General features: G+C 41.8%; 5 protein-coding genes, 1 long non-coding RNA gene and 1 pseudogene across 47 annotated transcripts in view; 5 read left to right on the top strand and 2 right to left on the bottom strand.

The window, feature by feature from the left end:
- SKOR2 (SKI family transcriptional corepressor 2) overlaps positions 1 to 40,223 on the top strand; it is a 49,174-nt gene extending 8,951 nt beyond the window's left edge. The window contains exons 5-9 of the mRNA XM_021092785.2: positions 10,474 to 10,539; positions 10,919 to 11,017; positions 21,393 to 21,460; positions 32,410 to 32,475; positions 39,507 to 40,223. Coding sequence (XP_020948444.1) covers positions 10,474 to 10,539; positions 10,919 to 11,017; positions 21,393 to 21,460; positions 32,410 to 32,472 — 296 coding nt within the window. The 3' untranslated portion in view covers positions 32,473 to 32,475; positions 39,507 to 40,223. The remainder of the gene's footprint in view (positions 1 to 10,473; positions 10,540 to 10,918; positions 11,018 to 21,392; positions 21,461 to 32,409; positions 32,476 to 39,506) is intronic.
- Positions 40,224 to 69,888: 29,665 nt separating this feature from the next.
- Positions 69,889 to 70,841, top strand: LOC100521539 (large ribosomal subunit protein uL18 pseudogene; annotated as a pseudogene).
- A 384-nt stretch (positions 70,842 to 71,225) lies between these two features.
- On the top strand, positions 71,226 to 94,306 carry IER3IP1 (immediate early response 3 interacting protein 1). Its single transcript, XM_003353714.5, has 3 exons — positions 71,226 to 71,375; positions 91,439 to 91,540; positions 93,112 to 94,306. The coding sequence occupies exons 1-3, from the start codon at positions 71,285 to 71,287 to the stop codon at positions 93,165 to 93,167; spliced, it is 249 nt and encodes an 82-aa protein (XP_003353762.1). The 5' UTR covers positions 71,226 to 71,284; the 3' UTR covers positions 93,168 to 94,306.
- Positions 94,307 to 105,516: 11,210 nt separating this feature from the next.
- On the top strand, positions 105,517 to 152,269 carry HDHD2 (haloacid dehalogenase like hydrolase domain containing 2). 33 transcript variants are annotated; one of them, XM_084965326.1, is made up of 9 exons: positions 105,517 to 105,641; positions 119,342 to 119,498; positions 123,029 to 123,139; positions 124,368 to 124,574; positions 126,205 to 126,413; positions 133,325 to 133,409; positions 142,859 to 143,075; positions 146,111 to 146,174; positions 150,899 to 152,269. In XM_084965326.1, exons 5-9 carry the CDS (start codon positions 126,224 to 126,226, stop codon positions 151,000 to 151,002), a joined length of 660 nt encoding a protein of 219 aa, XP_084821452.1. In that variant the 5' UTR covers positions 105,517 to 105,641; positions 119,342 to 119,498; positions 123,029 to 123,139; positions 124,368 to 124,574; positions 126,205 to 126,223; the 3' UTR covers positions 151,003 to 152,269. The 33 variants fall into 33 exon arrangements, 25 of the variants coding, with proteins under 25 accessions (XP_084821452.1, XP_084821338.1, XP_084821437.1 ...); XM_084965212.1 differs by lacking the exon at positions 124,368 to 124,574 and adding an exon at positions 109,805 to 109,989; XM_084965311.1 differs by lacking the exon at positions 124,368 to 124,574 and adding an exon at positions 109,805 to 109,989 and having other exon boundaries at positions 123,029 to 123,176.
- Positions 151,158 to 157,607, bottom strand: LOC146406270 (uncharacterized). Its single transcript, XR_014808513.1, has 2 exons — positions 157,512 to 157,607; positions 151,158 to 154,730 (listed from the first exon to the last, which is right to left on the bottom strand). It is a non-coding gene; the product is annotated as an uncharacterized LOC146406270 (long non-coding RNA).
- Positions 157,608 to 159,535: 1,928 nt separating this feature from the next.
- On the bottom strand, positions 159,536 to 268,198 carry KATNAL2 (katanin catalytic subunit A1 like 2). 10 transcript variants are annotated; one of them, XR_014808416.1, is made up of 17 exons: positions 268,073 to 268,198; positions 223,284 to 223,354; positions 210,818 to 210,984; positions 208,947 to 208,989; positions 203,812 to 203,929; positions 202,123 to 202,221; positions 198,760 to 198,858; positions 198,502 to 198,579; positions 194,027 to 194,125; positions 193,237 to 193,300; positions 192,924 to 193,042; positions 192,021 to 192,413; positions 185,218 to 185,309; positions 182,212 to 182,322; positions 161,776 to 161,938; positions 160,429 to 160,531; positions 159,536 to 159,951 (listed from the first exon to the last, which is right to left on the bottom strand). XR_014808416.1 is itself a non-coding variant. In XM_021092685.2 (16 exons), exons 1-16 carry the CDS (start codon positions 268,121 to 268,123, stop codon positions 159,812 to 159,814), a joined length of 1,617 nt encoding a protein of 538 aa, XP_020948344.2. In that variant the 5' UTR covers positions 268,124 to 268,198; the 3' UTR covers positions 159,536 to 159,811. The 10 variants fall into 10 exon arrangements, 6 of the variants coding, with proteins under 6 accessions (XP_020948344.2, XP_020948351.2, XP_084821291.1 ...); XR_014808402.1 differs by lacking the exon at positions 192,021 to 192,413 and adding an exon at positions 170,107 to 170,210; XM_021092685.2 differs by lacking the exon at positions 192,021 to 192,413.
- On the top strand, positions 256,689 to 258,961 carry LOC110260788 (elongin-A). Its single transcript, XM_085020584.1, is given in 4 exon segments — positions 256,689 to 257,561; positions 257,648 to 257,700; positions 257,702 to 258,756; positions 258,759 to 258,961. Coding segments are annotated over 4 exon segments (2,184 nt in total).
- Positions 268,199 to 288,358: the final 20,160 nt, after the last annotated feature.

Below are 288,358 nucleotides of genomic sequence, written 5' to 3'. Positions count from 1 at the left end.
AATCTAAATGTACTAGAACCTACTGATTCCTTTACTGAATTATATTCTCTTCATTTCATGTGTATTAAGGATCTCTGTAGATTTGTTAAAAACGGAATTTCTCTTCTTCTTCTTCCTCTGATTGGATGGCTGGGCTGGTTCCATTTAAGAACAAGCTCCTCCTGGCTCTGGAAGGGGGTTTGATTTTCCCTTATACATAGTAAGTTCCGTAAATCCTGGAAAACTGTTAGAACCCCAAGGATGATAGCCAGCGTGGGTCAAAACCACAGAATCCACTGTTGTTTGATGTTCAGATGGAAAAACAAATGCCAAAAGGAAGGGATTAAAGGTATAGTCAGGACAGGTGTTCACATAAAAATTCTACAGTGCCCGGAGCTCAGGGCAGTCCAGTCAATAGTTATGTTGATAATAACACCTAGTCATGCTATTGATATATTACTAGTCCCTCCCTCACAATAATTAATTCGATCCAGATTCCCAGAGAAACTTGTTTGACATTGATTTTCCATATTGTAATTTCATCCTCACATTAGTCAGGGAAGTATGTGAGTAGTAGGTTATGTCATATTATTATCCTGCATTGAATGGGAGACAGGTGAGACATGGAAAGGATGAAAATATATTAGTGAAATGAACAAATGTTCAGGGGAAGAGTATATTTTGTTAAATTTATCTTGGAATATTGGGTCAAAAGAATTTCATCCTCATGGTTCCTTTCCTGAGCATTTACAGATGATGTCTTAAACACCAGAAGGTGTTAAGGAATTTGGGCTCTTGTAGGACTCCGTGTACCTTATGATGGCCTCGCTCGTAGGAGAGATCAGCTCATGGTCTTCCCACTGGAATGCACATTTGAGAAAAATCCCAGAGTGGTCACTCAGTTGGCCTGTGTTTTGGCATTAATGTATTTTCTTGTGGTCAGACTCCAAAAATCCATTCATTTAGGGAAGTATCAGAAATCCAGATGAGGGAGTTTCCATTGTGGCTCAGCCGGTAAAGAATCCGACTAGCACCCATGAGGATAAGGGTCTGATCCCTGGCCTTGCTCAGCTGGTTAAGGGTCCAGCATTGCCCAAGCTGTGGTGTAAGTTGCAGACGTGGCTCGGATCCCACGTTGCTATGGCTGTGGTTTCAAATGGCAGTTGCAGCTCTAATTCGCCCCCTAGCCTGGGAACTTCCATATGCCCTGGGTGTGGCCCTAAAAAGACGAAGGAAAAAAAATCCAGATGAGCCAAAGAGATGATGGAGACTTGTGGTGAACTGCTCTGGAGTAGTAGCAGTAGGATGCTTTATCCAGACTGCCCTGCTTGTTAATGGAGTTACTTCTGCCCATGTTAACAACTGTTATCTTCCACAGGTACATGATAGCATTCACTTGTGTATCTTCTCAATTACTCTCCCAGTATTTCAAAATACCTGCCATGTGTGAAATATTTTGCTAGGCTCTGGAGATTATTCAGAGATAGAATCAATGCTAGCCCCTGCTCTCAAGTTGCTTCCAATCAAAGGGTGATGAGCTGGAATGCAGTATGAATACTCTAATAGCAGTCTACACAATGTAACATCCAATACGGTTTCTATAACCATATGTCCCTTTACCCAATGTTCAATTCAATCATCATTATTAGAAAAATATCAGTATTTTACTTCTGTGTTATGCAGTGTAACGTAGAAGAAGGAAATGTCTTTTCCAACTGTCTAGTAAGTCAGTATGCAATTTTTTATTTTTGCATGTGTTTTTCACTCTCATGACAATCATGGATATAGTTTATCAGGAAATTCTACAACCTTACTGTAAACAAGTAAAGATACAGACCTATGTTTAAATGATAGCTACTTGCTTTAATTTGTCCCTAATACAAATTCAGTTTAGCAACAATACTTAGTTCCAGTTCATTTTTTTTAGTTCATCATTTTCATTAAGTTTGGCCTTCCTTCAACCTTTCAGCTTTATTGGTAACTGTTAGTTTTCAGCATTTCAAAGAGATTACATTTTTTAATGATTAAAAAAAAAACCCTCCCTGTTAATGGTCATTAACCTTCCTCATAGCAGATATTATATTTCTTTATAATTAGAGCGACCAAACACAAAGTTTTAGGCAGCCAAAATCCTCCCAAAGCCAGTAGAACTTTTATCTATCAGTCTCTTTAAAATAAGACCCATGGCTTTCAAACCAAGTAATATAGATTAGAGGGATGGTAGTTTGGTCAAAATATTACCTACTCAAAAAGATAAATGACAGCATTTTGCTTGCAATCCCGCAGTACAGTTTTGCATATCCATTTTGAATAACTTTAGTGAAGTTAAGTGATTTGAAATTGAATGCAGTGGGGTAGCTAGTGAGACAGCTGAAAGCTATTGCAGGTCAAGGAAATCACGTAAAGTGGAGTCATCCCTGATTTCAATCCCTTTCATTGTCGAAACGGCAGCACCATTGGACTCTGAGCGTGGCTGCATCTTGTTACATGTATAGAAGTTTTAAAATCAATTTGATTTTCACTGGTATGATTCTCTAGTGTACTTAATATGCTACAGACGGATTTCTGAGAATAGTAAGAAGCAGTTACACTTCTCATGAATATATAGCGGATGAGGCACTCTGATTTATTATTCCATTCTATTTTAGACCATGCTTATGATTTTTTTAAAAAGAGGAGAAGAAAAATTCGCAAAAGCACAGGCTAGTAGATCTGAGTTTTAATTCTCTCACTTACTAGATGACTTTGGGCAAGCCCTTTAACTATTTTGGCCTCAGTTTATCCACCTGTAAAATCTGATAAAACCGCCTACCTGTGAATTACTACTGACATTTTTATGAACAACGAATTTTGAAGAATTTAAATATAAATTCAGCTTAAGATTATTCAAAATTAAATAATCCCCATATATCAGATAGAAATTTCTTTTATTTATGAAAATATTTTCCCACTTATAATTTTTATTTTGTTTTATTTTTTTTTTCCACTTATAATTTTTTTTTTTAAATGTAGAGAAGGACGATGAAAAACTCTTCAGGAAAAAAACAATAACTAGCAGTAATTGACAACACAAGTTCTGAAACGCAAGAGAATTCTGAATGAACTCAATTCATTAATCAAAAATATTTGATATACTGACTCAAGAAGCAATGTGTATGCAACCCCTGATGAATTTTGATGATGAACAGTAAAGTTTGCTGTAACTCTTTGTTTGCTATAAACCCACCTGTGTTAATCTTGCTCTTAGTTCCTTTTTTGACCAATGGAGTTAATATTTATTTAGTTCGTTCTGTAGTGTACCTTCTCCAGTGGTACTGATTTTCTTTTTTCTTCTGTTCTGTGACCTCACTACAGTGCCAGATGTCACAGGGGAGGCATTTAATGTAGAATTTAACACCAAGAAATTAGCAGAAGTCCATGTCCTCCCAATAGAGGAGAAAATTACTTAACCTTGCTTTCTGTGTAATTGATTTTTGAATGCCTCACTGCAAAGTGTTCTTAAAAATCCTATGTCGGAGTTCCCATTGTGGTGCAGTGGTTAACGAATCCAACTAGGAACCATGAGGTTGCAGGTTCGATCCCTGCCCTTGCTCAGTGGGTTAACGATCCAGCATTGCCGTGAGCTGTGGTGTAGGTCACAAATGCAGCTCGGATCCCGCGTTGCTGTGGCTATGGTGTAGGCTGGCAGCTACAGCTCCGCTTGGACCCCTAGCCTGGGAACCTCCATATGCTGCGGGAGAGGCCCAAGAAATGGCAAAGACAAAAAAAAAAAAAAATCATTTGTTGTGCTAAATTTTGGTTATTGTTACATGTACTAGGTATACTAACTGTAGATTAACTTTGACCCCATCCAGATTGTACCTCCCTGATAGATGGGTAGGGAAAGAGAAAATAAAAATTCCAGAAAATTTAAATTTGTCAAATTATAAAACTAAGGCGAATTGTTAAAATTCGGTGTTTATTCAAGAATTAAACACAGGTAAAAGGAGTTTCCCTCATTCAGCAGAGGCCAGGCCCATTACCGAGGCTATTGGGAGGCAGAGGGCGGACCTCAGCCCAGCCCTAAGGACATGACAGTGCCTGGGAACTTCAGGCAGACACTGCTTGTAGCTTCAAATGCAAATCACCCTTCCCAGGATCTATCCAGGATCTGCACCAAAACATATATGGTAGCACATGAGTCCCCACAAACTATGGAGACATCTGGATGTTTGGATGAATTTTTTAATTCTTCATCCAAGTTTAGAATGCATGTGTGTCTCATGTATAGACACAGCCCCAAACCAGAATAGTTTCATTGACTAAATTTACCCTTGGGTGTGCATTTTCTTTTTTTGTCTTTTTAGCATGGCACCTGGGGCATACGGAAGTTCCAGGTTAGGGGTCGAATCATAGCTATAGCCACCAACCTACACCACAGCTCACGGCAACACCAAATCCTTAAACCCAGTGAGCGAGGCCAGGGATCAAATCCAAATCATCATGAATACTAGTCAGGTTTGTTACTGTTGAGCCACAACAGGAACTCCCAGTGTGCATTTTCTTTTTCTTTTGGCTTTTTACGGCTGCACCCGCAGCATATGGAGGTTCCCAGGCTAGGGGTCAAATCAGCTACAGCTGCCAGCCTCCACCAGAACCACAGCAATGCCAGATCTGATCCACATCTGCCACCTGTATACACCACAGCTCATGGCAACACCAGATCCTTAACCCACTGAGTGAGGCCAGGAATTGAACCCGAAACCTCATGGTTCCCAGTCTGCTTTGTTTCCACTGTGCCACGATGGCAACTCCCCAGTGTGCATTTTCTGAAATGCATTTTCTCCAAATGTTTTTCATCAAGTGTTGTCAACAGCTATCCTGGGGCAACATAGAGAGCCTTTCAGTAACAAGCAACTTGCTAGTCCCTGGGGCTGCTGTCTGGGGTAGCACCCCTGAGTAGTGGTTTCAGGCTCAAAGGAAAATTTAAAAGGAAGACAGCCAAGATAAGGGGTTCTTTCACTGGAGTGGGATGAAAAGCGAAGGATGGAGCATGTGCTTCCATAGAAGGGCGGGGTGAATGCCAAAATTTTTACTCTTCATCCCAATGTCAGGCATTTTGTATTGTACCCTATATACTTAGACGTCCTAGACACATACAGGTTACAGTACTTAAATGATCTTATTTATCAAATTCAAGTTTAGCTTGAGAACAGTAATATCTATTTAATCAGCTTTCCCTCCCATCTCCTGACCACCAACAGAACATGTCATGTGACCTACTCCTTCTGCTCTTAAAATTAAATGAGCTCTAAAAAATGTTAGGAATTTTTGCTGTCGGAGGCCACGGCAGACATGTACATAAATTGGTATTTTCATGTCTCTGTTAACATTCAGTGCTATAGTTCTATTTGTCCCTAGAACAGATTTTCAAAGTGTCAGACAGGAGCAAAAATGAGAACATCACGAACTTGCCCAGTAAACTGAAAATACAGAGTAAGTCTTAGAATGTACCATGAATCAAAGTGTGCTTTTTCAGTCGTAGGAATGACAGTGCTTAAAAGGCTTATGACACTTGAGGATTTATGATAGCATTATTGGCATTTCTTTCCCAAACCAAATTGAATTAAATGAAGTACAACAGGTTTTTTTTGGTCTGTATTTATACCCCTCCGTAGGGTAGAGGTCATGGAGGTTTCCTGTAGGGCAGGATCTCTCTGCTTTCAGAAAGCAGAGTTTCTAGGTAGGAGAGACCAGGCTTACCTAGGTGAAATACTAGAATATCGGGTAAAGATGATAAGGACCTAGAGCTTCAGCCCAGGACAGAACAGATCAGCGGTATCCACAGAAGTTGGGACAGGCTTTGAACAGAGTAAATGCCACTTGAATGGTGTTCTAGTTTTGAATGGATGGGGTCAGGAGGTGAGGGCACCTTAGGGAAAGCGTGAGAAATAAAGATCTGACTTGGATAAAGGATTTGTGCTTATCAAGAAATACAGGTGGCAGAGAGTTTGGGGTTGGTAAATGCAAACTATTCCATTTAGAATAGATAAGCAATGAGGTCCTATTGTACAGCACAGGAAACTGTATCCAATCTGAGGATAGAACATGATGGAAGGAGAAAGAGAATATATGCTGTACAGCAGAAATTGGCACAACATTGTAAATCAGCTTGAAATTAAAATATATATATTTTTTAAAAAAGAGAAATACAGGTTGGCTGAGCCAGATGGGACAAGGTTGTGGGAGAACCTGAAGGCTCCGTGGGGTAGGAGTTGAGTGGATTCTACAGTATGAGATGGTAGGGAACCACTGCAGGTTCTCATCATGGCAGAGGTGCACCGTGATATTCAAGAGAAAGTCATTACCGCTGTGCCAAAGTGTAGTGCTAGTAACTCAGTTGGCTCTTTGATTTTTCCCCCCTTTGGATACTCCAGTCTCCTCGTCATCTGTTATTTATTGCTGATATCTGCTTTGGTGTGCCATATGCTCATATCCATCTTTTTTGTTTGTTTGTTTTGTCTTTTTTGGCCACACCACAGCAGTTGAGGGTTCCCAGGCCAGGGATGGAACATGAGCCACAGCAGTGACATCCATCCCTTTTGCACTTCCAACTTCTGAAGGCTGAGTGAGGGCAGAACCAAGGATGAGGTGGAGCATTCACCTGGAATGTGGGACCACCTGGTCCTGGAGGACCCTGGAGAGACTAGGGAAGTAAGAACGGTGTGGCTCCAGGCTCTCCGGCCTCTGCTGCACTCAGCAGAGGTGTAGTTTCTCTGATGCAGCATCATGCTGCCTCTACCCTCCCCTGGTGAACAGAATTCATGGGCAACAATGCAAGTCGCAGTTAAGTTGTCCTGCGAATGTGCGTTTCTGGAGAACTGGTGTAAACCCATCCCTGAGCAGGAGCTCTGCATCACTGCAGTCCATGACATGCATTTTATGCTGTAATTATCTCTCCTGTTTTAAGCCACTCCACTATTTTATAGTCTGATTTAACATATACTTCAGATTAGGCCTCCCAGAAAGATATTCTTTCCATGTCACATTTTGTCTCCTATAACTCTACACAATTAAGATCTCTATGGGAGTTCCCATCATGGCACAGCAGAAATGAGTCCAACTGGGAACCGTAAGGTTGCAGGTTCGATCCCTGGTCTCACTCAGTGGGTTAAGGATCTGGCGTTGCCGTGAGCTGTGGTGTAGGTCGCAGATGAGGCTTGGATCCTGTGTTGCTGTGGCTATGGCGCAGGCCAGCAGCTGTAGCTCTGATTGGACCCCTAGCCTGGGAACCCCCATATGATGCGGGTGTGGCCCTAAAAAGACAAAAGAAAAAAAAAGATCTCTATGAAAAAAACAACAGCAAAAGGAGTTCCCTGGTGGCCTAGTGGATTAAGGATCTGGCATTGTCATTGCAGTGGCTTGAGTCACTGCTTGGAGTGGGTTTGAACTTCCACATGCTATGGGTGTGGCCCAAAAAATAAAAAACCAAAGAAACCCAGATCTCTGTTGCCCCCACCACCACCTTTTTGTAACTTTTGAAAGTGGGAATATATTGGGAAGGAAGGTAAACAGTTTAGTTTTGGGATGTCTCCAAACCCATTCATTAATTCTGGAAAAGTAAGATGCACTTAACTTGATGGAATATTTATAAAAATGGGAAGCTCATTGTCAACTAAATCTCATTTATTTAATCTAGTACTATACTGCCTTTTTTTTAACCAGATGGAAAAGATTAGCAGTAATAGTGAACAAACATATCCAGGCTCCCAGTGATCATTTTTAACCACCATTAACAATCTGGTTTTCACAAATTAGTAAAATACAAAACACAATGGTCCAGTAAAAGATACCCAAAAGTCAGCTGAAGCTTCTGTGTTCTTTATTTACCTAACATTGAACCACTTTTAAAAAACCCTTTGTAAGTGAGCCATTTGAATCTTCTAAGCTCAAAATGGGCAGATTTTTCTGAGAAGTTGCAGCAAAGTGTGGACACTGATGGAAAATATTAATAAAACCTTCACAAAGCTGATGAAAAGAAGAGCTTGGTATTAATGTTACCAGTAGATTCACCTGTTGTTAATGTAGTTTTCATTTACTAGCTATGCATTTCATGCATCATACCTATGTAAACCTGTGTGGCTGTGAAATGGAAAAGAAATGCATTTTTACAGATTGTATTTTAATGTTAGTTAATTATCTAGTTGACATGTAATATAAGGTGAACAGTCCACAAAATACACTAATTGATCACAAAGAATCTGGTCTATAATGTAATAAGGAAATGGCTTCTAGAGTTGCCTATTTAGGAACAAACTGTCTCAAGTCATGTCTTAAGTGGTTGGGAAGGGTATGAAATAAAATCACACCATGCTCTGTAGATAGATGTGGAGATGCGTGTATGCTCAGTGCTTTTCTTGTTCAACCTCAATATTATATATGGGTATGAAACATCTATGCATTTAACTGGTTAACTGAGACAGGTAAACACAGGCGAAATTGCACATAATATGAATGTGTCTTCATTTTAAGATACCACTATTCTTGGTTTATATATTTATGGTTTATTATCAACCTTCATGTTATTTTTCTTGTAGATAGTAGTAGGTTTGTAGGAATTATATCGAGGTCTATATTTAAAATGCCTCACAGATATTTCCTTGTCATTTTATTATATGGAGAAGAAAGCTAAAGTATTAGTATTCAAGAACCTATAGAAGGAGGTCATGTACAAGACGAGAGCAATAATGAGTTTGTACAAATATGATTTAGATAGTATGGAAAAGGGCTGTCATCAAGGGACTTAGGGATACCCTGGATATTACTGTGTTAATGATAGGGAGCCAGAGGATGTGCCTTCCCATAGCTATGTATTTACATACATACACGTATGCATACATGCACACCTGCACACACATACTCCTGATAGTCATCAGGTGGACTGCACCATATAATATCATGTTAGAGTACTTTCCTGTCTGTCCTTGATACTGTGGGCTATTATTTTGGGAAGAAATCCCATTTCTCTCTTTGCAGAAATTTTTACCTTGACAGTGAAATTCCCCAGTATTCCTGCAAGTGCCCAGGGCCATTTCATTCCATTTCTTGCTAAGGAAAGGAAATTAAAAATAGTGAGAGGAGGAGTTCCTGTTGTGGCTCAGCAGAAATGAATCTGACTAGTATGCAGGAAGATGGGGGTTTGATTCCTGATCTCCCTCGGTGGGTTAAGGATCCAGCATTGCTGTGATCTGTGAGCTGTGGTGTAGGTCACAGGTGAGGCTTGGATCTGGCATTGCTGTGTCTGTGATGTAGGCTGGCAGCTCCAGTTCGATCTCTAGCCTGGGAATTTCCATGTGCCATAGGTTTAGCCCTAAAAACAAACAAATAAAAATTAGTGAGAGAAGAATTGAAATGATGCATCTGACCTGTGTTATGATATAGAAATTATGATCTCATGGGGTCCCTTTCATTGAAAGCTGAAGACAGTTAAATACCTAATATGTGTCTAGCACTGTACTATGCACTGGCCATACAGAAAAGACAGAGCCCACCTAGAATGTGCAGAAGGCTGGAAGCAAATAGCACCAAAGACACAAAGGAGCTAACCTGGGGGGCAGAGGAGAAGGGAACCTTCTCAGAGCACCTTTGCCTGGACTGCCACATCTCTCTAGAGGAAAATGGAAAGCTTAATTAAATTATGTAGATAATAGCAGATAAGTTGAAATTTTTTTAAAAATCCTGGTAATGATTTCTTTTCTTTGCTTTGTTTGTGTTTTCTGGATTATATAGACTCACTTTATGACTGAAGACATACACTTTTTTCCCATAGCTTACTGTCATTCTAGTTAGCACCTAAACAAAGTAGGTAAGAAGAACAATCTAACCTTTCTCCACAATATAGTTTGTATTGGTTGAAGACAAGTAGTTAAGAAACTATTATCAACAAGCCTTTAAATATTAATTTATTTCACATCTCTCTTTTAGGTTGATTTCTTTTTAAACAAATTGTCAATTCTTAGGAAACCACTCCAGGGTCATAAATTCTCTCCCAGGGACAATTAAGCCTCCTCTCACTTCTCTTTCACAGCCCCGATTTTGGTGGCCGAGGAAGGCTGGAGGCTTCCACTTCCGGTCTTGTTGGCCTTCACTTCTTAAAGAAGGACTCTGATCACCAGAATTGTCAACTGTTCAATCTGCTCTTTAGCCATTCTAGCAGCTAACTTCCTTGTAAAGGATGGGGAGTGGTGGGGCCCAGGAGGGGGCTGACCTCAGGAATCTGCTTTCATGGATCTGCTGTTGCTGTACAGGTAGACTCCACCCTCATTTTCTTGTCACTCTTCTCCAAGGGTCAGGGGAATTATACATGGGTAAATGAGGACAACATGTGGCTCCAAGGACTTCTACTTTGAAATTATAGTCAATATGCTCTTTTGTAGATTTTAATAGAAAGTGAAAACAAAAATTTGCCAACAATAGCCTGCATAAAACTAATATTTTTTCTCCTTTTTTTTCAAGGTGAACACACACAAGAGATGAATTCACCGCATTCACTCAAAAAGGACGTGGAAAATATGGGGAAAGGTAAAGAAAAGTTTTAATTCTGTAGAACTTCTCTTGGCTTAAAAAAACTAAAGAGATAATAGGAGGATATTTTTGTTCTATGCCATATTTTAAGCTTGACAAGCAACATATGAATAATATATGGACCATTGGGTGGATATAATTGAGATTAATGCATACATATCAATCAATACATGACACTGTAATATAATACTTTAAAATAATATATTACATTGATTTATATTCATGGATTTCTGCACAAAATCTATCCTATGTCTATGCAACACTTTTTAAACTGGTAAAATATTTTGTCTTATAATAATAAATTGCCATATATAACAGTTCTCTGGAGAGTTATTTGTAAAGATTAGTAAAATGACTCTTCTTTTTTCTTTATTAGAAGAACTTCAGAAGGTTTTATTTGAACAAATAGATTTACGGAGACGACTAGAACAAGAATTCCAAGTGTTAAAAGGAAATACATCCTTCCCAGTGTTCAGTAAGAAATCACTTTTATTTCATTGCATTATATCTGATGACATTTCTATTATTAGGTTTAAAGATATGCCTCTAAATATTATTAAGTGATTGTATAAAGGACCACGGGGTTTTCCCGTAGTCTAAGTATGTGGAAATTTTAGCCTGTTGTTTGTGCCTTGAATCAGCTCACAGATAAAATTTCTTTCAAGAACCTTCCAGTATTTATTGTATTGGTTTATGTGTATCTGTGCATATGTATTGTGGACATTTAAAACATGTATGCAAATATACCATTAAAACGTAGATCTATTTAAATAGATTTATTTTTTAAAACAAAAGAAATACTCAAGTAATTTTGTCTCAAAGGTAGGAAAAACAAAAGACTAATTAATTCCTGTCTCAGATAGTGCTAAAGAGCTGCCTGGTGCTTGATATGATTTGAAAACTAACAATTCAGGGAGTTCCTGTTGTGCTGCAGCAGAAACGAATCCAGCTAGTACCCATAAGGACTCAGGTTCGATCCCTGGCCTCACTCAGTGGGTTAAGGATCCCGAGTTGCTGTGGCTATGGTGTAGGCTGGCAGCTGCAGCTCCAATTTGACCTCTATACTGGAAACTTCCATATGCTACAGGTGCAGCCCTAAAAAGGAAAAAACTTAAAAATTCGATGTACGCATATTTTATTATATTAAAATTGGTATAATTTTAGTAATGTGGGATTCTCCATTCATATTTGGTATTAAAACTCCATTCCAAATTTAGTGGCAAGAAAAGTTGTAGCATAAAAGCTATTGGTTCTACTCCCAGACTCCCAGAACTTCAGAAAAACATATGATAGGTGTCCAGGTTTCTAAAATTCACCAGAAAAAAAAAATAAATAAATAAATAAATAAAATAAAATAAAATAAAATTCACCAGTCATGTTCCACATCACATTTGGACAAACATGTCACAGTAAGTGTTTTTCAAGTTTTTTGGAGTTTTGTTTAATTGTATTCCTTTTTCCAGAGAAAGGAAAATGGGAAGGCAAATAGGATGTAAACTTATATTTTAAATTATATATATTTAATATTATTTTTTTCTGGGACACATTAGAGTGTCAGAACCCTTTGTTTATCAATCCAGGCATCACAAAACTCGTGTTGGTAATTTTTGTGCAAGAGCCATAGATAAATGTCCAGAAAAAGATTTTTCAGTAATTGCGACAGTTTTAATAGTGAGAGCATGAAAGTCTGCACTTGCCAGGTCTTCACAGAGGTAAATCGTCAGCACAACTGAAAGACATGCCCTCTCAGGTAGCATTTTTTAATAGTACTGGCTTCCTGGTAACATGTCAGACCACGTTTCACCAGAACACTTAGCAGGGGTGAAAAAAAAAATGAAGAGGGTTCATGATGGAAGAGAGTGCTGGCCACAAGGAGCAATAGAGTCAGCCAAGTTTGTGATGTTAGTACCTGCAAGGAAGGTTTGCAGCTAGTAGACCTTCAGTATTTTGAATTTGGAGAATGTCTGCTGAGGCTTAGAATAAGATCAGAGGGAAAATGGCCAGTAGCTCTTGATAGTGTATTAGGATCATCACGACATTTGAAGCTTCAAGAAAAAGAGAAACATATTAAAAAATGTCTTTGAGGGGTTCCTGTTGTGGCTTAGGGGTAACGAACCTAACTAGTATCCATGAGGATGCAGATTTGATTCCTGGCCTCACTCAATTGCCATGAGCTGTGGTATAAGTCGCAGACTCAGCTCAGATCCCATGTTGCACTAGCTGTGGCATAGGCCAGCAGCTGCAGCTCCGATTGGACCCCTAGCCTGGGAATGTTCATATGCCTCGAGTGAGGCCCTAAAAAGACAAGAAAAAGAAAAAAGAAAAAAGAAAAAAAATATCTTTGAAACCTTGAAAAACAGGCCTTTCCAAAGGATCAAGGATTCTCTAATTTCTACAGCTGCATCTTGGAGTCCCCTGGTAGCCCAGCAGGTTAAGGATCCAGCATTGTCACTGCTGTAGCTTGGAGTTCAATTCCTGGCCTGGAAACTTGGGTGTGCTATGGGCATGGCCAAAAAAATAAAAATTAAAACTTTTTTAAAAATAAAACTACATCTTGAGAGAGACTGTACCATTCATTGCAGCAGTGAGCAGACACTGCATGCTTTGTGTCCCTCTAAGTTGATGTTTATCTATTTGTTGAGTTTGCTGATCCAGCTGGGTGGGTCCAAGTCCCACTGAGTCCCTGAAGTGTCCACCTAACTCCCCGTGAAGCCAGTGTGACTGTCATTTATCCCATGAATAAAAGTTGATCCATTGTTTTAAGGATTTAAGCACTTTAGAATAATTTAAACATTTTCTTACTAATGACCATGTGTGTGTTTCTGTTTTTTAAAAAGTTAGAATAGGAGTTCCTGTCATGGCACAGCAGAAACAAATTCAACTAGGAAGCATGAGGTTGTGGGTTCCATCCATGGCCTCACTCAATGGGTTAAGGATCCAGCATTGCCATGAGCTATGGTGTAGGTCACTATGGTGTAGATCTGGCATTGCTGTGGCTGTGGTGTAGACTGGCGGGTGTAGCTCCAATTCAGCCCCTAGCCAGGGAACCTCCATATGCCTCAGGTGCAGCCCTAAAAAGCAAAAATTAAAAAAAAAGTCAGAATACCATGGTACAACTAGCCAGTTTCCATTCCAACCCATCACTCATCCTTTTGCTGATAATTAAAATGAGTCCTCTTGTGATAGCAATGTATATGAAACACTTCAGTTAAGCAACAACAGAAAAGTTTTCCTCTTTTTTACCTACAGTGTACTCTGCTGACCAAGGAAGTGGTGTGGGCACCCAAGTTTGAATAATGCATGGTTTAGACACACCACAAAGAGGCAGTTCATTTCACACCAGTGAAAATAGCAAATGCACATTATGTGCTTGTTAACTAAAAGTGAGAGGCCGTCCAGCCAGTAGACACATTTCGATTCACTCAGATGAAACGGGGAGAATGGAACTTTGTAAAGCCACATCAGCAGGCAGCAGAAAGAAATCCTAACTGGGGCTTTTTATAGTCACAGCCCTTCAAATCCCGTTCACTTAGAACCCTGGAACTTATGCTAGGCTGTCACCTGTGACAAGAATCCAGGCTCAAAATCCACCAGACCTTGGAGTTCCTGTCATGGCTCAATGGGTTAAGAACCCAATGTAGTGTCCATGAGGTTAGGAGTTCAATCCCTGGCCTCACTCAGTGGGTTAAGGATCCAGTGTTGCTGCAGCATAAATTGCAAATGTGGCTGTTGTATAGTCCAGCAGGTGCAACTCCAATTCAACTCCTAGCCTAGGAAACTTCCATATGCTGCATGAGTGGCCATAAAAAGAAAAAAAAATCTGCCAGACCTGAGATACCATGTGGCTCTGCTACTTCCTGCTTGTAGGACCTTGGAAACTTATAAAATGGGCCAGAGAATTCCTGCCCCGTAGGAAGGTGGGAGAACTAAATGAGGGCATCCATGCACAGGTCTGAGCACATCCCTATTACAGGACAAGTGCTCGGTAGCATCAGCAGTGATGGTGATGACGAAGCAGGAGGAGGAAGAGGAGATGATTAGCACTGAGTTCTAGGAAAGCATTTCTCAAATGAGTCCAAATTTCGGAGTTTCTCTTGGCTTCTTAGTATGGTTCTGGGGGTTAATGAGGATCCCAGGAATGAATTGGATAAAGATTAGAGGAAGGAGGAGGGGGAGGAGAAGGCAGAGGGAGAGTGGAGAAGGATGAGGAGGATGAAAGGGGAGGAGGACAAGGGGGAGAACACAAGTCTCCAAAATTTTGGGAACAGAGGCTGGGAGTAGGAAGAACAAGCCAGGACAGAGGCTTCCACAGCTGCAAGACACTGCCTGGGATATCCAGGGAGGAGGAAAGGGAGCCTCAGCAGCAGAGCAAGTAGGCATGTACTGTTTGGGCTGCCAGAGGCAGAGAACTCAGCCATTAGTAGCCATTAGTTACACTGACTTCCCCACTGAGTAACCTTAAGCAAGTTACCTAATGTCCTTTTTAATTGTAAAATGATACTACTACCTACTTCATGGCTGTGCAGAGAGGGTTAAATGCATAATGTGTTTAGGAGTTCCTGTCGTGGCGCAGGGGGAAGCGAATCCAACTGGAAACCACGAGCTTGCGTGTTTGATCCCTGGCCTCGCTTAGTGGGTTAAGGATCCAGTGTTGCCATGAGCTGTGGTGTAGGTTGCAGATGTGGGTTGGATCTGGCATTGCTGTGGCTCTGGTGTAGGCCGGTGGCAACAGCTCCGATTAGACCCCTAGCTTGGGAACCTCCATATGCCACGGGTGCGGCCCTAGACAAAAGACACAAAAAAAAAAGTGTTTAGCATAGTGACTGATCCATAGTAACGTGGGTTGTTGCTACTATTACCATTTTAAGTGTAATATCTACATACTGCAGGAGCGTTTTCATAAACCAGCTGGTATTAGAAACGAGAACTTCTAGGACTTTATTGGTCCACAGAGAGGGTAGATTGGACAGTGAAACTTGTTTTTTGTTGTTGTTTGTTTTTCTTTTTCTTTTTATGGCTGCACCTGTAGCATATGGAAGTTCCCAGGACTGGGACTGAATCTGAGCCATATCTTCAACCTACACCACAGCAGCAGCAACACCAGATCCTTAACCCACTGAGTGAGGTCAGGGATCAAACCTGCATCCTCGTGGATACTAGTCAGATTCTTAACCTGCTGAGCCACAACAGAAACTCCTGCAGTCAGATTCTTTTTTTTTTTTTCCTTTTAATAAACTTGCTTTTATTTTTATTTATTTATTTTTTTAATAATTTTTTTAATTTTCCCACTGTACAGCAAGGGGGTCAGGTTATCCTTACATGTATACATTACAATTACATTTTTCCCCCACCCTTTCTTCTGTTGCAACAGGAGTATCTAGACAAAGTTCTCAATGCTATTCAGCAGGATCTCCTTGTAATGCAGTCAGATTCTTAACCCACTGCAATACCGCGAGAACTCACAGTTACTCTTAAGATTACCTCTTACTAAAACCAAACTACATTCCATCCCCCAAATATGGTTGTCCCATCTTTCACCTGTAGCTGTTACTAGATTCATCCTGTGCTCAGTGGCTTCCAACCTTCCTTCTTCTCTCTTTTTGTAATGTCCTCTGGAGAAGAAGGGATGGGGGAATTCTAAAACATGGTACAGATCAAAAGTCCCTATAATGAGTTCTCTTTGTGGCTCAGCAGAAACGAATCTGACTAGTATCCATGAGGACGCAGGTTCAATCCCTGGCCTCACTCAGTGGGTTAAGGATCCAGCTTTGCCCTGAGCTGTGGTGTAGGTCACAGAAGCAGCTTGATCTGACATTGCTGTGGCTGTGGCATAGGCCAGTGGCTACAGCTCCAATTTGACCCCTAGCCTGGGAACCACCATATGCCTTGGGTGTAACCCTAAAAAGACAAAAAAAAAAAAGTCCCTATCATTGTTTAAAGGTAGTGATAACAGGAGTTCCCCGTTGGCTCCATGGGTTAAGGATCTGGCATTGTCACTGCCGTGGTTCAGGTCACGGCTATGTTGCAGGTTTGATCCCTAGCCAGGGAACTTCTCTGCATGCCATAGGCACAGCCAAAAACAATAATAATAATTAAAAATAATAGAAAGACAGACAGATAGATAGAAGATAGATAGATACAGATTAGATAAAAGCAGTGATAACAAAATGAAGACAATGTAAATGAAATAAGCCCCAAACCCTGTAGTTTGATGAGTAGGATCTGCTGGGGAAACTAGATGTACCATATGAGTTCTCTTCTTATTTCTGGTGCCAGGAATGTAGGCTGGATACTTTGTGTTGCTATTTGAAAAATTCTTTGGCTTTTCAAACTGTCCACGTTTTTGCAAAGCACAGCTGTTGCCGCTGTGTTGGTTGGCAGACTGCGCTTCAATGCTTTTCTCTGCTACCTCCATTTTCGCTGTCATTTGCCAAAGATACTCGGGTTTGAAGTGATCCTCATTAGAGAAATCTGCTTAATAATTTTTTTCATCTCTAGTTAAATTGTGCCTTCATCATCCTTAGAACACAGCAAAAATTTTAGTTTAGTTTTGCTGGTTTTTTTTTTTTTTTTTTTTTTGCCAGTTAAGTCTTTTTATCACAAAAATTATACACATGCTTGAGTCCCAGGCTAGGGGTTGAATCAGAGCTACAGCTGCCCACCATAGCAATAGCCACAGTAACACCAGATCAGCTGCTCTGCGAACTATACCATGGTTCAAGGCAATGCTGGATCTTCAATCCACTGAGTGAGGCCAGGGATTGAACCTGCATCCTCATGATTATTAGTTAAATCCACTGTGCCACAACAGGTACTCCTCAGCCTTTTTTTAATACATATTAAATCATGTTTTAAACAAAATGAAATATTATGCACACCATTTTTTACTCTCCTTTTTTTCACTTAACATGAGCTTCTTTTCAAGACTGCACAGCTGTCTATAAATGTATTCTCATATTGGACATTAAAGTTTATCCAGGAGTTCCCGCTGTGGCACAATGGGTTAATCATCTGGCTTGTCTCTATGGCAGCACCAGTTCGATCCCCAGCCTGGTCATCAGGTTAAGAATCTGGCGTTGCTACAGCTGTGGAGTAGGTCACAGCTCCAGCTCAGATTTGATCCCTCACCCAGCAACTTCCATATGGCACCCATGTGGCTGAAAAAGGAAAAAATAAAGTTTATCCAAGTTTTAGACATCATTGTTACTAAATCTTTGCACAAATGCACCATCATTTCCTGAGGATAAACTCCTAAAAGAATTAAAATGTTAAAAGAGTATAAACTTTTCAATGTTCTTGACGCATAATTTTATGTGGCTTTCCAGAAAGATTATACTCCCATCCTTGGGATATCACAAATCATCTTTACATTATTTTTGTTTTTGTTTTTTAGGGCCGCACTTGCGGCATATGGAGATTCCCAGGCTAGGGGTCTAATCAGAGCTATAGCTGCCAGCCTTCGCCACAGCCACAGCAACGCAGGATCTGAGCCATGTCTGAGACCTAAATCACCACTCATGGCAATGCCGGATCCTTAACCCACTGAGTGAGTCCAGGGATCGAATCCACAACCTCATGGTTCCTAGTCGAATTTGTTTCCGATGTGCCACGACGAGAACTCCCATCTTTACTTTAGATCTTTGCTAACTTAAATGGAAAAATTGACTCCTCATATTATTTCCTTTTCTCTCATCGCTAGGGATATTGAACTTTTGCATGTCTGTCATCCATTTGAATGTCTCATGAGTGCCCATTGTATTCTCTTCCCATATTTTTATTTTCTTTCTTTCTTTTTTCCTTCTTTTTTTTTTTTTTTTGGCCACACACATGGTATCCTGAAGTTCCCAAGCTAGGGATCGAACTCTGTGCCACAGCAGCAACAATACCAGCTCCTTACACTACTGAGCCACTAGAGAACTCCATTCTCTTCTCATATTTCTTTTGATGTGTTCATTTCCTTATGGTTTATGTGAACTCTCTATATATTAAAATATTAATTCTTTGTCATGTTGCAAATGTTCTTTTGTTTGTATCCATTTTTAAATGTTGACCGTGGTGTTTTGTGTTTGGATAATTTAATGTGTTTATAGTTTATTGTCATGCCAAAGCTTTACATTTTCATCTAATCAGATCTATCAATCTTCTCTGTTTGGTTTTTTTGTCTTTGATGGCCTTCCCCACTCTATAATTTTATAATATTATTCACCATTTTTCTAACACTTTAATGACTTCATTTTCACTTAATGAATTATATTGTATGCCGTCGTAGGCCATGAATTAAGTAAGGACTAGTTATCATCATTTCACTCTGAATTACCCTTAGCTGTCTCTTCCTCCAAAATCAGACTCTCCTGGGAGCCCAGAGAAGTGCCACAGCCAGCTTCAGGCAGCCCTTCATTCCCCATCCATCTTACTGCCACCTTGATCATATTCACAGAAGAACCCAGCAAGACTCAGAGGGCAGGTCTCTCCTTGCAGATGGAGAACCGCTTGGGATGTGTTCTGGTGTCTAGAAAGCACATGGATCTCCTGGGGGTATCCTGGCCCAGGTATGGGGCCAGTGGCACTGGCACCATGGTAGTTCATGGAGCACTGGTTCCCATTGCCTTGCACCCATACCATGGGCTTTGACCCACTTCCACAGCATCCTGAGGTGGCAGGTGGATGCCAGCGAGTCATATGGTACCTGACTCCAACTTGTAATCAGTGTAGGTCAAAATTACCCATTCCCCATTTTACAGCCCAGGAGAGACAGAGATAGGTGTATGAAGCCCAACTAAATCAGTTTACTTTGTCATCAAATCTTAAAGCACTAAAGCAAGAGAGGACCTTATAGAGCACATTGTTTCCACACCCTTGTGTGTTCAGATAAAGGTCTGAGTCCCAAGGGTAGGGTAATCACTGTTCATGGCAAAATCCAGACCTTCTGGTGGATACCTCAGTGCTCTTTTAATTCTTCATTCTTTAGCCCCTTCTGTGTGCCAAGCACCATGATGGGCTTTGGAAATTTTAAGTGTCTGCAACTTATCTTCCTGCCCTCTAAGAACTCACTGTTTAGCTAAGACAGATGTATAGAAATTAATCATAGTACAGATTATGGATGCATTAACAGAGGTATATGTAGAGTGTTGGAGGAGCACAAGATAAGTGTGGCTAATTCCGGCAGGAGCGAACAGGAGAATCAGAGAGAACATTCCAGAAGAGATAACATTTGTGCTAGACTCTAAAGAAAAGGGAAATATTTGCTATAAGGACAAGACCACAACAGTGATGAACACTCAGTAGCTAGGAATAGAGTGCCTAAGTGAAAATTGGAGAGTAGTTTGTTGGGTGATGGGGTGCAAGGGGTTTCCTCTACCCCCTTTACTGCAAACAGCTGAATTACTTGCTGTTCCCCATTCCTGCTTCTGCATCTTAGTGAAGAATGCCAGTCACATCTTTGCTTAGGTGTTTCCTCCTTCTTAACCCTTGCATAGTACTACATACTTACCTCTGTTATAGTCACTTTCACATCAAAGTGAGAGATGAGAGTAGGAGATGGGTCTTTTAAATATATATACATATATATATATATATATACTAGGAGTTCCTGTTGAGGCTCATTGGGTTAAGAATGCGACATAATGTCTCTAAGGATGCAGGTTCAATCCCTGTCTTCGCTCAATGGGTTAAGGATCCTGTGCTGCTGCAAACTGCAGCGTAGGTTACAGACGCAGCTTGGATCTAGCAGTGCTGCAGCTGTGGTGCAGGTCAGCAGCTGCAGCTCCAGTTCAGCCCCTAACCTGGAAACTTCCATATGCTGCAGGTGCAGCCCTAAAAAAAAAAAAAAAAAAAAAAAAGGCGGAAAAAGCCAAAGTTCCAAGTCCACAGTCCACACTTTCTTTTTTTTTTTCCTTTCCTTTTTTTTTGGCTGTGCTCACAGCATGTGAAAATTCCTGGGCCTGAGATCAAACCTGTGCCACTGCAGTGACAATACCAGATCCTTAACATCCTCAACCCACTGCACCACGAGAGAGCTCCAACAAGTCCATACTTAACAAAAGATCCTATGGAGAAGGTGCAACAACAAAGTACACATTAGGAAGTCGTTCCCTTCCGGAACTACAATAAAAACGATCAATATGTGAAATGGCAAAGATGTTTTGCAAAGTAATATCTCTTAAAGTTCCATCCTTCTCTAATTGTGGCAAGGTCTATAGAACTATACAGGCTGGAGGAGGACCATAAAATAAAGCTGATATTGGGTGAGAGAGTTTGCAGGTTGGGAGAGTCCTGCCAGAATGTGTCTGTCACTCTCTTAGGCATGAGATGAGCTGCAGTGAAGCTAGGTAGCATATATAACAGACCTACATCTTATAACCCAGAAAGTACTACGTGTGCAAGGGTCCGTGGTTCCTATGATCAGCTCTATCTGAACTTCACCCCTCACTAGCACTAGACAGTGCAAACTCTTGGTACCATGACTTGCTCAAGTGTACAAAGACTGGCAAACATAATTGCCTCCAATATTCCTAACTTTAGCCTCTCAGAATTTACTGTCTCTTTTCTGATTAATTTATAGTCTTGACGAAAACATCTCTTTAAACAACCGTATTATATACTGTAAAAAAATTCCAGTAGTTCCCTGGTGGCCTAGTAGTTAAGGACTTGGTGTTGTCACTGCTGTGGCTTGGATTTGATCCCTAGCCCAGGAATTTCCATGTGCTATGGGCATGGCCAACACCCCCCCAAAAAAATACAAAAAGAGGGAGGGGGTTTCTATGGGACTGTCAGTAATATTTTTACCAAATATTCCAAAAGTAGATTTTGTACTTTAATTAATTTCTTTCTCTGTTTCTTGCTCCTACCAGATAATTTCCAGGATCAGATGAAAAGGGAACTGGCCTACCGAGAAGAAATGGTGCAACAGTTACAAATTGTAAGATGCATTTCTACTTAAAAATTAATGCCCGGTGATGGGCTTGTTTTCAAACCACCCAATATGTGTGAAGCTGTTTAGGTTTTGCCTTGAAATCCTTTGGTCCACCTACCTCTCAGCTAGTTTAGATGCTAATTGCCAAGAGATTTACTTAGACACAGAATAAACAGATGTGTCGATACATTTCCGCTAAATGTAACTACCTACCATGTGTTAATAGACAGATGTGTACATTGTCTCTGTGGGTGAACCAGAGGTACCTGCATTGCCTGCCACTGTGCAAACCTCAGAACACAGCCCTAGGCTGCACCAGGGCTGCCTCTGCAAGCCTGGGGGAAGGGCCATTGTCTTTGTCTTCCCCTTCTACCCCTACCCAGACCTGAGCCAGGCCCCCTACTGTCAATAGAACTTTGTATAAACACCATTAATCAATTAAATTCACTTGAAGGAGGATGAAAAGAAACAAATTATTTCCAAATGAAGTGTGTTACTCCATCCTAATCAGGTCTGAAAGTGAGCACTAAGATCTATTTGTACAAGAAACAGGGAAACAGTCTGATAAATAACTGTTGTGAGGTTTTTCATTTTACCTTTTTTTTTTTTTTTGTCCTTTTAGGGCCACACGCACGACATATGGAGGTTCCCAGGCTAGGGGTACAATTAGAGCTACAGCTCCCGGCCTATGCTACAGCTCACAGCAACACCAGATCCAAGCCACGTCTGCAACCTACACCACAGCTCATGGCAACACCGGATCCTTAACCCACTGGGGATCAAACCCAAAACCTCATGGTTCCTAGTTGGATTCGTTTCTGCTGCGCCACCATGGAACTCCTGTTTTACCTTTTTTGAGATTTGTTTTTTCCCCTGTATTCCTTGCCCTCATGTCCCCATGCGGATCCATGTAGTAGTGTTAGTGCTTTGAAAACAGTCTCTCAAGCTTTCTCATTTTCATGAGCACAATGGGGAAATAATTTCTGCTCAGCGTTTAAGATATTTTTAATCACCTGGGTAAAGACATGCAGTCTGATTATTATAATTTAGGTTACTTGGCATTTCTGCTATGCTTATGCCATGGAGCCTGTGTCTTTGCAGACCCACCTGTCTTGTCTAGAAAGCCAGGCATCTAGCTCTCTGTCAGAATTATTTAAGAAAGATGGTAGTTGTTGGTTTTTTAAGGCTGCAGTTGCAGCATATGGAAGTTCCCAGGCTAGGGGTCGAATCCGAGCTACAGCTGCTGGCTTATGCCATACCCACATCAACACCGGATCCAAGCCTCTTCTGCAACCTACACCACTGCTTGTGGCAATGCCAGATTCTTTAACCCACTGAGAGAGGCCAGAGATCGAACCTGCATCCTCATGGATACCAGTCAGGTTCTTAATCTGCTGAGGCACAACAGAAACTCCAAGAGAGTTGGTTGTTGATGCTTCCTTTCTGCATGGAAGAAATCATGCTTGCATTAATGGAGATTGCTGAAAGTCATTTTGAAAGCATCCCTGTATTTTATGATGTTTTCTCTCATTCTGGGGTCTCTACTGCAAGTGCTGCTTCTAACTCTCGCCCTCCTAATGAGGCTTTCCTGGACTTCCAGGGCTGGTTTACTCTCACTTCTGAAAGCCACCTAAACATAAGACCCTCTTAAACAGGATCTTCCTTCTTGTTTTGGTTTTGTTTGTGTTAGTTTTATTTGCACATAAATTCAATCGGGAGCAGAAATATTTATTTAATCAGTTGACAAGTAATCCCCCACAGGGGTTAAAATATCTGCTATTCTTTTTTTTTTTTTTCTTTTATGGCCACACCTTCAGCATAAGGAAGTTCCTGGGCCAGGGATTGAATCCAAGCCACAGCTGCAACTATGCCACAGCTGCTGCAACACTGGATCTTTTAACCCACTGTGCCAGACCAGGGATCAAACCCTTACCTTTGCAGCAACCCAAGCCACTGTAGTCAGATTCTTAACCCACTTCACCACAGCAGGAACTTCAGTATCTGCTATTCTTAGCTTTTGATACCTAGATTACTCCCTGTGAATTTACTTATTGCTTTATTTGTCCAAAGGAAGAATGTAAATATAGAATCAGGGTAGAAGGATATAAATTTTTTTTTTTTTTTTTTTTTTTTTTTACTATTTCTTGGGCCGTTCCTGTGGCATATGGAGGTTCCCAGGCTAGGGGTCCAATCGAAGCTGTAGCCACCGGCCTACGCCAGAGCCACAGCAACGCGGGATCCGAGCCGCGTCTGCAACCTACACCACAGCTCACGGCAACGCCGGATCGTTAACCCACTGAGCAAGGGCAGGGACCGAACCCGCAACCTCATGGTTCCTAGTCGGATTCGTTAACCACTGCGCCACGACGGGAACTCCAGAAGGATATAAAATTTTAAGACCTTACTTATTTTATATAGGATATCATTCTCAGACTCTTAAAGCAAAAATTGCTACCTGTGCAACCAAAAATGTGTGATTTCAGCTGGTGATGAGTGTAGCAGCATGGGCATTAGGAAAGGAAAATATTTCAGCGCCAGTTATTTATGGCCAGTTATGTAACTTTAATATCTTAATTTACTTTGACATTTGGTTTCTTTAATAGAAGAGGAAATGATATTACATCCATGCAATAAGGAGACAGTATTAATAAAAGAAAAAAGTCTCATGTCTTTTGAGATATTTGATACTTGGAAGATACAAATTAATATTACGAAATATCTTTATTACACTGCATTGAAAAATCATGCATTATCATCATGTATTCCTTTATCTAGACAAGTGACATTAATTCACAGTCCTCTAGAATTTACTTGGTTGCAAATTAAATTCTTTGGGAATTATTTCCCCTAGTCTTATAGGTACCACATAATTCCTGAAATCCACAAAATCACATCCAGGCTACCAACATGAAAATCAATGAAATAGATATGGTTTATCCCTTCTGCTTCTTCCCTTTCTTTTGTGCCCCCTGTCATAAGATGCCCATGTCTTCATGCTACCTATAACACCTGGTGTGATGTGTAACATCAGATAGCCATCAGGAAATATTTATTGGATTAAACACTGTCCACCAATGCCCCTTGACCCAACTCTGATACTCTCACATAGCAATCCTCTTAATTCATTTCCAGATTTCCTTGATGTGGTCCTGACTTCCTCAAATGTTCTTTTTTTTTTTTTTTTCTTTTTGTCTTTATGGCTTTTCTATAGCTGCTCCTGCGGCATGTGGAGGTTCCCAGACTAGAGGTCTAGTCAGAGCTGTAGCTGCCGGCCTACACCAGAGCCACAGCAACGCGGGATCGGAGCCACGTCTGCAACCTACACCACAGCTCATGGCAATGCCGGATCCTTAACCCACTGAGCAAGACCAGGGATCAAACCCTCAACCTCATGGTTCCTAGTCAGATTCATTAACCACTGAGCCACAACGGAAATTCCTCAAATGTTCTTTTTATACTAAATAACTACTACCAAAACTACTAAAGAAAGACATGCTAGTGAATTAACCGGAGCTTATGTGTATTATTGCACTGTTCTTGAGACTATTACATACAAGCTTTAAGGTCTGCAGACTTACGCTCAAGACTCATCCCATGAGTACCAGTTCCTAAACCAAGGGGCTCTGTTGTAAGGTCCCACCTAGTACCTGATATGATAAAAAGGCACAATTGGGTCATGAATATGAATTGCACATGTAAATTATAAAATGCTATGCCAATATGAGTAATCAATTTAATGGTGTGTCCCTTCTCAAAGTAGTACTGCTAATAATGGAACTATTTAAGTCCTGGTGGCTCAAGATACATTTGTGAACTCAGTGTTCACACTATACATCTGGCTTTAGAACTGAGGCAGCAGGAGTTCCCTGATGGCCTAGCAGTTAAAGATCCGGTGTTGTCACTTCCGTGGTGCGGGTTTGATCCCTGGCCTTTGGAACTTTCTGCATGCCACGGGCACAGCCAAACAAAATAGATTTGAGGCAGCAGACTCAAGGTTAATTGAGCAGAAACCTATCCTACCCCTTTTCCAGCTTGTTGTATTTGCTAAAGTACCTGGGGCGAAATGTCTTTAGAAAATGATATCTACAGATTACCAAGAAGTTGCTAGGTATCACAGTTACTGAGTTTCTCAATGTTTTTAGTTGAATGTTCTAATTTATCAGTAAATATGGTTATATGCTTTGCTCCTTGAGAACAGAACAATTCACTCAAAATTATTTTATTCTTTTATGTTTAAATTATTTTATATTTAAAGTTTACAGAGCATATATTACAGAAAAGTCATTTGCCTCCAGAATAGGCTTTTTTTCCCCCTTTAGATAGACATAAAAACCCACACTCTCCTGCAATCATGGAGAATTCAAATATATTAAAACCATCATGTTTTGTAACAATTCCCATAGACCCACAATGCATTTATCCTATGCTGTTACACAGTGTTCTTATTCAAAAGATTACATCAAAAGCATCTTGGGTATCATCGCCATAGAAAGAAAACTTATGAGTTTTTTTGGCTCCTGCGTTTTTAGATTCTCCACTGACTGCAACTTCTACACCATTGCCTCCTTTTCCAGTTTGTTAAATGCAACATTGTGGCAACTATGGATTCAAATGATTTTCAAATGATTAACTCTCTTTGTGAATTTATAAATGAGTGTGCATTTATCTCAATGTGAGATTTAAAGCATATGCAATTCAATAGTTATTCATGGGCTACAAGCTGATCTTTCTTACAAAGAGCTTAAAATTAGAGTTTTACAGTCCTTAACATAGTTTGTGCTAAGGTTCCCCCCTCTTCCAGGTTTTCAAATGCTTAAAATGTTTTCATTACCAAACCAGATTTATTTATAGAAATATATTCCTCTCACTATGAACCAAATACAAAAGTTTTAGAATTTGGAGTTCCCATCATGGCGCAGGGGAAACGAATCCGACTAGGAACTATAAAGTTGTGGTTTCCATCCCTGGCCTCGCTCAGTGGGTTGGGGATCCGGTGTTGCCATGAGCTGTGATGTAGGTCGCAGATGTATCTCGGATCCTGCATTGCTGTGGCTGTGGTGTATAGGCTGGCAGCTGTAGCTCCAATTTGACCCCCAGCCTGGGAAGCTCCATATGCCGCAAGTGCGGCCCTGAAAAGCAAAAAAAAAAAAAGAATTTAGTTAAGTTCATGAAGATGTTAGTGCTTAATAACAATAAAGAGCAAAAGATTTCTCATTCATGAGTGAGTTGTGATGCTAGGGAAAATGTTCAATTTTTATTTTAAAATTATTTTTTAATTTTTGAAAAATGTGTTCAATTTTAAAACAAAAATCCATCATCCCTGAAGATTAAGAAGAATGTGAAGAAACCGTTACAAAATTATATGTAAATAATATCTCAATTTTTAAAAATTTAAAAGAAGAAAGTAAAGGTATTTTACTAAGTATATAACCTTTGGTTAAACTTGTACAAGGACTGGAATATAATATAAATCATGGCATAAGCTGAGACTATTAATGATGCCTTGATAACCTTTTTTTCATTGCTAATTTGGCAACAAATTTTTTTAGCAAGTGCCTGTGTACATAAGCTACCATCCCCAGGTTTGTTGAAAGCATGTCATAGTTGAAGATATAGTTCTTGAAGACATTAGCCTTAGTTCTTGAAGGACATTATGAAGCTATAATAGAAAATACAGAGTAAATGGTTAGACCCAGATTCACATCCTTTAAACTTGCTGGATCGCTACCAAAGGGCAGGAAGATTGAGAAAAATGTGCTTTGGAAAAAAAAAAAAAAAAGGACTAGTCTTGAAGTGCCCTCTGCTGGTTTCCCAGAACACTGCAGTCACACGAAACCAGGGGAAACCAGTCTCAAAAGTTCTTCATTAAAAGCCTCAATTAAAATAATGTTCAATCAATAGATTGAGTACTAATGTTTTGTTCACTGTGGACTTGTAAAAAAGCAGTTAGTAACTTTCTGATGGTGTGAGCGTTGTACTTCCTTGCAGGGAAAGGGGCTGTGATGGGTCTTTATCATTGCTCAAAGAATGCACCTTCTGTGGCAAGGGCATAGCTCTTCGGTGATATATGGTCTTTTCTTGGAGGTTCTCCAGTATTCATTAGGATCGGAACTTGCCCAAATTTCTCTCATCTGAACCCAGAGTTTTTAAAATATGTTTTACATATTTTTTATATGGTAGAGAGGAGTTCCTGCTGTGGCACAATGGGATTGGCACCATCGCTGGAGCTCTGGGATGCAGGTTTGATTCCCCAGCCTGGCACAGTAGGCTAAGAATCTGGCATTGCCACAGTTGCAGTTTAGGCCACAACTGCGGCTCAGATCTGATCCCTGGCCTGGGAACTCCACATGCCATGGGGCAGCCAAAAATAAAGTAATAAATTAACATTTTAAAAATAATTTAGGAGTTCCCGTCGTGGCGCAGTGGTTAGCGAATCCGACTAGGAACCATGAGGTTGTGGGTTCGGTCCCTGCCCTTGCTCAGTGGGTTAACGATCCGGCGTTGCCGTGAGCTGTGGTGTAGGTCGCAGACGCGGCTCGGATCCCACGTTGCTGTGGCTCTGGTGTAGGCTGGCGGCTACAGCTCCGATTCAACCCCTAGCCTGGGAACCTCCATATGCCGTGGGAGCGGCCCAAAGAAATAGCAAAAAGACAAAAATAAATAAATAAATAAAATAAAAAATAAAAATAAAAATAATTTAAAAATAAATAAATAGAGAACCTGCTGTATAGCACAGGGAATTATAGTTACTTGTGATGGAACATGATAGAGGATAATGTGAGAAAAAATATATATGTGTGTATGACTGGGTCACTTTGCTGTACAGCAGAAATTGACAGAACATTGTAAATCGACTATAATAGAAAACATAAAAATCTTTTTAAAAAAATAAAATATATAAATAAATAAATAAATAAATAAAAAGGTGGAGCACTTTATTTCTAGAAAAATATCCCTGAGCCCCTAGAGGACCTGGGTTTTGTATCTAAATGTGTAACAAAAAGAGGGCCCTGCAGATCAGAGGACTTGACGTAAGTCCAAACTTCCATGGAAGCGGCCTTAAGATTCTCCAAGAGACAAACTTTGACTACTGTGGTCCTTTACCAGTTATTGATCTTGCATCTTGGTAATGCCATCACTTGTTTCTCCTTTTGAGATGTAGACCTGCCTTAATGTCTGAGCCCAGGCTAAATCTCTCTTGGCACAAATCTGAAGGTATCTTTTTTGGTAAAATCTCAATACTTTGGATAGACTAGAGCCAACAGGTAATTTAGAAAGTATCTAGTAACACTGAGTGGTTTTTGTCCATGTCAATCTTGGTGATCTCCAAGCTAGTAAAAATGAAAAGAAAGCTTTTATAAGTTTTATTGTAGGAGGTTTACATGGAATAATTACCTTAAATGGAGCCTCTAAGATCTTGAGCTCCCCAGGTTGGGGTGTATAGAACCTAAAGCACCATCAGTTGTAAGAGGCCCCTTTCCCTGATATATCATAAAAATAAAAGCTTCTGGGAGTTCCCTGGTGGCTTAGTGGTTAAGGATTCAGTTTTGTGGCTCTGGTTTAATGGGGGCCTGGAAATTTCCTCATGCTGTAGCTATGGGAAAGGAAGAGAGCGAGAGAGAAAGAGAAAGAAAGAAAGAAAGAAAGAAAGAAAGAAAGAAAGAAAGAAAGAAAGAAAGAAAGAAAGAAAGAAAGAAAGAAAGAAAAAAGATTTTTTAATTTTAGAATAAAATAAAAATAAAAAATTTTTTATTCTAAAATATCCCAATTATAGTACACTCAATTTCAGAACTGTTTAAGTGTGAGGGGAGAAAAAAGTGCATCTTAGAATCAGTGAAATAGACTGATAGTTAATCAGTGAAATAGCTGCTCCGTGAACAACTGGGCTGTGTGCGCTAACATATTCTTTATTTATCATTCATGATTTAGGACTGAGAATTAATGATTCTCAGCTCAGAATCTTTTGCTTTTTCTGTCTTTGTTGTTCAGCTTTTGTTTAATTTTGTTTTAATCGAATAAACTCTGTTGAGTTGTTATCAATGTTTTGATTGGGGATAATTCTTCACCCAGATTTAAATTTAAGCCTGGAGAGTTGGGGATCAAATGTACTTATTTGGAAATGTCCCCTTTTTTTTTTTTGGTCTTTTTAGGGCTGCACCCACAGCATATGGCCATTCCCAGGCTAGGAGTCAAATTGGAGCTATAGTTGCCGGCCTACACCACAGCCACAGCAGTGCCAGATCCAAGCCACATCTGTGACCTACCCTGCAACTCATGGCAATGCTGGATCCTTAACCCACTAAGCAAGGCCAGGGATTGAACCTTCATCCTCATAGATACTAGTCCGGTTCATTACCATTGAGCCACAATGGGAACTCCAGAAATGTCCCCTTTTTTCAGAGTCCTTTTTTATCTTCCTTACCAGCTTCCTATCTTAATGAAATGCTCCATTGTTGTTTCTGAGAAAAAAAAAGAAAAGAGAAGGAAAAAGGAATTCAGCCTTAGATCTGAATGTAGTGCCCTTTGGGCAGTTTTGTTTGGGTTATATGAGTAGTTTACTGGCTTTGATGAGATGGCTCGTGGTAATATGGACTTTTCTCCTGTAGCACCTTGACACAGAGCAGACACTTACTAAATCTTTGTGACATTGAATCTTGATGTTGAGAGCTCTTTCTAAATGTGACAGTGGCATAAATACATTTTATTAGGTAATTCCTCATACCCCAAGGTTTCTACATTGTTTCTACTTGTTAGCCTAAATAATAGAATTATATTCAAGGCTCTCTTTTATCATGCATCCAAAGAAAGAGGTGATCCATGTGCTTTGGCATATTTTTTCACACACCGTCATGGAAAACAAGATTCAAGTATGTCTGTGTTAACAGCAGGTATAGCATAACCCAGAGTGGAAAGAAGAGGTAGCTAGAGTAGGTCCCTGAGCAACTGTTCTTGTCATAGTTATCTAGCCGATCTCAGCTCTTATCCTAAACCATGAACTTTTTACAGTCCTATATGAATCATTAATTTCAATGCTGCTTTTATGGCCTTTATCATATATATCCCTATCATATATATCTGTGCTGTGATTGTATATAAAAATAGTCAGGTGGCAATTTTAGTCTTCTCTCTTTTTTTCATCAAAAAAATTGTGTGTCCCAGGTTCCCATTGTGGCTCAGTTAAGAATCTGACTAGTACCTGTGAGGATGCAGGTTCAATCTCTGGCCTCGCTCAGTGGGTTAAAGATCCAGCATTGCTGTGAGCTGTGGTGTAGATCGCAGATGCAGCTTGGACCTGGTGTTGCTGTGGCTATGGAATAAGCCAGTAGCTGCAGCTCGGATTCGACCCCTAGCCTGGGAACTTCCATATGCCACAGGTGCTACCCTTAAAAAAAAAAAAAAAAAAAAAAAAAAAAGACTGATTCAGCTGACCAATTATGGCAAAATAGGCCAGCTAATCCGAGTCACTAGCATCATTGTAGATTTGTAGCTCTTTCCCATTAATAAAGGTTCGTATATATGGACTGGTAGATCAAGAGAGCAAAACACAAATATGCTGTGAATGTGGGGAATACATATAACCATGTTCAAAATCTTGCCTAATTGAATAATTATAATTTTATTTCCTTCCTTGCTTTTACGTAATATCAGCCACAGTTCATGTTGCATTCTAGAAGGCTGAATATTTCTTTCAGTGTGAGATAAATTCATATCATTAGAGTCCTAAATGTAGTCTTGTAATGATGCAGATAAGAAACATAACTGGGGTTAATGGCAAGGCAAATCTAAATAATATATGTAGTCCAATTTCAACCATTTGAATTTTCTAATGAAAAGCAGCCTATCAAATGAAATAGGTTTTCATTCAAAGCCCCAGTCTTGAAAAGTACTTTTCCAGTTTATCCAGGTAGAATTATCAAGGGTCATATTTTCCATTCTGTGCAGTGATTTCTGATGCTTCTTAGTAGTTATCAGGAAATTACCCAGAGTAATAGTTTGTGTTTAGTTAATCTTATTTGTGTTTTTTTGGTTTTTGTTTTTGGTTTTTTGCTTTTTAAGGCTGCACCTGTGGCAAATGGAAGTTCCCAGGCTAGGGGTCGAATCAGAGCTGCAGCCGCTGTCCTACACCACAGCTCACACAATGCCAGATCCCCAAACCACTGAGCAAGGCCAGGGATCGAGCCCACATCCTCATGGATCCTAGTTGGGTTTGTTAACCACTGAGTCATGAAGAGAAAAATTTGTAATTTATAACAATCGCTTATTTTATCTCTCTAATTGAATGAGAAATTACATTGAACTAATGTATAATAATATTCTTGTTTTGTGACCTTGGAGATACATTATAATATTATAACTTAGTTTTCATACCTAATTAAAAATAAGAATACCACATTACTAAACACAAATTTTTTTAAATTTCTTAAATGATATGTCATATAGGAACCTCAGAGGCTAACTGTAGCAGCAAGCTAGGGTGATTACCTGTTCTGCTTTTGATATGCCTTTTTTGTTTTGTTTTGTTTTGTTTTTTAGGGCTGCATCCACGGCATATGGAAGTTCCCAGGCTAGGGGTCTAATCAGAGCTGCAGCTACCAGCCTACACCACATCCACAGCAATGCGGGATCCAAGCCATGTCTGCGACCTACACCACAGCTCACAGCAACGCTGGATCCTTAACCTGCTGAACAAGGCCAGGGATGGAACCGGCAACCTCATGGTTACTAGTCAGATTCATTTCCACTGAACCACAGTGGGAACTCCTGATATGCTTTTTAACAAGCCTTAGAAATGCTATACCCCAGAAGCCCCATAGTGCCTGGCACATAGAGAACTTTTCTCTTAGGGCGGACCCATTGGCATTCAAATTGTTAGGCACGATGAAGAGTCTCCATTACACATCTCTCTCCAAATGTAGCTGCTTACCTAGATAGTTTTGCTTGTTTTTGTCTTACAGATCCCCTATGCTGCAAGCTTGATCAGGAAAGAAAAGCTTGGTGCCCATCTCAGCAAAAGCTAAAAGGTGAGCTCACCAGAGGAAAGAGATTAGCCTTCACTCTCTGAACTGTTACTTGGCTGTGTTCTTTACTGATGTACCTTATTTTTTTAAATAATGATTTTTATTTTTCCCATTATAGCTGATTTACAGTGTTCTGTCAATTTTCTGCTGCACAGCAATGTGACCCAGTCACACATACATGTATACATTCTTTTTTCTCACATTATTATGCTCCATCACAAGTGACCATACATAGTTCTCAATGCTACACAGCAGGATCCCATTGCTTATCCATTCCAAAGGCTATAGTTTGCCTGGGAATTTGGAGTTAATAGATGCATACTGATGTACTTTAAATAGCCCAAGGGATTGGTGATGTTCCATCCTGTGTTTAAGCCAATATACTGTTGAACTTCATTGAGGGCATAGGACTTCCTAAATAAATAGCTAAGTGTGTCTTATAAATTCTGTGGAAAATTCCTAAAGCTAAGGAACTTCTCCATTCCGTCTTGCAGATGTGATCTTCCTTGTTTTGAGGTTTTCTGCTTTCTTGCTCCTCTGGGCACTCTGATTCCTGACCTCCTTGAAGGAAATTGGAGTCTCAGGAGCCCTGCTTCTTCTATCTCTTCTCTGTCTCTTCTCTACTTCCAAAACGTCTTCCTGCAATCCAGCATTCAGAGAGTTACTGACAGATGGTGCTGTGAATAATTGCAAGCAATATAGACGTTTGAGAACTTCTGCAGCAGGAGCAGTCATTCATTCTTTCCCTAAAACAATCCTTGTTTCTCTATAGCCAAAACCAGATCCAATGTCACATACCTGGCAGCAATTTAAAAGACAGATACATTCTTGACTCCTAAGGAAAAGAAGACAGTAAACATTCAATGACTATATTCAGAATAAACCTAAACATTTCAAAAGCAATGTTTTGATTATATGGAAAAAGATAGATATAACTATTAGAACTGAAGCAATGGAAAAACTAGGACATTGTCATGTCTGTAACAATGCATTAGGTTGACCTAGAAATTGGAGGTGCTAAATCAGGGAAGAGCTCCAGTGTCAGAAGTGCCATTTCTAAGTGCTTGTGGTCAACTAGGACTGTGGTCATTTATCAGTTTTATTCGTTCCCATCAGAATGATTCTTCTCCCTCCCTCTGGAACATATTTTCCAACTCAATCGAATGTATTGACAAAAAAGAAATTCTGTACAAAGCAGGTTCATGGTTCCTTTTCTTTCCTTCGTGCCTCTCTTCTACGTATCACCAGCCTCTTCTACGCTGTGCATGTGACAGTCCTACTTCTTGCCATCATCTTTATTGGTGATAATCTTCAGTATTTGTCTTAAATAATTACATGTATGTCACATTTCACTAGGAGCTCAAAACTCTTTCCAAGACAGTCTCTCATTTATATGCTTTTCTTTAATTTTACCCAGAGGGAACAGTACAATAAAGAGAAATGTGATATTTTATGTCTCTGTTGCAAAACCAGGGAGAGACTGAGGGCTCCAGGCTTTAAATGCAGTGCCTACTTGCTCCTTGTACATGAACTTCTGGTCTTCTGTGAGCAGAAGTTTCACAACAGAGTTGCTCAGATAATAGGTCCTTTTGCTTTGAGATGCTCAAGAGAATGTCATTCTCTTTTCATCTCCATGAAATCATACACAAATGGACCTGTGAGTTTGGCTTCATACTATAAAGTCAAGTATTTTTTCTTAAGTCTGAAGCTGACTTTGGGCTATTTCCTCTTCATTATTATAGATCAGGTTTGTACCAGCATCATGAAATGGATACTTTTAGAACATTCAGACTCTAATAATTTAACTCAAAGTAATCAAAGCAAGAAGCATCCATGGAGTTCCCACTGTGGATCAACAGCATCCACGGCATCTCTGGAGTGCCAGGATCCCCTGCCGGCACAATGGGTTAAAGGATCTGGCAGCATTGCCGGAGCTATAGTATAGGTTGAAAGTTTGGTTCGGATCTGATCCCTGGCCTGGGAACTCCATATGCCACAGGGCAGCCAAACAAAATTATTTTTTAATTAAATAAAAATGTAAAAAAGAATCATCCAAATGAATGCTGCTAAACCCATACATATGTATAAAAATTTGAAAGTGTCCTACTAATTTTCTTTCAAGTCAAAGAGTATATATGGAATGTGGTTTTTTAAATAACATTTTTATTGAAGTATAACACATATTCATGGAGTTCCTGTCATTGTGCAGTGGAAATGAATCTGACTAGGAACCATAAGGTTGTGGGTTCAATCCCTGGCCTTGCTCAGTGGGTTAAGGATCTGGTGTTGCTGGGCACTGTGGTATAGGTTACAGACGCCGCTTGGATCCCTGTGTTTCTGTGGCTGTGGTTGTAGGCCGGCAGGTGTAGCTCTGATTATACCCCTAGCCTGGAAACCTCCATATGCTGCAGGTGCAGCCCTAAAAAGACAAAAACAAAAACAAAACAAAACAAAAAAAACCCACCACATTCATTAAGGCCTATAAATCTTTCAAGTTAAACAAGTATAAAGTCTACAAATCAAAACTCAGTGAACTAAGGTTTCTAGCACCCAGATAGCTACCTTATGCCCCTGCCCAGTTCCTCCCCTGCCCCCCAAAAGATTGGGTTTGCCCGTTTTTGAACTTTAGTTCAAAGGGTCTGGCTTCTTTTACTCCGAATTTGTCATTCATCCATTAGAACATAGTTTGATTCATGCTTAGGAACTTCAATCAACTCTCTTTTTACTCCTCCCACTTCCCCAGCTCATCTCTGCTTGCCAGACACGAGCTGCTCCTACACCAACACAATGAAGACTTACTGCCCAGAAACCACGCCTTTGATGGTGACATAGTGTACAGCAAGGTGGAAAAAAAAAAAAAAAAGATTGATTTGTGTTTAGTAACTAATGCTTCCTCCATGCTGATTTTGTTTCCATCCTTGCAGACAACAGGGATTTCTCTAAGTAGACCCTGGTGCTTTCAGAAGATTAGTGGTTACTTAAATGCTGAGCTAAATCAGCCAAGCAGAGAATCACAACCATATTGTTAGAGGCAGTATTTGATTCTCAACATGCCAAGCCTGCAAGGAATTACCCCGAGAGAGATTACAAAATAAAAATCATTACGCCAAGGGAGAGAGACAAATTCTATCTTGCTGAGTGACCACAGGTTTCCAAATTAGGGGCTGATGCATTCATGTCTTATGCAAGAGTGACCCTTAAGGTAGTGTGCTGTGTGCTTGCTACCCAGTGGATTCCAATATGACTATTAAGAGGAGGAAGCTTTTCAAAACCACAGGCAATCCACTTAATAAACTGAGCAAGTACTGCCGCATATCACTGCTCTGCGAATCTTTTTTGCCCTGCATTAGGATACAAGAAATTCCATGTTGAATCAAAATAAAAGTCCACCCATACCAGGACGCTAATTGTGCAATTCCATTAGAAGGGCCAAGTTGTCGTTCTTCACAATACCAACCTCAAAACGTAGGCATATATGCTGAATATTCTTAACTTTCCCTTGATAACTCCTTCAAGATCTTGGTGTTCCTGTCATGGCTCAGTGGAAGCCAATCTGACTAGTAACCATGAGGATACAGGTTCCAGCCCTGGCCTCGCTCAGTGGGTTAAGGATCTGGAGTTGCCATGAGCTGTGGTGTAGGTTGCAGATGTGGCTTGGATGCTGCGTTGCTGTGGCTGTGGTGTAGGCCAGCAGCGACACCCCTGATTTGACCCCTAGCCCTGGAACCTCCACATGCCATAGGTACAGCACTAAAAAGACCAAAAAAAAAAAAAAAACCACAAAAAACTATTCTCCATGGATTTAAATTTTTTTTTTTGTCTTTTTGCCTTTTCTAAAGCCACTCCTGCAGCATATGGAGGTTCCCAGGCTGGGGGTCTAATCGGAGCTGTAGCCCCTGGCCTACACCAAAGCCACAGCAGCTCAGGATCCGAGCCGAGTCTGCAACCTACACCACAGCTCACGGCAATGCCAGATCCTTAACTCACTGAGGCAAGGCCAGGAATTGAACCCGCCACCTCATCTAGTCAGATTCGTTAACCACTGAGCCACGATGGGAACTCCCTCCATGGATTTATCTAAATCTTTCCTAGGCATAGTCCCCTTTGGGGCAATGAATTCTATTTGTTTAACTACCAGCTGTGTAAACTGTAGTTTATTTTATTTATTTTCAGACTACCTCCTAAAGCAATCCCTTGTAGATTAGACATTGTACTGCTCTGCACATTTGCTTTATCATGAGCTCACAAGTGCAATGGAAGTGATTTGAAAAATCTCTCAAAATCTTGTGTGTATTATTCTCTCATCTGGAACTCTTTTGAACACCAGAATTACTCCGGAAAGTCTTCTTTACCTTTGGTTGTTTCTGTACTCCAGTTCCTACACAGACCCTCCAGTATAATCTTTGTGAAATCTGCACCCCAAATATCATCGGAGTTCCCATTGTGGCTCAGTGGTTAATGAACCCAACTAGTAACCATGAGGTTACAGGTTCAATCCTTGGCCTCGCTCAGTGGGTTAAGGATCTGGCTTTGCGGTGAGCTGTGGTGTAAGTCGCAGATGCGGCTCAGATCCCAAGTTGCTGTGGCTGTGGTATAGGCCAGCAGCTGTAGCTGTAATTCAACCCCTAGCCTGGAAACCTCCATATGCCGAGGATTCGGCCCTAAAAAAGACAAAAGACCAAAAAAAAAATTGTGATGTTAACGCCTATTTACATTCTCTTTTTCCCAAGCATCTTTTAACATTATGCAAATGTCATCCCTGTAACTGGTTGAAATGTCTGTCTTTCACCAAGAACTCGATCATTTTGGGAAGTAAATCACGAGATATGGTGCCTTCATAGTCCTACAGAAACTTGACGAACAAGCTGGAAATAACAATAATGATCATTCCTTGAGCACTAACTATGCTAGATACTAGGTTAAGATCTTTGCCACATTCTCCCTTTTGATCCTTACAACTCTTTTGTTATCCCCATTTTCTTTTTTTCCTTTTTTTTTTTTTTTTTTTTTTTTTTTTTTTTGCCTTTTGTCTTTTTAGGGCCGCACCCGGGGCACATGGAGCCTCCCAGGCTAGGGGTCCAATTGGAGCTACAGCCACCAGCCTGCACAAGAGCCACAGCAACCCCAGATCCGAGCCACGTCTTCGACCTACGCTACAGCTCACAGCAACACCGGATCCTTAACCCACTGAGCGAGGCCAGGGATTGAACCCACAACCTCATGCTTCCTAGTCAGATTCGTTTCCACTGCACCACGGGAACTCCTGTTATCCCCATTTGCTACATAAGAACACTGAGATTCAGTGAGGTCACTTGGCTGGTGAGTGACAGAGCCAGGATTTTCAATACAGGTCTAAGCCCCTTCTCCATCTTCCTAGGTTCAGTGGACTGGCTTTGAGAGAGTCTGACTTCTAAATCTGACACTACCTCCATATGTTATCTTAAGGAATATCATTTCATGAGGTTCATGCTGTCTATAAAATGTGGGTTGGCCAAACCTGATCAAAGTCTCTGCAGACTCTAAAATTTTGACTATCACTTTTGCATGCCACTCTTCTGCCAGATTCTCTTTCCTTTCCCATAAAGGTGCTAATTTATTAAAATCTGCTCAGAATCATATATAACCTCCAAAGGTGTGACCCACCTACTTTTTGCCTTATGCCTGCATTTTCTTCATCACTAATTGCTAATTTGCTTCCTTCTGGAGAGCCTGATAATATGATTTTTTTCCCTATGCTAATATCTAGCCCTTTGGTAAACTCCCGTTATTTTTATTTCCCTTCTAGGATAATTGCTATGAAAATAATAGCAAGAAAAAGACCTTAAAAGGGTGTGCAGGGATTGTCATTGAACACTCTGTGTCTTCCTTTTGTAAGCATCAAAGATTAAGAGGGGGGTGGCATGTCCATTTCTTGCATCTGTCATCAGACAAAAGAGGACAGTTTCTTTCAAGAGTGTCCATTGACAGTGAAGTGCTATATGTCAATTATCTTATTTAATCTTCAGAACAACCCATTGAGAAGAGTACTGCTCCTCTCACCATTCTACAGCTGAGCAAAGAAAAATACAGAGATGAGTAAGTTGTCTGGGCTCTCAGTACCCAAATAGCAGGATTTGAACCAGGCCATCTGGCTCTGCAACCCACACTTCACCTGCTCTCCTCTGACTTGTGACCTAAAATGGTGGCCTAATTCACATCTTCTATTATCAGTTATAAATGCGCAGTTAATAACCAATCCAGTGGTTTCACTGATGTTGAGTTGCCAACCTTCCTTCGTATTTCTATAGCTGCCCCCACACCAAGACAAGAAAAATAGCTGTAACTTGGACCATCCAGCCAAAGCCCACAGGGCACCAGCATATGAAATTCTGTTTGTCCGTTTTACCACAGGCTGCTTGATGTTTGCCCAACAATAAATTGGAGCTTCTGGAACCCAGCAAAATGACTTTACTGTAAAGAAAGCATAGCACACCAGCACACTCTAATGTAATAATTCCAGTCTGGGTCAAGGTCAGCTGAGATGCACAATCTAAGAGAGCAGGCAATATGTGAAATATATTAGAAAATAATATCTGAAGTATATTAGGAACTAAAAGAGCAATATGTGAAATATGTTATATTTATATATAATATGTGAAATATATTAGGAAATAAGAGAGCAATATGTGAAAAGGAAGATACTTTCATGTTTACTGTTTAAACATTTTATCCAAACTATAGTAAAAATGTCTTAAGGATATGCTAAATATTACTTTAAATGCTTTTCAAGGAGTTCCCGTTGTGGCTCAGTGGCTAACAAACCCAACTAGTAACCATGAGGTTGAGGGTTCGATTCCTGGCCTTGATCAGTGGGTTAAAGATCTGGTGTGGCTGTGACTGTGGTGTAGGCCGGCAGCTACAGCTCCAATTTGACCCCTAACCTGGGAACCTCCATATGCCATGGGTGTGACCCTTAAAAAAAAAATTGCTTTTCAATTATCTGATTCTATCATACCAAGGTTGTCATTCTGTGCTTTTTTTTGGTCTTATCCCAGGTGCCCAGAACCACTTACTCTCGTTTTCTTGTAAGACAGAGCCTAAGCACTTCTGACCCGCACAGAGACTGCAAATTGAAAGGGCTGGGGAATCGAATACAAAAATCAGGTTCGGGAGAACCCAAGGACAAGTGACCTCAAGGCAGCATGGACAACCATGTACAATAGACTGTAGCGGCCATTCATTAGTGGGGGGAGGGGGGAGCCAACCCGAGCAGTCAATGCTTGTCGCATCTTTTGGTGGAACCAAAGTTTGAGTCTTTGTGTTTTTCAAGGCCAACCGAACCCAGAGCGTGGGAGTGCCGTTAGCCAACCGGGGTGGGAAAGCCACAGACAGTTCCAGGGGATCCCCCGAAGGGAGAGAGCCACTCTCCGAGACTGTGTTTTACATCTGAAGATGTGACTCCTGGGGAAAAGACAACACAAGCCCTGTCCTAGGAGTGGGGATCACACTTCGACCGTGAGGATGGCATTAGCTGTAACACACCTGCTTTTCACAGCAAACTGGACAGACTTACATGTGGTCCCTTCCTCTCTGCGACTTTGCCTGCTGTATGAATGAAGATTGTATTCCTCTGGAAATATTTTACAGTTTACTATTGAGTGTAATTAAGAATATAATCATGTTATCCAGAAATGGTATTTAACTCTGTTGTAGTTTCTTTAACATTCATGTGGATAAAAAAGTCTATAATAAAAAAAAACTATGAAGTCATAGTGTGTTCGTGGAGTTAAATGCACATTTGCTTGGAGGGCAACTTAAAGAAATGAATACCTTTTAGAACTATTTTGGCCTCAAGTATTTAAATAAATTATTTTTTGAAAAAGGAATTCCTTCAAAAATGATTCTTAAGTTAGCCTATGGCCATTGTCAGCAGCTGGAGTCCTCCCCTCTAGGCTAGGATTTTTGTTTTTCTTTTTCTTTTTTTCTTTTTTAGGGTTGCAGCCATAGCATATGGAAGTTCCCAGGCCAAGGGTCAAATCAGAGCTGCAGCCTCAGCAATGCCAGATCTGAGCCACATCTGTGACCTATACCACAGCTCGTGGCAATGCCAGATCTTTAACCCACTGAGCGAGGCCAGAAACTAGTCAGGTTTTTAACCTGCTGAGCAACAATGGGAACTTATAGGTTAGGATCTTTGGATGAGTGAGAGAAGGCTCTAAATTCTGTAAGCTTTCCTAACAGTACTGGGGATGGAGTGGATAGTATGCCTTCCTTCTTACTGTGACGTTGAATCGAAGCCCATGAGATCATTTTATGCCAAAAGTTCTGCCTTTCAGATGAGAGAGAAGAGTCAAAATGGTAATCCTTTGGAGCCAGGATTTCTAAAGTAATGCTGTATTAAGCAGAAGACTCATGTGGATGATCTCTTTCCCTGGAGTTTCCAATCCTAACTGGTATCCCTCGACAGATTTCAAAAGAAGTTTAAAATGCATTGCCATGGTATTTGGTACATTTCCCCCACTATCTTCATGATCGTGAACTATCCAAAAAAAAGCTTTACAATTCATCTTCGAGATTTTTTTTTTATCCTTATCCACCACCTTAAGAAAATAAAGGGGAGTTTCCATTGAGGCTCAAAGGTAGTGAAACCGTGGGTTCGATCCTTCGTCTTGCTCAATGGGCTAAGGATCCGGCATTGCCACAAACTGTGGTGTAGGCTGGCGGCCACAACTCTTATTAGACCCCTAGCCTGGGAACTTCCATATGCCATGGTGTGGCCCTAAAAAGGGCATGCGCGCGTGCGCACACACACATGCACACGCACGTACACACACACACACACAAAACCCAAAAAAGAAATCAAAAGTAGGGATACTCATTAGTGATTTTTTTTTTTTTGTCTTTCGTCTTCTTAGGACTGCACCCGTGGCACATGGAGGTTCTCAGGCTAGGGGTCCAATTGGAGCTGTAGCTGCTGGCCTCCACCACAGCCACAACAACGCTGGATCCGAGCCGCATCTGCAACCTACACCACAGCTCACGGCAATGTTGGGTCTTTAACTCACTGAGCGAGGCCAAGGATCGAACCCTAAACCCCATGGTTCTTAGATTCATTTCTGCTGCACCACAACAGGAACTCCTCTCATTAGTGATTTTCTTCCCAGCCCATGAAGGATGGGAAGCTGGGCTAGAGAAGGGGTATAAACCAAGTCCTGGAGCCTGTGGACAGGTGCCCAGTGATCACTAGCAAAAAATAATGTGAAGATGCTACAACTGACCACAGAGAGGAGAATGTTCTTCGAGATGATCTCTCCAGAGCTTGAGCATGGGGTTCACACAGCCCTTTAGACCCAGGTTTCTGGTACTGACAGCTGTGCTTGGCAAAGGGGAAGTTGCTGGTCAGTCAAGTTAGTGGAGCATTTTCTCCTATGTAAGCTTTAAATCACACATAGGTGTGGAAGCCCAGCACCCTTAGCTTTGTACTCTAAGACAACAGTACCAGAAGTGATGGAAAATTACTAGGGAGGACACAAACCTGGCTTTGTGACCAGCCACCAGAGGACAGCAGAGGTCATTTTCTGCAGAACCCAATGCAAACGCAAGGACCAGCTAGCTTCTTAGAGAAAGAGCAGCATCTCCAGAGGGAAAAATAGCTAAAGAATTGCAGATGAATTTAAGATCTTTGTCTTGCAGCTATGCCAGCTGGCCATGTAAACAAGCTTGAAATGTCCTTCCTTTCTTTCCAATTGCAAGTTTGAATGTCTCAGCATTATTAGTGCTAAAGTATCAGCGAATGGTCTTGTGAATGATCTTGTAACAAAAGGAAAATTAGAATCAGATAATTTAACAAGTACCTCTGAGAGCCTAAAGGAGTTAGCCCTGACATAGCTCTGAATTGGGTCAATGGCAGAACTCAGTGTGGAAGACCACTGCCCTCTGCTGCTAGGATGCTGAAACTACATGAATGCCTTCTGGTTTCCCACCTAAATTCCAGGCCCTGTGGAAGCCCGGCTGTGCATTTTTCACTGGGTCGAGGAGGCTCCTATTGTCCTTATTCTCATGGCCTTAGAGTCTCCCCATCTCTTAGTATTTTATCTGACTGAGTCTATTCTTTACAAGCAGTAGAGCCTATCAGTCTTCTATACACCCATGAAATTACACACCAAAACCCAAAACCTCAGAAAGAAAACTGACATGTAATATGGAAATGTCATTAACTCATATATTTTCTCATTGAGGAAAGTGAATACCTCCTCTCTAGTCTAGCAATGCTTGATGCTTCCCAGCTGGAACAAAAGTAATTTGTCCCTAGGAGTTCCCATTGTGGCTCAGTGGTAACGAACCCGACTAGGATCCATGAGGATGCAAGTTCCATCCCTGGCCTCGATAAGTAGGTTAAAGGATCTGGCGTTGCCATGAGCTTTGGTGCAGGTCACAGATGCGGCTCAGATCTGGTGTCGCTGTGGCTGTGGTGTAGGCCTGTAGCTGTGGCTCCGATTCGACCCCTAGCCTGGGAACTTCATATGCTGCATGTACTAAAAACCAAAAAAAAAAAAAAAAAAAAAAAAACTTGTTCCTAAAACTGGATGTGATTGGGTTATCTGGGCTGCATTGTAGAAACAGACAGGACATCCATCTAGAGTGCTACATGGAGCTAAAAATAAAGCCACTCTTCAGAAGGACGAATAACATTCTTGGCTCCATGAAATGACAGCAAAAAAAAGTGCTACGTTCTTTTCTTCGACTATTTTATCATTCCAAGGTCAATTCAAACATTAGCTAATGAAGACTATGAGCAATGCAAATAAAATGCTCTATTTTATATTGGGGGGATCAATACTGGATATTTACCACTAATTTGTCATGCTTTCATATGCGTGCTTGTTATAGCTTGTAATCCTTAAATTTGCTCTGGATATTTGGAGATTTCATCAAATCCCAAGCTCAAAAGCCTAAACATTTTTGTTTGAAAATGCTTTATTTTAATTCCATATGAAATTATAAGATCAGAAATGACAGTAGCAAATCAAAGCAGAAATCCAGGCCCCTCCTATTGTGATAGACTAGACATTTCAGAATGATGCCTTTGAGCCTCCGAATGCCTGAGTAATTGCTCATCTATTTGCCACAGGCAAGGAGAGTAGGACTTCTTATCCCAATTTCCTTAGATTGTGCAGCAAGTGTAGCCTCAGCTTTTTGGAAGATAGAAAATTCTCTCCTAGCGGCAAGAGATATAATCAAGCAGAGAGGATCACTTCCATTAAAGGTAAGAGTTTAAAGCACCTTGGTTAGCAATGAGGAAGGTCAGGGAAGAGAATCACCATCCTCATGCTAAGGATGTGTAACCACATCATTAACCGGATACTCCCAGCCAGTTCCAGGCCCAATGAGGAGAGCTCCTTTGCCTCCCTCTACTGAATTGAGTGCCCAAAGTTCAAGTGTGAGCATCTTACAAGATTCCCCACATACAAACTACACCACAATTTGCCATTACACACTGTTTTGTGGATGGTATATACTAAACTCTATGAGGGCAGGGGGTGTCTGTTTCAACTCACTACTCTCTCCCTGGGGCTAAGGATTGTCCCTGGCATGCAGTAGCTAGACAGAACATTTTTTGCTGAATGAGTGAGTGAATGTCATTTATTTCATTTGAGCCCATCATAAGAGCAGCTCATTGCACTGTAACCGCTTGAAACTCCTCTCTCTCTCTCTCTCTCTCTCTCTTTTTTTTGCTTGTTTTAGGGCCACACCTGTGGCATATGGAGACTCCCAGGCTAGGGGTCTAATTGGAGCTACAGCTGCCAGCCTATGCCACAGCCACAGCAACACCAGATCCTCAACCTACTGAGGGAGGCCAGGGATCGAACCGGCAAACTCATGGTTCCTAGTTGGATTCATTTCCACTGCGCCACAATGAGAAATCCTCATTTATTTTATTTAAGCCAATCACAAGAGCAGCTCACTGCACTGTTACCACTTGAAACTCTCTTTCAAAGAATGATGACACTTCTTTTGGTTTCAAATGACTATGTGTGGCAAATTGCTGGTTGCCCTCCAACAGTATCTGTTCTTAGGTGGCAACATTTAAGAAGACTGGATAAAAGACTACATTTCCCAGGCTTACGTGCTCTTAGATGCAGTGGTGTGACTATGTTCTGGCCAGTAAGATGGAGATAGAAATATGGCGAAATTTCAAGACAGTCACTTCACTTCAAAAGAGTTTGACTTAGGCAGTATTTCTCTTTTTCCATCCCTTTCCCTCTTCTCTCATCTCTGTAATGTGGATGGAGCCTCAGAAGTCACCTTGGACCTTGAGGTGACTTGTAAGATAGAAGCCATATGCTAGCATGGCACAGGAAGATAATAGAAGCCTGGTCCCTGACAACAACAGAGCCACCATTCCAGCTCTGGACTGCCCACTTTCAAACTTCTTTTATATTGGAAGGAAATAAGGCTCTATCTTGCTGATTATATCTGTTATTTTAAATATTCTGTTAACTCTGATTACAAAACTCTTTTCTTTCTTGGGGGGCTCTGACTGACCAACAGAAACACAACTTCCTATTTATGTGACAGCTTTCCAATGCATGTTTATACTGGTTATATCATTTTATGTCCTCATTAGCTTTTGATTTAGCTAAAGGAGGTCAGTGGTTAGGAAGTCTATTTAGTTGCTGAGTCAAACCTCAAACCCAGTTCTTACTGCCATGTTCTTTTCTACCCAACTTCTTGGCCCCATCATCGCAGCTGAGCAGGTCTATAACCACTCTGATACCCTCCATTGCAATATAGACAGATATAGATAGGGGAAGGGGCTGGATCTGAACTTGATCTGTTTCCCAGGGTAGAACAGAAACTAGGTTGGAAAGGTTCACTGTCCAAGAGGCAAGCAAAGCTGAGACCAGGTGTGTAACCAGGACCCCACAAGGGAATAGAACTCAGCAGCACAGGCTTGCAGGAGCAAGTGGCTGTCAGTCATCATCTGTAATAACAGGCCCCTCCAGCTCCCTTGGTGTTCATGGGCAGGTTCCAGCCTCAAGAAACACACCACTGAGAATAAATAGTGTAGCAAGAAGCAAGCTCAATCCTTGACTCAGGGATGTGACAGGTAGATAGGAACTTGTCTTGGGCCCCCATGTGGGCGTTGGCTCTCCTAATCAGAGGGCAGAAAGGTAAGCTTGGGAGCTCAGGTGGTAGCCTTGGGACTCCCAGACTTGGGTCAGAAACCACCATATAAAACTAGAAGAGCTGGAGTTCCCATTATGGCTCCGCGGGTTAAGAACAACACAATGTCCAGGAGGATGCAGGTTCGATCCCTGGCCTCACTCAGTGTTTTAAGGATCTGGTGTTGCTGCAAACTATGATGCAGGTCACAGATGCAGCTTGGATCCAGCATTGCTGTGGCTGTAGTACAAGCTGGCAGCTGCAGCTCCCATTCAATCCCTAGCCTGGAAACTTCCATATGCTGTAGATGCAGCCCTAAAAAGAAAGAAGACTAGAAGAGAGCTAAAGCTTTCTAAGTGCATTTTAACTCCAGTCTTGATGAGAGTTCTGGAACAGTGTTGCAGTTTTGGGGGTATAATGGAAAGAGGGTTTTGAGCTGAGTAGGAATTGGAAGACCACTAAGAGCTAGGACTACCTTTCCACAAAATTTCAAAGTAATAAATTCAAGTTACCTAAAGGAAATCATCATTCTGAAAATTCTCAACTCTATACTAAATTAAGAACTTCCCCGAAAGCTTCGGTAACGTCTGGAGTTTTCAAGTAATAAAATTCGTTCTTCTCATCCAATGTTTATATCATCGCACTTTTAAGGACAGTGGCTTCCTGGTTGATTGTTAATGATGGCTTTCTTTATTATATTTTAAACCATTTAGCAAAGTTTATTGATTTATACTTCCTTGTAATTAGTTGTAGTGATTAAAATAGCTTTTATGGCCCTCTAGAGATTGACTTTATAAAGAATCAACATTTCCCCCAAATTGTGTGCTTTAAACCATGGTTAAATACTGTTTGAATTCAGTCCTAAACCATCATTGGTGAAACTGTGATTTTATATGTAGTTGCTTTCTCATATCTCTACTTAGATGGCACTATTACCCAATTACTTGGCAGCCAATAATAATAACAGCAGCCAACTTTCAGTGAGTGATGACAATAAGCCAAACACTGTGCTAAGTGTCTTAATGCATTATTTCATTTAATTCTCTCAGCAACCCTATGAGGCAAGGACTACAGTATTTAACTATTTAATTGAAAGTGGAAGGAGTTAAGTCATGTAGCAAATAAGTGGAAAATCATGAATTTGAAACTTATGCCACTAGGACTTTAGAGACTCTTTTTTTTTTTTTTTTTTTTTGTCCTTTTTAGGGCTGCACCCAAGGCATATGGTGGTTCCCAGGATAGGGGTCAAATTGGAGCTGTAGTGACCAGCCTATGCCACAGCCATAGCAATGCCAGATCCAAGCCAAGTATGCAACACCACAGCTCATGACAACACCTGATCCTTAACCCACTGAGCAAGGCCAGGGATAGAACCCAAGTCCTCATGGACACTAGTCAGATTTGCTTCTGCTGAGCCACAACAGGAACTCCCCTAGACCCTCTGCTTTTAACCACTAAACACCACTGCCATGTGAGCCAGTCAAGACCCCTTGTACACATGGGTGAACTGAAAGTTCTCCAATGTGCATAATTTGAGGAGCCCCTCTCTTAAAAATATTTCTCCTCACCACCTCACTTGAAGCCGAAATTTCACCATTAGCATGATTCTTTTGACTAAGGTATTATACATTCCTGGAAAGATAAGTACTCTAAGACAGTACTGCTTAAAGTGTGGTCTGTCAAAGAGCTAAAACAATAAAATTCATAGACGAAAACAGAAGTAGATTTTTATAATTTTGGGCAAGGCAATGAATGGTTCCTTAGATACAACACCAAAAGCACAAGAGACAAAAGGAAAAAATAAATTACACCAAAAATACGAACTTTTGTGTTACAGATGATATCATCCAAAAAGTAGAAAGAGGAGTTCCCATTGTGGCTCAGCAGGTTAAGAACCCAACATAGTGTCCATGAGGATGTGTGTTTGATCCCTGGCCTCACTCACTGCATTAAGGATCCAGCGTTGCCACAAGCTGTGGCATAGGTCACAAATGTGGCTTGGCTCTGGTGTTGCCATGGCTTGGCTCTGGTTTTGCTATGGCTATGACATAGCCAGCAGCTGCAGCTTTGATTTGACCCCTAGCCTAGGAATTTCCAAATGCTGCAGGTGTGGCCATTAAAAAAAAAAAAAAAGTAAAAAGACAGTATACAGAACAGGAGAAAATATTTGCAAATCGTATACCTGATAAGGGATTATCCAAACTATATAAAGCACTCTTACAACTCAAATAATCCAATAAAAGAAATGGGAAAACAACTTGACTAGATATTTCTCCAGAGAAGATACACAAATATATACACAAAAAGATGCACGACATCATGAGTCACTAGCGAAATGCAAATCAAAACCACAATGACCCCACTTCACTTCAAATCCACTTCACACCCACTTGGATGACTATTATCAAAAAGACAGTAACAGTGTTGGTGGAGACGTGGAGGAAGTTGGAACCCTTATCCATTGCTGGTGGGGATGTAAAATGGTGCAGTCACTGTGGAAAACAGTTTGGTGGTTCCTCAAAAAATCAAACATAGAATTACCATCTCACTCAGCAATTCCACTTTTAAGTGTAAACCCAAAGGTATTGAAAACAGGAATTTAAATATTTGCATATGAATATTCATAGTAGCACTATTCACAATAGTCAAAGGCAGAAACAACCCAAATGTCCACTGACAGACAAATGAATAGACAAAGTATGATATATGCATACAATGGAATCATATTTGCCTGTAAGAAGAAATAAAGCACTGATACAGCTACAACATAGATGAGCTTTGAAAATATTTGCAAAGTGAAAGAAGCCAGACATAAAAAGTCACATAATGTATGATTCCATTTATATGAAATACCTAGAATAGGCAAATCCGTTCTATGGAATGGATTCCGTCTATGGACAGAAATCAATCGGATTGATAGTTTCCAGAAGCGAGGGGGAAGGGAAAATTGATAGAAACTGCTTGGTAAGTACAGGGTTTTCTTTTGAGTGATGAAAGCATTCAGGAGCTAAATAGAAAATGTTTGTTTCACGAAATTGTGAGTGAATTAAATACTACCAAAATGTCACTTTATTTTTTTAATTTTTAAATGATTTTTTTTCCATTATAGTTGGTTTACAGTGTTCTGTCAACTTCTTCTTTACAACACAAAATGTCACTTTAAACTGGCCAATTTTATGTGAAGTAAATTTCACTTCATATTTTAAAAAACCGTAAGAATACACTTATCAAAAGATATGTAAAATCTTTACACTGAAAACCTCAAAATATTGCAGAGAGAAATTTTAAAAACTTAAAACACTTTGGAAATATACTATGTACATGGATTGGAGAATGCATTGTTGTTAAGATATCATTTCTCCCCAAAAGTATTTATACATTCAACACAATGTCAACCCAATTCCAAGAACAACTTCTGGGAGATAATCCTATAATTAAACACGAAGGCAAGACATACAACGCCTAAGCAATTTTGGAAAAGGGCAAGATTTCAGGAATTTACATTGCCCAATTTTGAAACTTACTATAAAGCTATACAAATCATAACAATGTGTGGTAGAATTGGCAAAAATATCAGCATAACTGAATAGAGAGCAGAAATACAACACATTTATATGGTCATTTGATTTTTGACAAAAGTGCCAACACAATGGGAAAAAAATCTTTTCAGCAAAACTGTGCTGGAATAATTCTGTATCCATATGAGAAGAATGAACTTCAACCCCTATTTACAAAACACCATATACAAAATTCAATATGAGACAAATAGACCTAAATTTAAAACTTGAAATAATGAACATTTCGGAGCAAAATATAGGAGTATATCTTTATTACTACTAGGCAAAGATTTCTTAGACATATGAAGCAATAACCACTCAAAAGATCAAAAAACAAACAACAAAAAAATTGGGCCTCATCAAAATTTAAAACTTTTCATCATGACACTAATAAGAAAATGAATGTGCAAGTCACAGACTGGGAGAAGATATTTATAAACATGTATCTGACAAAGAACTTGTATCCAGGCTATATAAAGACCTTCTTCAACTTCATAAAAATTAGCAACCCAATTTTTTTTAAATGAGCAAAAAATTGGGCAGCTATTTCACAACAGAAGATATACAAATTATCAATAAACATATGAAAAGATGATCAACACCATTAATCATCAAGAAATTCAAATTAAAATCATGAGGTATAATGGCATATCCACCAGAATGACTAAAATTTTAAAACACCGACCACACCAAATGTTGATAAGGCTGTGGAGCAACTGGAACTCTCATAAACTGTTGATGTGAACATAAAATGGTATAAACTCTTTAGGAAATAGTCTGGCAATTCTTACAAAACTAAACATACATTTACCCCCATGACACGCCTTTCCACTCTTAGGTATTTATCCAAAAGAAATGAAAATATACATACACAAAGACTTGTACAAGAGTGTTCATAGCAGCTTTATTCATAAAAACCAAGAACTGGAAACAGCCCAGGTGTCCATCCAGAGCAGAAGAGATTTTTAAATTGTGGTATACTCATGTGATGAAATACCAGCAATATAAAGAAATGAATTAGGAGTTCCCATTGTGGCTCAGTGGTAATGAACCCAACTAGTATCCATGAGGATGCAGATTCAATCCCTGGCCTCACTCAGCGGGTTAAGGATCCAGCGTTGCCATGAGCTGTAGTGTAGGTCAAAGATGTGGCTCAGATCCCAAGTTGCTGTGGCTATGGTGTAGGCTGACAGCTGTAGCTCTGATTCAATCCCTAACCTGGAACCTCCATATGCCTCGGGTACAGCCCTAAAAAGACAAAGAAAGAAAGAAAGAATGAAAGAAAGGAAGGAAGGAAAAAAAGAAAGAAAGAAAAGAAAAAGAAATTAGTTAATGATATGTGCAAAAACATGAATGAATCTCAAAAGCATTTTGCTGAGTCGAAGTCCTACATAAGAGTATCTGCTGTAATTTGATTATAACTACTTGACAATTTAGAATAGTTTCAACTCATCCACACAGGGTAAAAATCACAACAGTTGTCACCTTTGGGAGAGTGGAGGCAGAAGTTAACTGGGAAAGGAAAAGAGAGAATTTTCTGGGATGATGGTAAGAATCCACACCTTAACCATATCTTATTTGTATTACATTTATTCATAGCCTTATGATAATCATTCTAGTTGTATGTCTGGCCCAGTAGTTCCCACTGGGAACTGCACATTGAAATCACCTGGGAAGGTTTTACCACCAGAGGATGACTTGATTGGTCTGGAGTACAACCTGGGCATCAGAGTTGTTTCTCTGGTGCAGCTAAAACTATTGTTGTGTCAGATAGAGATGAAGTGCCTGTCATTCAAGTGGCCAAGGATAATGCTCCAAGCACCCTTTGAGATCTGGTTTCTTATCTATTTTTGCCCTTGCAAAAGACAAAGGGAGCAAACTTGGACTTTCAACAAATAAAAGTAACATCTGTTACTATAACACCCACCAGGTGGTTTAATGCAATTGTTTACCTTTGGCTGTTGAGTTTGATAGGCAGCAACAATGCCAGTAGAGGACTAATTGCCTACAAAAGGAACTTTCTCCATTATTTGAAGAATTGAAACAAGTTGTGGAATTTTCTTAATCTGGCAGTGGTTTCAATTAATATCTTACCTTTATTATAAGAGACACACTCTCAACCCAGCAAAATTATTATTATTATTATTATTATTATTATTATTATTATTATTATTATTATTATTTTGCTTTTTAGGGCCGCAGATGTGGCATATGGAAGTTCCCAGACTAGGGATTGAATCAAAGCTGTAGTAGCTGGTCTACACCACAGCCACAGCAATGTGGGATCTGAGCCAAGTCTGCAGTCTACACCACAGCTCAGAGCAACGCTGGATCCTTAACCCACTGAACAAGGTCAGGGATTGAACCAAATCTTCATGGATACTAGTCATCAACCCAGCAATTTTTAGACCACAGCAATACTTTTATCCATGTGCTCAAGAAACTGCCCCCTTTTCTATCTTACACTAAAGAAAGAGCCTATCGATAGAATTTATGGACAGACTGATTGTTACCTTTTCTTGTGTAGGGTCTCTTCTTATTTAGTAACAACTGGGGATACCATAGAAATGGTTCAATCCATCAGAGCTCCCGTGGGGTTAGTCCAGTCACCAGATATGCATGAGATTCTATCTGGTGGGTCAAAAACAAATGCTACTTTCATCCACCTGAGCCATAAAGTGCTCCCTATTGTACAATATGCCAGGCCTGCAGAATGAAGTAGACTCTTTTCATTGTAAATAATGAGAATGTATTTTTCTTCATATTGTTTTCTTTGTGCTGAGTGTGAGGGAGATGAAATGGCTTAGTAAATGTAATAAAATCAGGAGTTCCCGCTGTGGCTCAATGAATCGGCAACATCTTGCAAGCGCGGGGACACAGGTTTGATCCCATGCCTGGGATGGTGGGTTAAGTATCCAGTGTTGCCATAGCTGTGGCTTAAGTCTCAACTACAGCTCAGATCATGGCCCAGGAACTCCATATGCCATTGGGAAGCCAAAAAAAAATAAAATAAATAAATAAATAAAAAATAATAATGACTTCTCAATGTTCTCAGCCTCTTCCTAAGCTTTCTTCTCTCTCAGTCCAAGCAGTTGATCTCCTGATCTCTCTCCCCACCTGCCTTCCTCATACTTATTTGGGGGAGGGGGGTTAGAAGAGTTGGGCAAGGCAGAAATCACCCAGTCAGGAAGAAATCACAAAACCCACAGGGCTTGGCTGATTTGCCCTGCCTAGTCTCAGCATCTCAGCTCTCAACTCCACCTCTCAGTGGGTTTCCACTTGTTTCTGATGAGTTCCTCTCCCACCGCTCTCTAACGTTAGTCCAGCCCTCACTGCTCTATAATATCCTTATGCAAACCCACTCCTTCACTCTCAGCAGACAGGGCTCTTAACTCATTTAGGAGTCCACTAAGTAAGTCATTGGACGTGGCCTCTTTCAACTTTCCGCTCTCCAAATACAGAAGTATCTCCCTGACCTTTTATCCTTCAGTTTCAAAGAATGACTTTTCTAATTCAACTCTCAACTTCTACCTGTGCCCTTGACCCTAGCCCTGCATGTGTATTCAGGGAAACTGAATTGAAGACATATTGAGTAGCTAGTGGCAAGAGGCGGAAGCCAAAATACAGTGAGAAAAATGGCAGTAAGCAGTAGTCATGGGGCAGTAAGAGTAATTAATAAGCCAGCAACTGAGAGGAAGCAGAGGCTGTGAGGTATTGGAGGCAATAAGGCAAAGAAAAACAGTTGAGAGAAGATGATTGTCAGAGACAGCAGCAGTAGAAGCAGAGGCAGCCAAAACCAAGATCAACAAGGTAATCAAATGACGAGGCCAATAGACTGGTGTGGCTCTGATACTTCCACAGCCTGCTGCAGCCTAAGTAAGGAAACCAAACCTGAGCTAGAGTCAATGCGTTTGAATCCAAGAGAGTGAAACTTAAAAACGACCAATCACAAACAGCCCACTTGGAGTTCCAGTCATGGCAAAGTGGTTAACGAACCCAACTAGGATCCATGAGGATTCAGGTTCCATCCGTGACCCCACTCACTGGGTTAAGGATCCAGGGTGGTCCTGACCTGTGGTGTAGGTTGCAGACAAAGCTCCGATCTGGCATTGCTGTGGCTGTGGTGTAGGCTGGCAGCTATAGTTCCCATTTGACCCCTAGCCAGGGAACTTCCATATGCCACTGCTGCGGCCATAAAAACAAACAAAAAACAGCCCACTAGGCTTCCCCAAATAAGGCACTGCTGAAGCTATAGCCAATCAACTAATTGCTTTGCTCTGCTTCAGCATCTCTGTAAAAACTTTGGCCCCAGTCTGAGGTGCTTCTAATCACCTTGGTTTGGCACTGCCCTATTCAAACCGATGTCTGGTCAAATAAACTCTTGAAAAGAATATTCCTAAAGTGCCTCAGTTTACCGTTTAACACAACATAATAGCTAAGCACAAAAAGAAGGAGCTGTATAAGTTCCTTACTGTAGTGCAACGGGATCTGTAGTGTCTTGGGACCACTGGGACATGGGTTTGAGCCCCAGCCCAACACAGTGGGTTAAGGACCCGTCATTTGCCAAGCTGCGGCTTGTGTCAAAACTGTGGCTCAGATCTGATCCTTGGCCCAGAAACTCCATATGCCATGGAGTGTCCAAAAAGGTTAAAAAAACGGGGGCGGGGGGGGGAGCTTACAGACCCACTCCTGAGCTGGAAACCCAATACATCGGTCACTTCCCAAGCACCATTCCTGTCTTTGTGAACGCAATTTTGCGCTGCTGCATCCTTGTGACCCCTGGACGCACAGACACGTTCTCATTATAGTCATACGTATGTTTCCTTCAGGCACTCTCACTGCTTGAAGTGACTTGAATAAGCCTCTACAAGTGAAACATATAAACAAGTGCTTAACCCACTGTGTTGCTTTATTATAGCCTTACTTTTACTTACCTCTATGTGTAAAGACATAAGAGGAAATATGTTTTCTGTGTTCACTGCTCAAGGGAAAGTATGTTGGAAGAAAACCATGTGGTTTTCCTTTTACTTAGAAAAAGGAAGGATATTCCACACTCTAACAGGTTTTCAGAGCCCTCGTGGTCCCCAAATCCTTTCTACCATCTGGAGGCATCCTTCCTGGTATACTTTGGTTCCCCTACTCCCTGTCCCTACTTCCCCATCTTTCCTGAGTGTATGAGGTTGATGCAACAAAGATTAACAAGGTGATGTTTGTAAAGTGAGTTCTTTTCTTTAATAAGCCACATAAATAACAATAAACATTGGAAAATCCCTTGGGAGATACTAATTAATTCTCAGAACTCCTAAGAACTTTCCTTCAACATGAAGTAACAAAGAAGAAAAAATCTTGGCAACAACAGGTGGGTGTTCCATCTTCTGGAACAGAAATTTTTATTCTTAACTCTCAGTAAGTCAAAGCTAATTGACCCTTGTACCTACTCCAGAACCAAAATGAATTGGTATTCTTTTTCTCAGATACATGAAGACTTAAAAACTAATACTAGATAAATAAATATGGGAGTTCCCCCTGTGGCACCACAGCATTGGAGGCATCTTGAGAGCATGGGGACACAGGTTCAACCCCCGGCCAGGCGCAGTGGGTTAGGGATCCTGCATTGCTGCAGCTGCAGCTTAGGTGGCAACTGCCGTTCAGATCTGATTCCTGGCCTAGGACCTACATATGCCATGGTGCCACCAAAAATGGAAAAAAAAATTTTTTTAAGAAAAATAAATATGGTCTAAGATTTTGTACCAACACTTTTTATCTTAAAAAAATTTTTTGTCTTTTTTAGGGCTGCACCAGGAGCATATGGAGGTTCCCAGGCTAGGGGTCAAATTGGAGCTGCAGCTGCCAGCCACAGCCACAGCAACACCGAATACTTAACCCACTGAGCGAGGCCAAGGATTGAACCTGCATCCTCACTGATAGTATGTTGGGTTTTTAACCTGCTGTTCCACAATGGGAACTCCCAAAAAGGCCTTTTGAAATTAAGGAATATATGTTATTTTTTTAAAACATAATGCTGTTGCATACTTAATAGACTATAGTAAACTGTAAATATAACTTTTATGAGCACTGGGAAACCAAAAAAAAAAAAAAATCTTTGTGACTCACTTTACTGCAGTCATCTGGAACCAAACGCACAATACCTCTGAGGTATGCCTTTAATTTGGAGCCAACCTACCTTTGCCATCTCATAGCAAGACTCTTTTCCTACTTTGGCCCTCATTTCCTACCTTCTTACCTTCACCATTTCTCCACTTGGAAGGCCTTTCTTCCTTCTTCTCTTCTTGTCTAAACTCTGTCCAGTCTTCAAGATTCCACAGCTTAAGCCCACCCCTGACTCTGGCTCTAAACCTTCAGATTTTTTTCCTCTAACCCCTGTAAATGTAGTTGGTTTTCTGCACCAATCACTTGGCCTTTCCTACATACTGCCTTTGGATTCTTAGTACTTCTTTTATCTTCTGTGTGCCCAGTGGGACTGTAAACTCCTTTAGGGCAGGAAAAAATTATTCCCATCCTACAATACACTCTACTTGGCTGGATAAATGCAGCTGTTCCATTAAGTGTTTTCTAATGCAGATGACTTGGATGCCTTAAACAATCTAAACTTGCATACAGGTTTGCAGAGAACGATCATAACTTGGGAAGACTCAATATACTGATAGGTGGCCAACTAAGCTAATCTTCCTGAGCCATGATCCATTCATTATTACCACTCCTCTCTCCCTCATTTATTCCCTTCAGAGTCTCTGTCCTCTGCTTATACATACAGATGCTTCTTGACTCTCAAACTTCCATCTATTATGTAGCTTTGCTCCAGATCCAGAGTAGATTGACTCCACCAACACTGGCAGATGACTTGGGAGGTAGTCTGTATAGTGCCATGGATTTAAAAATAAGTAATGGACCAACCAGGTTTGGGTTTTTTGTTTGTTTGGTTGGTTTTGGTTTTTTTAGGGCCACACCAAAGTATATGGAAGTTCCCAGGCTAGGGGTTGAAGAGGAGCTATAGATGCTGGCCTACAGCCACAGCAACACAGGATCCAAGCCAAGTCTGCAGCCTACACCACAGCTCACAGCAATGCCCAGTCCTTAACCCACTGGGCAAGGGTAGAGATCAAACCCACGTTCTCAGGGATACTAATCAGGTTTGTTTCTGCTGAGCCACAATTGGGACTCCCTTAGCACGGTTCTTGAACTCTGCCTTTTCCTCAAGCTGCTGCCCTCTTTTTCCTTCCTGTCACTACCAATTCCTTTTCCTTAATTCTTTGTAAGATTTATTTGCTCGTTGGAACCCAGCTTCTGCCCTCACAGGTGGCCACATTCAACTTAACTTTCTATTGTATCTGAGTTTATTGGTCTGCATTTTATTTCATTGAGTCCTGATTATATTTCTTACTGAGTTGTAGCTGAAGCCTACCCCACAACCATAGCAACACCAGATCCGAGCCACATCTATGATGTATGCTGCAGCTTATGGCAACACCAGATCCTTAACCCACTGAGCAAGGCCTCACAGAGACAACAATGGGTCCTTAACCTGCTGAGCCACAGTGGGAAATCCTACATGGGAATTTTTTAAATTTTTTTTTCTCTAAGAAATTCTTCATGGAGCACACTGACTTCCCGTTCTAATTTAAATCAATGCTTTTTAGGACTATGGCATACTTCTCATCTTAGATTTTTTTTTTTTTCATTGACTGCTTTGTTTATTCTGGTCATTGCTTTCTTTTCCCTCTTTCTTTTTTTCTTTTTGGCCACAGCATGCAGCAGCCTGATGCAGAATCACAGTTCCTGGACCAGAAATTGAATGCAAGCTGCAGTGGGGAAAGCACAAAATCTAACCACTAGACCACAAGAAAACTTCTCTTGGTCATTTATTACAACTTTTTTTTTTTTTTTTACTAGTCTATTGCTGGAGTACATCTTAATAAATAACTTGATTCTAGAAACTTATCTGTATGTAAGTTTCTGGAGAACAGGGCCTCTGTCATGTTTATAATGTTGTTTGTCTCTTGCCTAAAATAATGGCAGGATTTCCCACTGTGGTGCAATGGGATCAGCAGCATCTTGCTGGCACTGGGACGTCGGTTCAATCCCCAGCCTGGCATAATGGGTTAAGGATCTGGCATTGCCGAAGCTGCAGCTCAGGTTACAACTGCATCTTAACTCTGATTTGTGGCCCGGGAACTCCATGTGCCACAGAGTGGCCAAAAAAAATTTTTTTTAATAAAAAAATGCAATAAAATAATGCCAAAAAATAGGTACTTAATACATATTTGTTGACTGACCAGGTAAAAACCTTCTGAGACTTTAATACATTTAAAAATCTCTTAAAGTAATTTTTGTGGAATTCCCATCTGGCTCAGTGGTTAATGAACCTGTCTAGCATCCATGAGGATGAGGATTTGATTTCCTGGCTTGGCTCAGTGGTTTAAGAATTCAACTTTGCCGTGAGCTATGGTGTAGTTTGCAGATGTGGCTCAGATCTGGCATTGCTGTGGCTATGGCATAGGTATAGATCTGATTGGACCCCTAGCCTGGGAACCTCCACGTGCCATGTGTGCAGCCCTAAAAAGACAATAAATAAATAAATAAATAAGACAATTTTTGTTTAAAAAATGTTAGTTTTGCCATCGTTTTAAAATGTTTTTGGAGTTCCTGTCGTGGCACAGTGGAAACGAATCTGACTAGGAACCATGAAGTTGCAGATTCAATCCCTGGCCTCGCTCAGTGGGTTAAGGATCTGGTGTTGTTGTGAGCTGTGGTGTAGGTTGCAGAAACAGCTCAGATCTGACATTGCTGTGGATGTGGTCCAATGGCTACAGCTCCAATTCGACCCCTAGTCTGGGAACCTCCATATGCTGCAGGTAGGACCCTAAAAGGCAAAAAATAAAAATAAAATGCTTTTAATTTTATTGAAGTATAGTTGACTTAAGAATGTTGTGCTAGTTTCAGGTATACAGCAAAATGATTCAATTTTACATATACCTATGTCCATTTTTTTCAGATTCTTTTCCCATATAGGTTATTACAGAATATTGAGTAGAGTTCCCTGTGCTGTACAATAGCTCTTTGTTGGTTATTTTAGATATAGTAGCATATGTGTGTGTGTGTGTGTGTGTGTGTGTGTGTGTGTGTGGTGTGTGTGGTGTGTGTGTGTGTGTGTGTGTGTATTTTTAATCCCAAACTCCTAATTTATCCCTCCCCTCCACATTTCCCTTTGGTAACCATGAGATTGTTTTTGAAATTTGTGAGTTTGTTTCTGTTCTGTGAATAAGGTCATTCATACCATTTAAAAAATAGATTCCATATATAAGAAATATCATATGATATTTGTCCTTCTCTGTGTGATTTACTTCACTTAGTATGATAATCTCTAGGTCAATCCATGTTGCTGCAAATGGTAATATTCGTGTGTGTGTGTGTGTGTGTGTGTGTGTGTGTGTGTGTGTGTGTACCACATTTTCTTTATCCATTCATCTACCGATGGAGATTCAGTTTGCTTCTATGTATATTGGAGTACATGTATCTTTTCAAAGTACAGTTTTCTCTGGATATATGCCCAGGAGTGGGATTGCTGTATCGTGTGGTAGTTCTGATTTTATTTTTTTTAAGGAACCTCCAATCATCACTGCAATAGCTCAGTTGGGAAAGAGACTGAAGATCTAAGGAAACTCCATACTGTTCTTCATAGTGGTTGTACCAACAGTGTAGAAAGGTTGCCTTTTTCCCACACTCTTTCCAGCATGTATTGTTTGTAGACTTTTTGATGATGGCCATTCTGACCGGTGTGAGGTGATACCTCATTGTAGTTTGATAAAATTTATTTATCTTGTTTTCACCATTGACATACAGTTTGGCTATAGAATAGTAGGCCCCAAACTGTTTTATTTTAAAACCTAAAAGAAGCATATGGTTGTCATCTACATTTAGTGCTAATCATTTATTTTTTTACAGATAATATTATCTCTCCCTTGAATCTTTTAGAATCTTCCTTCTAATAGGATTTGAAATTTAAGATTTATGGTTTTAAGAACCTTGGAAATTTCATGATGATGGGTCCAGGTAATGGATTTTTTTAAAATTTCTATTTATTTATTTATTTTTTAGGGCCACACCTGCAGCATATGGAAGTTTCCAGCCTAGGGGTCGAACTGGAGCTGCAGCTGTCAGCCTACACCAGAGCCACAGCAACAGGAGATTCAAGCTATGTCTGCAATCCACACAGCAGCTCACAGCAATGCCGGATCCTTAACCCACTGAGCGAGGCCAGGGATCTAACCTGCCTCCTCATGGATACTAGTCAGTTTCTTTGCCACTGAGCCACAACAGGAACTCCCAGATTTTTTCTTAAGCATTTAAACTACTCAGTATCCAGCAAGTCTTCTCAGTTGGAACACATACAATTTTCCATCTCCGAAAATTTCAATTTTCACTATTATTTCCTAGCCTGTATTTCTGTCCTTATGAAACTCTCACTTGTCCTGTGTTTTCTATCTTTCTGTCTCATATTTTCTGTCTCTGTTTTTTTCTATATTCTTGGTATTCCTTCAACGTGATCTTCCAATGAACCTTTTTGGAAGGCTGTCATGTTTTAACTTTCATTCTTTCTCTCTGATTGTTCCTTTTGCATATAAATTTCTGGAGGAGGGGGAACTATGTTTAAATGCCTTTCAAGTATTATCACTAAGTGGCCTTTTTCCCCCTGAATTATCTCCATCCTATTCTAAAGTCAGTTTTACTGATTTTTCATCTTCATCTTTCATTTACATGCTGCTGGTTTTCTTCATGTGTCCTGATTGCCTGTTTATATTAGTAGCAATGGACTTGAGTGACTGTATAACGGTGTGGGGAGAAATATCTAACTGGAAGCCCTATGTACTTGGAAAACTATGTAATCAGCAGCTTAGCTGTACACCAAACTAAAAGGGAATCAGCCATCAAATTAACAGCTTCCTCAAGTCAGAATAAGAACGGCCCTTCCCTAGAGCAGTAATATCCACAATAGAAGCCTTAGCTTTCCTTGGATAGTTTAATTTCCTAGGAAGAAAGTCCTTTCAGTCCTGCCCAGGGGCAAATGCAGACTGTTCACTATCTTGTCCAAGTATTTTGGGAGTCAGGTCTGGGAAAGTTGACTATTCCATAATCAATCAATCCACCTGCTTTGGCCCTGATATTCCTTCTGGATCTGTTGAACCTCTGAATCAGGAGCTTTTGTGAAATTCTTCAGGACAATGACTTTCACTTCCATGCATCCCCTTCATGGTTCATCCTGTGCTACAGCTTTATCTGCTGAGTGTCATTCATTGATATGTTTCCTTCCATCTTTTTGTCTTCCAGAGACATCTGAAATTTCTTATATTCCTCTATATCTTTACTAGCAGAAATGTATTTCACCTTTGTATTCCTTTATAATTTTTTTGCTTTTTTTTTTTTTTTAGGGCTACAGATGTCACAGCAGGAACTCCCTATTTCTTTTAATTTTTTTTTTTTGTCTTTTTAGGGCCACACCTGAGGCATATGGAGGTTTCCAGTCTAGGGGTCCAAACGGAGCTGTAGCTGCTGACCTAAGCTACAGCCACAGCAACATGGGATCTGAGCTGCATCTGCAAACTATACCACAGCTCCCAGCAACGGGGGATCCTTAACTGAGCGATTGAGGCCAGGGATCAAACATGAGTCCTCATGGATGCTAGTAGGGTTCATTAGCCACTGAGCCACCAGGAACTCCTATTCCTTTATAATTTAATGGAGTCTTAGAAAATAGTGAAGAGAAATACTTGTGCTTGATATGCCTTCTTGAACTAGAAGAAAGCATATATATTTAGAAGCTCCCAGATGATTCTGCTGATCTGCCAATTTGGGGAAACACTGTTCCAAACTACTTTTTGTTCTCATTTTCCCTTTTTTTAAGCACTGAGCATTTACTGCTTTGTAACTCCTTGTATTCTGTGGCTCATTTTTCCCATTAGTTGATCATTCTTATCCAAGCAGGATGTCTGATTATTATTTGTGCTTAGCCTCCTGCATCTTACCCAACTCCTTGCACAATGCAAGGCACATCTTAGAAGTTCAGTAAATTTGAAGTTCCCATCCTGACGCAGTGGTTAACGAATCTGAGTAGGAATCATGAGGTTGCGGGTTTGATCCCTGGCCTTGCTCAGTGAGTTAAGGATCCAGCGTTGCTGTGAGCTGTAGTGTAGGTTGCAGATGCAGCTGGGATCCAGCATTGCTGTGGCTGTGGTGTAGGCCGACAGCTACAGCTCCGATTAGACCTCTAGCCTGGGAACCTCCATATGCTGCGGGTACAGCCCTAGAAAAGACAAAAAGACAAAAAAAAAAAAAAAAGAGGTTCAACAAATTCTCCTTGAGCAAAAGAAGGAACAAATAAATGAATGAGTGAAGGAATGATAGGCATTTGAGCAAGTAGTTTTTCTAGGTTTTTTTCCTGCTTTAATTTACTCAGATTTTTTTTTTGGTTTTTTTTAAAATAGAACTAGTCAAAAAAACAAAATAAAATAGAACTAGTCAACTATATGTAGTATTTCAGGAATAATTCCCTTTAAAAATAGACACAGTGACTTATTTTTATTTTTTGAAGAAACTTTCCATTTCGAAGAGCCCTATTTCCAGAAACACTTCATAATGCACAAGCTTTCAGCTTGCAAACAGATTCATTTCAGTTTCAGACCAAGAAGAGCTTGTATGAATCCATAAACATGAATGAGGCTGATCTTGTGGGATTTTCCTATTTTAGTCCAATGCTTACCTCAAATAAAATCCATTTGGGTTGAATTATGCTGCCATAAACCCATTTAAACTCAAGGTGGCCATTGTAAATAACAGGATTAAAAAGCAAATGTACCTCAGTCATCATTGATTCATATCTCAGACACAGACAATGAAATAAATATGTCCATTAAAATATATTAGGATAAAAATGTAAAAAACCAATAATCCACTTTTATCCTTGATGGTGAGTCTAAATATTTAATAAATGACCTGCCTAATCCTTATCTTAGTGAACAATTTTTTAATGAATGCAGAAATAGATATGCTGAAATTTAAAAATAGGAATGGGAGTTTCCATTATGGTGCAGTGCGTAAGGGGTCTGGCATTGTCTCTCCAGTGGCTTGGGTCACTGCTGAGGCATGGGGTTGATCCCTAGCCTAGGGAAGTGGGTAAAGGATCAGTACAACTTGGATTTGATCCCTAGCCCAGGAACTTCCATATCCCGTGAGTGTGGGGGAAAAAAAAAAAAAGGAATGGAAAGAGAGCAGCCAACATGTTTTTGTTTTGTTTTTTTGGTCTTTTTGTCTTTTTCTAGGGCCGCACCTGCAGCATATGGAGGTTCCCAGGCTAGGGGTCAAATCGGAGCTGTAGCCACCAGCCTACACCTCAGCCACAGCAACATGGCATCTGAGCCGTGTCTGTGACCTACACCACAGCTCAAGGCAATGCTGGATCCCCAACCCACTGAGCAAGGCCAGGGTTCGAAACTGCAACTTCATGGTTCCTAGTCAGATTTGTTAACCACTGAGCCACAACGGGAGCTCCCAGCCAACATGTTTATTGAGGAATTATTCTGAGATCCGACCTTTGACATTTTTTTCTTTACCGCATACCTGATAGTTTTCATTGAGTTAATAAAAGATTTTAAGTCTGTTTAGACAATGACCCTTTCTTCAATCAGCAAGAGTTTTCCTTGTTCACAGATGATTCAGGTACTATGCGTAGCATTTATGTCATCCAGAACAATGAGGATGCAATTAGCAAAATCCAGAATGTGGAAAGTTCTGCAGGAAAAATGATCCCATTCTCTCGATGAATAAGATGCTTTTCTTACTTGGCTTTTTTTTCTTTTCTTTTCTTTTTTTTTCTTTTTGGTGGGCCACACTTGCAGCATATGAAAGCTCCCAGGCCAGGGGTCAAATCAGTGCTGCAGCTGCTGGCTACACCACAGCCACAGGAATGCAGCATCTGAGCCACATCTGTGACCTATACCACAACTCGCAGCAATGCAGGATCCTTAAACCACTGATGGAGGTCAGGTTTGAACCCATATCCTCATGGATACTAGACAAGTTCTTAACATACTGAGCCATGATGGGAACTCCTTTCCTTGCTTTAGAAGTTCTTGGGCTTCTCTGGGGAGAATAAACTATAGAGAGACAAAGGTGGAAACAGAGAGACCTGCTAGGAGATATGGCACTACTCTATATAAGAAATGATAGTGAACTTGATTGGGTTTAGTAGTAGAGAAGGTGAGATGAAGTCAGATTGTGATATTCCGCATGTATGTTGGAGTTCAAGTCTAAAGAATTTGCTGATGCATTGTATATTAAGTGTGAGAGAAAGAACTAGAAGAATGGAGTTGCCATTAACTGAAATGGGATGCAGGAGAAGTAAGTTTCAGAGAGAAATTGGGAGTTCAGTTTGGAGTAAGATAAGTTTGAGGTATTTATTAGACACCTAAATGGTTGTCAGCTGGAAATATCAGCCAAGAGTTCATGGGTGAGTTCTGGGTAGGAGATATGAATTTAGGCATCTTCAGAATATATAAAGCAAATGAGAATAAACTAGATCACCAAGGGAATAGGTAGAGTAGAGATCCTTCAAAAATACTCTAGAATGAATAACCCCCAAATTTAGCAATCATTTATTCTCATGGATCTGTGGTTGAATGAGGGTGGGCTGATCTAGGCTGGAATTGACTGGGGTAATTTGATTCTGCTCCAAACGGGCTCTCATCCTCCTAGAACTAGTGGACAAGATCAAACATGGGGTTTTTTTGTTTGTTCATTTATTTGTTTCATGGCAATGTCAGAAGCACAAGAGAGAAAGCAGAAATAAATAAGGCCTTTTGAGGTTTAGGCTTAGAGCTGGCACAGCATGAGTTTTTTTTCTCATTCTATTTGCTAAAGCAGGTCACATAGCTGAACCCAGGGTCAAGGACCAGCAAAATGGGAAAGGAAAGGCATCGATACAAGGAAGGGTCAAAGTTTGAGTTCATTCATGCAGTTTCTCCTAAATCCAAGGACTGAGTCCATTCTGGGTCACTTTAACTTCAAAAGTTTGAATTCTATATCCATCCTGCTCCCCACATCTAATCAGGAGCCAAACATATTACCCAAGACATAATCTTAACCATTGCTCCCCCTTGCCTAAAGGAACATTATTGAAGGCACACACTCTTTGATTCTTGTCAAAGGAATAAGAACACAGACTCCATATTACTAGTTACAAAGAAAGTCTGTAGCAGGATGGTCTAAGACGCCAAAGTGTGCCATATAACAGTCTTAAAAGAAAAAAAGCAAAACAAAACTTGAAGAAGAAAATGCTAAGGAGACATATGTATCTACAGTTTCATCTTCAACAGTACTGTCCAATAGGATATCTAAAATGAATGCATGAAAACATGTGGTACAGACATTAGAAGTGCAGCACCAAGCAGCAAGTCCTAATTTTTTTTTTTCTTTTTATGGTTGCATCTGCAGCATGTGGAGTTTCCCAGGCTAGGGGTAGAATCAGATCTGGTAGAATGCCAGATCTGAGCCTCGTTTGTGACCTACACCACAGCTCACAGCAACACCGGATCCTTACCTCACTGTGCAAGGTCAGGGATCAAACCACATCCTCGTGGATACCAGTCGGGTTCATTACCGCTGAACCACCACGGGAACACCTGGGGACAGAGTTTTGGTTTTTTTTTTAACTGAGACAACTATTTCATGACTATATTTTATTTAATTAATGTATTTATTTATTTATTTATTGTCTTTTGTCCTTTTAGGGCCGCACCTGCAGCATATGGAGGTTCCCAGGCTAGGGGTCTAATCAGAGCTGTTCCTGCCAGCCTATGCCAGAGCCACAGCAACGCCAGATCCGAGCTGTGTCTGAGACCTACACCACAGCTCATAGCAATACCAGATCCTTAACCCACTGAGTGAGGGCAGGGATTGAACCCACAACCTCATGGTTCCTAGTCTGATTCATTTCCACTGCACCACAACGGGAAATCCAATGACTATATTTTAAAATTCCATGGAGTTCCTGTCGTGGTGCAGTGGTTAACGAATCCGACTAGGAACCATGAGGTTGCAGGTTTGATCCCTGGCCTTGCTCAGTGGGGTAAGGATCCAGTGTTGCCGTGAGCACCGCAGACACAGCTTGGATCCCGCGTTGCTGTGGCTCTGGCGTGGGCTGGTGGCTACAGCTCCGATTAGACCCCTAGCCTAGGAACCTCCACATGCCGCAGGAGCAGCCCTGGAAAAGGCAAAAAGACAAAAACTAAAATAAAATAAAATTCCAGAATTTGAGTTCTCTTGCGAGTAAGGCGAACAGAGGAACAATTCTATTTAAGGATATAATCTGCTGTTACCAGCTTAGGCCATAAGCCTAGATTTTTGAAAAGTAATGAATCAGATAACATAGTACTAGTACTTGTAAACTCTCACATTTTAAGCTGCTTTTTCTAGACCTAAAGATTTGGAGGCTGAAGGAGCCTTAGAGATCATAATCAGCTAATTTTATAGATGATGTAACAGAGGCCCAGAGAGGTTAACCCGATTCTTCTGACAATAAAAAAATCGGGTCATGTGAGTTGTAAGCCAGTGGCGGGTGACAGAAAGGAGTGACTATGCGATGCTTTTCCCCTACCTCCATTCCCTCTGTCCCCAAGATCTCCATCATCCCTCTTGACCCCCTCTTCTGTAGGCATAAATCTAGTAAAAATTGATTCACTGCTCTACTGAAGTTTCCAGACAAGGCCCCCAGGTGCCCCCTCCCCAACCCAGTCCAGCATAGAAATCCTGGAATGGTCACTGTCCGCTTACAAGAATGACCTTCCTTCTCTATCATCAGTTCTGTGGGCCCTGAAAAACTGGAGGATTTGTTGGCGTCCTGTTTGTTTTATTCCCTTTGCTTTATCTTCCTGTGTTTCTCTCTGCCTGATTTGCACTTAGGGCCGATTTTGGAAATAGTATTTATGGATATCTGTAGGAAACAATACAAATACATCTCTTCTTCCCTGTAGGCACTAACTAGCTATCCTATTTAAGCTTAATTTCTTCTTAGGAGTTTGATTTTTTTTTTTTTTTGCTAATATCTCTTCCAGCAGCAGCAACACATAGGCTTCCAAAGTCCTTTCTGGGTCTAATGTGCTCTTTTCCCTGTTTTTTTTTTTTTTTTTAGGCGAACCTGAGAAGTTCGGCATATGATTACTTTTCATAACTGCTCTCAAAAAAACTACAATTTCAAATATCATAAGATATCATTTATAGGTGGAGTCTAAAAAAATGATACAAAAGAACTGATTTCTAATACAGATACAGGAGTTCCCGTTGTGGCTCGGTGGTTAAGGAATCTGACTAGCATCCATGAGGATGAAGGTTTTGATCCCTGGCCTTGCTCAGTAGGTTAAGGATCCAGCGTTGCTGTGAGCTGTGGTGTAGGCCGGTGGCTTCAGCTCCAATTTGACCCCTAGCCTGGGAACCTCCATATGCTGTGGGCGCCTCCCTAAAAGGTAAAAAAAAATAAAACGGGTATAGGAGTTGCCTTTGTGGCTCAGTTCCCATTGCGACTCAATGGGTTAAGAACTCAATTAGTATCCATGAGGATTTGGGTTCGATCCCTGGCCTTACTCAGTGGATTAAGGATCAGGCATTCCTGCAAACTGCGGCACAGCTTGCAAATGTGGCTCGGATCCCACGTTGCCATGGCTGTGCAGCAGCTGCAGCTCCAATTCAACCTAGAGCCTGAGAACTTCCATATGCCACAGGAGCAGCCTAAAAAGAAAAAAAAAAAAAAAGAAAAGAAACAAAACAGAAAAAAGAAACAAACTCACAGATTTCAAAATCAAACTTACAGTTAACAAAGGGGAAACTGAGGAGGGGTGGGACAAAACGGAAGGATGGGATTAACACATACACACTACTGTATATACAACAGATAACTAACAACCTACTGTATAGCACAGGGAGGTCTACTCAATGTTCTGTAAGAACCTATATGAGAAAAAAGAATGGATATATGTATATGAATAACTGATTCATTTCTCTGTACACCTGAAACTAATATGACATTGTAAATCAACTATACTCCAATAAAATTTTTTAAAATATCTGAAATTTGGAATTTCCCCTTGTATCACGGCGGAAATGAGTCTGACTAGTATCCATGAGGATGTGGGTTCGATCCCTTGCCCTCGCTTAGTGGGTCAGCAATCCAGCATTGCCGTGAGCCATGGTGTAGGTCACAGACACAGCTCAGATCTAGCATTGCTGTGGCTGTCGCTGTGGCCAGCAGCTGTAGCTCCAATTCGACCCCCTAGCCTGGGAACGTCCACATACTGCAGGTGCAGCCCTAAAAAGCAAATAAAATAAAATAAAAAATAAAATCTGAAATTTAACACGATTGGACTCAGTCTCCTACTGCTGCTGTCAAATAGAAACAAAGCTGGACATCAGTTAGTACGGTAAAGACAGATTTTAATCAGTAATATGCTATTGCAACTTTGACCTGTACAGAGGCGCCTGGGCATTTTAAAGGGAGAATGAGGGAATAGAAAGGGAGCTGAGCAGGGGCTCAGTAGAATCAGGGAAATAAAAAATCATAAAGGGGTGGTCAGTGATTAAGCCAGCTGTGTCTGTTGGCTGGCAATGATCTAAATTAATATTCTTCCCTCCCACAGAGACTGGAGCCCCAGCCTTTCCGAAGACTACATTTTAAAGGAATGGATTTCAAGTCCTTGAGAAAGACACTACCAAACTGTAGGAGATATTCAAAGGGACAGAGGAAGGATTCACAACTGTAAATCCATTTTAGTAAATGCTGGAGTTCCCATTATGGCTCAGCAGAAACAAACCTGACTAGTATGCATGAGGATGTGGGTTCGATTCCTGACCTTGCTCAGTGGGTTAAGGATCTGGCATTGCTGTGAGCTGTGGTGTAGGTCATAGAAGTGGCTCGGGGAGTTCCCGTCGTGGCGCAGTGGTTAACGAATCCGACTAGGAACCATGAGGTTGCGGGTTCGGTCCCTGCCCTTGCTCAGTGGGTTAACGATCCGGCATTGCCGTGAGCTGTGGTGTAGGTTGCAGACGCGGCTCGGATCCCGAGTTGCTGTGGCTCTGGCGTAGGCCGGTGGCTATAGCTCCGATTGGACCCCTAGCCTGGGAACCTCCATATGCTGCGGGAGCGGCCCAAGAAATAACAAAAAAAAAAAGACAAAAAAAAAAAAGAAGTGGCTCGAATCTGGTGTTGCTGTGGCTGTGGCATAGGCTGGCAGCTGCAAATCCAATTCGATCCCTAGCCTGGGAACTTCCATATGCTGCAGGTGCGGCCATAAAAAGGCCCCCCAAAAAAACCCCAAAATGCTCTAAAGCATTTAAGGTGTTCAGGGGCCTATTTTCAGGGATTAGCTAGAATAAATAGTACATCATTCTTTTGGGAGCCTTAACTTTGCCAGGCAGGCACTTTAAGAAGGGCTACGGTCATCCTAGGTATGACTTGAGCTGTTAGAAATTATATTAGTGTTTAAGTCTTTCAATATGGGGATAAAGGATTAGATGAAATAATTTGTATTGAGAATCTTCAGTTTTTTAGGCCAAAGTTGAGGTCTAGTGGAGAAGACAGCTCAGAGGACCTTCTAGAGTTTGATCAAGGAGAATGTTGCAGAGTTCCCACTGTGGCACAGCAGGCAAAGAATCTGTCTGTAGCTGGGAAGCTGCAGGTTTGACCTCCAGCCCTGCGTTGCTGTGGCTTGGCTTCAATCCCTGGACTGGGAACTTTACATAAAAAAAAAATAGGAGAATGTTTCTCACTGAGTAATTTTAAGGCATGTTATTTTAGTTTAATTTTTTAAAACATTTATTTATCAAAGATTTATTTTCTTGGAGTTCCTGTTGTGGCTCAGTGGTAATGAACCTGACTAGTACCCATGAGGATATGGGTTCAATCCCTGGCACTACTCACTGGGTTAAGGATCTGGTGTTGCCTTGAGCTATGGTATAGATCACAAATGAGGCTAGGATCCAGCGTTGCTATGGCTGTGGTATAGGCTGGCAGATAGAGTTCCAATTCATTCCCTAGCCTGGAAACTTCCATATGCCTCAGGTGCAGCCCTAAAAAGACCAAAAAAAAAAAAAAAAAAAAAAAAGGTTTATTTTCTTCATCTATAAAATAGGAATTACATATTAATAGCTCAGACAGCTCTTGGGAGCATCTTGTACAGCACTGTACAAAAGAAGTATTGGGAGTTCCCATCGTGGCGCAGTGGTTAACGAATCCGACTAGGAACCATGAGGTTGCGGGTTCGGTCCCTGCCCTTGCTCAGTGGGTTAGCGATCCGGCGTTGCCGTGAGCTGTGGTGTAGGTCGCAGACGCGGCTCGGATCCCACGTTGCTGCGGCTCTGGTATAGGCCAGCAGCTACAGCTCCGATTCGACCCCTAGCCTGGGAACCTCCATATGCCGCAGGAGCGGCCAAAGAAATAGCAAAAAGACAAAAAAAAAAAAAAAAAAAAAAAAAAAAAAAAAAAGAAGTATTGGACAAGATTCACATGTTGCGATCAAGGTCTTCATAGCCACATTAAAATTTTAAAAAGTAGAAATAAACCGTAAAAATGATTGTTAGTGCCTCCCCCTACTCCACCCCACCCTGAGACTGGTGCTAGGCCTAGCCTGCTGCTCTGCAGCATGCTTTGGATTCAGAGCTCTGTTCTGCAGGATGGGCTTTGTAAAAGTTGTCAAGAATAAGGGTTTCATCAAGAGGTATCAAGTGAAATCTAGAAGAAGACAAGAGGGTAAAACTGACTACTATGCTGGGAAATGATTGGTCATCCAAGATAAAAAATAAGTACAACACACCCGAATACGGGAGTTAGTTTGTGTAACCAACAGAGATATCATTTGTCAGATTGCTTATGCTTGTATAGGAGATATGATAGTTTGTGCAGCTCATACTCACCAACTCCCAAACTATGGTGCGAGGATTGGCCTGACAAATCATGCTGCAGCATATTGTACTGACTTGCTGCTGGCCCGCAAGCTTCTTAATAGATTTAGTATGGACCACATATGTGAAGGCCAGGTTGAGGTGACTGGAGATGAATACAATATGGAAAACATTGATAGTCAACCTGGTAACTTCACCTGTTATTTGGATGCAGGGCTTGCCAGGACTACTACTGGAAACAAAGTTTTTAGGGCCCTGAATTGAGCTGTAGATGGAGGCTTGTCTATCCTTCACAGTACCAAATGATAACCTTGTTATGATTCAGAAAGCAAAGAATTCAAGGCTGAGATACACCGAAAGCACATCATGGGGCAGAACGTTGTAGATTACATGCTTTACCTGACTGAAGAAGATGAGGTTGCTTAGGAGAAACTGTTCTCTCAATACATAAAGAATAAAAGTAACTCCAGACATGGAAAAATGTTTACGAAAGCTCATGCGGCAATACGAGAGAATCCAGCGTATAAGGAGCAGCCTAAGAAAGAAAGAAGTGAAAAAGAAGAGGTAGAATTGTTTGTTCCCAAAGGTCGCCTGCCCGGAAAAAAAGATCGAGTAGCTCAGAGGGCAATCTTCTTTACAGCTCACGAACGGGCTGCTGAGAGTTCAACCAAACTTCAATTTTCCGTGAAGATTTTACAAAGACAATAAGTATATCAACTTATTGAGTGTATTATTTTACAAAGACAATAAGTGTATCAACAAGCCCCGAAAATTAATGTTAGTAATTTACTTTACTGACCTAATATAGTCAAAATATCATTTCAACATGTAATCGGCAGTTTTAAATTACTGGGAGATTTTACGTTCTCCGTTTCTTCCTGTGTATTTTACATTTTCAGCGCCTCGATGCTGGCTGGTCTCAAAGCCGGTGCTTCGGGATTGTCCCAGCTGGGGCAGTGGACCGCGCAGGTCTGCACCGCAAGGCGGCCCTGTGGGTGGGAGTGCGGGGCGGGTCTCAGCCGGATGGGGGCGGAGCTTCTCAGAAGCGCGGTTCGGGCCTCGGCGGCTGCCGTAGGAAGTGCCGGCGGTGGTGGCGCCACGTCCCCTGCCGCGGCGGGAGAGGGATCGGCTGGGCCTTTGGGCGGTTGGCTATGGCCTTTACGCTGTACTCGCTGCTGCAGGCAGCCCTGCTCTGCGTCAATGCCATCGCCGTGCTGCACGAGGAGCGCTTCCTCAAGAACAGTGAGTGGTGCCGCGGGGCCGGGCTGAGCGGCGGCGGCGGCGGAGCTCCGGGGGCGCGGACCCTGGTCGGGCCGCGTGAGGAATCCACCTAGGCCGGGACAGGCGGGCGGCCGAGGGCTCGCCTCTTAGGGCCCTTCGTTGGGGGCGGAACCCGAGCCACTTCTGTTTCGCCTGGTTTGGACTCAGCCGCGGGGTGAAGCTTGTTCCGCAGACGCCCACTGTGTGCCGCACCTGGGGGTCGGGATGGGAGGATGCGGAAATGAGCCAGGGACGCCCCTGCCTGCGACTAGTTTAGGTTAGAAACTTAGCAAACTTCGCCGTGGCTGCCTTTAATCGTCAAAAACCAGGGGTGCGAGTTAAAGAGGGAGGAGCGTGGCTCATTATGGAGCATAGGCAATTAGAAGAAAGAATTTATGGAGGGTCTTGGAGGTTCCTGGGCTTTGGGGACAGAGGAAAGGGAAAGTGTTGGGATTATCACGACATTAGCCATCCACATTCCAGGAGAAGTTTATTCGTCACAGCTTATTGCCACGTCTAAGAATACAAAGACTACAGAAGTTATGGGTCTCGCAACTGCAACCCAGCGACCTCCGAGCCACTTGAGCAGGCTGGTTCTTTCTGTGAGGCACAGTCAAGGCAGGATACTGCAGGATGTGCATCATTTGTCAGAGCATACCAAAATATGTTAGTGTAGATCACTGAAAAACCCATGAGCAAGATGGACTCATTTCATTTATTCCTTCGGCAGAGATTTATTGAGCACAAACTATGTGCCAGGCCCTTATCTTAGGGGCTGAGTTTGCAACACTTACCCTGCCCTTATAAAGTTCATCTAAGTAAAAACTGAACAAGTACCAATAACAAGTATGCAGAATGTTACGAAAGAGAAGTGCTGGGAGATACCAACTTGTGAGTCTTTGAAAGCTTGGAGGAAGTGAGTCTAACCCAAAATCTGATAAATGAGTAAACGCTAACTAGGTGAAGGGTCAGGAGGTGAGGCGTGAGAGCTGGTGTGGGAAGGTGGTAAACAGGGCAGTGATATGACCAGATTTGTATTAATTGCAAGATTCTTCCCACTACTGTGTGGAGAACAGATTGGAAGTGTAGAAGAGTGGATGTGAAAAGCATTGTTCCAAATAGGGCACATAGAGATGGTGTATAAGTTGAGTGGGTCTAATCACAATAATAACTAACACGTAACACTAGTGCCAGGAGAAAGTGACCGCTGAGGCAAATGTACAAAATATAAGAAAGACAAAAAAGAGAGAGATGTAAGGGAGATATTCATATGTAGCATGAGGACCTTGATTGAATTCTCATTCAAACATGTCAACTGTAAAAGTCATTTGGAGAACATTTGCATAAATTTGAATATGGACTAGATACTAGGTTATACTAAGGAATCACTGTATATCTTGTTAGTGTGATAAAGATGCATACTGAAATATTTAGGAGTGAAATATTCTAGGCCAATAATTTGTTTTTAAAGTGTCAAGCAGGAAAAAAATGGTGAAGAACATAAGGTAAAAATCAACAATTATTGGGAGTTCCTGTCATGGCTTAGTGGTTAACGAGCCAACTAGGAACCGTGAGGTTTCGGGTTCCTTCCCTGGCCTTGCTCAGTGGGTTAAGGATCTGGCGTTGCCATGAGCTGTGGTGTAGGCCGGCAGACTCAGCTTGGATCTAGCGTTGTTGTGGCTGTGGTGTAGGCCAGCAGCTACAGCTTTGATTCGACCCCTAGCCTGGGAACCTCCCTATGCCACAAATGAGGCCCTAGAAAATACCAAAAAAAAAAAAAAAAAAAAAATTAACAATTATTATGAGTGATGGCTATGTTTTAAAACTTTCGTAAAAAAAGAATTGCTAATGGAAAGGATGTAGTAATGAGAGAAAAGTACAAGTTACAGGAGAGAAGTAAGATAATCAGTAGCTCAAGGATTCTGAGAAGATGAATGGGTTGGTCCTAAGGCATAGATGGAAGATATGGCTTTAAGTAGGAGGTGGGATGCTTTCTTCATTGAAAAAGGAGGAAAGGGAGTTCCTGTTATGGCTCAGCAGTAACAAACCCAACTAGTATCCATGAGGTTTCGAGTTCGGTCCCTGGCCTCGCTCAGTGAATTAAGGATTCGGCCTTGCTGTGAGCTGTGGTATAGGTCACAAACGTGGCTCAGATCTGGTGTTGCTGTGGCTTTGGTGTAGGCTGGCAGCTGCAGCTCCAATTTGACCTCTAGCCTGGGAACTTCCATATGCCGCAGGCGAGGTCCTAAAAAAAAAAAAAAAGGAGAAAGAGTAGCTAGAGAAGCAGGAGGTTCCTAGGTTTGGTGGCAGGAAGTTTTTTTTCATTCCTTATATAGGTCAGTCACTGTGAGCTAGGGAGAAAAGATGTAACAGTGAGCATGACACAGCATCTTTGTTTCATTATCTTAGAATCTAGTGGTAGAACAGATAAATAATTATACAAATAGTTGAGTCTAAGATTAAGTGCTTTGAAGGAAGAGAACTGTATAAGAACCAAGGGAATATATATATATATATACCCTCCTGGTTGAATCAGTATAGTGTCAGTTCCTAAGGAAACAGCATTTTTTTTTTCGGTCTTTTGTCTTTTTGAGGGCTGCACCCGCAGCATATGGAGGTTCCCAGGCCAGGGGTCTAATTGGAGCTACAGCCGCCAGCCTCTGCCAGAGCCACAGCAATATCAGATCCAAGATGCATCTGCGACCTACACTGCAGCTCAAGGCAACACCAGATCCTTAACCCACTGAGCAGGGCTAGGGATCAAACCTGCAACCTCATGGTTGCTAGACAGATTCTTTTCTGCTGCGCCATGATGGGAACTCCGGAAACAGCATTTAAAGCTAAGTTCTGAAATAGGAATAGGAATTAGCCTATTTTTAGGTACATTTAAGACTTCTAAGTGGAGATGTTGTATGGGTATTTGCATATACGGGTCTGGTGCTCAGAGGGAGGTCTGGGAGGGCTTTACACATGGGGATTTTCCGTGTTGGCTGGTAATTTGAAACCATTGGAATGAAGGCTGTTTCTCAGAGGTTCAAGGATCAGGTCCTGAAATTATTCATTCCTGTCAGGGTTCTTGGTTGCAGGCAACAGAGTCTGATTCTAGCTGATTAAGCAGAAAGAAATTTACTAAAACATTGTAGGACAGTACAACAATGGTGTAGAGTGGAGAATCCAAACACAGACACATTTATATACACAATTTATGCTAAAGGTACACAGCAGAGTGTGATGGAAATGATGGTCCTTCAGTAAATGATTCTGGGTTAGCTGGGTATCTAAAAAGAAAGAAATGAGTCTTGACCCTCTGCCTCATGCTAAGCCCAAAAATCAGTTGTAAGAGCATGTAGATCTAAATGAGAAAGGTAAAACAAAGCTGGAAGAAAGTCAGCTTTTTCAGAAAGGGTTTTTGTGGGCCAGAGGGTGAAATTGAGTCTCTTATGTGGGTATTTATAAATGTGAAGGAGTTCCCTTCATGGCTCAGTGGTTAATGAACTTGACTAGTATCCATGAGGACGCGGGTTCCAATCTGACCTCGCTCAGTGGGTTTAGGATCCGGCATTGCCACGAGCTGTGGTATAGGTCGCAGATGCGGCTTGGTTTCCCTCATTGCTGTGGCTGTGGACGGCAGCTACAGCTCTGATTCGAACCTAGCCTGGGAACCTCTATATGCTGGAGGTGTGGCCCTAAAAAGACAAAAGACAAAAATAAATTAATTTTTAAAAATGTGAGACATCATTCTTCCCCCTCCCCAGCTTTGAGATATAATGGACATTATAATACTGTGTAACAGGGTGGTATTCCAGGCACCCTTCTGGTTCCAACCAGTTTCGGGTCCACATCCTTATGCTTAGCCTGAAGTTACCATCATCCTCCCGGGTAGGAGTCTTAGTTCCTATAGAAGAACTCAGAGATCTGTATCAGATCGGCACATACTTCCTTGAGGAGGAACCAAGACCCTGCCCCATCTCTGTACTTTGTCTGCTGCCTTTGCCTTGTTTCTGCAATCCCTCACTTCCCTAATTAGTACCTGAACCTGCCCTTTGGAACCCAGGGAAGGTGTAGGAGGCTGAAAGTCTCTTCCCTCCAAATATGAAACATGGAAAGGGGTACCTGGAAAGGCTTTTGTACCCAGGAGGGCCCCATGGGGTCCTGCTTGCTTTCAGTCTGCCCCCCGCCTTTTTTGCTTTTTAGGGCCAAACCCAAGGCATGTGGAGGTTCCCAGGCTAGGGATCCAGTCAAGCTACAGCTGCTGGCCTACACCACAGCCACAGCAATGCAGGATCTGAGCCGAGTCTGCAACCTGCACCACAGCTCACAGCAATGCCAGATCCTTAACCCACTGAGCAAGGCCAGGGGTTGAACCCACAACCTCATGGTTCCTAGTCGGATTCATTTCGGCTGAGCCACAATGGGAACTCCCAGCCTTGATCTTTTTGATCAAGGTAATTTTTTTAAAACTTACTTAACAGAGTCCTTCCTTCCTTCCTTCCTTCCTTCCTTCTCTTTTTTACTCCTGCACCTGGAGCATGTGGAAGTTCCCAGACTAGGGATTGAATCAGAGCTACAGCTGAGGTCTGCACCACAGCCACAGCCACACTGTGTTGGAGCTGCATCTTCAACCTACGCTGCAGCTTGTTGCAACGACAGATCCTTAACCCACTGAGTGAGGTCAGGGATTGAACCCACATCTTCATGGACACTATGTAGGATTCTTAATCCATTGAGCCATAATAGAAACTCCTCATGTGATTTTTTGAAGTCTGGGATGCAGAAGAATATGTGTGGTATTTTCAGTGAGTAACTTTTTCTATTTAAGTTCATTCCTGCAATTATGGCAGCCACCTCTGCTGACTAGTCTTTATCATTTGTTCTCTGCTAGACCCCTATGGAAAAGAAAGCTACTGAGTTCAATCTTTCTCCTTTAAAAAAGAAAAAAGCTCTTTACAGCTTTGGCCAGGTTCATTAGAAAAAACAACTGAGACTCCCTAAGCAGTTGAAGAGAAAACCATTTGTTAGAGTAAAAGATAATCCCTGGCAACTGGTCTTTTCCTTGTCACTTTTGTATTTGTCTCTGGAATATCTAGGCAAATGATTTACTCTTTCTACCCAAAATTCAGTTTTCTTTTTCATTCTTGTGGCATAAGAATAGGCTAAAAGAGCTGATAGTAACTTACTTTTCTTAAAAAACTTACTGCAATGCTGATGCTTAAATTATGGTACTCTCAATATTGTGGAGTTTTATCCTGTTTTGTTGAAGAGCAGTTGGAAGATTTTTTTTTTTTTTTTTTTTCCCCTGGGAGTCACTCCTCTCATTATGTAAAAACATTTAAGCATCTTTTTGGAACAGGTCTAAAAAAAGATTGTTGGAAATTAAGGTTTCTAATAAAAATTGAGTGCAGGGTCCACAAAGTACTTGCGTCCTCTGATCGTTTATGAAATTGTGGCCAAGGAGTCCCCATCATGGTACAGCGGAAACAAATCTGACTAGAATCGATGAGGATGCGGGTTCGATCCCTGGCCTCTCTCAGCGGGTCAAGGATCCGGCATTGCCATGAGCTGTGGTGTAGGTTGCAGACTCAGCTCAGATCCTGCGTTGCTCTGGCTGTGGTGTAGGCCGGCAGCTGTAGCTCTGATTGGACCCCTGGCCTGGGAACCTCCACATGCTGCGGGTGTGGCTCTAAAAAGAAAAAAAAAAGCCCCTCCCCTTATGGAACGTCTCCCTGCTCTCAGGATGTTCACGCTCTGGAAAGAAGGTCTCATTCCAGAGGGGTTTCTCCAACAGGGGAGCATCTCTACAGGCTTTCTTTTTAAATGTCGTTTTTCTTTTTATCAAAGCGTATATGTGTGTGGTTCTTAAAGGCACAGACCTCTTCAGTTTATAAAGAAAGATAGCAGCCTCCTGCTCCATCTAGCCTCAGCCTCCCCCATTCTTCAAAAGCAATGATTTTCAACTCTTCCAAGTTTGGAGTCATTAACGTAACTACTCTGGAGGGGCTTTGCACAATTATACCATCAGCAGCACACTCATGCTTGTGTAAGCACAAGTATACACTTGTTTCCCTTCTTCATCTCTCCCAACTCCAACCAGTTATTGGTGATATCTGTATTCCATATTTCCATTACTAGTACTATGAGTATTACAGCTGAACAGTTAAAAAAAAAAACATAATTTTATTCTTCCAGTTGATTTGTGGTTCCGGTATAGAATTCTAGATTGGAACTAAATTTTCTTCAGAGTTCTGAAGGCATTATTCCTTATTTTATCGTATTAATTTTCTCATGTCCATTGTTGATGTTCAGAAGTCTAATGCCATTCTGTTTCCTGATTCTTTATAAGTAACCTAAGTTGTCTCTCTGAAAGCCTTTAGGGTATTTTCTTTATTGTTAGAGATCTGAAATTTTATAGTAAGGTAACAATATGTGGGTTTCTTTTCATTCATTGGGCTGTGCTTTTGGCCAGAAGGCTCATGTCCCTCAGTTTTGGGGTATCATCCCTTAACCTTTCTTTTTTTTTTTTTTTAAATGATTTTTATTTTTTCCATTATAATTGGTTTACAGTGTTCTGTCATTTTCTACTGTACAGCAAAAGTGGTTGTATACATAATATGTATACATAATATGTATACATTCGTTTTCTCACATAATCCTCCATCATGCTTCATCATAAGTAACTAGATATAGTTCCCAGTGTCTTAACATTTTTTTGGTAATTCTGTTTTTTCTTCTCTTTTTCTGGACCTACAGTTTTGTTTTGTTTTTCTTTTTACAGCTGCATCTGCGGCATATAGAAGTTCCCAGGCTGGGGGTCAAATGGGAGCTGCAGCTGCTGGCCTACACCACAGCAACACTGGATCCAAGCCGCATCTGGGACCTACACCACAGCTTGTAGCGACGCTGCATCTTTAACCCACTGAGTGAAGCCAGGGATGAATCCGCATCCTTACAGATACTATATTGGGTTCTTAACCTGTGGAACCACAATAGGAACTCCGTGGAGCTATAGTTCTTTTAACAGATGGATACTCTAACTTTATTTTTTCTTTAATTTTGCCTTGTCCGATATGTGTCTTCAACTTACTGTCAGCTTTTTTTTTTGAGCTCTTTTTATGCTAATATAGCAAGAACAAGAGTTCCTTTTTTTTTTAACTTTTTTTTATTACTCAATGAATTTATTACAATAGTTGTGCAATGATCATCACAATCCAGTTTTATAGGATTTCCATCCCACACCCCCAGTGCACCCCCCCCCCAAACTGTCTCCTTTGGAAACCATAAGTTTTTCAAAGTCTGTGCATCATTATCTGTTCTGCAAAGAAGTTCATTGTCTTCTTTTTTCAGATTCCACATGTCAGTGATAGCCTTTGATGTTAGTGTCTCATTGACTGACTTCACTTAGCATGATAATTTCTAGGTCCATCCATGTTGCTAAAAATGCCGGTATTTCGTTCCTTTGAATGGCTGAGTAATATTCCATTGTGTATATGTACCACATCTTCTTGAGCCACTCCTCTGTCGATTGACATTTAGGTTGTTTCCATGTCTTGGCTATTGCAGGGAGTGCTGCAATGAACATTGGAGAACATGTGTCTTTAAAAGTCATGGTTTTCTCTGGATAGATGCCCAGGGGTTGGAATTGCTGGATCAAATGGTAGTTCTATGTTTAGTTTTCTGAGGCATCTCCATACTGCTTTCCACAGTGGTTGCACCAATGTACAATCCCACCAACAGTGTACTAGGGTTCCTTTTTCTCCACACCCTCTCCAGCAGTTATTGTTTGTAGACTTTTGGATGATGGCCATTCTGGCTGGTGTAAGGTGGTACTTCATAGTGGTTTTAATTTGCATTTCTCTAATAATGAGTGATGTTGAACATCTTTTCATGTGTTTTTTGGCCATCTGCATGTCTTCTTTAGAGAATTTTCTGTTTAGCTCTTCTGCCCGTTTTTTGATGGGTTTTTTTTTTTTTTGTTTTTTTTTGGGGGTTTTTTTTGGTATGGAGCGGTAGGAGGTGTTTATAAATTTTGGAGATTAATCCCTTGTCAGTTGATTCACTTGCAAAGATTTTCTCCCATTCTGTGAGTAGTCTTTTCATTTTGTTTAGGGTTTCCTTTGCTGTGCAGAAACTTTTAAGTTTGATTAAGTTCTATTTGTTTATCTTTGTTTTTACTGTCATTCCTCTAAGAGGTGGATCTGAGATGCTGCTGTTGTTTATGTCAGAGAGTGTCTGGCCTATGTTTTCCTCTAAGAGTTTGATGGTGTCTGGTCTTATATCTAGGTCTTTAATCCATTTTGAGTTGATTTTTGTGTATGGTGTTAGGGAGTGTTCTAATTTCATTCCTTTACATGTGGCTATCCAGTTTTCCCAGCACCATTTATTGAACAAGCTGTCCTTTCTCCATTGTATATTCTTGCCTCCTTTGTCATAGATTAGTTGGCTGTAGGTGCGTGGGTTTAATTCTGGGCTTTCAATCCTGTTCCACTGATCTATATTTCTGTCTTTGTGCCAGTACCATGCAGTTTTGATGACTGTTGCTTTGTAGTATAGTCTAAAGTCCAGGAGCCTGATTCCTCCAGCTCCATTTTTCTTTTTCAGGATGTCTTTGGCTATTCTAGGTCTTTTGTGTTTCCAAACAAACTTTAAAATATTTTGTTTGAGTTCGGTGAAAAATGTCCTTGGTAATTTGATTGGGATTGCACTGAATCTGTATATTGCCTTAGGTAGTATAGTCATTTTGATAATATTAACTCCTCCAATCCAGGAGCATGGTATATCTTTCCATCTATTTGTGTCATCTTTGGTTTCTTTCATCAGTGGCTTACAGTTTTTAGAGTACAGGTCTTTTGTCTCTTTAGGTAGGTTTACTCCGAGGTACTTTATTCTTTTGGATGCAATGGTAAGCGGGATTGCTTCCCTAATTTCCTTTTCTGCTCTTTCATTGTTAGTGTATAGAAACGCTGTCGATTTCTGTGTATTGATTTTGTATCCTGCGACTTTGCCAAATTCGTGGATGAGCTCTAACAGTTTTCTGGTAGAGTCCTTAGGATTCTCTAGGTATAGTATCATGTCATCTGCAAATAGGGGTAGTTTTACTTCTTCCTTTCCAATTTGGATTCCTTTTATTTCTTTTACTTCTCTGATTGCTGTGGCTAGGACTTCCAGAACTATGTTGAAGAGTGGTGGCGAGAGCAGACATCCTTGTCTTGTTCCTCATCTCAGTGGGAATTCTTTCAGCTTTTCACCATTGAGAATGATGTTCGCTGTGGGTGTTGTATATGGCCTTTATCGTGTTGAGGTAGGTTCCCGTTATGCCCACTTTCTGAAGGGTTTTTATCAGAAATGGGTGTTGGATTTTGTCAAAGGCTTTTTCCGTGTCTATTGAGAGGATCATATGGTTTTTATTCTTCAGTTTGTTAGTGTGGTGTATCACACTGATGGATTTGCAGATACTGAAGAACCCTTGCATCCCTGGGATAAATCCCACTTGATCATGAAGTACAATCCTTTTAATGTATTGTTGGATGTGGTTTGCTAGTATTTTGTTCAGGATTTTTGCATCAATGGTCATCAGTGAAATTGGCCTATAGTTTTCTTTTTTTATGAGTCTTTGTCTGGTTTTGGTATCAGGGTGATGGTGGCCTCATAGAATGAGTTTGGGAGTATCCCTTCCTCTGTGATTTTTTGAAATAGTTTCAGAAGGAGAGGTGTTAGCTCTTCTCTAAATGTTTGATAGAATTCGCCTGTGAAGCCGTCTGGTCCTGGACTTGTTATTTGTTGGAAGTTTTTTTTTTTTTTTTTTTTTTTGTCTTTTGTCTTTTTTGTTGTTGTTGTTGTTGTTGTTGTTGTTGTTGTTATTGTTGCTATTTCTTGGGCCGCTCCCGCGGCATATGGAGGTTCCCAGGATAGGGGTTGAATCGGAGCTGTAGCCACCGGCCTACGCCAAAGCCACAGCAACGTGGGATCCGAGCCGCATCTGCAACCTACACCACAGCTCACAGCAACGCCGGATCGTTAACCCACTGAACAAGGGCAGGGACCGAACCCACAACCTCATGGTTCCTAGTCGGATTCGTTAACCACTGCGCCACGACGGGAACTCCTGTTGGAAGTTTTTTAATCAGTTTCAATTTCAGTTCTTGTGATGGGTCCATTCATCTTTTCTATTTCATCTTGGTTTAGTCTTGGAAGATTGTACTTGTCTAAGAATTTGTCCATTTCTTCTAGGTTTTCCATTTTATTGGCGTATAGTTGCACATAGTAGTCTCTTATGATCCTTTGTATTTCTGTGATGTCCGTTCCAACACCCATTTCTGATAAAAACACTTCAGAACGTGGGCACAGAGGGAACCTACCTCAACATAATAAAGGCTGTATATGACAAACCCACGGTGAACATCATTCTCAATGGTGAAAAAGTGAAAGAATTCCCGCTGAGATGAAGAAAAAGACAAGGAACAAGACAAGGATGCCGCTACTATTCAACATAGTTTTGGAAGTCCTAGCCACAGCAATCAGTACTAGCCACAGCAATCAGTCCTAGCTACAGCAATAAAAGGAATCCAAATGGGAAAAGAAGAAGTAAAACTATCACTATTTGTGGATGACATGATAAGATACCTAGAGAATCCTAAAGACTCTACCAGAAAACTGTTAGAGCTCATCCACGAATTTGGCAAAGTCGCAGGATACAAAGTCAATACACAGAAATCGACAGCATTTCTATACACTAACAATGAAAGAGCAGAAAGAGAAATTAGGGAAGCAATCCCGCTTACCATTGCATCCAAAAGAATAAAATACCTAGGAGTAAACCTACCTAAAGAGACAAAAGACCTGTACTCTGAAAACTATAAGCCATTGATGAAAGAAATCAAAGATGACACAAATAGATGGAAAGACACACTAATATATGACAAACCCACAGCGAACATCATTCTCAATGGTGAAAAGCTGAAAGAATTCCCACTGAGATGAGGAACAAGACAAGGATGTCTGCTCTCGCCACCACTCTTCAACATAGTTCTGGAAGTCCTAGCCACAGCAATCAGAGAAGTAAAAGAAATAAAAGGAATCCAAATTGGAAAGGAAGAAGTAAAACTACCCCTATTTGCAGATGACATGATACTATACCTAGAGAATCCTAAGGACTCTACCAGAAAACTGTTAGAGCTCATCCACGAATTTGGCAAAGTCGCAGGATACAAAATCAATACACAGAAATCGACAGCGTTTCTATACACTAACAATGAAAGAGCAGAAAAGGAAATTAGGGAAGCAATCCCGCTTACCATTGCATCCAAAAGAATAAAGTACCTCGGAGTAAACCTACCTAAAGAGACAAAAGACCTGTACTCTAAAAACTGTAAGCCACTGATGAAAGAAACCAAAGATGACACAAATAGATGGAAAGATATACCATGCTCCTGGATTGGAGGAGTTAATATTATCAAAATGACTATACTACCTAAGGCAATATACAGATTCAGTGCAATCCCAATCAAATTACCAAGGACATTTTTCACCGAACTCAAACAAAATATTTTAAAGTTTGTTTGGAAACACAAAAGACCTAGAATAGCCAAAGACATCCTGAAAAAGAAAAATGGAGCTGGAGGAATCAGGCTCCTGGACTTTAGACTATACTACAAAGCAACAGTCATCAAAACTGCATGGTACTGGCACAAAGACAGAAATATAGATCAGTGGAACAAGATTGAAAGCCCAGAATTAAACCCACGCACCTACAGCCAACTAATCTATGACAAAGGAGGCAAGAATATACAATGGAGAAAGGACAGCTTGTTCAATAAATGGTGCTGGGAAAACTGGATAGCCACATGTAAAGGAATGAAATTAGAACACTCCCTAACACCATACACAAAAATCAACTCAAAATGGATTAAAGACCTAGATATAAGACCAGACACCATCAAACTCTTAGAGGAAAACATAGGCCAGACACTCTCTGACATAAATGACAGCAACATCTTCTCGGATCCACCTATCAGAGTATCGACAATAAAAAGAAAAATAAACAAATGGGCGTTGGATTTCGTCAAAGGCTTTTTCCAGTCTATTGAGAGGATCATACGGTTTTTAGTCTTCAGTTTGTTAATGTGGTGTATTACACTGATTGATTTGCAGGTCATTGAAGAACCCTTGCATCTATGGGATAAATCCCACTCATTCAGGATGTACAATCTTTTTAATGTATTGTTGGATGCAGTTTACTAGTATTTTGTTGAGGATTTTTGCATTGATGTTCATCAGTGAGATTAGCCTGTAGTTTTCTTTTTTGTGGTATCTTTGTCTGGTTTTGGTATCAGGGTGACGGTGGCCTCATAGAATGAGTTTGGGAGTATCCCTTCCTCTGTGATTTTTTGAAATAGTTTCAGGAGAGGTGTTAGCTCTTCTCTAAATGTTTGATAGAATTCGCCTGTGAAGCTGTCTGGTCCTGGACTTGTATTTGTTGGAAGTTTCTTAATCACAGTTTCAATTTAAGTTCTTGTGATGGGTCCATTCATTTTTTCTATTTCATCTTGGTTTAGTCTTGGAAGATTGTACTTGTCTAAGAATTGGTCCATTTCTTCTAGGTTTTCCATTTTATTGGCATATAGTTGCACATAGTAGTCTCTTATGATCCTTTGTATTTCTGTGATGTTCGTTGTTACTTCTCCTTTTTCATTTCTAATTTTATTGATTTGATTCTTTTCTTTTTTTTGATAAGTCTGGCTAAGCGTTTATCAATTTTGTTGATCTTTTCTATGGTTTTCTTCATTTCTATTTTGTTGATTTCTGCTCTGATCTGTATGATTTCTTTCCCTCTACTAACTTTAGGTCTTGTCTGTTCTCTCTCGAGCTGCTTTAGATGTAAAGTTAGCTTGTTTATTTGAGCTTTTTCTTGTTCCCTGAGGTGGGCTTGTATTGCTATAAACTTTCCTCTTAGAACGGCTTTTGTTGCATCCCATAGGTTTTGGAGTGTTGTATCTTTGTTGTCATTTGCTTCTAGGTATTTTTTAATTTCCTCTTTGATTTCTTCAGTGATCCATTGGTTGTTTAGTAGCATGTTGTTTCATCTCCACGTGTTTGTGTTTTTTTCAGTTTTTTTCTTGTTGTTGATTTCCAGTCTTATAGTGTTGTGGTTGGAGAAGATGCTTGATATGATTTCAGTTTTCTTAAAGTTACTGAGGTTTGATTTGTAGCCCAGGATGTGATCAATCTTAGCGAATGTTCCATGTGCACCTGAGAAGAATGTGTATTCTGTTGCTTTGGGATGGAATGTCCTGTAAGTATTTATTAAGTCCATCTGGTCTAATGCTTCATTCAGGGCCTATGTTTCCTTATTGAATTTCTGTCTGGATGATTTGTCCATTGCTGTAAGTGGGGTGTAAAAGTCCCCCATTATTACTGTGTTATTGTTGATTTGTCCTTTTAAGGATGTTAGCAGTTGCCTTACATATTGTGGTGAACCTATGCTGGTGGGTAGGTATTTAAAATTGTTATATCTTCTTCTTGGATTAATCCTTTGATCATTATGTAGTGACCTTCCTTGTCTCTTAAAATATTCTTCATTTTAAAGTCTATTTTGTATGTTATGAGTATTGCTACTTCAGCTTTCTTTTGATTCCTGTTTGCATGGAATATTTTCTTCCATCCTCTCACTTTCAATTTGTACGTGTCCCTAGAAGTGAAGTGGGTCTCCTGAAGACAGCATATAGTACGTATCTTGTTTTTGTATCCATTCAGCCAGTTTGTGTCTTTTGGTTGGGGCTTTTATTCCATTGACATTTAAGGTAATTATTGATATGTATGTTCTTATTGCCATTTTATTAATTGCTTTGGATTTGTTTTTGTTGCTCTTTTTTCTTCCCTTCTCCTCTTGTTCTCTCTTGTCTGGTTTGATGACTATCTTTAGTGTTGTATTTGAGTTGGTTTTTCTTATTTATGTATCAATTGTAGATTTTTGGTTTGTGGCTATTCTGAAGTTTTGATATAAGGGTATTATATATATATATATATATGAGAGATTGTTTTACGTTGTTGGTCTCTTAATTGCAAGTGCATCTCCAATGTCCTGCATTTGTACCCTCCTCTTCTCACGATTTCTGATTTTGGTGGCATAATTGTGTGTGGATGATTTTGTATCTTTACTGTTATATATACCTTTACTGGTGAGCCTTGTCATTTGTGGTACTTTTGTTTCATGTTGCTGTCTTTTCTTTTCTGCCTGGAGAATTTCCTTTAGTATTTGTTGTGAAGCTGGTTTAGTGTTGCTGAATTTTCTTTGCTTTTGCTTATCTGTGAAGCTTTTGATTTCTCCTTCAAATCTGAATGAGAGCCTTGCTGGGTAAAGTAATCTTGGTTGGAGGTTTTTTCCTTTCATCACGTTAAGTATATCATGCCACTCCCTTTTGGCCTGCAGCATTTCTGCTGAAAAATCTGCCGATAACATTATCACTTATCGGGGTTCCCTTGTATGTTATTTGTTTCTTTTCCCTAGCTCCTTTCAATATTTTCTCTTTGTGTTTAATTTTGGCCAGTTTGATTAATATGTGTCTCCAGGTATTCACAAGCAGGGAATGTGGGCAAGAATCTGACACTTAGGTTTGCGGACTTTCCCTTCAGTCCATTCTCCAGCCTGTCCCCAGGCCCAGCATTTCCATGGTTCAGTCTCTGCTGAGAGTAGACCTCCTGTCTAACGAAAGGATAACAGAGGGACACTTGCCTATAATTTTTATCTAGGGAAGGGAATGGGAGGGGCCAGAGGAGCACCAAGAGCTGAGACTTTCAGTTAGTCTTCCTGTGTTTCCACTGTGTCACCGTCACTGGCATTTTTAAGTTAACTTTCCAGGGGCCTCAGCATCATTCTCTTCAGTTTTTTGTTTAGGGTTTAGGTTTCAGCTTTCTCTGCTAAGTCACTCATCAATGTGTTTTTTTATCATCCAGATTGACCTCTCTAAGAGCCCGGAGAATTCTCTCTTGTTTTTCCTTTTTTTTTTTTTTTTTTTTCCTTTTTCTTTTTAGGGCTACACCCACAGCATATGGAGGTTCCCAGGCTAGGGGTACAATTAGAGCTACAGCTCCCGGCCTATGCCACAGCACACAGCAACGCTGGAGCCTCAACCCACTGAGCAAGGCCAGGGATTAAACCCACAACCTCATGGTTCCTAGTTGGATTCTTTCCGCTGTGCCACAACGGACACTCCAGGGCCTTCATTTTCTTGTGAAGTCTGCTAGGTACATGTAAAGACTTAATAAAATTTGCTTTTTCCTGCCTTTATCAATTCAATTTTCAGACCTAGTCAGGAACTCCAAAAAGAGGGAAATCTTTTTCCATCCTTAAAGTAATCATTATGTTTAACCAGAACAAGGTTGCTTTTTTATTATGCAGAGCTGTTAAGTAGGTTTATATGAACTGGTTTGGAAAATGATACAGCTGGTGGTGGAGGTCATTTTCTGTCTTATGTCTGTCTAGAGATGCCATTATGAAATTGTTTTTACCACATTATAAGTAGTTTAAGGTTGGTATTACGCCTTTGAACTTAGATTAGAAAAAGACTGCCAGGTTGTAGAGAATGCTGATCAAGTTACCTGGAAGAGTGAGACAGATATGTGGAAAAAAGAAATTAGAGTAGAATTGGAGTTCCTGTCGTGGCTCAGCAGTTAACAAACCCGACTAGCATCCATGAGGATGCGGGTTCGATCCCTGGCTTCATTCAGTGGATTAAGGATCTGACATTGCCATAAGCTGTGGTGTCAGTTGCAGACAGCTGAGATCCAGCATTGCTTTGGCTGTGGTATAGGCCAGCAGCTACAGCTCTGATTGGACCCCTAGCCTGAGAACCTCCATATGCAACCCTAAAAAGACAAAAGAAAGAAAGAAAAGAACAAAGGAAGAAATTAGAATAGAACTTGTAATATAGTAGAACTAAATATTGGAGAAGTAGCATAAGTGTATTTTCTTGCCGGGGGGAGAGGTAGATCCAGAAGTAGGAAGCAAATGGCATCTCTAGCCCCTGAGATTGCTTTTAGCTTGGATAGCTGTATACATTTTATATTGAAGGAGTTCTTCACCCCTTCCCCAGAGCTACTGTTGAATGATTGGTTGATGTTATAATTCATATGTCTTAAAGAAAGGAGTTCCCTGTTGTGGTGCAGTGGAAACAAACCTGACTGGTATCCATAAGGTTTCAGGTTTAATCCCCAGCCTTGCACAGTGGGTCGGGGATCTGGCGTTGCTGTGAGCTGTGGTGTAGGTCACAGACGAGGCTTGGATCCCGCATTGCTGTGGTGTAGGCCGGCAGCTGTAGCTCCTATTCGACCCCTAGCCTGGGAACTTCCATATGCTGCAGGTGCAGCCCCAAAAAGCAAAGCAATAAAAAAAAAATAATAGAAGAAACATGATTCTTTGGAAATTTTACCTGTGACCCTAGAATTTACCTTATCTTCCTTATCCAAGATTAACTCGGTCTGCTAAAATTCAGTTTAATTCCACAAACATTTACTGAGTACTTGCTCTGGGGTGGAGGGGAGGGGAAAAGTAAAGACAAGACTAAATTCCGTTCCTGTATTCCATTAATTTATAATATAATTTACTCAGTAGTTAACTATTTGAGGAACAAAGAGAAAGGTTTCTTATGACATCGGAGGGGATTAGGAAAGGCCTTGACATTGAAGTCAGAAGTAGATTCAGAAGCTGCCTATGACATGCAAGCAATTAGTGGGTAATTGAGAATGAGTAGGAATACCTGGAGGGTTGTGTTATAAGGCTAACATTCAAGGAGGTTTTAATTTCCCTCAGTAGGGAGTGGAAATCATCCCATGTTGTGAGCTAGAAAGATCTACCCTGTAAGGGAGAAAGAGGTCAAGATGAGATTGCACAGACATCTGTTCAAAGAGTCTGGCAAGAGATAATAGAGTCTGTGATAGTAACTGCTGTGATGGAGGTTGTGCTGCAGAAGTTCAGAAAAGAGTGACACCCCTGTGGAACTGGGAAGGCTGAAAGCGTAGGTGAGCTGGGCCTTGAAGGATGAAAAGAGTCAAAGCACATCAGCTCTGTTGTGAACTTGAATTTTTTTCTTTTTTTGTCTTTTTGTCTTTATAGGGCCCCACCAGCAGCATATGGAGGTTCCCAAGCCTAGGGGTCTAATCGGAGCTGTAGCCACCAGCCTACACCACTGCCACAGCAACGCCAGATCCAAGCCGAGTCTGCGACCTACGCCACAGCTCATGGCAACGCCAGACCCTTAACCCACTGAGCGAGGCCTGGGATCGAACCACAACCTCATGGTTCCTAGTCGGATTCTTTTCCACTACGCCAGGACGGGAACTCCATGAAGTTGAATTTTAAATTGGTTTTATACCACAACATATCTCAGTGTTGCTATGACCAAAAAAAAAAAAAGTAAGCAACCAAGTAGAAGTTGGTTAAGCAAAGAGAAATCCTGATACCTGATTCTTGGTTCTTTTATGTATAAAATACTTTTTCTCTACAGTTTTGAGAGTTAGCATGTCAGGAATTAATTAAGCCCTGTAGTCATATGAGATTTAACAAAAAAAAATAGATATAAGAAAAGTGGACCTGAAATGAGGACAAGAGAAGGACACTGCAGAAATGAGGACATGTGAGCCTCCAGAAGAAGGTATAAGGCAATAAAAAAAGAACTAGCAGATAAAAGTGAAGAAGTAATGATTTATACTGTCAGGAAAATGACATGGAAGAGGGTAAAACTCATTTACAAAAAATAAGTGGAGTAGGATAATAAGCTAAATTCCTTACATCAGTATTGACAAATGGAGAGGAATGTTCAAGTTAAAAAGATGTGCCTTGGAGTTCCCATCGTGGCTCCGCAGAAAAGAATCCAACTAGGAATCATGAGGTTGCAGGTTCAATCCCTGGCCTCACTCAGTAGCTTAGGGATCTGGTGTTGCCATGAGCTGTGGTGTAGGTCTCAGACAAGATTCAGATCTGGGGTAGCTGTGGCTGTGGTGTAGGCCGGCAGCTGTAGCTCTGATTCGACCCCTAGCCTGGGAATCTCCATGTGCTTCAGGTGCGCCCCTGGCCTTAAAATTAAAAAAAAAAAAAAAAAAAAAGGGGGGGGGGTGATGTGCCTCTGCTGGCAGGTTAGAGCAGACGGTAAAGGCCTAACCCAGCTGTGACCAGGTTTACGTTAACATTTTCCCAGGTGAATAAACCCATGGGACCTCATCAAACTGAAAAGCTTTTGCACAGCAAAGGAAACCCAAAAGAAAAAAAAAGACAACTTACAGAATGGGAGAAAACAGTTTCAAATGATGCAACCGACAAGGGCTTAATCTCTAGAATATATAAACAACTTATACAACCCAACAGCAAAAAAACCAATCAATCAATGGAAAAATGGGCAAAAGACCTGAATAGACATTTCTCCAAAGAAGATATACAGATGGCCAACAAACACATGAAAAAATGCTCAACATCGCTGATTATAAGAGAAATGCAAATCAAAATTACCATGAGATATCACCTCACACCAGTCAGAATGGCCATCCTTAATAAATCCACAAATAACAAGTGCTGGAGGGGCTGTGGAGAAAAGGGAACCCTCCTGCACTGTTGGTGGGAATGTAAACTGGTACAGCCACTATGGAGAACAGTTTGGAGATACATTAGAAATCTATCCATAGAACTTCCATATGACCCCGCAATCCCACTCTTGGGCATCTATCCGGACAAAACTCTACTTAAAAGAGACACATGCACCCGCATGTTCATTGCAGCACTATTCACAATAGCCAGGACATGGAAACAACCCAAATGTCCATCGACAGATGATTGGATTAGGAAGACATGGCCTATATATATATACACAATGGATTACTACTCAGCCATAAAAAAGAATGACATAATGCCATTTGCAGCAACATGGATGGAACTAGAGAATCTCATACTGAGTGAAATGAGCCAGAAAGACAAAGACAAATACCATATGATATCACTTAGAACTGGAATCTAATATCCAGCACAAATGAACATCTCCTCAGAAAAGAAAATCATGGACTTGGAGATGAGACTTGTGGCTGCCTGATAGGAGGGGGAGGGAGTGGGAGGGATCGGGAGCTTGGGCTTATCAGACACAACTTAGAATAGATTTACAAGGAGATCCTGCTGAATAGCATTGAGAACTATGTCTAGATACTCATGTTGCAACAGAAGAAAGGGTGGGGGAAAAAATGTAATTTTTTTCTTTTTTTTTTTTTTTGGCTTTTGTTGTTGTTGCTATTTCTTGAGTCGCTCCTGCGGCATATGGAGGTTCCCAGGCTAGGGGTTGAATCGGAGCTGTAGCCACTGGCCTACGCCAGAGCCACAGCAACGCGGGATCCGAGCCATGTCTGCAACCTACACCACAGCTCACGGCAATGCTGGATCCTTAACCCACTGAGCTAGGGCAGGGATCGAACCCGCAACCTCATGGTTCCTAGTCGGATTCGTTAACCACTGCGCCACGATGGGAACTCCGAAAAAATGTAATTGTAATGTATACATGTAAGGATAACCTGACCCCCTTGCTGTACAGTGGGAAAATAAAAAAAATTATAAAAAAAAAAAAAACATTTTCCCAGGTGATATAGGTAGTGAAGCTCAGCTGGAACGCTTCTATACTGATAATTTACGTGGGGTTTTATAACTTCTGAATTGAGTTAATTAATTATTCAATTTGACAGTATGCTTTGGCTTTCAGTTCTCACCTGAAAAATGTTTTGTTAGTTTAAAAAAAGGAGAAAGAAAACCGTCAGGGTGTCACAACACTCATCTTTACCAAACTCAATGCCATGAAATAATTTGTTAGACTGTAGTTGATTTCGTAACTTCAAAATGGAACTTAAATGAGTTGGCGTTGCTTATCAAAAGTAAGAAATACACTCTAAGATTTTAAAGTCATATGACTTTATATTTTGTATCTCTAGCAAAGGCTCAAAAATCATTTTTTAGAAGGTACCTAATGAGGGAGCAAGGTGAGCGCATAATACATTTTAACACAGCTAATCATCTTTATGTTATACAGTTGGCTGGGGAACAGACCAGGGAATTGGTGGATTCGGAGAAGAGCCAGGAATTAAATCTCAACTAATGAACCTGATTCGATCTGTAAGAACCGTGATGAGAGGTAAGAAGAAAAACTAGTGGAACACTCTTATGTTTTAATTTTGTGGTTTGATTTAAGCAGCAAAGCTTGCAAGTGTGAATACTGTCACATACCATTTTTCTAGTGGGAACTTTTCTCTTTAACTTGGCTTTACTGTTTAAAAGTTACTGGTTTCGGAGTTCCCGTCATGGCTCAGTGGTTAACGAATCCGACTAGGAACCATGAGGTTGCGGGTTGGATCCCTGGCCTTGCTCAGTGGGTTAAGGATCCGGATCCGGCGTTGCCGTGAACTGTGGTGTAGGTTGCAGATGCAGCTAGGATTCCGCGTTGCTGTGGCTCTGGTGTAGGCCAGCAGCTATAGCTCTGATTTGACCCCTAGCCTGGGAACCTCCACATGCCACGGGAGCGGCCCAAGAAATGGCAAAAAGACACACACACAAAAAAGGTTACTGGTTTCTTTCCTAGCTTGCCTCTTATTTCTTCTGTCTAAACTGGTTGATGCAAACAGAACACTCAGTGATGTAATCTGCTTGTATGTTACCTCTCAGAATTGAAAAACCATGGTGGTTTTGGAAACTCTGTTGCTAGAGTCCTGAAAGACTTTTAGGTGAAAAATACAGGTTCCATATCTGCTATTTTACTAGAAAATATTTTAGAGCAACTCAGGAAAGAAAAGTTCAAAACCTTTCATTTAAAATCGTTAAAATTAAGGTCTCTTTCTATCCCTGTCTCTCTTCTTCTTTGTAAATTGCTTTAATCACATCTTTGGATAGAATGACAATAAGTTCATTCTTAATTTAGTGATGAAGCTAGAGAATCTTTTTTTTTTTTTTTTTTTTTTTCTCTTTCCTTTTTAGGGCTGCACCTGGAGCATGTGGATGTTCCTAGACTAGGGATTGAATCGGAGCTACAGCTGCCATCCTGCGCTACAGCTCAGGGCAATGCCAGATCCTTAACCCACTGAACAAGGCCAGGGATCGAGCCCGCATCCTGATGGATACTAGTTGGATTTGTTTCTGCTACACCACAATGGAGACTCCCTAGAGGATCTTTTTTGTTTGTTTGTTTTTGTCTTTGGTCATTTTAAAGCCACACTTGTGGCATATGGAGGTTCCCAGACTAGGGGTCTAATCGGAGCTACAGCTGCTGGTGTATGGCACAGCCACAGCAACGCCAAATCCTTAACCCACTGATCAAGGCCAGGGATCGAACTGCAAATATCATGGTTCCTAGTTGGATTTGTTTCGGCTGCACCACGACAGGAACTCCATTCTTTGTATGTCTAATGTCAAGTGTCACTGGGAGCCATGTGGGTCCAGTGTGCTTCTGCGTCCCCAGAGCTGCACCAGCACTTTGCACAGATGATTTTGTATTGATGTCGTTGTACCAGTGTGACCCTTTATCCCCAGTCACATGGCCCTCTTTCAAATAAGTTTTATATGATCCAGTGCATGTTTGAACGTTGTAAGGATTTGCAATGTGATCATGACGACGTATTGTTAAATATTTCCATCCTTCCTGGATGCTAATAACCATGACTTAGCTTTTTCCTGATATTTTCTTTATAATAAAAACTTTTTTTTTCTTTGCAGTGCCATTGATAATAGTAAACTCAATTGCAATTGTATTACTTTTACTATTTGGGTGAAGATCCACAGAGGAAATGGAGACTCATCAGAGGAAGAGCTGCCAGCAGAAGTTACTACTTCAATCTTTGTTGGAATATACATATCTTAGCTGGCTCTCCTTGGACTTGACAAAGTGTAAACCTGAGAGTAAAACCAGAGTCCCTATTTATCTGATTTTTTTAAAATATTGCACTTATGGTTTCATTACAAAAAGGTCAGATCATCAGAGGCAGTAACTATGCAGGATTGGAATACATTTGATTGCTAACTTTTAATAAAAGTTCACGCTATGGTAAAGATTGTTTAATGGGTACAGGACTGTCACTTATGTGTTATTGGAGATTTTTCTCTTTCACTTCTCAGGGATGAATTTTTTTTTTCAAAGTTTTGAAGTTCCTTGTGACTTAGTTATGATGTGAGAATGATTATCCTTCTAGACAAAATTTAAACATTTTTTTAAAAAGTTATTACTACATATAAAGTGATTTTATTTTGAGCTCTTTGGTTAAATATTTTGTCTGTATACTGTCTCATATGAAAAATCAAATTTTTGCTAACTATTGAGGAGTAATACTCTCTGATTTCAGGGAGAATTCTAATTTTGTAAGTCAGATAGTCACACGGATGATTGTGTTTTTAAGTTTGTTCATGCATTTGTTATTTTATTAATTGGCCTGAATGATGAGACCAGAATAGTATCTACATATGTCCATTGGTAAAGATATCTGTGTAGAAAAGTCTATGCCCTTTTAAACAATGATGGGTTATTTTTTACAATCAGCATAAAAGCCTACAGGAGCAGTCCTAAATAATCACCCTTAAGCTGTACTGTATAAGAAGACTTTATCGTGAAGCATTTACCTCCCCAAATCATCACATTTCTGTTTCTTGAAGTAGCACATTAAGGGACGTGATTTGTAATTCTTCATTCTGTCAGTCAATAGAGCATTCGTGGCGGATAAATTGGTTATTATTTTGTTTTTATGTCTTTGACCATCCCATATTTTCTTATCCCATAATTCTGCTTTGTGCAGAAAGATTAAAACTATATAAATGGTTTTTTTCTGGAAATTATCAGTTATAATATTTTAAAGGGGGGTGGAATGGCATCTTTGTTTATAGGAGAACACTTGTAAATAAAGTTAAATTTCCAAGTCAAGCACTTGTTTTTGTACCTTAGTATAGACCTGTCGATGTTAACAATCTCATTTTGTGTGTAAGACGTATATGTTCTTTAATGTAAAATCACTGAGCACAGATTTAATGAAAGTAAACATTCACATTCCGTTTTTTTCTTCAATGAATTAACTGAATTGCTGACATCCATCAAGAAGACACATGAGCAACTGTTATACAATGACCTAAGTTACTTTTGAAACTTTGGAGCAGGTATTGATGCCTCTTGGTCACACCTGAGCTGGAGATGGATGATCTCTGAGCCATGAGGGCCTTGTAGCTGAACCAGAGAAATGTTCGGGATCCTTAGTTGATTACTTGGCTCATATGAGTAACTCACTTATTTGGCACTTAGAGGCAGCGTTCTGGCCTTAGAAAGATCTGATGCATGAATCCGAGTTTGAGCCACCGAACAGATTAAAAAGAAGTAGTTAATTGAAGGAATTCCTACAGCCTATGAGCCATACAGAATTTTAAAAAGAAAGAGTTCCTGTCGTGGCTCAGTGGTTAACGAATCCAACTAGGAACCATGAGGTTGTGGGTTCGATCCCTGGCCTTGCTCAGTGGGTTTTAAGGATCTGGTGTTGCCATGAGCTATGGTTGCAGACGCGGCTGGGATCCCGCATTGCTGTGGCTCTAGTGTAGGCCAGCGGCTACAGCTCCAATTAGACCCCAGCCTGGGAACCTCCATATGCCGAGGGAGCGGCCCTAGAAATGGTGAAAAGACAAAAAAAAAAAAAAGAGAGAGACCCTGGTCTGATGTTATTTTCATGTAAGACATTGCAACACACCTTTTACTCGTTTATGTCAGGATACTGCCCAAGTTCATACTCCAGTGGAAACAGCTGAAACAAGGAAGGATCAGGGTATCCTTCAGCAAAGCAGGCCTGAGAATGAAAAGCATGGACATCAAAGTATTTCATCTCTAGAGGCCACTTAACACAATTCTAGTTTTACTGTGCCTGAAGGGAGGTCTGTACGATTTCACTGATTAACCATGGTTTCCCCAGAGCAGTTTGGATTCTGTAACCATAGCATCTTTCTTTAGTAGACAGTGACTTAAGTGCCTGCCTGCCAGCCTACATCGTCCCTTTTTGCCATTCTCAGGATTAACAATTTGTGATCATTCTGACTCCAAATATTCATGATGTTAATGGTTTTATGTATTCTGGCTCTGTGTCTATATGCCTCTAACCTGTGGTGAAGGGTCTTGGCTCTATTAATATTTACCAAATTCATACCATAATTCTTAATCAGGTTCAGTGGTTTTCAAACTTTGTTAACAGCAGAACCAGATTTTCAAAGGAATAATAACAACTCTAGTGCTCCAATATTTCAAACAGATGAGGCAGGTCCATTTCTTTATTTCAAAGGCCCACTGTTCAGCCTCCACCTCACTCCTATCAAGCTTCCTAAGGCACCTCCACAAAACCCTAAGCTTTCACAAACATGATTAGAAACCTTTTGGTTTTGGTTTCAGTTTTTTATGGCTACACCTGCAGCATATGGAAGTTCCTAGGCTAGGAGTTGAATCAGAGCTGCAGCTGCTGGCCTGCACCGCAGCTGATGGCAATGCCAGATAATCTTAACCTACTGAGTGAGGCCAGGGATTGAATCTTCATCCTCAGAGACAACGTTGGGTCCTTAACCCACTGAACCACAACAGGAACTCCAAAAAGTTTTTTTTATAATTCCTCTTTAGATAGGGTAGATAAAGTGATCTGTGTGCTATAGGTATATAGTTGTCTCTGTATGTATGTTATATACTCATGAAATGACTTGAGAGAAAGGAATGTGAGTAAAATAGGAGGCAGGATGTTGATAATATGTGAACCAGAACCTTTTATCATATTGACCTCGGAAAGAGAGCAGTGAGTTATGGCTTGGAGTGCGATCTTAATTCTCAGCTCAGGAATTGAACCTGGGTTGCCTAGATTAAAAACCAGGAATCCTAGTCAATACACCAGCTAGAGGCTAGAAAGCAGTAGTGCCCTGATTCTTGCCCTGCCCCTCCCCCCATTGAAAGCAAGAATGTTTCAAGGAGCAGAGATGGTAAAAAAAACAGGTATAGTTTATTATTTGAGTCCCACTACAACTTGTGGGAGAGCACATAGAGAAGTAGTTTAAGTCAGAAGCAAAGAAGTAATACACACCCTAAAGAGGAGTACGAGTGCCTGAACACCCTGAGTGAGGAACGCACCAGAGAGGTGATTTAAATCACTTACATAGGACAGTTCTGGGTCTTTGTTTTCATATGGGCAGTTGCCTTGTTTTATTTCTCAAACTTGACTGGGCACAGGACCCTCCCCAATATGCATGTGCAATATTCCAGAGCAAAGAATTCTGGGACGGTATCAAGACTTCTTATGGCCTGGGGCCCCCTCCTTTTCTGACCCCTGAGTCTTTCTTTTTTATTATTATTTGTCTTTTTGCCGTTTCTAGGGCCACTCCCATGACATATGGAGATTCCCAAGCTAGGGGTCTAATCGGAGCCGAGGCCGCCAGCCCACGCCAGAGCCACAGCAACGCGACCCCTGGATCTTTCTGCACTCGTGTAATGGAAGGTCTCCTTGGCCCCAGGAATGATCGAAGTGGTCATCTTATCTTTTCCCTCCAGACGAGCTCAGCTCTTGCCATTAACTTTTTTCTTAAGGTGTCAAAGAGTAAGCCAGGCCCTGGAGTTCCCGTCGTGCCTCAGCGGTTAACGAATCCAACTAGGAACCATGAGGTTGCGGGTTCCGTCCCTGGCCTTGCTCAGTGGGTTAAGGATCCAGCATTGCCATGAGCTGTGGTGTAGGTTTCAGACGCGGCTCGGATCCCATGTTGCTGTGGCTGTGGTGTAGGTGGGCAGCTACATCTCCAAATGAACCCTTAGCCTGGGAGACTCCATATGCCGTGGGTGCGGCCCTATAAAAGGCAAAAAAAAAAAAAAAGCCAGGTCCAATTTACCCAGCCTGACAAGTCCCAGCTGTTTTCAGCCCAGGGGCCCATCTACCTCCTACCCCGACGTGACTTAAATAAACTTCTAAGACTTCAGTTGTTTTTGATTGCTTTATCTGTCAGTAACTCAGAACAGAAGTCAGCTCCAGATGATTGATTTTATATACATACCTTTTCCAGGTCAGTAACCTTTGATACACCTCAGTGAAGGAGATGTTCTCCAGAAGTAAAATATTTTTGATGAAACAAATCATTTTTTGGGAGTTCCTGTCGTGGCGCAGTGGTTAATGAATCCGACTAGGAACCATGAGGTTGCGGGTTCGGTCCCTGCCCTTGCTCAGTGGGTTAACGATCCGGCGTTGCCGTGAGCTGTGGTGTAGGTTGCAGACGCGGCTCGGATCCCGCGTTGCTGTGGCTCTGGCGTAGGCCGGTGGCTACAGCTCCGATGTGACCCCTAGCCTGGGAACCTCCATATGCCGCGGGAGCGGCCCAAGAAATAGCAACAACAACAACAAAAGACAAAAAAAAAAAAAAAATCATTTTTTGGAGGTCCCATAATGGCTCAGTGGTTAATGAACCCGACTAATATCCATGAGGGTTTGATCCCTGGCCTCAGTGGGTTAAGCAAGGATCCGGCATTGCTGTGAGCTGTGGTGTAAGCTAGCGACTACAACTCCAATTTGACCCCTGGCCTGATGTTGGAAATTCCAATAACTCTGGCTTGGGTTGTCAGTGTCAGAAAGTGAGACACATGGACAAGGAGAAATCTCGACAAGGCTCTTTTGCAGAAGGGCGCAGGCACTCCAAAAAGTGTGCGCCCTGAACAGAGGACCCACCCCTATTTATCCCTAATGCAGGTGATGTACTTGTCCCCTTCCCATTGGTCAGGTCAGGGCGCACACTCTTCGCGCGGTTGGCTGATTTGAAACAAATTGTTACTGGGAGAAGCGGGAAAGGGGTGGGGTGGGGGTTGCAGGAAGGCGAAACTGGAGCAAAATGGAGTAATCAAGATTTCCTTTGATAGAAAAGACATTTATGTTACTTTCCACAGTGGGAACCTCCATATGCCCTAATTGTGGCCCAAAAACACAAAAGAAAAAATAAGTCATTTTCTTATTGACTTAATAGTTTCAAAGTTGCTGTCAATAGTAAAAATTTGTTGGAGTTCCTGTTGTGGTTCAGTGGTTAACGAATCCGAGTAGGAACCATGAGATTGCGGGCTTGATCCCTGGCCTCGCTCAGTGGGTTAAGGATCCAGGATCCAGCGTTGCCGTGAGCTGTGGTGTAGGTCGCAGACATGGCTCGGATCCCGCGTTGCTGTGGCTGTGGTATGGGCAAACGGCTACAGCTCCGATTAGACCCCTAGCCTGGGAACCTCCATACACTGCAGGTGCGGCCCTAGAAAATGCCAAAAGACATAATAATAATTTGTTACCAAGCAAAATGGAATTATTTTTTGCTAAAAATGTTCTTTTTTTTTGCTAAAACATTCTGTGCAAGGACGTGCGGCATATAGAGTGTTGTCCATGGGTACTAGTGATCAAGATAAGTTTTGGAACCCTGCTTCTTGTGTTTTAGTTCTGAGACTGTTTTCTTTGCATCTCCACTCTTCCTTTGGCTTTTTGCCCCATCTTCTTCTTTCCTGAATTCCCCTTTTGAGGTCCTGCCCTATCTTTATTCATCTTGCTCCTTGGCAGACAAAGCCATTGTTGCTGAAATATCGGCTGCCTCTGTACACTGATGCCAATAGAAACATGGAGACAGAGTTGGAGGAAACAGAAAAAGTATCTTTAATTGCCAGGCAAAGAGAGGAACAAAGGAATTGATTAATATCCATGAGGATGAGGGTTCAATCCCTGGACTTTTTCAGTGGGTTAAGGATTCAGTGTTGCTGTGAGCTGTAGTGTAGGTCACAGATGTGGCCTGGATCCCGAGTTGCTGTGCCTATGGTGTAGGCCGGCAGCTGTAGTTCCAATTTTGACCCCTAACCTGGGAACTTCCATATGCTGCAGGTGCAGCCCTAAAAAGAAAGAAAGAAAGAAAAAGAACACAGCAGGCTAATGCCTCAAGGACTGTACCCGTCGGAGGGGGTAGGGGGAGTCTAGAGAGGTAACTGGGAATCAGAGTTGTCAACCGTCTGGTTCCAGCTGGTCTGGGGTCCACGTGCTTGTGGGCAGCATACAGTTGATTTTTTCCACCTGGTGGGGGCTTCAGCACCTGCAAAATAGCTTCAAGGACATGGCTCGAATATCATCCACAGTCTTTGGAGAACCGAACGTCCTTGACGTTGTTGAATTGCTGATTTATTATTACTTTTTTTTCCTTATGCATTTTTTTCACTTCTCTAATTTTTTTTTTTTTCTTCATCTTTTGAGAGCCACACCCGAGGCATATAGAAGTTCCTAGGCTAGGGGTTGAATCGGAGCTGTAGCACCAGCCTACATCACAGCCACAGCAACAAGAGATCCAAGCTGGGTCTGCAGCCTACACTGCAACTCAAGACAATACTGGGTCCTTAACCCACTGAGCAAGGCCAGGGATCAAACCTAATTGGATTTGTTACTGCTGAGCCATGACAAGAACTCCCTAATTTTTTTTTTTTTTTTTTTTAGGGCCACACCTGGGGCATATGGAAGTTCCCAGCTAGGGGTCTAATCAGAGCTACAGCTGCTGGCCTATGCCACAACAACTTGGGATCTGAGCTGAGTCTGCAACCTACATCACAACTCATGGCAATGCCGGATCCTTAACCCACTAAGCAGAGCCAGGGATTGAACACGAATCATGGTTCCTAGTCAAGTTTGTTAACCACTGAGCCATGAAGGAACTCCTAAATTGGTTCTTTGACTAAAGTTTTTCTATAGATAAAAAGGCGGGTGGAGGGTCCACTTTGGGAGGGCCTCCAGGTCCTGCTCCGTTACACCATTTGAGTCTTTTGGTGAGGAAGCCCTTGATAGGGATGGAGTAGGCACAGGTGGTTGCAGAAGTCCCGATAAAGGATCATATTTAAAGAGGGAAACTTAGGGGACATTGGGGGATCACTGTAAGTTAATAAATTGCTCAAGAAAACCATCAGCACAAGGCAGGCTTGCTTCATTAGTGGAACTTTGAGACTTGCTTCAGGTTATTGGGTGGGGATGGGATGAGGCCTGCATTCAGATTCAGACCGAAGGCAAGAGTTTGAGCACCACCCTTCAGCTGATTTGAATACACATCTTACTGGATACCAAGGAGGAGCTACTACTCCAAGAAAGGAAGAGGCGGTCTTTTCCAACCCCCACTGCCTTTGGATGATAAAACTGTAGCTCAAGGATCTTCGGGACAGAGCTTCCTTGCCTACCCGCTTGCTTCTCTCACTAGCATCCTATCCTAATCTATTTCTTGCCTATCACTTTGTCTCTCATGGAATTCCTTCTGCACGCAAACATGAAGAACCTGAACCTCAGTTAAGTCCAGACACAGGGTGAGTGATTCTAATTTAAAACCTTGGGTTCAAGTCCCAATCTGGCTTTAGCCTGGGATAGGTCCTGGCACGTGGGTTCAAATCTGTTAATGCTGTCAGTTTCACCACCAGTCCTGTTCCATTATTCTGCATCATAGTGAATGATAGCATCAGTTACACTACCAAATTGCTCAAACCTGGAACCTAGTCATTTCTTGATGCCTTCCTCGTCCTTACTTTTAATCTAATCTAGCACCAATTTCTGATTTTACCTTCTAAAGAGCTCTTGAATTTGACTTGTTTGCTTTGGCTCCCTACATCTTACTTTAAGCATCTCTCTTGTAGCCCTGCAATAAATTCTTCTAGGGTCTCACATATTTTGGCACCTCTCCCAACTGCTCTCCATATTGCAGACAAAATAAGCATTTAGAAAACGTATGTCTTTTTTTTTTTTTGTCTTTTTGCTATTTCTTGGGCTGCTCCCGCGGCATATGGAGGTTCCCAGGCTAGGGGTCTAATCAGAGCCGTAGCCACCGGCCCACACCAGAGCCACAGCAACGCAGGATCCGAGCCGCGTCTGCAACCTACACCACAGCTCACGGCAACGCCGGATCGTTAACCCACTGAGCAAGGGCAGGAACCGAACCCGAAACCTCATGGTTCCTAGTCGGAACCACTGCGCCACGACGGGAACTCCTAGAAAACGTATGTCTTAATATTACTGCTTAAAATTTTTCATTGGTGTTTTAACCAGGTCAAAGACACAGCTCCTAGTTCTGAAGGGGGAAATTAGAAGCGGGTTCCTCTTTCTTCAACCAAGTAGATCCTCCCACAGAAAACTTACACTTAGCAAAATAGAAGACAAAAATAACTTCCAGGCTCCAGAGGAAAAGTAGAGGGCCCCTTAGTCCAGGGGACAGAAAGGGTTATTTATAGCTTACACATGGCTGACTGGAGCAGGAAGCAGAGGGGATATTGGTGTTAGCAGCAGTATGGGCCCCCAGTAAAGGGCAGACAGCAGTTTTGTCAAGTGGTCCCATGTGTGTGAACCAGAGCAGGTATTCTATTACATCAGACTGCTCCTGAAAGCTTTTTAAAAGTCATTTTCATAGTGCATAGGATCACATACACCATCTCCACACTCAATGGGTTTAACTTATTTGGATCAAAGGGAGACAAGTAAATATGTTTGTTAGGGGATGGGACCAGTGACTGAAACTGCCCACCTTGGCCAAGCACAATAATAGCCACTTGCATGAGTGGTCTCACAACAGGAAGTCCTGATATAGGACATGGTGCTGCCTTGAAGACTAACGTGGAGGATTTGGGAGGTGCCAACTGGAGAGAGGAAACAAGCAACGTCCCAGGTTCCTTGGTTCTGGAATTCATCTTGACTGAAAGGTGTACGTGCCACCAAGATGGACCCTGGGCCAGACCAAGTACGAGCCTACACCACAGCCACAGCAATGCCAGATCCAAGCCACATCTGTGACCTACACCACAGCTCATGGCAACGCTGGATCCTTAACCCACTGAGCGAGGCCAGGGATCGAACCTGCAACCTCATGATTCCTAGTTGGATCCATTAACTGTTGTACCACGACGGGAACTCCTTTTAGGCTTTCAGCTTTTCTCCATTGACTATTATGTTTTTTTTAACTCCTTTTTTTAATTAATATTTTTTAACTTGTTATTTCCCTAATACAATCTTTTTTTCCTACTGTACAGCATGGTGACCTGGCTACACACGTGTACATATTCTATTTTCTCACATTATCATGCTCCATCATAAGTGACTAGACATAGTTCCCAGTGCTACACAGCAGGATCTCATTGCTAATCCATTCCAAAGGCAATAGTTTGCATCTATTAAGCCCAAGCTCCCAATCCATCCCACTCCTTCCCCCTCCCCCTTGGCAACCACAAGTCTATTCTCCAAGTCCATGAGTTTCTTTTCTGTGGAAAGGTTCATTTGTGCCGTATATTAGATTCCAGATATAAGTGATATCATATGGCATTTGTCTTTCTCTTTCTCACTTCACTCAGGATGAGTCTCTAATTCCACCCATGTTGCTGCAAATGGCATTATTTCATTCTTTTTATGGCTGAGTAGTATTCCATTGTGTATATATACCACATCTTCCGAATCCAATCATCCGTCATTGGACATTTGGGTTGTTTCCATGTCTTGGCTACTGTGAATAGTGCTGCAATAAACATGCGGGTGCATGTGTCTTTTTTAAGGAAAGTTTTGTCCGGATATATGCTCAAGAGTGGGACTGCTGGGTCATATAGTAGTTCTATGTATAGATTTCTAAGATACCTCCATACTGTTCTCCACAGTGTTTGAATTTTATTATATTTATAGTTGTACAACCCAATAAAGTCTTTGGCTTTGTCAGCACAAGCATCTCCTCAGACAATTCATTTCCTAGCGTTAGATGAGAGCCCATTCTCGGGCCTTAGAAGGGGTCCCCCTTCCTGCAACATGTGTGGAAAGGGAGCAGTGAGGGAGGTGGTTCTACCATACCCCAGGATATTGCTCCCCTAGGGACCAGAGGCATTCTCTCAGAGAGCAGACTAAGGAATTTGACAGTGTAAACTTGTAGGTTCTGAAATAGCTGATGCAGAAAAAGAGGAACATCGCTGTCAGTGTTAGTGGTTAATTAAAGCAATAAGTGGAGTTCCTGTCATGGCGCAGTGGTTAATGAATCCGACTAGGAACCATGAGGTTTCGGGTTCGATCCCTGGCCTTGCTCAGTGGGTTAAGGATCCAGCATTGCCGTGAGCTGTGGTGTAGGTTGCAGACGCGGCTCGGATCCCGCGTTGCTGTGGCTCTGGCGTAGGCCGGCGGCTACAGCTCGGATTCGACCCCTAGCCTGGGAACCTCCATATGCCATGGGAGCGGCCCTAGAAAAGTCAAAGACAAAAATAAAATAAAATAAAATGGCAGTAAGTGCCAGGCGCTATTCAAATAGTAAAGTATGAAATGATTTCAGAGACTGGGTGTGAGGATAAAAAACGTAGCTTACCACATCGTAAACATAGGATGCTGCAGCCATCGAGTCAGCAGCCACTGCAGTCACCTCCAACTGTGCACCCTGAGGGTATTCAGGAAGGACAAAGCAGACCCCAGATAGATAATGATTTCAGTGAGCCCAGACTCTTGCATCTTATACATAGAAAGGGGCTAAATTCATTAACTTGAAATATCTGGTTTGTTTTCTTTAACAATCATTTGTTGTTCCAACTACCTGATTTTTCATTGCAAAACCCCTATTTGTCCTGTCTTCTCCCTTATCTCTTTTTTGGCCTTTTTGTTTTTTAGGGCCACACCTGTGGCATATGGAAGTTCCCAGGCTAGAGGTCAAATTGGAGCTACAGCTGCCAGCCATGCCACAGCCACAGCAATGCCAGATCTGAGCCGCCACCTACACCACAGCGCACAGTTCACAGCAATGCTGGATCTTCAACCCACTGAGTGAGGCCAAGAATTGAACCCACATCCTCATGAATACTAGGCAGATTCGTTTCCCATGGGCCACAATGGTAACTTCTTCCTTACCTCTTTGGAGCAGTCCCTCAGAGCTATCTGAGAGGCTGTCTTCCAGGCTTAAGTTTTCAATTTGACCGCCAAATAAAACAATTTTCAACTTTTGTGCTTTTTTTCCCCCAGTCGACAGGTGTTTCAAGGAAACTATCAAGGAGCTACTTTTGAGATAGGCCTGGATAATGGACGAGAGGTGTGATAACAACACACCTGACCCCATATTGGAGCTATTCCTTTAGCATTAACCTTTGTGCTCTGCTGTCTGTGCTTAGTCATGCTGGGTCTGCACCTTTGTAAAGGAATGTTGCCTATATCCTGAAATATAGATAAAAGCCCTTTCTCAAGGCGCTGCCTCCCTGACTAGACTTTTAAAGGTGTAATGCTTTTCATTCGCATAGAGATAAAAAGTTGCAGAACAGAGAATAACATTTGTCTTGGGGGTTTATAAGAACATTGTGACCAGACCTACAGGGATAGCTGCAAAAACAAAGGATTATCATCCTCTTCAGGGTCTGGCCAGCACCAAGAAGTTTGCAACAACTATCCACATCCCCCTTCCCTTTCAGGATAAAAGAAGTCTGAATTCTAACTAGGGTAAGACAGTTCTTGGAACACTAGTCTGCCAGCTCTACAAAGTTGGTATTCCTTGTGTGATCCCCTGTCTCCTTACTGGCCTACCATGGGGTGAGCAGTAGGAGCTGAGTCAGTAACAGAAGTGGTGGAGTGAGGGAGATTGAGGGCAAAAAAAGTTAATGATACTTGGGGAGTTACTGTTGTGGCTCAGCAGTAACAACCTGACTAGCATCCATGAGGACTCGGATTCGATCCGTGGCCTTGCTCACTGGGTTAAGAGCCAAAGTTATAGTGAGTTTTGGTGTAGGTCGCAGACCCCACTCAGATATGCGTTGTTGTGGCTTTAATGTAGGTCAGCAGCCACAGCTCTGATTCGACCCCTAGCCTGGGAACTCCCACATGCCCTGGGTGCGGCCCTATAAAAACAAAAAAGGAAATATTAATACTTGGTTTGATGACTCTCTTCTGGAATGAGAAAGAGATACTGAGCAAAGGCAGAGGTTTTGTTTTCCTTCCTACATCTGCGCCTATCAGGCGCGCTTGGGGAAACAGGTCTCAGGAACTTCGCGTTCCCCTAGATGATGGTGAAGGAGCCACACTAGTTCTTGTGGGTGAGAAAATCCCTGGCAGACGGGGCGGAGACGCGTCTGTGAGGCGGGACTTCCGGTGCGGCCCAGGCCTAGCTTCCGGCGTCATTTAGCAGCGGCCTGGGCGCTCCGTGGTCCAAGCAAGGACAGTGCGGAGGGTGCGGCTGTACTGACTTAGCTACTGGCGCGGCCTGTGCCTTTGCTGAGGACGGCGTGCGGCGCGGAGGTGAGGAGCCGCTCTGGGACCGCCGAGTACCTGCCTACCTGGCGGCTGCATTTCTTTGTAAGCTGGCTGGGGACTTACCAGTTGCCTTTCTAGGCCACCACCCTCCAGGGGCCTGGACCAACCCTGTCGCACGCTCGCTGGGTGAGGATCGGCCAGCCCTCTCGGCGGGGCCGCCCCTGGGCCGCACTACCACGCGTGCGCAGAGCGGGACGCCAGGCCCCGGGTGCGCGGGACTGCTGGTAGACCAGGGGCGGATGGTGACTGGGGTGTCAGTCCTTTCTCCGAACGTGCTCCTGGACTGTACTTTGCAGCCGGCGTCCCTTCCGGTCAGTCTAGCGTTTGCTGGGCGCTGGAACTTGCCTTGGGGCGGGGTGCGTGACCATTCCTGAGGCCCCTGCCTACTCAGGAGGAGGGGATCGCTGTTGAATTAGGCTGAAAGAGCCTTGTTTGTGGATTCCTTCCCATTACAGAGACCGGAATTCATGAGTTTGGTTAATTCAGAGGTCTGTGTTGAGAGATCAGTAGTTCTTCACAGAGCTTCACAGATTGGAAGAGTCAGGGGTGTACTAATTGGGAGCATCTTGGGGATCCTGGCCCGGCCTTGGGAGAAAAGTTGAACCCGCGGAAGCCAGAGGAAATGTTGCTTGTCTGAGACCCAAGGACTAAAGGAGTTGGCCAGGGAAAGGAAGGCTGTAGCGGGCATAGGTGGTAGACTGCAGGGTGCAAAAATGGTCTCAGGCCGAAGTCTGGCTCTGAGGGAGGTAAAGTATAGGACTGGTGGGCGAGGGCAGTGCCATTGAACTTTGGCGCAGGATTAGAGTTGGCGCAGACAAACGAGTTGGAGAAGTAAACCAGGGCTCTGGACACCAGTGTTTGTATTTTATCCTGGGGACAGCGGAGAGTGACTGCACAATAACATCATTTGTTGAGTGCCTATAGTGTTTACAGACTTTCTCACTGGAAGCATACAGAGGACTAAGCATGCCCGGAAGAGCCCCAGCCTCCCAGGAGAAAAGTTTTATTGCAACCTCTTGTTTCAAAACTTTATGCCGAGTTTTAGTCTTTTTTTTTTTTTTTTGTCTTTTTGCCATTTCTCGGGCCGCTCCCGCGGCATATGGAGGTTCCCAGGCTAGGGGTCAAATCAGAGCTGTAGCCACCAGCCTACACCAGAGCCACAGCAACGCGGGATCTGAGCCGCGTCTGCAATCTACACCACAGCTCATGGCAACGCCAGATCCTTAACCCACTGAGCAAGGCCAGGGATGGAACCTGCAACCTCTTGGTTCCTAGTTAGATTCGTTAACCACTGAGCCATGACGGGAACTCCCTGAGTTTTAATTTATATGCTGCAGTATATTCTTACTTTGGTGTAAAATGTTTTCTCAGGTTCTCAAGTTATAGTAAAGCTTTAGGACATTGCATCATATTTATCCTGTCATTTTTGGAGCCCTTGAGACATCCCTTATGTACCTCCTCTCCCCCACCCCTTCCCCCCTCCACATACATAAGCCGTAGCCCAGTCTTTCTATGTGTGGAGCACTGTTCACAATACTTTACATCCATTACTTCCTTTCATCTAATCAGCCATTAGAGATGAGCGTTATTACTTTTACTTTAGAAATGAAGTAACTGGAGTTCCCGTCGTGGCGCAGTGGTTAGCAAATCCGACTAGGAACCATGAGGTTGCGGGTTCGGTCCCTGCCCTTGCTCAGTGGGTTAATGATCCGGCGTTGCCGTGAGCTGTGGTGTAGGTTGCAGACGCGGCTCAGATCCCGCGTTGCTGTGGCTCTGGCGTAGGCTGGCGGCCACAGCTCCGATTAGACCCCTAGCCTGGGAACCTCCATATGCCGCAGGAGCGGCCCAAGAAATAGCAAAAAAAAAAAAAAAAAAAAAAGAAATGAAGTAACTAAGGTTGAGAGGTTAAGAAAACTGCCCAGGTTCACACTGCTATTGAGTATTGGTTCAAATCCCGGCATGTACATCTCCTTAGTTTTGTTTGTCTGTTTTGTTTGCTTTTTTAGCTTTTCAGGGCCACACCTGTGGGATAGGGATGTTCCTAGGCTGGGGGTTGAGTCAGAGCTGCAACTGCCGGCCACAGCAACTCGGGATCCAAGCCATGTCTATGACCTATATATACCACAGCTCATGGCGGTGTCGCCAAATCCTTAACCCACTAAGTGGAGCCAGGGATCCAACCTGCATCCTCATGGATACTAGTCAGGTGTGTTAACGCTGAGCCACAGTGAGAACTCCATTCTTAGTTCTGGTATGTAAACACCGCAGTGTTGCATTTCAGGGAATAGATCTGGGACTAGAAATGGGGAGCAAAATCGAAGCAGAGGGGATGTTTAGGAAGTTGTTGAAATAAGCTAGAGGAGAGGTGATTTCAAAACTAAGATAGTGTTAGTGATGAGAAGTGGGTAGCCTCCAGTCTGTACAGGAGCTAGCGCAGACATGAGTTGGCTCTTGACTGAATGGGAGGAAGACATGGGAGAGGCTGATAGATACATCTGCATGTGTGGTGCTGCCATTTACTCCTAAGAATCACAGGATGAAGAGGAGCTTTGAGGGCAACTAAGGGGCTTGTTGGATTGAGATGCCCCTGGGATATGGGGCGGGGAACGTCCTTTAAAGTATCTTGAAGAGTACCTTTTGAGATAAGGAATTTACTTTTCTTGGAGTTCCTGTCTTGACTCAGTGGTAGAACCTGACTAGTATCCATGAGGATGTGGGTTCGATCCCTGGCCTCGCTCAGTGTGTTAAGGATCCGGTGTTGCTGTGAGTTGTGGTGTAGGTCACAGATGTGGCTGGGATCCTGTGTTGCTGTGGCTGTGGTATAGGCCAGTGGCTACAGCTCCATCTACCCCTAGCCTGGGATCCTCCATATGCCACAGATGTGGCCCTAAAAAGACAAAAAAAAAAAAAAATTTACTTTTCTTCTTTGCATTGAATATGCACCACAATCAGTGTTTGACTCTTCTAAACTATCTCCCACATAGCTTGTTGGATTCAGTGTAAACAAACATGGACTGCCTTTGGAATCTTTGCAATTCTTCTAGGGGTGATACTAATATTGTACAATTACCATTTATCAAGTATAGGTATAGGTAACAAGTATTATAAAGATTTAGATAAGAAAAGAGATCATGGCAGAAGTGATGAAGGCCTGTAGTGGGAGTAACTGAAGAAATACATTATGTTTTTCTAGGCCTCAGTTAATCACTCTCAGATAAGCTCCAGAAGAGCATTTTAGAGTTTAAAAGTTATGTTCTGTGGAACTGATGAAAGCAAAAATACAGGTTTTTTAATTGCTTTGGTGACATTAAGCCTATGTGGACACTTCAGTAAAGATTAAAATTATCAATATTTTTATAACCATTTACTGGTTCTAGTGGGACAGTTTTTTGTTATTTTTTTTAAAAACAGTACAGTTTCTTTTTTTTTCCCAGTCTTGTTTATATTTTGTTCATTAATCACCTTCAGAGTCAACAGTTTTTATTAATAAAAAATTAATGATGTCTCATAAAAGTTGGGTTTTGAGAGAAGGAATTTTAGGTTCCTCTGTATATAAAAAGAGAATGCAGAGTTCCTGTCGTGTCTCAGTGGAAATGAATCCAACTAGGAAACTTGGGAACTTGAGATTGTGGTTTCGATCCCTGGCCTCGCTCAGTGGGTTGGGGATCTGGCATTGCCGTGAGCTGTGGTGTAGGTCGAAGACCAGGCTTGCATCTGGCATTGCTGTGGCTGTGGTTTAGGTGGGCAGCTGCAGCTCCGGTTGGACCCCTAGCCTGGGAACCTTCATAAGCCGCAGGTGTGGCCCTAAAAAGACAAAAAAAAAAAAAAAAAAAAAAAAGACGAAAGAAAAAAGAATGCTGTGTCTACATTTTGCATGGCCTTACCTTTTGTAGTGAAATATATTTTAAATTAATCCTTTAACTGCCATACATCCAAATAGAATCCGTGGAGGAACAATCTAGTCTTCTGACTCCCTTCTCGGGCGGGTAATAGTTGATGCTATTGCTGTTGTAATGCTCTATTTCAAGGTCACAATAATGATCAGAAGTAGAATAACATATGAGGACTGTTATAAAAGAAAGGATTTGGCAGTGGAATCTTGATTTTCTAAAACTCTTGGTATCTTTTTTTTTTTACCCCCTCTGCAGATACATTGTAAAAGACAAACAGAACCAAGGATTTATTTTAAAATCAGAATACCTGATGAAGGTTATTATGCTAGAGTATAATGATTGGACTGTGAAACTTAAGTATATGAGAAATAACTGACGAAAACAATAACAGTAATTGTTATTGTGAAATATGTCATCTACATGGGATGCAAAACATATATGTAAGTTTTAAATAATTGTAATAAAAAACACCTGTGTACTCACCCTCCAGGTCAAAAAGACCTTGGAGGCATCCTTGTGCTGCTTGTTTGCATCTCCTCTCAGTGCCCTAGAGGAATCACTGTCCTGACCCTGGACATTCATTCCCTTGCTTCTCTTTGCAGTTTTATCACCTATGTATGCATCCCTATTTCTGAATGCTAGAATCTGAAACCATATGATTATTATTTTTTTTTTCTTTTGTGACTTGCTTCTTTCACTCTGTAGAAGATTTTGGAGGATTGCCTAGGATGATTTGTATAACTATAGTTCATTCCTTTCCACTGCCTTTTGCATTCCCTGTGTGAATATACCAAAGTTTATTTGTTCCCTTCTTCATCGATAGACGTTTGTATTGTTTCCAGCTCCTGGTTATTACAGATATTGCTGCTTTGGACATTTTTGTTCATATCTGATGTTTCAATTGAGCATCAGGAGTATGGGTGAGTTTTGAGCATCTTCATATTTGTTTCATATTTGTTCCTTTGTAAAGGATATATTGAGATCCCTGCCATTTTTCTTTTGGGTTGTCTTTTTCTTGCTATTTATGGTTTATATTTTCTGGATTCTGATCCTTTCTCTTGTATTGGAAATCTGTTATTCACTCTGTCTACTTTTTCTCTCTTTACAGTAATTTTGGAATATCTGTTTTTTCCTTTATGTTTTTCATGCCATAAGAAAGCCATTCCTACCATCAAATCACGTAGATACTCTCTTATCTAAAAAGTTTTGCGGTTTTGCCTTAAACATATGGTGGCTTAATCTACCTGGGAAAAAATGTGTATGTGATATGATATAGGAGTCCAATTTCATTGTTTGGATTGATGTTAGAACTATTGATAGTCAATTGTTCTAACATCATTTTTCTTTCTTCACTGATTTGAAACACAATTTCTGTCATATATCGTTTCCACACATTGGTTGTGGGAATGAGGGTTTTTTTTTTTTTTTTTTTTTGTTCTCTCTTTTATTCCATTGATCAGTTTGTCTCTTTATGTGCTAATACCCCAACATCTTAATTAGTTCTAAGACATCATTAATTGTCTGGATATTAGGTAAAGCAAGGCCCCCATTTTCTTTCTCTTCAATCTTGGCTGAAGTATCTTGGCCATTTGCAGTGGTGTGTAAGTTTTAGAATCAGCTTATTAAGTTCCACAAAACACCTCTTGGGGTGTTGATTGGAATTATTTTGAATCTGTTGATCATTAAAAGGGAAAACAGCTATATTTACAAGATTGGGTCTTTTTTTTTTTTTTTTTTTTTTTTTTCCCACTGTACAGCAAGGGGGTCAGGTGATCCTTACATGTATACATTACAATTACATTTTTCCCCCACCCTTTCTTCTGTTGCAACATGAGTATCTAGACAAAGTTCTCAATGCTATTCAGCAGGATCTCCTTGTAAATCTATTCTAAGTTGTGTCTGATAAGCCCATCCCTCCCACTCCCTCCCCCTCCCATCAGGCAGCCACAAGTCTCTTCTCCAAGTCCATGATTTTCTTTTCTGAGGAGATGTTCATTTGTGCTAGATATTAGATTCCAGTTATAAGTGATATCATATGGTATTTGTCTTTGTCTTTCTGGCTCATTTCACTCAGTATGAGATTCTCTAGCTCCATCCATGTTGCTGCAAATGGCATTATGTCATTCTTTTTTATGGCTGAGTAGTATTCCATTGTGTATATATACCACATCTTCCGAATAAGATTGGGTCTTTTAACAGATCTGTATATTTGTCTTCTTTGTGTCTTTCATTAAAGTTTTATAATTTTGCCATAGAAGTGTTGACTTCTTTTATTAGACTGGTAACTGTATTTTATGATACTATTGCAAATAATATCTTTTTAAAAATTAGTTTTCTAATTATTTGTGACATAGCAACATACTTTTTTACTTTGTTAATCTTTTCTAGATTCTTGAATGTTTAGAATTTATGAATCTATGAATAATGGTAATTTTGTTTCTTCTTTCCAATCCTTATAGCTTCTTTTTCTTGCCTTACTGCACTAAGGTTATCATTTGTAGTGTTAAATAGAAGTAGTGAAAGCAACATCCCTGTGTTATTTCCGATCTCAGTGCTTTCAGTATATTACTGGTAAGTGATATCATAGTATGAAGTATAAGTTATATACTGATAAATATTGGTATATTATTGGTAAGTCTAATATTGGCTGTAGGCTTTTCGTAGATATTCTTTTATCAGCTCAAAGAAGTTCCCTTCCATTTTTATGTTGCTTGGGTATTTTAGAGTATATAGATGCTGAATTTTATCAAATTTTTTTTCTGCATGAATTGATTGGCATGATCATAGTGTCATTTTCTTTAATCTATTAATTACTTAATATTACTTTTTCATTGATATGGTGAATAACATTGATTGGTTTTCACATTTGAAGCAACTGGGCATTACTAAGATAACCTCACCTTGGTCATGGATGTTTTTCCTTTGGGGCGGGGGTATGGTGGCTATGCTTATGGCATATGGAAGTTCCTGGGCCAGGGTTTGAAACTGTGCCACAGTAGCAATCTGAGCCACTGCGGTGACACACCAGGTCATTAATCTGCTGAGCCACCAGGAAACTGATCTTTTATTCTTTAAAACACGTAGGCATTTGACAGTGATCTGATGATTACATTATCAGGGGCCTTTACAAGACTGCTTTATGCCCTGTTGTTTCTATAGGATCTCTCTTATGGTACTTTGTTTCTTTGGGTTACTTGCTCATTGTGCTTAGAATTTTATTTGATTTTATTTGTGAGATTTCTCTGCTGTTTGGACTGAAATTAATTTCTTGGAGGACTTTCATTTGCCTTAGCTAGACACCTGCTAGTTAAGGTCATTCTGATTAAAATCTTGAGGTTTTGTGAGGACTTATCTTAAGCAAGGTGAATTTAGTTTGCCAACTGTGTCCAAGACTGTCTTGTGGTTCTAAGTTCTCTATTTCCTTCTACTGGTTGAGTCAAGTTGCAAAGCATTTGGTTTTCTTGTAGTGGACTGAGACAAAGTAGACTGGCAGTGACTGTGATGGGTTTATTTCTGGCTCATCGTTACAGTGAAGTTTCAGCTTTTAGGTTGGGAGGATCTATCTCTTCATATGGGCCCTGGATTTTATCTTTTATTCTCTGAAGGGAGCAGGGGGAGAACCTCCAAGTCACCTTGTGTGGCAGGTGCTCTTGGGACCAAAACAGATGCAGTGTTGTGCTCATCTCCTGGTTTCTTCCTTTTATTGAAACCTAAGAATTCCTTATTTTCTTCCTTGCTCTTTCAAGATAGATAGATAGATTTTTAAATCTAGTGTTAAGTCACATTTGGGGAGTTAATTTGATTATTTAGCCTGCTATATTAATGGAAGCCCAAGTCCAAAATGATTTTTTTTTTTTTTTTTTTTTGTCTTTTTGCTATTTCTTGGGCTCCTCCTGCGGCATATGGAGGTTCGCAGGCTAGAGGTTGAATCGGAGCTGCAGCCACCGGCCTACGCCAGAGCCACAGCAACGCTGGATCCGAGCCGCATCTGCAACCTACACCACAGCTCACGGCAATGCTGGATCGTTAACCCACTGAGCAAGGGCAGGGACCGAACCTGCAACCTCATGGTTCCTAGTCGTATTCGTTAACCACTGGGCCACAATGGAAACTCCAAGTCCAAAATGATTTTTAAAGTATGCAAGTGTTTATTCATCTATAAATGTTTAAAGTAGTCAGTAAAGGAAACTATGAGTTTCTGACACTGCTCAAGATGTTTTTGGGAACTCCTGTTTTGGAATTGCCTTCAGAGCTAATAACATATTCTTTTTTTTTTTTTTTTTTTTTGCTTTGCTTTTTGATTTTTAGGGCTGCACCCAGGGCATATGGAAGTCCCCAGGCTAGGGGTCAAATGGGAGCTACAGCTGCCAGCCTACACCACAGCCACAGCAACACCAGATACGAGCTGCATCTGCAACCTACATCACAGCTCACAGCAACGTCAGATTCCCTACCCACTGAGCGATGCCAGGGATCAAACTCATATCCTCATGGATCCTAGTCGAGTTGGTTACTGCTGAGCCACAACAGGGAACTCCAAGCATATTCTTTTGGATATCTTTATTGGCCACAACTTTACAACAGCAACCTGAGCTGCTGCAGAGACAATGCCAGATTCTTAACGATAGGAGGAACTCCTGTTTCCCCACACTTTTAATAAAAGAGTATACAAGTTTTTCTTCCTGGGAACACATAAACTCACATACTGTGACCACAAAATGTTATGTATATTTCCCCGTAACTATAATTAGGATGTTTAGCTGCTAGGTTTGTTTCTTCTTTGGGGGATTTTTTTTTTTTTTTTTTTGGCCATTCTTCCATATGAATCACTTCCTCTAACACAGAGGTTAACACATTTTTCTTGTAAAAGGCTAAATAGTAAATATTTTACACTTTTGACAAAATGAAAAGTTTTATTTGTGGAACTAAAAATTTCCATTTCATATCATTTTAATGCGTCAGAAAATATTATTCTTCTTTTGGTTTTATTCCCACCTGTCTAAAAACGTAAACCACTCAGCTTGCAGGATATACAAAAACAGATGACAGGTAGTTTCTTACAAAATTAAACGTAGACTTCCCATAGGATCCAGGAGTCACACTCCTACATATTTACCCAAATGAATTGGAAACATTAACACAAAAACCTATTCAAGGATGTTTATAGTTGTCTTACTTAAAACTGGAAACACCAAGATGAAATTCAACAGGGGAATGGACAAACAAACTGTAGTATATTCATACAGTGAGATACTATTCAGTAGCAAAAGGAATGGGCTATTGATTCAGGTAAAAATGTAGATGAATCTTAAGTGCATTTTGCTAGTGACAGAAGCCCAGTCCAAAAGGATGCATATTGTCTGAATCTTTTTGTAAGGACACTCTGAAAAACCATAGGGACAGAAAGCAGATCTGTGGTTGCCAGGAGTTAGTGGGGAGAAGGGGAGTTGACGACAAAGGGCAAGTACACAGAACTTTAGAGCCATGAAACCATTCTGTGTAGTGCTGGGTGGTAGGGTCTTAGCTCTATGCATTCGTCAGAACCCATAGAACTACATCGCAAAGAATGAACTTCAGTGTATGCAAACTTTAATAAAAAATCAGCCGAGTATCAGGAGATCCCAGGATGGAAAGCAGATCTTTTTGTTTGTTTGTTTTTAAATTACAGGCTTTATTTTTCAGAGCAGTTTTAGATTCATAGCAAAATCCAGCAGGAAGTACAGAGTATTCCCATATCCCTCCTCCCCACACACACAGCCTCCCCCACTGTGAAATTTCTCACCTCAGTGATACATTTGTTACAGTTCATGAACCTACATTGACACCCGGTTAGCGCCCAGGTCGCAGTGTACCATTGGGGTTCACTCTTGGTGTGTTGTACATTCTGTGGGTTTTGACAAATGTATGATACGTATCCAGCCTTACAGTATCATAAGAATAGTTTCATTGCCCTAAAAAATCCTCTGGGCTCTGCCTGTCCATTCCCCCCCGCCCCCACCCCAACCCTTGGTTACCACCGATGGGAAAGCAGATCTTGACCAAAGAATCTAACCATCTTACAAATGTGTGACATGACACTGAAGGCTGTAGGGAGTGGGGAGAAGCTGGCCATTTGGAAAATGGTGTTCTGACTGAAAACTCCAAGGATAAAGACAAAATGAAACTACATAAACACTGTACTTTAGCTAGCCCTTTTTGTTTTTCGTTAGGATAGGAGTTAGCAGTCTTGGGACTGCTTGACTTATACATCAGAGGTGAACAAATTAAGTAAATTTTCAGTGGATGGAATGAACCAGATTTCTGCTGAGAGGAAAGTTACAAATAATAAATATCTGTGAGCCCATACTGAGCACAAGTCTTCCTTACAGAAGAATTCCAAATGAAAGTTGAGGATACTCCCCTGTCTAGAAGGAAGAGCTTAGTTCCCCACGCACCCCTGCATAGTGACTTTCTCCCAAAGAATAAAATATGGAAATGGAGAAACAGTAAATATGAAGAAACCTGACAAACACCATTATTTATTTAACTACCCTTCTGTTTATGGTCACTTAGGTTGTTTCTAATCTTTTGCTATTTAAATTTAATAATTTTTTAAAAAGATAATGCATTAGGACCAAGTTGATTCATGCAGGATTGGTTCAGCATTAATTTAATGGACCACATTAACAATTTACAGGGGTAATGGAGTTCCCATTGTGGCTCAGTGATTAATGAATCTGACTAGGAACCATGAGGTTTTGGGTTCCATTCCTGCCCTCCCTCAGTGGGTTAAGGATCTGGCGTTGCCCTGAGCTGTGGTGTAGGCTGGCAGCTGTAGCTCCGATTAGACCCCTAGCCTGGGAACCTGCATATGCCACTGGTGCAGCCCTTTTTTTAAAAAAAGCAAAAGAAAAAAAAAAAAAGGAAAACAAGAGAGAATGCTTGGGAAGAAACGAAGAAAATGGCCATTTGCAGTTGATACTTATTGCCTATTTAAAAAACTCAAGAGACTCCATAGGCCACATATTAGAATTAATAAGAAAGTTTAGAATACTTAAAAGATATAAGCCAAAAAATATTGTTGTATTTTAAATACATCAACACCAAACTGTTAGGAAAGGTAATTTAAAATAAAATACCATTTACTGTGGCAATGACAGAATGTGTCTACAAGCATATGCAAGGCATTTATGTAGATATTTATAAAAAGACATTTATGTAGGTATTTATAAAATTCTGTGTAAGAGAACTTACATAAATGGAGAGAGGCAGTATGCTTCTGGATAGGATGACTCACTTTAGTAATGATCTCCGTTCTCCCATTATTGTTCGATAGATTCAGTGCAACTCTAGTCAGAATCCCCAAAGGGGGGTTTTGGTTTTGATGGAAAGTGACAGGCATCATCAACCCAAATCTCAGAAATACAGTGTTGAGCAAATCATGAAAGTTACAAAATTTCGATTTCATTTTTATGAACAAGTTGAAAGATATTCAAGCTGTGCAATAGGTAAAAATATAAAGGCAGGCAAGAAGTGATTATCACAAAATTCATTATGTTAATTACTTCTGGGAGGCAGGAAGGGAATGTAACTGAAGGGGCTCATGTAGGAGGCTTACCAGTATTAGCAGTGTTCTAATCTTAACTTGGGGACTGGCTAGATACACGTTTCATTTTTTTATTATGATCATTATTAGGTATGAAAACATCTTTCTTTTGCCTTCAGCCCATTTTTTTATTTTTATTTTTTGCCTTTTTGCCATTTCTTGGGCCACTCCTACGGCATATGGAGGTTCCCAGGCTAGGAGTCGAATCGGAGATGTAGCCACCGGCCTACACCAGAGCCACAGCAACGCAGGATCCGAGCCATGTCTGCAACCTATACCACAGCTCGTGGCAACTCCGGATCCTTAACCCACTGAGCAAGGCCAGGGGAACCTCATGGTTCCTAGTCGGATTCATTAACCACTGTGCCACGACGGGAACTCCTAGCCCATTTTTAAAAGAGATCTTTTAAAAATTTATCCCCCCCCCCAAAGTTGAAGATTTGTAAAAAATAATGCAGTGAAAACCATATACCTTACACCAAAATTTACTAATTGTTAATATTTTACTTTTTGTTTTATGTTTCTCTCACGCATTGAACTTATGTATCATGTCCATTGACATTTCTTTAATTTGAAACAGTTCCCTGGCCCCTTTTTTGTCTCTTATGATGTTGATATTTTTGAAAAGTTCAAGCCAGTTGTTTTATACAATTTGGGATCATCTGATGCTTCCCTCATGATTGATTTGTGTTAAACATTTTTGGCCGAGATACTACAAAGGCAGGACTACTACAAAGATCTCAGGAAGCATTTTGTCTTGTTATTAATGGAGTTAATTTTTTTCTGTTTTTTGTCTTTTTGTCTTTTAGGGCTGCACCCCCAGCATATGGAGGTTCCCAGGCTAGGGGTCCAATCAGAGCTGTAATCGCCAGCCTACACCACAGCCACAGCAACATGGGGTCTGAGCCGCGTCTGTGACCTACACCACAGTTCACGACATTGCCAGATTCTTAACCTACTGAGCAAGGCCAGGGATTGAACCCTCATCCTCGTGGATGCTAGTTGGGTTCATTAACCACTTAGCTACAACAGGAACTCCTAATAGAGTTAATTTGATTGGTTAAGGTGGTATGCGGCCATTTTCTGCACTAGAAAAATATCTTTTCTCCTTTGTAGTCAGTGGAGAATCTTAATTTGTGGGTGATTATTTGAGCCTGGGTGGTTATATAGTTGACCCTTACACAGTGTGGATTTGGACTGCATGGGCCCCCTTGGATATTTTTCAGTAGTAAATACTACAGTGCTACATGATTAGTATTTGGTTGAATCCAAGGATGCAGAGAAATCCTGGATACGGCGGGCTGACTGTAAGTCATATGTGAATTAACCCCCACCTTGTTCCTGGGTCCATTGTACTAGTCTCCAACAATTTTTCATCCAGTGGTTTTATCATGCACTATTCATTTCTATTGTTTTTGCTTTTTGGTGTTCAGATAGCCCCAAATTTGGCTAGTTGGAACCCCTGGTTCTCCTGTCCTTTTTGTCTGCCTGTGATCTGGTAAAACAATATATTCCAGGCTCACCATGAATTTTGGCAGCCCCAGCCCTTGTTTTGTTTAGTGCACTTTAGCTGTGGTTATAGGTATTGGAGGCTTGTTGCTTCTTGTTCCTTTTAGTGGACAGAGCTAAACACACACACACATAAATCATGAATTCATAACAACACCTCTAATTCCAAGCCAACACAACAGGGTTCTTCTTCTCCTTCCATTCCATGTTTATAGCTCTTTTCTCCCATTTGAGAACCCTGATTTTTTCAAACATCAACAATATATTTTTACCGATTGCTCAGTCTTAAAATACATACAGAATTGTTTTGGAACTCATACCTCTGCCATTACAACAAAAAACCTACTAGGGGAAGTTCAAGATCTCCTCACAATTCCTTTGAATATATTTGACAGCAGGACTAGAGTCCATGCTCTGCAAAATTTGTCTTAGATTAGTTTGTTTCCGTTTGTATTCCATTTTAGGGCCAGCTTAATTTAAGTTCGAATATATAAACAATTAATATGGTTCGAGTCAAAACTAAGCTTGGGCAAATTAGTAGCTTCTCAGTGTCTTAATTTCCTCCTCGGTAGGGTCGCTGAGAAGTTCCAGTGATGTAGCAAAGACTGTGGAACACTTAGCACAGTACAGAACACCTACAGAGTCCAATAAATGCAAGCTGTTCTTAATTTTCCTCTTTCTCTATGGATTCCTCCCAGGTGCTCTTCTCACTTTTCCTGGCCTGTGACCCCAGGCCATGCATGAGGTGAGGGGAAGGTGACGTAAATATAGTGATGAGTGGGAAGGAAGAGGACACTATGTGCTTATCTCTGCCAGGCAGTCTCCTAACTTGGTGATCCCTCACAGACCTGCCAGGTATTTACAAGTATTCTTCCCCTTATAATATGAGGAAATGGAGGCTTAGAATGATGAATGCTCTTACCCAAGGTTACTCAACCAACCCTGGACTCTGAACCTATCTGACCATCACATCTGGCTCTGCTTTCCCCACCTTCTGCATCTCTCTCACTTGGAGCCTAGGTTCTAGCTTGCTGGGTGGAAAGCCTGTTCAGGTTTGGGGAGCATGTACAAGGAACAGAACAGGCCTGGAGCTGTCCTGGCTGATGGGCTCCCTGTGTCCACCTGGAGCTCCGTCTCTGCCTTCCCCTGTCTGCATCCATCCCCAGTCTGGACCGTGCTTGACAGCTCTACCCTGTGGGAAAATGCCATTCTCTTAATATGCCTGGTGGCAAGTCTGTCTGCATGCTAATCAGTGGGTAGCACTTGCCAGCAATTGGCCACAATTCTGGGCTCACTCTGGGTTTCTTTTTTATATTTATACCTTATGTGCAGAAATGGCTGACTTGGAGTAGGAGCGGGGTCAGGGAAAGAGAGGAGCAAAGGAGCTAAAAGCTAGAAGCTGGAAAGGGATTCCGGGGTCCTCTTTGCTATCCCTCTGCATTCTGTCAGGACTACACCTAAGGGAGAGCAGCCTTGCAAAGTATAACGCTGGACAGTCTAGAGATCTCCTGGCAGCTTTGGGAGATGGACCAGCAGGGATTAGCAAATTGGGGTTGGCTAAGAGAAAAATCGAGGTGGGGTCAGGCCATCTTTCATCCCAGGCCATCCAAATGTAGGCAGTAGATAAAGACTGAGGCTTCATCTTGCCTCCCTGCCCCACATATTGAGGAGAAACTGAGGGCCAGACAAGGCACTGGGCCAATGTTACACAGGGAATTTGAGGCAGAGCCAGGACCAGCACCTGGCTGTGACAGAGGGAGCTAGCTAGGAGGGAGGAGCCTCACCTCCTGCATGTCCCAGGAGAGGATGGCATAAACCCCCTGAGGGTTTTTCTGGTAGATTTCTCCACAAATTCTTTTTTTTTTTTTTTTTTTTTTTGCGGCATATGGAGGTTCCCAGGCTGGGGGTCTGTTCGGAGCTGTAGCCTCTGGCCTACACCAGAGCCACAGCAACACGGGATCCAAGCTGCGTCTGCAACCCACACCACAGCTCACGGCAACGCCAGATCCTTAACCCACTGAGCAAGGCCAGGGACCGAACCCGCAACCTCATGGTTCCTAGTCGGATTCGTTAACCATTGTGCCACAACGGGAACTCCATCCACAAATTATTGGTCCTTGACTACTTAACATCTCCCTGGGTGCTTTCCCTCTTTTCCCTCTGCCTCTCACTTTAGAGGAGAAGGCTCTTCCAGCTCTGCTGTCACATCAGAGCTGAACACAGTAAGTGCTCTGTACACATTTGCCCTATGAAGATACAGTGAATGGGCAGCTCGGCAACATTCCTGTAAGGGTGGAGAGGAGCACACACACTCAGACCCAGCAAGACCTCAGAGAGATGTTCACACACGTGGCCACTGGGGAGACATGCACAAGGATGTTCCTGTAGGCATTCTTCATTGTAATAAAATGGGCAAAACTACCTAATCGTCATGATCAGGAGAACAGATAGGTGAATGGTATATTCGTACAATGGAATACCATACAGCAGTGAAAATGAATGACCTATAATTACATGTGTTAACATGGATGCATCTCACAAATAATGTAGACTAGTAAGCAAGTCATGAAGTCTACATAGAAGAACATTAATATATATGTTTTATATATATATATACACATTTAGTATTTGTTTATATACACCATATACATCAGGACCTGTATATATTGTATATAAAAATCAGGAAAGTAGTGACCTTGAGGAGGGAAGAATTTCATAGAGGTACACAGAGGGCTCCAACTCCCTCTATGATGTTTTATTTCTGAAACTGAATGACAGATAAAGGGGGTTGTTATATTATCCTTGATACCTTTAAGTATATCTGAAATACTTTATTATAAAAACAAGAAAAATGGAAAGAATAAATGAATAAATTTTAAAAAGCTAAAAAGTCCCATCCCCTTTAGCTTCCATTACTATTCTTACCTGCTCCCTTATTATTGTTAAACCATACGTATACCTTAAATTCCACTGTATATGATACAGCTCATGAGAAACATATTTTAAAGGGAAAATATGCAAAAGGAAAGTTGGTAAGGAAAATATCTCTGGATTAAAATTACTGTGTAACTTGAAATTTCCTCCTCACCTATAAATACTGGTAGTTCTTGGGTCATACATAAGCCACTTCAAGATATAACAGTGGAGATGGGCAATTAGAACATTTTCATTGTACAGAACCAAGAATGCAAAAGATTTTGTCATTGATTTAGGACTTCCTTCCATCCACCCATTCTTCAGTATACATTTTCCCATATTTAAAAATAAGTGGGAGTTCCCATCGTGGTGCAGTGGTTAACGAATCTGACCAGGAACCATGAGGTTGCGGGTTCGATCCCTGGCCTTGCTCAGTGGGGTAAGGATGTGAGGATGCTGTGAGCTGTGGTGTGGGTCGCTGTCACGGCTCAGATCCCACCTTGCTGTGGCTCTGGCGTAGGCTGGTGGCTGCAGCTCTGATTTGACCCCTAGCCTGGGAACCTCCATATGCTGAAGGAGCGGCCCTAGAAAAGGCACAAAGACAAAAATAAATAAATAAATGAAAAATAAAAACAAGTGAATGGGGGAATTCCCATCGTGGCTCAGTGGAAACAAATCTGACTAGCATCCATGAGGATACAGGTTCGAGCCCTGGCCTTGACCAGTGAGTTAAGGATCTGGTGTTGCCATGAGCTGTGGTATAGGTCAGAGAGGTGGCTATGGATCTGGCATTGCTGTGGCTGTGGCGTAGGCCAGCAGATGCACCTCCAGTTGAACCCCTAGCCTGAGAACCTCCATATGCTGCGAGTGCGGCCCTTAAAAAAAAAAGGACCAGAAAAAAAAAAAGCGAATGAATTGTTCCACAGAGTTCTTTTAAGAAACCTGAAGTAGGAGTTCCCATCGTGGCGCAGTGGTTAGCAAATCCGACTAGGAACCATGAGGTTGCGGGTTTGATCCCTGCCCTTGCTCAGTGGGTTAACGATCCGGCGTTGCGGTGAGCTGTGGTGTAGGTTGCAGACGCGGCTCGGATCCCGCGTTGCTATGGCTCTGGCGTAGGCCGGTGGCTACAGCTCCGATTAGACCCCTAGCCTGGGAACCTCCATATGCCACAGGAGCGGCCCAAAGAGATAGCAAAAAGACAAAAAAAAAAAAAAAAAAAGAAACCTGAAGTAAATAGTAACCCTTCTTTTAATATTTCCCTTTCTCTGGTTTTGAGACCTAAAACCTAACCGTTAGAAAAATGTTACGGACCAAATTTAGATTTTTGATTTTTTTTTTCTTCTAAAAGAGAAGCAGCTTAACACTAAGCAGTATCTTTCTAGATCTGAATGATATTTTGAAGACTTACCAGTTTTTAATTGTCCATTGTTTCCTAAACTGTATTTTCAATTTCATTTGCTCTCTCCTAGGAAATGAAGGATGGCAGCACGCCGCGCATTAAAGGCTGTTTTGGTGGATCTCAGTGGCACACTTCACATTGAAGATGCAGCTGTGCCAGGCGCACAGGAAGCTCTTAAAAGGCAAGCTATCCTCCAGGTTCAGCTGACAAATATGTTTGTAAGTGCCATTTTACCAAGGCAGATCATTAGCTGAATGGATGGCCTTAAGACGGCGTTTTACCAGGTTACCGTATATTCAGGAACTGCCTTGGGCTTAGAAGATGTATGTGTTATACTATCTTCCAAACATTGTTCTCTAGGCCTTTATTAGTTTTGGCCTTTTGATCTAGTGTTCTTATTCTTGATGTGAGTCTTTTTCTAAGTCAGTAATGTAAATTTGGGAATGAGGACTCAAGATTCTAAAATGTGGAATAAATAGCATTGGAAAAATCACAGATGAATCCTGGAATCACAAAATGAAACACACATACACAAAGGCATGGTCCCGCCCATTCCCCCTTCACTTAAGATCTAGCATTGAGTGTGCATCTGCTCAAGTAAAAATTTAAATACAGGGCTTGAACTTTTTTTTTTTTTTGTCTTTTTAGGGCCATGCCCAAGGCATATGGAAGTTCGCAGGCTAGGGGTCAAATCAGAGCTGTAGCCGCTGGCCTACACCACAGCCATAGCAACACAGGGATCCGAGCCGAGTCTGCAACCTACATCACAGCTCACGGCAACGCCAGATCCTTAACCCACTGAGCGAGGCCAGGGATCAAGCCTGTGTCCTCATGGGTACTAGTCAGATTCGTTAACCATTGAGCCACAGTGAGAACCCACTGAACTTTCAGAGTTATTTCCATTAATTAAAATTAATGCTTTTGAAGGTTGGATTGCCTTATATTTCTGATGCATTGCTTACCACGAGTCTAGATACAAACCAAGGGTACATAGTAAGAGCTGGTTAAAGTGAACTGAATATGAATGTGTTTCTAAAAAATACTCCTCAGTACAACAGAACTAATGTTATTAAGCACCTTACCCTAGAATGATTTAGAGGAGCTTGCAAAATCAGTAATATTTAGCATGTGATGCATTATCATTTTCAAACCTTAGAATATTCATAGTATGCTGTAGTTCAGGAAGAAGATCAGCACAGATCTGGCACTCTCTCAAGGAGCCTACTCTCCATTTGGATTATCAACAAGTATGAAGAGATTTATAGACTTGGCAGGCATCATTTGGAAGCTATCCTTTTAGCCAAGAGTCATGATGTTGACTTTACAGGTGGACAACATGTTTAAAGCCCAAAGAACATCAGTTGGAGAGTTGACATTCTCTTGACCCCTTGACATGGCCTCTCTCTTAGGCTTTCTAGGGAAAAGGATGTCTCCTGATCAGTTTGCTCTCCCATTGGACAAGAACTATTACTGCTTCAGAGATGAGCTTTCTGCTCTGGATCAAAGAAGTCTTATTTGCAGTGAAGAATGAAGGACATCTCTAAGTAGCTCTGTAAACTGTGAGCCTGCTTTTCTGGAGGGACTGGCGCCTGCAAATTGTTCTCTTTCTGGCGCTGGTGGGTTTCCACTGCAGCAAGACCGCTGTACTGTCACTGCCAGTTTTGGTTCCTATAGAAACAAACAGACTAGGAAGTTGACAGACTAGTAAAAAGAAAAGTTTTCTAAATCCTCCTTAAAAATGATGATTATTTCAGTACTTGTTCATTTTTAGGATAATAGTTCTATTGAACTACTCAATTTCTTTTGAGAGAGAAACCACCAAATTTAATGTATTTTTCATAAAAGCTACCACACAGACATTATAGAGATAATCATGATTTTAGTGAACTGTTTAATCATATAAATTTATGTAACTCTTTATGAGTGACTCCTTAATCTCTTTTCTGTTTTGTTTGCTTTCTTAATTTAATTTTCTTTTTAGGGCTGCACCCGTGGCATATGGAGTTCCTAGGCTAGAGGTCGAATCAGGGGCTGTAGCTGCTGGCCTACACCACGACCACAGCAACGGCAGATCTGAACTCTGTCTGTGACCTATACCACAGCTCACAGCAACACCGGATCCTTTAACCCACTGAGAGAGGCCAGGGATTGAACCTATGTCCTCATGGATGCTAGTCAGATTCATTTCCACTCAGCCACAACAGGAACTCTCCTGCTTGCTTATTTTAAATTGTGGATAGTGTTTGTATGCTTTGTGTCCATTTTGGGCAGGCATAAAATAAACAGCAACAAAATATAAAAATGTTAAGTGTAGCTAAATTGACATGATTTTTAGATTAAAACAGTGTAGGACCAAGAAAATAATTTTTGTTTTGAAAGAAGGCTAGACTATTCATGAACTGGACTTTCCTGATACCTGATTACCAGTTTAGGTTCCAAAAGCAAATCATGGAACTGAAATGGTCCTACATATAAGTCGTTCAAGGGGAAAAGACATTTTAGTCTGTAAAAATGCAGTGTCTCTTTGAGCTTCCCAGGTGGTTTCTATTCATAAACCTAGTACAACATTAGGGCTTAGTGTCTAGCTGGCTAAAAAAGGAGGAAAAAACTCCCAAGGTAGCCTCTGTTCTCTTAGTATAGGGGGTCAGACCCTGTCCAGGACATAGGCTAGAGTTCTTTTTTCAGCTCTGTGGCTGCCTAGCTGTGTACAACTGAGCGCAGTCATGAAGCATGAGTTTCCTTATCTTCAGAAGGTTGCACTAGTAGATAATCTCTATGATAACTTCACCTTCCGTATTCTGTGAGTATGAGAGTTATTAAGGTTTTTTTTCCCCATGTCTTTACTAAAACCCTGTAGTAAAATTCAGCCAAAGTATAGAAGGCCCTTGAAAAGGTAGACTTCACAGCCTTTGGAGATGAAGCAGCCCACAGGGTATGGATAATTTGTAAGCACTTTTGGATAGCTTATGAAACCTCTTGGCCGTAAGGACACTTACTCAATGACTTATCTTTTTTGACCTTTGGCAAGTACTACCAAATTAGGAGGTTTTTGGAAGTTCCCTTGTGGCACAATGGTATTGTCACTGCAGTGGCTGCTGTGGTGTGGGTTTGATCCCTGGCCTGGGAACATCTACAAACTGTGGGCATACAAAAACGAAAAAACAAACACACACAGAACAAATGAGGAGGTTTTATGGGGCTAGAGTGTAAAAGCTGCCTATTGACGTCTGAATTTTATTTTTCCAGGTTACGTGCTACCTCTGTAATGATTAGGTTTGTGACCAATACAACCAAAGAGAGCAAACAGGACCTATTGGAAAGGTTGAAAAAATTGGAGTTTGATATCTCTGAAGATGAAATATTCACTTCTCTGACTGCAGCCAGAAACTTGGTAGAGCAGAAACAAGTCCGACCCATGCTGCTGGTTGATGATCGGGCCCTACCTGATTTTAAAGGTAGGGAAAATTTGAAAAGACTTAACAATTGGTTCTTTATATTTCCTTATAAATCATTCTTAAAACCGAATGTTTAGAAGTGTTTATTCATATTTCCTGTTATTGAAATGGTCAGCACATGGTTTAAATCTAAATTGGTGTTTTTCAAACATGTTTTGACTCCACTCTACAATAAGTGAAACATATTACATAGAAATCCGGGACATAAATATGTGTATTTCTGTATGTTAAATAATAATTATTCTTACTGTATGAGGTGTACTCTGTTTTCTATTTGGTTTACTTAATTATGTGATTCTGATGCTGTTTAACAGAGTCTTCTATATTAGTAGCACAATCTACTTAATGGATCATGATCCACAGTTTTAAAAAACACAGTTCAAGATTTCTTTGAGTATTGTAATCCTCAGTCCTGGAACCATTCTATTAATTTGATTACATGAGATAAACTAAGATCTGCTTGTTTTAAAATAGATGTCACTCTGTATAGTATGAAGTTTTTGCAATGACCATGAAATATTTTCAATCAAGAGAAAATAAAACTTTTCTCTTGGGAAAAATTAACAAACTCTGGAAAAACATCCTAGTTTTATGAAGCTTTGCTACATTTTTTTTTTTTTTTGTAGATGATACTCAGAATGAAATGACATAGTATAGAAAAAAATGGATATAAATACATCATTATAAAACTGATAACTTTGCAAGTAATGATAGGGAACTTCAGTGTAGATATACAGTTAGGCAGAACCTCAAAACTTGTACTATCAGGAAATATACCTGTTTATCAATCAGAATTGTTATTTAATAGAAACAGAAACCAGCTTTGGCTGAATTAAACAGAAAATAAACTTATTAAAATGACCTGACTGCTGACAGGACTATAAAATGGTGCAACTCCTATGGAGAAGAATTTGGCAATAGCTTTGAAAATTGCATGTGAAGCACTACTGCCCCCTGTGGGAATCTGTCTCCAAAACTGTACAAGGAGTTCCCATTGTGGTTCAGTGTGTTAAGGATATGGCATTACCACAAGCTGCGGCCAAGGCTGAAGATGCAGCTCAGATCCAGGTTGCCATGACTGCGGGTATAGGTCTCAGCTGACCTCTGACCTGAGAACTTCCATATGCCGCAGGTGCGGACATAAAAAGAAGAAAATGTACAAGGACATATGAATACAGATGTTCATTATGATCTTATTTGTAATAACAAAAGATTGGAAACAACCCAAATGTTCACTGGTAGAGACTGATTAAAGCTATGGTTATGTCCACAAAATGGAATGCTTTGTAATTGAAAGACAAATAAAAACGAATGCTATCCTCATAGGATATATTAAGTGAAAAAAGTAAGTTATAGAAAACCTTATGTATTTTCTGTGTAAGAAAATGAGAGAGAAATGGACATATATATTTGTCTTATATTTGTGAAAGGAAGCTCAAGGAAGATACATGAAAAACTAGTAAAAATGGTTATCTAGGAGTTGCTGTTGTGGCTCAGTGGTAAAGAAACAACTGATATCTATGAGGATGCAGGTTTGATCCCAGCAGCTGCAATTCGACCTCTAGCCTGGAATCGTCCATATGCTGCAGATGCGGCCCTAAGAAGCAAAAAAAAAAAAAAAAAGTTATCTAAAGTGGGAGGGAGGGCAGGAAGAGGAGAGGTGATTTCTCTAAAAGTACCTTATTATTATCTAGTTTTGACTTTGGAACCATGTAAATATTTTACATATTTAGAAGACAACTAAAAAGTTAAAAACAGGGGTTCCCGTTGTGGTTCAGTAGGTTGAGAACCCGACGTTGTCTCCATGAGGATGCGGGTTCGATCCATTGCCTCGCTTTGTGGGTTAAGGACTGGGTGTTGCCATGAGCTCTGTCATATACTCCAGCTGCAGCTCTGATTAGACCCCTGGCTCAGAAAACTTCCATATGCTGCAGGTTTCAGCTTGCTATAAAAAAGAAAAGAAAACCAATCCCTGAAACCGAAAATAGGTTGAAGCAAGTGAACTCTGTGTAAAGTTAGTAATATCTATATAAAGTTAGTGATGTAACCACTCGGAGAAAAAAATTACTCAAATGACTTTATTTTTTTGTCTTTTGAGGGCCACACCTGTGGCATGTGGAGGTTCCTAGGCTAGGGGTCTAATTGGAGGTATAGCAGCTGGTGTACACCAGAGCCCCAGTACATCTGAGCTGTGTCTTCGACCTACATCACAGCTCATGGCAACACTGGATCCTCAACCCTCTGAGTGAGGCCAGGGATCGAACCCTCAACCTCATGGTTCCTAGTCAGATTCGTTTCCACTGAGCCATGACGGAACTTCTACTTCAAATGCACTATATTTTTTCGAATACAGTATTTTGACAGTGCATTCATAGTGGGATAAATTCTAGGGGTAAAAGAACTGCAAAGAAGTCTAAAGCTGCATTCGGTAGTCTTAGTATTTTTAGTGGTGTTGACAATATTTTATAATTATGGGTATATTACAGGATAAAGCAAAGTAGCAGTTATGCTAGTGTTATTAATACTCTAGATTTTAAGTGTCAATGAAAAGATAAAAATATGAATATCAAATAAGTTGTGTATTAATTTTGAATTAAAAATATTATAAACTTCCTTGTTCTCCTAAAAAATACCTATTATTTTGATCTCCTACTGAAAAGGTATTGAAGTAGTGAAACCCAATGGTCAGACATGGTGTCTTCTGTGGTTTCCCACTTTAGTTCCATGGAGAAATAGCTGATTTCAGATTTAGGCAGGCATTGTATAAAATGAGTCTGGGATAACTAATTGTGTTAGCAAGAAAACTATTCAAGACTTAGGTCATGCCTAAAGGGCACTGAAGCCAATTTGAAGGGATAATGTTAGCATGAAAAAGAAAAATTATTTCAGTAGATCACAATACATCATGTGTATGAAAAGTTTGAAATGATACTCAGTCTCACAAAACTCATTGGTCACTATTGGAAGTTGTTAGGGAAGTACCTCGTTCTAAAAAATGATAAATGAAACAAGTGTTTATTCTGCCTTTCCTATTTTAACTGTGTTTTAGAATATCGAAACATTTGATGAGAAGTTCTTTATAGGAGAATTCTAACTAGTAAGTACAAAAGGAATTGCAGAATTAGAAAATTACTGTGTGACAAACCTTGATGAAATAGGTAGCAACATCAATAGTTTTTGTTGTTTTTTTTTTTTTTTTTTTTTTGTCTTTTTAGGGCCGCACCCACGGCATATGCAGGTTCCCAGGCTAGGGGTTGAATCAGAGCAGTAGCTGATAGCCTACACCACAGGCACAGCAGTGCAGGATCCAAGCCGTGTCTGTGACATACACCACAGCCCACGGCCATCCTGGGTCCTTAACCTACTGAGCAAGGCCAGGGATGGAACCTGCGTTGTCCTCATGGATGTTAGTCGGCTTCATTAACCACTGAGCCACGACGGGAACTCCAATATCAATAGATTTTAAACACTTCAGGTGAAGAGTTGATATGGAACTTCAAAACAGAGGGATCAGGCTAATACCACCTGAACTTACTGAGCAATCTTAACATCACCAGAAGTAGAATACCCAGAACTCTTGAGCTTCATGATGTGATAGAATAGGAAATTCATAGGCGTTGCCCATGAAATAATCTTGCCCAGTAATTGAATGTGAACTTATGAAGCCTCTAGATCCAATTACTGATTTACAGGAAATAATAATAAATAATAAGTGTAAAGGGCAAGTTTCCATTGTGGCTCAGTGGTTAACGCATCTGACTAGGAACCATGACATTTCAGGTTTAATCCCTGGCCTCGCTCGGTTGGTTAAGGATCCGGCATTGCCGTGAACTGTGGTGTAGGTCACAGACGCGGCTCGGATCCCGAGTTGCTGTGGCTATGGCATAAGCCAGCGGCTATAGTTCCGATTTGACTCCTAGCCTGGGAACCTCCATATGCCGCTAGTGTGGCCCTAGAAAAGACCAAAAAGAAAAAGAAAAAAAGAGTACAGGAACAAATTAAATAATATTACAAACAGCCAAATCCAGAACGGGGGACCTTTTCCAAGGTTAATGATCTAGTTGCTCTAGTAAGTGGAGAGGAATGCTGCTGTAGAATGACAACTGTCAAGTGCAATATATGGACCATGTTGGGTGCCAATTACATATTAGATGAAAAGAGGCATTTTGAGACATTTGGGGAAATTCAAATGTGGACTAGGGTAGTTCCTGCTATGGCACAGCAGAAACCATGAGGTTTCAGGTTCAATCCCTGGCCTCGTTCAGTGGGTTAAGGATCCAGCATTGCCCTGAGCTGTGGTATAGGTTGCAGACGTGGCTTGGCTCCTGCATTGCTGTGGCTATACTGTAGGCCAGCACCTACAGCTCTGCTTCAACCCTTAGCCTGGGACCTTCCATATGCCTCAGGTTGCATGGGTGGTTCAGTGGTAGAATTCTCACCTGCCATATGCCTTGGGTATGGCCCTAAAAAGCAAAAAAGCAAAACAAAACAAAACAAAAACGTGGACTAGGTATTGAGTAATATTGAAGAATTAGTGACTTTGTTGATATAATAATGTGGGTTATTTTTAGGCCTTTATCAGTTAAAGATACTGACATATGAAGGGGTGAGATGATATGGTGTCAGGGGTTTACTTTAAAAAGACGTTTTAGGCAGTTGCAGCTCCAATTTGACCCCTAGCCTGGGAACTTCCATATGCTGCACATGCGGCCCTTAAAATAAAGAGACTTTTAAAAATGTTGAGAACGGTAGCTAAGATTGGCAAAATGTTGATGACTGTCAAAGCAGGGTGATGGGTACATCAGGGGTCATTAAGGGGTAGTCTTTGTATTTTTTAAATACTTGTTTAAATGCCCATGACAAAAAGAAAAAAACAGGTGTTTGAGTGGGCCACAGACCTGCCCATGGAAACTACAGGTGAGTGTCAGAGGCTATTCTATGAAGAGCAGTGTGACATCTCATGCTGAAGAACTGACCAGGTGCCCGCCCTGTCCCCCCGACCTGCCACGCCTTCACTCCTGCCATGTCCACAGAACTGCCCATGGGAACTAGAGATGGGTCTCAGGGGCTGTTCTCTGAGGAGCAGTGCAACATGCCATGCTGCAGAACTGACCAAGGGCACCAGGTGCCTGCCCCGTACCGTCCCCTCCAAGCGCAGACCTCTGCAGCTTATTTGTGGTTTCAGCCAGCACTGCTGCTTCAGAATTTCCGGTGGAGTTCTCCCTGCTGCTTTATGTTCCTAGATCCCAATTTAAAGCCCTGGGTGGGTGACTTTGATTGGCAGAACCTCTGTCTCAGCCAGTACCCATAGCTGCAGAGAGGCTGGAAGAGAAGTACCTGGTGTTTTCACCCTCTGAGGAGAGGGTGAGCTCTGCTTCTTACCACGCCTTATGAGCTAGTGAATTTCCCATATTATGAAAATGAAACTGAGCTACCAAAAATGATGACAAACATTCATTTCCAGAGTACTGCAAAACAATTTTTATTAGGATCTTTTTACTTTATTGAAGAAAGTTAAAAGATTCTAGTTGTGTCAGCAGTGGGCTGGAGTTGGCATATATGAGCAGAACCCCAGGTCTGAAAGAAATCTTTGTTATTTGGTGTAAGACTAAATTTGCAACATCTTTTTTTTTTTTTTTTTTTTTGGTCTTTTTGCCTTTTCTAGGGCTGCTCCCTCGGCATATGGAGGTTCCCAGGCTAGGGGTCTAATTGGAGCTGTAGCTGCTGGCCTACACCATAGCCACAGCAATGCAGGATTTGAGCCGCATCTGTGACCTACACCACAGCTCACGGTAATGCTGGATCCTTAATGCACTGAGCAATGTCAGGGATTGAACCCTCAACCTCATGGTTCCTAGTTGGATTTGTTAACCACTGTGCCACGACAGGAACTCCCATTCTTTTTTTCTTTTATTTCTTTTTTTTTTTTTTGCAACCTCTTTATATACATAGAAATATCTGAAGAAGATGAGTTTTGAAGGGGATGGAAATATCTTTGTTAATTTTGGATGTCTTTGCTGGGGTAGATGGATATAATAATAATAACACAAAAAACTCCTAACTGTAGCCACTGATTTTATTTTCTTCCTTCAACAAACTTTTAACCAGTTACTCAATTACTCATGGCTGCTGGTAAGGAGGAAATTGGAAATCTTGGGTATCAGCTCTATTTCTTCCCCTCACATTTTGGTAGAATTAAAAATGAGAATGCTTAAAAGCAGGCAGTAAGAGAGGCAAATAGGAATCAGCATATGGATAATTCACAGGCTCTTCCATCAGACTTTTAATAGCTATGATGATGAATGTACCTGTTTGATTCTTGTGTCTGAGGTCCTCTCATCAGTTACCAAGGCTTTAAAACATGCTTTAATAATAGAATAATATTTGTGAAACTAAAAATGGACTAGGCATTATGTAGAAAACTGGAATCTAACAGTGGGTTCCATATTTATCATGAGTGTGTTAGCCTCAGCTGTGACAATTAGAAAGCCTAATTTCCCTTGCCTCTAATTTCAGTCCCTCATCAGTTGCTATTGATCTGATAGCTCATAGAGAACTCATCATCGCTCTTCTTGTTGATTGTAATCAGTAAGGCTTTTTGAAGTTAGAAATTGTTACTTGTTTGAGAACCTCAGCTTACAGGTCTCAAGTTCAGATCTTCTAGTAACTGAGTAGCTATAAGACCATGCAAAAGGAATATACAAAAATACTAGGAGACTGTTTTTTTTTTTTTTTTTTTTCCTTTAAAGTATCACTTATATTTCCAAAATAGACTGGGCAGGATAATCTCTTAAACTCCAGATTATGGGTACAGCAAACATTTGTACTTAATTGACTAAAAGTACTTCATTAATAAAATGTGACATTACTGTTAATTGCACTTTTCCATAATTTTTTCTTTCTATGCCCAGGAATCGAAACAGGTGATCCTAATGCTGTGGTCGTAGGATTGGCACCAGAACATTTTCATTATCAAATTCTGAATCAAGCATTCCGGTAAGTCTTTAGCTACTTATTTTTCATGTGATCATATACCTCCTTATTCTCAAGTTTTGTCATGTCAGGTTACATGTATTTTACTTTCTGGCCACCTAAATTGTACATGAGGACAGGTAATCTTTAAGATCACTTCAAGACCAAATGAAATAAGTATTACTATCTATCTCAGTTTTTTAAAAATAAAGATGTTAAAATGTGATGATCATTAGGATTTTTCTGGTTTGCGCATCAGTAATCTGGGGCAGAAATTCATAATAAAATTACAGCTCTAAAGCTGTCAGTTTTTTATTATCATTCTTGTGATTCTTCACTGGCTATGATCTCTGAAGGAAGATAGGACCCAGGCTAACATACCAAAAGCAATAAATGTGATTCCTCCTCCAGCAGGAATCCAGACTATCAAAAAAAGTTGGCATAATGGTAGTCTGATCTGGGATGATGGCAGGAGGGAAGAAGAAAACGAGGTTCAGGTAGTATCAGCATGACTTGGTGGACGATTGGGTCAAGGGGGTGTAGAACAGTGAGTCAAGGAGGACATCCTGGTATCTAACCTGAGCGTGTGTGATAAAGAACACGGCCTGTGTGGGTTCTGGAGGTAATGAGTTTAGGGTAATGGTGTTTGAACTGCTGGGCTAGAGAAGTGGAGATGTTCTAATGGCTGTTGGTAGAAATATGGGGAACCACAAGTAACAAGTAAGGTAAATCTTCAGTGTGTTAACAAGTAAGGTAAATCTTCAATGTGTGTGCATTTTACCTGCATGAACCTTTTACTGCTGCTCCCAAAAGGAAGACTACATTCTGGTTCTCGTTCTTCCTAAAATATATCAGATCAGAATTTATTCGCAGGTCTGCTTCAGAGTAAGAGTGTGATTTTTTTTTTCCCTTGGATTTTTCATTTTTTATAGATTTTTCATTTTTCATCTTGCCTTTTATCTCTCGTCAAACAATAAACTGTAATTTACCTTTAATTTTTTTTTTTTTGTCTTTTTTGTCTTTTTTGCTTTTTCAAGGGCTGCTCCCCCAGCATATGGAGGTTCCCAGGCTAGGGGTCCAGTTGGAGCTGTAGCTGCCGGCCTACACCACAGCCACAGCAACGAGGGATCCAAGCCCAATCTGTGTCCTGCACCACAGGTCACATCAACACCGGATCCTTAACCCACTGAGCAAGGTCAGGGATTCGTTAACCACTGAGCCATGGCGGGAACTCCTGCCTTTAAATTTTTGACAAGTATTCCTACATATTGCATAGGTGTACATTGAACTAACTTAAATTTTTTTTAATAGCTTGGTAAATTTTTGGTGTTTGACATCATTTGCTTACCAGTACAACAAAGATCTGCAAGAATCATTCTAACTTATACTTGATGTAGAATTCATTTCTTGATGTATATATTGTAAAATCAGAATGTTTGTTGGAAACTTTATTTTTTTTTCTTTAAAAAAATTTTTTTAATTGTATTTCCCCAATACAACTTTTTTCTCCTGTACAGCATGGTGACCCAGTTACACGTACACATATACATTCTATTTTCTCCTATTATCTTGCTCCATCATGAGTGACTAGACATAATTCCCAGTGCTACACAGCAAGATCTCATTGCTAATCCATTCCAAAGGCAATAGTTTGCATCTATTAAGCCCAAGCTCCCAATCCATCCCACTCCCTCCCCCTCTCCCTTGGCAACCACAAGTCTATTCTCCAAGTCCATGATTTTCTTTTCTGTGGAAAAGTTCCTTTGTGCTGTATATTAGATTCCAGATATAAGTGATATCATATGGTATTTGTCTTTCTCTTTTTGACTTACTTCACTCAGGATGAGAGTCTCTAGTCCCATCCATGTTGCTTGCAAATGGCATTGTTTTGTTCTTTTTTATGGCTGAGTAGTATTCCATTGTGTATATACCACATCTTCCTGATCCAGTCATACATCGATGGACATTTGGGTTGTTTCCATGTCTTTGGCTATTGTGAATAGTGCTGCAGTGAACATGCAGGTGCATGTGTCTTTTTTAAGGAAAGTTTTGTCTGGATATATGCCCAAGAGTGGGATTGCTGGGTCATATGGTAGATCCATGTATTTGGAAACTTTAAACTCAGTACAAGGTTCACAGATCTGTGTACATTAGTTGACCTTGAAGATGGCTCTCCCATGCAATCTATGTGGCCAGAAATAGCACTTTGGAAACAGTCAACTTTTTTTCCATTTGCACATTAATTTAATTTAATTTAATTTATCTTTTTTTATTATTATTATTTTCATAGTTATTTCCCCAATCCAGTTTTTTTCTACTGTACAGCATGGTGATCCAGTTACACATACATGTACACATTCTATTTTCTCACATTATCATGCTCCATCATAAGTGACTAGACAGTTCCCAGTGTATTTACACATTAATTTTAGATCCTTGGTTAATGGAAACTATAGTTCCTTAATGTACTCTTATTTGTGACCATCTTAGTCACTGTGATAGTTAAGCCTTTGTTTAAATAGAAACAATTTTTTTTTTTTTTTTTTTTTTAGGGCTGTACCCATGGCATATGGAGTTTCCCAGGCTAGGGGTTGAAACGGAGCTATAGCTGCCAGCCTACGCCACAGCAACATAGGATCTGAGCTGCGTCTGTGACCTACATCTCAGCTCACAGCAATGCCAGATTCTCAACCCCCTGAGTGAGGCCAGGGATCGAACCCGCATCCTCATGGATACTAGTCGGGTTTGTCAACCACTGAGCCATGACGGGAACTGCTAAAACAAACTCGCTTTTTATAATTCCTCAGTAGACATTATTTCCCAGAGATCCACTGCTATGCCAGGTTGGTTTAATATTAAAAATTCTTTGTTTTGCCTGCTTCAGTTTTCTACTCTAGCTTCTTGGGGGACAGGGGGATAATCTCACTTGCTCCTTAAGTAAAATTTATAACTCTACCAAAATTTAAAACTCTATTTTCATTTAAAATAGAGGACTTGCTATTATGTCTTACTTCTGCATTTACCCTCTACTATATTTTATTCATTTCTTGAACTACAGAATTCAAGGAGAAGATATTGATTGATTTTTAGCTGGTAATTTGGGAAGGACATATTTAATAGGAAGTTGGGAGGTCTCTGTCTTAGATAAATACTAGACTCAGGGTAATAAAAATGCATGCTGACATAATACTGACTTAGTAATTGCTCGGATGCTGTCTAATTAGTACACTTCCCTAACCATATTGATTTTTTAAACACTACATTTTAAAGCATTACAGCGCATTTATAGGTCAACTCTAATTTCACAAATGCACTTAACAGCTGGGTGGAAAGTTAACAGAAGGATTTTAGGTCTTGCCCTCCTTTGCATATTGATGTCTCCACAGAGACCATGCCTTCCAGCCAATGACTACAGCTTTTTGGACGGTGAGTGGCAAATATAGACATCTCAAAGAAACCGCCAACTAGTTAAATTACTATTCAGGTTCATAATGAGAACAAACGGTACATTTTAAACCCTTTGCATAGCTACCTTGAATGCCCCCTAAATTTAGAGGCATATTGCCCTCAGGCAGATATATCAACCTTCCATGTTATACTGCCTCTGCTTTACTATATTTTGAATGGGTAGCACCCCCTGCCCCAAAATGCATAGTACACTCTGTCTACAAATATGTCTTAAATATCTGAATGAACTTGAGAATACTAAATTTTAAAGAATCGATTTTGGGGAAGGATATGAACCACTTATAAAGGAGTAGACATGATTTAGGTTTGGAGTCAGTGAAACATTCAAATCCTGACACCCACTGATGGCTTTTTTCCTTTTACCTAATGCTAAAAGATACAAAGTGTAATATAATGAATAGCCGTATACCTATCAACCAGTTTAAGAAATAAAAATTATCAGCACATTTGAAATCCCCTTTATATCCCTCAACCAAGACTCAAAAGTAAAATAAGGGTTATGACTTTTGTGTTTATTATTGTCTTGCATTTCTTTTTCTTTTTTTTTTTTTCTTTTTCTTTTTTTTTGCTTTTTAGGGCCACACTTTTGGCATATAGAGGTTCCCAGGCTCGGGGTCCAATTGGAACTACAGCTGCTGGCCTACACCACAGCCACAGCAACTGGGGCTCCAAGCTGCGTCTGCGACCTATGCCACAGCTCATGGCAATGCCGGATCCTTAACCTACTGAGCAAGGCCAGGGATCAAACCCACAACCTCATGGTTTGGATTCATTTCTGCTGTGCCACAATGGGAACTCCCGTCTTGCATTTCTTATAACACATATGCAGGTATTTCTAGACAGTATAGAGTATTATCTTGCATGTTTTATACTTTCTATGTTCATCAGTTTGGTTTCCTCCCTAGAAATTTTGTGTGATTCATCAATACAAATGCCTATAGCTCCAGTTCATTCATTTTCACAGTAGTAGACCTAGTGTGTAGCAAGGTCCTTTTTCGTATTCTGACCTGTTAGAAATCCAAAGCTTAAGGATTTTAGTAATGGACCAATTTTAATTAAAATTTCATGTTCTCTATTAAGAAGAAAGGCCATCTGGGCAAGCAGAGCACTTAATCTAACTTGAATTTAGTAATAACATGACTAAAAAAAATCTCTGACCTCAAAAGTAATATGCCTTCATTGTGGAAATATTCAAATGCTGGAAAAAGAAAAATGAATAAAAAAAATTACCTATAATTCTCCACCTAAGAGAAGTACAATAACATTTTAGTACATAGCTAGTTTGTTTACATGCACATATACATTTAGACAAAAGTAAGAATGTATATATACTGTGGTAACTTGCTTTTAAAAACCCAGCAATATATTGTGTGTGTTTTTTTATGTTCTTAAATATTCTAAAACCTGTTTTCCCAGAGCATATTCCACTTTAAAAAGTGCAATTAATTGTGTAGCCATGAATTTCCAATTGTTATTTCCAGGTTTCTTTGTTTCTTTTTTTTTTTTTTAAGGCCTTACCCACCCATGGTACATGGAAGTTCCCAGGCAGGGGGTTAATCGGAGCTGTAGCCTCCGGTCTACACCACAGCCACAGCCACAGCAACGCAGGATCCAACCTACTCTGCAGCTCATGGCAACGCCAGATCCTTAACCCAATGAGCAAGGCCAGGGATCAAACCTGAGGCCTCATGGATCCTAGTCGGATTCGTTAACCATTGAGCTATAATGGGGAGTCCTTTTTTGTCTGTTTTTTTTTTTCTTTTTTTTTTTTTTTTTGAGTATTTCCAGGTTTTTGAAATTAGTTTTTAACCTAAAAAGGAACTTCTTTTTGGCTTTTTTTAAGGTGTTGCGGCATATGGAAGCTCTCAGACTAGGAGTCAAATCAGAGTTGTAGCTGCTGGCTTACTCCACAGCTACAGCAATGTCAGATCCGAGCGTGTCTGTGACCTGTACCACAGCTCGAGGCAACGCCGGATCCCTAACCCACTGAGCGAGGCCAGGGATCGAACCGGCATCCTCATGGTTAGTAGTCAGATTCGTTTGTGCTAAGCCACGACGGACGTTTTGATGGAGATTTTTTTGCTTTGTTTTTTTTTTTTTGGAAGTAAGAAATACAGTGATGAGGCCATGATGGAGATTACATTTTAGTGAGGAAGACAAACCAAACATAATTGAGTACTGATTACAAACCAGGGGAAATGATATAAAGGAAAAAGGGGATGAGATACAGGTGAGATGTGAGAAGGAAGTCCACCTCCAGGGAGGTTGAGAATGACTTCTTTGATGTGCTGACACTGAAGCTGAGACCTGGCAGATGAGCGGGAGATAGCTGTGCGAACTGTGTGGGGTACTGTTTCAGAGGGAGGGAATGCCACAGCTGAAGCAGGAAGGAGTTTGGCCTCTTTTTAGGAACTGAGAAAAGACTATTGTTATCTGGTACACAGTCAAAGATAGGGAAGGTGGAGTTACCTTCATGGCTCAGCAGTAATGAACCCAATAGTATCCATGAGGATGCAGGTTAGATTTCTGGCCTCGCTCAGTGGGTCGGGGATCTGGTGTTGCTGTGAGCTGTGGTGTAGGTTGAAGATGTGGCTCAGATCCTGAGTTGCTGTGGCTGTGGTGTAGGCCGGCAGCTGTAGCTCTGATTCGACCTCTAGTCTAGGAATCTCCATATGCGGCAGGCGCGGCCCTAAAAGCAAAAACAAATAAATACATACATACATACATATGAAAGAAAGAAAGGGAAGGCGATTTGAGACAGGAGATGTAGAGGTGGCCAGATAAGGTACAAGGCCTTACAGGCTGCAGCCAAGACTTTGGATTTTATACTCTTTGCAGTGAGAAGTGATTGAAGGGTTTTAAGCAGGGGAGGGACATGATCCCATCTGTACTTTTTAGGACTGCTGCTATTGCCTGTACAAAAAAAGAAGTTCCCAGGCTAGGAGTCGAAATGGAGTTACAGCTGCTGGCCTACACCACAGCCACAGGAATAGGGCAAGGGCAGAAAGCAGGAAGATGAGTTCGACTATTGCAGAGTTCAGGAGAGTAAGACCATTTTGAGATATGTTTTATTTTTGTTTTGGACTTGGAAATGACTGAGTTTGCTGAAGAATAGGGGATGTGGGAGCATGAGGGAGAGTGAGAAATCCTGGGTGGCTGCTAGGTGTCTGGCTCGAGCATCGGGGCTGATGTACTGAGTTAGGAAAGGTGGGAGGAGGGGTTATTTTGGGATCTAGAAGGAAAGGACTCATTAGTTTGATGATGAACTTATGGGAGGTTTTTGACAGTAACTTAAGCTGCCCTGTAATTGCATTTCCATATGTGCCTTCTTCAGCAGAAATGGTGAAAAGTTGATCATTTTTCCAGAAAGGTTATTTTATTTGGGAGAGTGCTAGACTGGCTTTCAGGAGCTCTGGGTTCCAGCTCCTTTGTCTTGGCCAGCGTCTCCGAGCGATCTCCTCATATGGAAAATGGGCCGTGTTGGACTTGAGGCCCTTTAAGGTCCTTTCAGTAATGTGCCGTGCTCTGAATTTAAGTTTATCCTCTTCAGTTTTCTCTCCTGCTGCCTAGCATTTTTATATTTGGCCCTGCTCCCTTGCTAGGTTTTGGTTTGTTTTTTAATAGCTTTTTACCCTTTGCTTCCATGGAATGTAGAGCCAGACATTTTTGCATCAGGCCTTCTTTATGTCTTTTTCTCTTTTTTTCTCGTTTCTTGCACGTCAGTGGGCTTGTAGTTAAATACAGACAGAAAAATTCTGATTTCTTGTTGATGCATTACTTCTGGTAACAAAACAAAGCATGTCACTCTCTCTAGGAGGTGTGAAAACACTCCCAGGTAGTGAGGTGTCTATGTTTTTATATTTTTGAAAATATTTAACTATAAGATTTTTTTGTTTGTTTGTTTTTGTTTTTGTTTTGCTTTTTAGGGCTACACCTGCAGCATATGGAGGTTCCCAGGCTAGGGGTCAAAATGGAGTTACAGCTGCCAGCCTATACCACAGCCACAGCAACACCAGATCCCCGACCCACTGAGCAGGGCCAGGGATAGAACCCGCATCCTCTCGAATACTAGTCGGATTCGCTTCCGCTGCACCGTGACGGGAGGTCTCTAAAAAAATCTTTTAATGTGTGTCCTAGGAAACATCTACCTTTCAGGCCATCCTGAACATACCTTGGCTCTTCAGAAATGCAATACCTCTTATGCTGTGCAGAGAAGAATGACAGAAGCAGGAACCACTTCCCCGAGAGATGCCTCTTTCTCCAGCCTTGTGTAGAACAAGTTCCCATTTAGGGAAATGTAGAGGAGCCCGCAGTTTCAGCCCTTCCCAGGGAAGGCACTGAAGTAACTGCCTGGGAATTAAGTACACGCATCAATCAAGCCACTAAGTCTTATCCCCAGTTAATATATAATAAAATATTAACAAAGCTAAATCAAATGAGTTTTTAGTTTGGCTATATAGGTGGAAAGCAATTTTGAGGTCTGTTGCATAAAGAATTCCAGTTCCGTGGTAGAGCAGCAAATAAATGGGATTGGGGGCAGGGTGATGAAAGGGGTGATAGATAAATCACCCATTATTATATCATTGCTTCCAGCTGTGGTTCTCCAAGGCCAGCATAGTGGCTTTATCAGATTTCCTAACTGTTGGATTTTAAGGTCTGCTTTAAGAAAGACATTTGTACTAATATTAGTGAATAAAGCGGAAAGCTTTTTGCCCTGTGCTGTGAGCAATTTGTAATAACTAACAATAAGGCCCTGTAATAGTCCAGTATTGGTTTTTACTTAATAAAATATTTAATCATAAATGTCTGAGTTCTTCATTTCCCACAGGAAGGCATTTCCATGCCCACTGACAAGAATAATTTAGCAGTTTCATAGCTGAGCGCTTAATTACTCATAATTGTGAAGGGTAAGATGTGATGAATTCTTCCTCGATGGACATACTAAATATTTTAACTAAGTAGATTACTTAAAGTAAATTAAGCTAGTGAGATCATTTATTTTATTGGTTAAAAGCAGTGTAAGAAGAATATCATGGCCCGCATTCCATTAGATGATAATGTGTGTGACTACAGGCAGCACTGTGGGGACGGATGGCACATTTTTTTGGATGGGGGTTGGTGGGTATTAAGAGGTTTGTGGGTTTGTGGGGATTAGTTTTGTTATGTTTGCCTGAGTCACAAATGAGGCTCCTTAGCTATATGTAGAGTTTGGTTCTCTAGAGGACAACTCTTTTTTTTTTTTTTTTTGTCTTTTTTGACATTTCTTGGGCCCCTCCCTTGGCATATGGAGGTTCCCAGGCTAGGGGGTCGAATCTGAGCTGTAGCCACCAGCCTACGCCAGAGCCATAGCAACAAGGGATCCAAGCCGTGTCTGCAACCTACACTGCAGCTCATGGCAACACTGGATCCTTAACCCATTGAGCAAGGCCTAATTTGCACAGTAGCAGTGGAAGTGATCAAAAGGTTGAATGAAGAGGAAAGATCCTGGCAGAAAATATTTGTAAAATGCTCTATGAACTTTCTGAATTAGAAAGAATATTCTATTTTGGAGTAGAGGAAAGAGGCATCCAGGTATTTTAGGAGTTAGCTGAATTGTCACCACAGCAACAGTTGCATCGTATTGCAAAAGACTCATGCTCCTGCTTACCATTAGGGAGGTTGAAACAACTTGTCTCATTAAGTTAAGCTTCTTCCCTAGAGTATCTTATTTAGCTTTACTTCTCTTAATTCTCTTTCCCTGGTGATTTGGGGAAAGTGTCTGAAACCACTAAAGGTAAAAGGTTGAAGCAATCCCAAATTTAATAATCTATCACCTTTCTTTAGTGTACTGAGTGTAATTCCCAGCAGTTCCTAGCGAATTCATTAGAAGACAGCAAGTCATTAAAAGTTAATAAGAAACTATCTGTTTCTGTGAGTGTGAGTGAAAGCACTTTGTAAGTCTGACATTCTTTTCCAGTCATAAAAGCCTTGCTTTTAGCCAATTTCCATTTTCTTTGTCTCTTTAGGTTACTCCTGGATGGGGCGCCTCTGATAGCAATCCACAAAGCCAGGTATTACAAGAGGAAAGATGGCTTAGCCCTGGGGCCCGGACCATTTGTGACTGCTTTAGAGTATGCCACAGACTCCAAAGCCACAGTGGTAGGGAAACCAGAGAAAACGTTCTTTTTGGAAGCGTTGCGGGGCGCTGGCTGTGAACCTGAGGAGGCCGTCATGATAGGAGATGTAAGTAGAAGAGCCCAGGAAATGCCCTGAGCTCATCTGTCATGCTGGGAAGGGCCAACGCAAAGCGCTGCTTTGAAACACGAGCAGACTCTGTTATTGGCGATATCAGGTGGGAATAAGAGGCCGCTATGAGACAGGCTTTCCAGCAGATGTTTACTGATGTTCTTCTAAAGTACTGAATTGTTGATTATTTCTGACAGCCCTCATGTTGTGATTAGATACATACAGTTTAAAGTCAATTAAAGGCTTTATATATCTTTTTGAAGTAAACTTCAACACAAGTTTAGTTTTTTTTTTTTGTTTGTTTTTTGTTTTGGCTTTTTAGGGCCACACTTTCAGGTTATGGAAGTTCCCAGGCTAGGGGTTGAATTGGAGCTGCAGCTGCCAGCCTACACCACAGCCACAGCAACACAGAATCCGAGCCATGTCTGCAACCTACACCACAGCAACGCTGGGTCCTTAACCCACTGAGTGAGGCCAGGGATCAGATTTGCATCCCCAAGGATACCAGTCGGGTTCATAACCCACTGAGTCACAATGGGAACTCCATAGATTTTTTTTTTTTTTTTTAATATCGCTTAATGCAGAGATCACCTGTACCTAAAGAATTTTGCCACTAGTGATTTTTTCCTAGTATATACTTTATGGAAGACCTCCCCAGTCAGTGTGCCACAATAGCTAAAGATATCGATTGCCGCAGGCTTTTGAGCAGCAGGGCTGAACCCAGGTGATAGGAGGCCCTAGCTGGTGACCTTTGGCTGTGAGCGCCTTGTCAGTTTACCCAGTGCACTGGGAACATTATCTCCTATGTGTGCTGTAAGGGGAAAGACTAGAAAGCACACTGCCTTGGGCTAAGTAGGTGGCCAGGATTATATTTCAGTTCTATTTGTCTGTTTTAGGAACCTGCAGCAAATGGAAGTTCCCAAGCTAGGGCTTGAATCGGAGCTGCAGCTGCCAGCCTACACCACAGCCACAGCAATGATGGATCCAAGCCATGTCTGCAACCTACACCACAACTCATGGCAATGCAGGATCCTTAACCCACTGAGCGAGCCCAGGGATTGAACCTGTGTCCTCATGGATACTAATTGGGTTTATTACCGCTGAGCCATGACAGGAACTCCTATACCTCAGTTTTAAATGATAACATATTAGGCTGGAAGGGACCATTGTCTGGTCCAGACCTTCTCATTTTACACTGAGAACTGAAACTCAGAGAGGTAAGCTCCATCCCGAATTCCCACAGGGGACAAGTGGCACAGCTGGAAGTAGAGGTCCTGGACTCTACTTGGAGGTCTTGGACTCCTCCAAAACCAACTATAGATCCTTATTTTCTTGACTTGTGCTGGTGCCATGTCCTCCTGCTTCCATCTTCCACTTGTCTATTCTTTTACCTAAAACCCAGTCGGATAATCACTCAACTCCACACTGTTTTGAAAAACCATCTTTTCTGTAACCTTTTCCCCTTGGCTGGCCTTTCGCTGACTTCCCTAGGCAAATATGTGTTCGAGAAAGTGGTTATCTTAGCCTGGAGACATCAGACTTCTTTATCCCTGGAGATACTGGTACTGGGATGGGATGGAAGGCGGCAAGGGCAGGCAGCAGCAGTGTTCAGCTGCACGGAGGGTTGTTAGCCAATAGAAGGATAGTTTTTTCCCTCCTTTTCCTTGTCCACTTTTCCTCGCCTCCCTTCTTCCTTCTCTCCCCCTCCCCCATCTCCACAGCTTCATCAAGGCAAGTTTAGTTGCAATAGAAAAGGGTTTTTTATTTTTTTTAATTTAAAAAAATTTTTTAAGGCAGCACCCGTGGCATATGGAGGTTCCCAGGCTAGGGGTCCAATCAGAGCTGTAGCCACTGGCCTACACTACAGCCACAGCAACTCGGGATCTGAGCCACGCCTGTGACCTACACCACAGCTCACAGCAATGCCGGATCCTTAACCCACTGAGTGAGACCAGGATTGGAACCTTCATCCTTGTGGATACTGGTCAGACTTGCTTCCGCTGACTCACGACAGTCACTCCCAGAAAAGGTTTTAAGTTAGACCTTGAATGAAGATTTGACTCTCCGAGGCTAATTTCCTAGGGCTATTGTTGAATAATATGATTTTTAAGGGAAAAAAGAACTTCCTCAGACGTGGCCTGAATGAATCCTGCTTATAGATGTGAGATGGCAGCATTGATTTCATTGGTGTTTCTTCCACTTCTTGGATATATATTACCTTGTCATTAACATTTAACCAAGTATGTTCACCCCTATGTTGAGTAAGAATTAGAAAAGAGCTGCTTTTTCAAGCTGATCTGTTATTCCTAAGTGTGAAGTGAGTATCACTCTCAGAATCTGTTTAATATTCTCTTTGACTTGATTCCACCTGTTATGGACAATTGGATGGAAAGTAAGGATAATGTATTATAAGAGCAACAGAAGAGCTGTCTTCTGGACCTGGTTCATTCACTGTCCTGCAGTTGTATCATTCACCTTAAAAGCTTCCAAATGATAGAATACTTTTTCTTCCATCACCTGTTCTAAAAGGAAACGGGAGTTCCCGTCATGGATCAGCGGTAACGAACTCAACTAGTATCCTTGAGGACACAGGTTCAATCCCTGGCCTCGCTTAGTGGTTTAAGGATCTGCTGTTGCCATGAGCTGTGGTGTAGGTTGCAAAAGTGGCTTGGATCTGTGTTGCCGTGGCTGTGCTATAGGCCGGCAGCTGTAGCTCCGATTGGACCCCTAGCCTGGGAACCTCCACATGCCACTATACCTGTGCTTTTTATGTTTACTAGGATAATGTTACTAGGATTATTACTCTTTTGTACACCTTGACTTCTGTAATGTCTCCCTTTCCAAACAATGTGCTCCCTCAGACCGTTAGATGTAGGTTTATCCTTTTTTACACCCTCCTTTCTTTCATGTTAAGCAAAAAAGCATGGGATTAGAGTTAGCCATCTCAGCCTAATAAATCAAAATCATTTGGTAGGTTTTGTTGGCAAGCTCCCCGAAAGCCCTGGACTAAATGCTTCTTTATGCTTTTCTAGGACTGCAGGGATGATGTTGGTGGGGCACAGAATGTCGGCATGCTGGGCATCCTAGTGAAAACAGGTATGTATCTGCTGTATGAGCTTTCTTTCAGACAGAACTATAGAACTCACATTGCTTAAAGAACAGTCTTTGCAGAAATGGCAAAGCTGACTGGGCACTTTTTTTTTTTTTTTTTAACAGCTGCACCTGTGGCATATGGAAATTCCCAGGTTAGGGCTCAAATTGGAGATGTAGCTGCTGGCCTATACCACAGCCATGGCAACACCAGATCTGAGCTTCATCTGCGACCTCTGCTGCAACCTGCAGCAACACTGGATCTTTAATCCACTGAGGGAGGCCAGGGATTGAACCTTGATCCTCACAGACACTGTGTCAGGTTCTTAACCTACTGAACCACAACAGGAACTCTCCACTGGGCCCTTTAATTCACTTTCTGCCACAAAGCAAAAATAAACTGGGCCTAGGATTGCAGGGGAAAAAAAGGCAATGTGAGAAAGCCCTTTGCTGTTCAAACCTAGAAAGATCAGATCAGAGTTCAGAGGTTTGGAGGCTTACCCAGAGATAACTATACACAGTTGACAGTTATCATTTGTATGATTTCTGGATCTACAAACCACTAATGGACCAAAAGACAGTCATGGAGCTCTGTAAAAATATCTTCTTTTTGCATCAGCTAGAAGATGATAAAGCTGATATCTTTAGGAACTAGCTAGATAAGTGATCTGATATTTTGTGTTAATGTTTACATATTTTATTTGTTTATTTATTTATTTTTAGGGACTCACCTGCGGCATATGGAGGTTCCCAGACTAGGGGTTGAATTGGAGCTACACCTGCCACTGTACGCCACAGCCATGGCAATGCCAGATCCAAGCTGCATCTGCTACCTACACCACAGCTCATGGCAGTGCCGGACCCCTGACCCACTGAGCGAGGCCAGGGATCAAACCCACATCCCTGTGGATACTAGTCAGTTTCGTTTCTGCTTCACCACAACAGGAACTCCAGTGTTTACATTAAAAAAAAAAAAAAAACAACTTTTTCCTTGTCTTTTCACAGTGTTTTAGTAACTATTTCCTGTACCCAAATTAGGTAAACTGGGTGTGGTCCTTCAAATAAATTTAAGGAAAGGGAAAGAACAGAATGGGGAAGACCCAGCTGATACAGTGTCCTGACGATGGGGGACCAGTTAGGTGTCCTGAGTCTTGTTCTCAGCTCGGCAGTGTCCTAGACTCTGATCAAGGCCCTTCACCTCTTCGAGCTGTTTATGAATGAATTAGCAGATAAATGGTTCCATAGTTGGCTCTGTGACCTCATATGCCTGGCTTTCTTGTAGGCAGTTCATAAAAGGGAGGATTTACACATAAAGGTCATGGGAGAGCTGCCACCGGGAAATTTTGTAGAAAAAGTATATTTACTCATGAGCATGATGTTTGTTGAAGAAAATGTGGTCACATAATGCTATTTCGAATTTAAAAACCCAAACAAGGAGTTCCCGATGTGGCACAATGGGATCAGTGGCATCTTGGAAACACGGGGATGCAGGTTGGATCCCCGGCCCAGCACGGTGGGGTGGGGATCTGGCTTTGCCGAAGCTCCGGTTTAAGTGTCAACTATGGCTCAGATCTGATCCCTGGCCTGGGAACTCCGTATGCCAGGGGATGGCCAAAAAAGGGGAAAAAAATAAAAATAAAAACCAAAACAAGAAGACATAGATGCTGGTACAATTGAATAAGAAGTATTTGCCAGCCCTGTGTGAGCAAAAGGTAGAAACAATCTTCTCAGGCCAGGGTTCTGGGTTGAACCATTGGAGCCTTGCAGAGGTGACACCATCATTCTGGAATTAATAGTGTACGGTTTTTTTACATTACTCACTCAAAATAATCACCACCTTTCCAAGAACATTACTGCCCTTCGATGGAAGCAAAAGGACAAAGTATCAGGTGGGTTGTCACCCTGGGTTTGATTTTTCAAGTTCCCGTCAGCCACCATTTGATGATCTGGTCATTTAGGAAATCCTCAGATGACTTTTTCCCCTTGTGCATTGTTCCCATGACCATGTCTTTAGCTCGCATAATTAAGGATTTACACCAAGCATCACACTGGTCCTATGCCAGTGTCTTTTAAGCCCAGCTTCCCCTGACTGGTCCCCATTGGCTCTGCCTTCTTTCCTGACTGGTTGTGGTCAGCCTGTCACAGGGGCATCCAGTTAGTCTTAGAGAAGCCAGCAGCTGCACACACTCAAACCTGAAATGTCTAATTTAGTCACGTAGCTAAGTCCAACTCATAAAAACGGGCCCATTTGTATGTTCACCTTTGGTCAGAAAAAAATCCCAAGCCAGCCCACCGTTCCTGAAAACGTACAGAGCAGCTGGCTCCACAGATAAATTTGAAAGCAGTGCAGTGGACAAATGCTACGTTTCCCAGTGTTGGGAATTACCATGATGATTTGGACTTACTCAGTTATAGTCTTGAGTTAAGTTTGTTTCTCAGACAGATGCTCAATATATATTTGCTCCGTGATTTTTTTTTAATTGTATTTTATATTTTTAGGGCCACACCCATGGCATATGGAAGTTCCCAGGCTAGTGGTCAAATTGGAGCTATAGCTGCCAGCCAACGCCACAGCCACAGCAACACTGGATCCTTAACCCACTGAGTGAGGCCAGGGATCAAACCCGCGTCCTCATGGATCCTGGTTGGATTTGTTAACCACTGAACCACGATGGGAACTCCTCCATGATTTGTTGATAAAGGCTTTTGTCTAGCCGTAACCAGAATTTCTGTTCAGCATGTGAAACAATCACCTAGAAGAGATGGGATTGCCCTTTGTTGATGTTGTCAACTTGGCTTCCTACATCCTCCCCCCATTCACTGGACTGGGCTAAAGCAGTCTTCTGTCCGTCCATCCTTCCATCAGTTCTTTAAAAAAATACTGTAGAATGTTTTATTGGTCCAGAAAAGTGCAGACCGCCACACTGAATCAGGCCTGAGAGGGATGGTGGCCTGCTTTGTTCACTCAGCCAACATTATTGAGCACCTGCCATATGCCAGACACAATGCAAGTTGCTGAAACTATCACACATACCTGAGCCACTGTGTCGCTTTGTACTTTGTAGAAACCTGCGTTCAGGGCCAGACTAAGAAAAGCACTTGCCAAGCCTTTACCTCCATGGCTAAGAAGCCTGACTTTCAGATATTTGCCCTTGGGCCACTGGATCCAAGCAGTGGGTGGTATAGCAAAAGCCAGTCATTGACTTACCTGTGAGACCAAGTGGAAACCTTGCAAAGGAGTTTATACTGCATAGGATTTAAGCTTGAGGAAAAACTAGGCATAGAGTTTGCTGTGTGGACCATACTGTGGATAGGTGCCTTGAGTATGCCACCGTAAGTTATCTTTGTACGTTTGATGCTGGCTCCTTTCCTGTAGGGGTTCACGGTCAGCCAGTCAGGACAGGAAGCATCGTCACCACCACAGTGCAAGGATGTGGAACCGGGGGTTTTCAGGCTTGGTGTCTGCTGGACAAAGCCTCTTAAAGAGGTAGTTGTAGAAAACAGAAGGGCTTGTAGAAAATAGTGGCTGTGTTGTTGGGGAACCTGAATTCAGACAGAAAAGACTAGAAAATGCAGAAGAATAGATAGAGAAAACAGTGACGGCAAGGAGAGAGTGCAAGCGCAGAGGCAGCTCTGAGACCACAGGGCTGTCGCCTTGTTCTCCCAGGCCTGGGCTAAAGCATCTTCCGTCCGGCCATCCTTCCATCAGTTCTTTAAAAAAATACTGTAGAATGTTCATCATGTGCTAGTCAGTAACAGAGTTCCTCCTCTCAGAGAACTTAGGCTCAGATGTGAGACAAACATTAAACAAATAAATATGTAATTACACATGTTATATTGTAGAGACAAAGAACAGGGTGCCGAGAGAGAGAGAGGAAGAATAACAGGGAGGAGACTTCGTTTGGATGGGAAGGGGTCTGATGGGAAGCGTGAAGGAGGTTGTTAGGTGGGAAGAATGTCCCAGGCAAAGGGAGTGGCAGGCGTGTCCAGCAAAAGGACTGCAGCTGGTGAAGGTAGTGCGTGCTCAGGTGAGGGGTGCTGGGCCAGTGAGATTTGGGGTTCTTTTTGAAGGGCCCTGGGACACATTAAGGGTGTTTAAATAGGGGCGACACATCTCTGATTTACTTTGGAAGCGCTGAGACCCTGTGCGGGATGGTTCCTCTGCTGCACTAGACTTCAGTTGTGGGTCCTGATCCAGAAGAGCTAGGTGGCAGGCCCGCTCCTCGGTGCCCTGTGAACAGCTTGCCCGCGGGCCCAGGCGCTGCAGCTCTCCCCCCTGCCCTCCCACCCCTGGGAGCTCTCATTTGCCAGCTCACTTGGCTCCTGCTTGGCAGTAACTCATGCTGTTTCCACTCACCCTCTGGCACTGACAAGCCTCTGCCCTGCAGGGTCTGGGCATTCATTGTACAGCACTGATTTAATCACCATTCCTATCTTTAGTGCTGGCGGGGGGAAGAAATGGTTTCACCAGCTGAGGAGATGGGAAGGCGGCCTTAGTGCTCAGGTGCCCAGTACCTGAGCCTCTCTGTGTGGAAGACCAGAGGGCCTGGGGAAATGTGGACTGTGATCTTTGAATCGCCTCAGCGCATCCCGAAGCCTGGACAAAAGGCACTATGGGAGCTGCAGAGCGCCTGGTTCTGTCATTGTAAGGGTGGCCCAGGCACTCACAGGTGTCATCAGTCTGCTGTTCTATCAGTCGCCTTTGTTCAGTGGCTTTACTTTCATTTCAGGGAAATATCGAGCAGCAGATGAAGCAAAAATTAATCCACCTCCTTACTTAACTTGTGAGAGCTTCCCTCATGCCGTGGACCACATTCTGCAGCATCTACTGTGAATCGCTGCCTGAATCAGAAGCACCTTGAAATGCAGCTTTCCATCCTCTGCAATGACTCAGTCCCTCAACAACTCATTGCCGGCATAGACAGGCGCGGACCACTTGGCACGGCCACAACTTAACCCTCTTTTATTGTACAGTAATCAGAAAGAAAGGTATTGAATTGCAGCCAGCCACTAAGCCTTGCTAATAATCCCTCTTGTTTTACTTCATAAAAGATGAGACCAGAGAAAGGGAAAGCTGAGATTGTGTGCCATCCCTCTTAAAATACTCATCAAGTTAGCAGGGCTGGAGGGAGAGTCTACTGCAGAGTCTTGACCGCTGTCTCCTCATTGGTCAGGTGCAGGGGTTGGGTTTCAGACTGTGAATGAAGTCGATTACAGCTGCACTGAAGGGTGCATTAGGCTGTAGTTTTAATATCGAGTTCAACTGAGAAATCCATCAGAAGTGCCAAGTGGAACACAGGACAGAAGCAGCAAGAGAAATTGTCCTTTAGCCCAAGTGATGGAGTGAATATGCTTTAACGGCTATTGAAAACTAGATTAGCTACTGTGTTATTCCCAGCACGGGTGACTTCTTTTTCTCTTCATTAGCCAGAGATGACTAATTTAAATTTAGAACCTGATTTTAATTTAAAATAATATTTCCATTAATAACCTATTCATTGCAGATACCTATTATACTGTGTAACAGTTGTTTTGGAAATTTTATGTAAAATTAAAACTATCAGTATTTTACAGATGTTTTAATTAGACATTGTTATTAACAGGAACAGTGCAGAAACTAAAATCAAGCCTTTAATGTCTTATAGACCATGCATTTTTGAGGTTAGTGTCCACCAGAGTCCTATTAACTGTACATTTGCAAGATTTCATTATTTTTGCCTCTGACACTATGGGAGAAATCTTTTAGAAGCTATTGGGACAGATTCAAGCTTTTATGTACTTGGTTACTACGGCTGTAAAATGAAATCTCGTCTTGTAGCGTGGATTATTCTTCTCATGTTAAACCCACCAAAACGAAGGGGACAAAGTGGGTAATGATTTTCCTCGTGCATTTGCATACCGTGATGATCCTGGGCCTTTGCAGTTGTTTTACGGGGCTCCCGGGCATTGGGTTATTAGCGTGTAATTGTACATCATCACAGCGCTCACCTTCTCGAAGCGCATCGTGATGTTAATGGGCCTCGGGTTTTGATGCTTGTTTAGAGATCAGCTTGGTGTTGGATTCGAGGGAGCAGAGCTAAATAAATGGCAGCTCCCTCTCCTTTCGGTCGCTTGGTGAACGCTGTTCTTGGGTTTTGCAGACGCCCTGACTTGTGCATCCTAAAGAGTAAAAGATGGATGTGATAGGACCGCCTTTCAGAGTGGAAGGATGAGTGCAGGGGCAGAGAGCACAGGTCCTGGAGCACCGACATCTCCCTTCCGTGACCTTGGGCAATCACCGAACCTCTCCTGCCTCCTTTCCCTTCTCTGTAAAGTGGAGGAACCACAGGGCCCACCATACAGGCTCATTGTAAGGTTAAATGCACAACTTATATATTAAGGACTTTGAGTAGAATCGGGCAAATACGAGGTGTTTTGTGTTGGTAACGACGTGCAGATGTAGCAGGAGTGTCTGCGTTTCACAACCGGAACCGGTTGGTGGAACTCACCTCTGTATTCAGTTCAGTGGGGAAAAGCTTCCAGAGAGTTTAGAAAAGTGAGACCTTCTACTGCATATAAACCGCCTCAGGCCAGAGCTGCACCAAGAGAGAAGCCTGGTGTGCAGGCAGAGGGGCTGCCTGGCACCCGGGGGACAGGCTGCGTCGCCCGTGGCCTGCTCTGTGACACATGGGTCAGTGATTCCTTGACCTCCGTGTTACCAAGTGTTTGCTAGCTGCCGTGTGCCCAGTGCCATGCTAGGAAGTAAGCATGTAAGAGAAGGAGTCTGCCCTGAGGGCCCTTATGGTTGAGGGCCTTAGGTAGGAGAATACCCAAGGCAGTGTGAAAACTCATGCCCCCCTCCTCTGTGATGCCCTGATGCAGGGTGGAGGGGTGCTCCCTCTTCATGCTCACGGAGCACTTGTTAGACTTAAATCCTCACACTTCTCTTCTCCCCACCAGACAGGACTCTGTGCCACAACATAGGTAAGTACCCATGCGGTCACCAAACCAATTACAACTAGCTGTAAGTATTAGAGGAACTGAATGCTAGAAGGTATCATTGTGGGTAGAGAGGAAACAGTAAGTTTCATTTTAGACTTGCTGCCTATAGGGGAGGCCCAGAAGACTCTTAAATGATGGCTCTGCTGCCCTGGAGTCAGGTTCGAGCTAAAGCCAAGAAGTGGATGTCACGGATGGATGAGTGGCGGGAGTGGGTAAGACGCTGGAGTACGACATGCCAGCCAAGGCACCTTCCTCCTTTCTCATTTGGCCCTATAGGCCATTAAAATCTTAGTTTGAGGGAGTTTCCATTGTGGCACAGTGGAAACGAATCTGACTAGTATCCAGGAGGATGTGGGTTTGATCCCTGGCCTCACTTGGTGGGTTAAGGATCCGGCGTTGCCGTGAGCTGCAGTGTAGGTCACAGATGTGGTTCGGATCCCACGTTGTTATGGCTGCGGTGTAGGCTGGTAGCTCTGGCTCTGATTCGACCCCTAGCCTGGGAACTTTCATATGCCGCACCTGTGGCCCTAAAATGAAAAACAAAAAAACAAACTTAGTTTGATATTTTACTAATTTAGCAAACATTATATAGGGCTTACTAACTGACCTGTCCACCATGAAGTCTGTAAGGATAAATTAAAATCTTGATTTAAATCAAGATTGCTATAAACATTCCCAACTCGGCTGGCTGGTCAGCCTGGGGCATGGAGGAGATGTTATAACAAATGCGTGAAGGACTTCATTTCCCTACTGTTTCATGTCAAGGCCTGTCTTGTTGATACCCGAGGATAGTGTGTGCATCAGCTTTACTCTAGTCCTATCCTGGCCCCAGAAAAGGGACCAAGTGACATCTTAGGACTAGAAAGGGTATGAGAGAACACCCATTGTCAGGAGATGGTCATTGAGCGTCTGCTGTGAGCCAGGTGCACGCTGGGTGTGGAGGAGGGTAAGGACCAATCCAGTGGAGGAAACCTGGTCACTCTCACATGTCTAGAATCGGCTAGGTTTGCCGCAGCCCTACTGACCCACCATTCTGTCCCCGTCAGAGCTGATTGCAATGCCCAAAAGGAAAAGTGGGCTGGCCTAGCTCGCTCTAAGTGACGGTTCCACCCAACACTGGTAGCTGCGAATGTAGGAAGTTCCCTTGGTATGGTAGTGTTGTCCCCTCAGTCTTAATCCCATGTTGAAATAATTACAGGGGCAAGTTGGACAGGAAAACACACCTGCACTGGTTGTGTTTAACTGGTTTTGGATCAGTGATGGTTCACGTAGGATGAAATCGAAGTCCCTGGGTACCCATAGAAAGAATTTTAACTGCACTAATCTCCTTCATTAAAACACCTGCCTCAAGCAGGAGAGTTCCTTTTTCCTGTTAACAGTTGTTTGTATAGAGCCATGTTTGTATTAGCAGATTTCTTTGACACAAGTCACAAAAGCCTTTCCTGGCGTAAAGGTGCAGGCCCTTTGCTGACTTGGTGTTAGGTCAGCCATCAAGGCCTATTACCCAAAGGACACTGCTGTCCTTGAGAGGCGACCAGAGCAAGGTGCCAGAGCATCAGAAATCATTTGTCAAAATTCAAACTGCACATCTGTTAAAATCAAACACATTTTAATACTCTTTTCCAATGCTTACCATAATGTCATACACATCTCAATGCCTATTTGTTTTACTGACTGATATGCCTGAGAAAACTAGACTATTTATTAAATGCCCACTGAGGGTAAAGCACTAAGAAAGAGCAGAATATAGCTCCAACTCCCAAGATACATATCTTCTAGTTGGAAAACTGAAGCATGTACCAGTATATCTAAAAGCCCAAAGGGCTCTGACAAGTTCAAGATGGTTGTGTAAGTCCACTCAGAGAAGAGATCATGAGTGATAGTTGAGAGGCTTTGGAAGAGTAATCACAGCTTCTAGCATATGACGCACATACAGTGCTCAGTCTGTGGTCTGTGTCATTTTAAAGGAATGTTTCATTCATTCAGTAGCAGTGAAAAAAGAACACGATGCTAACATTCGAGTAAGATAAACACAATACAACATACAACTTCATAATGCAGTAGAGATATTAATAAGTGACGAAGAAGAATGCCAAGAAGATGAGGCTGCGGTTACTTTAGGTAAGTATTTGTGCATCAGGAAAGGCTTCTGATGGCCAGGATGAGGGCGGGAGAGCAGGCCATAGGAGAGGCAGATGGCCAGCTGTAGTCGCCAATATCTGAATGTCAGGAGATGCAACTGCAAGCCAAGGACTGGTTTTCTGTTTTTGTCCTTTTTTTTTTTTTTGTCTTTTTTGTCCTTTTTAGGGCTGCTCCCGTGGCATATGGAGGTTCCCAGGCTAGGGGTCTAATTGGAGCTGTTGCTGCTGACCTACGTCACAGCCACAGCAACGCCAGATCCAAGCCGCATCTGCAACCTATACCACAGCTCACGGCAAGGCGGGATCCGCGACCCACTGAGCAAGGCCAGGGATCAAACCTGCAACCTCATGGTTCCTAGTCGGATTTGTTTACGCTGCGCCACGATGGGAACTCCCATGGACTGGTTTTCCTAGAAAGACTTGAAGAGCTGGCAGTGTTAGGTCTGAATTGCCATGTTCAGTTGGAGCTGAGTCACTGCTGTGTCCTTCAGATAGTTCTGGGTGCTCCGGTTGGCCTCAGTCCCCACCTGGTCTTACTTCACCCAGTTGTTGCTATGTTCCAGGTTCTTATAGGCATTTAAGTTGTGACCTCAATACCAGATGTGGAATTAAATTTCCACCAACAGCTAACGGGCCAATCTCCTATATCCCTGTAAACTTAGATCTATTTTAATCTACTTAAAAAAAAAAATTACCAGATGGAGTTCCTGTTGTGGCTCAGTGGTTAACGAATCCGACTAGGAACCATGAGGTTGCGGATTCGATCCCTGACCTTGCTCAGAGGGTTAAGGATCTGGCATTGCCGTGAGCTGTGGTGTAGGTCGCAGACATGGCTTGGATCCCCTGGATCCTGCATTGCTGTGGCTCTGGCGTAGGCCGGTGGCTGCAGCTCCAATTGGACCCCTAGCCTGGGAATCTCCATATGCTGTGGGAGCGGCCCAAGAAATGACAAAAATAAATAAATAAAATAAAATAAAAAAATAACCAGAGACTCCAAACAGATTAAGAAAGCCCCGCTAAAATAAGAGGAAAGGAATAAAGATGGTATAAACCCACAAGGATAACTACAAAGATTGGTAGCAAAGACATCAGTGGACGAGAAGGTATGATAACTTGGGAGATGAAAAGTGGATGGAGGAGTTCCCATTGTGGCACAACAGAGACTAATCCAGCTAGGAACCATGAGGTTGCAGGTTTGATCCCCGGCCTTGCTCAGTGGGTTGGGGATCCGGCGTTGCGTGAGCTGGGGTGTAGGTCGCAGATGCAGCTCAGATCCTGTGTGGCTGTGGCCGGCAGCTGTAGCTCCGATTGGGCCCCTAGCCTGGGAACTTCCATATTCTGCAGGTACAGCCTTAAAAGTAAAAAAAAAAAAAAAAAAAAAGTGGATAGAGTATTGATAACTAAAAGTGCAAAAAAACCCCAATTCATCCTGTAGAAGAGCCTCAAAGACTCAATGGTTGGAGACACGGGGTCAAGAGGAAGTGAAGTATGAATCAAGTGTGAGAAGCAAAGAATTGGTTCAAAGCTGGTGAAGTGGCTGGAGCCCCAGAAACCCTCCCCACCCTAAGCAGCCAATGAGCACCCTCAGGCAAGGCAGCAGAGTGGAAGTATACTCTGAAAAGTGGAACTATGAATGTTAAGGCCTTGGAGACACCGGGCGTGGTGATGGGCCAGGGTGAGACACAGGGCTGAAAATGGGATTAGGTAAATCTCTGCTTAGTCTCCAGTGGCCCGCTGGTCCCTTTCTCCTGACAGCTGGGACCAGAGAGTGTGGGGTTGGAACTGAAAGTTTATCTGATGTGCTTGGTCATTTAGAAGACAATACTAGGGGGTTCCAAACAGAATACAAAAATAGTACAGTTCTGAGACTTCTAAAAAAATCAAAATACTTATAAAATTAAGCAAATGAAAAAAGAACAGTTATTAGTTCCAAGACAAACTTTAACAAGAAGGGAAATGTAATCCTAATTCATTAGTTGGCTCTGCAGTGAACAATATACAGTGAATGATGTGTATGTGTGTGAATACATATATATTTGTGTTTTTAAGTTTGCACCTGGGGCATATGGAAGTCCGCAGGCTAAGGGTCAAATTGGAGCTGTAGCTGCCTGCCTACCCCACCAGCCACAGCAGTGTGTGATCCAAGCCATGTCTGCAACCTACATCACAGCTTATGGCATCATCAGATCCTTAACCCATAGAGCCAGGCCAGGGATCAAACCTGCATCCTCATGGATACTAGCCGAGTTCATTACCACTGGGCCACAACAGGAACTCCGTCATAAAAATATTGAGTTAACCTAAAATTGTAATAAAATGATAGAGGAAGGTAGGTTTGGTAGGGACAGGGCAAAAGAATGAAAGAGCTATATTTCATCCAAAGCAGGAAGTTATTAAAGTATAAAACTGATCAAGAACAAGCCTCCAAAATGAAAGCACAACCTAAAAACATACGTGCGTGATCATTTGTAGACAAACTTCCTAAGAGAATGAGGAAAGGATGGGCTTTGTGATCATGTGTAGGTGGAAGTGTTACAAAGATGAACTTGGAGATTCTTAAAGGCAATGGAAGCAAGTGGGTTTTAGAAGTGGAAGCTTACGTGTATTTCCTGGGAGAGGTAATACACTTACCTGGATGGAGTCAGGAACTCCCAGGCAGGGAGCTAAAAGGACCCAACACTATTGTCACAAAGCCTGCTGTCGTGGGAGCGCACCGCTGCCCCTTTTCCTGTTCACTCTTAAGTACACGTGCATTTTTACCTGCTTTCCAAGCACAGCAGATTAGCAACAATTGAGGTTCCATCCACTTGAGATTTTATGAAATCAGAAAGCATGGTAAAGACTATAAGCAAATTAGACTAACAGCTTAAGAAATTTCAAGTGACAGCCTAACAATATAACCCCAAAACACAGAAGGTAGATGCTGGAAACTGAACAGTATAGTGGTCTGAGGCCACTGAGCTTAGAGACCTCCGCATCTCAGGTATCAGCAGTGCTGCACAGTAAAATACCTAGTGAAGAAGTTTCTATTGAGCTTCCACCAAGATGAAAAGTCTTTTCATTTTTTTGTCTTTTTTGTTTTTTTTTTTTTTTTTTTTTGGCCGCACCCACGGCATATAGAGGTTCCCAGGCTAGGGGTCCAATTGGAGCTTCAGCTGCCAGCCTACACCACAGCCACAGCAACTCGAGATCTGAGCCTGTCTGTGACCTACATCACAGCTCACGGCAACGCCGGATCCTTAACCCACTGAGCAAGGCCAGGGATCGAACCCGCATCCTCATGGATGCTAGTTGGGTTGGTTAACCGCTGAACTACGATGGGAACTCCGTGTCTCTTTATTTTAAACTTGTTAGATAAGGTATATTTTCATTATTTTCAATTTGACTACATTTTCCATGCAATGGCATTTTTAGAGGCATTTGAGAATATTCTACTCTTTGAGAATATAATTAATACCCCAAAATGCTTCTGTTTAAAAGGCTAGAATCCTTGGGACTATTTAGCTAGCCCAAACGTCCCTTTTCCTGGAAATTTTTTCTTCTCTGGAGGAGTCTGCCTTGCAGGGATAAAGAAAACAAGAGAACAGAAGGTAACTTACCATAGGAAAGCTCTAAGTGAGGAGAGGGCTGGCATTACTTAGTGGAAGCCTTCAAAATTTACCAGGAGTTGGAAGCTGAGCCTCAGGTTGTGGGTCTGAAGGAGATGCTGCTAGCTGTGTACTACCCCATGAGGGGATGTAGAGGAGCTTAAGAGCTGGTACCCCATCTAGCTTCTGGTACCAACCTAGAAGCTCAGGTACCTCATCCTAAGCTTGGGATCCAGCGAGGAGCTGTGGCAATGGAAAGAGAAGGGCAGAGCACACAGGATGTGAGATGTGAAGGTGTTATTAGGGCCCGGAACTCAAAACAAGCTGGTAGGTAGTGGCAGTGGCATGCTGGCCACCACTGCTATTAGCTCATCTTCAGAGATGGTCAGTGACGCTCCTGAATGGGGCTAGTCCGGTACAGGTTTGCTGATGATAAAACTGGTTGGGGTGGGAATCAGGGAGAGCTGATGAGATTCAGAATATTGTCAAAAGGAGCAGACTGTCGTCTTCCCTGTTCCCACCCTTATCTGCCCTTGAACTGTCAGCTGGTCAGATGGTCTATCTGGCTCCCGAACTCACAGCCATCCCAACACAACTTTCTGTATCTTTTTCTTCAAAATGAAAATGCCAGTTGACAAATGAAGAACACTATAAGAAATTACTTCTCAAAATTTTATGGGATCTCATTGTGAGAAAAGTCTCCATTGCATGACCTCAGAGCACACACACCTGTAGTCAGGCTTCAGTATTCTGCTGACATTGACCATGAAAAACTAATGAAAGTATCTATTTCCAAAATGGTACAGTTGTCCAAATTAATCCAGTCTTCAAGAATAACTTTTTGATTCTAAGTGATACGTTTCTTCTAACACTTAAACTTCAACTAGCTGGCCTCTGTGGTTGTCTTTGCGGCCAGGTCAGGGTACATGTGATTTCAGACAGACTCGAACTCACTTTGCCAGGCTGAGTATCTCTGAGTCAGATTTTTTGCTGAAGGCTTGGTATGAGCTAGCACGTCCAAAAAGTCGGCAGTGGTCACTGTATCCAACTGGATCCCAGGTAAATTGCTGCTTTCTAGATGAAAACAAGAGTAACAGCACAACCATTGACCTGATGGTGATCAATGCTCCTGAAACACTAATAGACCTTCTTTCAAGACAATGCATAATGCAGTATTCTTAATGTTAATGCAGCGAAAGGCAAGACAAGAGGGCTGGAGAAAAAAAGTCTTTAATGTGCAACTGAGGCCCTGAGCCCATACACAAAATGTGACTTAAATGTATCATTATAAAGATTATTTAATATTTATATAGTGCCGCAAATGGATTCAGCCCAGAGAAATAAAAGCCTGTGCCCTAAGGAGTTTATCATGTGAGGGCAAAGATGATCCAAAACAGAACTGCAGAGGAGGAAGGAGTTGAGGGCACAAGGGAGGATTTCAACCAAAGAGCACACCAAGGCCGAGCCACCAAGAACAGGAGCAAGGCGCCATCTGCTGGTGAAAGTTGAATTTCTCCTAGAGCACCTTTGCTGTCATCCCAACTGGCCTACCTGAATGGTGATTTTCAAGGGCACTGAAGATCTTCCTCACAGGTCGCATGGCTGCTTCCCTGCAGACTAGCTTAATATCTGAGCCTGAGTAGCCCTCGGTCTCCTGAAACAGCCACAAAGCCAGCCGTTAGGCAGCAGGCAGAATGCTGGTGGGTTACGTTCTTACAGGCAGGACTCGGTATCAGAGCCTCTGTTTTTGTTTTTAAATTTTTTTTTTTTTAGGGCAGCACCCGCAGCATATGGAGGTTCCCTAGCAAGGGTCAAATTGGAGCTACAGCTGCTGGCCCACACCACAGCCACAGCAACGCAGGATCTAAGCCACATCTGCGAGCTATACCACAGCTCATGGCAACTTCAGATCCCCAATCCACTGAGCAAGGCCAGAGATCGAACCTGCGTCCTCATGGATGCTAGTTAGATTCGTTTCCGCTGAGCACGATGGGAACTCCAGAGCCTCTGTTTGGATTCTGTGTCTGTCACCCCTGAACACTATACAAAGATTCCAAGATAAGTAATGTTTAGAGAGAGAGGCTGCTAAAGTGTTCAGATAACCTACGATGCTGGGCAATGAACAGCTTCCTAACACCGTCCAAAGTGTAGGTGGGGAGATGCTGAAGGACTGGTCCACCTGGGTTAGCCTAAAGGAGCCCTGGTGCCCAGATCCAAGAAAGTTCTTTGGTTCTTGTAAATAAGTTCATACCTGCCTTTGAGAAACCTCAAAGAACATCATGTGCAAGTGTCCACTCAGAGACAACCCTACCAGTGACAGTGGGGTACAGATCTGTATCTGAAGCTTTTTGGTTCTGAAAGACTTGTATTTAACCATCACAGTAGCCCAATGTAGTATAGCTGTTACTCATTTTACAGAAGTGGGGACTCAGAGAGGAAGTCACGTCCCTGAGGTCACACAGCTAATAAACGGTAGGGTCAGGACCTGACCATGGGATCTCTGAGTCTAATCCCTATTCTATTTCCATTCCAGCACATCTCGCTCTGCTGGAATGTTTCCAAGGGATAAAGAGCTCACTCTTCCTTGAAGGAAGTCCATTGCGTTGTTGGGGCAGCTTGGATCTTTTTATTTTGTCTTTTTAGGGCCACATGGGTGGCATATGGAGGTTCCCAGACTAGGGGTTCAATAGGAGTTGCAGCTGCCGGCCTACACCACAGCCACAGCAACGCCAGATCCTTAACCCACTGAGCCAGGCCGGGGATCGAACTTCATGGATACTAGTCAGATTTGTTTCTGCTGAGCCACAATGGGAACTCCAAGCTTGGGTCTTTTAAAAGTGACTCAAGACTCCAAAAAGCCCATGAGAAGGCCCTGCAAGAAAACTCCCAGCAGCTCACCCGGCTCAGCACGCTGTACTCCAGCTCTGCACGCAGCTCCAGGGCGCTGCCCTTGCTCACTGGGGGCAGCCAATGGTGGATCATGGCCTGCCTGGCCTCCTGGCTGGGGAGGTCAACCAGAATCCTCTTCTCTAGGCGGCGTAACATGGCACAGTCCAGCTCCCTGAATTGCGTCAGAAACAGAAGGACTGGTTGAGGCAGTAAACTCACTTCTTAAGCAAACAACTAAATTTGAAGAACACTTAGCAGGAAACAGTTCTGCATCATAACTGTGACTCTGCATCTGTGCCTGAGTGGATAGGACAATTATTTCATGTTGTTTGGGAGAAAGAAATGGCTAAAAAGAAGAAAAAAAGGGAGACAGGGAGGAAAGAAGGAAGAAAAGGAAGGGAGGGAGAGAGGAAAGAAAGGGAAAGAGAAAGGAAGAAAAAGGAAAAGAAAAAAGAGAAAAGAAAGAAATGGAAAGAAGGAGAGAAATAGAAAAATATCATCCTGAAATACTTCATGTGAAGGACCTAATTTCAGGAGACTTAATTTGATGGGAAAAGAAATCCAGGTAACAAAACCTAAGCATGTGAGCATTCCCATGGCAATTGTAACATCAATTATTCAATCTGATCTTTTTTTTTTTTTTTTTTTTTTTTTGCCTTTTCTAGGGCCGTTCTCCTCAGCATATGGAGGTTCCCAGGCTCGGGGTCTAATCAGAGCTGTAGCAGCCAGAGCCACAGCAACTCGGGATCCGAGCTGCGTCTGCGACCTACACCACAGCTCACGACAACGCCAGATCCTTAACCCACTGAGCAAGACCAGGGATCTAACTCGAAACCTCATGGATACTAGTCGGATTCGTTTCCACTGCGCCATGACAGGAACTCCTCCTTACATTTCTTAATATAAAAATTTCAAACAAATAGGAAGTTAGACTAAAACAACAAAACTCCACATACCTACCATCTTGATTCAACGACAGTTAACGTTTTGCCATATCTGCTTCCTATCTATCTGTTCTTGTTAAATTATTTTAATGTAAATTACATCATTAAACCCCATCCTTAAATGCTTCAGTGTGCATTTCCCCCCAGAAAGGATATTTTCTTAAATAGCTCCAATAAATACCATTATGACACTAACAGAATTAACCCTGATTGCATCATATGTCTGATCCTCATTCCATATTAAAATCTCTCCGGTCGGATAATGTGAGAAAAAGAATGTATATGTGTATGTGTGACTGGATCGCACTTTGCTGTATGGTAGAAAATTGACACAACACTCTAAACTAGATATAATGGAAAAAATTAAAATCATTAAAATAAATAAAAATCTCTCCAATCATCCCCAAACTATCTTTTACAGTTTTTCCAACCAAAATTCAATCAAGGATTACACATCACACATAATTATGTCTCTTGAATCTCAAAATCTAAAGCAGTCTCCTTGCCCTGGATTTTTTTTTTGAAAAGGTGAGGCTCACTGTAGAAAAGTCCCACATCCTAGGTTCCCTTGAAGTTTTTTCCTCATGGTATCAGGTGACTGGTTTCTCTATCTGCTGTCCTCCAAGATGGAAGGTAGGCCTCAAAGTTTAATCAGAATCAGGATAAACATACATAGCAAGTGTATTTCCTTGGTGACGGTACGTTTTCATATTCGTTACGCTGGGATCCAGGTGTTGGTCTCACTGTCAGTGATGTGGTGTTTAGTTCCTGAGATCACCTGGTGACCATGGCACTCTTCACTGGATGATCCCTCATCTCTTTGCAAGTACTAGGTACTCGACATACAATTCTTTGGTGCCATGTGAATACCCCTTTCCCCATCTCCCACCCCTATTTTTCGGCTGCCCTGAGGCATATGGAATTCCTGGGCCCGGGATCAGATCGGAGCTGCTGCTGCCACCTACGCTGCAGCTGCAGCAATGCTGGATCCTTAACCCGCTGTGCTGGGCTGGGGATCGAACCTGCTTCCTGGTGCTGATCCTGTTGCGCCACTGTGGGAACTCCTCCCATCCCCTTTCAACTAGTGGTTTAAGCATCTGTGAATGATCTTTGAATCATCTGTCTCAGGGGAGTGGTGCAAAACAGCAAATTAAATTTTTTTTTCCATTCCAAATGTATTATTTGGAATTATTATGTAAAGGAGAGCTTTCCCTCATTAACTGGGACTCTGGTTACCTTGAGTTACCATTCCTATTAAAAACAGATCATTTTGAGTGTGGAGTCTGTGAATTCTTTATACATTAAAACTTCAAGTTCCTAGGAGTTCCCGCCATGGCTCAGAAGGTAACAAACCGACTAGTATCCATGAGGACTCAGGTTCGATCCCTGGCCTTGCTCAGTGGGTTAAGGATCTAGTGTTGCCGTGAGCTATGGTGTAGGTCACAGACACGGCTTGGATCCCGAATTGCTGTGGTGTAGGCCAGCAGCTGCAGTTCCAATTGGACCCCTACCCTGAGAACTTCCCTATGCCATGGGTTCAGCCCTAAAAAGGAAACAAATAAACAAAGCAAACAAAAACTTCAAACGGGAGGGAAATACCTGTTTGATTTTCTAGTATAGAAATTAGGAGATGCCATGTGTTGGTCAGTCTAAGCCACTAATAGAGAGTAACAGTGAAAACACCATCACCAGATCTTTTCATTCACAAAGATATCGAGAATTTCCAAAGACTCTCCTGTTTTTCTTGTTCTTGTTCTGAATCTCTGTGATGATACTTCTCTTTAAATTGAAACCATGAAATCGCCCCTCCAGGGAGCATATCTGAATCCTAAATTGGAGGAACCAGATTTCTTAAAAGACTGCATCTTTCCTCTGCCTATTATTCCTCCAGTCCTGAGCTGAGAATCCAGTCTGGGGCTGTTTTCCTGGCAATAACTATTTCCTATTTCTTTTTCTCATTTGCTTTGTTCTTTATCAGCCTCATCCTGTTGGAATCCATCTAACAGCAGCCCCTGCACAACCACGCCCCCTCTCAGGGCCAAGAGGTCACAGGGTCAAGGGGACTTTGCAGACTTCAAAGAGATTATCTTTTCTACTTGAGATATTGGTAAAAACTAGGGCTTAGGTGCCATTCACCAAGCGGCAGGTGCTGCTTTAAACACTTTTCAGACATTAATTTTCAGAACTACCCTATGAGGGAGGTACTATTATTAGCTCCACTTTAAGATGAGGAAACTGAGGCACAGAGGCTGATGGTCTTGCCTGAGGTCAAAGCTCGTGAATGGAAGCCCTGGACTCGAACCCAAAGAGGGAGACTCTGAAACCTGTGTCTCAATCACTGGCCTGAAGCCAGCATAGCAAGAGCAAGGAGACCCCAAGTCGTATCATGGTGAAATCTCAGAACCCTGAGAAAAAAGAGAGGTTCACAAAAGCTTCCAGAGAGAAGAAAAAAAAAAAACAAAAAAAAAAAAAACAGGTTGCACACAAGAAGACTTCTCATCAGCAATGTGAGATATTAAAGGAAAATAAAGCAATGACTTCAAAATTCTAAGAAAAAATAATTTCCAATGTAGAAATTCCTATCTTTTTTTGTCTTTTTGCCTTTTCTAGGGCCACTCCCATGGCATATGACCCACTGAGCAAGGCCAGGGATCGAACCCACGACCTCATGGTTCCTAGTCGGATTCCTAGATGGGAACTCTGAAATTCATATCTTATGCAAACCATCAATTATGTAGTAAGATAGAATAATGACAGTTTCCATATGCAGAGCCTGAAAGATACTACCTGCATGTACCCTTTGTCAGGAAGTTACTGGGGGACCAAAAAGAGAGGGAAACCAAACCAAAGGGCCACATGGGATCCAAGGAACAGAGAGTTTGGCACGGAAAGAGAAGGCGAGCTGGGGTCTCAGGATGCAATATGCAGTTGGTGACAAGGCTCTGGAAGGGGTGCCTCCAAGAGGAGGAAATTGACGTGTTTCGGGAGTTCCTGTTGTGGCTCAATGGTTAATGAACCCAACTGGCATCCATGAGGACGCAGGTTCCATCCCTGGCCTCACTCAGTAATTAAGGATCCGGTGTTGCCATGAGCTGTGGTGTAGGTCGCAGAGGCAGCTCGGATCCCACGTTGCTGTGGCTGTGGTGTAGGCCAGCGGCCACAGCTCTGATTCAACTCGTAGCCTGGGAACCTCCACGTGCTGCGGGTGCAGCCCTAAAAAGACCAAAATGAAAAAGAAAGAAAGAAATTGACTGGTTTCATGATGTCTGGTATGTCTGAGTGAATCCAGAGTCTGCTTAGACAGCGGAGAGCTGCGCCTGAGTTAGTGGCAGAAGGAGGTGATGTCAGTGGGGGAGGGAAGACGGGAGGGTCAGGGAGATATTTCCATAGAGAAGAGGGACCATTAGACTCACACTTAGGAATTGAGTTCAGCAGTACTGTCCCTGCAGAGTCTCAGCACACAGAAATGAGTATGACAACCCCCCTGCTTCTATGCAAATAATAGGCACTAACAGGTTGGTGTGGGCCTTGGACTGCAGGAGTGCTGGTCCCATAAACGTCAAAGACAAAATTAGACTTGAGAACCTGCAACTGAAAACCAGGAAGGAGGAGAGAAGAAGCTGGAGAAACGGCTGAGCCGGGGTGATGAGCGGTTGCTGAATTTCTCCCAAGGCCTTTCCTTGGACCAGCTGCCCCTCCTGAAAAGTCAGGAGCTGCAGCAGGAAGGCTCTCTGGAAGGAGAACCTTCAGGTCTTTCCATCCAAGCCATCGTGACTTCTTGAAAGGAAGACCAGGTCCCCAAAAGCCCTAGGCAAATGGAGGCCAGCAGAGGGAGGTGGGAAAACGATCCCTCACTATAGATGGTTGTATTGATCAGCTAATGCCCTAAAGCAAGAGATTTACCTCAAAACTGCTTGTGGGCACAAAATAAGTGCAACTCTCTGACAGCTGGGCCTGATAAATGCACTTTTAATGACATCAATAATAATATAATCATATGAGGGAGGAAACAAAGGACAAATGGAATGTACCCAGGAATCATTCTTTATGCCGATATATTTATGTGAAAAATTTAACCTGCGGCAACCAGAAAACATTCCCTTTAGCTGCTACCCTTTGATTTTTGAACCCAAGTTCATCTGTTATCACTATCTCCTTTGTCATTTGGTAGGTCCATCCTCTCCAAGATCAAAAGCAACAAGCAAGTGACCGCGACACAGCGAGGGTCCACAGATCTCACTGCCTGGCTCCTGGACCAATGGCCACTGGCCACCTGGGCAGTTTACATGGGCCACGGTGCCTGGCACCGGAGCACCTGGGCTCCCACACCAAATCTTCAGGGCCCTTCCTCAGTCCCTTAACCTGTCTCCCTGTTCCTGGGATAGTGATAATTCCCAGTTTTACAGAATTTGGAAACCAAACATAATTCTGGCTTGTTCCTTCAATGGTCAAACCATCTCAGGGTGGCAAGAGGAAAGCAACCTTCAGTTCTGTAGGCAAAGCCTTTGCAGTGTTGTCCATAGCCAGTGCGAAGTGGGTGACCATGGCAATCTTTGAAGAGTAGATCATGGAACTGCAGTGTCTCTGGTAGCTGACAGGGAGCCAGGGAATAAGGTACTGGTGGTTACCTGTCTTCTTCAGTGAGCCCCCCACAAGGGTGACTCCTACCTACATTTCCCACTTGGGCCAGACCGTTCCCTTTGCCGTTATCTGAAGCTACCTTTTGCCATCCTAGTCGAGTTTCTACTCAGGCCATTTTCTTTACTTGGATCTTTTTTTTTTCTTTCTTTCTTTCTTTCTTTTTTTAGGGCTGTACCCAAGGCACATGGAGGTTCCCAGACTAGGGGTCTAATCAGAGCTGTAGCTGCCGGCCTACACTACTGCTCATGGCAATGCCGAATCCTTAACACACTGAGTGAGGCCAGGGATCAAACCCGTGTCCTCATGGATGCTAGTTGGGTTAACCACTGAGCCACGACAAAAACTACTTTACTTGGATCTTACACTTTGTCTACCAAGAATCAAGTCCTTTCTATGGGTCCAGTTCAAGCACTCTCTAACCCCTTTCCTTTTAAACATCTTTCATCAGAAATGGTCTCTTCCGTATACAATTTGATTCTACTTATTGTCTGTACCAGCCACATGCCCGGCTTTATCCTCACTTCATAGTTATTTGTATTTAGAGCTCATCCATTGTGCCATCAGAGAGCCAGCTTTCAGAAGCCGAGAATCATGGACCATATGTCTCGGGTTCCTCTTCCTTCCATCATGCAGAATACTCACACTAAATGCTCAATAGGAACTATTTGGGTGAATGAATAAACTTTTAGTTCAGGGCTACTGGCTTCATGCAAAATGACCTGCTTCCTTAAAGCCCAGTCTTAATTTATGAAGGTGCATCTGCTTTGTTGAAAATTAGCATTTTATACTCATTGTTAATTTGAGTTAACAGAGAAAAATCAGCATTAACTTGGGAAATAGGAATAAAACATTCTCTTTTCATCTTTAGTGAAAATAATGGAAGTAATGATTTTAGGGGGTGATTCATGCAACTCACTTGGCTGGGCAGTGCTTTTGAAGAAGCCTCCATATGGGGCCTCTCAACTCCAGAGACTCCTCATCTCATTCTGAGGAGCAAGCTCATAAACATGAGACAAGGGACCCAGCAGGAGAGCTCCCAGTTTAGTCTATGTCCTACTGGTATTAGAGTCAAGAGCATCATTTCTTTATAATAAAAAATGACAATTACTTCTAGTTACTACGATGCCAACAAAAGAGATACATTACTCTTGCCAGAAAACATATGACCAGTAATTGAGAAAAGAAATGGGAAGCTTCTTTTTCCAGCAAAATGATGAACTAGATATTCAGAAATCTCTTGTTATAAAGTCCCCTTAAGGAGTTCCCGTCGTGGCTCAGTGGTTAATGAACTCGACTAGTATCCATGAGGACATGGGTTTGATCCCTGACCCCTTAGTGGGTTAAGGATCCGGCTTTGCTGTGAGCTGTGGTGTAGGTCACAGATGCGGCTCGGATCTGGTGTTGCTGAGCCTGTGGTATAGACCAGCAGCTGTAGCTCCGATTTGACCCCTAGCCTGGGAACTTCCATATGCCGTGGGTGCAGCCCTAAAAAGACAAAAGACAAAAACAAACAAACAAAAAGCCCCTTTGAAGGCTTGAAGAATTATAGGAAACACTTCTGGAAGACACAACAAATGAGTCCACAAGGAAGCAGCGCCTAAATTCTCAAGCCTTACAAATAGAGAGGAAGCCAAAAATCAGTTGAAATTGGAGCTGTGGCTGATTCGGAAGTGTTTGACTCTTAGTTACACAAAGAAGTTTGGATTTTAAAGCTTACATGTGGCATAGCATAGAAGCCTGGGGCCCATTCAAGATAGTAGGTGGAAACCAGGCCATCACATAAAATAAAAAAACAGAGGTGACATCCTCTATGAAAAGGTAAGTTAGGAAAATCTCCCCACTGGAGTTCCCACTGTGGTGCAGTGGGTTAAGGATCTGGTGTTGTCTCTGCAGTGGCTGAGGCATAGGTTCAATCCCCAGCCTAGCACAGTGGATTAAGGATCTGGTGTTGTTGCAGCTGTAGCATAGGTCGAAGCTGCAGCTTGGATCTGATTCCTGGCCCAGAAACTTCCCTATGCCAGAGGTGTGGCCAAAAAAGGAAAAGAAAAAGGAAAAGAAAAATCTCCTCACTAGCAATGGAAAGAACCAAGAAAATTTGTTTGTCTTGTATTTGGGGGTGGGAAAAAGTCTTCACTGGTCATTCAGAACCACACACCTACCCTCACTGACATGGCTGAAGAAACCCTATGCTGAGATGTTAGCTTGCAGTGGTCCAAAGCCTGGCATGGTCAGACATACATTTTCTGTGGAGAGATACACACAAGACTCCCACAGATAGGATTCCCCTCCTTAAATGAAGCTCACCATCCAAAATTATGAAATAGACAAACAAGCACCATGAATGAGAGTCTGCAGAAAAAAACTTAAGAACTGTAGATGAGGAGACTATAGAGTCATTATGTTTAAGACGTATGAAGAGAAGAAGGAATCAAGATGGAGTAGCCCATCCGCCCTCTAACAGCCAAAAATCCCTGCATATGATACAACAAATAAACATAGGAAGACTCTGGAAAGAAGGAGGACGAGTGGCTAGGGACCTGGGGACTTGAGGAACGATATGGCAATGGTCTTGGGGTATCTTTTTTCCCTCCCACAGACTTCCCACATGGGAGTCACTGGAGAAACCTGCTGTCAAGCTGCTAAGACACACAGGCCAAAGCTCAAGAAAAGCTCTAACAACAAAGGACTGACAACAAAGGACTGGGGAAAGGAGGTCTCCCAGGACACAAAGCCTTTGTGATAACAACTGCCCTACCTCAGCCAAATGCCAAGAGAAAACTGCCCCCGCCCCCTCGAATGTCCAAGCCGGGAGTCATGGTGGAAGGAGCTCGGTCCAGGAGGCTGGTGCCACATTAAAACCTTCAAGAAAAAGAAAAGTCAACTAAATTATGGCCCACTCATACAGTAGAATTCTATACAGGTAGGTAGATTTTCAGAGTTGTCCACCATAATGAAGTGAAAGAAAAAAGAAAAAAACCAGGCCACAGAACAAAATACTATGTATCCATGGGATATTCACATTTTTGTTGTTGGGGGGGCGGGGTCTATGAATGTAGTTATGGGGACTATTTACTTTCAAGTCATACCAAAGCCTATAAAGTACTATTTATTTATTTATTTATTTATTTTTTGCTTTTTAGGGCCACATGCAGCATATGGAGGTTCCCAGGCTAGGGGTCAAACTGGATCTGTGGTCGCCAGCCTACACCACAGCCACAGCAATGTGGGATCCAAGCTGCATCTGCAAACTACACCACAGCTCACGGCAACACCAGATCCTTAACCCACTGAGCGAGGCCAGGGATCGAACCTGCATCCTCATGGATACTAGTTGGATTCGTTTCTGCTGCACCACAATGGGGGCTCCCTAAAATATGATTTTTATAATGAACACACATTCTTTTTCAAAATAATAAAAACTGTTTCCTGGAGTTCCTGTCGTGGCGCAGTGGTTAACGAATCCGACTAGGAACCATGAGGTTGCGGGTTCGGTCCCTGCCCTTGCTCAGTGGGTTAACGATCCGGCGTTACCGTGAGCTGTGGTGTAGGTTGCAGACGCGGCTCGGATCCTGCGTTGCTGTGGCTCTGGCGTAGGCCGGTGGCTACAGCTCCGATTCAACCCCTAGCCTGGGAACCTCCATATGCCGCGGGAGCGGCCCAAGAAATAGCAACAACAACAACAACAAAAGACAAAAAAAAAACCAAAAAAAAACTGTTTCCTTCTTGGGGAAAAAGCATTACCACAGAAGGGTACACAGGCAGCCAGTGATAACAAATAATGAAATAATTTCACCATTAGGGTGTATACCAAGAGGATAATATTTAGGTCATGGGGGAAAGATTATGATTGGTTTTTTCCTAGTTCTCAAATTTTCTATAAAATGATTATATTAATGTTGTACTTCAAAAAATTAGAATTATAGTTCACATGTCAGCCTGCACCCTGTTAAGAAGAAAAGTAATAATACCACATACTAAGCCAGGCTGAAATCAATTTGTCTAATGAAACCAAATAAACTGCGCCAGGTGTGAATGGGCCAAGGGCAAGGTCAACATCAGTAACCTCCTGCCCACTCAGTCCTGCATCTGCCCTGCTGCACCCACCAAGTCCTGCACCACACACTTCTTTCCTGGTTGTTTCAGAATCACCCATCAACCAAGGCGGAGGATGATGGGCTTGCTGTTATCACCTGAGACAGGGAAGCTCTGTCTGGAGAGAAGCAATTTCAAGCAAAACAATTTGACCACCGGTAGGCACAAAAATACTACTGTTAAAAAAAAATTCAGGAGTTCCCGTCGTGGCGCAGTGGTTAACGAATCCAACTAGGAACCATGAGGTTGCGGGTTCGGTCCCTGCCCTTGCTCAGTGGGTTAACGATCCGGCATTGCCGTGAGCTGTGGTGTAGGTTGCAGACGCGGCTCGGATCCCGCGTTACTGTGGTTCTGGCGTAGGCCGGTGGCTACAGCTCCGATTCGACCCCTAGCCTGGGAACCTCCATATGCCGCGGAAGCGGCCCAAGAAATAGCAACAACAATAACAACAACAACAAAAGACAAAAAAAAAAAAAAAAAAATTCAAATGAGTAAATTTAAATACCTAACTGGCTTTATTCAATGATTCAGAAATCCAAGAGGATTTCACCTAGCAAACTGAAAGAGCTCTGGGGAGTTCCTGATGTGGGGACACAGGTTCGATCTCTGGCCTTGCTCAGTGGGTTAAGGATCCAGCGTTGCCGTGAGCTGTAGTGCAGGTTGTACACATGGCTTGGATCCTGAGTTGCTGTGGCTGTGGGGTAGGCTGGCAGCTGTAGCTCTGATTCAACTGCTAGCCTTGGAACCTCCATATGCCACAGGTGTGGCCCTAAAACACACACACAAAGAAAAAAAAAAGAAAAGAAAGGAGCTCTGAAGAGATGTACAAAATGGAAGACTATACACAGAAGGAGATGCAACAAGAAAGTTATTAGCAAAGAGTGGATTGCTTCAGGTAAGGTCACCTTTGGGGGACAGCAGTGGCTATCCCGTGGATTACCTCACTAATGCTGACCAGGTAATTCCTGACTGACTGGTTAAGATCACATTTCTAGGAGAGGCTGAAACTGCAACTAGGTTAGGTGTTGAGTCTCAATTTGGCGACGTGGACTTAGAACTAGTGACTTCATTTCCGGCCTGTTGTCACTTTTTTAAACCTATAAAGTGACTTTAAAGGTCTACAAGCATGATTGAGTGCAATTACAATGAAAGATGCAGTCATCAGATCAGAGTGAGTTAATGCAAACCGCTATTTCCCAAAAGGTTTTCAAAGAGAACATTGGTCTTATGAGATGCTTTTTCAGGAAAGGATTCTGGGGTCAAATAAATATGGAACGTACTGCTTTCTCATCACTTTTCTTAGAGTCACAACACATGATAGCATCTTAAAGATACTGAGAAGTTCTGCCAAGGGGGAAATCAGGTGAACTATATTTAACTCAGTATCTCTCAAACTTATTAGACCATTAGATCCCATTTTTTGGATAATGCTTCCCATTTTTTTGGATAATGCTTACTGACCTGAGGGAGACCGTGCCTGCAGAAATGTTGATCTAGAGGATGATGCTAATCAAGGCATGAGGCCAAAAAGTAGGACCTCAGAGAGCACAGCTTCTCCCTGGAGCCCAGAAGATGCATGGAATTACTGCGGAAAAACCCAGGGTTACGTCAGCTGAACTCTTGACGTATATGTATATACTTATACATATGTAGATACTTCTATAGAAATAGGTGACATGTATATACTTCTATAGAAATCTCATGCCAGAGAGAACTCACATGGGAAGAGGGCAATAATTTCTTGGATCTTTTGCTTTCTTCTACATATTAGGTTTTTTTAATCCAGAGTGTGACCATACCACAGGTGGATGACTTTTAAGAGGGACAGTGAAATGTCTAGCCCTTTTGCAAATAGCAAGGAAAAGATGAGCTTCAACACACGTCACACATACAATTTTTACGTCTTATTTGGACAAACCACCATCATGTTAATTAGATGTCTAAAGATGGCATTTGCCTTAATGGCCCTGTTCAGTATTTTGTTTCCCTCTGGACTCCCAAGCCTGAGCTTGTGAATATTCAATCGGGGCGGGTCAAATTAGCCCTAATTGTGCTTGTTAAACATTTCTTCCATGGCTATTACTTTAAGTGGTGATATTAAAGATACAACAATTGTTATTCCTCTCATTGCTTATTTACACATCTAATGACACAGAGGAGCTGCGATTTCTTGCTTCCTTCTTGTCCTCTCTGTGATGTTATAGATTAGGGAAGGGGCTCCTTGGTGGAGAAGCAGTGAATAAACAAAGATGCTGCAACACCACTACGAAAAGGGAGAAAATGACTAGCCCTCTGAGACAGAATGGATTTGTCTAGGGAAACTGATAAGTTCACAAGCAGTGGATGATAGCCCTGTGCCCTGGAAGATGCTGTAGATGAGTAGTACCACTAACTAAGCATAAATAATTTCTTTGGGAATTTAATGACTGGGTTTTCACGTAGTTTGCTATGATTTAGTTATTTCCCTAAGAAGGTCAGACTGCTTAAATCAGATTAAGTTTATTCCCTCATCTAAGACCCTCCACCAGAATAAAGGTCTGTCTCAATATTCTTGATAAAAATACACTATTTCTTTCTTTTTTTTTTTTTTTTTTTTTGGCAGTGCCTGAGGCAGTCTGGAAGTTTCCAGGCCAGGGATCGAACTCAAGCTGCTGCAATGACAACGCTGGAGCCTTAACTCACTGCACCACAAGGGAACTCTTAAAATATACTATTTCTTAACAGAAGGACTTGGACAATATGTAGCAAGGGACTTAAAAAACATCTCTACCCTTTGATACAGTAATTCTACTTCCAGAAATCTGTCAAGAAACAGCTAGATTTTGGTCAAAGATTTTTTATTCAAGGAAGTTCATTTCAGTGTTATTTATACTAGAGAAACTTGGAAGCATATGTTCAATAGGAAAGGAATGATTAACTAAATTGTGGTATATTCACATGTGGGAATTTTGAGCAGCCATCACAAAATTCAATTTTCAAGCATTATTTAATGACATTGGAAATGTTCTTACTATAATGTTAAGTTAATAAAAGCAGGACACTAGTGGGAATACAAAATGTACAACCTCTACGGAGGAAGATTTGGCAACCTCTACTATAATTTTGTGCATGTTAACCCTTAGACCCAGCAATTCTACTTCCAGAAATCTATCCCAAAGATACAGTGGCACACGCACAAAGTGATGTATGCACACAAATGCTCACTGCAACATTATTTGTAATAGTCAAAGAGAAAGAACAGCCCAAATGCCCATCAGTAGGTGATTGGGACAGATTATCATATGAACAAAATGGAACCCTGGCAGCTATAAAGGCAGGGAGGGAGAACATTCTGTACTTAATTGGAAAAATCTACAGAACATTTTGTTATGGAAATAAATAAAAACACAGAACAATTACTTTTTCTTTTTCTTTTTTTTTTTTCTTCGGTCTTTTCTAGGGCCACTTTCGCCGCATATGGAGGTTCTCAGGCTAGGGGTCCAATAGGAGCTGTAGCTGCTGGCCTATGCCACAGCCACAGCAACACAGGATCTGAGCCGCATCTGCGACCTACACCACAGCTCATGGCAAAGCCGTATCCTTAACCCACTGAGCGAAGCCAGGGATCGAACCCGCAACCTCATGGTTCCTAGTCGGATTTGTTAACCACTGAGCCACGATGGGAACTTCCAGAACAATTTCTATAACAGATCACCTTTTGTGTAAGTAAACCAAGTTCAGGGTTTTTTTTTTTTGTTTTGTTTTGTTTTGTTTTTTTAATGGCTGCACCTGCAGCATATGGAGGTTCCCAGGCTAGGGGCCGAACAGGAGCTACAGCTGCCGGCCTACACCAAAGCCACAGCAACACAGATCCGAGCTGCATCTGCGACCTATACCACAGCTTGCGGGGCAATGCCAGATCCTTAACCCAATGAGCGAGGCTGGGGATTGAACCTGCATCCTCACAGACACTATGTTGTGTTCTTAATGCTCTGAGCTGCAACGAGAAGTCCCCAAGTTCAGTTATTTTATGGAGTTCCTAAAAAAAACAAAAACTTGAGAGTTTACTGGTGGAGCATCTGACAACTTGTCTCTGTACAATGTCTGTCATTCCTTCCATCAGTGCAGTGAGTCTCACCCAGGGGTGATTTTGCCCCTTGGGGGGACATCTGGCAATGTCTGAGACTTATTTGAGTTGTAACAACTGGGAGTGCTGCTAACAGCATCTAGTGGGGAGGGTCCAGGAATGCTGCTCAGAATCCAACAGTGCACAGGAGGTCCCAAAGAGATACCTGGCCCCAAATGTCAAGAGTGCTGAAAATGAGAAATCCCCAATCAGCTCTTCTATCTTAGTCATAACAAGTCTGTACCATTTTTCTCATCAAAATATTACTATTATGATGCAAACTATTGCACTTGGAATGGACAAGCATTGAGATCCTGCTGTATAGTACAGGGAACTACATCTAGTCACCTGTGATGGAACATGATGGAAGATAATGTGAGAAAAAGAATGTGTGTATATATATATATAGAGAGAGAGCTGGGTCACTTCTGTACAGCAGAAATTGACAGAACATTATAAATCAACTATAATAGGAAAAATAAAAATCTTAAAAAATTACTGTTATGATAGTATTGGTATTATTACTGAAAACTCCATTATATACACAAATGTAAAATACATCTACATATTAGGATAAAGTGAGTGGTAAGTATATTAATGTTTTTAAGAACTAAGATTTTCAGAGTTCCCGTTGTGGCACAGAGTAAACAAATCCAATTAGGAACCATGAGGTTGCAGGTTTGATCCCTGGCCTCACACAGTGGGTTAAGGATCTGGCGTTGCCTTGAGCTGTGGTGTAGGTCAAAGACATGGCTCGGATCCCGCATTGCTGTGGCTGTGGTGTAGGCCAGCAGCTGTAGCTCCAATTTGACCCCTAGCCTGGGAACCTCCATATGAGGTTAGACAGCAGCCCTAAAAAGCAAAAATAAAACCACAAATACAAAATAATTTAGAGAGTATCCTTGTGGCACAGTGGGTTAACGATCCAATGTTGTTACTGCAGTGGCTTGGGTTTCTGCTGTGGTGTGGGTTCAACCCCTAGTCTAGGAACTTTCACATGCTATATATATATATATGTATATATATATATACACACACACATACTCTGTATGTGTGTGTGTGTGTGTATATGCTCTGTATGTATGTGTATATATATAAATATATAATAATTTAACTAAAAACCTTGTAATCTTAAATTTGAAAGGAAAATACTAGTACGAACTCATGATTTGACTCTTTTTTTAATCGAAGGTATTCTTTTAAGTTTATATGATTTTTTCATTATAGTTGGTTTATAGTATTTGCCTCTTTTATTTTATTTTTTTAATTTTTTTTTAAATTTTTTGTCTTTTTGCAATTGCTTGGGCCGCTCCTGCGGCATATGGAGGTTCCCAGGCTAGGGGTCGAATCGGAGCTGTAGCCACCGGCCTATGCCAGAGCCACAGCAACGCAGGATCTGAGCCGCATCTGCGACCTACACCACAGCTCACGGCAACGCCGGATCATGAACCCACTGAGCAAGGCCAGGGATCGAACCTGCAACCTCATGGTTCCTAGTCGGATTCGTTAACCACTGCGCCACGACGGGAACTCCATCTTTTAAAAACTATATATATTTCTTAGCCCTGCCCAATCATAAGGCCAAGAAACAGTAATAATCCAGTAGCAAGAAGCACCCATAATTATGAGACTGTGGTCTCTAAGTAGTATTTCCCATTAAAGGAAGCAGGTCTCTGTGAATCAATGGCCAGTTCCAGATCTGGAACAGAATATTCAGGTTAAGCCCTGGTCATCTTGTGTAAATGACAAAGAAGCTAGGCCTTGCCAGGCCTAATAGCAGAGGAGGCTAAGAAACAGGGTAGTTTTGGATTAATAAATTGGAAGGATGAAGGGAATATCAGGAGGCAATTACCAACCTCTTCCACAGCAGCATGTGAGCTGACAAAGTAGTCTCTGGATTTGCAGTCTAATAGAGTAGCTACCAACCACATGTGGCTACTGGGCACTTGGCTAGTCCGAACTGAAAAGTGCTGAAAGTGTGAAATGTATTCTGGATTTCAAAGATTGAGTATGAAAAAAAAGAATGTACGCTATCACCATAATTTTTATATTGATTATATCAGAAGTGATAATATTTTGGATATACTGGGTTAAGTAAAATGTTAACAACATTTATTTTATCTATTTCTTTTTACATTTTTTAAAACGTGGCCACTAGAAAATTTAAAAGTATGTATGCCTCATATTACATTTTTATTAGCATTGCTGTAGGAAAACCAGTTACAGGGTCTTATGAAAGACTCAGAGCTTGGGAAATAGGACAGACATGGGACATTTAGCAAGGACAGGAAGAGAAAAAGAGGAACAAAAAGAGAGGAAGGGAAGAAGGAAAGACAGACTGGTGGTCACAGAACGGGAGAAAATATCTACAAATCATCTATCTGACAGGGGACTGCATATATATAAAATAAATCTTGGAGTTCCCGTCGTGGCTCAGCGGAAATGAATCCGACTAAGAACCATGAGGTTGCCAGTTTGATCCCTGGCCTTGCCCAGTGGGTTGGAGATCCAGCATTGGCGTGAGCTGTGGTGTAGGTCACAGACATGGCTTGGATCTGGCGTTGCTGTGGCTGTGGTGCAGGCCGGTGGCTACAGCTCCGATTAGACCCCTAGCCTGGGAATCTCCACGGGCCGTGGGTGTGGCCCTCAAAAGACAAAAAAAAAAAAAAGTAAAAGGATGCAGCCACTTTGGAAAACAGGTTGGTAGTTCCTCAATTAAATAGAGAGTTACCATAATAATTCCATTTGTAGGTATAAAAATAGGCAAATCCACAGAAACAGAAAATATATTTGTGGTTACTTAGTGCTGGGCATGGGGAAGGGAAGTGACTGCTAATGGGTATAGGCTTTCTTTTCAAGGTAAAAAAAAAAAGTCCTAAAATTGATTAGATGGTTGTACAACTATATAAATATAACTAAAATATTGAATTGTACATGTTAAATGGATGATTGTGTGGCATATGAGTTATATCTCAATGAAGCTTAAAAAAAAAAAACAAATCATGAGATTATAGTGGGAGAGAGACTGACTAATTTGTTACCACTGGAGTTTGCTAGGGCATAGCTCATGACTTTAAAAGTCAAAGAGAAGAATCCCACTTTTCTACTATGAATTATATTTCCAGGTAACCAAATATTGGATGGGGGAAAGTTCTAGCATTGAGAAAAATTCCAGCTATTAACCAGAAGGAATGACAGAATCACATCTCTTGTGAAATAAATGATTCAAGCAATCATCAATGGATGCTACAACCACTGATGGAAACTACACAGTGGAGGAACCTGGCTGACACACCTGAACCCACTGCTCAGTCTTGTTATCACCAAAAACAGGACGACAGGGCATTACTTACTTCTGCACATGATGCAATGCGATGTACTCAGCATCGCTGATGAGGTTATGTTCGCCCCCCAAAATTATTCTGATCCTGAATCCAAGCTAGTTAATCTAACTTTTACTGATTTATTTATTTATTTATTTATTTTTGTCTTTTTTTGTCTTTTCTAGGGCCACACCTGCAGCATATGGAGGTTCCCAGACTAGGGGTCTAATCGGAGCTATAGCTGCTGGACTACGCCACAGCCACAGCAATGCAGGATCCGAGCCAAGTCTGCAAACTACACCACAGCTCATGGCAACACCAGATCCCTAACCCACGGAGAGAGGCCAGGTATCGAACCTGCAATCTCATGGTTCCTAGTTGGATTCGTTAACCACTGAGCCACGATGGGAACTCCTCAATCTAACTTTTAGTCTAGAGTAATTACAGGGGTAAGAAGAACAAGCTAAATACTACCATGAGGATATGATGAGCCACATCCAGAAAGTTAGACTCCGTAGGACAACCTCCCTGGCAATCAAGTCAATGGCAAGTGGGGAGTTGGGGAGGCGGGAGGGAAGGAGTCTGTTTTAGATTAAAAGATACTTAAGAAAACAACCAATTACAAAATGCAAATCTTGTTTGGTTACCAGTTCAGTAAACCAATTGTAAAAAGACATTTTTGGAACAATATGGGAAATCAGAATATAAACTGGGTATTAGATGATATTGAGCAATTACTGTTAATTTTGTTGCAGTTGGTAATGACTTTGTGATAATGTAAGAAAATGTCCTTATTTTTCAAGGATGTATGCTGAAGTATATACATGTGAGAAATAATACGTGAATTGGGATATCGTCTAATATTGCAGCAAGACAAGAGAGGAAGCAGGAATAGATTAAATCAATTGGGCAAGATGCTACTTACTGAAACTGGGAAAAAGTGGGTTCATTGTGCTCTTTTCTCTTTTTCAGTGTTTGTCCATAATTTTCATCATAAATTTTTTTTTAGTGATTTTTTAAATGATCTTTTTTTTTTTTTTTTTTCTTTTTTGCTATTTCTTGGGCCGCTCCCACGGCACATGGAGGTTCCCAGGCTAGGGGTTGAATTGGAGCTGTAGCCACCGGCCTACGCCAGAGCCACAGCAACGCAGGATCCGAGCCGCGTCTGCAACCTACACCACAGCTCACGGCAATGCCGGATCATTAACCCACTGAGCAAGGGCAGGGATCGAACCCGCAACCTCATGGTTCCTAGTTGGATTCATTAACCACTGCGCCACGATGGGAACTCCTTTTTTTTTTAATCCCAGCAATATTTAAGAATGGATAGAGCTTACTGGTTCCCCGTATGCTTTAAGGATGTAATCTTTTTTTTTTTTTAGAGCTGTACCCATGGCATATGGAAGTTCTCAGATGAGGGGTCAAATCAGAGCTATAGCTTCCGGCATATACCACAGCCACAGCAAAGCAGGATCCGAGCCTCGTCTGCAACCTACACCACAGCTCAGAGCAATGCCAGATCCTTAATCCACTGAGCAAGACCAGGGGTCAAACCTGCATCCTCATGGATACTAGCCAGATTTGTTTCCACTGAGCCACAACAGAACTCCCTAAGGATGTAATCTTAATATCAAAGAATCCACGCTCAAAAGCACATATGTATTTGCCATCTGACATGATGAGCGGCAACTCTTTCAGAAAACCCCTTCTCAGCATCTCTACTTTTTTTTTTTTTTTTTGTATTTTTGCCTTTTTTAGGGCCGCTTCCGAGGCATATGGAAGTTCCCAGACTAGTGGTCTAATTGGAGCTGTTGCTGCCGGCTGACTCCAGAGCTACAGCAACTCGGGATCCAAGCTTCATCTTTGAGTAACACCACAACTCGTGGCAGCGCCGGATCCTTAACCCACTGAGCAAGGATCGAACCCGAAACCTCATGGTTCCTAGTCGGATTTGTTAACCACTGCGCCATGATGGGAACTCCATAAGCATCTTTACTTTTGATTGTTTACTAGCTCCCCCCCCACCCCCGAACCATTTTATTTGCAGTTTACCCAAAATTGATCACCTTAAGGAAACTGTGGCAGCACAGTAACCTCCTCAGGGAAGTCCTACGTACTGGCTGGGAGTGAAGGATCTCTATTCCTCGCTGGGGGGCACTCCCTTCCCAGAACTATGCATGAAGCTGTCCAGTTTTCATACACCCTCCTCTGCTGACTCTCATGGTCCCCCTGAGACATAACTGAAGAGGTTATAATCAACCCTGTTTCAACAGGTGAAGGAATGGAGGTTCTTTCTCTAAAGGACTTCACAGACACATTTAAAGGATGGCTCTCTGGATTCAACTATAACATCGTGTATAGATACCTCTAACTCTGGAATATAAAATGCGGAGGATCACCTTAGCACATTAGAGAAGTCTTGCAAATGTGAGAAGAGGTGGAGCTGGGACAAAGTTATGAATACAGTTAAAACAACAGATTATACATTGAATGTCATCATCTCTTTCCAGTGACCCCTTTGGGAGCCTGGATGATCAGCATGTCCAAACAGCAGTGTCTCTTTTCATCTTTGAAGGTAGAAACAGAAATGGACACAGTAGGAGTAGGGGGAAAGGTGGCACGAGTCCCAGCTCTGTGGCAAACTGGCTGTTGACTTTGGGTGGATTGACCGCCCTTGACCTTGGTCCCCTCTGCAAATGGCAAGAGTACCATTTCCTTATCTGTCTCCTGTCTTACCTGCAGCTCAAAAGAAACAATGTATATGAAAATAATCTGGAACTATAAAGGGATTATAATTATTTTTAAAATACCCTTCCCCAAGTAGATAATGTTTTCCTTTAGTCAGCATCTCTTATTTCCCAATTCTACTTCTAGAATTGTTCTTAAACCACTCTGGGATACAGACTCCAAGAGCAGATTATATTTTCAATTAGAGATTATTTAAACTTCCTATTTACTGCACAACATTAAAGATTTTCCTCCTAACTTAAAAAATTTAATTTGAACATTGTTAAAATCCAAACATATTATTTCTGGAATATTCTTTGCATCCTACAGATTTTAGCATTATATAGTTCTCTGCCAAAGCCCTGCTTAAACAGAGTAAAAAAACTGGCTGAGTGTCCAATTTCAATATTGTCAGAGGTAGCCCTGGCCTGTACTCCTTCTGTTCAGGCAAATTCTTTCATGGTCCAGGCAGCAAGGATTAAGGATGTGACCTCCAAGCCTTCAGCTTAATCTTCCAGGGCTGGAACCAAACAAGGACTTTCCCAAAGTGGTCAATATAATAATTTTAACCTGTACTTGGTGATTCACCGAATGTACTCTCTAGATTTCTTACCACGGCAGGTTGGAGGCTGCTAAGACAAACACAAGATCCTCAGAGCGAGCCAGCCCGTCCATCTGCACCAGCAACTCTGTCTTCATCCGCAGGCTTCCTTCGTGTTCGCCCCTAGAGAAAGAGGAGGAGGTGAGATTCTCCCAAGAGGCTTTGCTTCCATGACAAGACTGCACTCACAGCAAGGACTCAATGACGGCAGACCAGGTTGCCTTCTGACAACTAAGCCCTTCCCTGCCACATTCTCAGGAGCTACTCATCCCAGGGCTGGAGAAAACAAGCAATTGGTACTATTTTCAAATAGAGAGCTAAAGAAAGCAAGTAAATGAATATAACGATGCTAAGGAAAAGAAAACCAAAGGTTGGTATTGAACCTGAAAATAACAGAAGGGGAGATCGTGGCAATGGTAAATTAAATGCAGTCTGGCTGTGTCTGGCTCTTTCGACCTGCAGTATTATTATTTTTTGGCAATGCCCATGGCTGTGGAAATTCCCAGGCTGGGAATCAAATTCATGCCACAGCAGTGACCTGAGCCACAGCAGTAACACTAGATCCTTAACCCACTGCACCATCAGGGAACTTCCAATCTGTAGTATTATCTATCCTTTTTAAAAGTGACTTAAGGAGTTTCCGCTGTAGCACAGTGGTTTAAGGACCTGGCATTACCACAGCTGTGGAGTAGATCAAAACTGTGGCTCAGATTCCATCCCTGGCCCAGGAACTTCCGTATGTTGTGGGTGCAGCCAAAAACAAAAACAAAACAAAAAAAAAAACTGAACTGGGAATAATCTTTTTCAGTTAAATAACAGGCATTAAATTATTTTACACACTATATTTCTTTTAGTGTAATTTATAAACTATCCAAGAAGAGAGATGAATTACTACTGTTTCATTCTCTTCTGATAAGAGGCAGGATAATGACCATGGAAACCACGCTTTCCTTACACAGACAATTAGAGGCAGTTTTTTGCACAAACTCATCCTCCAATTTCTCCACCACCACCACTGCCTGAGACCCTCCCACCAAGAAAGAACTCCCTACGCCACAGGACCTATACAGTCAAAATGGGCTTTAAGTCCTGGCCACATCCACAGGCTCTCATGTAGATCAAGTTAAAGGACAAAACATGCCTTTCTAGTATAAAATGACATTCAAGTTCTCATCTCTGCCTGTATATGGCGGTAGCAGCTCCAATTAGGTTTCTGGGCATTTTAGAAACTGTGCCCCTTTCTATTTAACTAAAAGAGAAGCCAGTCTCACAGTATAGCTATATACCTATTTAGCATGTCCACAAAATTATTATTCTTTTAACATACTATGACCCCAGGAGTCTTCAGAGCACCTGTTCTTATTCCCTGACCCTTGGAAGACTCTGGTTTTAGTGTTTAACTTCCAGACAAGGAAATGGACGCACTCAAGGCTAATAGATGAAGTTTCCAAATTAGTTCAGTCAAAGCTGTGGAGGGCTGCTCTGGGAACAGAGATGGAGAGAGTGGATATTAGAGTGTTACCACAGTAGGGCAGGCCAGGCACTCGGGGCTTTGCAAAGGGCATGACCACTAGGGTGCTCTGGTAGGTTCCCAGCCAGGCCCCTGTGCAACTGCCTGCTCCCATCCAGCCCCCTTTGGAGAGGCAAAGTGCCCAGCCTGGGGCTAAGTCCCCCCTTAAGCCACAGAAATAGCTGCTTTTCAATCAATGACATGAATCCCATGCATCTTGGGAGCATCTTTTTTCTTCTTCTTGTAATGGCTGCACCTTTAGCATATAGAAGTTCCCCGGCTAGGAGTCAAATCTGAGCTGCAGCTGCCCACCTACACCACAGCTGCAGCTACGCTAGATCCAAGTCACACCTTCAACCTACAGCTTGCGGCAATGCCAGATCCTTAACCCACTGAGCAGAGCCAGGGATCGAACCCGCATCCTCACAGACACTATATCAGATTGTTAACCCATGGAGCCACAACATGAACTCCTCTGGGGCTCATCTTGATGGTTGTTTTTCCCTTCCGGGAAAATGATTTGGTTCTTTTGGATTTATTTTTTTAGCATTGCCCACAGCATGCAGAAGTTCCTGGGCCAGGGATCAAACCTGCATCATAGCAGACCTGAGCCACAGCAATAACAATGCCGGATTTTTAACCACTAGGCTACCAGGGAACTCCAGGGAAACGGTTTTTAATAAATATCATAAATTATCTTCCAACAAGATAATGCTTTTTATTACTATTAGTTCTGCCTTCATGATAGACCATTAGAGGCCATCAATAAATACAGCTGTGTTGAGATTTCCCCTAAGACCTGTTTTTTCAAGCCAGGGATACCAAATTTAGTAAAAAGTTTCAAAAAAAAAAAAACCTCTGATGAAGACAAAAAGGCATTTTTAAAACACACACACACATACACACACACTGCCTCATTACTGTCTGGGATGTGTTCTTCCTGCTGGGGACATTAGCAGACACTTAATCTTTAGAGATAACTTATGTGACATTTAAAATTGGGCAGGCTGAACCACAGTCTGGTGTCATAGAGAAGTGGTGCCTTCCCTGACTTCACACAGTTTGTCAAGGACCATCTCCCGGGACTTGGCCCCCGGCAGCCCTGTGCCGCACAGGCAGCCCCTCTGGCTCCAGGGGAGGCATTCACAGGTGGCTATTTTGAGCCAGCAGGGCCCTTAGGGCCACCTGAGATCATGGGGCTGGTGATCTTCAGGCCTGAAAACCATTCTGTGGGGAAGCGGGGGAAGGGTGCATGACATTTCCTCCGGTTATAAAAACTACTTAAATCAGCTATTCAGTTAACAGGATCTAATTTAAAGACCTTTCCGTGTGTCTGCAGAAAATTTGTGGGCTTGTTAATAGGCTCATTCTGCTGGTAAATGTCGATGGGCTTCCGACCATCAAACACACTTATGGCAAGAGGGAAGAAGTGATGACCAAAAAAAAAAAAAAAAAAACAAAACAAAACAAAACAAAAAAAAACCAAAAAAACCCTGTCTGTCTGTTACCCAGGAGCTGTGCCTCTGTGACTCATCACTGACTCCAGCTCGTCCAGGAAGATGGTGGAGGGGGCGTGATAGCGGGCAAGTTCAAATAACACCTGGGTGGGAGAAAAGCAAGCATGTGTTCACATAAGTTCTCAGATGCTCCCAGAGATTAAAAGCTTAGGATGGCTGTGATATTAAGCATTTATGCTAAACTCTGGTATTTCATAGTAACCGTTCATCGTTACAATTATTTCTCTCTAGCACTACCCCGTGGGGTTGGATGGTCCAATTACTTCCATTTATCACTTGATAAAATTAGAGTCAGAGAGAATAAGTGGTTAGCTCAAGGTTGCTAATCACGAATGGGAGAGCTTAAGATAAAACTCAGTTCCTGAAGCTTCCAGTTAGTTAACCCCTGGGACACCGCCCACTCTGCCGCTGCCGCCGCCTCTACCGCTTCCAATAACATGTTCCATATGGATACAGAAGCCTTGGAATATGTAAAATCATTGAATGCTCTTTTCCTGAACATTTAGGGGCAATAAGAGGGTTATTCTCAGGAGGAAGAACTAATTGCAGGGGAAGGATAGAGTTCCAGTCGTGGGTAACAAGGCTGAAGAATTTTGCCCCTTTCTACACCTCAAATTACTCCATGAGTCCTTAGCACTGCTGTTTGGTAGACTCAGGTGCTTGGAGGCAATTCCCAATGGAATAAAATGTTCCATCCCAGAATAAAATATTATAGACTGAACAAGAACAAGAAAGCAACCAGCAAGAGAACAGACATATAAAAACAAAATAAAGAGCTCTAAAGGGAGATGTGGTTGTGATGAAGAGAGTATAAAAACTATACCTTTTTTTTTTTTTAAACCCTGAAACTGATCTCTGGAGCACCATATACAATTCTTCCCCGTTTGATCAGAGAAAGCATTAGAGATTTAGAAAAGAATAGATGTCCTTTAATAGGCATAAGGGATTTGCTCTCCGTGTCACTTTGCACTAGCAAAGCATCACATAATATACCAGAGGGGAAGGGCTCAGAAAAGGCCAGGGTGTGTGCCATGGTCAAAACGCATCATCCTTTACCAGCCTCCCTGTCCCTGAGTGGGAACCTCCTCATCTTCACCACTACTTATGTGTGCAGTGCCTCCATGATCCTGCAGAAGGGTTTTCCTTTTACAGCATCCTGTTTCATTGGGCCAAGACAATTGGCTCAGCCTAAGGAGCTAAAGAGACCAGTGTCAATGCTGGGACACTCATTGCAAATACCTTTAGACACAACAGACACCATCTCATAAGAAGCAGATAACCTGTCTATCTGTCACAAAAAAGCTCAAAGGATGCTGTTGTTTTTTGTTTTTGGCCATGCCTATGGCATGTGGAAGTTCCTGAGCTGGGGATCAAATCCACACCATAGCAGTGACCCAAGCCACAACAGTGGCAACGCCAGGTACTTTAACCACTAGGCCACCAGGGAACTCCAAAGGGCATTTATTAAGGATATTAAGGATGATTGCAACATCGGCAATCTACCCAATGAAAAAAGGAAATTAGAACTCTTTTAGGAATTCCTGTTGTGCCGCAGTGAGTTAAGGACCTGACGTTGTCTCTGTGAGGATGCAGGTTCGATCCCTGGCCTCACTCAGTGGGTTAAGGATCTGGTGTTGCTGCAAGCTGGCAGATGCGGCTTGGATCCATAGGTGGCAGATGCAGCTTGGAACTAGTGTAGCCATGGCTCTGGCTCAAATTTGATTCCTGGCCTGGGAATTTCCACATGCCTCAGGTGCAGCTGTAAAAGGAGAAAAAAAAAAAAAAACTCTTTTAGAACCATGCATTTTTTTTTGTGTGTTTTTCGTCTTTTTGCCTTTTCTAGGGCCGTTCCCGCGGCACATGGAGGTTCCCAGGCTGGGGGTCGAATCGGAGCAGTAGCCACCAGCCTACGCCAGAGCCACAGCAACGCGGGATCCGAGCCACATCTGCAACCTACACCACAGCTCACAGCAACATCGGATCCTTAACCCACTGAGCAAGGCCAGGGATCGAACCCGCAACCTCATGGTTCCTAATGGGATTCGTTAACCACTGCGCCACGACGGGAACTCCTAGAACCATACATGTTTTTAAGGAGCTTCCCAAAGTGCAGAGAGACCAAGAGGCTCAATAACACTAAATATCCCACTGGAAGGAGGACCACACCTGGAGCCCAGCTCTCTACATGGACCACACCACTGCTCTTCCACTGCTAGAGAAGATATGGAATCCTGGGTAAGTGCTGTGGAAGCATTAGTCTAAAATTTTCAAAAGTACTTGGAGGAAGTTAAATCATACATGGGATAGGGGGAGGAATGTTGAAAGATGTAAGCGCCAACAGGTGTATGCATTTGCTAAAGAGGCCACTCAACTATTCAATAGCATCATTTCTTAAGAGGCATGAACATTATGAGGGGAGGGAGAAACATGACCAAAGGGTTCCCTATAAATAACTCTTTAATCGGAATAGAAAAAGAAACAAATGGTAGGAAAGCTTTTCTGATTTAGGGGAAGGTCTTGAAGGGCTTTCTTTACCTGAGAGCTTCACAGTAAGAATCTTGACAGCAGGACCAAGATTTTCCAGGTGAGGCTCTAAGAGCTCAGAAAATAGAATAATTTTGGAAAGGCTAGACAATAAGATCCTTCAAGGTTAGCAGAGGTTATCTGTTTCCTTTTAAATTATTTTTTAATATCCAAAATAAAAATGTATTTCACAGAAAAAAAGAAATACAAATACTTTCTAAACCTATAAGAAGATGCTCAGATTCATTCAGAATTAAAGACATGCATACTTGAACACTAAAATATTACTTTCACTATCAGGCTGGCAAATATTTTAAAGTTTGTGTACTACATGGTGTTGGCCAGGGTGTGGAGAAGCAAACAACACTGGAATGGACATGTGAGCTAGTGCAACCCTGTTGGCAGGGAATTTGTCAGTCGGTGGTTTTCTTTCCTTCTGACCAAGTGGCTTACTTCTAAGAAATTGTCCTACACTACTCTACGTGCAAAGACACACGTATAGTAAGACTTTCCACTGTAGCTTTGTTCATAATAGCAAGAGACTGGAAACAACCTAAATGTCCATTAAGAAAACACTGGCTACACACATTTTGGTGCACCCATGCAGTGAAACGCCATGAAGACACATACAAAACACGTTCTATTTATCCATAATAGTGTGGAACAATATCCAAGTTATAGGGGTTTTTTTGTTGTTTTTTGTTTTGTTTTTTAGGGCTGCATTCACCGCATACGGAAGTTTCTAGGCCAAGGGTTGAATCGGAGCCACAGCTGCTGGCCTACACCACAGCAACAGCAAAGCGGGATCCAAGCTACATCTTCAAGCTACACCACAGCTCATAGCAACACCAGATCCTTAACCCACTGAGCGAGGCCAGGGATAGGAACCCACATCCTCATGGATTCTAGTCAGGTTCAATACCACTGAGCCACGACAGGAACTGCCCAAGTTATGTCATTAAATGTGAAAAACCCACAAGGTAAAGAAAAGTATGTGTAGCATGTTCCTACTTATATTTTATTGTTTAAAATTTAATTTTATTGTAGTAGAGTTGACTTAGAATGTTGTATTAGGTTTAGGTACACAGCAAAGTGAATCAGTCATACATACAAATATATCCATTCTTTTTTCCCATATAGGTTATTACAAACTATTGAGTAGATTTTCCTGTGCTATACAGTAAGTTCTCACTAATCCTCTATTTTTATATAGTAGTATGTGTATGTTATTTCCACCCTCCCAATTCTTCCCTCCCCACAGCAGTTTCACCTGTGGTAACTATAAAACTGGTTTTGAAATCTGCGAGTTTCTGTGGTTTTTTTTTTTTTTTTTTTTTTGTCTTTTTGCCATTTTCTTGGGACGCTCTCGCGGCATATAAAGGTTCCCAGGCTAGGGGTCAAATCAGAGCTGTAGCCACCAGCCTACGCCAGAGCCACAGCAACGCAGGATCCGAGGCGCGTCTGCAACCTACACCACAGCTCACGGCAACACTGGATCGTTAACCCACTGAGCAAGGCCAGGGACCGAACCCGCAACCTCATGGTTCCTAGTCGGGTTCTTTAACCACTGCGCCACGACGGGAACTCCCTTTTTTTTTTAAAATAAGTTTTTGTATCACCTACTTATAGTTTAAAAAGGAAGAGAGATAAAGATACAGCTGTTGATGTTAATGTAGATATAAATAAATGTTCTGGAAGTCTGCACCAGCAATCATGGTAGTTTACTCTGGGGAGTGGGGCTCGGGGTCTTTTTTTTTTTTTTCTTTCAGGAAGACTACTTTTTAAAATATATGGTAAAGGAAGGGGAGAAATTGGAGGTGGAATCATTTTCTCACTCTTGGAAGTCTAATGAAACAATACTGAAGCAGAGGAAAACTTTAATAAAATGCTGGCACAGAAGGGAGCATTCTCGTTAGATGAATTTTCTGGCTATTCAACATTAAACAAGAAAATCTATTTAGTTTAGGAGTTCCCGTCGTGGCGCAGTGGTTAACGAATCCGACTGGGAACCATGAGGTTGCGGGTTCGGTCCCTGGCCTTGCTCAGTGGGTTAACGATCCAGTGTTGCCGTGAGCTGTGGTGTAGGTTGCAGACGCGGCTTGGATCCCGGGTTGCTGTGGCTCTGGCGTAGGCCGGTGGCTACAGCTCCGATTGGACCCCTAGCCTGGGAACCTCCACATGCTGTGGGAGCGGCCCAAGAAATAGCAAAAAGACAAAAAAAAAAAAAAAATCTAGTTTAAATCCTTGTTAAGAATATTCATAAGGAGTGCCCGTCGTGGCTCAGTGGTTAACGAACCCAGCTAGTATCCATGAGGATGTGGGTTCAATCCCTGGCCCCGCTCAGTGGGTTGGGGATCCAGTGTTGCCATGAGCTGCGGTGTAGGTTGCAGACACAGCTTGGATCCCGAGTTACTATGGCTGTAGTGTAGCCAGCATCTACAGCTCCAGTTCAGCCCCTAGCCTGGGAACTTCCATATGCCATGGGTGTGGCCTTAAAAAGACCAAAGTACAAAAAAAAAAAAAAAATTCATAAAACATCTGAATTTCTTCTTCTGCCTGAGTGAATCCTATCCAGGGAACATTATAGAATCTCTCTGCAAACCCCTTGATGTGTTTTGTACTCAAAGTTCTAAACATAACTCTTCATAAGAGGAAATGAATCTAATCTGATTCTCGGGGCATCTTGTAAGGTTTTTTTTAATTTTTATTTTTTGTCTTTTTTTTTTTTTTTTTTCTTTTTTTTTAGGGCTGCACCCTCAGCATATGGAAGTTCCCAGGCTAGGGGTCTAATCAGAGCTGTAGCTGCTGGCCTACACCAGAGCCACAGCAGTGCGGGATCTGAGCCGTGTCTGTGACCCATACCACAGCTCATAGCAACGCCGGATCCTTAACCCGATGAGCGGAGCCAGGGATGGAACCTGCAACCTCATGGTTCCTGGTCAGATTCGTTAACCACTGCGCCATGATGGGAACTCCCCATCTTGTAAGTTTTGTTGTTCCTTAGCACACAGAAATGGAATGTTAAAGAAAAAAATCTTCTGGTGATAAGAATTCTAGTTCAATAAAAAAAGACAACTAATGCCATTTGTAGCAACAGGGATGGAACTAGAGATTCTCATACTAAGTGAAGTTAAGTCAGAAAGAGAAAGACAAATACCATATGATATCACTTATTTGTGGAATCTAAAATATAGTATAGATGATTCTATCTTAAAAAACAGAAACAGATCATGGGCAAGGAAAGCAGACTTGGGGTTCCTGGGGTGGGGAGGGAGTGGGATGGATGGGCTTTTGGGGATTTTTTTGGATGCAAACTGTTATATTTGGAATGGATGAGCAATGGGGCCCTACTGTACAGCACAGGGACATGTGTGTGATTGGGTCACTTTGCTGTAAAACAGAACTTGAAGAAATATTGTAAATCAACTATACTTCAATTAAAAAAAAAGAATTCTAGTTCATTGGATTTAAGATGTCTGAAATCTAACTAGCTAGAACAACATGGAACTCATAACTTTAAGGTTAAACCCCATCTGGCATCAAGTTAGACTCTAAATGAAGAAAAATGAAATAGAAGATGTGAACATAGATTTCCAAGAATTAAAATCTGGTAGGGATGATAAGAATTTATAAAAACTTACACATTTGAAGTAACTTGAGAACAATACCCAAGTAAAAAATAATAGGTTATTTTATGTAAATCGATCCTTGGAAATATTTTATTAATCACTTCTAATAAGACATAATATTTTGAAAATGAGTCTACTCAAGGCAATGTCATTTAAGCATAATTTTTAGTTTCTTTTCAGAAAATATATCATATTTATGTTTATATTGATTATTTATCAGTCATCCTATACAGTACAATAGTTTACAAGCATTTCTGAGCAGGACCCACTTTAAATTGAGGCTTAAGTCAAAAGCAGGTCTTTTTATAAGGTCACTGGAAGATACAGTAAAATTTTATAATATAAAACATACCATATGATAAATGAAAGTATTGTAAAAATGGAAACAATCTCTTAAGAGAAGAAAACAACACTACAGGCTATGGGCACTTCAGAGGAAGTTGCTCAGAGCATCTGAAAGAATAATTTTCAAGTTTCTTGATTCTTCCTTAGAGTATTTAGGGACTAGCATACCGTAATAGCCTCTCAATAAATGTTAACTGAATGTACTGCCCATGCTTAATAATAAATGCTTCCTTTACATTTCTTTTTCTTTTACACCAAGCCCCTGGCATGTGGAAATTCCTGGGCAGGGAGTCACACCTGTATCACAGCAGAGATCCAAGCAGCAGAGTGACAATGCTGGGTCCTTAACCCACTGAGCCACAGAGGAGCTCCAGTAAATGCTTTTGAGTGAAGAAAAATAGCCCACTTCAGAGACTCTTCTCTTCCAGCTTCCATTCCTAAGTTGCATGAATCCAAAAAAGGGCTGTTAGGAGTTTCCATTGTGTTTCAGCAGGTTAAGAACCTGGCAGAATGTCCAGAGTGAGGATGCACGTTCCATCCCTGGTCTCATTCAGTGGGTTAAGGATCTGGTGTTGCTGCAAGTTGAGGCATAGGTCACACAGAGAGATGAAGCTCTGATCTGGTCTTGCTATGGCTGCAGCTCCAGTTCAATCCCTAGCATGGGAACTTCCATATGCCACAGGTATGGCCCTAAAAAAGGGGAAAGAAAGAGAAAAAAGGGCTGTTGGTCAAATTACCAAAGGAAGGGAGACTGTATTTGCTGATGGCAGCATGACCAATATCCACATACAGTAGTCCATCCACCCCCTGGGCTTTTGGTAATTAAGATCCAGGATAAATTCTGCCAGAACTTATTCTATTTTTTATTTTTTAAAATGATTTTATTTTTTTCATTATAGTTGGTTTAGTGTTCTGTCAGTTTTCTACTGTACAGCAAAGTGACCCAGACACACACACACACACGCATATAAATATATACACATTCTTTTTCTCACATTTTCCTCCATCATGCTCCATCACAAGTCACTAGATATAGTTCCCAGTGCTATACAGTAGGATCTTATTGCTTATTCACTCCAAAGGCAATAGTTTGCATCTATTAACCCCAAATTCCCAGTCCATCCCACTCCCTCCCCCTCCCCCTTGGCAACTACAAGTCTGCAGATCTTATTCTAAAAAATCAAAATCAAGAATCCCTACCCGAACAAGTTTTTCTGAATCTCCTCTCCATTTGCTGACAATGGTAGATGCAGAAATATTAAAGAAGGTTGTTTTGCATTCCGTAGCCACTGCTTTGGCCAGTAAAGTCTTTCCTGTACCTAGGACACATGTGGATAAAATATGAGCGGCCCTGAAACTCTGTGGCTCTGCTTACAGACAGAGGCAGTCGCACAGGCAAAAAAGGAGGTAGTCAGTCAGCTGTCACTGCCCCAGCCCTGAATCAAGGACGGATTGGGTAACATCCACCACACACACGCTTAAAACCAAGACCAAAACAGAAAGATTCCTTTACCTGGAGGTCCATAAAGCAGCAGTCCTTTCCAGGGGGAAAGAATTCCTGTAAACAGCTGTGGGTACTACGGAAATAAGGAAAAATGATGAGGTTTCGGACCTGTATGTCCGTTTACATGCCCTTAGCACAGACCAGGTAGGGAAGCAAGAGCCAAACATGGCACAAGTCTAGGTCAGGCCCTCCTCTTCTTTATGTGTTTAAAGATCTAGTCATTGGTTAATTATTCATTCTTTTTTTTTCTAGCCACGCCCACGGCATGCTGAAATTCCCAGGGATTGAACCCACACTACAGCAGTAACAATGCTGATCCTTAACCCACTAGGCCACTAGGGAACTCTGATGCCCTCCCTTTTTTTTTTAAAGCTATCTAGTCTTAGAACCTGCAAAAAGCAAAGCCCCAGATGATGGGGGTTTGGGGAGCTGTGGGGAAGATCTATACAAACAAAGATGCTCTCTCCTCTGGGAGGTATTTAAAGTATATTTTGAGGGAGGCAGGCCAATTTGAACCTATAGGAACTGACAAACTGTATATACTATGGAGTATTAGATCTTAAATTACCTCTAGAGCAGACTTCTGATCTGCTTCCAACCAATATGTAAGATGATTTCAAATTGCCTAGAATGGACTGCACCTTGGTGCTCCAGTGTAGATAATGTACTGTGACACAGGCAAAAAGTTAACTTGTGGGCAGAAAGTCACCCTGTCCTTCTCTTCCTGATGGGTGTAAGATGGACAGCTTGTCCAATGGACAGTGAAAGAAATATCTCCCAAGAGGCTTCCCATCCTTACCCTTATAGGATACACAACAGCTTCTTTGACTAACTGCTTGGCTGCATCGAGGCCAATAATGTCATTCCACTTTATGTTTGGATTATGGAGATAAATGTCCTGCAAAGCACAGTGGATCATTTTGTTAAAACTAATGTTCTCCTCTTCGGGTGTAATAAACATGGGAGCAGAAGAATAACTGACTTACAACAGGGCATAAAGTGCTTGTCAGAAAAACTTTACATATTAGATATATGCATATATGTGTGTGTATATTTATTTTATCCTTAGATATACTTATTTTATTCTACTGAAAACATTTTTTTTCTTTTTATGGCCATGCCTGTGGCATATGGAAGTTCCCAGGCTAGGGGTAGAATCTGAGCTGCAGCTGCAGGCCTACACCATAGCCACAGCAACATCAAACTGGAGCCATGTCTGGGACCTACACCACAGCTTGTGGCGACTCCAGATCTTTAACCCAGTGAGGGAGGCCAGGGATCAAACCCACATCCTCACTGACACTATGTTGGGTTCTCAACCCGCTGAGTCACAATGGCAACTCCTATAGAATGTGTGTGTGTGTGTATGTACACACACACACATACACACACACAAATAATTTGGGGTTAGTTCACCAAAGGGATGCCATGAAAATATTCAGTAATTTTTCCCCCAAGAAGATACTGCTGATAAAATATGGTACTTTTAGAGTTAAAAAAAAAATTCCTAATGATGGACTGTATCTTTCTTTAGTCAATAGCAAACCATGCTGATTTATGACCATAATCAAAGCTACAGAATATGCTTCAAATTACGTTAGCTTTTATTCCAAAACAGTTCCAAGCCAGTGCCTGGCCTCTCTCTTGCTCCTTGATCTCGAAAACACTTTAATTTGTTGCATAAAAGAGATAATGCTCCTCTGAAACCAATTTCTCTTTTTCCCTAGTGATCGCTCCCCACTTCCATCAGGAGCAATTGCTTCTACAAAATCCAAGGAAGCCAACAACCAAGCAAAAGTGCAGTTTTCCTCACAGTGAAGAGCCCTGTAGCAATGAGGGTAATCAATTAGGGTGGCTTGTACTGATAACTAATTTACAGTTTCCAAACTTCAATTTCACTGGATGCTCAGAACAGTCACTCAGGGGCCTCTCTCAGGAGAAGCTATTGTGGGCAAACTGAACATCTAGAGTGTTACAACCAAAAAAAAAAATCTCCCTTCCAAAGTCATTCTGAGCAACTACAGACCAATCTGGAAACTACTTTTATATTATTTAATTTTTAAATAAGCAATACAAGTACAAAGTTCAAAAATATAAAAACACACTTAAAAAAATGCCCGCGAGATGTTATGTTCCCACTCCTGTTCCCTATCCCCTCAGTTCCCTCTACCATGGGTGAAAACTTTTTTTTTTTTTTTGTCTTTTTAGGGTCACCCCTGCGGCATATGGAGGTTCCCAGGCTAGGGGTCAAATCGGAGTTGCAGCTGCCAGCCTATGTCACAGCCACAGCAACACAGGATCCTTAACCCACTGAGCAAGGCCAGGGATCAAACCTGCATTCTCATGGATACTAGTTGGGTTTGTTACCACTGAGCCACAGTGGGAACTCCTTACAACTTCTATTAGAGAAACTATTTATGCAGGTGATTTTGGCATTGCATGATATGTATGATCCATTCCTGAGGGAGATGACAGAGAAAAGTTCTCAGTCTTCCATAACCTTGGGAAAACCACCCTTTTTTTAAAGGATGGATCTTCATGCTGGCCCACCAGCCACTCATGATTTTTTTTTGGCCTCACTTGTGGCATGTGGAAGTTCCTGGCTCAGGAAGATCAAACCTGAGCCACAGCAGTGACCCAAACCACTGAGTGACAATGCCAGATACTTAACCTGATGAGCCTCTTGGGAACTCCTAACCACTCATTATTACACTTTTTTTGGAAAAGCTTTGCACACAACAGGGATTCATCTACCTTGGAGTTGAAAGTATCCATAGACAATAGCAATATTTCTTGCCCCCTTCTAGAACTGACATTGAATTTCACATGGTAGTGTTTAATTTCCCAATAGGAAGTTCCTTCTTACAGTAATCAAAAGTTATGGGTCAGAACTCAATAGAAGTACCTTATGAGGTAGTGAGCTCCCTGTCCCTGTAAGCATTCAAGCAAGGCTAGAGACTACCTCCCTTGGTACTGTAGAAAGGATTCCAGATAGAATCATTTCAGACCACTTCCACTCTACAACTTTATCATCACTAGTCATGGTATCCTTTTGCAAAACGGTAACAAGAAACTATTGATTTGGAGGCCTACAAAATGTTTTTCTGGAGTTCCTGTTGTGGCTCAGCAGTTAAGAACCTGACATAGTGTCTGTGAGGATGTGGGTTTGATCCCTGGCCTCAGTCAGTAGGTTAAGGATCCGATGTTGCCACAGCTGCTGCATAGGTCACAGGTGTGGCTCACATCTGGTGTGGCTCAGATCTGGCATGGTTGTGGCTGTGGTGTAGGCTGGCAGCTGTAGCTCTAATTCAACCCCTAGCCTGGAAACCTCCATATGCCTCAGGTGCAGCCCTAACAAGAAAAAAAAAATTATTTTTCTCCGTTGTCTTAGGCATTCCATTTACCATGGCCTGGCTCAATCTCTCATCCTCTTTCACTGGTAATCACTTCTGACTCGTCTGTCTCCATTTCTCTGAGCCTTCCACACTGTCATTAGAACAAGCTATCTGAAAGCACATTTGATTATCCCATGCTCCTGATGGATGCCTTTCAAAGGATTCTTTGTCTCCTACAGGACAGGTGCCAGCCCTAGGTCCTATCGACAGCACCGCTACTCAGGAACCCCGGCCTCTCCCTTCCGCCCCATCTCCCACCATTCCTGGCATCCCACTTGGCTCCCCAGAAACACTGTGTAAAGCTCTGCAATTTCACAGTCTGTACTTTTGCCCAGGATGCCTCTCTCCACCTTCATCTACTCTTTTTTTACCTGGCTGTTTCCTATGTATCTTCTTCCCTAACACTTTCCCTGCTCTTTGGTGCAATAACATCCATACTTTATGCTCTCTAAGGGTTGCACAAGAAACCTTTGTGGGCAAGGATGGCGTTGATTTGCTCACCTTTGTGTTTCCAGCCTCCACGACATGTTTGATACATCAGAGGTGTGCAGAGGACACATGGTGGGCTGAGCCCTTCATGACCACCCTGTAATTTTTGCATCTTTTTTTCTTTTTATGGCCACACCAGCAGCACCCTGTAGTTTTTGCATCTTTTTTTTTTTTTTTTTATGGCCACACCAGCAGCATATGGAAGTTCCTGGGCTAGGAGTCTAATTGGAGCTGCAGATACCAGCCTATGCCACAGCCACAGCAACACCTGATCTGAGCTGCACCTGTGACCTACACTGAAGCTTGCAGCAATGCCAGATCCTCAACCCACTGAGCAAGGCCAGGGATTGAACCCAAATCCTCAGGGACACTACATCGGGTTCCTAACCAGCTGAGCCATGATGAGAACTCCTTGCATCCTTTTAAGCATCTCTCTGAGCCTTCCTGGGTTTAAGAAGTCTTTTATTAAACATGAGATCACTGGAGGAGTTCCCGTCATGGCCCAGCAGTAACAAACCCAACTAGTATCCATGAGGGGATGGGTTCGATCCCTGGCCTCAATCAGTGGGTTAAGGATCTGGCATTGCTGTCAGCTATGTTGTAGGTGGCAGATGTGGCTCGGATCCTGCATTGCTGTAGCTGTGGTGTAGGCCAGCAGCTACAGCTCCAATTAGATCCCTAGCCTGAGAACTCCATATGCCTCGGGTTTGTCCCTAAAGAAAGAAAAAAAAAAAAGAGAGAGAGAGAGATCACTGGAAATTACAACAATCTCCTATGATTCAAGAACCTATTCTACTCCCAAGGAACTTGCCCAAAGTCACACACTTAGGAGGATCTAGAAATCAAACCCAGGTCAACCTATTCCAGACCTGTGTCATTAACTATTAGACTTCGCTGCCTTTAGGTTTGGGGGCAGGGGAGGAGAAGCTTGAAAAATCAGTAGTCTCAATGGCAACATCTTTCCTACTAATCTGTTTTTTTCATGACAATTTCCAATTATGAAATCAGACTCCAACATCTCTATTTCTAAGCTTCAACTGTTTAAGCAAGACACAGATGTGCTCTTTCCTTCTCTAAGAAGCTTTCTTTCCTTAACTCTTGGCTCAGCTCTAAAACCTTTCACCTGTCCCCTCCATTTGAAGTCTTTCTCTCTTTCGGTTTTCTTGGCCTCTATAGTAGGATGGTGGGCTCTTTATATTGTAATTTTATGATTCTATAATTTATTTATCATGCATTATTGTGCCTCTAAACAATATGAGTGCCTTCGCAAGTGGGGGCACTTTATAAATAAATGATCATATTTATTGTTATTAATAAAAGCAGCAGCCCACAATGCTCCAGGAGCCCCAATCCGCCTCCGTAAATTTGTGAATTGAATATCAGATCTTACCCGACTCACCACGGCTGCCAATTCTCGCATCTCACTGTTCATGCCAATAAATGCACTCAGAGGTTTCAGCAATCGTTCCTGACGAGGGGAATATAAGACATCATGTTACAATATTGCCTCATCACTTAGAAAGAAAAACTGAACATGGATCTCCAGGACACAAATAGTGGCAGGTTACTATGACCTTCAACTTGATCTCAAGGTCCCTATGGACTCAAAATTGCATTCCTAAAGTTTATCTGGATCTTAGCCACTTACCGAGGGATCTGGGTTACAGTCAAAGCTGTTCAGGCCAAGTTCACTGGTTGCTCCTTTGAGAGCATCTGTGAGCAGCCCTCGGAAGTCAACAAGTTGGCTCTAAAAAGGGAAAAATGGTTATTTACACCATTAAAACATGAGAAGAGACTATCTTGAAGAAGGTAGCATCATGAAATCAAGACACATTTTTTTTTCTGGTCTTTTTAGGGCTGCACCCATGGCATATGGAAGTTTCTAGGCTAGTGGTCCAATCGGAGCAGTAGCTGCCAGCCTACCCCACAGCCACAGCAACACCAGATCCAAGCAGTGTCTGTGACCTACACCACAGCTCACTGGATCCTTAGCCAACTGACCAAGGCCAGGGATCGAACCCATGTGCTCATGGATACTAGATGGGTTCGTTACCACTGAGCCAAGATGGGAACTTCTTAATCAAGACACATTTATGTACCTTGTTGTATAGGGAAAACTTAAAGTGAAGTTTTAAAAAGAACTTGTGCTGGAGTTCCTATTGTGGCGCAGCTGAAATGAATCTGACTAGGAACCATGAAATTGCGGGTTTGATCCCTGGTCTCGCTCAGTGGGTTAAGGATCTGGCATTGCTGTGAACTGTGATGTAGGTCGCAGATGCGGCTTGGATCCCACATTGCTGTGGCTGTGGCATAGACTGGTGGCTACAGCTCTGATTAGACCCCTAGCCTGGGAACCTCCATGTGCCACAGGTGCGGCCCTCAAAAGACAATAAATAAATAAATAAATAAATAAATAAATAAATAAATAAATAAAATTTAAAAATAAATAAATAAGTAAAAATAACTTGTGCTAATAATGAACGAGGTTGATTTCCTCAAGTTTGGGCACTCTACGGGAAATAAAAAAGTCGTAAGTAAACTCTTCAGAATGAAGTTGGCTTGAATAAAAGTTCCCAAGCATTTTTCAGTTCCTAGCACACCATCTGCTTCCTTACATGTCTCCTCCTCCTATTTTGTACCTGGCACAAAACAGGTGTACAAGGTACCTTGTGAAAATTATTTCTAATTCTTATAACACTTCTGCTGGTCAGAAGGGGCATACTAGTTTCATAGATGTGGAGGTAAGATGTGAAAGAAGGTAAGTGATCTTCCCAGGGCCACACAGTGACTTAAGGCCAGGATTCAAACTCAGATATGTCTCCCATCTCCATACCCCTTCCAATGAATGCTTGAGGCAGAAGAAAAAGCAAGGACACATGTGGAAACTAAAAAAAAAAATAACAATAGCCAATATGTATTAAGTGTTTATTACATGCTAGGCAAACGACTAAGGCTCTCTTTTCATTATGACATTGAAAGTGGGCACTATGATTATTTCTGTCTCACAGACAAGAGAAATGGAACACCTTGTTTGAGAGATTAAACAACTTGCCCAAGGTTCACAGACAGGAAGGTCTGACTTGGGGTTTGAACCTGGGCAGTCTGACTCCAGAGCTGGAGGATTCAGGACCAACATACCTACTAAATTTGCAGTGGGACATGGAAGTCATGAAGCTAGGGGCCCATTTTCGAGATGAGCCCCAGAACATAGCCCTCATTCAGCTTATATAACACTAGGGAGAAAACCTATCCATATTGTACCCTGAGGACATTCCTGCTGCCAAGAGAATTTATAGGCAGACTCTTTCAAAGGTTAAATGCTGGGTTAAATAGCCCCTTCCTTGACCTGATCGGAAATATCCATTCAGGGAGTTCCCATCGTGGCATCGTGGCGCAGTGAAAACGAATCCAACTAGGAACCATGAGATTGTAGGTTTGATCCCTGGCCTTGCTCAGTGGGTTAAGGATCTGGCTTTGCTGTGAGCTGTGGTGTAGGTCGCAGACATGGCCTCAGATTTGGCATGGCTGTGGCGTAGGCCAGCAGTTGTAGCCCAGTGGAAATGAATCTGACTAGTATTCATGAGGATGTGGGTTCAATCCCTGGCCTTACTCAGTGGGTTGGGGATCTGGTGTTGCTGTGAGCTGTGATGTAGGCCAGCGGCTGTAGCTCTGATTTGACCCCTAGCCTGGGAACTTCCATATGCCGCAGGTGTGGCCCTAAAAAGACAAAAAGACAAAAAAAAAAAAAATCAAAAAGAAATATCCATTCATATCAATGTGAGATGCTCATGAGAGCAACGAATGCCACAACACTGCGAGGCACACAAGTGACCAAAAATGTGAAGAAAGCAGTGACGGTGAGCAGGGAAGTATCCAGAATCCATGCGCAGTTCTGATTTGAATGTAATACCTCCGGCCGTCACCCATATCATTGATGCCCTAAACAGAGCCAGTTCTGGCCAATGAAGCAGCACCCCTTGATTTCCAGGGAGATGCTCTGTGTCCCCTTCCAAACACCCAGGGTTTTGTTTACCTGAGAAGAACTGGCCCACAGGTAAGTCAGCAGTCCTGTATGACCCAAGAAAGAAGATGGCTTTTTTTTTCTTTTTTAGGCTGTACCTGCGCCATATGGAAGTTCCTTGCCTAGGGGTAAAATTGGAGCTACAGCTGGGGCCTACACCACAACCACGGCAACACCGGATCCAAGCCGCATCTGCAACCTATGCCACAGCTTGTGGCACTGGATCCTTAACCCACTGAGCAAGGCCAGGGATCAAACCTGCAGCCTCATGGACACTATGTCAGGTTCTTAACCCACTGAGCCACAATAGGAACTCCAAAAAGATGACTCTCAATGAAATTCAACACTTGAAGCTACAATCAAGGGGAACATGTTAGTGTCAATGCTGCCTTTTATTCCCAGGTGACACGTTTTTCCCTACTTCTGGCCTATAGCCACCCAATCTGGGTCTTTTCTGTTTGAGAGACTATTATTTTCAGATCAGGACATGAGGTCCATTAGGACAGTGGAAGAAATAGCTACTGAGGATAAGATCAATGCTTTATCACCTAAGGTCTCCCAGTTCATATGAAATGACATTCAAGCCTGGAGCCACATCTCCAAAGAGAAAGGGCCACCACTAGTTAACTGTCACTGACATGGCAGAAAAGAATGAATGTGAGGCCACAACTCTTTAAATGATACCAAACAGTGGATCATTGTAATCACAGAATTTTTCAGCTGAAAGGAATATTAAAAGTCATCTCTTCCAAACCCCAATTGACAAATAGGTGAGGGGGCTGTTTATTCAAGTCCATTCAGACAGGAGTGAGGTCCAGACCAGAACCCCGGGTTCTCATCCTCAGCCAGTCTCTTCCCAGTGCTCCTCAGAGCCAGTCTTTGATCATCACATATCAACTTCCCTGATGGACAAAAATAACACAATTTTTCATGTTCAAAAAGAAAAGGGAATTTTCCCCACTCAGTATTCGGTTCCTGAGTCTCACTCACTTTCTGTGGGCGGATGTTGTCTTCTCCGTTGCCTTTGTTTATTCCATATATATTTAAGCCAAAGTCAGCACTCTCCATGTGAGTGTGATTGACAAGCTCCTGGAGGAAGAGGAAGAGAGTGAGAAGTCAGCAGTAAAAATCAACTTCAAGATGCTGGCTGCAGCTGCCTGTTCCAACTGTCCCAAACCATTCTATAAATGGGGACCCTGTGTATGATTCGACCACTTCTGTGCAAACCCAACAAGATGAATGAACTCTGCGGGAGAAGAGGCAGAACCAGGTGGGAGAAGCTGTCCCTGGAAGCAACTGGCAATGGCCAGAACGACACAACTTCCTTGACGGTGAGATTCCCCTTGACCAATTGTGTTTTGTGACACTTTTCTATCTCCCTAACCCCCCACCCCGGTCTTTTTAGGGCTGCACCTGCAGCATATGGGTGTTCCCAGGCTAGAAGTATAATCAGAGTGGTAGCTACCAGCCTACACCACAACCACAGCAACTTAGGATCCCAGCCTTGTATGCAACTTACACCACAGCTCATGGCAGTGCCAGATCCCCAACCCACTGAGCAAGGCCAGGGATCAAACCTGCATTCTCATGGATACTTACCTCTGAGCCACAAAGGTAACTCCATCTTTGACATGCATTCTCCCCCTTGCTCTTCACGATTTCCACTAATTATTTTTCCTTTGAAACCTGCTATGTTTTGCCCTAAACCAGGAGGTTCTGGGCATGGATTTCACCTGCCTGCTGGGCGCTCTCCTCTCAGTGCCCATCCATTCCTCCAGAAAGTCCAATATGGAAGTTAGGGGTGGAGACCAACCAGATATCCCACGGAAAAACCTAACTAGAGACTCAGGCCCAGCCACACCCAGACACTGCCCCCTGCCTACATTTAGGAACCCAGAGACATCTCTCAGGACAGGAAGAGCTGGTGCCCATGGTTCCTCAAATGAGAGGACTGAGTTGTGAAGGAACCAGGCCTCCTGCTCTGCCTGGGCCTCAGCCCGAAAGGCCAGACTGATATCCAGCACTACGAGCATGGGAATGAGGGGTGGTGAGGGAGGCAGGGAAGGAGTCCTCCCGCACAAGGTAAGAAACATTAGAAAGCATGAAGATCTGCCTATCATTTTTACCCAGTGTCCTGGAAGAAAATCTACAATTTAGCAAAATCAAATTATCCTGTTTTTTTCTTTTTTTTCTTTTTTGGCTGCCCTGCAGCATATGGAGTTCTCAGGCCAGGGATCAGATTTGAGCCACAGTTGTGAAGCCACAGTTGTGGCAACACCAGCTCCTTTAACCCACTGTGCCAGGCTGGGGAATCAAACTTGCGTCCTGGTGCTGCAGAGACGCTGCTGATTCCTTGCACCACAGCGGGAACCCGTCTTCTTGGGTGTTTTTGTTTTTTTATGGCTGCTCCCTTGGCATGTGGCCAGGGATTGACTCCAAGCCTCAGCTGTAACCTACGCTGCAAGTGCAGCAGTGCTGGATCCTTTAACATACTGTGCCAGGTTAGGGATCAAACCCGTACCTCTGCAGTGACCCGAGCTGCTGTAGTTGGATTCGTAACCCACTGTGCCACAGCGGGAACTTCAAATTGTCCTCAATAATCAAAAATTGTGACTTTTTTCTTGAGGCTGTTCCTCAGCTACCTGCAATTGTACTAACACCAAGCAAAGCCATCCCGACCTGTTTAGGATGTTCCTTGTGCACGGGCTTGGCATCCCCTGGCTTCCCCACCGTGGTTTTGGACCGTGGCCTCTGCTGGCTGATTTTGGGAAGATTTTGACAGCTGTCGCTCATCACCCTAGGGGAAGGAACAAAGACCTTGGAGGAAATCCTTTTAATTTGAGGTAGCTAAACACCCTAAAGAAAGCTCTGGGAGTTCCCATCGCAGTGCAGCGGAAACAAATCCGACTAGGAACCATGAAGTTGTGGGTTTGATCCCTGGCCCTGCTCAGTGGGTTAAGGATCTGGCATTGCTGTGGCTGTTGTGCAGGCCAGCAGTTGTAGCTCAAATTAGACCCCTAGCATGGGAACCTCCATATGCCACAGGTGTGGCCCTAAAAAGACAAAAAAAAAAAAAGAGAGAGAGAGAGAATTCTGGAAAGACTGGCAGATGCAAGTCCATCTGTATCATCCCCCTCCCCAGCCCAGCCCAGCCCTGTCCCTCTCCAGTCTCCCCACCACAGGACTCCTACAGATAAATTTCTATCTTCAAGAACATCCCACTTTATAAGTATTCTTCCGATGTTCCGTTCCTCCTTCCTTAAAGAACAGCACTCAGACCAGGGAAGAGGGGCAGGGGAGGAGGGAGCCCTCCTGCTCAAATTAAGGAACATCAAGAAGCTTAGGGATCTGTCTACAGAAAGTACCCTTCAGGTCGTGTCCAACAACCATCAATAGGGGTTTATGGGAGTTCTTGTTGTGGATCAGTGATAACAAACCCAACTAGTATCCATAAGGTTGCAGGTTTGACCCCTGGCCTAGCTCAGTGGGTTAAAGGATCCAGCATTGCTACAAGTGGTGGCATAGGTCAAAGGTTGAAGATGCGGCTTGGATCTGGTGTCACCGTGGCTGTGGTATAGGGCGGCAGCTGCAGCTCTGATTTGACCCTTAGTCTGGGAAATTCCATATGCCGCAGGTATGGCCCCCACCCCAAAAAAAGCGGGGTGGGGAAGGCAAACCTTCCCTCATCTCTGTTGTCATAGATCATATTTGCAGAACAAATTCTCACCAAATATTGTACGATTAAGGAAAAATGAATTGATGGGGCTGGAAGTCAAAAGAGCAACTAACTTTGATGGAGATGGGAAGTCATGACCAGGAAGGAGGCCTGCTTGGGGATGGGGGTGGGGGGGTGGACATGTGGTGGTTACGAGAGTATATACGTATTTGACTGTATTTACGTTATATAGCAATTCAAAGGTAAGAGAAATCTGTTCACCATGTCTTCATAAGTATACATGAAATTCAGTATTGGAAAATTTTTTTTAAAGGCTGCACCTGCGGCAGATGGAAATTCCTGGCCTACGTTCCAATTGGAGCTGCAGCTGCTGGTCTACACCACAGCCACAGCAATGCCAGATCTGAACCATGTCTGCGACCTACATTGTAGCTTGTGGCAACACCAGATCCTAAATGCACTAAGCAATGACAGGCACAAAAATGAAATATCAATGAGTACCAAGCATTTTATAAGTACAAACCGTTATGAGCAGCACTGATTTATATGAAGTAAGGATTTATAATATATATATTATAAATCTTGAAAAAAAAATATATATCTTGCCTAAACTTCCTTGTGAGGCTGACAAGGAGCTCTGAATCTATTTTCCCACAGTGATTTCCCACGGGAGATAACCAATTCACAGATTTGCTTCAGCATGACCAAAGACAAGGGCACTGATGTACAAAGCAATGCGATCCATTTCCAATCAGCTGTAAGGACTGTAAAATTCTTCTGGATATGAAACCAAATTCACCCCACTTTAACTTCAGTTCACCAGTCCTGGGTGTGCCCTGTGGAATTCTGCAGTGAAGGCCCAGTCCCACTTTAGAGAGTGAAGACTGCCACCATGTTATTGCAGGTGGCCCTACCCCCACTCCAAGTCATCTGGTCTTCCAGCTAAATATCTCCAGTAGCTCCAAGCATTCCTAAGGTTAACTGGCTCCCAGAGTCTTCCTTGTCCTAGTCATCTTCCCTTTGTCCACTGTCATCTGACCGGAATAGAGTCACCTCCTACATTTTGGACATCGTATTTCTACTGATGAGGCCTGAGACTACATTAGCAATCACATCACATGGTTGACATACAGGGCATCTGCTGTCTCAGATTTCTAGGTCTCAGATTTTGTAATGAGGGAACTATTGTGAATTTTTGATTAGAGCCTAAACCTTGTTTCATTAAATTCCATCTTGTTATTTTGGACCCACCTCCCCATTTGTCAAGATCTCTTGGCATCCTAATTCAGTCATCCATCACACTAGAAAACCTTTCCTCCTTTGGATCATCTGCAAACCTGTAAAGTGGGAGTTTGCTCTCTGATGTGAGACGCAAGAATTAGGAATAAGCACTTTCATTTGTTAATAGTCAGTCTCATGACACAACTGCTCATTTCAGTAACTATCTTTGAGTATAAAATTATACACAAACACCATTCATCACTCTTCTAGTTATCCTTCCTGACTCTAGCCATTTGCTATCCAACCTCAGTGCCCACCATGCACAAACAGCTACCCCAAGAGGGGCTGAGGCAATCCTGAGCTATCCTATGCCACCAAGCTCCAGCCCTAGAAGGAAGCAAAGGGCTCCAAGGACACTGGCTCCCAGAATGTTCTGCTAGGTAAGGCACACTAAGGAAGCTCCAGGCATGCATATGTAGCTAAAAAACAATCAGAATCCAGATGTGCTCCAAAGCTGCCTCTTAAAATGCTCCTCACTGTTTCTGTTTGCAAGTAGTTATCATTTATTACCAGAGTCTGACTAGCTTTATGGAAACTATAAATAAAAGAATAATGCTTTGGTCAAAACCATAAAACTGCTCCTAAAGAATCACAAAACAAAGGTATCCTCAGGTCAAATATCACTGTATTATCATGAAGCAGGCAAGGGCTCCATGATTTTTTATAAGCAATGCCAAACATCTTCTCTCACTACAAGGTGAGGTGTCTCTGTCCCTTCCTTCTAGGCTCCAGACAGGGCACTGGAGTCAGAGAGAAGGGAGCTAAGTGGGGCTTATGGAATTCACCGCACCTCTTGAGGGTCTAATGAGCTGCTTATGATCACAACCTAAGTTTGCATCCTTCAATTGCATTCTAAGATTTTTAAAAATTTCTTTTCACGGAGTTCCCTCTCTGGCACAGTGGAAACGAATCCGACTAGGAACCATGAGGCTGTGGGTTCAATCCCTGGCCTTGCTCAGTGGATTAAGGATCCGGTGTTGCTGTGAGCTATGGTGTAGGTCACAGACGCAGCTCAGATCCTGTGTTGCTGTGGCTATGGCATAGGCTGGCAGCTATAGCTCCGATTAGACCCCTAGCCTGGGAACATTTGTATGCCTCAGGTGCAGCCCTAAAAAGCAAAAAAAAAAAAAATTTGTTCACTACCCCTGCCAGAACCCCACTTCCACCTTCCCCTGAGGTCTGGACTTTATCATAACAGCAGAAACCCATAGGCCTTGATGCCCCAAAGCTGTATCAACTTGGGCACTTTTTTTTTTTTTTTTTTTTTTTTTTTTGCTTCTTAGGGTCACAGCCATGGCATATGGAAGTCCCAGATTAGGGATCGAATCAGAGCCACAGCTGCCGGCCTACACCACAGCCACAGCAACAACAGATCCAAGCTGAGTCTGCGACCTACACCACAGTTCATGGCAATGCCGGTTCCTTAACCCATTGAGTGAGGCCAGGGATTGAACCTGTGTCCTCATGGATTCTCATCGGGTTCATTACCACTGAACCACAATGGGAACTCCAGCCTGTGCTATCCCAGGCACCTCTGAACAGGTTCTGACAACAGGAATGCAGTTGGGAGTGAAGAAAGGAAAGAGGTGAACATTGAAGCAAGAGTGAGAGGCCTGTGTCAACCCAGAACAGTCAAGAGACAGAGGGGCTCCCATCAGGTGCCATGAGTCCCAAATGAAATTTGGATTTGAGAAGCTGGAGAAAGAAATATAAGGTGAGCATGAGAAAAGGAGAGGAAAAGAAAGATCTGATTCCCTTCAGACAGTCAGGACCTGTGATCTGGAGTGCACAAAGAAATTAACGATCTGGAGTTCCCGTTGTGGCTGTGGGTTAAGAACCTGACATAGCTTCTGTGAGGATGTGGGTTCAATCCCTGGCCTCGATCAGTGGTTAAGGATCCAGCGTGGCCACAACCTGCAGCCTGATCCAGTGTTGCCATGGCTATGGTGTAGGCCTGCAGCTGCAACTCTGATTCAGCCCTTAGGCCAGGAACTTCTTTTTTTTTTTTTGGTCTTTTTGCCATTTCTTGGGCCACTCCCGCAGCATATGGAGGTTCCCAGGCTAGGGGTCCAATCGGAGCTGTAGCAGCCGGCCTACACCAGAGCCACAGCAACGCAGGATCTGAGCCGTGTCTGCGATCTACACCACAGCTCACGGCAACGCTGGATCCTTAACCCACTGAGCAAGGGCAGGGATCGAACCTGCAACCTCATGGTTCCTAGTCAGATTCGTTAACCACTGCGCCACGACGGGAACTCCCAGTAGGCTAGGAACTTCTGTATGATGCAGGTGCGGCCTTAAAAAGAAGGGGAAAAAAATTAAAATACGATTTGAGGAGTTCCTGCTGTGGCACAGTGGGTTAATCCAACTGCAGCAGCTTGGGTTGCTGTGGAAGCCTGTGTTCTGATCCCTGGCCCTGGAACTTCCACATGCTGCAGGTGCAGCCATAAAAAAAAAAAAAGAAAAGAAAAGAAAAGATAACAATTTAAAAAGGGAAAGTAATATTTCTTGGGTGTTCACTATGTGCCGGGAACCCACTGTGTGTCAGAATCTTACTCCAAGCTTCTAAGTGGCAGAGCCAGAAATTAAACCTGGGTCTTTTCATCTCTGAGGTCCATACTTTTCACACCACCTCGCCTAGAAAGACACAGCATCAGTGGGTGCAATGCTTTGTGGTAAAACCAGAGAGCTGATAGACACTGGTCCATGTCCCAGACGCCTGTAGCACGAGGGGAACACATGGCTGGGCCCACCAAGGTCACATTGCTGGTGGGCTGATGTGGAACCACACTGGAGAGTCTTCTGGAAACTCCACAGGTGCCTAGAGTTGAGTTGGTCAAGATGAATTACCATTTACCTTCTGGTCTTCCCTCCACTTCTTTGTGGTAAATTATTTTCTGCTGTGGCAAAACAAATATTGGGAGGGAAAGGAAAGATTTAATTTTTAAGAGAAAGTGATTCTTCAGGCATGTCTGTCCTTTTACATCATTCTTAAAATGTATCCTACATCTGGAGTTCCCATCGTGGCTCAGTGGTTAATGAACCTGACTAGTATCCATGAGGACAAGGGTTCGATCCCTGGCCACGCTCAGTGGCTTAATGATCCAGTGTTGCCGTGAGCTGTGGTGTAGGTCACAGACGAGGCTCAGATACCATGTTGCTGAGAATGTGGTGTGGGCTGGCGGCTGTAGCTCCGATTAGACCCCTAGCCTGGGAACCTCCATATGATGCGGGTGTGGCCCTAAAAAGACAAAGACAAAAGACAAAAAAAAAAAAAAGACATCTTAAGTATCCTATACCTTAAGTATCCTACATCTTACGATGTATACATCTTAAATGCATACTACATATACAGATACACTAAACCTTTCTCGTCTAGAGAGGAGTGGAATTGCCAAAGAGAAAAAAGCCCAGGCTTCACAAGTGTTTCCACGCCAAGACCCCAAAGACCTCAGATATTACACACGTTGGAGACCACAGGCTCAGTGGCACCTCTAACATGGGCTGGCATTAGAGCTACCATTTCAAGTTTTCATGAACTTGACACCATTTTTCTATGGGTCCTGGGACACAGGATGATTGTCTGAGTCTGGGAGAGAATGCTTATCAGTCATACTCTGCCTGTTTACCTTAAAATAAAGACATTGTGTCCAATATCCCAGGAGAACATGGCTCCAAGCCAGAAGTAGCATTCTAGAAATCAGATCATGCCAATAAGAATCCTGGTGGCCTAGTGGTTAGGAGTCACTGCTTTTTCTGTCAAAACCCAGATCCAACCACCAGCCAAGGACATGGAGCTTTGAACCCTGCACTGGAAGGGAGCTCAGATGAAACATTTCTCTCTCTCTCGGACCCCTTCTAGCTCTAAGATTCAGCCCTGGCTATTTTTAATTGATGTTCCTCTTGGTTTCCTGGTCCCCACATGAAATGTTAAAGTCTGTGGCTTAACAAGTGCCTTGTAAACAGGACAACGATCTCCCTTGGTTTATAATTACTTCCCCCACTTACAGACTTCTAAGTCAATGTCACTACAAAACGTGGGGCCCTAACTTTAGATCTTTCCTCCAGCCAGCCTCCTTGACTGCCAACCTATACAGGGTCTTTGCATTATATTGATCATTATCTGGATTGATGGCTTTCAAAAGCATTTCATTATCTATACATGAGCTATTAGCCTCACCAATACTCATTTTCATGTTATTTTCAAGATAGATAATAGGTCTTCCTAACAAGAAAAATCTTCTGTCATTTATGGTCTTCCAACAGCTCTTTCAACTCTAAAGAAATGAAAGTAATGTTGATCTTCTGAAAAATACCCGTGATACACTGGGAATTTGTTTTCATTGCCCTAAAACATACATTCATCAAACAAATGCCAACATATCTAAAGGGATGTCCATGTTCAGATGATCGTGTTTAAATTATTTGCACTGGATCTAAGAGAGGCTACACAATTTTCTAGTCTATTCTTTCAGTGTATGATGAAGGACATCATCTACCTGGGAATAAGATGAAGAAGAAACACAAAAGAAAGATGAGATGAAGCCTTATTTCTGGAAAATAGTCATCAGAGTTCCCCAGGTGGCTCAGTGGGCTAAGGACCCAGTGTGGTCACTACTGTGGTCCAAGGTCACTGCTGTGGCAGGGGTTTTAGATCCCTGACCCGGGAACTTCCTTATGCCTCAGGTGTGGCCAAAAGAAAAAAAGAAAAAGAAAATAGCCAGGTACCTGTGTCTGCTGCCTTTCTGACAATTTTGGGGTATTTCTGAAATTTTACAAAATAGTAGCTCTCGTATTCCATCAAAATAGTTTCAAGATCAACGTTGTCACAAACTTCAAAGCGTCGTAACCCCATTTTAGTTTCTTGATCCAGAGCATTGGCTGTATCAATATATCTGGCCATTTCACATAAGGAAAAAAAAAATTAACTCTAGTTAAAAAGACTAAATGTAAACAGTCATTACAAGTCCAAACAGACTCAACACAAATAGTAAATTTATGTTAAATAATACCTTAGATGAAACTAAAATATATGAGGGAGCTCCCTTCATGGTGCAGCCGTAATGAATCCAACTAGAATCCATGAGGGTGTGAGTTAGATCCCTGGCCTCGCTCAGTGGCTCAGGGTTCTGGCATTGCCATAAACTATGGTGTAGGTCACAGATGAGGCTTGGATCCCACAGTTGCTGTGGTGTGGCAAAGGCTGGCAGCTGTAATGCCGATTGGACCCCTAGCCTGGGAACATCCATATGCCAGAGGTGCATATGGAAAGTTTTTGCTTTTTAAAACAGCAATAAATAATTAAATAAATAATAAAAAACTAAAATATATGAAGTTTGTTTATAGAGAAAGGAGCTGCACATATGTTAAGTATATCCAAATATTGTATTTGGAAATGTTTTGGAAGTACTTAAAACTCAAATAAGTAAATCGACTGAGACAATGTCTTATGATTTACTTTTACTCATTTTTAGCCAAAAGTGATTATTTGCCCAACTTGATTACTTCTTTATTCACTAGCATTTATTAACTTTAGGTAATATTTGACAAGTGATAAAACCCAAATTCAACCCCAACAGGCAAGATTTTCCATTACTGAGGCAACGCAAAAGAACATGGCACGTGCTCTGAAGGGAATTCCAAAAATATGTTGATCAACATCACTGAGGAGAAAAAACTAGCCCACCAGATCCTGGGGGCAGAGTCTCCTTGCCTGCCCGATTGCATCTCTCACAAGCATCCTATCTTAATAAATCTATTTCTCGCCTATCAAAAAAAAAAATCACAAGGGAAATTTAATATAAGAAGACGTCAACTAAGATGATTTATTTCTGATAATTTCTTCACCAGTGGAATTAATTCATCCACTTAGATAAATTATTTGACTTTTTTTTCTTTCTTTTTTTTTTTTTTTTTTTTTTTTTGTCTTTTTGCCTTTTCTTGAGCCGCTCCCGCAGCATATGGAGGTTCCCAGGCTAGGGGTCTAATTGGGGCTGTAGCCACCGGCCTACGCCAGAGTCACAGCAACACGGGATCCAAGCTGCATCTGTGACCTACACCACAGCTCACAGCAATACCGGATCCTTAACCCACTGAGCAAGGCCAGGGATCAAATCCACAACCTCATGGTTCCTAGTCGGATTCGTTAACCACTGCACCACGACGGGAACCCCTTGACAATTTTTTTTTACTAGTCACAGATTCCACTATCAAGTGCATCTGTATGTAAATAGCATTTTCACTGTAAATATCGGTTTCTTCAGTCATTTTTAAGCTGGTCACTCATACGGTGTCTGACTTATGTGGTATTAGAAATATAAGCAAGTTCCTTGTCTCACAATCCTTGAAAGTGGAAAAACTCTCCCAGTTTTAATGTAAGGGTTGATTTCTTTTACAACCAAAAACCCTCTCCTGAAAATGCACAAGTTAGCATAACAATTCCAGAACCTCATCCTAGGTCCCCAGATTAAGAATTCATGGAGGAGGAGTTCCTGTCGTGGTGCAGTGGAAATGAATCCGACTAGGAACCATGAAGTTGTGGGTTCGATCCCTGGCCTTGCTCAGTGGGTTAAGGATCCAGCGTTGCTTGGTGTAGGTGGTGGTATAGGTCCCAGACATGGCTTGGATCCTGCGTGGCTGTGGCTATGACGTAGGTCGGAGGAAACAGCTCCAATTAGACCCCTAGCCTGGGAACATCCATATGCCTCAGGTGCAGCCCTAAAAAGACAAAAAAAAAAAAAAAAAAAAAAAAAAAAAGAATTCATGGAGGAAATTAAGAATTTGATTTCAAATCTGGAAAAGCAGAGGAGAAAACTTTCCTTTTTAAAATTATGCTTTCTTCCCCACCCCAGATTCAGATTAGTGAGAAGAGTGAACTTTCTTAGAAGAGGTTGCCATGACTATTTCCAGTGACCCTGCTAATTGTAAAGAATTTGAGAATGTCAATTGACTGTAGTCAGTCAGCTTATATAGGTGGCTCACCAGGCTTCTACCCTATGTCTTAAACTCCATTTTACAGAGAAAAAATAATTTTTGCATTAGTAATTTTTATTTAATATGATATAATACATGTACACTTAAGAAAAAACTAGAAAATACAGATTAGTCAAAAGAAAATTCCAATACTCAGAGATAGTGACTGTTAACATTGTCTTTTTTTCCAAACACTTTTTTTTTGTTTTGTTTTGTTTTTTGTTTTTTTTTATTTGTTGTTGTTGTTGTTGTTGTTGCTATTTCTTGGGCTGCTCCCGCAGCATATGGAGGTTCCCAGGCTAGGGGTTGAGTCGGAGCTGTAGCCACCGGCCTACGCCAGAGCCACAGCAATTCGGGATCCGAGCCGCGTCTGCGACCTACACCACAGCTCACGGCAACGCCGGATCGTTAACCCACTGAGCAAGGGCAGGGATCGAACCCGCAACCTCATGGTTCCTAGTCGGATTCGTTAACCACTGCGCCACGACGGGAACTCCTCCAAACACTTTTTAATGACTAAATACACATATAAGTACACATATGCACTTGTTAAAAAAAGGGGTGGTGGTGGCGGGAGAAGAGAACATACACTAGAGATTGCTTGTACATAAAGACTGCTTTCCTAGGAGTTCCCTTTGTGGCTCAACAGGTTAAGAACCTGACATAGTCTGTGAGGATGCAGGTTCAATCCCTGGCCTTGTTCAGTGATTAAGCTCACATTGCCACAAGCTCCTGCATACGTTGCAGATGTGGCTTAGATCTGGCATTGCTGTGGCTATGGCTGGCAGCCGCAGCTCCAATTCAACCCCTAGCCCAGGAACTTCCAAATGCCGCATGTGCAGCCATTAAAAAAAAAAAAAAGAAAGAAAGAAAAGATTGCTTTCCTGACATCACATTATATTCTGAACTGAACTTTTTCCAGGATCATAGAGTTGGTTTTTTTTAATTTATTTTACTTAAGTATAGTTGATTTATAATGTTGTGTTGATTCCTGGGGATTAAGATGGCAGAATAGAAGGACTGGAGCTCAACTTCTCTCCTAAAAACAACAAAATCTACAACCAAATGCTGAGCAATCTTCCACCAAATGGACCGGAAACTTTCAAAAAGATATCCTACTCCAGAAAACAAAGAAGAGGCCACATCAAGAGGTGGGAAGGGCCATTATGCGATATAATCAATCCCATACCTTCTGGGTGGGAAGCTCCACAGACTGGAAAGTAATTGGTTCACAGAGACTCACTTATAGGAGTGAGAGTTCTCACATGTGTGAGGATCTGGCACTGGGAGAAAGAGCCCCTGGAGCATCTGGCATTGAAGGCCAATGGGGCTTGTGCACAGGAGCTCCAAAGGACTGGGGGAAACAGAGACCCCATTCCTAAAAGGTGCACACAGACTTTCACATGCACTGGGTCCCAGAGCAAAGCAAAGTCTCCATAGGAATCTGGGTTGGACCTGACTGCAGTTCTTGGAGGACCTCCTGGGAAAACAGGGGTGAATGTGACTTGTTGTGGGGGAAGGACATTGGAAGCAAAGCCCTTGGGAATATTCATCAGTGTGCCTTTCTCTGGAGGTGGCCATTTTGGGAAAACCTGGCTCCACCATCAGCACTGAGAAACCCAGGACAAACAACAATCCAGGTGGGATCATAGCCCCGCCCCTCAGTAAACAGGCTGCCTAAAGACCCCTCAGGCACACAGCCACCTGTAATCTCACAAAGCCCCATCCACCAGGGGATAGGAATCAGCTCCACCTACCAGTGGGCAGTTATCAGTCCCTCCCATCAGGAAGCCTACAGCAAGCCGCTGTACCAACTTCAGCCACAAGGGGGCAGATACCAGAAGTAAGAGAGGCTACAACTCTATTACCTGTAAAAAGGTCACCACACCAAAAACCTATAAAAATGAAAAGACAGAGAACTATAACTCAGATGAGGGAGAAAGAAAAAACCCCAGAAAATCATCTAAGTGATCAGGAGATTCTCAGCCTCTAGGAAAAAGACTTTAGACTGTTGATGCTGAAGATGATGCAAGACATTAGAAATAAACTGGAGACAAAGATGGATAATTTACAGGAAACACTGAGCAAAGAGATACAAGATATAAAACTTAAGCAAGAAGAGATGAAAAATACAATAACTGAAGTAAAAAATTCATTAGAAGCAGCCAACAGCAGAATACAGGAAGCAGAAGAACGAATAAGGGAGGTGGAGGACAGATTAGTGGAAATTATGGATGTGGAACAGAAAAGAGAAAAAAAAGACTGAAAACAAATAAAGAGAGTCTCATAGAACCCTGGGACAACATTAAGTGCACCAAAATCCATATTATAGGGTGCCAGAAGGAGAAGAGAGAGAGAAAGGGACAGAAAAAAATATTTGAAGAGATAATAGCCAAAAACTTCCCTAACATGGAAAAGGAACCACTCACTCAAATCTGGGAAGCACAACGAGTACCATATAAAATAAATCCAAGGAGGGATACCTCAAGACACATATTATTTTAAATTGACCAAAATTAAAGACAAAGAGAAAAATATTGAAAGCAGCTAGGGAAAAGAAACAAATCACATACAAGGGAAGGTTATCTGTAGATTTTTCAGCAGAAACTCTGCAGGCCAGAAGGGAGTGGCATGATATACTTAATGTGAGGAAAGGAAAAAAAACTTCCAACAAGATCACTTTACCCTTTATCATCACAATAAACAAAAGGTTGAAAAAAAAAAAAAGATTACTTTACCCAGCAAGGCTCTCATTCAGATTTGAAGGAGAAATCAGAAGCTTCACAGATAAGCAAAAGCAAAGAGAATTCAGCAACTAAACCAGCTTTACAACAAATACTAAAGGAACTTCTCTAGGCAGAAAAGACCACAACCAGAAACAAAAATACCACACATGACAAGGCTCACCAGTAAAAGTATATATACAGTAAAGATACGAAATCATTCACACACAACTATGCCACCAAAATCAGAAATCATAAGAAGAGGTGGGTACAAATACAGGACACTGGAGATGCACGTGCAATTAAGAAACCAACAACTTAGCAAAAAAACAAAAAACAAGGGAGTTCCCATGGTGGCTCAGTGGTTAACAAATCTGACTTGGAACCATGAGGTTGTGGGTTTAATCCCTGGCCTCGCTCAGTGGGTTAAGGATCCAGCATTGCAAATCTCACACACACATACACATACATTCTTTTTCATATTCTTTTCCATTATGATTTATCACAGGATATTGAATATAGTTCCCTGTGCTATACCGTATGACCTTGTTTATCCATCCTGTATATGATAGTTTGCATCTGCTAACCTCAAACTCCCAATCCATCTCTCCCTCACACCCCTCCCCTGTGGCAGCCGCAAATCTGTCTCTGTGTCTGTGAGTCTGTTTCACAGATAAGTTCATCTGTGCCATATTTTAGATTTCACATTTAAGTGATATCATATGGTATTTGTCTGACTTACTTCACTTAGTATGTAAATCTCTAAGTTCTTCCATGTTGCTACAAATGGCACTATTTCATTCTTTTTATGGCTGAGTAGTATCCCATTGTGTGTGTGTGTGTATACACACATACCACATCTTCTTTACAGGATCACAAGATCATAGAGTTTTGACTTAAATAACAATTATAAGAATAGACAATGGTAGTTCCCATCGTGGCACAGTGGAAACGAATCCGACTAGGAACCATGAGGCTGTGGGTTCAATCCCTGGCCTTGTTCAGTGGGTTATGGATCCAGCGTTGCTGTGAGCTGTGGTGTACAATGTAGACATGGCTTGGAACTGGCGTTGCTGTGGCTGTAGTGTAGGCTGCCAGCTAGAGCTTCGAGTGAGCTCCGATTAGACCCCTAGCCTGGGAACCTCCATATGCTGTGGGTGCGGCCCTAAAAAAGACAAAAGACCAAAAAAAAAAAAAAAAAAAAAAAAAAAAAGAATAGACAGTGGCAGGCCCTATATTTCATAAACTAATTGATGAAGGGAATAAAACTGCTTCTGAGTGTTCCTATTCCACTGTTTGAGCTTGAACCTAATAGGGTTGGCAGGAGGAGCCACTAGAAGTTCTTAACCAACAGAGTGACAGGACAGGACTTCAGGAAGAGGCATGAGCAATAACGAGAGAAGCAGAGTAGGAGAGGGGGTGAGGCTGTTAACAGGCACTCAGGCCAGAGAAGATGCATGTACAGAACTAAAAGAACCTGCATGACCTTCCACTCTCTGACCTTTCTAATCCCCCTCATTTCTTTGAACTCAGACCTTTCCAATTCTCTCAATGTTCCACTTATGCTCTGCCCCTTCTTTCCATGTGCCCCTGTCTAGAATATCCTTGTCCAACATATCTCTCTATCCATACTGTACACATCTTTCAAGACCAGTTCACATCCTTCTGTACAAAGCTTTCTCTAACTGTTTATTCCAGTCCACAATTATCTACCCTCTTTGCTGAAATCTCAGGGGTTTTTTTTGTTGTTGTTAAAGGCGGGTATATTTTTCTGACATTGATATGACCTTAAACATACCTACGGTTCATTTTTCATCCTGATAATTCTTTCACAAGTCCCTTTCCCAGCAGGTCTCAGGTAAATGATCAATTCTAGTATAGTTTTCATTGATTTGAAATGCAAGAGGCCATCTTGTGGCAGAAAGGGGAAATGCATGCTTTGTAAATAGTAAACTCTTAAGGCCATAACAGTACCTGCAGGAGAAGGAATAAGCAATGTGACTTGTCTTTGTCTTTTAGTTTTTAAAGTTTTCTCCTCTTTTTCCTTTGCAGCCACAACTGTGGCAAATGGAAGTTCTGGGCTAGGGGCCGAATCTGAGCCAGAGCTGCGACCTATGCCACAGCTGCAGCAACACTGGATCCTTAACCCAACTGCACTGGGGATGGAACAGCTGCCTTCACAAAGACAAGCCAGATCATTAACCCACTGCGCCACAGCAGGAACTCCCTACAGTTCTCCTTTCTGATACAGTTTCTATAATACAAAATACATTACAATAAAAATCAGGAATCATCTGTGGAAACGACTGTGTCTTGCTTTCTAATTATTCTACCCATCTACCTGCTAGTAAGTTCCTCAACAGCTGTTCAGATAATATTTATCAAACATCTATAAATTCAGTGCTCACCTTGTCAGGGTCTTGTGAGTTCAGGTTTTATAAGAGACAATTAACCGGTGAAGGCAGCATTTCTCAAAGTGTTCCATGGAAAACTAGTCCCTAAAGATGGCCTGAAGAGGAGTTCCCGTCGTGGCGCAGTGGTTAACAAACCCGACTAGGAACCATGAGGTTGCGGGTTCGGTCCCTGGCCTTGCTCAGTGGGTTAAGGATCCGGCATTGCCGTGAGCTGTGGTGTAGGTTGCAGACACCGCTCGGATCCCGCGTTGCTGTGGCTCTGGCGTGGGCTAGTGGCTACAGCTCCGATTGGACCCCTAGCCTGGGAACCTCCATATGCCGTGGGAGCGGCCCAAGAAAATGGCAAAAAGACAAAAAAAAAAAAAAAAAAAAAAAAAAAAAAAAGATGGCCTGAAGAAAAGAAAGTGTTCCTCCGCCAGATCGGTTTGCAAAGCCCTGAATACTGCAACTTTAGCACAGATATTCCCATTGCACATCAATAAATCAGAGGATCTGAGAAGTCCTCAGAAAAGGGAACCTGTTTAACCCACTGTTTGCCAAGCTTACGTGATCATAAAGCTCTTTTTACATTCTGCAAAACAATAGTTCCGGTGTTCCACATACTTAGAAATCATTGCCTTGAAGTAATGCAGCTCAGGGTCTTTTGAATGGAGGTGAGATTTTTATCAAAAGATAAAAGTAAAATGGGCCAAACCCACATTCTAACAGCTTTAAGTACTCTGCTGGACCAGGTTAGGTTGTTAAAAGAATAAAATCCAAATCCTACTGCCTCCTCCACAGTAAAAACAGCAAGAACTCATATATATGCTTACTTTGTGTCAGGCACTATTCTAAGCATATCACATATTTAATCTTCATAATAAGAGCATCTACCTGATACTTAAACTCGATCTTCCACTACTGCACTTTACAAGCAAGTGAACTGAGGGACAAAAGGGATAAGTAACTTGCCCAAAGTCACTGGTTGGCAAAGGTAGAGTGGGCATTTGAACCAAGGTAGGCTGGCTCCTGAGACTGTGTTCTTACTCACATCCAACCCACCAGCCCTTGTTCAGAGCAGGCACTATGCTGCCCTTGGCATTGCTTTCCATGGATGGATGGTGAACAGTGTGGAGCAATCCACTGCCCACATGTAAACTGTCCAGCTCATCAATCTCAGAAACACTCTCATGTTCCAGATGGGGAAACAGAGGCACAGAGAGCCCCAAAGTCAGCCTTGCTCTGCTCCGCCTCTGGTTTCCACCCTCTTGCTATAGGTGGACACAGAGATTTAGCAGTTAAGCATCACCCGATTGGCCTGCCAGCTAAGCATGGTGGGGGAGGCATTCATTTCTCATGTCTAAGAATGGTGTTGACATGGAAAGAAGGAGCCATGTTCCTCAACAAAATTTAAATCCACAACACCAAAGAACTTTCTGGTAAAACTCTTTGTTTCAAAGTAGGTGGACTGCAAAATGTTTTCTGTGTTAAAGATGATGCAGTTTACCCCATTTACCATGAGATAGAGGCCATTTCCAAAACTGGGATGTTGAGTTCCCACTGTGGCAAAGTAGGTTAAGAACCCAACTGCAGGAGTTCCCGTCGTGGCGCAGTGGTTAACGAATCCGACTAGGAACCATGAGGTTGCGGGTTCGGTCCCTGCCCTTGCTCAGTGGGTTAACGATCTGGCGTTGCCGTGAACTGTGGTGTAGGTTGCAGACGCGGCTCGGATCCCACGTTGCTGTGGCTCTGGCGTAGGCCGGTGGCTACAGCTCCGATTCAACCCCTAGCCTGGGAACCTCCATATGCCGCGGGAGCGGCCCAAGAAATAGCAACAACAACAACAACAAAAAAAGACAAAAGACAAAAGACAAAAAAAAAAAAAAAAAAAGAACCCAACTGCACCAGTGTGGGTTGATGCGGAGGTACGGGTTCGATCCTTGACCCAACCAAGTGGGTTAAAGGAGCTGATGTTGCCGCAGCTGTGGCGTAAGTCACAGCTGTGGCTTAGATTCAATTCCTGGCCTGGGAACTTACATATGCCATGGGTGTAGCCATGAATTTTTTTTTTTTAAAGTATGATGTTAAGGTATGATGAGAAAGGCTACATCTCTTTTTTTTTTTTTTTTTTTTTGTCTTTTTAGGGATGAACCTGAGGCATATGGAGATCCCCAGGCTAGGGATGGAATTGGAGCTGTAGCTGCTGGCCTATACCACAGCCAGAGCAACTCAGGATCTGAGCTGCATCTGTGACCTACACCACAGCCCACAGCAATGCTGGATTCTGAACCCACTGAGTGAGGCCAGGGATCAAACCTGCATCCTCAGATTCTGCTGAGCCATGATGAGAACTCCGCCCACCTCTTGTAATTGAAGGTCTTATGTGGTCAGTCCAGGGCAAAATTAATCAGACTACTCAATAACAAAGTTTGTTCGAAAGAGCCATGTTGTAATCCATCACCAAAATGCACACATCTGAAATTTTGACCAAAAAAATTCAAATCCTTCAATGGGACTTAGATAACAAAAGAATGTTTAAATACAGTTCCAGAGATTTCATTTTCTGGCTTTAAAAATCCATCATTAAAAAAAAAACAAAAAAAAACTGGAGTTCCCATTGTGGCTCATCAGAAACAAATCTGACTAGTAACCACAAGGTTGCAGGTTCAATCCCTGGCCTTTCTCAGTGAGTTAAGGATATGGCGTTGCTGTGAGCTGTGGTATAGGTTGCAGATGTGGACTGGATCTGGCATTGCTGTGGCTGTGGCACAGGCCAGCAGCTGTAGCTCCAATTAGACCCCTAGCCTGGGAGCCTCTCTCTATATGCTGTGGGTGCAGCCCTAAAAAGCAAAAAATTATTTAAGAAAACTAAAAAAATATGTCCTGTACACATTTTAATATTCCTGAGGTAATCCTCAAACAATCAAATCTTCCACATCGGAGCAGAGGAATCAGACACTAAAAGAATTTTGAGGTAAGACAGGCCTGAAAAGTGTCTCCACCACTTAGAGTCAGGAGGCTTCCAGCAAGTTCCTAGGCTCCTCTAAGCCTCAATTTTTCTCAATATAAAATGAGGACCCCAATACTACTTCCCTTAGGGCCGCACCTGTAACATATGGAAGTTCCCAGGCTAGGGGTCAAATCGGAGCTGTAGCTGCCGGCCTACACCACAGCCATAGCAATGCAGAATGGCCATCCTCCTCAAGAAGGCAAGAGATTTATTTAAAACAGCTGTTGCTGGCACAGTTTAGAGAAACCACGATCAACTCTCACTTCTGCTCAGCTGCCTCCTACCCTTTTTAGCTCTTTCCTTCCAACCTCAGTACCAGAGTTATTAAGACTCTGAAATTTGATTTTAATAACAGTAGCTCTCCTATTTCACTGATAGCCACTATGTTTATCAGAGGAAAAGATGTTCATTCAACCTTTCGGAAAAAATAACAGCTGGTTGGTTCTTCGTGCTTTAAGGAAGGGGTCTCTGTCTTAGCGTTAAGTGACATCTGGGACTGTTCTGCTCACTGAAGGATGTTTGGCAGCAGCCTAGCTTCTCCCCACTAGATGCCAGTGTGCCACCCAAAAGGTGCACACACATCACCAACTGTCCTCTGAGGATTCTCCAGGTTGAGAACCACTTCTTTAACCCAAAGCTTTTAAGCTCTAACCCTGAAACCTGAATATTTTTTTTCTGGCTGAAAATTGAAAAGAAAATAGCCTTCAGACACCGTGTGGTCTCTCTTCCTCTCCAACCAACAGCCTGCACTGTAAATGCTCACACTTTTTTCCAGGAGGGGGGCCACGCCCACAGCATGTGGAAGTTCCGGGGCCAGGAACGCAACCCATGCCACAGCAGCAACATTGGCCAGATCCTTAACTCACTGAGCCACCAAGGAAGTCCAATTTTTAAATGCAATAGGTAGCCAAACTCCAGTGTTTCCAGATTTCATCTTCCTGCCAGTTACAGAATGGACATTGCCTGGGAAAGAAAGTTGAGTATTGGTCGTCCAGCTAAATGCAATACCTTTATTTGGAGGGAAGGAAAACTGAGGAATAAGAACATTATCTTTGTGTACACTAGCCAGCAGCAGGTCCCCAGAAACCTTGAAAAGTCCGTGCTATCTTCAGACCTAAATGGGAAGGGCCCATGAACTGGGTAGCTTTGCTAAAAAATTTTTTAATGCGCAATGTGAAAAATATCTAGGTAAATGAGACAATAGATGTGTGTCTAGGTTGCTGGGGGTAGGGTGGGGGCACGGATAGGTAAAGCACCAAATTTTCAGGGCAGGGGAGATATTCTGTATGATACTATGGAGGGGGATCTATGACATTATGCCTTTATCAAAACTCGTATGAGTGTAGAGTTCCCATCATGGCTCAGTGGTAATGAACCCGACTAGGATCCATGAGGACTCAGGTTCAATCCCTGGCCATGCTCTGTTGGTTAGGGATCTGGCATTGCCATAAACCACAGTGAAGATTATAGACTCGGCTGCGGGTATAGTCCCCCCCCCAAAAAAAAAACCCCAAACTCATAGGACTGTATAAAATAAGAGTGAACCCTGATGTAAACTATGGACTTAAGCTAATAATAATAGATCAATATTAGCTCATCAATGGAAAAAAAATGCACTAAGATGTTAGTAATAGGGGAGACTGGGCGGGGTGGGAATTGCTGGTATATGGGAACTCTCTATACTTTCTGCTCAATTTTTCTGTAACTAAAAATCTGCTCTTAAAAATAAAGTTATTAAGGAAGTTCCTACTGTGGCTTAGCAGTAATGAGCCCAACTAGTACCCATGAGGATGTGGGTTCGATCCATGACCTCGCTCAGTGGCTTAAGGATCCAAGCATTTCCATGAGCTGTTGTGTAAGTCACAGACATGGCTTGGATCCCACACTGCTATGGCTGTGGTGTAGGCCAGCAGCTATAGCCAGGGAACCCCTAGCCAGGGAACTTCCATATGCCACACTTGCGGCCCTAAAAAGTAATAACATAACATAACATAACATAAATAAAGTAGTTATTGTTTTAAGAAGTGTGTATCTGGAAAAGCAGAGGTCAGAGAAAGAGAAGAATCATCTCTGCAAATATTTGTAATGTAACATACCCTTCTTGTGTTAAGTAATGCAAAATCAAAATAAGAAGATTTTTCCGTCGTGCTTCTGTCCTCATCTCACACTGTGAATAAAAAAGAAAACATAGATGGGATGACAATGAAATATACCACTCCTTTTATAGCAATAAACCCTTGAAGGTAAATGTAACCTGTCAAAAGCAAGAAGCAGAACTTAAAGGCTGGAAGGCAATTTGACATCTCTAAGGATATATAAAGTTGTTTTCCATTGTTATTTTCTTCTTAGAGCTGCCTTTTCAATTGTAAACCGAAGGTACAATGACTTCAGTTGGGATTGCACTTGACTAGTTAACTTCTTACTGCCAAGCTAATTGGCATTTTATTGCTTATCACTTCAAAGAAACAAAAATTCACATGTCTATTTGGAGATGAAGGAAGGTGATGATGAACTCATGAGCCAGAATCAAGCTCTGACATCACAGGTACTTACCTGCATCTACATTTTAATTCACCCCGAGGCCTACCCAGACCCTGCACAAATAAGATGTGTTCCAATAAACCATTCAGGGGACCACACAGCCAAGCACTCAGAATATCCACTGAGTAGTAGAGGCCCTAAAGGGGACATTCCTGCATAATAATGTCCCTATTCAAACTGGATGAATTTGTACATTTTTTTTTCCTCTTTTTAGGGCCGCACCTGCAACATACGGAAGTTCCCAGGCTAGGGGTCCAATAGGAGCTGCAGCTGCTGGCCTACACCACAGCCACTGCAATGGCAGATCCAAGCCATATCTGCAACACATGCCACAGGTCAAGGCAACACCAGATCCTTAACCAACTGAGCAAGGCCAGGAATCATGCATTTTCACGGATACTAGTCAGGTTCTTAACCCACTGAGCCACAGCAGGAACTCTGAATTTGTACTTTTATAAATAGTATTCATGTGCTACATTACATTACCCAGTATCTCAAATTCCCCTGAAATGTATTTATAAAATTCTTACTTTCAATAATACTTCCCTTACTTGAAGATAACTTACCTTTATCTAAGAACTAAGGTAAGAACTGGATAAAAACACAAAAGGCCTCAGAGGGGCCCCAATTATGTCATAAAAATCTATGCACAAACATTCTGATGACACATATTAAAACTTTTTAGGCATTCATCCAAGCTTTCTAAAAAATAATGTAATAAAATTAAAACATGCATACAGTTACTTAAATATCAAATAGTATTAGGGTTCCTGCTGTGGTGTAGCAATTTAAGATCTGATGTTGTCTCTGTGCTGATTTGGGTTCGATCCCTGGCCTGGTGCAGTGGGTTAAGGGTCTGTAGCAGAAGTTGCAGCTGGGGCTTGGATTTGATCCCTGGCCCAAGAACTTCCATATGCTGTGGTGGTGGCCACCAAAATAAGAAAAAACCAAATAGTACTGTACTTTTTTTTCTTTTTAAGTTGCTTTTTCATTGTGAAGAAATATACATAAATTTTACTATTTTAACCTTTGGGGGGGGGTGCTGCACCTGAGGCATATAGAAGTTCCAGAGTTAGGAGTCAAATTGGAGCTACAGCTGCTGGCCTACACCACAACCACAGCAGCGCCAGATCAGAGCTACATCTGCAAGCTATGCTGCAGCTTGTGGCAATGCTGGATCCTTAACCCACTGTGCGAGACTAGGGATCAAACCCAAATCCTCATGGACACTACGTCGGGTTCTTAACCTGCTGAGCCACCACGGGAACTCCCCATTTTAAACATTTTTTTTTAAGTGTTCACTTTAATGGCATTAAGTACATTCAAATTAGACAACCATCACTACTATGCATCTTAAGAACTTCTTTGTCTTCTTCAATTGAAACTCTGTATTCATTGAACAATAACTCCCCAGCCCCATCCACCTAAATTTCTGAAAACCACCATTCTACTTCCTTGGTCTCAGTGAATTTGCCTATTCTAGCTTTCTCATATAGGGGGAGTCACACAGCATGTGTCCTTTTGTGATTGGCTTATTTCACTTGTCATGTCACTAAGGTTCATCCATGTTGCAGGGTATATCAAAATCTACTTCCCTTTTAAGGCTGAATGATATAGTACTATAGATTTTTATGGAAAAAGCAATAATCTTCCACTCCACTGTCCTACCCCCGACTCACTCCTGAGAGGCAACAACCTTAATTTAGGTGTTTCTTCTATTTACCTCCATGTTTTTAAACACATCACTGTTTCATAATATATGCATATTAGACATTAAACTATTCACTTCTCATTAAGGTAGATAAGAACTAAGCTGCCTTACAGATTTCTCACCCTCTATATTCATAGCATCCATCCTTCCATTCATAGCAGTTTGCAGTGAGTACATTATTATCATCAGGTAAATAGTGTTCACTGCAGAGCCAAAAATACTGTACTTACTTTACCATTTCTGTACAAGGTTATTTTCCTTGGAATGAATAATTGCCTCATTTTAAAAATTTGGTGAAATAGGCTATATACCTATTACTAATTTTCAAACACCAGCATGCCTCTAAAGGCCCCTCACATCACTTTCCACACCACCAAATACATCACAGCATGTGCTAGTTACACTTCTCCCACCCAAGGCTTCCCGGAAGCCACCACCCTCCCTCTCCACCTAGGTTGCTGACTCTCAGGCCTGCTATGGGTGCTCATCCATGGTTTACCCTTTGAAACCCTGCATTCGATCCCTTAGAAATGGAGTCTGCTTGGTTTGGTAGCATCCATTCTCTAAAGTAAAGGTGCATGGAGGTAGTCATGGTTGAGAATTTGCATGCCAGAAAGTGTCTTTATTTCACTTAAAAATTTGATAGTTTGAAAAGGCATAACATTCTTATTCCTGATCCTTCATAGGTAAAGGATCTTTTTTTTTCCAGGAAGATTTTAGAGCCTTATTTTTAATTCTGGTGTTCTGAAATTACATAACTTCCTTGCTCCCAGCCTCTTTCCATTCATTGTGCTGGACATTCTCATGCTTCTATTCTAAAAGAAAATGTCTTTTATTGTTTTTTATACGTTACTCTATATTTTCTCTAGAATGTACAATTCTCTTATGATTCAAAGTCAATTATGTTCAATATTTGCTATTTATGTAGGCAGGTAAAGCACTAAATTTTTTTAAAAGATATCCATCCAAAATGATTCAAATAAAGTTTTATTTTGTTTTGTTTTTCTTTTTCAGCCACACCTGCAGCATATGGAAGTTCCCAGGCCAAGGATCAAATCTAAGCCACAGCTGTGACCTACTCAACAGCTGCGGCAACACCAGATTCTTAACCCACTATACCACAGTGGAAACTCCAAAGTTTTGTTGTTTGGGGTGATAAATCTTTACTCAGGTTGACAGAAAATAACAGAAAATGAAACATCTTGTCTTTTAAGGAGCTTGTGGAGGAAGCATAGTAAATGCTACTTTTTCAACCAAAATTTATTTTATTTCCTGCCATTGAAAAGGCAGTTATTGCTTTTTTAAAAAAAATTAATTTGCGTTTTATTTATGACACAGCTCGTAGGTTTTTTACTGTTGCTAAATGTTTTGCTTTGAATTCAAGCTAAAATAAAATTAAGGTAAATCCAGTGTTCTCAGAAGTCCAAGAGAAAAGGAGATTAAAGAAAAATTTTAATCCTTGAAGTAATCAAATATATAACAGAAAAAAGTAGTTACTTAGGCTAGGAAAAAACATTTATAAATAATATCTGATAGAGAACTATTATTAAAAATATACAAAGAGTTCTGAAAATTCAACAATTAAAAAAATCCAATTAAAAATGGGCAAAAGAGATAAAGACACTTCACAAAAGAAGATATACAGATGAAAAATAAATAAAAGATTCTCAACATCATACATCATCAGGGAATAGCAAATTAAAACAAGACAGCACTGCACACCTATTAGAACAGTAAAAACCCAAACACTAACCACATCACCTGCTGGTGAAGACATAGAGCAATGGGAGCTCCCCCCATTCATTGCTGGTAGGAATGCAAAATGATATGGACTCTTTGGAAGACAGTTTGATGATTTCACACAAAATTAAACATACTGTTATGATCCAGCATATGATCCAGCATCATGCTCCTTGGTATTGACTCCAAAGAGTTGAAAGCTTACACACAAACTTGCACACTGAAGATGCTGATGCAGCTTTTTCACAATAGCCAAAAGCAACCAAAAATACATTTCAGCAGGTGAATGGATAAATGAAGTGTGATACATCTACACACTGGAATATTAATCAGCACTAAAAAAAACCCCAATAAACCATCAAGCCATGAAAAGACATGCAGGAAACTTAGATGCATATTACTAAGTGAAAGAAGGCAATCTGAAAGGTTACAATGGAAGAAATTTTCACCTATGGAAGTGTGGGGAAGTAATTCTAGCTTATTGGTTATTTGGCTTGAACTAGAATAGCCTGTTCTGTAGCCAAGCAAACATAAATTATATATCTGCTTTAACCATTAAAGAAAAGGATGTACGTATATATGTATGTATGTATTTTCTTTTTAGGGCTGCACCTGCGGCATATGGAGGTTCCCAGGCTAGGGGGTGAATCAGAGCTGTAGCTGCTGGCCTACACCACAGCCACAGCAACATGGGATCTGAGCCCATGTCTGCAACCTACGCCATAGCTCATGGCAACTCGGATCCCTAACCCACTGAGAAAGGCCAGGGATTGAACCCGTGTCCTCATGGATGCTAGTCAGGTTTGTTAATCACTGAGACATGACAGGAACTCTAAGAAAAGGATGCATTTAAAAACAAAATGGAGAGAGAGGACAAGATGGCGGAGGAGTAGGAAGACACGCTCGCCCTCTCCCACAAACACAACAAAAAAAGCACATCTGCAGAATAAATGACTCGCACAGAACAGCAACCAATCGCTGGCAGAGGAACCTAAACTCCAATAACGGCAAGAAATTCGTGACATTATTGGGCAGAACAGGAGAAAAGAGGAGAGTGAGAGAAGGTGAATCCGAGCGGGACGGGGGCTCCCGAAAGGGAACTGCGGAGGAGAAAGGGATCCCGCACCCTGGAAAGTCACCTACCGGGCGAAAGATCAAACGAACCGGAGGAATCTCCAGATGCAGAGAGGAGTGTGGCAGTGAGTTGGAGTGCGGAGGGGCCGATCAAGAACCCAACGGACCATCTGAACTACGGGCACAGTCACCAAAAGTTGAGACGCCTGGGTGGGGGCTGGGCACGAGTCCTCGCCTCCGAAGGTTAGTCCCCGGGAAAGGGCCGGGGGACGCCTGGGTGGGGGCTGGGCTCCGAGACCTCGCCGCCGAAGGTTGGTCCCCGAGAGGGGGCCGGGGGACGCCTGGGTGGGGGCTGGGCGCCGAGACCTCGCCGCAGAAGGTTAATTCCTGAGAAAGGGCCGGGGGACGCCTGGGAGGGGGGCTGGGCACCGAGACCTCGCCGCCGAAGGTTAGTCCCCGAGAGGGGGCCGGGGGACGCCGGGTGGGGGCTGGGCACCGAGACCTCGGCTCCAGAGATTAGTCCCCGGGCTAGGGGGGCGGGGCAGAGCGGAAACTGCTTGGGAGGTCTAGAAACCAGTTGACGGGGCAGAGACTGCCTGGGAGACTAGAAAACAAAGCTGTCGCAGAGGAAGGGAGCAATACTCCAGGAGTGGGGAAGGGGAAAGCCACATCAGAGGGAACCTGGGAGAAGAGCCTGGTCTGCGCCCGTGCTGGGGAGGGGAGAGAAGAAGGGGTGGGTCCCCATAGAATACCCCCCACGCCACAGCAAGCTTACAGGCCCACTAGCTAGCTGAAAACTCTGCTTCCCAGTGCATCCCCTCCCCGCACCGCCGCCATGCCCTACGCTCTCAGGGACCTGGGGCTGCCTGCCATCCAGGAGGGCTGGCCTCAACAATTGCCTGAAGCCTACCACCGCAGGGGCTGTCCCTGCACAGGCCTGCTTGCCCTTTGGAGGGGCTACACTTCCGCAGAGCAGCACCAAACAGCACCAGCCCCCGAGAAAAGGCCTGCAGCCTAGAAAAGCTAGAACAAGCTTAGCCAGGCTGTGAATAGATCGGCCTAATTCTCGGACGGTTTTTCTGAGTCGGGTTGCCCCGGGGAGGAGCCTCTTCGGTTTCCAACGGCCCTGCTACCCGCCCAAGCCCCCAGGGGATGCTCTAGTGGACCAGCTGCATAGGACTGCCAGCTCCAGGCAGGACCCCCTGCAGCCCAGAAAAGCTGCAACAAGCTCAGCCAGACTGTGAAAAGATCCGCCTACATTCTCAGGCTGTCCTTCTGAGTTGGGCTGCCCTAGGGAAGAGCCTCTCAGGTTCTCAGTGCCCCAGATAGCTGCTCCAGCCACCAGGGGGTGATGCACCCCTAAAGAGCAGCTGCCCAACACCGCCAACCCCCTGCAAGAACCCCACAGCCTAAAAACACCAGAGCAAGCTCTGCATGGCCAAGTGAAATCTGCTACCATTGCGGTGTGGACCTCTCAGTCCTGTCTGCCCTCAGGAAGTCCTCCTTTGCTTCAAAGAAACACTGTTAGCCCCATCAACACTCCGGAAAAGCCACACTGCCTCAAAAAAGATTGACCAACAACGCCAGCCCTCAGGAAACATTCCACGGCAGTGACAAGGCAAACACTGCCCGATCACGGAGAGCACAACTCCCTCAGGAGAAAGAAAACAACAAGCAAGATGAAGAAGCTGAGAAACCACCCCCAGTCAAACCAACAGGAGAACTCACCTAAAACAGTCAACAATGAAACAGATCTCTGCAGTCTGACAGACCTGGAGTTCAAAAGAGAAATAGTGAAAATACTGAAGGAATTAAGAGAAGATATGAACAGTAATGCAGATACCCTCAGAAAGGAACTAGAAAATATAAGGAGGAGCCAAGAAAAACTAGAACATTCATTTGCAGAGATGCAAACTGAACTAGGGGCAGTAAAAACCAGAATGAATAATGCAGAAGAACGAATCAGTGATATGGAAGATAGAATAATGGAAATCACTCAATCTGGTCAACAGACAGAAAACCGAATCAAAAAACTGGAAAGCAATATAAGAGACCTATGGGATAATATAAAGCGGGCCAATCTACGCATAATAGGAATTCCAGAAGGAGTAGAAAAAGATGAGGGAATGGAAAATAATTTGAAGAAATTATTGCTGGAAACTTCCCAAATCTAAAGGATACTGGATTCAAGATACAAGAAGCACAGAGGGCCCCAAACAAACTGAACCCAAACAGACCTACACCAAGACACATCATAATAAAAATGGCAAAAGTTAGTGATAAAGAGAGGATCCTAAAGGCAGCAAGAGAAAAACAGAATGTTACCTACAAGGGAACCCCCATAAGAATATCAGCTGATTTCTCTACAGAAACACTACAGGCCAGGAGGGAATGGCAAGAGATATTTAAAGTGCTCAAAGGAAAAAATATGCAACCTAGAATACTCTATCCAGCAAGAATATCATTTAAAATAGAAGGGGAAATAAAACTTTTTCCCAACAAACAAAAACTTAAAGAATACAGCAACACAAACCCCAGGTTAAAGGAAATATTGAAAGGGCTTCTCTAAACCAAAAAGAAAGGAAGGAAAGGCAAGAAAAAAGAAAAGAAAAAAAAAAAAAAGAAGAAGAAGAAGAGGAAGAACTAGGACTGAGGAAACTGCAATCAGAGAGAAGTCACTCAAATAAGCCAGCATACAGATTTAATCATGAACATACTTCAAACAAAATAAAATTAAAAAGAAAAAAATAAAAGAGTCATTAAAACCATAAAATGTGGGCAAGGGATGTCAGGAGGTAAATAACCCTTTTTGTTTATATGTATGTCTCTCTTCTTAATTTTAATATACTAATGAAGTGTTTGAACTTACAGGACCATCAGGCTAAAACACACATTTATGGGAAGGGGTTAGCATACTTAAAAAACAGGGCAATCACAAGCCAAAACCAAATATTGCATTTGCAAAAAATGAAAAAAAAAAACCACTCAAGCAGATAATAACAGGAGACCATCCAACCAAAAAAAAAAAAAACAATGGAGAACCATAGAATCAACTGGAACACGAGGTTCAAATGGCAATAAATAATCATCTATCAATTATCACCTTAAATGTCAATGGACTGAATGCCCCAATCAAAAGACACAAGGTGGCTGAGTGGATAAAAAGGCAAAAACCTTCAATATGCTGCCTACAAGAAACTCACCTTAGGACACAAGATACATATAGATTGAAAGTGAAAGGGTGGGGAAAAATATTTCACGCCAATAGACATGACAGAAAAGCAGGAGTCGCAACACTCATATCAGACAAAATAGACTTTAAAACAAAAGGCATAAAGAAAGACAAAGAAGGACACTATTTAATGATTAAGGGATCCATCCAAGGAGAGGATGTTACTATCGTCAACATATATGCCCCAAATACAGGAGCACCCAGATATATACAACAAATATTAACAGACATAAAGGGAGATATTGATGAGAATACAATCATAGTAGGAGACCTAAATACCCCCCTCACATCAATGGACAGATCCTGTAGACAGAAAACCAATAAAGCAACAGAGATCCTAAAGGAAACAATAGAAAAGTTAGACTTAATTGATATCTTCAGGACACTACATCCAAAAAAAGCAGAATACACATTCTTCTCAAATGCTCATGGAACATTCTCAAGAATCGACCACATATTGGGACACAAAGCGAATCTCAATAAATTTAGGAGCATAGAAATTATCTCAAGTATCTTCTCTGACCACAATGCCATGAAATTAGAAATCAACCACGGGAAAAGCAAAGAGAAAAAACCTACTACATGGAGACTAAACAACATGCTACTAAAAAACCAATGGGTCAATGAGGAAATCAAGAAGGAAATTAAAAACTACCTTGAAACAAATGATAATGAAGACACAACCTCTCAAAATCTATGGGATGCTGCGAAAGCAGTGCTCAGAGGGAAATTTATAGCAATCCAGGCCTTTCTCAAAAAAGAAGAAAGATCCCAAATGGACAACTTAACCCTCCACCTAAACGAATTAGAAAAAGAAGAACAAAAAAGTCCTAAAGTCAGCAGAAGGAAGGAAATTATAAAGATCAAAGAAGAAATCAATAAAATAGAGACTCAAAAAACAATAGAGAAAATTAATAAAACCAAGAGCTGGTTCTTTGAAAAGGTGAACAAAATTGACAAACCCCTGGCCAGACTCACTAAAAAGAGGAGAGAAAGAACCCAAATAACCAAAATTATAAACGAAAAAGGAGAAATCACAACGGATACAGCAGAAATACAAAAAACCATAAGAGAATACTATGAACAACTGTATGGCAACAAGTTTGACAATCTGGAAGAAATGGACAATTTTCTAGAATCTTACAGCTTGCCAAAACTGAATCAAGTAGAAACAGACCAACTGAACGGACCGATCACTAGAAATGAAATTGAAGAGGTCATAAAATCACTCCCTACAAATAAAAGTCCAGGACCAGATGGCTTCACAGGTGAATTTTATCAAACATATAAAGAGGAATTGGTGCCCATCCTCCTTAAACTCTTTCAAAAGGTTGAAGAAGAAGAAATACTCCCAAAGACATTCTATGAGGCCACCATCACCCTCATTCCAAAACCAGACAGAGATACCACCAAAAAAGAAAACTATCGGCCAATATCATTGATGAATATAGATGCAAAAATTCTCAACAAAATCTTAGCCAACCGAATCCAACAACATATCAAAAAAATTATACACCATGACCAGGTTGGGTTCATCCCAGGTTCACAAGGAAGGTTCAACATACGCAAATCAATCAGCATCATACACCACATTAACAAAAAAAAGGTCAAAAATCATATGATCATCTCAATAGACGCAGAAAAAGCATTTGACAAAGTTCAACATCCATTCATGATCAAGACCCTCGCCAAAGTGGGTATAGAGGGAACATTCCTGAATATAATCAAAGCCATTTATGATAAACCCACAGCAAATATAATCCTCAATGGGGAAAAACTGAAAGCCTTCTCACTCAAATCTGGAACAAGACAGGGATGCCCACTCTCACCAATGCTCTTCAACATCGTTTTGGAAGTCTTAGCCACAGCAATTAGACAAACAAAAGAAATAAAAGGCATCCATATAGGAAGAGAAGAGATCAAACTGTCACTGTATGCAGATGATATGATACTATACCTAGAAAACCCTAAGGACTCAACCCCAAAACTCCTTGAACTGATTAATAAATTCAGCAAAGTGGCAGGATATAAGATTAACATTCAGAAGTCAGTTGCATTTCTGTATACCAGCAATGAAACACTAGAAAAGGAATACAAAAAAATGATACCTTTTAAAATTGTACCACACAAAATCAAATACCTCGGAATACACCTGACCAAAGAGGTAAAGGACCTATATGCTGAGAACTATAAAACCTTAATCAAAGAAATCAAAGAAGATGTAAAGAAATGGAAAGATATTCCATGTTCCTGGATTGGAAAAATCAATATTGTGAAAATGGCCATCCTACCCAAAGCAATCTACAGATGCAAGGCAATCCCTATCAAATTACCCATGACATTTTTCACAGAACTAGAACAAACAATCCAAACATTTATATGGAACCACAAAAGACCCAGAATCGCCAAAGCAATCCTGAGAAACAAAAACCAAGCAGGAGGCATAACTCTCCCAGACTTCAAGAAATACTACAAAGCCACAGTCATCAAAACAGTGTGGTACTGGTATCAAAACAGACAGACAGACCAATGGAACAGAATAGAGAATCCAGAAATAAACCCTGACACCTATGGTCAATTAATCTTTGACAAGGGAGGCAAGAACATAAAATGGGAAAAGGAAAGTCTATTCAGCAAGCATTGCTGGGAAACCTGGACAGCTGCATGCAAAGCAATGACACTAGAACACACCCTCACACCATTCACAAAAATAAACTCCAAATGGCTGAAAGACTTAAATATACGACAGGACACCATCAAACTCCTAGAAGAAAACATAGGCAAAACACTCTCTGACATCAACATCATGAATATTTTCTCAGGTCAGTCTCCCAAAGCAATAGAAATTAGAGCAAAAATAAACCCATGGGACCTCATCAAACTGAAAAGCTTTTGCACAGCAAAGGAAACCCAAAAGAAAACAAAAAGACAACTTACAGAATGGGAGAAAATAGTTTCAAATGATGCAACTGACAAGGGCTTAATCTCTAGAATATACAAGCAACTTATACAACTCAACAGCAAAAAAACCAATCAACCAATGGAAAAATGGGCAAAAGACCTGAATAGACATTTCTCCAAGGAAGATATACAGATGGCCAACAAACACATGAAAAAATGCTCAACATCGCTGATTATAAGAGAAATGCAAATCAAAACTACCATGAGATACCACCTCACACCAGTCAGAATGGCCATCATTAATAAATCCACAAATAACAAGGGCTGGAGGGGCTGTGGAGAAAAGGGAACCCTCCTGCACTGTTGGTGGGAATGTCAACTGGTACAGCCACTATGGAGAACAGTCTGGAGATACCTCAGAAATCTATACATAGAACTTCCATATGACCCTGCAATCCCACTCTTGGGCATCTATCCGGACAAAGCTCTACTTAAAAGAGACACATGCACCCGCATGTTCATTGCAGCACTAGTCACAATAGCCAGGACATGGAAACAAGCCAAATGTCCATCGACAGATGATTGGATTCGGAAGATTTGGTATGTATACACAATGGAATACTACTCAGCCATAAAAAAGGATGACATAATGCCATTTGCAGCAACATGGATGGAACTAGAGACTCTCATACTGAGTGAAATGAGCCAGAAAGACAAAGACAAATACCATATGATATCACTTATAACTGGAATCTAATATCTAGCACAAATGAACATCTCCTCAGAAAAGAAAATCATGGACTTGGAGAAGAGACTTGTGGTTGCCTGATGGGAGGGGGAGGGAGTGGGAGGGATCGGGAGCTTGGGCTTATCAGACACAACCTAGAATAGATTTATAAGGAGATCCTGCTGAATAGCATTGAGAACTATGTCTAGATACTCATGTCGCAACAGAAGAAAGGGTGGGGGAAAAAACTGTAACTGCAATGTATACATCTAAGGATGACCTGACCCCCTTGCTGTACAGTGGGAAAATTAAAAAAAAAAAAAATTCAATAGGCACAAAAAAAAAAAAAAAATGGAGTAAGTGCAGTTTCAGGCACCCAAAATGGAGCCTGGTAACCACTGTGTGTGGTTTCAGACACATTCCTGCATCACCAGAACTTGAATTTCTAAATTGTATCAGACTCAAGGATACCACCAACCATTATCAGAAAAATATCTGGCAGTAGCTACAACCATTTTGGACCCTAACCAACCCTTACTTAGTAAGTACCCTTACCTCTTGCCAGCTCCAACTATAATTCTTAATAAATAACTGATGTAACCTTGCAGTTTTTGCTTTATAAGCCTCCCCTATTTTGTAGTCCTGCAGAACACAATTCAAATGCCATTTTTTTCTTTTGGTCTTTTTAGTGCTGCCCCTACAGTACATGGAGGTTCCCAGGCTACGGGTTGAATAAGAGTTGCAGCTGCCAGCCTATGTCACAGCCACAATAATGTCAGATCTGAGCCGCATCTGAACTACACCATAGCTCATAGCAATGCCAGATCCTTTAACCCGCTGAGTAGGACCAGGGATTGAACCCACGCCCTCAGATACTAGGCAGGTTGGTTACCACTGAGCCACAAGGGGTACTCCCAAATACTTTTTGAATCTGTGTTTCCTGGGCTATAGTCCTCAGTTTGGCTCATATACAACTCTTTTCTATTCCTATTATAGAGTGTTTATTGATTATTTATACCAACAGTTTTGTGCTATATGATTGAAAAAGGCAAAACTATGAAGAGAGTGAAAAGATGAGTGGTGGCCAGAGTTTGGGGGACAGGGAGGGAGGCAGAACAGAGAGAATTTCGGAGCAGTAAAATTATTCTATATGATACTATAATAGTGGCTATGTGTCATCATACATGTATCAAAATCCATAATATGCATCAACAGTGAACTCTGATGTAATCTATGGATGTTGAGTGGTAAAGTCGTGTCAATATAGATTCATCTGATGAAGGATACTGATAATGGGGAAGCTTGTATATGTGTGAGGCAGGGGGTATATGGGAATTCTCTATACTTTCCACTCAATTTTGCTATGAACCCCAAGTTAAATGTCTATTTTTTAAGTATTAAATGATTTTTAAACAAATATATCAGACCTAATATATTTAAATGGAGTCACCCTTCAAAGTAGTCATGACCTTACCAGGTTATGCTTTTATTTCACTGTTCAAAACATTTCAGCATCTCCTCTTTTAAAACTGTCTTCAAGGTGGATTAATGACCCAGTCTTCCCCTGGCCCATGTGCACAAAAATAATACGTGGCCCTGTGGAAAACTGGGACAATGCATAAAGGTACAAGGAAAAAAATTAAGTATTTCAGTCCCATTCTTTCCATCTTCTTACAAAATAGGCTTTTTGTGTGTTTTGATAAGCTGTGTTTTTCCCTTAAAAATACTTTGTAAATATTTTTCCAAGTTATTAAGTAAAACATGAGTATTAACAACTGCAGAGAATGTGCCATAACCTAATCACCCCTCAGCTGTTGGAGAGTTCCATTATTTGAAGTTGTGTCTTATCAAGAACACACTTTATTCGCAGTTTTGACTGTTTCTAAAATCCAAAGTGGCCCCCCAAGGACAGATCTGATAACATTAGGAAGGCTTTAAAAAAGTTAAACAGGCCATTCTTAAAAAATGACCCTGGGGGAGTTTCTATTGTGGCTCTGTAGTAATGAACCTGAGTACGATCCATGAGGATGTGGGTCAGATCCCTGGCCTTGCTCAGTGGGTTAAGGATCCAGCATTGCCCTGAGTTGCGGTGTAGATTGCCGACTTGGCTCAGATCCCGTGTTGCTATGGCTGTAGCATAGGCTGGCAGTTGCAGCTCTAATTTGACCTGTAGCCTGGGAACTTCCACATGCTGAGGGTGTGGCCCTAAAAAGACAAAAGCAAATGAAATGACCCTGGGTCCATTTCTCCCTCTGTCCTTGAAGAAACCCCTTTAGTGGATGAGTTAAAAAGCCAGCAAGCAACTTACCAAGACAAAGAATCAAGAAGGCAATTATAGTGATCTTTTTTGCTGTTTTAGTCTTTTCTTTTCTTTCTTTTTTTTTTTTTTTTTTTTTTGCCTTTTTAGGGCTGCATCTGCAGCATATGGAGGTTCCCAGACTAGGGGTTGAATCAGACCTATATCCACAGGCCTGAGTCACAGCCACAGCAACTCAGTATCCAAGCTGTGTCTGTGACCAATACCACAGCTCATGACAACGCTGGATCCTTAACCCACTGATAGAGGCCAGGGATCAAAACCGCATCCTCATGGATGCTAGTCAGATTCGTTTCTGCTGAGCCATGACGGGAACTCCTTCTTTGCTATGTTTTAATTTGTTATTATGAAATGTATAATTCATATAGAAAAGTGTATAAAATATCCATTAATTTTTAATAATAATAACAAGAAGCATCATCCTGGTTAAGCACCAGAGCACCTACAATGTCTTAGAAACTCCCCTGCCTGTTCCTTTCAAGTCAGGATGGAAGTTTCCCCTCTTTGCACAAGAGGTAACTTCCATCCTGACCTTTTTTTTTCTTTTTTTTAGCTGCACCCACAGCACACAGAAGTTCCCAAGCCAGGGACCTGAGCCACAGCAGTGACAAAACCAGATCCTTAAACCACTAAGTCACCAAGGAACTCCCATCCTGACTTTTATGCTCATAGACATCCTTAAAAAACATATTACGTTCCCTTTGTAGCACGGTGGAAATGAATCCAACTAGTATCCATGAGGATGAGGGTTCAATCCCTGGCCTTGCTCAGTGGGTTAAGCATCCAGCATTGCCATAGGCTGTGGTGTAGGTTGCAGATGTGGGTCAGATTTGGCATTGCTGTGGCTGTGATATAGGCTGGCAGCTGTAGCTCTGATTCGGCCTGAGAACCTCCATATGCCACAGGTACGGCCCAAAAATGCAAAAACAAACAAACAAGAAACACATATTGTTTAGTTTTCACATTTTTGAACTTTATATGAATGGACTATAAATTAATTTGGGGGGATTACTTTTGTTTCACAGTATGCAATCCCCCCCTAAATTCATATCAAATAAGAGCTTAGTTATGATCCAGCTATTCCATAATATCCTGACTTCAATTATCTGCTTCCACTGTTTTCCAGTCTGTGGGCATAATTTCACAGTGTCTTACAGAGTTGCTCTCTAAGCTCTCTCAAGGTAACTCTTCTCTTTCCCAGAAAATGGAAGTATAGTTAGAGATTCCTTTAAGTCGCCCAAAGTACCTGGCAAGGTGCCGAGTGCTCAGCACAGACTGCTATTTCTTGACAGGTTCACTAGATAATTGCGTTTTTCAAACCACAGGTCATGAAATCACCTAAATGGGCTATGAACAACATAGTTCAATGCAACTGAACTGGCACAGGATGCATAACAGGTAAAAAGATTTAGTATTGCTCTGTGAAACTGCTCTGGAGCTTGCATATATGTGCACTGGATCCCAGTCTAAGATGTCTTACAGTTGGTCACAGTAAAAAAAAAATTTGAAAGCCACTATACAAAATGACACTATCCTATTAAGATGTCCAGGACTGGCAATTTTTCCTCATCTGTCTGAAGACATTGACACAGACAACTCTTGGTGAAGACTCTTGGTGAGGACTGAAGCCTTTCTAATTTACCAAAACTGACGTTGGTAGGCTCCCGCTTTTTGTGGTAAATTGATTTGCCTTGCCTATAGTGCCATCTAGTGTATGAGAAAGGGAAGCACCTCATGAAATTTAGGTAGTTCCAAACTATTTACATGATTAAGATGACAATCATCATAAAATTCATTCATATTACATTCAGAATGGATATGCAATGAGGTCCTACTGTACAGCACAGGGAACTATATCCAATAACTTGTGATAGAACATGATTGAAGGTAATAGGAGAAAAAGAATGTATATATGTATAACTGGGGATAAAACATGATAGAATATGAGAAAAAGAATATATATATATATATATATATATATATATATGACTGGGTTACTGCTATAGAGCAGAAATTGACTCAACACTGTACATCAATAATACCCTAATAAAAAATAAAAAAATTCAGTTCTGGATTTTCCATTGTGGCACAGCAGAAACAAATCCAACTAGTGTCCATGAAGACTCGGGTTTGATCCCTGGCCTCGCTCAGTGGGTTGGAGATCTGGCATTACTGTGGCTGTGGCACAGGCCGGCAACTGCAGCTCTGATTTGACCCCTAGCCTGGGAACCTCCATATGCTGTGGGGTGCAGCCCTAAAAAAAGGCAAAAAAAAAAAAATTCAGTTCAAATAAAGTTGGCAAAATAAAAATAAAACTGCATACTAAACAAGCAGTATTAATATTGATGGGATATATTTCTCAATGTTCATATTCTCAAACTCATGATTCAGGGTTTGGAGTTCCCGTCGTGGCGCAGTGGTTAATGAATCCGACTAGGAACCATGAGGTTGCAGGTTCGATCCCTGCCCTTGCTCAGTGGGTTAACGATCCGGCATTGCCATGAGCTGTGGTGTAGGTTGCAGACGCGGCTCGGATCCTGCGTTGCTGTGCCTCTGGCGTAGGCCGGTGGCTACAGCTCCGATTCAACCCCTAGCCTGGGAACCTCCATATGCCGCGGGAGCGGCCCAAGAAATAGCAACAACAACAACAAAAACAAAAGACAAAAAAAAAAAAAAAAAAAAAAAGATTCAGGGTTTGATAGAGAAACTCTGTCTCTGACTCCCAGGCCAGTGCTTCTCCCTCCATCGACTCCTTTCCTGCTGAAGCCCTCTTCATCAATGTCCACTCCCATCCCCATAAGTCACATTAGACCAGAAATAAGCTTTATTTCCCGAAATCTGTGTGCCAAATCTGCCAAAATCAAACTGTGGTTACCAGTCTTTCTTAGCTGCCCTCACATAGCAACAAATGGTATCTCTTACAATTCATTAAGCTTAATTTCTTACAATTTTACTGACCATTTCAAAGCAACTGGCTAGACCTCCATTAGTTACCCTGCTATACCAAGAGTAGTATCCCTAAAGGAGATGATGTCTTTAATTTCTGAAAAGTCACAGTCCTACTGTGATGAAGCCAATCCATCTCATTTTTACATACAGGTCATTGAGAATAAAAGAGGTTGAATTAAAGAGCCATGAATGTATATATGTATAGGTATGACTGAATCATTTTGCTGTAACCTGACACTAACACAACACTGTAAATCAACTAAACACCAATATAAAATAAAAATTAAATTTAAAAATTTTTTAAAAGAGCCATGATACAACCAATATGGAAAATAGTTTGGAGGGTCCTCAGAAAACTAAATATAGGAACTACCATATAATCCAGCAATCCCACTCCTGGGCATATATCTGGCCAAAACTATAATTCAAAAAGATGCATGCATGACTATGTTCACTGCAGCACTATTCATGATAGCCAGGACATGAAAACAACCTAAATGTCCATCAACAGATGCATGGATAAAAAAGATGTTGTACATATGTATAATGGAGTATTCCTCAGAATAATGCCATATGCAGCAACATGATTGGACCTAAAGATTATCATGCTAAGTGAAATAAGTCAGAAAAAACAAATACCATATGATATCACTTATATGTGGAATCTAAAACATGGCACAAATGAACCTATGTACAAAACAGAAACAGACTCACAGATATACAGATCAGACTTGCGGTTCCCAAGCAGGGAGGGGAGTGGGAAGGACTGGGAGTTTGGGGTCAGTAGATACAAACTATTATATTTAGAATGGATAAGCAGAGTTCCCATTGTGGCGCAGTAGAAACGAACTTGACTAGGAACCATGAGGTTGCAGGGTTCGATCCCTGGCCTCAGTCAGTGGGTTAAGGATCTGGCATTGCTGTGAGCTGTGACATAGGCCAGCATCTGCAGCTCCCATTCAACCCCTAGCCTGGGAATTTCCATATGCCACAGGTGCAGACCTAAGAGACATTAAAAAAAAACAAAAAAGGAATGTATATATATATATGTGTGTGTGTGTGTATTGTATATATGTATAACTGGGTCACTCTGCTGTACAGCAGAAATTGGCACAACATTGTAAATCAACTATAATTTAGTTAAAAATATAAAAAAAAAAGAAAAAGAAAAGGAAGCACAGAAGCATGGGGGGAAAGAGCCATGAAAGACATGAACATTCCCAAAGGGTCTGCACTGGACACTCACCAGGGCCATTTTTACCTGGACACTGTTTTGCAAACTGTGGGGTACTCTGCCAGCGTTGGGGTCAGTGATTGGTGGGTACTCAACAGCTTTTAGTTGCTTTGTTCATGTAGTTCACAGCTCCTTCATCCTTTACTCTGGGAGCATGTGCTTTTTCCTAATCTAAACATATGCTGATGCAAATGTTCTCTTGTGACCAAGAAGCTGCGAAAATGGCCAGGAGTGTCTTGCTTCTGCTCCTCAGTATGACAGCCCCTGCACTGGGCTTGGCTGATAGCCCTGAATTTCTTAAAATTTCTGGCAGAGCCAGAAAACTTTTAGTATCTTTATAGATTTATACAACTATCACCATGATAATTTTAAAACCTCTCTCTTAAACCCAGAAAGACTCTGCACCCCTTAACTGTCATCTTCCTGCCCTTGAAAGCCATTGAATTGTCCACTTTAAATGGGTGAGTTGCATGGTATGTGAATTTTATCTCAATAAAGCTGTTTCAAAATGCAGAAAAACAAGAAGTAGTAGGAGGGAAAAGGCTAAAATGAATATAAATAATTTGAGTAATTTTTTGGTCCTGATATATAAAATAAATGATATAGGAGTTCCCTTCGTGGCTCAGCGGTTAATGGACCTGACTAGGATCTATGAGGATGCGGATTCTATCCCTGGCCTTGCTCAGTGGGTTAAGGATCTGGCATTGCCATGAGTTGTGGTGTAAGTTGTTGATATGGCTCGGATCCCGTGTCACTGTGGCTGTGGCTGTAGCTCCAATTAGACTCCTAGCCTGGGAGCTTCCATATGTCACGGTGCAGCTCTTAAAATAAATAATAAGTAAATAAATAAATGATATGACTTGAAATAGAAATGATTTCATGAAATATTTTGAAGTTATTCAAAAGGTAAACATGAGGGTGCTGCTTGTCACCCACACTGTTGTGAAGGCCTGCTCACCACCCTGGTACCACTCTGGTGGCAGAGCCTGGTTACATCTTGGGATGTGGCAAGGATGCTTTCTTACTTGCTCAGATGAATCGGCTATAACAAGCCTGCCAAGTCAATGTGGCTACAGGGCAGACTTACCGGACAGAAAAGAAAACACAAAATCATCTAGGCGGATATTCCCTTTACACTTTTTCTTTTTTGCTTTCACAACTTGCAGTGCACAGAAAAGGTGAAGAAACCACCTTAAGCATTGTTAACCTTTCTTCAGTTCATTTGGACAAAAATAAGCTTCTTTCAATAAGAATCTCAAATGTTTATAAAGGCAGAAATTTTAAAAAATGTTATCCAGATAATACCCGGAGTTGGCAAGGTGTAAAAGAATATATACTCAAGATACTCAGATGGAAATATAAACTAGTACAACTCTTTTACAGAGCAAAATGAAAAATGCATATGCCTGCTGACCCTGCAATTTCACACCTAACAATTTGAGCGAGATGATCAATATACTATATTACAGAAACAATTCATGTGTGCAAAATAACACAGGATGTTTAACACAGCATTACGTGTATTCCCCCAAAATCAGAAATACTCTAAAATGTCCATTAGTGGTTAAATAAATCATGCCACAGCCTTACTATGGAATACTATGGCCCAGTAAAAAGAATGAGATGGATCTATATATAGTAGATACTATGCTACTATAAGACATTGTGTTTTCTTTCCACCCACTAACCACCCACTCCCAAATATTGTGTCACTCAGGGAAAGAAAGTTTGAACTAAAGGTAATGTTTAAATGTAACAGAGAAAAACTCTGATTGGTACAAAAAGTTTGAAAAGTTTCTATCATTCTATCCATGATTGTTAATTTCTCCTGTAATAGTTCTGAAAGAGGTTTATGAAAATATCAACATATATATGCATCAACTCTTTTTTTGTTTCTTTAGGGCCGCACTGGCAGCATATGGAAGTTCCAAGTCTAGGGTCGAATTGGAGCTGCAGCTGCCGGTCTACACCACAGCCATAGCAACATGAGATCTGAACCGCCTCTGCAACCTACACCATAGCTCACGGCAATGCCAGATCCCAGACCCACGGAGAGAGGCCAGGGATTGAACCTACATCCTCATGGATACTAGTTGGATTCGTTTCTGCTATGCCAAAAAAGGAACTCCCTGCACCAACTCTTTTAAATTTGCACAAACTGGAATCATTTTGTATACACTGTTGGGCATTTGCTTTCCCCCAACCCCCACTTAATAGTATGTCTTCAACATCTTTCTGTGTGAGCCAATGCAGATCTGCCTAATTCTAAGATATATGTAATGTGATCATAGAAATACACATCCACACTCTTTCACTCAGAGAAAAGAAAGGAATAAAAACCTAAATAGGTAGTTACCTCTGGGTAGAGGAATGGGATGGGGGACAGCAGTTCAATTTTTATCCATAGACTTCTGAATTGCTTAATACTTTGGCAAGAAGCAAGGACACACATCGGCTTAGGTTCAGGTGTTCACAGATGAAGAAATTTCTGGGTTAAGGAATTCCATCATCACCTTGGCAAGTGAACCACGCTGACATCAGGGTTCTCTGCCCACCCCCACCAGTAGGTATCGGGATGAGGTGGGAAGTGTCCTGACACTGATGCTGGCCTCCAGTGTTCCACTTACTAGGAGAGGATGATCCAAAGTCACCCAAAGGCACTTCCTCCTCCACACTGCACTTCCCACTCCCTGCCCACTGCCCTCATTTCCCTCCCTTCACGTGCATATACACTACGGCAGAGAAACCCAGGAGTCTTATTGTCTACTACCCATTGGTAGAGCCTTGGGTTTCACACCTGCCCTCACAGAACTTGAGCTGAAGGATTTGTTAGAATCATCTCCCTCCAATTCCTTTTAGACTCTCTGGAGAGTCACTTAAACAGTGAACCAGTGACCAAGAGAACTCATGATAATCAGGATGAAAAGGAAGGCAAAGCTACAATTCTTAGGATGGAGGGACTTCCACAGCCTGAGCTGATCTGAGCAATATGGACCATATTCTTCAAAAGACAATAAACAATCTATCAGAGGGGTTTGTGCAGGGTTTTTATTATATTCCTGGGAAATGGTTGCTGTCCTAACTCCAATCAAGAGTATTTCTAAGGTTTTCTGGCTGGAATCACATAGTTGGGCAAATAGTCCTGATCTCTACAGGAAATGATGGGGATCAAAGGACAGACACTCTTTGGTTCAGTGACTTAGAATTGTTTGGTAATGCGGTTGCTTCAGAAATGGCCTTCTGACTGTGCAGGTTATGAAACAGTTTATACTGGGGGTGCCCAGGCCTTGAAATAATAATCCTACTTTTTCTTTGAAGCAAGCAAGAATAGAAAAGAGAGATAAGAAAACTGTCTCCAAATACCTAGTGTTAAATATTTAAGATGTGCAGTTACTTGAAACACAGAGGTGGCCTTATAAATTTGTTCATTAAAAGCATAAAGTTTGCCAGGTCTATCACCCCTTTCTACTCATGGCATTCAAATTAGCCTAGAAAATTGTCTTGTGAATTAAAAGACTAAGAATGGGCCACCACCAATGGTCAATTTAAAATGTAAAAGATGGTGTGTCCCTGAAATGGACACAATTAGATGCTCAATTAATTTCTGTCTACCAAGGAAAGGAGGCCAGAAGTGAGCATCTAACCGAGGTGTCTCATTTGTCTCTGCTTCAATAATCTGGCTGTTTTCTACTTCCTTCATTTCCTTTGTGGGCTATTGCGCAACAAAAGTGCCTCCATTATCAGACTGAAAATTGAATCCTATGATACTGTAGCCTGAGGAAAAGGAAGCATTGAATATCATTCCTAGCTTAGACCCAAAAGATATTTCAGAAATGTTACTGTATATACACCACTAGCAGCATTAGTGCTTTTAATTTCTTTTTTACGGGTGCAATGGAGATTAATTTGCATGAGCTCGTTTCAATTTCTGTAATAAGATCCAAGTTTTGCATTAAGCTTTCCATCTCAAAAACAAACAGTTAAAAAGGACACATTTCTTCTTTCAAATGTTTTTATTATAGGTCTATTTTACAGTCTCTGCATCTAATATTCACTTAAAAGCTTTAACATGTATACTCATAGGTTCTAATTTGTTTTTTGTTTGCTTCCTGATTACCTCCTGTTTCTACCAGGAAACTTCCCAAGTTCCAAATGCTGCACAACTTGATAAGCAAAAGGAATGTCTACAGAGCCAGGAAAGGCACTGATTCTATTTAATACAAAGTCAGAACAGGTCAACTATGCTCAGGAACAGTATTCCATGAAGGCAGGCATTTGTTGTTAATCTTGATTATAGATTAACTATAATTTATGGTCATAGAATTTGGGATTTCAGGCCTACTGAAACACAGGGGATTTTCCCTACCATGCCATTATGATGAAACATGAAACTAGATTATGGAATTATAATATTTGTATTATTTTCAAAAGCTTATGCTCACACAGGCTACTTTCTAGTTGCAACACAGTTGCATGGAGAGATCACGGTAAGGTGTGATCAGTCTCCTAATGTGCACAATGAAGTTCTCAGTATCCCCTATGAGGCAAATTAAAGGTTTAACTTAAACCCATCAATCCTTTAGAACCAACTTCCAGTTCACCAGAGAGAGAACAGCAGATGAAATCTCAAGGAAGCAATCGGACAAATCTAGAAGAGGATGTTCTACAGAACTACCGACATGGTTTCTTGAACGAGTCAGTGTCATTTGAAAATAAAAATAGGAGTTCCCGTTGTGGCTCCAACTAGGAACCATGAGGTTGCACTATCAATCCCTGGCCTTGCTCAATAGGTTAAGGATCTGGTGTTGCCGTGAGCTGCGGTGTAGGTTGCAGACACGGCTCAGATCTGGCATTGCTGTGGCTGTGGCTGTGGCAGGCAGCTACAGCTCCAATTGGACCCCTAGCCTGGGAACCTCCATATGCCACAGGTGCGGCCCTAGAAGAGATAAAAAGACAAAAATAAATAAATAAATGAATAAAAATAAATAAAATAGGAAAGAATGGTCAAGATGGTGGAGTAGGAAGACCCTGAGCTCACCTCCCAATGGCACACCAAAATTACAACTATTTACAGAGCAACTACTGATGAAAAAGACTGAAGACTAGCAGAAAAAGTCTTCTACAACTGAAGATATAAAGAAGGAACCACAACAAGACAGGTAGGAGGGGTGGAGATGCCGGTCAAGACTATGTCCAGGAGGTCCTATTGTGGCTCAGCAAAAATGAATCTGACCAGTATCCATGAGGACGCAGATTTGATCCCTGGCCTTGCTTGGTAGGTTGAGGATCTGGCGTTGCTGTGAGCTGTGGTGTAGGTTGCAGACATGGCTGGGACCCTGTGTTGCTGTGGCTGTGGTGTAGGCTGCCAGCTAGAGGTCCGATTCAACCCCTGACCTGGGAACCTCCATAACTACTTGGCATTGCTTCTACAGTGGCTGTGGCTCAACCCCTAGCTCAGGAACTTCCATTAAAAAAAAAAAAAAAAACAAAACAAAACACTAGAATCTAATCAACAGATTAGATGATACAGAAGAATGGATCAGGGAACTGAAAAACAGAATAGTGGAACTCACCCAAGCTGGAAAAAAAAAAGGGGGGGGGGAATAGGTTTTAATGAGGAGAGTTTAAGAGACCTTGTAGAACAACATCAAGGGTACTAACATTCATATTATAGGGGTCCAAGAAATATAATAAGAGAGAAAGTGGCAAATCTATATCCATATTAAGTAGATAACAAAAGATGGGAAATATGATGTCAAAAAAAGTACACATGGGGGAATAAAATGCAGGATTGTTAAAATGCATTTGAACTTAAAAGATGAGCATCTTATAGTATCTGTATTGCTATATATAAACCTTGTGATAACTATAAACTAAAAATCTGTAATAGGTACATACACAAAAGAAGAGAAAGGAATCCAAATACAACACTAAGGAAAGTTATCAAATCACAAGGGAAGAGAGCAAAAGAAAAAGACAGGATGAAAAAAACTACAAAAACAATCCCCAAAACAATTAACAAAATGGCAATTAGTACATATCTATCAATAATTACTCTAAATCTAAACAGACTAAATGGTCTGTCAAAAGACAGAGTGGCTAAAGGCATACAAAAACAAGACCCACATATATGCTGCCTACAAGAGATTCACTTTAGATTCAAAGACATATACAATAAGCTGGATATAAGATTAACATTCAGAAATTGGTTCCATTTCTATATACTAACAATGAAACATTAGAAAAGGAATATTTTAAAAATACCTTTTACAATTGCATCCAAAAAAATTAAATACCTAGGAGTAAACATGACCAAGGAGGTGAAAGACTTACATGCTGAGAACTATAAAACATTAGTCAAGGAAATTAAAGAGGATTCAAAGAAATGGAAAGATATCCCATGCTCCTGGATTGGAAGAATTAACACTGCTAAAATAGCCATACTATTCAAAGCAATCTACAGATTTAATGTGATCCCTATGACAGTTTTCATAGAACTAGAACAAATAATCAAAAAAAATTAAATGGAACCATAAAAGACCAAGAATTGCCAAAGCAATCTTGAGAAGGAAAAAACAAAAACAAGCAGTAGGCATCTTTCCCAAACTTCAGACAATATTACAAGTTATAGTAATCAAGACAGTGTGGTACTGGTACAAAAACAGACATGTGGACCAATGGAACAGAATAGAGAGCCCAAAAATAAACCCAGATACCTAAAGTCAATTAATATTCAACAAAAAAGAAAGAATATAAAATGGGGGGAAAGACAGTCTTTGCAGCAAGTGGTACTGGGAAAACTGGACAGCTACATGTAAATCAATGAAACTGGAACACACCCTCACACCATTCACAAAAATAAACTCAAAAATGGCTTAAAGATTTAAACATAAGACAAGGCACCATAAAATTACGAGAAGAGAACATAGGCAAAACATTCTCTGACATCAACTGTACAAATGTTTTCTTAGGTGAGTCTCCCAAAGCAAAAGCAATAAAAATAAAAATAAACCAATGAGACCAAACTTACAAGCTTTTGCACAGCAAAGGAAATCATAAAAACAAAAACAAAAACAACGAAAAGACAATCTCTGAATGGAAGAAAATAGGTGCAAATGATGCCACCAACAAAGGCTTAATCTCCAAAATATACAAACAACTCATACAATTCAACAGCAAAAAAACCAAACAACCCAATGGAAAAATGGGCAGAAGACCTAGATAGAAATTTCTCCAAAGAAAACATATGGATAGCCAGCAGGCACAATAAAAGATGCTCAACATCACCAATTATTAGAGAAATTCAAATCAAAACTACAATGAGTTATCACTTCACCCCAGCCAGCATGGCCAATAAGTTTACAAATAACAAATGCTGGAGAGGGTATGGAGAAAAGGGAACCCTCCTAGACTGTTGGTGGGAATGTAAATTGGTAAACCACTATAGGAAACAGTATGGAGGTTCCTCAAAACACTAAATATGGAACAACCATATGATCCAGCAGTCCCACTCCTGGGCATATATCTAGACAAAACTACTCATTGAAAAAGATACACGACCTGTATGCTCATTGCAGCACTATTCACAAAAGCCAAGATGTGGAAACAACCTAAATGTCCAATGACAGATACATGGATTAAGAAGATATACAATAGATTACTACTCAGCCATAAAAAAGAATGAAATAATACCATCTGCAGCAACATGGATGCAACTATAGATTCTCATACTAAATGAAGTAAGTCAGAAAGAGAAAGACAATACCATAGGATATCAGTTACACATGGAATCTAAATTGTGGCACAAATGAACCTATCTACAAAAACAGAAACAGACTTGCAGACATGGAGAACAGACTTGTGACTGCCAAGCGGGAAAAAAAAGGGAGTGGGATGGACTAGAAGTTTGGGGTTAGTAGATGCAAACTATTACATTTAGAATGGATAAGCAGTGAGGTCCTAGAGTACAGCACAGGGAACTCTATCCAGACTCTTGGGATAGACAGATCATGATGGAAGATAATATGAGAAAAAGAAAGTGTGTGTGTATATATATATATATATATATATATATATATATATGACTGGGTCATATTGCTGTACAGCAGAAATTGACACAATATTGTAAACTAACTACACTATAATAAAAAATTTAAAAAATAAACACACACACAAACTGAAAGTGAGGGGATGGGAAAAGGGTATTCCATGTAGATGAAAGTGAAAGCCAGGGTAGCAATACTTATACCAGATAAAACTGACTTTAAAACAAAGACTGTAACAAGAGATAAAAAAGTACATTACATAATGATCAAGGAGTCAATCCAATAACACAATTGTAAATACATACACATCCCACATAGGAGCATGTAAATATATAAATCAAAAGGAAAAACTGACAGTGATACAATAACAGTAAGGGAATTTGAAACCCCATTTATATCAATGAACATCCACACAGAAAATCAATGAGGAAACACTGGCCTTAAAGGACACTTTAGGCCAAATGGACCATATCTATCTATCTATCTATCTATCTGAATCTATATAACATTCTATCCAAAAGCAGTAAGCTACACATTCTTTTCAAGTGCACATGGAACATTCTCCAGGATAGATCACATGCTAGGCCACAAAACTGAGACAGGTGGGGATCTGGGTCTGTGACCCAGGACCCTTTGCTGCAGTGGCTGCAATGCTTGCACCAGACAAACATCTCCTCGAGCAACAAAATACAAAGAAACCATAAAGCACTAAAAATAACTGCATATGTGCACACTTGGGTAAATAATGGGCACAAAGATACAGAAAAACTAAAAAAACCCAACTGCCACTTCTGAAGAGCCAAGAGCAAAAGCAAAGTGTGGGAAACAAAAGCAGGGTACTATACATACCCTCTGCAAACACACCACCACCAAAGGGATGGGCAGACCACCTAAGCCACCCCTCTAGCCAGACCCCTGGAATTGACCCAACCCTCACCCCATATAAGGAAACAGCTTGCTCCACCTCCCCCCACCACTCCCAGCCCAGGAACAAGAAAGCAGTGGAAACTATTGTTTGTTTTTGCTCCCCCCTACTACAGCAGGAGCCCCAACAAAGCCTTGCCTGAATTTTCCTGTCCAGCCTCTTATCAATTTCCATTGATTAAGAAGGCCAAGAGCCAAGGATGGTAACAAAACCAGTCTCAATAAATTTAAGAAAACTGAAATCATATAAAGCATCTTTTCCAACTATAATGCTATGAGAGTAGAAATAAAATACAAGGGGGAAAACACAAATATGTGGAGTCTAGACAATACGCTACTAAACAATCAATGGATCCTTGAGGAAATTTTAAAAACCTGGAGACAAATGAAAACAAAAACACAACTATCCACAATCTATGGGACAGAGTAAAAGCAATTCCAATAGGGAAGTTTACAGCAACACAAGTTTACCTCACGAAACAAGAAAAGTCTCAAATAATTTTACCTTACACCTAAAGGAAGTAGCAAAAAGAAAAACAGAACCCAAAGTTAACAGCAGGAAAGAAATCAGACAGAAATAAATGAAATAGAAACTAAAAAAGAAATAGAAGATATCAATGAAACTAAGAGCTGGTTGTTGAAAAGATAAACAAAATTGATAAAACTTAGCCAGACTCAACAAAAAAAGGGGAGGGGAGAAGAGGGCCCAAATCAATAAAATCAGAAATAAAAATGGAGAAGTTACAACCAATAGCACAGAAATACAAAGTACCATAAGAGACTACTACTATAATTATATGCCAATTAAATAAACAACCTAGCAGAAATGGACAAATTCCTAGAAATACACAATCTCTCAAGACTGAATCAGGAAGAAACAGAAAATATGAATAGACCAATTACCAGTAATGAAATTAAACAGTAATAATAAAAAAAAAACTCCTAACAAACAAAAGTCCAGAAACAGATAGCTTCACAGGTGATTTCTACCAAGTATTATAGAATAGTAAAGATCTATCCTGAAACCATAAAAAAAAACTGCAGAAAAAGAAATGCTTTCAAACACCAGGCCAGCATAACCCTGATACCAAAACTCAACAAAGACATCACAAAAAGAAAGAAAGAAAAAGAAAGTTACAGGCCAATATCACCAATAAACATAGATGCAAATATCCTCAACAAAATATTAGCAAACTGAATTTAACAGTACATTAAAAGGATCATATACCATGATCAAATGGGATTTAGGCGAGGGGTGGAAGGATGTTTCAAAAAAAGCTATAAGACACTGATGAAGGAAAATAAAGATGATAGAAAAAGATGGAACAATAAACCATATTCATGGATAGGAAGAATGAAAATTATTAAAATGACTCACATTACCCAAGGCAATCTACAAATTCAATGTAATCTCTTGAAGTAAGAATGGCATTTTTCACAGAACTAGAACAAGTATTTCTAAAAGTTGTATGGAATCACAAAAGACCCCAAATAGCCAAAGCAACTTGGGAAAGAAGAACAAAGCTGAAGGTATCACACTCCCTGATTTCAAGCTACACTATAAACTGGCAAAACATAGCAAATCAACTATACTTAAATTTTTTTAAAAAAAGTTAAGTAAATAAACAAATAAACTATACTACAAAGCTACAGTAATCAAAACAGTATAGCACTGGCATAAAAACAAACATATAGATCAATGGAACAGAATAGAGAGCACAGGAGTTCCCGTCGTGGCTCAGCAGAAACGAATCTGACTAGTATCCATGAAGATGCAGGTTCAATCCCTGGCCTTGCTCAGTGGGTTAAGGATCTAGCATTGCTGTGAGCTGTGGTGTAGGTTGCAGACATGGCTCAGATCTGGCATTTCTGTGGCTGTGATGAAGGCCAGCATTTGTAGGTCTATTCTACCCCTAGGCCTGGGAACATCCATATGCTGGGGGTATGGCCCTAAAATGCAAAAAAAGAAAAAGAAAAAAAAAAAGCCCAGAAATGAACCCACGCTAATATGGTTAATTAACCTACAACAAAGGAAACTGGAATATACAGTGAAGAAAAGACAGCCTCTTCAATAAATAGTGTTGGGAAAACTGGACAGCTACATGCAAAAGTATCAAACTAGAATACTCTCTCACACCACACACAGAAATAAATAAAATGGATTAAAGACTTAAATGTAAGACCTAAAACCATAAAACTTCTAGAAGAAAACATAGGCAGTACACTCTTTGACACTAGCCTTTGTGATATTTTTTTTTGAATATGTCTCCTCAGATAAGGGAAACAAAAGCAAAGCTTAATGAACTACGTCAAACTAAAAAGTCTGCACATCAAAGGAAACCATCAACAAAATGAAAAAGCCACATACTGAATGGGAGAATATATCTGCAAAAACAATATATCCAACAAGAGGTTGATACCCAACATATACAAAGAACTCATATAATGAAACACCAAAAAAATAAGCCACCAGATTAAAAAATAGGCAGATGATCTGAATAGACATTTTCTTTTCTTTTTTTCCTTTTTTCCCCCCCGCATTTTAGAGCACACCTGTGGCATGTGGAAGTTCCCAGGCTAGGGGTCTAACTGGATCTATAGCTGCCAGCCTACACCACAGCCATAGCAACACCATATCTGAGCCCCATCTGCAACCTACACCCCAGCTCATAGCTATGCCCGATCCTTAACTCATTGAGCAAGGCCAGGGATCGAACATGCATCTTCATGGATCCTAGTTGGGTTTGTTACCACTGAGCCACAACAAGAACTCTGAATAGACATTTTTCCAAAGAAGACATACAGATGGCCCAAAGACAGATGAAAATATTTTTAACATCTTAACTAATCATCAGATTAATACAAATCAAAACCATAATGAAATATCACCTCACACTTATCATAATTGCTATTATCAAAAAGACAACAAATAGCAAGTGTTTATGACAATGTGCAGAAAAGGAAACCCTCCTGCACTGTTGCTGGGAATGTAAATTGGTGCTGCCTCAATGAAAAACAGTACAGAACCAAAACAGACATACAGACCAATGGAACAGGATAGAGAACCCAGAAATAAACTCAGATACCTATGGTCAATTAATCTTTGACAAAGGAGGCAAGAACATAAAATGGGGAAAAGACAGTCTTTTTAGCAAGCATTGCTGGGAAACCTGGACAGCTGCATGCAAATCAATGAAACTAGAACATACCCTCACACCATGCACCAAAATAAACTCAAAATGGCTGAAAGACTTAAATATAAGACAAGACACCATCAAACTCCTAGAAGAGAACATAGGCAAACCATTCTCTGACATCAACCTTACAAATGTTTTCTCAGGTCAATCTCCCAAAGCAACAGAAGTGAAAGCAAAAATAAACCACTGGGACCTAATCAAACTGACAAGCTTTTGCACAGCAAAGGAAACCAAAAAGAAAACACAAAGACAACTTACAGAATGGGAGAAAATAGTTTCAAATGATGCAACTGACAAGGGCTTAATCTCTAAAATATACAACTCACCAACAAAAAAGCCAACAACCCAATGGAAAAATGGGCAAAAGACCTGAATAGACATTTCTCCAAGGAAGATATATAGATGGCCAACAAGCACATGAAAAAAAGCTCATCATTGATTATTAGAGAAAGGCAAATCAAAACTACCATGAGATACCACCTCACACCTGTCAGAATGGCCATCATTAATAAATTCGCAAATAACAAATGCTGGAGGGGGTGTGGAGAAAAGGGAACCCTCCTGCACTCTTGGGAATGTAAGCTGGTACAGCCCCTATGGAGAACAGTATGGAGGTACCTTAGAAAACTATACATAGAACTCCCACACAACCCAGCAATCTCACTCTTGGGCATATATCCAGACAAAAATTTCCTTAAAAAAGACACATGCACCTGCATGTTCATTACAGCACTATTCATAATAGCCAAGACATAGAAACAACCCAAATGTCCATTGACAGATGACTGGATTAGGAAGATGTGGTATATATACACAATGGAATACTACTCAGCCATAAAAAAGAACAAAATAATGCCATTTGCAGCAACATGGATGGAACTAAAGACTCTCATCCTGAGTGAAGAAAGTCAGAAAAAGACAAATATCATACAATATCACTTATATCTGGAAACTAATATATGGCACAAAGGAACATTTCCACAGAAAAGAAAATCATGGTCTTGGAGAACAGACTTGTGGTTGCCTAAGGGAAGGGAGAGGAGTAGGATGGATTGGGAATATGGGGTTAATGGATGCAAACTATTGCTTTTTGAGTGAATTAGCAATGAGATCCTACGGTTAAGCATTGAGATCTATGTCTAGTCACTTATGACAGAGCACGATAATGTGAGAAAAAAGAATATATACATGTATGTGTAACTGGGTCACCATGCTGTACAGGAGAAAAAAAATTGTATTGAGGAAATAACAATTAAAAAAAAAGAAAAATAGCAGAGATTTCTCAAAAAAAAAATAGAACTGCCATATGATCCAATAATTCCACTGCTGGGTATTTATTCGAAGAAAATAAAAATACTAATTTGAATAGATATATGCACCCCTACGTTCATTGAGCATTATTTATAATAGCCAAGATATGGAAGCAACCTAAGTGCCCATCTGGATAAAGAAGATGTGGCATATATATACAGTTGAATATTAGTCACAGAAAGAAATGAAATATTGCCATTTGCAACAACATGGATGAACCTAGAGGGTATTATGCTAAGCAAGGCAAATCAGACTGAGAAGGACAAATACCATATGGTTTCACATAAATGTAGAATCTGAAAAACAAAACAAAATGAATAAACACAACAAACAAAAAAGGAGTTACAGGAGTTCCCGTTGTGGCGCAGTGGTTAACGAATCCGACTAGGAACCATGAGGTTGCAGGTTCGGTCCCTGCCCTTGCTCAGCGGGTTAACGATCCGGCGATCCGGCGTTGCCGTGAGGTGTGGTATAGGTTGCAGACACAGCTCGGATCCCACGTTACTGTGGCTCTGGCGTAGGCCAGTGGCTACAGCTCAGATTAGACCCCTAGCCTGGGAAGCTCCATATGCCGCGGGAGCGGCCCAAAGAAATAGCAAAAAGACAAAAAAAAAAAAAAAGGAGTTACAGATACAGAGAACAAACTAGTCATTTTCAGAGGGGAGGAGGAAAGAAATAGGTGAGGGAGATTAAGAGGTACAAACTTCTGGTTGTTAAATAACTCACAGGTAGAAAATGTACAGTGTGGGGAATATAGTCAATAACTATGTAATATCTTTTCATAAATGAAAGATCAAAACTTATTGTGTTGATCATCTTTAAGTGTATCAATATTGAATAAATAAATATTGAATAACTATGTTGTAAAACAGGAACTAACATAATGTGGCAGCTGAATTATACTTCAAAAACAAACTCATAGAAAAAGAAATCAGATTTGTGATTATCGGAGGCAGTGGGTAGGGGAAGGGGATCAAAAGGTATGAACTTCCAGTTATAAGATATATAATATATCTTATATATATATAGATATATATATATAAGATATATATAAGATATAAACAAGTACTAGGGATATAATGCATAACGTGATAAATATAGTTAACAGTGCTATGCATTACATATGAAAGTTGTTAAGAGAGCCAATCCATTCTAAGAGTTCTCATCACAAGGCAAAATTTTTTTCTATTCTTTAATTGTGTACCTATGTGAGATGATGGATATTCACTAAACTTATGATATCATTTCATGATACATGTAAGTCAAATTATGCTGTATACCTTAAACTTATACATTGCTGTAGGTCAATTACATATCAATAAAATTAAAATAGAGAAAGTAAAGGGTAGGGGAAGCTGTGCTAATTCAGAGATTTAGAGGATAGGACATCCAGGTACAATGCACCTCTCGCAGCCCCTTCGGGAAGGGGGCTCCGCGCTGGAAGCTGTTCCCATGTGGGGTTCCGAGTGCAGAGGTGGGGCCGAGTTCTGTGCGCCCTAGGGAGCGCCTGGCAGGGCCACTGGGCGGCGTCTGGGCTCCAGGTTGCAAAGGAGCCGCAGGGCCTGTCGCCCGCCTCGACCAGAGGAGGCTGAGGAGAGATGTGCAGCGCCCTTGGCCTCGCCGGTCCCTGTGGTAGTTCTCATGGAGAGCGTGGTGGGTCATACGGCCCGTCACGGGCAAACGCCAGTGAGTTGGAAGCCTGGCCAGGACCTGGAGAACACTGGAGAAGGAGGAGGCCATCTCCGTTGGACAGAAACTCTGAGCCTGTGGAAAGGGACCCGGGGAAGAGCCATTCCCAACCGCGGTCCCGGGACGCTCCTCTAGAAGAGGAGGCAATGGAGACAGACGCCTGCGAATGCCACGCAGCCAGGAACAGCAGATCGCACCGCCCTGAGCAGAGACAGAAGCACCGAAACCCCTGAGAGCTCGCGAGGCCCCGCCACCGGTCCCAGAGATGGGGGAGGGGCAGGGAGAGGGGCTACGACAGAAGGCAGTGCCACAAGGTTTTTCCAGCTTATTCTAACTATCAGGGATGTTCTGGTTATGGCTGGTCCCCTCCATGGCCTACGCGTCCTCATCTGATGTCCGGGGACCGCCACAGACACCCGGCCAAGGCCTGCAATGCACACGAGAAGCCTGGAGATGGCCTCTCTGATGCCCCTCAGGGCAAACGAGGGCTAGGCCAAGACCACCACCTGCGTGCCTCCCAGGGGAGAGGAGCTGGGAGTCCAAGCAGAGGGCACCAGTCTTCGCACAGGGACAGAAGCCCAGTGGGAGCCAAGGGGCAGGAGAAGTCGTCTGCTTTGATCAGCCAGAAATCAGGCCTCACTTTCTCCAGAGAAGAAAGTCCATGGCCCCTCTCCCGGAACAGCGCAAAGGAGACTCCGCCCTCTAGTGGTACCAAGGAGGAGAAGGAAAGAGTGGGCCCTGACATCCAGTTGTCACCTCCCCTCCAACAACCTTCAGACAACGACCTTAAAAAGCAAAAGCAAAAACGCCCCACCCGACGCCCCGCTGGGCGCCCGGGACCCTATTCTGCCGGGAGAGAGAAAAAAAAAAAAAAAAGCAAAAGCAGGAAGACTCAGAGGAAACCCAATCTGGCAGAAACAAGCAGTCTCGACTGCTTAGTCTTAGCAGAGGGGGCAGGAGGCCTGTTGCCCAAGGTGAAAGAGAAGGTTTTTAATAACCGAAAGATTCAAGAAGGGAAGGTAAGACCTCCCCATTTAGATGGAAAGCCAGTAGCTTCCCTCCCGGAAGTTCAGGAGACAGATGTGGATAATAAATGCAAGCCACCCATTATGTCTTTTGAGTCATACCTCAGCTACGACCAAACTGGGGAGAAAAAGATCATGAAAATATCAGCTACTGCTCTTGAAGAAAAAGGACATGAAAAACATGATTCAAGCGAAAACTTGGACTCCATTCAGGAACTACCTAAGGCGAGTGAAAACAAATCAGAGAAGCTGCAGCCATCTGGAAATGTTTGGGCCAAGCTGGAAAAGGTCTCCACTGATGCATTACCAGTGCAGCCAGACTTCCCATCACCCGGGGTCCAGGCCAATTACCATATACTTCCTGCCTTTGAAGTGATGTCCTCCTTCCAACCAAAGCAAAAAGCACTGTCTTTACCCCAGGAAGAAGCTGGATTTACTGGATGCAGAATGAATTCCAAGACGCAAGTGTTTTCTGGTTCCAGGTGTTCCTACCCCCCAAAAATGATGACCTTGCACCAGCAGTGCATCTGGATACTTAAAAACAACATCAATTCAATCTCTAAAGTGGGAGGAGTCCCATATTCAGTTCTTGAACCCATTCTGGAGAGCTGTGCACCTGATCAGCTGTATCGAATAAAGAAATACAACCATGTCCTAGTCAAAGAGACTGACAAATTGTGGAAAATCCACTGTCACCAAAATTTTAGGAAAGAAACACCGAAAGAGCACGAGTCATGGAGAGAGATGTACCTGCGGCTTCAGGATGCCCAAAAACAGCAGCTTCAAGCACTGACAGTGAATATCCAATCTTTTCATGCCAATAAGCCCAAAGGCCAACAAGCAAAGATGATCCTTTTCAACTCTGTGGCCAGGCCACTTTCTGACATTAGAAGGAAACAGAAGAGATTTGAAATAGGAAGAACAGCTCTCCTGGAAGAAGTCAAGATCAAGCCAGCCCAGTACCCACAGGAAGCAGCTGTACTCCCTCCATCAACAGCAACCTTAACCTCATCCATGAGAAGTGAGACCATACCTGCTCAAGCACCACCAGTATCCACCTGACAAGGGTGGTCAGCGGCAAGAAACCTGCAAAGAAAATCACCCCGATGATGGCCAAGACAACTAAAGATTTCAAGAATAGGTTCTCTCGACGATGAATTGAGGCCCGGCCATGGACGTAGAATTCAGGGGAAGGAATACAGGGCTGGGGGGGGGGTAGGGAATGGGACTTCCAAAGGAGACCAGAATCTTTTGTTTTGCAGAAATTTTGGACTCTGATTCCTATAGCTTTCAAGCATTGCACCAGTGAAACTACATGCCACAGCCATGGCCTCCCTGCCTAGAGAACACTTCAGAATTCTGAAGATGAGAAGCCTTATTCTCACTGAGGATTTTAAGAAGAATTATACTTTTGTTGTTAACTTGCCTTTTTGCAGAAAATAAGACACAGTATTAATTAATAAATATTACCTTCAGATTGCATTTATATAAATAAATAAAGTACTTAGCATAGGATTTTTTTTTTTTTTATGGCTGCACCTGCAGGTATGGACGTTCCCAGATGAGGGGTCGGATTGAAGTTGCAGCTCTGGCCTATGCCACAGCCACAGCAATGCCAGATCTGAGCCACATCTGTGATCTACACCACACCTCATGGCAGTGCTGGATCCTTAACCCACTGAGCAAGGGCAGGGATCGAAGCTGCATTCTCACAGAGATAAGTCAGGTTCTTAAACCCCTGTGCCACAGTGGGAACTCCATGGGTTTTTGTTTTTGTTTTTTAAATCGTAGGGTAGGAGTTTCCATCATGGCATAGTAGAAATGAATCTGACTGGGAACTATGAAGTTGCTGCCACGTCCAGCACTACAGGGCAACATTAGAAGGAAACAGACAGATCCTGGAAGAGGGATGGCGCAGCATAACAAAGCACAGAAGACTCTAACATTTAGAAAAGTGGGGGGTCAGGAGGCACCCCATTCCACAGAACAAAGGCGCCTAGGTTTTAGCCCACATGCCTTAACAAACCCAATTAGCATCCATGAGGCCAAGGGTTAGATCCCTGGCCTTGCTCAGTGGATTAAGGATCCAGCATTGCTGTGAGCTGTGGTGTAGTTGGCAGACATGGCTCAGATCCCCCTTTGCTGTGGCTTGTGGCATAGACAGCTACAGTTCCAATTTGACTCCTAGCCTAGGAACATCCATATGCCACAGGAGCAGCCCTAATAAGACAAAAAAATAAAAAATAAAAATAAAATAGGAGTTCCCATTGTGGATCAGTAGGTTAAAAACCCGTTATCAAGTCCTTAAGGATGCAGGTTCACTCAGTGGGTCAAGGATCCAGCATTGCTGCAAGCTGAGGCATAGGTTGCAGATGTGGCTTGGATCCGGTGTTAGCGTGGCTGTGGTGAAGGCCTGCACCTGCAGCTCCAATTCAACCCCTAGCCTAGGAACTTCCGTATGCTACAGGTATGGCCCTAAGGAGAAAAATAAATAAAGAAATCAATAACCCTGGGCAAACTGGGAGTAGAATAATGCTGCCTTATCTTGACAAAAAAAAAAAAAAAAATCTACAAAAAAAACTACAGTAAACATTATACTAGAGGGTAAAATGTTAAAAGCTTTCCTTTTGAGACTGGGGAAAAGACAATAATGGCTCTCATCCCCACTTCTATTCAACATTGTAGTATATTGGAGGCCCTAAGCATCTAAGATTAGGCAAGAAAAATAAACAAATGGCATAAAAATTGAAAAGAATTGGAGTTCCCATCGTGGCGCAGTGATTAACAAATCCGACTAGGGACCATTAGGTTGCGGGTTCGATCCCTGGCCTTGCTCAGTGGGTTAAGGATCTGGAGTTGCCGTGAGCTATGGTGTAGGTCGCAGACGAGGCTCCAATCCTGCATTGCTGTGGCTCTGGCGTAGGCTGGTGGCTACGGCTCCAATTAGAATTAACTTTGTCTTTTTTTTTTTTTTTTTTTTTTCTTTTCGCCTTTTCTAGGGCAGCTCCCGCAGCATATAGAGTTTCCCAGGCTAGGGGTCTAATCTGAGCTGTAGCCACCAGCCTACACCACAGCCACAGCAATGCGGGATCCAAGCCATGTCTGTGACCTACACCACAGCTCAGGGCAATGCCGGATCCTTAACCCACTGAGCGAGGCCAGGGATCAAACCCGCAACCTCATGGTTCCTAGTCAGATTTGTTAACCACTGAGCCATGGCTGGAACTCCTAACTTTGTCTTTAATCATGGATAATTTTATTGTGTATGTGAAGATATCAAAAGAATTCACAGATAATTCTTAGAATTAATAAATGAATTTAACAATGTTGCTAAAGATCAATATACAAAATCAATTGCATTTCTATGTATTAGTAGTAAGCATAAAATTAAGTTTAAAAAACCAAGAAACCAGGGAGTTCCCATTGTGGCTCAGTGGTAATGAACCCAACTAGTATCCATGAAGATGTGGGTTCAATCCCTGGCCTGGCCTGGCTCAGTAGGTTAAGGATCGGTGTTGCCCTGAGCTGTGGTGTAGGTGCTTGGATCCCACATTGCTGTGGCTCTGGCGTAGGCCGGCGGTTACAGCTCCCATTAGACCCCTAGCCTGGGAACCTCCATATGCCCCGGAAGTGGCCCTAGAAAAGGCAAAAAGACAAAAAAAATAAAATAAAATAAAATAATATATTCTTCAATTGAAAGAAATTTTTATTATAATTATTATTATTATTTTATGCCCCACCCATGGCATGGGGAAGTTCCCAGGCCAGTGGTTTGAAAAATCCTAAGCAAAATATTAGCAAATTGAATCAGCATTACGTAATATCAAACCTCAGTGCATATTAGGAATGAGGTAAAGTTATTTTAATATGAAAGAATCAAGCAATATAGTTAATGCATCACATTACAAAATAAAGAGAAATGATGCTGCATCCGAGCCTACAACTGCCTTCTTTACCCCACCGAGCCAGGCTGGGGATGGAACCCTTCACTCTGTAGCCACTGGTGGCCACTGGAGTCAGATTCTCAACCGTCCGTGCCACAGCAGGAACTCCGGGAAGACATTATTTTTAAAGTGTCAATTCTTTTCAAATTTATCTTCAGATTCAATGCCGTCCCAATCAAAATCTAGCAATCTTTGTGGAATTTGGCAAGTTGATTCTAAAATATGTAAATACATGTTGTCAATAATACTGTGACCATTTGACAAATAAGAACAAGTAGAAGTCTCTGCTCTAGTGGCTATCGAGAATGGATACAACTACAGTTATTAAGACTGTGTGGTACTGGCATAGGAAATAGACAAATAGACCAATGGAACAGACTTGAGGACCCAGAAACAATTCTGCATATTTTCCAAATCTATAAGTTCCATTTTAATCCTCTTTTATCTTCTGTTTTTCTCTTTATAATCATGTTTTCCTTAAATGCTTAAACATACTTATAATAGCTATGCTTAAAGATCCTGTCTGCTAATCTTGTCTTTTCTTGTATTATTGAATCTTCTTTTTGTCCTGATTTTGACACCTTTTCCTGTTTTTTATGATGGCTATTTTTTCTTGGATGTTAGTCTGTGAATCTCTAGATTTTATTACCTTCTTTTAAGTATGTTGAGGCCTTTTGTGGGGCAGGTAATTTAATGTTTTCAAGTTAAGTCTGATCCAATTAAGCTTTTTAGGAAAGAGATAATTTCAAGTCACCTTTATTCTAAGGCTGGTTTAGCTCACTCTTTAATGCATTCCTGTCTGAAAGTTGTACTAAATGTTCTCTTGTTCTGCAAGAAGTCTCCACTCAAGTTGAATGGAATTCAATTGTCTCTCAATGAGCACTAGTAGCTATTCAGCTTTAGTTCCTGGTAATTGGTTTTTCCTCAACTTCATACTTCATATGCACAGCTTAGAATTCAGCTAAAAGCTTTGAAGTATGGAGCAATTTGTTTGCAAATCTCTTTCCTCCCTGGTCTTCTTCCCTCTCAATTCTAACCACCTAGGTCTTCCCAAATCCTACTCTCTGTCTCATCTTTGCAAACTGCTGTGCTCTGCTTACATTCTCCCTTGTGCGTCAGAATGCAGTTACCACTTTCAGGCAGTAGACTTTCTTTCATGATCACGCTGTCCAATGTCTGAAAACTAGTCCAATTTCTTAGTTACATATAGCAGGAAGGCTAATCTGGAACCATTTACTCTTTCACTTTTGAAAGCAGATTGAGAACTATACTTTTTGTGCTTAAAAATAAAACCTGGGAGTTTCCCAGTGTGGCTCAGTGGAAACAACCTAACTAGTATCCATAAGGATCGTGGGTTTGACACTGCTCAGTGGGCTAAAGATCCCACGTTGTGGTGAGCTGTGGTGTAGGTTGCAGACACAGCTCAGATCTCATGTTGCTGTGACTGTGGTGTAGGTCAGCAACTGCAGCTCTGATTCAAGCCCTAGCCTGGGAACTTCCATATGCCTCACTTGAGGCCCTAAAAAGTAAAAAGAAATTAAAAAATAAATAAAACCTAATAAAGTTAATGTTTACTTTTACAAAAGAAAAGATGTTTTTAACTCAAAACATAAAGTATACAAATTCTTATCTATATATTCTCATATTCTTAGTTTGTGTTCTAAAAGAAAAAAAGAACAAATCTCCAAAAGTAGCAATGTGACATTACCAAAAATGTTCCAGGTTGTCTCATCAGTCTCCCTTTCTTGGTCCAAGCACAGGAAGAATGTGGTTCAACAGCAGTCACAGCATTTTAAAAGATGCCCACAGGGCTATAGCAGTGGTCAGTAGTGAAGCGGTTAATCTTTCTCATGTAAGAGTTACTTAAAATTCAGCTTAGCTTTATGGTGATTTAGGATTTGTTTAATTAGTATTTAGAACTGTGCATTGTTTATAGCTATTGGTATTTCAATAGATGCTTAAATGTTTGAACATTTAAAGTTTACTGAGCCTTAGTTCTCTATAGAAAAACATTGATGTAATTAAATTTTCAATTACTTTTTTTTTTTTAGGGGCCCCGGCAATTAATAAAAGCTAAGGCATTTAACAACACATTTAAAAACATAGTTGGCCACCTCATTAATTAGATAACACTTATAGTAGATATTTCTTAATATAAAAGTCTCACATTAGAAAGTCACAACTTTTGAAAAGTACATGTAATGACACAGAAGAAATAAAAGTAACTGTTTCAGATTCTTTTGTGTGCACATGACTGTGCAGATCAATTACAGCTTTCTAAAAACCATTCTTTTTTTTTGCTTTGTAGGGCTGCACTGGCTTCATATGGAAGTTCCCAGACTATCAGTGGAATCTGAGCTACAGTTGCCGGCCTACACCACAGCCACAGCAACTACAGACAAGTCTGTGACCTACACCACAGCTCATGGCAATGCCATATCCTTAGCCCACGGAGTGAGGCCAGGGATCCAAACCACATCCTCATGGATTCTAGTCGGATTTATTTCTGCTGTGCCACAAAGGGAACTCCCTAAAAAAACACTCTTCTGCATTGATACCAATTACTACTTTTTTTTTTTTTTTTTTTTTTTGTCTTTTTGCCTTTTATAGGGCCGCACCCGCAGCATATGAAGGTTCCCAGGCTAGGGGTCCAATCGGAGATGTAGCCACCCGCCTACACCACAGCCACAGCAACATGGGATCTGAGCCACATCTGCAACCTACACCACAGCTCACGGCAACGCCGGATCCTTAACCCACTGAACAAGGCCAGGGACCAAACCCAAAACCTCATAGTTCCTAGTTAGATTTGTTAACCACTGAGCCACGACGGAAACTCCAATTACTACTTGTTTTTAATTGTGTGGGCAAATTTAAAACACTGAAGCAATTGCTTCTCAGAGCTTCCCTGCCCTTAGCACAGGTTAGAGGGTCTAACCTTCAACTTGAAAAAAAGAAAGTGATCAAAGTTTACAGATTGGATATAGTCTTATTTTAATTGAACACTAAATTTAAAAGGGAATAGGAGAAAAGTTCGCATTATGCCTCAGCAGAAATGAACCCAACTATTATCCATGAGGATGTGGGTTCCACCCCTGGCCCCGCTTTGTGGGTTAAGGATCCAGTATTGCCTCAAAATTCCTTGTAGATATTCAGTACAATTTCATCCAACTCACTGATCACCTCCCCCACCTCAACCTTATTCCCTCCCTAGACCCCTAAACAGCACAATTCATTGGACTAAGACCCCAAAAGCTGAAGAATCAATGAGCATACCGAAATAGGGCTCTCAGTGACATCTAAGGAACAGAACAAAAAAATAAGACTGGGCCTCTGTCTCTAAGTTACATGAGTCCTATTTGAGAGGCTATATCCCATGTAGGAAATAGATAATAACATAAATTAATCACATAATAATTTGTATGGTACAAACTATATGAAGTGAGAAAACCTGTCAGATGAGAGAATGTGAAGGCAAAGCAGAAAGGGGCTGGATGCAGAGGTTGTGCCACATCATTATAGTACTCTGTATATTTTGTCAAGGTTGGGGGTTTTATCCCAAGTTTAATGGAAAGCCATTAAAAGGATCTCGCCCTGGGTTAATAGATACAAACTATTGCCTTTGGAATGGATTAGCAATGAGATCCTGCTGTGTAGCACTGGGAACTATGTCTAGTCACTTATGATGGAGCATGACAATGTGCGAAAATAGAATGTGTACACACACGTGTAACTGGGTCACCATGCTGTACGGTAGAAAAAAATCTGTACTGGGGAAATAACTATTAAAAAATAATAATAATTAAAAAAAGGATTTCACCCAGGGAGTTCCCATTGTATCACAATGGAAAAGAATCTGACTAGAAACATGATGTTGCAGGTTTGATCCCTGGCCTCGCTCAGTGGGTTAAGGATCTGGCGTTGCAGTGAGCTGTGGTGTAGGTTGCAGACGCGGCTCAGATCTGGTATTGCTGTGGCTGTGGTGTAGGCCGGCAGCTACAGCTCCGATTGGACCCCTAGCCTGGGAATCTCCATATGCTGCAGGTGTGGCCCTAAAAGGATTAAAAAAAAAAAAAAAATTACTCTGATCGCTGGATGACAAATGGACTGGAGGGAAGCAAACCAACAGGAGGAATAGGTAAGACGCTGCTGAAATGGTTCAAGTGAGAGATGATGGTGGCTTGTACCCAAATAAAGGCTGTGGCGATATGATTAAAGACCCATTATAGAAATAAAATCCATAGGATTTGCTAATGTCTTCCTTATGTAGAGGACAGGGAGGAGGAATTAGTAAGAAGAAGGAGCTAAAGATAACTCCTAGAATTCTGATTTGAGCAATTGAGTGAACGGTGGTTTCACCCAGAGAGGAAGGTTAAAAGTTAGGAATTGAAGGGAGTTCCCATCATGGCTCAGTGTAAATGAATCTGACTAGCCTCCATGAGGACGCAGCCTGGCCTCGCTCAGTTGGTTAATGATCAGGAATTGCCATGAGCTGTGGTGTAGGTTGCAGACACGGCTTGGACCTGGCATTGCTGTGGCTGTGGTGTAGGCCAGCAGCTGTAGCTCTGATTCGACGCCTAGCCTGGGAACCTCCATATGCCGTGGGTGCGTACCTAAAAAGACTGAAAAAAAAAAAAAAAAAAAGTTAGGGATTGAAGAAGTTAACATGCAGATACTTGAGATGTCCCAATAGATTTGCCAAGAAATCAATTTGTTCTCTACATGTTCCATCTTCTAGGACATCTCATGGGTTTGGGACTCAGCAAAGAAGTCCAGTCTAGAGTTAGTTTGGGGGAATCGTTGGCTACAGTTGGCATTGGAAGTCATAAAAATGTGTAAGACTATCCACCGAGGGCAGTGGTTTTCAAACCTGGAGTGTGCATTTACAACGCAGATTTCAAGATCCCCACCCCAGGAGTTCCTGTCATGGCTCAGGGGTTAACGATTCTGACTAGGAATCATGAGGTTGTGGATTTGATCCCTGGCCTTGCTCAGTGGGTTAAGGATCTGGCGTTGCTGTGAACTGTGGTGTAGGTCACAGATGTGCCTCGGATCTGGTGTTGCTGTGGCTGTCGTGTAGGCCGGCAGCTACAGCTTCGATTAGACCCCTAGCCTGGGAACCTCCATATGCCACAAGACCAGCTCTAGAAAAAGGCAAAAAGACCAAAAAGACCAAAAAAAAAAAAAAAAAAAATCCCCATCCCAGAGAGTTTCTGACCAGGTAATTACTGGTGAGGTTCAGGAATCTGCTTTATTAAAAGCCAACCCAAATTGCAGGTTGTTCAGGTTCCAACTGGAATGGGCTGAAGCACAATCCAGAGGTGAAGTAATAGCAAGGGCAAATGCAGCCAATCCTTTCCAGAAGCTGAGAGTAACAAATTGAAGAGAGGTTGGTAGGTAGAGAGTATGAGGCCTAACAAAGGGTTACCTTTTTTGTATTATTAGTTTTTGAGGGGTTTTTGTTTTTTTTTTTAAAGGTGAGAGACCCTAGAGTGGTGGTTAATAACACTGGCTATGTATCAGTCACCTGTTGAGGATTTAAAAAATACCAAAGCAGAAGATACACTAAAACCAATAAAGCAGAATCTCTGGAGGTGGAGCACAAATATTGGTATTTTTAAGTGCTAATTCCATATGTCATCCTCCTCCCTCCTCCCCCCGCACTGTTTTTGTCTCCCCAGTGCCTGGCATGTGGCACATCTTCAATTCACGTTTTTTTGTAGTGGAAAGTATTGCTGGGCCAATTAACCGATGGCACACAATGGGAAATAGTATGTTTGTAAAATTCACGTAATCTTCCTGTGAAAAATATTAAATAAAGCCCATTACCTTCCTTTTAAATGCGGGGACGCAAGCCTGAGAAAGGAATTGAATTCCTAAGGTGTCTCAGTCTTGGTAATAATGAATAAGGACCAGAACCCAGTATTCCAACTTCCAGGTCACTGCTGTCCCGCCTTTCAACAACCTCATTTTGACCTCTCCCCAAACCAGCTCGCCCGTCAAGACGCGGTCTGATCAATAACACCTCCCCTTCGACAGCTCATTTCCTCAGTCACAATCTACCCTGACGTCCCTTTCATCAAACCGTTGTCAAGCCCAGTCCCGCCGGGGTCCCAAACCCACCCTTCCTTCATCACCGCCTCAAACCCAGTCCTCGAACTTTTAACTGTGGGGCCGAAGGACCCACACTGCGCTTGCGCCACTCCGGCGGAGGACTCTGTCGCCACAGCAACCGGAGACACGCGAATCTGCCCGCAGAAACAGGAGGAGAGGAACTCCCGGTGTTACCGTTGTTGTTGTTGTTATTATATATGCTTTCCTTACCGCTTCCCGCGCCTGATGCGTGAATTTGAGGGTCTGGTAAGAAAGCTCCATCAGGACACTGTTTTAGGGACGGAGAGAAGGGAGAAAAGGAGCCAGGGACTATGGAAGCTGACCAGTACGTCCGCTGAAGGCGACTCAGGGAAACCTGACGCTTAACCAGCCCGCCCCCTTCACGATTGGCCAGAGGCTAGACCTACCAGCCAATCACTAGGCAAAGATGGATTCTTTACTCTTGCCAATCAATGTTAAAATAAACGTGTTATCCCGAGCGTTTGCACAGTACTGGCCAATCAAGAGACAGAAAGGGGATGATTGGCAGGTCCTGGGCATCTGCAATTGTTTAGGTTTCCTTAATTGTCTCTTAAAGTTTCCGTCTCTTAGTATTTATCCTTGATTTTGGCAGTTGTTCAGAGGCCTTTGTGACCCGATGCTTATGTTCCCGAGACTGTATTTTGGCATCCCATCTTCTCTAGGCCCCTCTCTCCCTCCCAAAAGTAAAGGTTTGGAAAGTCTTCCCTACTTTACTTTGAAATTGTCTGTACTTGGTCCATTTAGACTAATAGAATACGTTATGGACTTTGGCCGTTAGGGGCTTTCTTGGATGCAAACTCTGCATTAAACTTTCCCTTCTCCTCCAATTTCCCCGACGTCAGACCTACTCTCATTGGAAGTGGAGGAACATGAACTTTACCTTTTCCTCTGCTTAGTTTTTTTCGTGTCATCAGTGTCTTTCCCTTCTGTCTCTCTTGCTATGAGTCTTATTCTAATCCCCCCCCCCCTTATTATCTTTGGCTTTCTTCATCATTCTCTCCCCTCAGGATACAGAAATAGTTCTCCTCAGTCTAAAAAAAAAAAAAAAAAAACTCATAACTGTTGAACTGAATCACCTCTCTGGCTCTCACTTCAAGCTTTCTGAAAGGACTGGCTATCTCTTTCTCTTCCTCAACTCCCATTCATCTTTCAACACTTTCTGCCCCATTCCTTTGAAGATGTTCTTGCCAAAGTTAACAATACCAGAGTTCCCACTGCAGCACAGTGGGTTAAGAATCTGACTGCAACGGCTCAGGTCTCTGTGGAGGTGCAGATTTAATCCTCTGCCCAGCACACTGGGTTAAAGGATATAACATTGCTGCAGCTGTGGCTCAGATTCAATCCCTGGCCTGGGAAAGGTCCATATGCCACAGGTGCAGCACTAAAAAGATAAAAGCAAAAAACCAAGTTACCAATACCTCCCAATTAGGAACTCCAGTTATAGATTATTTTACACTGCGCTTAAACTTGGCACCTTTTGAAATTGTTCAACACTCTCTCATTAGTAGTAATACCTGCTTATTAAACATCTACAAATACATTTATAATCGGAAGTTCCCGTTACCATGCAGCAGGTTAAGAACACAACTAGTATCCATGAGGGTGTGGGTTTGATCCCTGACCTCGATTAGTGGATTAAGGATCTGGTGTTGCCATGAGCTCTGGTGTAGGTCACAGAAACAGCTTGTATCCTGCTCTGCTGTGGCTGTGGTGTGGGCTGAAAGCTCTGATTCAAGCCCTAGCCTAGGAACTTCCATATGCCGCAGGTGCAGCCCGAAAAATTAAGTGAATAAATAAATAAAAATAAATCTATAATTTATTAAACTTCTAAAGCAGAGCACCAGATAGTGTACTATGTAATTTATGTGATTATCCCACAGAGAAGCTATTAATGTTCCCAATCTACAGTTGTAGAAACAGGCTCAAAGAGATGAGTTAACTAATTCTAGGCTATCCAACAAGATAGAGTTAGGAGGCAAACCCTGAAGCCAGTGTTCCTTTCCTCTACACCATGATGCTACTCTTTCTGTCCAGTTTCACCTGTCATTTCCACCCTGACCCAAGGCACCTCCTCTCATCTCCCACTTTATAGCGAACTGCATATAATGCTTATGAACCAGTCCTGAGAAGCTCCTTTTGGCCCAGAGGATCACTCCTACCTCATTTGCCTAATAAAAGCCTATTTCATCTTGTAAGAGTCAGCTCAGGAATCACTTTCTTGGACAATTCAGAGGAGTTTCACATCACCATGCTTACTCCAGGCAGAGATTAGGTGGAGAGAAAAATTAGCCTGATTCCACTATATACCTTTTACACTACACTTAACACATTGTTTTGTTTACATGATTTTCAAGAAGTTAAAACTATGACTCTCTAGTTTCCACTGTGGCAAAATGGGTTAAGAATCTGACTGCAGGAGTTGCTGCTGTGACTCAACAAGAGGTGGCTTCTTTGGAGCTCTGGGACACAGACAGGTTCAGTCCCCAGGCAGCACTGTGGGTTATGGATCAACACTGCCCACACCTACGGCTTGGATCTGATCCCTGGCCTGGGAACTCCACATGAAGCGGGTTGGCTCCCTGAAGAGGCTTGGGTTCAATTCCTGCCCAGGTGTAGTGGGTTAAAGGATACAGCGTTGCCACAGCTGTGGCATACCTCACAGCTGCAGCTCAGATTCAATCCCTGGTCCAGAAACTTCCATATGCCACAGGTACGTCCATAAAAAACAAAACGAAACAAAACATCTCTTTAATGTGAATGGAATGATTTTACCTAAATCACTGAGGGAGCCAGTAAAAGCTGGTTTAAAGAGCATTTCTAGGGAAGGGATATTTATAGGAATTTTGAGGAAAAAAAAGTTAGACTAAGATTGCTAGGTTACATACGAAACCAGTTAATATTCTACAGGGTAATAAAAACCTTGACCTTTTTTTTTTCCTAAATGACATAGGTACATTCCTCTAGTTTGGGTCATTTACATTTAAATTTTAACCAATTAAAATTAAATAAAGTTAAAAATTCAGTTCCTCAGTCATGCTAGCAACATTTCAAGTATTCAATTGTCATATTAGTTAACTACTAATATATTGGACAGCACAGATATAGAACATTTCCATCATCACAAAAAGTCCTTTTGGATCAGTTGGGCCTCTTAAATATTTTTCTAGTATGACCTTGAAAGGTCATGCTGTACTCTCTTTTACCTTTGTTCCAAAATTAGTATAATTTGTGTGTGTGTGTGTGTGTGTGCCTTTTCTAGGGCAGCTCCTGGGGCATATGGAGGTTCCCAGGCTAGGGGTCGAATCTGAGCTGTAGCCACCGGCCTACACCACAGCCACAGCAACTCGGAATCCGAGCCATGTCTGCGACCTACACCACAGCTCATGGCAATGCTGGATCCTTAAACCCACTGAGCAAGGCCCGGGATCAAACCTGCAACCTCATGGTTCCTAGTCAGATTCGTTAACCACTGCGCCACGAAGGGAACTCCGAAATTTAGTATAATTTTTTTCAAGGGAGTTTCTGTCCTGGCTCAGCAGAAATGAATCTGACTAGCATCCATGAGGATGCAGGTTCAATCCCTGGCCTCGCTCAGTGGGTTAAGGATCCAGCATTGCCGTGAGCTGTGCTGTAGTTCTCAGGTGTGGTCTGGATCTGACATCGCTGTGACTGTGGCACAGGCCAGCAACTACAGCTCTGATTCAACCCCTGGCCTGGGAACTCCCACGTGCTGAGAATGCTGCCCTAAAAAGACGAAAACAAGATCAAAAAAATTTTTTTCTAAAGAATTTTCTCCCCATGACCACTGGCTTTTAAAGGTTTCTAACTGAGACCCACATTAGGAAATAAATACATTTTTAGTCAACTAATATTTGACAAGGGAGCCAAGAATACTCAATGGTGAAAGGATAGTCTTTCAACAAGTAGACTTGTTGATGGGAAAACTGGATATTCACCTGCAAAAGAATGAAACTGGACCCCAATCTTACACCATTCACTAAAACTAACTTGAAATGGATTAAGGACTTAAATGTAAGACCTGGAGTTCCCGTTGTGGCTCAGTGGTTAACTAATCCGACTAGGAACCATGAGGTTTCGGGTTCGGTTCCTGGCCTTGCTCAGTGGGTTGGGGATCCGGTGTTGCCGTGAGCTGTGGTGTAGGTAGCAGATGTAGCTTGGATCCTGCGTTGCTATGGTATAGGACGGCAGCTATAGCTCCGATTAGACCCCTAGCCTGGGAACCTCCATATGCCACAGGTGCGGCCCTAGAAAAAAACAAAGACAAAAAAAAAAGTAAGACCTGAAGCCACAAAACACCCAGAAAACATAGGGGGAAAGCTCCTTAACATTGGTCTTGGCAATGAGTTTTGTTTTCTTTCGTTGTGTTTTCTGATATGACACCAAAAGCACAAATGACAAAAGCAAAAATCAACAGGTGGGATTACATCAAACTAAGAAGTTTCTATACAAGAAAAGAAATGATCTATAAAAAGAAAAGGCAACCTCTGAATTCCCATTGTGGCTCAGCAGAAACGAATCTGACTAGCATCCATGAGGACGCTACAGCTCCGATTGGACCCTTAGCCTGGGAACCTCCATATGCCTCTGGTGCAGCCCTAAAAAGATAAAAAAATAAAATGAGAGAGAGAGAGAGAAAAGGCAACCTACAGAATGGGAGAAAATTTTTGCCATCTTTCTGATAAGGGTTGTTAATATACAAAATATATAAGAAACTCATATGATACAATGGCAAAAAAAAAAATCTGATTTAAAAATGGGCAGAAGCACCTGCATGTTCATTGCAGCACTATTCACAATAGCCAGGACATGGAAACAACCCAAATGTCCATCGACAGATGATTGGATTCAGAAGATGTGGTATATATACACAATGGAATACTACTCAGCCATAAAAAAAGAATGACATAATGCCATTTGCAGCAACATGGATGGAACTAGAGAATCTCATCCTGAGTGAAATGAGCCAGAAAGACAAAGACAAATACCATATGATATCACTTATAACTGGAATCTAATATCCAGCACAAATGAACATCTCCTCAGAAAAGAAAATCATGGACTTGGAGAAGAGACTTGTGGTTGCCTGATGGGAGGGGGAGGGAGTGGGAGGGATCGGGAGCTTGGGCTTATCAGACACAACTTAGAATAGATTTACAAGGAGATCCTGCTGAATAGCATTGAGAACTATGTCTAGATACTCATGTTGCAACAGAAGAAAGGGTGGGGGAAAAACTGTAATTGTAATGTATACATGTAAGGATAACCTGACCCCCTTGCTGTACAGTGGGAAAATAAAAAAAAAAATTAAATAAAAAAAAATAAAAAATAAAAAATAAATAAAAATGGGCAGAAGACTTGAATAGACATTTTCCCAAAGAAAACATACAAATGGCCAAGTACATGAAAGGGTCCTCAATATCATTAATCATAAGGGAAATGCAAATCAAAACCACAGTGACATATAATTTCACACCTGTTAGAATGATTATTATTAAAAATACAAGAACAACCACTATGGAAAACAGTATGGAGGTACCTTAGAAAACTAAATATAGAACTACCCTATGACCCAGCAATCCCACTCTTGGACATGTATCTGGACAAAACGTTCTTTGAAAAAGATACATGCTCCTGTATGTTCATTGCAGCACTGTTCACAATAGCTAAGACATAATCCATCAATAGATGAATGGATTAAGAAGATAAGGTATACACACACACACACACACACACACACACACACACACAATGGAATACTACTCAGCCATTAAAAAAGAACAAAATAATGCCATTTGCAGCAACTTGGATGGAACTAGAGACTCTCATATTGAGTGAAATAAGTCAGAAAGAAAAGACAAATACCACATGATATTACTTATATCTATAATCTAATATATGGCAGAAATAAACCTCTCTGCAGAAAAGAAACTCATAGACTCAAAGAATAGACTTGTGATTGCCAAGGGGGAGGGGGAGGGAGTGGGATGGACTGGGAGTCTGGGGTTAATAGATGCAAACTATTGCATTTAGCGTGGATAAGCAATGAGATTCTTCTGTAAAGCACAAGGAACTATATCTAGTCACAAGGGAACATGATGGAGGATAATGTGAGAAAAAGAATGTATATATATGTGTGACTGGGTCACTTTGCTGTACAGTAGAAATTGATAGAACACTGTAAACCAACCATAATGGAAAAAATAAAAATCACTATAAAAATTTAAAAGAACCAAGAGATAAGGATGTGGAGAAAAGGAACCCTTGTGCATTCTTGGTGAGAATATAAGCTACTATAACCACTACGGAAAATGGTATGGAAACCTAAAAGGACAAAGACAAAAAAAAAATAAAAACAGTTCCCTTATGACACAGCGGGTTAAAGATCCCAAGTTGTCACTGCAGTGGCTGGGGTTGTTGCTGTGGCACTGGTTTGATCCCTGGCCTGGAAACTTCCACGTGGTGGGGGCCTAGCCAAAAAAAATTTTAAAAATAAAATAAAAGGAAGGAAGGAAGAAAAGAAAAGAAGAAAACCTGGGGCATATATACAAGCAGGCGCTTCACCACCACCACCTCCCAACCCAGGTAACCTAAAAGAAAAAATAAGGGCAAAGTTCTGCTCAACAATTTATCTTCACTCCTGGACTTTGTTTCCACACCCTCTTTCTCTCGAGGTCACTTGGGACTTCAGACCAGCAGTTCCTCCCCCAACTCCCCACCCCAACGGCCCCAAGCCTGGATTTTTCTTTTTCGTGCTCTTTAACGTGGGAGCGTTTTTCAGCTTGTCAGGCAAGCTCTGCTCCAGCAGAGCTGCTCAGCCATTTCCATAAGAGATTGTAATATTTGACATCAAGCAATTCCTCCACTTCACGAACTTCCTAGGATACACTTCGACACGTTTGTCTCACGTTCACAACGTGGCCCTTAGCCTCATGTAGAACTTGAACCCGCACAGCAAGACGAACACACATCTCCGCGGCTCCCGCCTCCCTTGCAACTCCAGGGACTGCGAAGGCGTCAGGTGAACCAACCACTCTTCTGCGCTGCTAGAACCGTTTAAAAAATGTATCCATTATTTGCTTCCTAAGCTATTCATATCTACAGGAAAAAGAAAAACTCCCGTCTTTCCATGTAAATGTTATTTTCCTTTCCTTCTATAAAATATTCATTAAATTTCTCATTCGTGAGTTTGAGAACATTGCTTAAATAATTACCAAAGTAACGAAGTTGTGCCTGATGTGCACGTTAATGACGCTTCCAAGTTGTGTCTTTTGATGTATATGAAACAGAGCCAAAGCTTACCATTTGTTTCTCAAGGCATATTATGTCTAAAGTGTTGAAATATGCAGCCCAACCTCAGTTGGAGAAAACAGATTATTTCACTTGTTCTTTCTGTTACAGTGAGGATTTATATAGGGTGAATTCTAAGTTTTCTTTAATCATAAGCTTTTTGTTTTAATGATTAACCTCTTCAAACTGTGTGTAAATCCATCCACACCTATCCCTTTCTCTTCACTAGCCCTTCCCCATGCAAACACCTTGGAATTCTGTATTCGCAATGTCATTTATATCAAACCACATCCAGGAGTTCCCGTAGTGGCGCAGGGGTTAACGAATCCGACTAGGAACCATGAGGTTGTGGGTTCGGTCCCTGCCCTTGCTCAATGGGTTAACGATCTGGCGTTGCCGTGAGCTGTGGTGTAGGTTGCAGACGCAGCTCAGATCCCACGTTGCTGGCGTAGGCTGGTGGCTATGGCTCTGATTAGACCCCTAGCCTGGGAACCTCCATATGCCACGGGAGCGGCCCAAGAAATAGCAAAAAAAAACAAAAACAAAAACAAAAAAAAACACCATCCACAGAGCTTCTGTAAGCATGCGAGAATGAGGGGGAGTTTTCAAAGATGACAAGAAAGATATCTGCCTAACTGCAAACCCTGTGACAGTCAACAATAACTCATCTCCAAATACATATTGTTAAAACTCCATTTTTTATGTTGCTTAAAAAGAATGTATCCTGTCATTCTTTAAAAACTGTCAACTCTGTCAGTGAAAAGAGAAAAAGTTTTCATCATACAGACATTCTATGTTGGTATAAATCTCTTTCTGCCAACAGTTGTTGAAATGTAACGATGAAGACCTTTTACTGGGTCCTATCCCAAAACAGAATAGACTCTGTTATCAGTGTCACTTTCTAATTTACCCTAAGTGGTATCAAAATGTTTGCCCTGTCTTCCTAACTCCATCTGCAACAGTTCTCCTGCTGCCATTCCTGTCGCCAAGAATAGTGGTTCAGAGGCACGCAGGCTGGTTATGGAATCTTGCCCCATCACTTACAGCTCTGTGATTTTAGGAAAGGTATTAGGAAAGTTGTTAGAAAAGGTTTTGACCTGTTCGAGGCTTGTTGCCCCATCTGTAAAATGGGAACAGTAATACATCTTATAGTTAAATGAGACCTAGTGTGGAAAAGACTGCTTTAGTCAAATTTTCTTTTTTTTTGTCTTTTTGCCTTTTCTAGGGCCGCTCCGGCGGCATATGGAGGTTCCCAGGCTAGGGGTCTAACTGGAGCTGAAGTCAACTGCCTCTGCCAGAGCCACAGCAACGCGGGATCTGAGCCGAGTCTGCGACCTACACCACAGCTCACGGTAACACCGGATCCTTAACCCACTGAGCAAGGCCAGGGATCGAACCCGCAACCCCATGGTTCCTAGTGGGATTCGTTAACCACTGAGCCATGACAGAAACTCCCAAATTTTCTTGATTAAGATGTTGTTAGGGGGTTTTTTTTTTTTTGGTTTGTTAGTTTGTTTCTAGGAAGATTCATTATCAACAAAACAAAGTATCCTACCCATATTAGTTTTGTTGTTTTTGTTGTTGTTTGCTGCACCCAAGGCATATGGAAGTTCCCATGCTAATATGGAAGGTCCCACGCTAGGGGTTGAATCAGAGCTGCAGTTGCAGGCCTACGCCATAGCCATAGTAATGTGGGATCTGAGCCACATCTTGCAACACCGGATCCTTAACCCACTGAGAAAGGCCAGGGATTGAACCCACATCCTCATGGAAACTAGTTGAGTACTTAACCCACTGAGCCACATTGGGAATTCCCTCCCCATATTAGTTTTCAAAATGAAGGTAGTGGATTTCCCTGGAAGAATAGTAGGATAACATGTCATTAAGCGAAGAAACCTGGAACAACAAGGTTCAGAAAGAGTGGATACCAGCTTCAGGGACCTCAGCAGCTGTTTCCTTCACTCAAAAATGTCCTGCCATTGACATAACTCATCTTCAAACTCTTTTAGCCTACACATCACTCAGCACAAATTTTTAAGAAAAAGAAACTGATTGCTTCCCCCGGGATAACAGATAGGCTTTTCTCGTTCTGCTTACCTCCAAATCCAATCAGCTGTGGCTAGAAATGAGGCTCCCGTGTCTCAAATAGGTTTGCAGGGCTGTCTGCAAGGCTAAAAGGCTAAAAGGTTCTAGTGCTTGGAAATACCTGGCACATAATGAATGTTTATAAGTCTTAGCCATTATTGTTATTGTTGATAGAGTACCTTGTAATTGTCTGGCTCCATACATTTGATTACACCAATTTTTTTTACCACTGAAATGTCGTTCTTCCTGTATTTGAAGGAAGATGAAATCATTCATTGATTGGTTCATCAAGAAAATATTTATTTCATGCTAAATATGAGTCAAATGATGTTCTTGGCAATGAGGATACAGCGGAGAACAAAGTCCCTGCCTTCATGGAACATATATTCTAGTGGAACTGAGGACTCTGGGAAGAATTGTATCCAGAAACTATGTATTAATATAATTTGAGGTAGCGAGAAGTTCCACAGTTTGAGGCAATAAATAATGCTGGTGGAGGAAGAATAAGGGCTAAATGTGGCAGATAAAATGGACCCCGTGGACAGTGGTAAGTTGTTTTAATTATTATTTATAGAGTGCTGTAAACCTGTTGAAAAATTTTGAATAGGGAGATGGTTAGATCAGATTTATATTTATAAAAAGTCATTGTGGCTGTTAATGGAGAATGGTTATAGGGGAACAAGATAGAAAGCAAGATAGAAAGATAGGACTTGGAGTTTGGGATTAATAGATGCAGACTATTACATTTAGAATGGATAAGCAATGAGGTCCTGCTGTATAGCACAGGGAACTATATCCAATCTCTTGGGGTAGAGTATAAGTATATGATGGAAGACAGTATAAGAAAGAGAATGTGTATATATATATATACATATATATATAATGTATATGTATATATGTATGTATATATATATATCTATATACATAGATATATATATGTATGATTGGGTCACTTTGCTGTACAGCAGAAATTGGCACTACATTGTAAAACAACTATAGTTTAATAAAAAATAAATTTAAAGAAATCAATGGGATTTTCTTAAAAAAAAAAAGGTTACTGTGGTCATCTAGAACAATGGTAGCAGTAGCAGTGAAGTAGGTAAGAATCATCAGGTTAAGGGTTTTTGTTTGTTTTGTTTTTTTGTTTTTTGTTTGTTTTTAGTCCACATCTGCAGCATAGGGAGGTTCCTAGGCTGCCGGCCTACACCACAGCCACAGCAATGCAGGATCCAAGCCTTGTCTGTGACCTACACCACAGCTCATGGCAACGTTGGATGGTTAACCCACTGAGCAAGGCCAGGGATCGAAGCTGCAACCTCACGGTTCCTAGTCATATTCGTTTCCACTGCACCATGATAGGAACTCCAAGTTTTTTTCATTTAGTATTATTTTGGGGATTTGTCCATGTTCCTACATGCAGCTCTGACATTCTTTTTTTTCTTACCCTATACATAGCTTTCTTTTGCTGGAACATACCACAATGCACTATATACATTCTCTTTTTTTTTTAGGACCACACCTGCAGCAAATAGAAGTTCCCAGGCTACAGGTGAAATTGAAACTGCCACAGCCACAGAAATGAACCTACTCCACAGCCACAGCAATGGAAGAACCAGGCCTCGTCTGTGACCTACACCACAGCTCACAGCAACGCTGGATCATTAACCCACTGATTGAGGCCAGGGATCCAACCCACATCTTCATGGATTCTTGTTGGGTTCTTAACCCACTGGGCCACAAGGGGAACTCCTGACATTCCTTATTTTTAATAAGCAGACACGGCTCAGATCTGGCGTTGCTGTGGCTATGGTGTAGGCTGGTGGCTATAACTAGGATTAGACCCCTAGCCTGGGAACCTCCATATGCTGCAGGTGTGGCCCTAAAAAGACCAAAAAAAAAAAAAAGATCAAGGAGAGTGTAATACAATGAGATGAGCTTTTTATTTATTTATTTTTGCCATCCTTGCAGCATGCAGAAGTTCCCAGGCCAATGATGGAACCCACTCTACAGTAGTGACCCAAGCCACAGCAGTGACAACTCTGGATCCTTAACTCACTGAGCCATTGGGGGACTCTCACTTTGACAACTTTTAAGTAATACTGGTCAGTGGTTTGTAGAGTACTCCTTAATTGGAATTTGTGTGGTATTTTTTTCCCATGATTAAATGGGTGTTATAGGGTTTTTAAGAGGAAGATCACAGAGGTAAAGTGTCATTCTTATCATATCATGATAACCTGGGGATTATTAAAAAAACCTGGGGGATTATTAAAAAAAAAACAACTGGGAGTTCCTACTGTGGCTCAGAAAAAATAAATCTGACTAGCATCCATGAGGATGCAGGTTCGATCTCCAGCCTTGCTCAGTGGGTTAAGGATCTGGTGTTGCTGTGACCTGTGCTGTAGGTCGCAAACATGTCTCGGATCTGGCGTGGTTGTGGCTCTGGCATAGGCCAGCAGCTACAGCATTGATTAGACCCCTAGCCTGGGAAGCTCCATATGCCTTGGGTGTGGCCCTAAAAAAAAAAAAAAAAAAAAAAAAGACGAAAACAAACTGTATCATGACAATCTCTGTGATAGAGAAGCAAATGAGAAACAGACTTGTAGGAGTTCCCCTTGTGGGTCAACAGTAACGAACCTGACTAGTATCCATGAGGACAGAGGTTTGATCCCCAGCCCTGCTCAGTGGGTTAAGGATCCAGTGTTACTATGAGCCGTGCTGTAGGCCACAGACTTGGCTAGGATCCCAAGTTGCTATGGCATAGGAATAGGCTGGCAGCTACAGCTCTGATTTACCCTCTAGCCTGGGAAATTCCTTATGCTGCAACTGCAGCCCTGAAAAGCAAAAAAACAAACGAACAAAAAACTGACCTGTAGCAGCTTCTCACAAACCTCTCATGTTGGTTTTTAGTCACTTGATCTTGTTTTCTGGCATGTATAATAATTTTTTAAATAAATGCCAAGCATTATTTATGAATTACTTGTTTTCCCTTTTATTAATTTCTTGTGTTTAATGTCTTTCTTTGGGTTTTTTTTTTTGCTCTGTTTCTTAAAGTTGGTTAGGTCAACTGATTAGCAGCCTTTTTTCCTTCCCTAATATGAGAATTTAAAGTTAAAAATTTCCTAGTAACCATGGTTTTAGGTACAACTCACAGTTTTTTTTTCTTTTTTAATGGCTGCTCCCTCAACGTATGGAAGTTCCCAGGCCAGCTGTGACCTGTGTGGCGGTGTCAGATCCTTTAACCCACTTCAAAGGGCCAGGGCTCAAACCCTCACCTCTACAGTCATCTAAGCCACTGCAGTCAGATTCTTAACCCACTGCACCACAGTGGGAACCCCCAAGTCACAAATTTTGATATAGTATTCTATTATCATTCATGTAAATAGTTTTAAAATTTTTTATTATGATTTCTTCTTTGGCCCATACATGACTTAGAAGTATTTCTTTTCTTTTTTTTCTTTTAGGGCCGCACCTGCAGGATATGGAAATTCCCAGGCTAGGGGTCTAATTGGAGATGTGGCTGCTGGCTTATACCACAACACCAGATACAAGCTGCGTCTCTGAACTTCACTGCTGCTTGCAGCAATGCTGGATGCTTAACCCACTGAATGAGGCCAGGGATCCAACCCACATTCTCGTGGATATCAGTTGTGTCCTTAACCTGCTAAGCCACGGTAAGAACTCCCATATTTCTTAATTTCCAAAAATGTGGTGATTTCCTAGTTATGTATTATTGATTTCAAAATTAACTATACACAGAATATAATCTGTATGATTTGAATTCTTTAAAATTTGTTGAAACTCAAAAGCAGAAAGAAAAAAAAAAACAAAAACAGGGAGTTCCTGTTGTGGCACAGTGGAAACAAATATGATTAGTCTCCAGGAAGATGCAGGTTAAATTCCTGGCCTCGCTCAGTGGGTTAAAGGATCTGGCATTGCTGTGAGCTGTGGTTCAGGTCACAGATGCAGCTCGGATCTGGCATCTGGCATTACTGTGGCCGTGTCATAGGCCGGCAGCTGTATCTTTGATTCACCCCTTGGCCTGTGAACTTCCATATGCAGCACCTGTGGCCCTAAAAAGAAAAAAACAAAACGAAAAACATGATTTAAAAATTAGTAAAAGGAGTTCCTGTCATGGTGCAGCAGAAATGAATCTGACTAGGAACCATAAGGTTGTGGGTCCGATCCCTGGCCTCGCTCAGTGGGTTAAGAATCTGGTGTTGCTGTGAGCTGTGGTGTAGGTCGCAGACGCAGTTCAGATCTTGCGTTACTGTGGCTGTGGCATAGGCCGGCGTCTACAGCTCCCATTAGACCCCTAGCCTGGGAACCTCCATATGCTGCGGGTGCGGCCTTATAAAGACAAAAAGACACACACACAAAAATTAGTAAAGGACTTTAATAAACATTTGAAGGTAACAAGCACATAAAAAGATGCTTGACATCACTAACCGTAAGAGAAATGAAAGTCAAAGCCACAGGAGATATCATTTGACAACTATTATGATGGCTACTACTTTTTTCTTTTGTTTTATTATAGTTGATTTACATTGTTCTGTCAATTTCTACTGTACAGCAAAGTGATCCAGTCATACGTATATACATATACATTCTTTTTCTCATATTTTGTCATGTTCTACCACAAGTGATTGGACATAGTTCCCTGTGCTATACAGCAGGACTGCATTGTCTATCCATTCTTTTTTGTGTGTGAGTGCTTTTTAGGGCTGCACTCATGGCATATGGAAGTTCCCAAGCTAGAGGTTGAATCAGAGCTACAGCTGCAGGCCTACACCACAGCCACAGCAATGCCAGACCTGAGCCACCACGTCTTTGACCTACACCGAAGATCAGGGCAACGCCGGGTTCACTATTCACTTGCATGAGGCCAGGTTGAACCCACATCCTCATGGATACTAGTCCTGTTCATATCCTCTGTGCTACAACAGAAACTCCCCACCTATCCATTCTTTTTTCCTGTCTACCCATTCTTAATGTAATAGTTTGCCTCTATTAACCCCCAACTTCTACTCCTTCCCCCTCCCCCTTAGCAACCACAAGTCTGCTGTCATGATGGCTGCTATTAAAAACCAGAAAATAGGAGTTCCCATCATGGTGTAGCAGAAACAATCCGACTAGGAACCATGAGGTTGCAGGTTCGATCCCTGGCCTCGCTTAGTGGGTTAAGGATATGGCATTGCTGTGAGCTGTGGTGTAGGTCGCAGACAGAACCTTCATGTGCCTCGGGTGTGCCCCCCCCAAAAAAACAAAACCAGAAAATAACAAGTGATGACAAGGATGTGGAGAAATTGGAACTCTTGTGCACTGCTGGGGGTGATGAAAAATGGCACAGCTGCTTTGGAAAACAGTATGGCAGCTCCTCAAAAAATAAAATAGTGTTACGATATGATCTAGTAATTCCACTTCTGGGTATATACCCAAAAAAAACTGAAAGCAGAATTTAGAAAGAATATTTGTTCACATTATCCACAACAGCCAAAGGGCGGCGACAACCTGCTACTGACTGTCTTCATACCTTGAAACACCATATGTTGATGCCTCAATTTCCAATGTGAGGCTATTTGGAGTTGAGGCCTAGGCAGTAATTAGGTTTAGCTGAGGTTATGAGATTGGAGGCCCTTTGATGGGATTAATGCCCTTATAAGAAGATCAGGAGGATACCAGAGCTTCTCTCCCAATCACGTAAGGATACAGTAAGAAGGTGGTCTTCTGTCAACCAGGAAGAGAAGATCCTTATCAGACACCAAATCTGCGGGCACCTTGATCTTAGATTTCCTGCCCTCCAGGACTGTAATAGATAAATGTTTGCTATTTAAGTCACACAGTCTGTGGTATTTTTAGTACCCCAGCCTAACACACAACATAATTGTCCATGGACAGATAAATGGATAAACAAAATACAGTATACACATACAATGGAATATTTTCCAGCTTTATAAGGAAGAAAATTCTGTCATATGGTATAACATAGATGGACTTTGAAAACATCATGCTAGGGGAAATAAGCCAGATGCAAAAAGACAGATACTGTATAATTCCACTCCTGTGAGGTACCTAGGGTAAAGTCATGGAAAAAGCAGAATAGTGGTTGTCAGGGGCTTGGGGGGTGGGGTGGAGAGGAGAATAGGGAGTTATTGTTTAATGAGTATTGATTTTCAGTTTTGCTTGGTGAAAAGAGTTCTGGAGATGGATGATGGTGATTGTACAATAATGCAATTTACTTAATGGCACTGAATTGTACACTTAAAAATGGTTAAGACAACAAATTTTATGTTATGTATATTTTACTACAATTTTTAAATTTATTGAGGTTCAGGAGTTCCCTGGTGGTTCCCTGGGTTAAGGATCTGGCATTGTCTTTGCTGTGCCTCTGGTCATCACTGTGGTGTGGGTTCGATCCCTAGCCTGGGAACTTCCGCATGTTGCAAATGCACCCAAAAAAAAACCCACCAAAAAACATTGTTGAGGCTCACTCTACTATCAGAGTATGCTCAATTCTGGTAAATGTTCCATATGTGCTTAAAGTAATGCATTTTCTGCACATTATTTGTAGTCATTGTGTCAAACAAGTTTATCGATTACTCTATTCCAAAAATTTGTATATTTAATGATTTTTTTCTTTGCCTTTTATATCAATTACTGAGATAGGTATGGAAAATGCTTCTCTAAACTTCTGGGTTTTGTCTATTTCTCATTGTAGTTCTGTATGATACCTTAAGGGCATGTCATTAGGTGCATACAGATCTAAAATTGCTATATTCTCTGTTGGTGAACTTAACTCACTCAGGAAAGTCCCAAGTGTGGTATCCCCATCAGGTGTTTATAGATCATTTTAATTTTTTTTAAATTTATTTTTATTTTTTGTCTTTTTGCTATTTCTTGGGCTGCTCCCGTGGCATATGGAGGTTCCCAGGCTATGGGTCGAATCGGAGCTGTAGCCACCGGCCTACACCAGAGCCACAGCAACGCGGGATCCGAGCCGCGTCTGCAACCTACACCACAGCTCACGGCAATGCCGGATCGTCAACCCACTGAGCAAGGGCAGGGATCGAACCCGAAACCTCATGGTTCCTAGTCAGATTCGTTAACCTCTGTGCCACGACGGGAACTCCTATAGATCATTTTTAGTTCCTCCTGATCCAGGGGCAATTTACTGATCAGTGGACATTTTTATCATAAACCTCTAACATGTTTCCAGGTGAACAGAGCTAGAAAATTAGCTGAAGGCCAAGTTCTCAAGCAGAATGGGAAAGAATTTTTTTTTTAATCTTTTACCCATAGTTTTTTTAATCAATCTGAAAATCTCAAACTTACTGAGACAAATCTCTTCACATATTGCTTCTGCCTCATTTTGGTTTTTTGAGGACTCCAATTAAACATGTTAGACTTTTCCAATATTATCTCTTCTGTTTCAAATCTATGTCTCTCATATTTTCTTATGCATTTTCCATCTTTTTGTTTCCCTGCACTTCACTCTAAATAGTCTTCTATCATATTCGGGTTCTTAATTCTCACTTAAACTGTGTGTATTATACTAGTAAACCTATCCACTGAGTTCTTAAAATTTCAATTCTAGAGTTTCTGTTAGATTATTTTTTCAAGGTTTGATCATTTAGCTATTTGTAGAAGTATGCTTTTATGGCAGTCTTTTCTGATTTTTGACTATGCATTGGTTATTTAATTTGGAAAATGATCTGTTGGATAATTTGAGGTTTGGGGTGTTAACATTGTCATCTGAAGAGAATTTTTGTTTCTTCCCAGTGCCTGTAGAATACCACTCTAGGACCTGTTTATTCAATAGTCAAGTAGATTTCCTGATTACTATAAAATCTGAATGCAATTTGTGGAAGTGCTCATTTATTTCCGGTTTATCTTTACCCTTCAGGGTCTTGTATTAAATATGTGGATCGTTTATTGGACTTTGCATCCTCTGTGGCATTAGATTTAGATTTATTTCTTTCTTGCCCAACAATCCTGCAAAAGTCATAGCGCAGTTTATAGATTTTACTTTTGCATCATCAAATGCCTTAGGACAAACATTCAGTTCGACTGCCTGGAATACTGCCTTCTAAGATTTTGACTGGATAATTCCTTACATTGGGCATTTGCTTTTGATTTTCTTTTTTTCTTTTTTTGGCTATGCCTGCAGCATACAGAAGTTCCCAGGACCGGGACTGAACCCGTGCCACAGCAGTGACAACACCAAATCCTTAACCCAATGAACTACCAAGGAAATCCAGCTTCTGATTTTCCACATCCAGACCTTTTGGTAGTTCTTACTTGTTGAGCTGTATCAAATTACCAAGTTCTTTAACATATATGCTAGTGTGAAATCATCTTTGCATTACTGGGATAAGAACTGCTTATAAGTTAGACAGGAAAATTAATTTTTGTCTGGTTTTAGAATCAGGTTATAATAGTATTTAGAAGTTTCCCTTAGGAGTTCCTGTGGTGGTGCAGCAGAAAGGAATCTGACTAGGAACTATGAAGTGGTGGGTTCGATCCCTGGCCTCGCTCAGTGGGTTGAGGATCCAGTGTTGCCATAAGCTGTGGTGTAGGTGGCAGATGTGGCTCAGATCTGGTGTTGCTGTGGCTGTGGTGTAGGCCAGCAGCTGTAGCTTCTATTAGACCCCTAGCATGGGAACCTCCATATGCCGTGGGTGTGGCCCTAGGAAAAGAAAGTTTTCCCTCATTTAAAAATTCTCTCATCAGTATTAGAAACCAGCTCTTTGGTTATTTTTGTGGGAGCCTGACTGATTTTCTGGGGTGATGAAAATGTTCTCTATCTTGATTATACCTTGATAAAAATTGTTAAGATAATAATTGTTGAATCTAGTTGGAATGATGTTCACTGTTATGCTTTCAATTTTTGTGATCAAAAATTCCAGAATTGGAGTTACCGTCATGGCTCAGTGGTTAACGAATCTGACTAGGAACCATGAGGTTGCGGGTTCGATCCCTGGCTTTGCTCAGTGGGTTAAGGATCCGGCATTGCCGAGAGCTGTGATGTAGGTTGCAGACATGGCTCGGATCTGGTGTTGCTGTGGCTGTGGCGTAGGCCGGTGGCTACAGCTCGGATTAGACCCCTAGCCTGGGAACCTCCATATGCCACAGGAGCGGCCCAAGAAATGGCAAAAAGACAAAAAAAAAAAAAAAAGAAAAAAAAAAGAAAAAAAAATTCCAGAATAAAAATTGGGAATATAAAATAAAAGATAATTTCACTGTTAATTTTCCTTGATACTATATTAATCTCAGTAAAAGTTAAGGCCAAACACTATCTGCAAATTGTAAAGGAGTGAAGAAATGTGGAGTTCCCTTGTGACACAATGGGTTAAGGATCTGGCATTGTCACTGTAGTGGCTTGGGTTGCTGCTATGGCATGGGTTCAATCCTTGGCCCAGGAACTTCCACAAAAATCACCTATCACTTTGTAAGTTTATAAAGTGTATGTATATTCCTTATTCTATTTAATCTTTCAACATCCTGAGATCTGGAATAGATTAGAAAAATTAGGTTGGGACTTTGCCAAAGCTAATAAATGGAAAAGCTACTCCTGAGACTTTTGATTACATGCAGTATAATCTTAGGACACTTTATTTTTTTTGTCTTTTTACGGCCGTACCCATGGCATATGGAAGTTTCCAGGCTAGGGGTCAAATCAGAGCTGCAGCTGCTGGCCTACACCACAGCCACAGCAATGTGGGATCTGAGCTGTGTCTGTGACCTACACCACAGCTCAGGGCAATGTCAGATCCTTAACTCACTGAGCAAGGCCAGGGATCGAACCTGCGTTTTCATGGATACTAATCAGATTTGTTTCTGCTGAGCCACAATGGGAACTCCAGGACTCTTTAATTATAATACCTATATCTTTTAATTGGAGTCAGATTAAGGAGGTCACCCCCCATAATTGCCTAGAACCTCAATCCATAAAGAGTGTTAACACATTTTATCACTGAAAATATATCGAGGAGAAAATTGTATTTAATGGGATTCTTTTAAGGGAACATTTCTGTATGTGGCCGGAGTTGGTACTTTGCTATGAGGTCTATAGTAGTGGTGAGACTTCTGTACCTGCCTCGATCCTCACTCCCACCCAAGGATATGTTATGCCACACTATAAAGAAATTAGATCCAAGTAGGTGCAGTGATTTATTTTCAATGACTAGGATGTACAAATTTGGACCAGAGCTAAATTGGTTGTGACAGGAAAGAGATTTCCTTTCCACTCTTTACCATTCAGCCTTCCCTTTAAACAAATATTGGAAGAATATTAGGGGGTATAGTTTAGAAAAGATGCTTAATTAATAAATCTGTCTTGTTGAGACAAAGTAGCATCCTATTTCAAAATTATTTTGCTTGCAACTAATAAAAAACACATATCAAACTATATAAAACAGTAAAGGAAGGGTATTGGCTCAAGAAAATTGACAAAGGTAGGTATGAAAGTGAATTGATATTTTTTGATGATTCTTACCTAGGAAATGTGTTGGTTTTCAGGTTGGCCCCTCTTCGTTGCAAAATAGCTACACTATTCCACATGCCAGAAAGTCTCCTTAACTCTAATTCCTGAATAAATGTCCCAGACACTTACTGGTCTACATCATTTGCCTACCTTGAGGCACACCCTGTACTTGATCTAACTGACCTGGAAATGTCCTGCAGTAGTTGCATTTATAGGTACAGTTCTGATCTAATTACTGTAGCAAGGGGGCATAGTTATTATTGACTTAGGTCAGTGTAGGGCAGCACCCAGAACTCTTTGCAGTCAAACCTACCCAATCCTACAACGAACACTTCAAACAGTTTCCGTGCAGCTCTGCCTCTTATGGTTTTATGTTTGAGTTGGTACCTCTTATGGGTTGGTGGAAGGGCTGTATTTTATCCTATTCATCTTTATATTCCCCTAAAGCTCCTAGCCTTCATTTAATGTCTGTTGAACAATATAAAATGCCACTGAGGTGGAAGTTAAGACCTAAAGAGAATAAACCAAGATTAAATCAACCTAAGACCATAACGTTAATGGTGGAGAACCAGAATCAGAACCTATTCTAGATACTGTTGATT

This window comes from Sus scrofa, chromosome 1 (assembly GCF_054392235.1).
Source record: "Sus scrofa isolate SSC_HxYL_T2T_F1_AM1 chromosome 1, Sscrofa_HxYL_maternal_Yorkshire_Landrace_v2.0, whole genome shotgun sequence".
Lineage (NCBI taxonomy): Eukaryota > Metazoa > Chordata > Mammalia > Artiodactyla > Suidae > Sus > Sus scrofa.
Note: the sequence above shows the minus strand (reverse complement) of the source record. Positions and strands in the feature narration are given on the sequence as shown.

Coding starts and splice junctions, on each gene's coding strand:
- KATNAL2 (XM_021092685.2), bottom strand. CDS start 268,123: ATGGAGCTTTCTTACCAGACCCTCAAATTCACGCATCAGGCGCGGGAA. Junction 223,355..268,072: donor CGCATCAGGCGCGGGAAGCG/GTAAGGAAAGCA, acceptor TTTTATTCACAG/TGTGAGATGAGGACAGAAGC. Junction 198,580..198,759: donor ACTGTAACCCAGATCCCTCG/GTAAGTGGCTAA, acceptor TCCCCTCGTCAG/GAACGATTGCTGAAACCTCT.
- IER3IP1 (XM_003353714.5), top strand. CDS start 71,285: ATGGCCTTTACGCTGTACTCGCTGCTGCAGGCAGCCCTGCTCTGCGTC. Junction 71,376..91,438: donor GGAGCGCTTCCTCAAGAACA/GTGAGTGGTGCC, acceptor TATGTTATACAG/TTGGCTGGGGAACAGACCAG. Junction 91,541..93,111: donor TGTAAGAACCGTGATGAGAG/GTAAGAAGAAAA, acceptor TTTTCTTTGCAG/TGCCATTGATAATAGTAAAC.
- HDHD2 (XM_003122291.5), top strand. CDS start 123,039: ATGGCAGCACGCCGCGCATTAAAGGCTGTTTTGGTGGATCTCAGTGGC. Junction 123,140..126,204: donor GCACAGGAAGCTCTTAAAAG/GCAAGCTATCCT, acceptor TTATTTTTCCAG/GTTACGTGCTACCTCTGTAA. Junction 133,410..142,858: donor ATTCTGAATCAAGCATTCCG/GTAAGTCTTTAG, acceptor TTGTCTCTTTAG/GTTACTCCTGGATGGGGCGC.